Here is a 288,358-nt window from a genome sequence, read left to right as displayed (position 1 = left end):
TCCACATACTGTACATTATTGTTTCTCCTCTATGCCAGGCTTTTCTGAAACGTGTGTCGATTTTTACAAATCTCATCATTCTGAAGAGCGAATTGTGCTCTGATTGGCCAGTGATCCAGTGCGTTGTGATTGGCTGAATGCCTCAAGCGCATGACTAAAATGTTACGACCCTTACCATACTGTGATGCCATGTCCCGGCACGATGAGACAAAAACAATAAAACACATTATAAATGAGGCAACGCGCAAACATAAAACCATGTCTGCATTTCTGATCGGAGAAACGACAAACAATAAGCGCTACTCTACACTGCTCAAAACTCGCATTTGAATAGTCAGTGGCAAATAAATATGAAAACATATTTACAGGCAGTAAGAAAAAACAGCATTAAATACAACCCACCCACCCACATTAAACAAACATCCCTAAAAATGAAATGTGCTGCACACACTTGAATATTTGTGTTGAACTGTTCTAGAATAATGTTGTAAATACAACTTAACCACTGATTTCTAGTTGTGTCTTGTTTTGGAAGGCCAAACAAAGTATTTTTGCTTTCACAATGAAACACAATCTCCACGACATGGCGACGGCAGCAACAATACTACAGTGTGAATCAAAGTTATGCCTTCTTTCTTTGCGTAAACAGTTGAGTGGTGTTACGCAAATCTTCCCACACAATGATGTAGACATGTGGGAGCATGTTTAAATGACGCGTTTTAGGAAGGCGTGGACGAGTATATAGAATATATGTTTTGATTTGAGACTTTAGTCTTTGCAATTTTAGGGATCTTATCTATTATCTTATCAGCTTGTAACACTCTAAAGAGAAAGGAAAACTTGAAATCGCATCATATGACCCCTTTAAATCTTGACAAATATTCTAGTGATTATAAACCAGTTAAGTGCAATACACATAAAAAGAGAACTCAAGTACTCATGTGCTCTCTGATAAACTGTTTTCTAGCCATCCCATAGACAATGTGCGAGTAATGAATTGAATACTCTTTCATGTCTCATCACGCTTGAATGGACAAAAACACACAATTGTCAAATGTCCATCTTAGAAAGTATGCTTATAAACACAGTTGGTTTTAGCTAAGTGAACATGAACAGCTGGGATAAAAATTGGACTTAAAACATTATATTGGATGCGTGCATTGTTTTAAAGTGACAACAGCCTAATTTACCTGCTGCTGTCTAACTAAAGACAAATGACAATCACTCACTTTAGGTTTAATAAGGATTGATCTGTATTTAATTCATACAGTGAAGACTATGCAGTGCTATTTTACATTTAATTATTGACTTTCTGTAGTATTTTTATCTGAACACTACTGTTAGCTGTACAAGGAAAAAATAAAGTACTGTGTATCTGTTCTATTGTATTTGTGATATTGCTTGTAATTTGTTTTTCTTTGTCTTGTTATTCTGTGAGGTTTGAGTTATTCTATAATTAGTGTAACAGCAAGCTAGCTAACTAATGTTAACAGTGTCTTTTAAATTCAACAAGCTATGTGCTGATGATACCTAAATAAAATTAATGAATTTAACACACACACACACACACACACATATAGTGCCAGCAGCTTCGAAGAGATAAACAGAAAAATCAAGCATGGAAACTGAACTATAGGCTAAATACAGTTCAGATTCTAATGTAACGCATTAAAAAAAACCGAATTATTTAGTTCAAGATAGCTGTTTTGTTCTGTTTAGACAGGACTGCATGGTGAATCATTTAAATTTATTAAGCATAATCATCTGCAATATTTCCAAAAGGCTCATTTCAATTTGGCATTTATGATACCTTGTATTGGAAGCAAGAGGAGTGACTTTGGCATTGCTACTTGCTACCGCCATGCTCTACTGTTGAAGCTACAGGAAAATTACCTCAGAAAGCACTTATTTTTGCTCTACCAGCAGTTCACACCACAGATGCTCACGGTCATTTACTGATCTTTTTACTGTTTTTTTTTTATTTTTTTTATCTAGAGCCAAATGGGTTCCATTCAAGCTCTTCCTGTGTGCATTGCTTCTCTACAAAGACGCTAAAGCACCATTAAGAGCTGCGGATGACGCAGTTCTATTAAAAACAGAAGCAGAAACACAGTGAGTCGCAAAATAGATTGATGCTTTTGCTAAAACACTGCACAAAACAACAATGCTGCAAATATATTTTACCTATCATACTTTGACCGTTCAAACCAGGTTTGAGATGAGACTTTTTAATCTACATTTAGCATTGTTAACTAATCAGTATGTTAAGAAAAGCATTTTAAAAATAAACACATCATTGATAAAACTGGGGAAATTATTTGTAGATGGCAAGGAGTGGCAACATATTAGGGCTGGTCTGAATACCATTTTTGAGCTTCGAAGCTTCAGTAGTAATCAACACCTAATATTCGAAGCTTCGGAGGGAGGGGGCTGAACATATTCTTCTCTCTGACACCCTGTCTACACTGGACTCAAGCAGCGCGGCAAAATACAATAGAACCTGTCTATACTGGATGCGGCGCGGCTGACAAATTCCCGACAGTAAACTGCGGCTGCGATCTATTTATGATGTGCTGACACAAATTTCACGTCCAGTGTAGATATTTTATACAGTCTATGGTGTAGACAGTCTTATCTAGTGCAGCGCGGCGCAACACTACAACTGTCGCGTTCGGTGTAGACACAGTGTAATAAAGGGAGGAATCTCTTTGTGTCTGTCTGTCTGCATTTGTAGTATGTCGAGAACTGACATAATGTTATCAATCACATTCAGTAACCTGTCATTTAGGGGTGGATGATATGTCTATCATAAAATCAGAATAATGGCAATATTTCAAACTGCTGAAAATGAGCTTTTCCATCTTCGATGCTAGAAATGGTGAAAAGGAATTAATTATTATTATGTATTGGTTAACCTACTAATTACTTGGGAAAGTAATATTAGGCTATTACTGTAATGTGTTACTACTAAGGCATTACTGCCAACACTAGCATATATATATATATATATATATATATATATATATATATAGGCTGGGTGATATATCTAACAATATGATCATGCGCATCTAGTCAGTAAATCTGGTTCCGTGATTACCGCTAAATCGCCATCATCTGCCCAGCAAACATTGGTCCGACAGCGACCTCGTGTCCCCGGCCAAAAATAGTCACGGTAGGACGGCATAAATCGGTAGAAATATGTAACCGAACATTTCCTAAAAATGCATTCAGATATGTTTGTACATGTCTATAGTTCTATGGGGTTGCATGAATAATTGTTACTTTGACTTTTATCTACGTGTAGTTCAATATATACCCGTATTGTGAATCGGTTGTGAGAGGACGTCACTAGATGACGTCTTTTACACGTGCATTACACGTCCATCATGACCCTCCATGTCTATGAAATCCTTGTTGAATATGCAAAAGCTGTGCTTATACCTTGGTTAATAATGCAATAATTAAAGTGCACCAAGTAGTTTTTAAGAGGTTTTAAAGAGGTTGTGAATAGTCTTTTACTGACATCTTTTACACGTCTAGTCACGGTTGTGACAAGACGTCCAAGCATGACTAGCAGGGAAAAAAAATTGTATACAAAATAAATATATTTACTTTATCTTGTTTAAATAAATTATAATCACAAAGTGCCCAGTGTGGTTAAGTGATTGCAAAGCCACACTGCAATTAAGTCATTATTTCAACCTGTTTTATGTATTCGTTGTTATTATTTTTATGGAATCTATGCATATACATGTAAAACAGATACATATCCGGTCATCATTTCGGTCTGAGTTGGATGTAATTGCCAAAACGGTGCTGCCAAGATGTAGAAACAAAACAGTAATATATTTCGTGATATTACAAAATTCCGTGATAGGATATATTATCTCGCGAGATCTCGCGTTCTTCCGGAACATTGAACAAGCACGAGGAGGGGACTCGAGGAGGGAGATGTATCGATATATATTATATAAAATCTACTGTTGGGTAAGTACATTTTGTATTATTTGATTAACGTGCTTGAGTTTTACTTGTTTTCTCTCGGTTCCTTCGTGTCAATGATGCCCACATTGTCAACTGAGATTCACTATGTATGGCTAAAATTAGCTAACGTTAGTAGGCTAAAAGTTACTTATATTGATTTAATTTTTATTGGTAACTTTTAACTATTTAGGGGACATCACAGCCCACCTGTCTTATCAGAAATGTCCTGTTCACTTTCTCACAGTTACACACCTAGTTAAGGGTCTTTCTCAAGGGCACCACATTAAAGCACAACATCTTTTATACAATACAAATAAAATCTAATGCATGTTGATTACCTTTTTCTAATGTTTCATTCATCTTGTTCAAAGTTTTTTTAATTTATTTTAGCTGTAGACCATAAAGATATTTTGAAAATAAGTGCATGTCATTTTATTTATTTAAAAAAAAGAAATGTATTATCTTCCCTCAGATGCTGTGAAGAGATGGAGGCTCTGAGATTGATGCAGCGGTGGCAGAACACCTGAAGCACGCTCCAGGAAGAGCTGAGGGTGGAGGTTACAAGAAATGAGCCAAACAACTGTAATGTGTTTAAGGGATAGTTCCCCCAAAAATGAAGAGAGTCATAATTTTCTCACCCTCATGTTTCAAACATGTATACCTTTCTATGTTCTGAACACAAAGATATTTGGAAGAATGTTTGTAGCCAAGCAGATCTCGCCTCACATTAACTATCATAATAATTTTTCCTACAATGGTAGTTAATGGGTTGTGAGATCTTCTTGGTTACAAACATTCTTCCAAATATGTTTGTGTTCATTAGACAACTGTGTAAGTCAATGACAAGATTAATTAAGACATGATAAAAAGAAACAGTCTTTTAACATTCTAGTAGAAAACGCGTGAACGCATTCTCAGAAATGTAATATTTGAATTCATGTTGGTTCTATACAGTTTAAAATCGTTTACACCACTTTGATTTGATAAACAGCAATGATTTCAAACATATTTTATGATGAGGGTCTTCTGTGTTTTATGATTTTCTTGTCACATGATAACAATGGCTCCTGCAAGGTGGTTATTCCACAATCCACATGTTCAAATAATAATTTTCTTAGTAATTAATATTATTTATATTATTAAAGTATTTAAAAATAAATGCAATTAAATAAATAATATTGATTTATATTATATATTAAAAACATTAATAAAAAATAAGTAGAAAATAGAAATCACTTTTTATTCAGTGATGACCGTCATTAAATCATATTTCTGAAGAAATTGGTAGGCTTGTAAACTTATTTCAGAAATCCAAAATGGATAGAAAGATTACACTGAAAAACTAATTTTTTAAAATAGATTTTTATCATCTTGAATATTCTTTTGTCATTGTCCCAGTAAAGCAAACGTGAAAACAATATCGTCAGAACATAGAAAGGTATACAGGTTTGAAACATGAGGGTGAGTAAATGACAGAATTTTCATTTTTGGGTGTACTATACCTTTATATGATAATTCAGTATTTTGTAATTAACAATAAAATGTGCTAAATCAGAACATGATTCTTTTTTGCTTATGTCCACAAATAATGTGTTATTTTCTACACGTGATTAAAACGTTTTATGGACGTTCAGGTCTGACTGGACCGATTTTGAACCTTTGTCAAGATGTTAAACCTCAAGACATAATTGATTGCCTTTCACGATGTTACACATTGGGTGTGTGATTATTTTATATGCAAGCTTATATATACATACACTTAAACTATGCAGTAACGCATTTAAACATCCAGAAGACGACACATTTAGACGTCCAGAAGACGACGCATTTAGACGTCCAGGGACGTGCAGAAAAGACATACAATTCACGTCCAGAAGACGTCAAAGACATCGGTTCAACTTTCATTTTGGAACTATTTTTCAACTATGACGGGACGTGTAGGACGGACGTCTTTTCAACGGTCAACAGACGTCCGAATGTTTGCTGGGTGCTTTCAAATGGAGCCGCATTTAATAGACAGAGCCCAATATCGTGTTCATAACCGAATGCGATTCATCAAAAAAGTCGTAATGGCGACACCGAGGAGCCCCCAAATAAAATTCTGCTTACGGCCCCATAAAGGCTTGGGCCAGCCCTGCCCATTATAATAGCTTAATTTCTACTTAAGTGAAGAACGTGTTTTGCCCCGGCATTATCATGTTGTAGTACTGAGTACGTTACTATAATGAGAGATCAACATTTCACTGTGATACGCAAATATTTTTAACTCAGTGAAATGTTGCTAGCATCTGGAGCCGAGCAGGGACGCAGTTATTAGGGATCATAACCACACGGCGCTGTTAAACAGGCCTGTTAGAGGTCACCTTACCTCCGATGTGCTGCTTGGAACTCCGGCTGCTGTGCGTTTCTTTCGGATCCACAACACAAAGACGAAGCTTTTTCACAGACGGCGGGCTGCTAAAAATTCTGTCTAAACCGGATCGAAGCTCGATGCTTTATGTGCCTACATCAAAGACCCTGATAATTATTTCAGTATTTAAAGAAAAGTCAAGCGCATATTACACACTGATCACCGCTTTAGCAGTATGCAGCTAAATATATCTGTATGAGGAAATCTGACATGCTAACGCAGCTAGCTAGCTCTCCTTCCCCTTATACAAACAACAATACTTTCCTGCAGTCGAACAGATCGATATTAAACAAGATCGATCATGCACTAAAAACATTTAGACTATGTAAGCAACGGTGAAGTTACCTATTTTTAGACACCGCGTGAGCTACGGAAGCCTAATTTAAGAAGTTGCTTCGATCAGGAAAGCTAACTGCATGCTAGCAGCTCGACAATAAAAACCGGTAGATGAGAAATCAACGTCAATCGTGTCACCGAGGGAGGCGGGAACAGACTTCTTCCGCCTGGCCCGCGGGATGAATAAATAAAAGGAAATAATGCTAATAAAAACATTCTCGTCTATAGCGATGACATTATACAATGCTATCAATATCCTTCAGTTTCATACACTGTCTGACAAATCTAACGTAATTTCAAATCTAATATATTTTGACCTACTTAAATATAACATTGACATTCAATAGTGTCATTTTTGGCTTGCTGGGGTTTACGCAAAAATGGTAATTAATAATAATAACTGAACTGCTAAATAAGAACATTATTACTGTAATATTTTATGTAAAGTTGCTTCAAAACAATGTCCAAAAAAGTGCTGAGCTATGCAAATTAAAATGTAAGTGTTCAACCTAAATGCCACGAAAATACATTTAAAAAGTGAAAGAACGGTTGTGTGACCGACTGTACAAATAGGAAAAACAATAAATCGAAGCTATATTTTTATAGACTGTCGAAAGCTACAGAAAACAGAAGCAATGTCTTCAATTTTTAGAAACAACTGGAATCATCGAAACTTGGACCTAAAGAATAAGCTATAGCTATGCATACGCAGGCTAGCATTAAAAAAGATACTAGCACGATTTAAGGGTTAAATATAACGACTTGCCATAATATCAAATAAATAAGAACTAGTTAGCACTAGTAGCCAATGAATAGGTATATAGTACTTAATGGAATAGATAATAGTAGCTAAAAAAATCAGTAGGCTACTACTAGAATGAAAATAAACAAGTACGTTTTAAATGATTGTTTGAAAAAAAATTCTATGCATTAAGCCTTATAGTTACAGACTATATTAATAATAATAATTAAAAAAAAAAATACAGGCATGGCCTAGATGACAAAAAGTCTAAATGTCAGATTTTCATAAAATTAACAAAGAATTTTTATTATTTTTTTATTATTATTATTATTATTATTATTTTACTCATTACTGCTTGCAGATATATTCAGGGGTAACACAAAAAATCTACTGCATTTGTTCAGATTATCCCTTGGCTAATGGCAAGTAGAATGCATACCATGCTTTTAATTTCCACCCAACAACATCTTGCATCTTATTGAATTTTCCTCCAGTATTTACTGTAGCTGAGTATGGATTTCACATTTCATGATTTAGTAATAAATCAATAAAATATTTTGAAAAATACAACTGTGTGCCATTAGATTAGTCAGAATATGTTTGTCTTTAATTGTGACTTAAAAATAGCCCGTATTCACAAAACATTTTATCTTACCACTAATAGAGTTTGCCTAAATAGCAGTAAAAGTTTTTAGCTGGGGTGCTCCGATCAGAGGCGTTCTGCACATCTTAAAGGCCCCTCCCACCAGCAGTGATGTCATGTATGAAAAGTTATTGTGCACCTGCTGCAAGTATACTACTGAGTCCATCTCTCCCATTTACATAACTGATTTATCAGTCATGAATGTGGAGAATTATCATTGCATTGATGCATTTCATATAGGCTAATGGCCAACACGTTTCAGTTGAAACACTGTCCTACATAAGACTCACTAACTGTTTAAAAAATCTATACAAGCAAAAGTCATGTCTTTCAGTAGACTATGAACAGTAAAAAAAAAAAAAAAATTAAGGACAAAAACAAATTAAAGGAATAACTATGTGCTACATTTTGAGATTAATTAACTTTCTATACATTTACCAATTTTGCAATTAACTTATTTATTCTTTTTATTAACTGACAACCACAAACAAGCAAAAACTCTACTGAATCCTTCGCACTCTCCGGGCAATTAAGTGTGCAAAGGCTTTGCAGCTTACAATGTTGCGAGCGCGGGGAATCCTAATACTTAGAGCTAAACTGGGGAGTCTTCTTGTAACATTGTGCACCAGAGAAATGTCTTGATCACTTTCAAATTCGAGAACGAACGATTAATTGCATGACAAAATATCTGGTGACAAGTCATCAATGAATTGAAACAGGTCATTGTCAGTGAAGTGCAGCAGCGGACCAGGGCACAAAAATGTATAAATATATTTCACTTAAATCATTAACAGATTGACAGAAGGAAAGGAAAAAAAAAAAAATTGTGCTGAGTTTCTATTCACTGTGACGCGATCCAAAGTTCACATAAAGGAATATGAGGTGGAAAGCCGTTCTCTATTTTGCAAAAGTTTACAGTTTTCTTTTAATTTCATTCTTTCTTTTTTATTATTATCATTATTATTATTTTGCTAAGGCTTTACAGTGATGAATGATGTCTTGCTTGTTTGACCAACCAGCGTTGGTATCTGACTAAATTACAATAACAGTTGGGAACAGTGATCGCACTGGCGCCTCATGCGCGCACACAACATTTTTGCTCCCTGGACATCGCAGCCTGTTCATTATCAAAACAAAACACATATAAAGAAACATATAAAAGTTACAATGCTCAATTGAAATAGTCTGTTGTTGCGTTCAGCATGACCAGAGCATCACTAGCTGCGTTTACATGGACCCTACTAATCCGATCGTAATAGGACTAGAAGCACAATCAGAATAAAAAAAGTCACATGTAAACACGTCAATCGGATTGAATTGGCCAGATCCGACTAAAATTTTGATCGGATTGTAAGGGGTGGTTTATTCCTTTTGTAATCCGAGTGAGAGGACACGTAAACACTTGATCGGATTAAAAACCGAAATCGGAAAGTACTGTGCATGCGCAGTGATGTAGAACTAGCGTATGATGCGCGGACGAGGTGTTCTTCCAGGCGAATAAAGGCTGTTTCTCAATTCCAAGAACGCAAAGAACGGACTTGCGTTCTCGTGGAGACCGGTCTTGCTAAGCTTACTTGGAAGAACGAACTCGGAAGGACGCGAGAACACACCATTACGAGTATTGAGATGTGCTGCGTTCTTGCTTAACGGACCGCATAATCACAGCATAAGCAGCGGCCAATGAACCATAAATATAACATAACATTACAAACAAATTTCATAACTTATTAAAACATTTATACTATTATAGATATTATTTACATATAATTGTATAACGTTTTATTTTACAGTGTTATTTGTTTAACTATGACTATGTTAAGATTCCTTTTATTGTGCCAATAAAAAATACTGCAGACTTTCTCCAGGTCTCATATCTTTATTAAAATTAAGTAAAACAAAACGATAAATGTTTATTTTTAAGAGCCGTCAAGCATTTGCGAGAGCGAGTTTAAAGCTTACAGGCTTCCGTACACCGGCCGCGCGCAGCGTCTTCTGTGATTTCTAACGGCTCGATTCTATCAAGTCTGCACTCGATGCATCCTCGATATCAAGAACAGATCCGGGCAATTCCATGCGTCCTCTGTACTTGCGTTCTTGAGAATTGGAATTGAACTTCGACGGTTAATGATGACGTATAGCGAGAACACAAGGACGCAAGATCGCTAAAGAACGCATATTGAGAAACAGCCAAAGTGTCATAAATAAGTGTCCTGTCATTATAAAACTCCCCTTTCACTCAGCGTATGGGAAGTGGAACAGGACCACGTCCCACGAGTCCTTGTTTAAGACTCTCATCAACAGACGATTAGTTTTGGGTGTGGGAAGGGGCACTTTTACAAGTTTTATTTATTTATTTTAAAGTAACGTTAAGCAGCACAACAGTTCATGTGCTGGTTGTCATCTAATTAGGACCCGAAGTAGATAAATATCATGTGTGCTTTTTAAAGCAGCGTTTTTTATCCATGCAGCAAACATTTTAAATATCTTGGAAAAAAATGCGGTAATGTCTTTAAAGCTTTGATCGTTTTTTTTTTTTTTTTTTTTTTTTTTTTTTTTTTTTTTTTTGTTTAAAATATTTGGCCAAAACCTAGAAAAGATGATGCTGGCTATGACTAAGCACAATTTAGGCCATGAAATCAAGACTCTCTTCAGGTTTTGTTTTTTGACACAGTACTTTATTATTATTGTTGTTATTATTCCCAGACAGCACACATACGTTGGGCCGATGTCGACCCCACGTACAAAATTCCATTGTCACGATGTCGCTCAGGGAGCGTTTGCTAATAGGGAAGATATACAGGTGCTGGTCATATAATTAGAATATCATCAAAAAGTTGATTTATTTCATTAATTCCATTCAAAAAGTGAAACTTGTATATTATATTCAGTCATTACACACAGACTGATATATTTCAAATGTTTATTTCTTTTAATTGTGATGATTATAACTGACAACTAAGGAAAATCCCAAATTCAGTATCTCAGAAAATGAGAATATAACTTAAGACCAATATTAAGAAAGTATTTTTAGAAATCTTGGCCAACTAAAAAGTATAAAAATGAAAAGTATGAGCATGTACAGCACTCAATACTTAGTTGGGGCTTCTTTTGCCTAAATTACTGCAGCAATGTGGCGTGGAATGGAGTCGATCACTCTGTGGCACTGCTCAGGTGATATAAGAGCCCAGGTTGCTCTGATAGTGGCCTTCAGCTCTTCTGCATTGTTGGGTCTGGCATATCGCATCTTCCTCTTCCCAATAGCCCATACATTTTCTATGGGGTTAAGGTCAGGCGAGTTTGCTGGCCAATAAAGAACAGGGATACCATGGTCCTTAAACCAGGTACTGGAAGCTTTGGCACTGTGTGGAGGTGCCAAGTCCTGTTGGAAAATGAAATCTGTATCTCCATAAACTTGGTCAGCAGCAGGAAGCATTAAGTGCTCTAAAACTTTCTGGTATACGGCTGTGTTGACGTTGGACCTTAGAAAACAAAGTGGACCAACACCAGCGGATGACATGGCACCGCAAACCATCACTGACTGTGGAAACTTTACACTGGACCTCAAGAAATGTGGATTGTGTGCCTCTCCTCTCTTCCTCCAGACTCTGGGACCCTAATATCCAAAGGAAATGCAAAATTTACTTTCATCAGAGCACATAACTTTGGACTACTCAGCAGCAGTCCAGTCCTTTTTGAAGCGAGACACTTCTGACGCTGTCTGTTGTTCAAAAGTGGCTTGACACAAGGAATGTGACAGCTGAAACCCATGTCTTTGCATACGTCTTTGTGTAGTGGTTCTTGAAGCACTGACTCCAGCTGCAGTCCACTCTTTGTGTATCTCCCCCACATTTTTGAATGGGTTTTGCTTCACAATCCTTCCCTTTTCCTTCCCTTCGCCTCTCTATTAATGTGCTTGGACATAGAGCTCTGTGAACAGCCAGCTTCTTTTGCAATGACCTTTTGTGTCTTGCCCTCCTTGTGCAAGGTGTCAATGGTCGTCTTTTGGACAACTGTCAATTCAGCAGTCTTCCCCATGATTGTGTAGCCTACAGAACTAGACTGAGAGACCATTTAAAGGCTTTGCAGGTGTTTTGAGTTAATTAACTGATTAGAGTGTGGCACCAGGTGTCTTCAATATTGAACCCTTTTCACAATATTCTAATTTTCTGAGATACTGAATTTGGGATTTTCCTTAGTTGTCAGTTATAAACATCAAAATTAAAAGAAATAAACATTTGAAATATATCAGTCTGTGTGTAATGAATAAATATAATATACAAGTTTCACTTTTTCAATAGAATTAGTGAAATAAATCAACTTTTTGATGATATTCTAATTATATGACCAGCACCTGTAAAGAAGCCTTCAGACCCCTTTTTTGCAGCCCACATCAGCCACTTACTGCAGACGCCCTTGATCAGTTATTTGATATTCCCTACTCCATTGCTGGAAGTAACAAGCGGGCAGAAGAAAACACTACAGTCACGTTCTGGAGGGAGTACCTTCTATATGCAGAAGGCATGTAATTGGACTCATTGGTGTGTTGGTGGTTTTCATGTGTTATAGGAACTGTAAACACTTAAACTGTATGCACCATTTACACCAATAAAAAAAAAAGGATTCACTTAATTACTTTGGCTTGATATCTTTAGTAATTAGACATTGAAATAAGCTTGAAAATTGAAAACTTGCCATCCAACAGGACAGTAATTCCTCTTGTGTTTATCTTGTCAGGGATGTCCAAACTCAGTGCTGGAGGGCCACTGTCCTGCAGAGTTTAGCTCCAGCTTGCCCCAACACACCTGCATGGAAGTTTCTAACACAGAAGTTCTCAACTCTGGCCCTTGAGATCCACTTTCTGCAGAGTTTAGGTCCAACCTGGATCTAATTCACCTGCCTGTAACTTTCTAGCAATCCTAAAGACGTTAATTAGCTTGTTCAGGTGTGTTTGATTAGTATTGGAGCAAAACTCTGCAGAAAAGGGGACCTCAAGGGCCAGAGTTGAGAAGTTCTAGCATGCCTAGTAATACCTTGATAAGTTGGTTTAGGTGTGTTTAATTAGGGTAGGAGCCAATAGGTCTGTTCGACTTCATGTGGCGCTACGCATACTGATCGATTTGAAGCAGTGCATGCTGGTTAGACATTTTGTGAGACAACAGGCGCGTTTGACTTGAAACAGCGCTGCACAGAATGCTCACTGTATGACATCAAAGTACCGCGAGAGCGATTCGAATGCATTGGATCCGTGTGCTCTCTTATCGCTCTCGCGGTACTTTGATGTCATACAGTGATCATTCTGTGCAGCGCTGCTTCAAGTCGAACGCGCCTATCGCCTATGCCACGTCACTGTGACGTATAGCATCAAAGTACCGCAAGAGTGTTTCGAGAGCAGACAGATAAGTTAGTAAGCACAGTTTCTCCAGAGCAACTGCAGGAGCTCAGATGACAACACAGCTGTTTTACGATTCGCCAAATTCACCACATGACAATGATGATGTGTTTCGGGTTTATTCTAACATCTTCAATTGCAATAATGCTCACAAATCTGTGTTTTTAGAACAGTAAAAGCTTTTTTACTGTAGTTGCAATGTTATGTTGTGTCATAATCATTATAAAACACTGATAAAAGAATATATACCCCCACTTTATTACTTAAATAGTATGTTTATATTGAATTTTACTCTAGAAACAGATGGCGCTGTATTAGGCAGTATATAAAAAGTGTTCCCGTTGCTCATGAAAACTTTTCTGAAATGTCTATGTATTTGACAAATATTGCATTTAATTTACTTCATCTGTGATAGAGTAATAAGATTATGCAAACACTATGCAAGTGTCACCACCGGTAGCAGAAAGTGTCCGACTTGACATCTCCGCTTTCAGTTCTGCCCCTGACTACAAGGACAACTCTCGCCGATTGGTCTGTGCAGCACTGCTTGAAGTCAAACACACCTAAAATCTGCAGGATACTGGCCCTCCAGGACCAGGGGCCTCATTTATAAAATGTTGTGCAGAAACAATCCTAAATTTGATCTTACGATCATCTCTCAGATATGCGTACGTGCGATTCATAGAATGATCGTACGCATGTACGCCGCTCTTTCAGATGTGAAATCTATGAATCGCAAATGATCTTGAACTTGAATGGTTCATGAAAGAATGGTTTCAGCTCTCTGCCTTGTAAACGACTCCTAATTATTGTCATTAACATATAAAAGATCACCAGTCATTGTCCAACAGAACAGCTTACAATTTAAAAAACCTGCAGTACTCTGTCAAGAAAAAAGTAGTCTGCTCAGACACTGACGTGATGCTAAGCACTTTTCTACATCAAAGACAGTTTTTATAAATATGAGTGCTGGTGTGGATTTAAGTGTACACACACGTGCGTACGCACGTTTTATACATGAGGCCCCAGGATTGGGCACCACTGATCTAATTATTCAGCCTTTTTATGTTTATTTCTTCTTTTCACAGAGGGCAACTCTAGCTGCTCACTAGACAAAATTCTTAAATTTGCAACGGGATGCAGTGTTCTGCCTGCAATTGGATTAAATCCACAGCCATCCATTAAGTTCTTACACCCCGTCGATTCTTCACCTTGGTATGCTTCACCGAGAGAGAAGTTTCCAACTGCAAACACGTGCATCAACTGTTTGCGTCTTCCTTTGCACAAGAGCTATGATATGTTTAAGTCTAATATGGAATTTGCCATTTGTAACATGCAAGGGTTTGGTCAAGAGTAGGATGAGAAAAATTTAAACTACTTTACTGATAACTTTGTTGTTCATAAGTTTGTTGTTTTGGGTTTCAAAAATTGAGATCTCTATTTACATTCTGCATAGTAAAAAAAAATGGTTAAGGAGCTTAGAAAAAGTTAGTTGGTGGCAATCCAACAAGTTCTTGAAAAACCTTAAATATTAAATCCCAGTAAATTTGATAAGTTTTATGCTGAAAGTGTTTTAAACCGTTCTTAATACTAATTTTTGAAAAAAATAAGGCTTTCAAAAAGGGTCTGAGAGTTTTGCATCAAATTTTGTTTTGCATCAATTTTAATGGACATAACTGAAAAATAAAGACATGCAAAGAATTTTGAAAGAGAGTTGATTTTTTTTGTAGTATGATATACATTAAGGGCACTAAATCATGAAAAAATATTTTGTTCATGCTTTTTATGAATGTTTAACAGAATGGAAGTTGAAAAACCTGACAAAAGATAATGTCTCAGCAAACAGTTAACAAATATTCTAAAACTTTGGTTGTACAGTAAAAAAAAAAAAGATTAAAACACTACAGGAAAAAAAAAAACGAGCAAGCAGGTTTTCAAATCTGTTTTCAGTCAGTCAGTGACAGTCGTTGGGAAATTTCATTGCAGCACATTTGATATTTCAATTTCAAGTCTGCAGTGCCTTCTATGGCTCTCAAAACCTCTTCATGTTGCTCCTGGCTAAGGTCAACACTGGGTTGTTGGATATTAACAGCAGGGAACTGGTCATCCAATTCAAGCGGGAAGCTGTGAATTCCATGTTGTGCTAGAAGTGCCTCAATATTGTGCTCTCTGAATTGTTCATCACCAAATACATGGTTGATCGAGGTGCTATCTACTCCCATGTTTGTCAGCATCCCATTTGTCCAGATCTGAGAGGGTGTTCTGTTGTTTTCTGTCCTTAGATGGTGATGATTCCATGCTACACGAAACCTGCTCAGTCTACTTTGTATTTCAGGTAAGTACACAAGCTGAAGAGAAACCTTGTGAATGTCATTTTCAGGATCTAGAGTGCCACTGTCTTCAAGGCTGTAGAATTAATTGTAGAAACAATGCAAAACATGCAAGAAAACATCCCTCCAAAGACGCTTGATCCTCTGATTGTGCACAGATTCCCCTGTGATGTGGCTTCTGTGCTCTACACCATGAACTAGATTCATGAACAATGCCATTTTCTCCACCATGATCTGACCGCACTCTGGATGGAAGTCTGTGAACACATCTGGCTTTTAAGAACTGTGTGAGCACTGTGGCAGCTCTGTTGTCTGTATTACAGTTCAGGTATGTTATCAGGCGAGAATATCCATCTATTGCCCCATGAATGACTAATCACCATCTGAAGAAAAAAAGACATGTACCAGAACTTTATTTTGCAAGTCTAGAATAATGCTGAAATTCACAAAACATTCAATAAACAAATCAAAACTATTTGTAATTGTTATATTTTTAGTTTAGGTCCAGCTTGCCTCAACACCCTGAACACTTGCCTCTGTAATGTCTTATGTTGTGTTAGTGTTGTAATGTTTAATTACAATACTATGTTAAAGAACACTAGGGGAGATGGTCCTCACTGCAGAACACAAGATCCAGGTGGCGTGGTTGGATCTAGATCCAACTCCTTCCACCTTACATATAGCTAAACTACCTGTCTCCACCCCTTGATTCCTAAACCCACCCATCTCCACCCCTAAACCTACCAATGTCCACCCCCTAGATGTGGATCCAACCACACCTAGAGACGAAATAAAATGAGTTGTTCTGCCAACATATCTGGACTGGACTTATTATGAGAACATTATAACATCTCTTGGAAGTTTTTAGCATGCCTACTAAGACCTTGATTAGCTGTTTCAGTTGAGTTTAATTAGGTATAGAAGTTAATACATAAAGAAGAGTGCCCTCCCCTAGGAGCAGAATGGACTGCTTTAGGCCATTTTGCAGATTCATACTTTGTGAATTCTTTATAAATACTACATTCAAAATCAACTAAATGAGGGTTATAGGGTTGTAACCATTAGACATGAGGGGGACAGGAGTCTGTGAGGAGTCTGAGTGAACAGTGCGAATGTAGTAGTGACACAGTTTATGTTCCACTCGAATGCTAGCAAGCAAAGAGCCTTTTATGCTGTGAATGTGTACCAATGAGAGTTATAAAGCCGGAGTTCATTGCTGCAACCCACCGACGCATCAGTGTTTTGTGCTTCGGCTCTGTTAGCCCGGATAACTAGACGCAAGTTACCTGTCATGAGCCAAGTCATTATGTTGAGACCAGCTCGCTCCCAACTAAACTAACAAGCAAGAAATAATTAAAAAAAAAATCAAGGTCAAACTCAAAGCGTCAGTTTAAACACTGAAAGAGAGTGAACTTTAAGTAGTGACACATTCAATACATGACAATTGTTTTACAGTTGAAATGTTGAACTACAGACAGTAATATCCAGCAGTGCAAACTGCTTATCTTTTTCTCTCTAGTGTGGCCATTCTGAATTCAAAAATATGGAATCATTTACACCAGTGGTAAGTTGGAGTAGTCAAAGTGTAGTAAGAGTAGAACTAGTGGTACTCAGGCTCCCTGTAGTGGTACACAGAGGAATCACTAAAATTAAATTAATGTTAAAACACGATACATTTTAATGTAATCTTTATTTGAGTAAAGTACAGTACAGGTTTTATTTAACTTTTAGGTACAACATTTTAATTTAATCTTTTTTTTTTTTTTTACCTGTGTGTAAGCACAGTGCAGTGTTAATGTTCAAACTGTGTATTTACAATGTTAAAGTTTATTTAAAGGGTTATTTTTTCAACTGTGCAGATCTGTAACTGAATAGTTAGGCTTACTACTCTATGTATTTTAATGTTAGCCAAATATTTTCAAGGTGGTATTTTGAATAAAAAGTTTGCAAACCATTGATTTACATGATTTATGTGATTCCTAGCTGAATGTGACAAGACAATGAACTGCTCTGCATTTTCAACATATTTGGCATACAAATAAAATAGCATGTGTGCATATTTTAAATTATTATTTGCAAATCAGTTAAAACAATCACTTCCCAACTAGAATTAGACCTAGAATTTCAATTTATTTATTTACTTGCTTGCTTTAATTGATTAATTAACAAAAAAGGCAGTCACACCAGAAAATGAGGTTTAACAAAATCGTAAATACCTGATAAGGCGCATATTCCCATCCATGTGCCACAGACTGTTTGGATATGGCACATAATATGTTCTTCTGGCTACAGCAGCACTCCATCTACGTGCAGCAGCTGCTGGGTCAATGTTACTTAACATCACTCTCAATCTGTGTTGTGTTACCAGCAATCCCTCGGCTCGAAGTAATGCTCTCAACATCTGTGATGTAGTATGAAAACATTGACACAAAGAATTTGATTAAAAGTATTATAATTGAAGAACTTCAGTCTTAACATAAAAAAGTAAAAATGAAAAACATTTTTATAATTTACTAATACACTCAGCAAACTGGTATGAATTCAATTTTTTTTATGTTTGTATTTGCAAGTTCATAATTCCCAAAATTGGTTTTATAAGATATAAATAAATTATTGTTAACACGGTTTAAAAAAAAATCAGTGGCTACAAAGTTCATATTTAAAGTAATTTAATGTTAAAACACAATGTGAAATTAATAGGCTAAATTAAGTACAATGACAATTAAACTAAATTTAATTTAATTAACATTTAAAATTGAATTATGATGTTGATGTTAAATTTATTTATTTAAAAAAAAAAGGAATTGAAGAATTTCAATTGCTGCCTTGTCTCTGTGATTTTGGGTCTACCTCGCCGACCTATTAATATACACAGAACCATTATATAAGTGCTGTAAAGCAAAATTCACTAGCAATAATTATAAACAGAAATTTTAATCAAAATAAAAGGTTTGCTTTAAATCTTGTTTGATTGTGTAAAAGTATATTGGACAAATCAAATGTACTTGCGAAAAAGGACACTTATTTATTAAAGTTGCACAAATCTGGATACATTTTGAATTGTTTAAAATAGAAATCGTGACTGAAACAATTCTGAAGAAAAAAATATGAGGCAGCTAAAAAAATAAAGTCTTCACTGAGGTAAAATGTTCATTGCTTCAGTCTTAAAAACTTTAATATTTCAAGAAACACTGAAAATTTTACTGACAATGGATTTTGGGTTATTAATTAATGGATAATAAATTTTCCTCTTATTATTGTAATTGTAAATACTTGTTTCATGACTGGAAGAATCAGCCATTAAGAAAGCTAACCATGGTTTTATTACAATAAAAGTGCGTTTTTTGGCAGACTGATTACCACTGACCACAGTTTTACTGCAAATAGCCTACCATGGTTAAACTGGTTACTGTAGCAAAACCATATGTTTAATTTGTGGTTACAATGTTTAATAACCACGTTTTTTTGTTTTATTTGTAGTAGTTCATTTTCGTAAAGGAGAGTTTATGAATGATTCAATGGCAAAAACTTTTTTGATCAGTCACTTACTGGCGTAGGCCTATAGCTAATAATCGTCACAATACATTAATGCCAAAATCTTTTCAATAGGTTAGGGTACTTTGCTAGCACTCTTTATACTCTAACTATACAATTTTATTCCAGTACTTCTGTTATTTAAATTTTTATAACACAAAATTATGTAGCTGAACAGACTTTGTGAAGCTGGCAGCTGCTCTATTTGGATCAGTGGCAGTCTTTAGTTTAAGTCTTTAGTTTAACAGCTGATTCACATCGTAAGCATCATTGCTGTGAGCAGCACGTAATAAAAGTTTCAATTTAAAATAACTGTTTTTAATGCAAATACATTTTTAAATAATTATTTATTCCTGTGATGAACAGCTGAATTTTAAGCATCAGGGACATTCTAAAATGCTTAACGTGGCACGTTAATTGAGAGTGTTTTTGAAAGACCAAACTCAGGCCTACACATTATTATTAAATCATAAGCTACTATAGATGAGCTTATAATATGTACGAAATGTGTTTAATTATGCGTTAAGCATTTTACTGTGAGAAAATTATTATATTTCTGGCTTTAAATGGGCTGGAAATTAAAATTCACACAGAATTAGAGGCAATAATCAAAAGACCAAAATATAAAACAAATTGAATTTATTTGGGTGAATACAGCATAGTTTATCATATTACCTACATTTAAACTCGTTAAACAAACATTTTAGAAAAAAAAATGTAACATTTAAAAGTAGCATTTTGATTTAATTGTATTCAACCGTTCTCTGTAATCACTTTTCACCAAAATAGCACTAATTCTGGTGCCGGTGTGTTGTTGAAATCGGTCGGTTGAAATTGAAATTGCTGAAATTGAAGTCGGTTATGGGCTGTTCAGCGGGGGAGCTATCAACCTTAGACCGCCGCCTCACGTTTCACTCGTAGCTGAAAGATGCCGTGACTCCATAATATCTGTATTGATAGCCTACCTGAGCGAATTCGAGGGACTGTGAAAGTGACTGTGAAGTCACTATTGGAATAAGTACTAGTATCTAATGAAAATGTACTAGTATCTAATAATTAAGTACTAGTATCTAATGAATAAGTACTAGTACCTTTACAAAAGACACTAGTACCTAAAGAAAAGCACTAATAGCTAAAGAATAAGCACTAGTACCTAATGAATAAGTACTAGTACTTAATGGAAAAGATACTAGTATCTAGAAATAAGTACTAGTACCATGAAAAAAGACACTAGTATGGCTTATAGATTAAATGTTACAATGGCTTGCCATACCCTTCTCATCATTTTCTGTCTCCTTATTTCTGTTTCCTGTCTAATCTCCCTCTTATATGTTTTTGGTTCATTAATATTTAACATACTATTAGCATACTGAGCAGAAATGCAAATTTAAAAAGTACTAGTATCTATTTAGTTCAGGATATCTGTGGTCTAAAAAGTTACCAGTTACTAAAAAATAACTACTAGTTCTGATTTTTCTTAACAAGTAAAGTTTAATTAAGTACTAGTCACTACTGGAATAAGTATTAGTATATAATGAAAACGTACTAGTATCTAATGCTTTAGTATCTAACGAATAAGTACTAGTACCTTTACAAAAGACACTAGTACCTAAAGAATAAGCACTAGTAGCGAAAGAATAAGTACTAGTACCTAATGAATAAGTACTAGTACTTAATGGAAAAGATACTAGTATCTAAAAAATAAGTACTAGTACCATGAGAAAAGATACTAGTATGGCTTATAGATTAAATGTTACAACGGCTTGCCATACACTGACTGAATTATATCGGCATACGCCTGGCCGATGTTTTTTAGATGTTTTAGGTAATGAGGCCAACGTTTCGATATTGGGCCAACGTCGGCCAGACGTACATGTGCTGTCTGGATCATTTGCAAAGACAAAGTTTAAAAAAAATGATGCTAACCATTATTCTACTCAACCCGGTTTCATAATGGTATAATACAGAGAAATGCATGAACAGAAACCAGTAAAATACTGATTCTGCTTGGAGTGAACTGATTTTTTTTCTCTCTCTCGTTTTTAAGCCCTGCTTAAAGCATATTGAGCCCTGCACAAATGAGTGAGCACAAATTTTTTTCTCGTTTTACTAAATTGTGTGCACAGTATTACTAAATCTTGGCCAGAATTTAGTTGAATCCCCGCGGGGGCTGCCCCATACGCCACTGGCTCTGATCAGGATTTTTGAGGACGATCACTCATTGCCAATCCCAGAAAGCAATAACTGCCGATCCAATCTTTTTAAAGCCTTCTTTTATCATGTAGAATTATTTAGTAATGATCCAATCAAGATTTTTAGACATTTATTCAGGGCCTGAATTTCATTTTTGAAAATTAATTCCTCTCTTAGGGCCTCTTGTGAGAGGATTTTTTATTTATTTATTTTTTCATTTGAGGGGTGGAGGGTGCCATTTTTTTTTTTTAGATATATATTTATCTCACCTAAATGTTTGACCATACACTGTATTTTTGTTTTTACAAATGTGTAATTGTGCTGTTGGAAAACCCATGACATAGTGACTGTAACGCCACCCACTGTTGACAGCTGCACCCTATTCTGACTCCAATTAGGGCCTTTAAGAAGGGTTGCTTCAGAGGAGCAGTTAGTTCACTCCTTGTTTACTGCTCTGGATTCTTTCATATGGTGTTGTGGCTGTGTACAGATGTATGTTTATTGTTTGTTTTGTATGGTTTGGATTTCTGTTTTGTAATTCATTGATTGTTTAACTTATCTGTTTATTTTTATTTTAAGTCCAGAAATCAGTCTGATACACCTGTGGAAAGATTGATGTACTGGCATTGGTGAAATAAAACTTGTAAATGGATGTTGCCTCAAGGTGTTTTAACTGACATCCTATTATGATGCTCCCCCTATGAATAAGCAGTATCCTTAGAGTCTTTTACATGGTCCTTCGAGCCAGAGTTGAGCATTCCAGTGGACCAAGAGCAACAGACTAGCCAATGCCATGTACCACCTCGTTGAGAGTCTTCAAGACAGACCAAGTCTCCAGTTTATCCTGAGGATTATGAGACTACCTTACCGCCATTGAAGCCTCCTTGAACCAGTCAGGCAGTTTCCTCAGTCCCAGGCCAAAGCAGTATTGAAAATGCCGGAGAGAGTCATTCAGAACCTTGTGACCCTGTTTTACTGGAAATGAAACAGTTGAAGGAGTTTGTTTATGGAATTGGGCCGAAGTGTGAAGCAGATAAATTCCAAAGTGAATCGGATGTGTTCTTCAGGAAGTTCTTGGTCATCTGAAGAAGATAGCCAAAATGTATCTGCACTGCCCTCACCTGATAAGGATTCTCTCGTCCCTTCTATGGTCACTGATTCAGCTGCAGCATTAGCTCAAAAGCGCTCATCTAAGTTCATCTAAAGGAACATCATGATGGGAAAGCTAGTCCCGAGTTAAAGTTACCGCCATGTGTGAGCAGAGTGTCCTCTCTTCCTCCACCTCCTTCTATGGTACGGACTCCTCAATCCCATTTAGCTCTTGATTTGAATGTTTCACAAGTAAATCAAGTCCCTGCTGATGTGAATGTTGTTAGCCATCCAGTGTCAAGGCAACTACCTGCAGTTCAAAGCCCTCATGCTCCTCACTTGTCTACTTTGATGGCAAGTTCAAAGCATCTGGCCAGTCAGTTCAAGGCACCTAATTTGTATGCTCTAAACCAGGGGTTCTCAACCTTTTGCAAGCTGGGCCCCCCCAAAGCTGGTTCATTGCAGTTGGGGCCCCAGATAATTTGCAGGGCTTCATACTGTCATTTGCCAGCACCTCGGCACACACGAGGTCTCAGATCAACCGTGACTGTAAACCCAAACTGCAGTTATGCTTCATCGTACCTTTGAAGCTTTTTTGCAGCTGGTGGTGCGTCGGTTGGCTTGTTGGTCCTCACAAGAAATTTCTCCATTTTTGTTACATGTTTTCAATAAAGTTTAGGCAATATGTAACTGTGTGTGTGTCTATGTTGAGAGACGTATCGGGGGCTAATCAGTCAGGACTAAGGCACGATCTTTAATTAAACAAACAAAATAATTATTTTGCAGACAATTCAGATTTTATTTTAATACTTAATGATTGTAGTCCTCGTGTGTGTGTGTGTGTGTGTTTCTTAGTCGCGTGGGTAGTTTTAGCTAAGTGTAGCTACTGCCTAGCAGTTAAAAAAATTACTGGCTAGGGCTGAGATTTGATCTAATCTTTAAAAAGAATGTTTGTGGGTTTAGTCTTTAAAAAGACTGGTGGGGTTTTGTAGTAAAGGCCTATGTAAATCGAGATTGATAACAGACTAGCGAGAGCTGGCACAACCGAACTTGGCAAGAGACTAGACTAGAGTGAATGGAGAGCTATGCCGTGAGTCAATTTAAATGCAGTAATTTATTTTTGTGTGAGAGTGACTGAACATTTACATTTACACCCCGCTCTGTAAGCCAGGGTGGGAACGGCGGCGGCCATGCACATGCGTGATTCAGTTGCAGTCTGGACACAGAGGGGTGTGTGTCTCCTCTCTGCTCTGACTGCATGCTGGGACTGCTGCGCGAGGCTACTGAGAGACTGACCGCCTATAAGTGCCTTTGGACGGGAGAGGTGCTCACAGCAGCACCCGCTGCTCGTTGAGCACAATAGGCCTAACTGCAGAGTGATTCATGTTTTCGAGTCTCCAAACACCACAAAAGTCTCCAAAAACACCAGTAAAAGTAGCTGGATTTGTCGCTTTTGACAAAAAAAAAAATAAAATTCACCGGGAGGTTGATTTGTTTGTGTTATAATCTGTGCTTGAAGTGGGGGAAAAAGGTGGCGGTACTCTCTTTGCATTTGCAAATCATGACATTTTTACAGTAAAAAACAAAACTTGGAGATATTGCTATTACAACAATTTATTGTTATTTATTTATTAACCACATAAATGTATTTAAACATGTTTGTGTGTGTGTGTGGCTGCGTGCGTGCGTGTGAGCATTTCACAAAAACTAAAGGAAGGCTTTAACTGTAGCCGTGTAGTTCATACACAGATAGATAGATAGATAGATAGATTAAGGGTGCAGCTGTGGCCTAATGGTTAGAGTGTTGGACTTGTAACCTGAAGGTCAAAGGTTTGAGTCTCAGTGCTGGCAGGAGTTGTAGGTGGGAAAGGAGTGAATTAACAGTGCTGGATATAGCTGCCCACTGCTCTGGGTGTGTGTTCACGGTGTGTTCACTTCTCACTGCTGTGTGTGTGCACTTGGATGAGTTAAATGCAGAGCACCAATTCCGAGTATGGGTTACCATACTTGGCAAATGTCACGACTTTCACTTCACTTATATATATATATATATATATAACCTCACGTTTTATACGTTTGCAGCCTCTGAAACTTCCGTTCCGTCATTAAAATTAATTCGGATGGTTTGATTTTCTGCATTTTTCGCATCCGTAGCAAATATTTTGAGGGGTGTTTTTGACAATTGAGAGCCACCAAATGACGAATATGAAAAAACGAATACAACAGTTTTGGACTCAGTCAGGGTGCAAGGACCTTAAACTTTTGAGGCTTGCGCAGCTTCTCGGGTAGAAATCAAACAAATGACCGCCGTTTTCTAAAGTCTATGAGCGCAGCACACACAAATAAACTAAATTGACATACTGCAGTTAAATTTCAAAATGTGGTGTTTTTATATTTATAACATTTGAATACAGTTCAGCAACATACATCACACGACCTGACGACCAAGAGAGCTGACAATTGACCATCACCTCGTGATTGAAAATGTGACACTGATATGACAGTTCAACAAACAAGTTAATAATATTAAGTCACTTTTTTAGACGAAATAATGACTGTTTTGGTCTATTTTAGCAGCGAAAATAGATCCAATGAATCCAAACAAAGATCACAACATAGCGCATCTCACAGCAACACTCAATCGTGTTTTGAATGATTCAGTGTTTTGAACAAATCGTTTGAGTCAAAGATTCAATGACCCATTCACAAACATCTGTCTCATTCTTGATGAATCGGCCATTTGAACGAATTGTTTGTATAAACGACTCAATGACTCTCTTAATAAAACCGCTTATCACCTGCATTTGCGCTCACTATCGACAAACCAATCAAATTTGTTCAAAACTTTTTTTTAAAATCAGTCCAAACACATTTGAATTTTTATTCAGGTTTATGTATATACAAAACTATAACTTTTTATGACAGTAGTTTAGTGATAAAAAAAATTAGCATTTTTTTTTTTCAGTTTTTTTTCCTCCCATCCTATAGCCTACTCGCGAAACGATATTGCACACCAGAGGAAGAAGAGGAAGTAGGCATGTTTCCAAATAAATAAGGGCCACTACTGAGACTGTTCCCAATCATGACCTTATAATGGCCAAGGTGGGTTGAAAGGTACAGCTGAATGTTGAGAGAACAACCGTATACTCAATTAGAGCAGGTATATTCTTACTTGGTGTGTCCTTGTATCTTACACCATTAACCCTATGATTATTCAGGTAAGGTAAGGATATTCAAATTCTAGCCTATGAAGTACTCACCCACCCTCAGATGTTCTTCAGAAATGACGTAGAAGACTCCCTTGTGATTGTTCTTGTTTGAAGCTCAGTTTGTAGTTATAAGTAAAGTCTCACGGGAGGCAATCATAACAATAAAAACTTTTGTTGGTTATAATACAAAGCCGTTAATGCAAAAATAAAACAAAAAAATCAGCCATGCTATAATTTCCATAAATCACACTCTAAACAGCAATACTGGAGATACTGTTATATGCCCCTCGATAGGGTATAAGTGTCCTTCATGTTTAATGTGGGTGGCATCTGAAGAGTGGTTTACTCCTCAGAACTTTTATACAAATTTTTGGGAAATTCCAATTCAATATCAGTCTCTCTTACTCATGTCCAGTTGCCGGATGTCCTCCTGTCTTCTCCTACACTGCCATCTTCTTTTAGCACTCTTCTCTTTCTTACTAAAGTCTTGTCGGTTTTACCTCCATGTGTGGTTTTAAGCCTTCTCTTCACACTGTGTACCCTCTCAGTAACCTTTATCGTTAGTTGGAAACATCAAGTTCATGTTGATGCAAACATCAAATTTACTTTTCACACCTTTTTGCTGATTTCATCCTGTTCTACAGTATAAACAAAAGGTAGTCATGCACATTTATCTAAGCTCTACATCAATATCATTTAAAGCGTTTTTGGTACTTTCTAATCATATAGCATTAAGACAATTTAGGGCATACTGGTCTTGTTTGGACCATATAATGGTGTTTTCACTCTTGTAGGGAAACACGTCCACTTGCCATAACCACTCTACATCCTGTTGGAGCTGAGAGGTAATGGAAACAGAAGATACGGATGATTAGCACTAATCAAAAGCATAGGCTGGACTTTATTAAATGTTTCCAATGGAAGTCCCTTTAGATGGCTGAATCATTTTAGAAGGCTAGGAATGGGATATGATTGCTCAGGAAGGCCCAATCCTTGTGCAGTGAAAGCCCCTTGGATCTGGTATTTCTGATGAGAATTTGCTGGAGAAATTGTAAAGTTCACACTGGCTCCTCTCAGGACCTCTTTGTCTTGACGCACAGTTCTTAGCACCAGTGATTCAACTGTGTCCTTCAATCCAAGTTGCTGTGCTGCTAGTGGTAAAAGCATCGTCCTTTCAGAACCATCATCTAAGATGGCATCCATACATCTCCATACATCTACCATTATGGCTCAGCAGGACTTTAACAACTTTCAGTACAACTCTTGGGGAAACTGCTTGAGCGACTAAGCAAGAAAACACCAGAGTCTGGCTTCTTCTGATTCACCTCATGTAGAATTCCCAGATGTTTACCTTTGTATTTAGGACAGCCTTTCTTTAGGTCACACCGAGAGGCCTGATGTGCCCTGCCACATCTCCAACAGCAATGATGCTCTTTAATCCATTTTCTCATATTCTCCAGATCAAGCAGGCTAAAATATTGGAGTCTACTGAGGTGATGATCATCACTTTTACAGAATGGACATGGGAACCTCAGCAACTCCTTTCCCTCAAAATTAGAATTCTGGATGTAACTAAAAGAATCACTGATCTTTTCCACTGGAACACTACTTAGTCCATGAAGAATAGTTGTAGTTGGTTGATACTGCCTTAGTTTCCACTCTGTCATTAGGTTTCCGCCCAACACAACCGACTTGTCCTACTATTGCTTGACAATCTGCTTCCTCTTGCAGCCATGAAGAGAAATTCACCAAGTTATAGGGTTCTCCTGGTCGAGTGGCTCTACTATGCCTAAACTTTATTGAAAACACATAACAAAAATGGAGAAATTTCTTGTGAGGACCAACAAGCCAACCGACGCACCACCAGCTGCATAAAAGCTTCGAAGGTACGGTGAAGAATACCTGCAGGTTGGGTTTACAGTCACGGCTGATCTGAGACCTCAGTGTGTCGTGTTTGCCGAGGTGCTGGCAAACAACAGTATGAAGCCCAGCAAATTAAAAAGGCACCTCGAAACAAAGCATGCTGGCATTAAAAATAAACCTGCTGAATATTTTAATAGAAAGCTTGATGGCCTCCATCAGCAACAGGCAATCATTTCAGTGCACAGCACTGTGTCTAAACAGTGTTTGGAGGCATCATATGTAGTGGCCAAAAGAATCGGTAAACTGGGTAAACCACATACAGTTGCTAGGAGAATTGAAGACATGTCCAATGATATCAGAGAGCAACTGATAGAGTTCGTAAAAAGAGTCCTTACTACACGCTGCAGCTGGACGAATCCACTGAAATTGCTGGGCAGGCACAGCTCCTCACCTATGTCAGGTATCTGCGGGACAAGGCGATTGAGGAGGATGTCCTGTTTTGCTGGCCTCTTCAGTCGCACACTACAGGAGAAGCCATTTTCAATGTCCTTGATATTTTTATCTGTGAAAATGGTTTGGCTTCGGACCAATGCGTTGGCCTATGCACGGATGGTGAACAAGGCAATGACGGGGCGTGAGCGTTGCCTAGCTGCTCGCGTTCAGCAAGTAGCTCCACTTGTGAAATGGACACATTGCATGGTACATTGCGAAGCACTAGCTGCTAAAAAAATGCCGGTTCTCTTTGACTCCAAGCTGAACCAATCCATGAAAATGATAAATCTCATCAAATCAGGGCCGCTAATCTCTCGCTTGTTTGGGGTCCTTCTGCCAGGGCACGAACAGCTGCTTCTGCACACTGAAGTTCGCTGGCTCTCCAGGGGGCGGGTGTTACAGCGGTTATATGAGCTGCGAGAGGAGGTGAAGTGGTTTTTGACAGAAATCAAATCAGATCTGGCGAACCATCTGGATGACACTATGTGGCTTGCGTTTCTGTCCTATTTGGTCAATAAATTTGACCGCTTGAATGGCCTCAACCTGTCTTTGCAATGCCGCAAAACTCATATTTTGCTCCTTGCAGACAAAGTGCACGCCTTCACACAAAAACTAGACCTCTGGCATGGCCGCATCAGTCGAGGGAACTGCGACATGTTCCCCAGCCTTGCAGACTTTATCACTGATGCAGGCACGTCACACAGTTTCTCCTCCCTATTTCTATCAGCGTCTGAGCACCTGTCAGCAATGAGAAAACATTTTGCGACATACTTTAAAGAGGATTATCGCTCTTTTGTGTGGATTTGAGATCCGTTTGTGTGCACAGCAAACGAGCTATCAACTGATATGCAGGAACAGCTTATTGAGCTGAAGAGTTACAGTAGACTGAAGGAACTCTTTAGCTCCTGCCCTCTTTCGTCATTCTGGGCAGCATTGGTGCAGGAATACGCTCAACTCTGTGACGCTGCCTTGAAGATTCTCCTTCCTTTCACGTTGACATATTTGTGTGAGGCAGGATTCTCAAAAATGACTGCACTCAAAACAAAATACCGCAATCGTGCACAAATCGAGGATGATTTGAGGCTATGTTTATCAAACATTGAGGCAAGAATTGAGGGTCTTTGCAAGGCAAAGCAGGCTCAGGTCTCACATTAACATCACCTACCTGCAAGCTTCTGTAAAAAATATTGGGGCCCCAACTGCAATGAACCAGCTTTGGGGGGGCCCAGCTTGCAAAAGGTTGAGAACCCCTGATCTAAACCAACAACATGTATGTTAGACCCTATTCTATCTAAACTCCTAAAAGAGGTGCTTCCAGAAGTCATAGATCATCTTCTGACTATTATTAATTCCTCATTGTCATTAGGATATGTCCCCAAAACCTTCAAACTGGCTGATTAAGCCTCTCATCAAAAAAACACAACTTGACCCCAAAGAACTAGTTAATTATAGACTGATCTCCAATCTCCCTTTCCTGTCCAAGATACTAGAAAAGGTAGTATCCTCACAATTAAATTCCTTCTTAGAGAAAAATGGTATCTGTGAGGATTTCCAGTCAGGATTTAGACCATATCATAGTACTGAGACTGCTCTCCTTAGAGTTACAAATGACCTGCACTTATCATCTGATCGTGGTTGTATCTCTCTATTAGTGCTATTGGATCTTAGTGCTGCGTTCGACATTATTGACCACAACATTCTTTTGCATAGACTAAAAAACTTTGTTGGCATTAATGGAAGTGCATTAGCATGGTTTAAATTATACTTATATGACCGCCATCAATTCGTAGCAGTGAATGAAGAGGTATCATATTGATCACAAGTGCATAGTCGATATAAAAAACTGGATGACGAGTAATTTCTTAATGCTAAATTCTGAAAAAACAGAGGTGTTAAAGGAGCTGTATGTAAGAAATCTATTTCAATTAATCATAAAATGGCCCTGATGTGTCACTAGACATTAAGAAATCAGGTTAATTTCAAATACTTATATCACTGACAACAGTAGTCCGGCCAGGATTTTGTCATTTAAAAAGTGGACTTGCAGCCCTCAACTGATGTTGATGTTGTCATTTTGTGTTTTGGCCTGATGCGCCTCCCTCCACCTATCTACCAATCGCGAAGTCAGTAGTGTTTCGGGATCCGTGTTGCCAGCTTTGCTGTAACCTACCCTAACTCCAGTTGGATAAAAATGTCTAATGTTACTAAATCAAAAAGACCTCGTTATAATTCAGAAATTCGTCGTGACAAAGTCCGAAATAAAACCAGAATTTGTATTGGAGATGCTTTTGATAGATGGAGATGGCTGAAAACAGAGAAGAATTTGAACACAGACGCCAACGTTGCTAATTTTCTCCTGGACAGGTAAGATTCATCTATGCTTGGCTAACTTGTACTTGATGTCAATGGACATTTCATATATTCATGACAATCGAACAAAGTTATGCATGTTTGTGCAAAGTAACATAACGTTAGCTCACATGGACGTATGCTAACATTAGCAATGCATTACAGGAGCCAGTTTCCCTGTCATTATGCTGAGACGCTGAGGAAAACAACATTAGCACGCCCATTATGGCAATTTGAAACGTAATTGAGACAGTAGCCTAATGTTACCTCAGTAAAAATGATTCGTCATTTGTTCTTCACGTATATCGTGGACTAAGTTACACATGCTGCAAGTTGACCTGTATGACCATTGCTAATGTAATTTAAATAAAATAAAATAAAATAAATAAATTTATGCATTTAGCAGACGCTTTTATCCAAAGCGACTTACAGTGCATTCAGGCTATCAATTTTTACCTATCATGTGTTCCCGGGGATCAAACCCCCAACCTTGCGCTTGTTAACGCAATGCTCTACCACTTGAGCTAAAGGAGCACTATTAGTTTACACAATTTAGTTAATCTTTACGATTATACTGTCACATACGAGCATAAATCTTTACGATTATACTGTCACATACGAGCATACATCTTTACGATTATATTGTCACATACGAGCATAAATCTTTACGATTATATTTAATATTTATTAAATTTTTTAAATACATAATTACTTATCAAAATATCTCTCATGAAGCATAAACATAATTAACAGAAAAAAAAACTTACTGTGTACGTCTGTTCGTCACTTGCCATTGGAAGCTCATTGAAGCAGCCTACGTTTCTGCTGAATCCTGCAGCTCATCTGGCAACCTCGAGTCAGGGGGTAGGGGGAGGGGATACACTGCTCTACAGTATTTTTATAGTGATTGCAGTACCAGTTTAGGCCACAATCCTACATACGGCTCCTTTAATTATAGGACCTAAAAACTCTTCATGTAATAACCTAGAATGCTGTCTAAGACTTGATGGCTGCTCTGTCAATTCTTCATCATCAGTTAGGAACCTAGGTGTGCTATTTGATAGCAATCTTTCCTTAGAAAGCCACGTTTTTTAGCATTTGTAAAACTGCATATTTCCATCTCAAAAATATATCTACATTACAACCTATGCTCTCAATGTCAAATGCAGAAATGTTAATCCATGCGTATATTACCTCAAAGTTAGATTATTGTAATGCTTTATTAGGTGGTTGTTCTGCACGCTTAATAAACAAACTCCAGCTAGTCCAAAATGCAGCAGCTAGAGTTTTTACTAGAACCACGAAGTATGACCATATTAGCCCGGTTCTGTCAACACTGCACTGGCTCCCTATCAAACATTGTATAGATTTTAAAATCTTGCTTATTACTTATAAAGCCCTGAATGGTTTAGCACCTCAGTATTTATATGAGCTCTTGTTACATTATAGTCCTCCACATCCGCTGTGTTCTCAAAACTCAGGCAATTTGATAATACCTAGAATATCAAAATCAACTGCGGGCGGCAGATTCTTTTCCTATTTAGCACCTAAACTCTGGAATAACCTACCTAACATTGTCCGGGAGGCAGACACACTCTTGCAGTTTAAATCTAGATTAAAGACCTATCTCTTTAACCTGGCTTACACATAACACACTAATACGCTTCTAACATCCAAATCCGTTAAAGGATTTTTAGGCTGCATTTATTAAGTAAACCGGAACCGGGAACACTTCCCATAACACCCGATGTACTTGCTACATCGTTAACCCTTGTGCACTGTTCGATTTCTGTGTACACACTTTATGGAGCGGGTCAAATTGACCCTAATTGGATTTAATACAATTCCTCAAAAATAACACTATGAAAAACAACAAAGATTCAGGTACAAACTGTAAACTTTTAATATCAACATTTGTCAAATATTCCAAAAAATATATATCTGACGATATAATTTAATGAAAATGTTTTTTAACCATTTTTTAAAACTGTTTTGTTTTGACAAAATTTGAAAACAAACAGTATGCTGACTTGTTTTGCATATACATTTTTTTAACTTTTTTTTTTTTTTTTTTTAGAACATCATAACTGAACAATTAAATGAAGCTGTATAATGAAAATATTTACTTTTCCTAAGTTGGCTGTTTTGTAAACTCATTTCATAAAGTCAAGAAGTTACTTCTGACATGATGAGCAAATAGCAAGTGTGTGCTTTCTGCATATGAATTTCTTGCACTTCACACACATGGTGCTGGTTTTGCTGTCACGCTTGGATGGGCACACCTCACATCTCTTCCGTTTTTTCCTATCATCTGTGTTCACTCCTTCATTTTCTGTGGGTCTGACTCCAGATCCACCTGCTTGAACTGACTCAACCAAAGCTTCAGCCGCTGGTGATCGAGGTGGGCAGGCGCGTCTCTGGATCTCAGATGTGATGATAGCTTTTCCCAGCTCCTCCAGGAACAACCGATGTTTGTTAAATTTGCCTTCATTCCAGGTTTGGTTGATCTCACGGCACAGGACGAAGGCATTATACGCTGACACATCCAAGATGTTGTAGAAGACCACCAGAGGCCAACGGAAAGTCCTGCGCTGGCAGCTGCAGGCTGATGTGACTTTATCCAAATTGTCAACCCCTCCTTTCGTGGAATTATAGTCCAGTATCATTTCTGGCTACAGGTCCTCTCTTGCACTCAGTGATGCATCTCTGTGCATTGTACTCATCACAAGGACATTCTTGTTTCTTTTGGGGCAGTAGGAAACTACTGTTGCATTTTCAGAGAAAGCAAATTTTGACGAATGCACGTTTCTGCCCTCCATGTTCCGAATCTCTCTGAGTAGCTCAGGTTTGTTTTTTTTCACTGATCCAATCAAAGTCAGCTTTCGCTTGAGTAGCTCGACACCAAGGTTGTACGATGTAAAGAATTTGTCACAGGTTATGCAGTGACCTTGCAGCCCTTCACTCATTTGTAGAACCACACGCATCCCCTGGTTTCTCTCAGGTGCTCCACCTGATGGCTTGCCTGTGTAAATCTGCATTTTCCAGGCATAGCTGGACTTGGAATCACAGGCTGCCCATACTTTGATGCCGTATCTGGCTGGCTTTTTTGGAATGTACTGGCGAAAAGGACAGCGTCCTCTGAATGGTACAAGGCGTTCATCCACTGTAATGTGTGGCCCAGGGTTGTAAAGACGAGGCACAATTTCTTCCCGTTTATCCCACACATCTCTGATTGCCGCTAATTTGTCCCTCTCACGTTGACTGGGTCTGGTTTCACGGTCATCAAAACGAATGACCCGAGAAATGATGTGGAATCTTTCCTGAGACATTGTGGAGCGAAATATTGGCCTTCCACACTCTGTACTCCATAAACTGGCAGTTGCCTCTCCCTTTGATCTGTACACTCCAGCTAAAATCAGCAATCCAATGTAAGCATTCAAATCCATAAGATCAAGTGGTTTCCATTTCTCACCAAACACACGGCTTCCCTCCAGATTGGTCATATCCAGGATAGTCTTCTCTATTGGTTGTAAATACAGCTCAAAAGCTGAGTGTATGTCGTGGACTCTTGAGATGGCAAATCGTGTCGGACCTGGAATGTTCCTGATAACCATGGATGGTGGCAGTCTTCCCCGCTGTTGTGGGGGTGTAGATGTCCATTCTATTTTACCATCTTTTGACATCCATTGCTCAAAACTTGATGGTTGCTGTGATTCATCATTTCTCTCTGATGAGGTGGAGGATGTGGCAGCCTCTTCCTTAGAGTAATCCATAGACCATTAATTTTCTGTATCTTCATCAACATTTTCATCAATCTCTGAAGCATCCTCTAACTCTGAAACATCTTCATCTTCATCTGTATCAGTATCATACTCCAAAACCTGTGAAATGACTTCTTTTACTGTAAATCTTTGGGAGCTCATTTTTCCTCTCGTCTCATGCCACACTGAGCAAAAGTGTGGGAAAGCTCATTATTCACTCACAAGGGAGTGAGAAACAAAAACATACATCAAATAAATGTTTTTTTATTTATTTTTTGGCTCTGTGAAGCTGACTTTGAAAATCCTACATAAAAGGTTTGGTTAAAAGCTAGGTATTTCAGATATCTTAATTATATAAATGAGAGCTTATTTTACTATCTGTGTCTGTCAAAGATTTTCATTTGTAATTTGCCATTAATTCTGAACCATGATTTAACTTTTTTAAGTGTGTTTGGTTAGGGTTAGGTTTTAGACACTTTTTAGATACACTTACACTTTAGAACTGGAGTTGATGCTCTGACATACATTAAAATAAATGTTTTCATTTTGTGTCTGTACAGTTGCTTTTGAAAAGCTGCTTATGAGGGTCAAATTGACCTGCGAACATCACAAACGTAATAGTAATTTTGTTTGTATATGTCAAAAAACACCAGCATGTTGAAATTTTGCAAGCATGTTCATGATGATAAATGAGAAAAAACCATAAAATATCAAGAAAAAAAAACAAAGGTTTAATATTATATAAGGTAGCTTGAAAAAATAAATGATAGGTAATTTTTACCATCTGTGGCTGACAAAATATTTTTCTGTATTGAAATAAGTGTGGAAAACCAAATTTTTTAGCTTCATAAGGTAGTAAAAAAATAAAATAACAAAATAAAACCAAGAAATGTTATTATTTTGGGTCAGTACAGTTGCCTTAGAGCGTAAAAATATGCTGGTCAAATTGACCCGCGAACATCACGAACGTAATAGTAATTTTGTTTGTATACAGTTCCTTCTCAAAAAATTTGCATATTGTGAAAAAGTTCATTATTTTCCATAATGTAATGATAAAAATTAAACTTTCATATATTTTAGATTCATTGCACACCAACTGAAATATTTCAGGTCTTTTATTGTTTTAATACTGATGATTTTGGCATACAGCTCATGAAAACCCAAAATTCCTATCTCAAAAAAATTAGCATATTTCATCCGACCAATAAAAGAAAAGTGTTTTTAATACAAAAAAAGTCAACCTTCAAATAATTATGTTCAGTTATGCACTCAATACTTGGTCGGGAATCCTTTTGCAGAAATGACTGCTTCAATGCGGCGTGGCATGGAGGCAATCAGCCTGTGGCACTGCTGAGGTGTTATGGAGGCCCAGGATGCTTCAATAGCGGCTTTAAGCTCATCTAGAGTGTTGGGTCTTGCGTCTCTCAACTTTTTCTTCACAATATCCCACAGATTCTCTATGGGGTTCAGGTCAGGAGAGTTGGCAGGCCAATTGAGCACAGTAATACCATGGTCAGTATACCATTTACCAGTGGTTTTGGCACTGTGAGCAGGTGCCAGGTCATGCTGAAAAACGAAATCTTCATCTCCATAAAGCTTTTCAGCAGATGGAAGCATGAAGTGCTCCAAAATCTCCTGATAGCTAGCTGCATTGACCCTGCCCTTGATAAAACACAGTGGACCAACACCAGCAGCTGACATGGCACCCCAGACCATCACTGACTGTGGGAACTTGACACTGGACTTCAGGCATTTTGGCATTTCCTTCTCCCCAGTCTTCCTCCAGACTCTGGCACCTTGATTTCCGAATGACATGCAAAATTTGCTTTCATCCGAAAAAAAGTACTTTGGACCACTGAGCAACAGTCCAGTGCTGCTTCTCTGTAGCCCATTTCCTGAACACGCCTGTGCACGGTGGCTCTGGATGTTTCTACTCCAGACTCAGTCCACTGCTTCCGCAGGTCCCCTAAGGTCTGGAATCGGTCCTTCTCCACAATCTTCCTCAGGGTCCGGTCACCTCTTCTCGTTGTGCAGCGTTTTTTGCCACACTTTTTCCTTCCCACAGACTTCCCACTGAGGTGCCTTGATACAGCACTCTGGGAACAGCCTATTCATTCAGAAATTTCTTTCTGTGTCTTACCCTCTCGCTTGAGGGTGTCAATGATGGCCTTCTGGACAGCAGTCAGGTCGGCAGTCTTACCCATGATTGCGGTTTTGAGTAATGAACCAGGCTGGGAGTTTAAAGCCTCAGGAATCTTTTGCAGGTGTTTAGAGTTAATTAGTTGATTCAGATGATTAGGTTAATAGCTCGTTTAGAGAACCTTTTCATGATATGCAAATTTTTTGAGAATTTTGGGTTTTCATGAGCTGTATGCCAAAATCATCAGTATTAAAACAATAAAAGACCTGAAATATTTCAGTTGGTGTGCAATGAATCTAAAATATATGAAAGGTTAATTTTTATAATTACATTATGGAAAATAATGAACTTTTTCACAATATGCTAATTTTTTTAGAAGGACCTGTATGTCAAAAAACACCAGCATGTTGAAACTTTGCATGCATGTTCATGATGATAAATGAGAAAAAGTCACAAAATATCAAGAAAAAAAACATAGGTTAACCAGTATTTCCAACAACTAGAAAATCTAAATGGGTCAAATTGACCCGCAACATAACACAAGGGTTAAAAGAATGGCATCTACGCTAATATTAGCCTGTTTCTCTCTTATTCCGAGGTCACCGTAGCCACCAGATCCAGTCTGTATCCAGATCAGAGGGTCACTGCAGTCACCCAGATCCAGTACGTATCCAGCCAAGATGGTGGATCAGCACCTAGTTAGGACCTCTACAGCCCTGAAAGACAGTGGAGACCAGGACAACTAGATCCCCTGAGACAGATCCCCTGTAAAGACCTTGTTGGGGACACTTCATTTACAGCGATATTGTTGACTTGATTGCAAATTATTGCACAGATACGATTTAAACTGAACTGAGCTGCATGATGACATCACTGAATTCAATGATGAACTGCCTTTAACTGTCATTTTGCATTATTGACACACTGTTTTCCTAATTAATGTTGTTCAGTTGCTTTGACGCAATCTTTTTAGTTTAAAGCACTATATAAATAAAGGTGATTTGACTTGACTTGACTTGACATAAAAAACAGACAGTGCAAATCTGCATGTATTTACCTATTTGCCACCAATATCTTATTCCTGTCTTATAATAGAGCACCTGCCTCATGATCTCTCAGTCTGTTTACACTCCAGTTGATGCACGTTACAAAACAGAAAATGTTTTAATCAGTGCTCCATAACTGATTAAAACTGATAAAATATTAAATAATATAAAATATATAAGGTGGAAAATGGGTAAATAAATATAGATTGGTACTGGGTTTTTTTTTTTCAATCAATAAAAAATATTGAGGCAGGTGTGACACGCTCTTTTACAGATTAAAAGAAAGGAATAAAATGTACTCTAATAAGTGTAGAATTGCACTGTCTGTTTACTCATTTATGTCAATCGTAGTGAGAGATGTTGAGAAAGGTGAAAAGGGTTTGGGTAACAGTGAATATTGACCTGAATACCATTGTTGCTCCTGCTGTGTCGCTGCATTTGGGGTAAAAAAGACAGAATTATGTATTGTGCCAAGAAGGTTGACTGTTCGTTCACACAGGCACAAAATGATTGGCAGCTGCCTTTAGCAGAGCTTTTACCGATTACCTCCATTGATCAAAGCTTTTATTTTTATTTATAATTATTATTATTATGCAAAAAGTATAAAAAAAAATTTATCCATTGATCAAAAAATAGTTCTCAAACCTCTCCATGAAATACCCCCAGCACTGCACATTTTGTATGTCTCCCTATATCTAACACACCCACTTCAGGTCTTGCAGTCTCCATTAATGACATACAACATACAATATGTGCAGGGCTGGGGGTACTCCAGAGTCATTTCTCAATATGCATTCTTGTCTGTATTTGTGTTCTTGTGGACTTGTGAAACGTCATCAGTCGTCACCCAAGTACTGTTCCAATTCAAAGTTCACATCTAACCAAGCACAGTTCAAATTCCCTGGATGTGTTCTTGCTCCGCCCATTTTATCAAGCATCCATAGGTGACTTGTGCAAACTTGAGGCAGCCAGGTATCCCAGAATGCATTTCGCACAAACCAACAAGAATTAATGGTGGAGGAGAAATTTTCAATAATTTTCAAAATATTACTGTTATTGTGTTATGAAATGCAGTTCTAAGGGTATTTCAGGCAAGAATGTAGTTGTTTAAAACTTAAATCTGCGGTTTATTTATAAAGATAGAGCCTATTTGAAAATTTGCTTCACCGATTTCAGAGACGTAGCTCCACGCGATCACCGGGCCAGGGTTCCCATAGGTCCTTGAAATCCTTGAAAGTTTGTGAATCTGAAAAAACTATTTCAAGACCTTGGAAAGTTTTGAAAATAAACATACATGGATAAAGGTCCTTGAAAGTTTTCTGGAAAAAAAATCCATATTCCCTCCAGTCTGCTAATGTGTTATTTCCCCAACACTTTGTGGCCTATGCATACTAACTTGCTTGATCTACGTTACATGCATTTACACATTATGTTAGTGTTTCCTGTGTGAAGTACTTTGTGTTGTACGTTGCCATGACGTTCACTGTGCACGAAACTACTACGATGCTAAATCAGCATTTCATAGACATACCGTGAAATTAATGTTGAATTGCTTTGCTTGTTAAGATGCAAACCCATGAGGCAAGAAAAACTTAAAAGCATATTCATATATCTTAAAACTTCTGGCTACATAAGCCTAAGCTCTTTTCATAGGGTTTCTGCGGGGCATTAAAAAGCATTAAAAGTCATTAAATGGATTTTGCGAAAATTAAGGCCTTAAATAGCATTAAAAGTCATTAAATTTATTTTTACAGGCATTACATTTTTTTTTAGATGGTTTTGAATAAAAATATTACCAGTTTATTTTGAATATAGCTCCTTCATAATTAATAACGTAACTTTTTAATTTGCTGTCACAAAATATGTACATTACACACGGAACAGATTGGTAATCGCCTCTGGTCGGTGCAAAATTGCCGTAACGCTGAATGTTTGGACAGCAGCGGACTGGAGTAAAAGAGCAGAGAATGTTAATTTTGTAAAGTCAGAAAGAAATTGTGTAGTGCAATTGAGCAATTTCAGCAAGAATACATTTGATTTTATTACATTCGGCATAAATGACGGTTGATAATGAGACATGACATACGGCCAAGTATGGTGACCCATACTCAGAACTCTGCATTTAACCCATCCAAAGTGCACACACACAGCAGTGAACACACACACACACACACACACACACACACACACACACACACACACACACACACACACACACACACACACACGGAGCATTGGGCATTTATGCTGTGGCACCCGGGGAGCAGTTGGGGGTTCGGTGCCTTGCTCAAGGGCACCTCAGTCGGGGGTTCGGTGCCTTGCTCAAGGGCACCTCAGTCGTGGTATTGCCGGCCTGAGACTCGAACCCACAACCTTAGGGTTAGGAGTCAAACTCTCTAACCATTAGGCCACGACTTCCCCACAGTATTGACAGTGATGTATTGACAGTAACAAGGTCGCACATGTTGAAGCTCGCACAGCGGGTGTGTGAGAAAGAATCTTGTGGAGAATTCAAAATAAATGAGTGCAAATGCACAGACAACTCACAGAACAAACATACTGAGGTAAAAATCAAGTTTTTATATTTATACCATATGATGTAGCCTAGTTAAGCAACATGAGACGACCAAGAGAGTGCTGATTCCCGAATATCAGCACAATTGCAGATTTGACATTGATTTTATTCTTCAAAAAACGAGTAATAAACATCCACTAATCTCTGAGCAGCACACAGCAGTGTTTTGTTACTGAATGACTCAGCCATTTGAATTAATGATTTGAGTCAATGATTCAGTGATCCATTCATAAAGACAGCATTTGCTTGCTTGTTAATTGAATCAGCCTTCTTAATGAATCGCTTGAACTAATGATGTTAATATTCACTAATTAACACAGTCACTTGATGCCACCTATTGGCGGTTTATGCTCATATTTTAAAGTACCATTGCATTTTTTCCCAACTTTTCATATTTGTATATTAAAAATGATTTAAAACACTAAGCTCATAACATTATTCATGCAGTTGTAATTTTGCATTGTAAATGTAAATTCCTTAATGAAATGTAAGAATTTGATATGAAAGATGATGCAAACATTTTTATTAGATTAGGAAATTTTTTTAAAGAATTGCCCTTTTTTTAGTTAAAAAAACAACAACTTGGAAATCAATTTAATATCACAAATATGCTGATATCAGTAAGTAAGAACTGATATAGAAGTGATTTAAAGTAATTTCAATTATGTAGATGCTCTCACATATCCAAGATTATCATCATTTCATTACTGTCAAATTGAATGGTTAATTTAAAACAGGCCTATAACTGGTTAAAGTTTGGGATCATTAAGATTTTTTTAATGTTTTTGTCTCTTATGCTTACTAAGGCTACATTTATTTGATCAAAAATACAGTAAAAACAACAATATTATGGAATATTATTTCAATTTATAATAACAGTTTTTTATGTGAATACATGAAATTTATTCCTGTGATTCAAAGCTGAATTTTCAGCATCATTACTCCAGTCTGCAGTGAAATCTTTCTAATATGTTGATTTGCTGCTCAAGAAACATTTCTCATTAACAATATAGATTTTTTATTTTTTTTTTTTTTTTTTTGTGGAAACCATAGTATATTACCATTTAAAAATACAATAAAAAACTAAAGTGTATATATATATATATATATATATATATATATATATATATATATATATATATAAATACTTTTATTCAACAAGGACAAATTAAATTGATCGAAAATGAAAGTAAAGACATTTATAACGTTACAAAAGATTTTATTTCAAATAAATGTTGATTCATTTGAAATATTATTTATGCTGAAATTTATTAAATGTATGCTGAAAAGTAAAATGCATCATGATTTACACAAAAATATAAAGCAGAAAAATTGTGTTCCATATTGATAACAAGAACTGTTATTAATGATTGAGCACCAATAATCATAATCATCAAGAGCAGCAAATCAGCATATTAGAATGATTTCTGAAGGATCATGTGACACTGAAGACTGAAGTAATAATGCTGAGAATTCAGCTTTGATGAAAGCATTTAATTACAGTTTAACAGATATTCACATAGAAAACATTTATTATAAATGTAAATAATATTTGTCAATATTACTATTACTGCAGCCTTAGTGTAACGGAGTGACAGAAACGTGAGACGTGCGGATATGCGAGCTTTTATTCCTTGACATGGTCTAAACACAGACAGGGTCGAAACAGGAGCAAACAGGTATGGTATGGGCAAGACACAAGAATAATCCAAGGGCAAGCAAGAAAAATACTAAACTATGAAAACTATACTGAAACAAGACTATGAAAACTATAAACTGAAACAAGACTATGAAAACTATAAACTGAAACAAGACTATGAAAACTATAAACTGAAACAAGACTATGAAAACAAGAAACTAAGACAAGACTATTAAAACTATAAACTGAAAAAAGACTATGAAAACTATAAGCTTAAACAAGACTATGAAAACTATAAACTGAAACAAGACTATGAAAAATATAAACTTAAACAAGACTATGAAAACAAACACGGAATGGCTTGCTATCGCTAGGGGAGGGATATGTGCAGAACAATACTCGGCAGTTTGAAAGTGATCTAAGTGAGCGTTATATAGTAAATGTATGATGGGTTACAGCTGTGTGCAATCAGTGCACTCAGCTGTGTGTGTGTAATAAGTGCAATGGATGATGGGAACTATAGTCCGGGGTGATGTGCAACAGTTAATGTGGTGCAAGAGTCCATGTAGTGAGCGTGTGACCTCTGGTGGTGAGTGAATGGAAGTTCATAGACCAGATCATGAAACTTAGTGAGCAGAGATACTTACTTCAAAAACATAAAAAAAAACTTTGATATATATATATATATATATACACACACACACACACACACACACACATATATATATATATATATATATATATATATATATACACATATATACATATATATATATACAGTGTTGTGCAAGTTATTTCCAAACTGTAATACATTATAGATTACTTGTTACTCTTATTTAAAAGTAATTCCTTACCTTACAATATTACTGTCTCAGAATTGTAATGCGTTACATGACTCCTGTATTTCTTGAGTTACTTTCACCAAAATAACTACAGAAGTAGAATTTAAAATTCTAAAATGACAAAATGTACTTGATAAAGTGAAGGCTCAAGACAATGCAAGAAAAGATGACAGCCAAAATCACAAACGATCAAAATCTGTTAAAAGTATGGTAGAGGTAAAGTGATTATCTGGCAATATCTGTGAATTGCTTGGTTCTATTCATATTAGACACAACAGGACTAGATGTAAACTCCAATGCCATGGCAAGACGCGCATACGTCCATCTCGCGCATGTACAGCCTTTTGCCATCTTCACCCCTTAGCTACTTTTCCACTGGCCAGTGCAAGCCGGGGCTTATAGCGAGCCGGGCGAGACTAATAGCCTCGGACCTCGAGCACAGATGCCGAAATCATGCCGCGTTTCCACTGTCAGGCCAGTAGCCTCGCGGAACTCCTGTAAAACACGCCTTTACTGGACTACATCACACAATACAAAATTTCACCAGTGAGAAGGAGATTAATGAAATAAATCGCTAAACAAATATATCAGAAGCTGTCGTTTAGTCTTTATTTACAAACTTGGACACCACACGCGGCTATTGACTGACCACAGGACAACTTACTTGCGCCATTTTTGATTTGTTAATAATCTTCTTTTTTTTTTTTCTATAAAAAACTTTTTGGGCTAAAAGTGTGTTGTAACACATGCATTTTTGAACATGTACCGAGTAAAATATTACTGAAAAATGATGCTTTACGCCGGGTTCATGCCGGGTTCACACCGCAAGCTGCAGCAGAGCTGAAGCAGCGCGTATTTTTTTCGGTGCCTATGTTAACAGATGAGAGCGTTCACACCGCACGCAGAGGCTGCGCGGCAGAGCGTTGCAGGAGCAGAAGCAGCAGTGCCGCGATCGTTTTGGTGCTGGGTCTATTTTTGCTGCGCTGCTGACGCTCAGTTAAAGTGAAAGTACACCTTTGATGGACAAAATAAATATGATTTCACACAAAAAGTGCTCTAAATGCACAAAATAAGCACATCTAGGGTGTTTAACAAGAACTGGAGTATGTTAGGAAATAAAATTAATATTAAAAATATGTATAGAAGATAAAGTGACAATGATCATGGGCAAAACACACATGTACTGACACGAAATACAAAAACAACTTTAAATAATTTATACTGCTAGTTTAGCCTTAGAGATTTATTTATTAGTAGTAGTAGTAGTCGTATTCTTATAACTAGGCCTATATATTGGCAGAAGAATGGATGTTCAGCGGCTCTTAGTGCAGATGGTAAGCAATTTTATAGTGTTTTTGATGCTTTCGCTGGCACACGAGCAAACAACTCAATATAGATAGGCAAATAGCATAGATTAATATAGGCCTAGCACACATAGCTACAGTATAGACATCTATGATCTGCGTCTTTTTTTCTATTTTAGAGAGTTTGCTCATTTACATTGTCTCTGTTAAGAAGTTTGCCGTATACATTTATGAATTTTCTATAAGCTTTTTATGATGGGTAATGTATGTATTTGATGTGTCAGATATTCTGTGTATCAACATATTAAAGAGTTTTTCATAGAGGTAAGAGCTAATGTTAAAACTATCAAAAGGTAATATATAATAAATATAATTCAGATAATAAATAATATATATATATATATATATATATATACACATAGTTATTATTATTTTATGTTAAAATATGTCAAAGCACTTACATTTCTAGGTTCACCGCAACCTCAAAAGCCTGCCACTTTCCTCTAATACATTGGAATGTTCAGCAGAAAACATGTGTTGGCTACATAAAACCAATGTGTGAAATTGTAGAATTATTGTTCTTTTCAAGAAAAAACAAAATTGATTCAATTGGAACAAATTGACAGTACTCTGTCCAAAATCTGCTGTTCAGTTGCGCGCTGCCTCCGCTGCCGGTGTGAAAGCAAAATAGCCGCGCGCTGCTTCCGCTCTGCTTCCGCTCTGCCTACCTGCTGCTAATGCGCTGCTTCCGCTCTGCTGCAGCTTGCGGTGTGAACCCGGCCTACTGCGTTACAGCAAAAAGTAATCTGTTACTGTAATGCATTACTTTACATCTGTTATTGTAATGCTAGTCCTTCTGACATTTATGGGGGGATGATTGGGTCAGATTATAAACTAAAAGTCTAAAACTAAAAGTCTTAAACCAAAACTAAAAATATAAATTTGAAACTTAAAGTCCAAGCCGAAAATTAATTTGGTATTTAGGATTGGGCATTTGGTATTTAGGATTGGGCATTTTGTATTTAGAATTGGGCATTTTCTTTTTAGGGTTGGGCATTTGGTCATTTAGGATTGGGCATTTAATCATTTAGCCATTTAAGATTGAGGATTGGGGATTGGGCATTTGGGGATTTAGGATTGGGCATTTGAAGATTGAGGATTGGGCATTTGAGGATTGAGGATTGAGGAGTGTATGCAAATTAGGAGGCGTGGCCCAAATACTGGAGGCTGGGTTTGAAATGGCTGGTGAGTAGAGGCACCTTATGGACAGCAGAGGGAGCTCCCAGTGCTAAGGAGCACACTGTAATTAAACCAAACGGAGCGAGTGAGCAGCTTGAGCGAGGACTGTGTGATAACTTCAACTTAATGACAGCTTTGTAACATTTGTGGCCTCAAACACAAAGTCACCAGTGAAAGGAGTGCTATCGGTCTGACGACGAGAAAGCAGCAGACAGTGCAGCAGGTAAGATGCTAACATTAGCTACTAGTTATATAAGCTGATATTGCTGCATGCTTTAGTAGGGTATTATTATATTGGGACATGCTGTTTTGTTTTTTAAACTAGCGTGACGGTGGTGACAGCAGCGGCAATCCACCTGTCACTCAAGTGACCACGCCCTTAATTATGCAGAACTTTAAGGCTTAATATAATTTAAAAGGATGAGTTATAAAACAATTCACCATTCTCACAGTTGTCATGAAAGGCAAAATTATCTATATAGACAAGAATCTTTTTTTTGTACCAGGCTGTAAACATGTTTTTTCCTGCTGTAAAGTTGGGCATTTTAACATGGGGAGTCTATTGGATTGACTCCCTTTTGCAGCCACGAATTACAGTTTAAGTCACTTTCTTGTTGGCCTCAGCAGAGAGAGCAGGAGGTTGCCGCTTGGTTCACACACAGCAGAATTATGGCAATTTACTGGTAATGAAACAACTTCTCATACCAGTAAATTGGCGGAAAAAATTTACCGGTATTTTTTAAAAGATCCTGTTCACACATGATCTCTTTACAGCAATTTACCAGTAATTTTCCGGAAAAGTCTGTATTTGTGAAAGGGCTTAATGACTCACTCATTAAACACTCACTACTGGCACCTATTGGCGTTTTAATTTCTTGTTTGTATATTCAAAAATATTTAAAATAATTTCATATTATTTAATGCAGTTGTATTTTTCAGTGTAAATGATTTAATTTGCTAACATAGTCACATTATTGTAATTGAATTTATAGATCAAATGTAAGAATTTGAAATGAAAGTATTAATGAGATTGGTGGGAAATGACCTCTATAAAGGTAAAAAAAAATGCCCTTAGATAAAATATAAAAAACACACAGATTTATATGTCACAGCTGATAGAAAACTGATGAGAATATTGCTTCAGAATAAATCATATGTGCAACAAAACAAAACAAATACACATAAACTGTCATTCAAATGTCTGGGATCAGAATGATTTTTTATGTTTTTTAAAGGAGTTTCTTATGCTCATCAAGGCTGCATTTATTTGATCAAAATCTAGGGGAAAAAAATTATATTGTGAAATATTATTATGATGTAAAATAAAAATTTTCTATTTTAATATACATTTTAATAAATGAAAATCAAATTTATTCATGTGGTGAAAAGCTGAATTTTCAGCATCATTACTCCACTTTTCAGTGTCACGCATCCTTCGGAAATTATTCTAATATGCTGATTTATCAGTGCTGGTAACTGTTGTGCTGCTTAGTATTTTTTAGGAACCTGTGATACCTTTTTTCCTGTATTCTTTGATAAATAGAAAAAACTAAGAAAATTTTATGTTAAGTCAATCTGAATTGTTATTTTTTTAGTTGTCTCATCCTTTACTGTAATAGTTTTATAGTCCATTAAACCAAAATTATTTAATTGGTCAAACATTTAGAAAACTACAGCAAATTGTGTCAATTAAAATTTAACCATTGACTCCATGTGTTTCATATGTTACCTCGACTAAGATTTATTATTTGGGCATCATAAGAAATTGCTGTGGAACTAGTTATTATATTTTATATTGAGTTTGAGAAAATTATAACCTGGTGTCTATCAATCAATAAAACACACACATTACAACACATAATAGCCTTTATTTAATAACAATCTGCATTTATAATGTTTGTTATACAGACTAAACATGCAGGCTTAAAGGGATAGTTCACCCCAAAATTAAAAATTGCTGTTAATTGACTCAGCCTCAAGCCATCCAAGACGTAGTTAACTTTTTTCTTCAATTGAACAGTAAAGGAAATTTTTAGGTGAAAACGTTGTCTTTGAAAAACGTTGCAATACATGAACTGCACGTCTCTGGGTGCCGGCTTTTGAGAGTCAAACAAACATATACAGACAAGACCAAATTACCAAAGACTTCTGAGGACACAGTGAGGCCTTATGAAGCTAAACCATCAAAAACCGGCAGCCACAGACATGCACTGTATGAATCACCAAGGATCACTGTTTCAGATAAAAATCTTTACTGTTCTACTGAAGAAAAAAAGTCACTGACATCTGGGATGGCCTGAGGATCAATAAAATAACAGCAACTTTCAATTTTCTGGTCAACTAGCCTTTAAAAAGTGCTCCAGTTGTCAAACATTACATTTGCAATACAACTGAAAAATTTTATTTTAAACATTTGTTTAATTAACTTAAAAAAAGACTAATACACTTTAAAAAAATGTTTGCAAACAAATATTTAAAAAAATATTAATACTGTTCACAATTACATCTTTAAAATGAGGCAGAAGGCAGAAAAAAATAAATGAACCAGGTGTTACATTTCAACTGGAGTCAAGTCCAGTCACTGTATTTACACTACAGCTTTACAGTATTAAACAGAAAAATTGTGTGTCGAAGGAACCAAAACTCCATCGTTCTTCTCTGAACAGACGAACCCAGCAGTTTAATTGCAGGCTTCAACACAGATCAGATTGTGCAGAGGACTGGTCTGGTTCCTGTGGTCTTGTCCCGATGGCTGTCTTGGTGAAGAGGATCTGTCTCTGGGGCTCATAGTTGTCCTGGTCTCCGCTGACATCCAGGGCTGTCAAGAGTTTGTCTAGGTGCTGATCCACCATGTGATCTGGATACAGACTGGATCTGGTGGCTACGGTGACCTTGGAATAAGAATGAGATATTAATATTAGCATAGATGTGTGGGATTACAAATTTATAAAATGTTAAATCTTGGTTCAAGTGTAATAGTATGTACATTGTGTTTTTACATTTTGAGGTTAAGATGGTGACATTCTGAGATCAAGTCAAGCAGCCAAGGTTTCTGAGACATTGACCTTTTGTTTTTATGCTCTTCCTGACCATCTGGCTTTTTAAGCTCAAGGCACAGCTGTGCATTTGTTTCAATGATAATGTGAAGGTATGTGCGATACTGTCAGGCACCTCTGCATTTGAATGACACTATTATGCTGATGAGATCAAGGCTGATTCCTGTACTTCATTTGCATGCTATGTGCTAGATTGTCTCCACCTCTACTGTATGTATCCCTCCCAGTTGAATGTATAAAACTCCAAAGTATCATTGCTTTGGTTAGACTTTTGATGACTGCAGCGCCATCCAGCGCATTCTCAATAAAGAATTCTGCTGAAGATTACCCAAGAGTCTCCTGGTCTTCGCTTCTGAATTTCCAACAGTTTTGGTAACGTGCCCCGGATAGAGCTCCTCACCTGAATCCAGATAGAAACTTCAAGCTCAACAAAGATCTGACTTCATTCCAGACTGAATCTTTCTGTACAACCAAGGGTTGGTGAGTGTAACTCTATCCAAAAGAACCTTTAAGACCAGTACAAATTTGTTATCCTCTGCGCCATCAGAGAAGAGTTAACAGACAGCTGTAGATATATATAAACAAAATAACCCACTAAAAAATTATTTTAGAGATGAAAGTTATCCTCTGTTCAGGCAGGGAAGATTAGCGTCACATGCTAATATTTTGTTACTCTCTGTATCCACTGCTTTGCCAGGGAAAGTTAACAGTTTTTATGTGTCAACAAGTGTATCCTCTGCTTGCCAGGGAAGTGTTAGAAGTGTCCCGTTGTGTCAGAAAGACTTTACAAAATGTTGAGAAGGAATGCTAAGCAGATTCCAACAACTGAGAAAGGTGGACTAGCTACTACTTCATGGACAGCCAGTGAGTTCAAATCATTGTTAGGAAAGCACATGGACTCAATAGTGAAAGAGTCAGTCAGATTGGATTTGATGAAGAAATTTGGTATTGATCCAGAAAAAGTATGGTCAATTGAAGAATGTAAAAAGGCACTTGGAGCATGTATTCGCAAAAAAAATGTGAAAGGTATTATCTGCTGCCACAGAGAATTTGGTTTAGCTCTAGCTACGCAACAGTCTCAGCGTAACTCAGAGCTAGAGGAACAGAACAAAGAGCTCCGTGGTAGAGTAGCCTCATTGAATAAGAAATTGAACCGCAACAAAGCTGCAGCAAAAACTGATGTGGAAGAAGTTAGTCAGCCTGATAACCATTATCCTGACTTACAAGCTTTCTTTGAAACAGATGCAGCCATCCAATCGGTAACTGATGTGCCTGTAAATTCAGTGAAAGTATGTAACGCTAGGTGAAGATCTCAGAGAACTGAGGGAATTGAAAGTGTTCCTCCCAACTCTTCTGTTGTCCAAGTACAAACTGTTGCCAAAGCACTAAGACCTAAAGATATAGAGAGACTACCACAGAGCTTACCCTCAGAATGCACAAATTTTACTGAATTTAGAAGAGCACTGATCAGCAAAATGCATCTCTATGACATGTTAGCAGAAGTCACACAGCTGATGTCACAAATTCTAACTGAATCTGAATTCAACAGTTTTGAGTCTGCTGTTACTTCTGAACTACAACATGCCAGTAAAGATGAATTTAGAGAGGGAGTTCTGAGAGAGTTAAAGAACATTGTTGGACCAAAAGTGAATTGGTCAAAGGTCACTAGACTTCCCAATAGGTTTCCCCTTTCAGTAATTTTATCCCCACCTCACTGGTCCATAGATGTCAAATTACTTAAAACTAGATTGAGAAAAACACTATACGATCACCAGACTTAAAACCACTATATGATCAACAGAAGTCTAAAAATGTCTATGCATGAATACTGCTGGTCTGCTGTTTCTTTGTTTTCTTGTGTTGCAGGTATGTGTGCATGCCATGTCACCTTCATATGTGGTACCCTGGTGTAAAGCATCACCTAAGACATCCATGAACAAGCTTCATGAGGACCGAGAGTCATCTGAGTGAATCTACATGGGAAATGGACTACAGATTTCACAGCTATTTGGGGGCCATGGAATTCAAGACTTCCACTCTTATGCAACATGGTTTTCTGTGTCATCATGTAGTTTCCACAACATGTTACCATCCATGTCATGTGTCCACAGTTATGGTTCTAAAAAAATAACTATTACACCTAAGTAAATCTAGGACACAGAATAAGTTATGTGCCTGTAACCTTTTCAAGTTACATGACTGCAAGATGTGGCTTATGTTAACAAACATAGGCCATAGTGTTACAATGGAGGCGTTGTGACAGTGTTGAGGATCCAAATGCAGGCTTTATTATAGAGAGTGGTCAAACAGGCAGAGTCCAGTACCAGCAAACAATAGTGTCCCTGGCAAAGAGGAATCCAAAACAGGCAAAGGTCAGGGCAGGCAGCAAAACAATCAAAAACCAGATAAACAGTCCAAGGTCAAAAACAAGGAGGCAAGGCAAAGCAAAGAAACATGGATACAGGGAACAGGGTAGAGGCTTAACAATCAGCAAAGTGTGTGTGGATGTGTGCAAAGTGTGTGTGGATGAAATGGAGTCCAGTGTGAAGTGGCAAGAGTCTGGAATGGTGTGCCCTCTAATGAAGCTCATGGGCACTCCAGCTAGAGATTGTGACATAGAAACCCGCCGCCACCCCCCCCGCCGCCAAGGAGCGGCTTCCAGATGCTCTATACAGTCTTGGAGGGTGGTGGAGCGGAGGTGGAACAGGGGAAGGGACAGAGGGACAGGTCCATGTGGAAGTGGAATGGCTGGAGACCAAGGCAGAGCCAACAGAACAGGAGTCCACCGGGGCAGAGGAGGCGGAGCTGGAGCCCACTAGGGCAGAGCAGGCGGAACTGGAGCCCACCAGGGCAGAGCAGGCGGAACTGGAGCCCACCAGGGCAGAGCAGAGGACCACCACAGCCGAGCAGACGAGACAGAAGCCCACCAGGGTGGAGCAGAGGACCACCACAGTGAAGTCAATGGCACAGGAGAGCAAGTCTAGTCAGGTGGGACTGAAACGGAGAACATAAACAGGTTAATGGCAGCCTCCGTGGCCGTGATGAGGTGGTTAGAGTTCCCAAATGGCCTCCATAGCCGTGACTGGACACGACAAGCGTTCATGGATGGATACTACTGACACCTCTGAAGGTTCTGCAGCAGTTGCCGCCACCTTTGGAGGTTCCACAGCAGTAACAGTCTCCCTGACACCAACACAGGCTGAGAGAACATTGCTGGGTGCCACCACCTCTAGAGTTTCAGTAGTGGTGTACGCAGCCCAAACGCAACAAAGCGATCCCCATCATGGGAAGAGCTTCAGACAGGAGAGTTAAGTTCAGGAACAGAAGGGTTAGAGTTAGTGGGTTTGGGGATACCAGCTGCACGTGCAGATACCAGCGGTGTATCCCTCACACTGGAACCCAGACTGGGATACCTAAGGACTGACCTTAAATATCTGGGTGCAACAGACAGGATGAGGCAAGGCACTGGATGATCAGCTGAGACGTGACGAGGCTCAGGCAGATCAGTTGTGGTATGATGAAGCTCTGTAGTGACTTGACCTTGCAGCTCAACGGTGGCTGCCATTTCGTGCAGCAACGCCGCATTGGTGGCCATCTTGTGCAGAGGCGCTGGGCTGGCGGCCATCTTGTGCAGAGGCGCTGGGCTGGCGGCCATACCATGAGTGAGTGCAGTGTCGCGTTCCACCTCCGCAACACCTACAGTGAATGAAGAGCCAACACAAAGCATAGTCCATAAACTGACTGAGAGATGTGTGGGAACCTTCACGGATTAGTCGCAATTTGAGCGGCTGGGTAATGCCCTCACAAAAAGAAGTCTAAGCACACAGTCCGGCAGATCAGAAAAACACGCAAGATCTAAATACTCTTGAATATAGCTCTCGAGTGATCGGGTGCCCTGCTCGAGAGCTAATAACAGTCTTGCAGTGTCCATACCTGCCCAGTGTCGTTCAGGAAAGCCGCTGGATCCTTGTTCGGCTGATTATTCTGTTACGATGGAGGGATCGTGACAATAGAGTTGAGGATCCAAATGCAGGCTTTATTATAGAGAGTGGTCAAACAGGCAGATTCCAGTACCAGCAAACAATAATGTCCCTGGCAAAGACAAAGAGGAATCCGAAACAGGCAAAGGTAAGGGCAGGCAGCAAAACAATCAAAAACCAGATAAACAGTCCAAGGTCAAAAACAAGGAGGCGAGGCAACGCAAAGCAAGGGAACAGGGTAGAGGCTAAACAATAATCAGCAAAGTGTGTGTGGATGTGTGCAACCTTTATAGCGTGAGACTGATGAGGTAATGAGAGACAGGTGATTGCAATTGATGAGGAGTCCTGGCAAAGGATTATGGGAAATAGAGTTCAGGGTGAAGTGGCAAGAGTCTGGAATGGAGTGCCCTCTAATGAAGCTCACGGGCACTCCAGCTAGAGTATGTAATAGTATGTACATTGTGTTTTTACATTTTGAGGTTAAGATGATGACAGAGGGAGTATAGTATGCTTTGTCTCGAAAAGTTTGATTGATGAGGGTCATAAAAAGACACCTGTTTGGACATCTGTTTGGACCCCCGTTCCTGTACAGCCCCCCCACCCATGTGTGTCCATCTGTTTATTGCCCCCTAAAATATGTTTTGGAATTTACGTGAGGAGGGAAAAGTGTTTTTGCATGTGGGGCCATCGAAAACTGTTCAAAAAAAATGTGCTTTAAACTTTAAAATGTGAAAACGTTGGTATGATTATTAAACGGTATGAGGGAAGTTTTTATTAAGGTTTTTACATACACAATGAATTTCAAGAAAAAGGTTAAAACATAGACGAAATAGAAACAATGTAATGATCTTTTTTTTTTGTCCCCGGAAAAGAGTAAAAAAGGGGTCAAGGTATGTATTTAAGAGTTGTTAAAACAATTTAAAAAGTAATTGAAGTTAGAGTTTGTTACAAATTAAATAAAAAAAAAAAGAAAACTAGGTTACTGGTTATTTATTCGTCTAAACAAGAGTCCTTGTTGGAAAAAAGTGTTGTTTTATTTTATTTTAATAAGCCACTCAAACTTACTTTAGTAGCCTAAATCATTTAATATGTCTAAACTTTTACAACATTACACATGGCTATATCAGTTTAAACCACTGTATACGCATACAAATATTAAACAGGAATGAATGTGGTAAAATCGAGATAGGATTTTCTTGCCATAAGACTTGTTATCAGTTGAAATAGACATAGAATGTCTAAACTTTTACAACATTACATGAAAGACTAAATATATCATCTCAAGTAGTGCATCGAACGGCATCGGGTGTCTGGGACTGTGTGATCACTGGTACGACCATATCAGCGAAAGGTATTTTGAAAGACTGTAAAACATCTAAAGGTTTTTGGGGTTTGCAACTCGATTGTAAACGAATTAGTTTTGAGGGGGTCTGACATGGTGGTGCTGGGGGTCAGCTAAAGCTCAACATTTTGTGTTCAGTGATCAAAGGGTGACAATTTAAACTATTTATGACGTAGACCTGTGAGCGTGAGGTTAGCTGAAAGTTCGTTTACTGGTCAAAAGGATGTGAGATCCATGATTGCTTTAACCACCCTTACGAAAAAGAAGTTTATTCAAGTGTGCTATTAGTATACTTCTTTTAAACTAAAAATAGGAAAGTATGCTTTTAGTTTACTTTTTATGTACTTCTCAGAAATGGGCTTTATGTACTTCTCAGAAATATACTTAAAATGACATTTAAGTATACTTGACTTATACTTAAAAAAAAAAAGTCTAAATATACTTGAACTATACTTAAGTATACTTAATAAAATAAACTTGAAGTATACTACTTTTTGTCTGCATGAACACCAGATTCAAGGACTTTCAAGGACTTTTTAAAGTACCATTTTATTAAATCAAGCACCTTTGAAATTCACACCCCCAGCACATAACTTCATGAAAGTCCTTACTGTACTTACCATTTCACTTACACTTAATATTTACATAAAGAAATGTCAGAGTAATAATGATGTTTTGAATGTGTAGGTTTTATAAATTTCAACCGTTTTAGACAGTCGTGTTTAAAGGACTTGAAATCCATTAAATACAATACTGCTAATATTCAAATGCAGTTTCTGAAATATTGATAAAAAATGCATTACACTGGTTTTTGCTGTAGTTCTTGTACAAAATTTAAGAGTTTTTAAATTAAGAATGTCTCAATTTTGTAATTAATAAAAAGCTGCTAAATGTTGTGATAACATTTATTAAAATTATTTTGTAAATCTCTTTTTATTGTAAATCCCATTGAATTTGCACTTTCCCGCATTGAGACTGATAGCCTAATTAGCACTGATTCTCCATAGGTTAATGCGCTAGACTTTGGGATTGGGTTCCCGCGGGACGCAAATCTCCGGTTAGGGTAAAACCCCCGCTACCGCGAGATTTGCCTATTTAAATACCCCGCATATTGATAGCGGCTCACTGATGTGCGAAAATTATATGCCATATACGGGAGCAGGACACACATTGCAGGAACGCGGGAGGTAGGGTACAACGGGGCTAAAGGCACACCTTAAGAAAAACTGTGCTATTCACTCCGCCTAAAATATGTTATATTTCAAAATAATACATACAAAATAATAAATACAAAAATATGTTTGTATTGACTATTAACGGAGCAACTGATTTTGTGTGTGAAAATAAACAATTCAAGTTATTTGTTTTGTTTAAAAATCCTATAAATGTATGAGGTGGCAAGAGGGGCCTTTTACCCAACACACGGGGGAAGAGGCGCCCCAGCACGGGGTAAAAGGCCCACAGAGGACCATAGATACAATACCTTAAGCTAAAATAATTTTTTTTTTAATAATGTTTAAGTTAATACTTCAAAACATTCACTTTCGCAGAGTTTGTACTATTTTCTGCACATTTTGAAAAATATAAATTATTTTTTATTCAGTCTGCATATAGGCGTTGTGTGGCATTTCGCCGAAAATAACTTAAATTACACTTTCAGTTTTGATCGTACAGGTAAGATCAATACATCAATAGAATCTGTAAAGGGTCTACTTTTATTTGTATACACACATAATAAGAAAACTTTGGGCATTTATAAAATAAAGAAAACAAACAGAGTGCGCTGTCTGCAGCCTTTGTCTGCGTGATCTTCATTTAGAAATACGTTATTAAAATGAACTGAAACTTAACAAATACTCTACAAAGAGATATGAGATATTTCTATAGAAATCTTGACATGTCTACTTTTAAACTAAGCAAGTCTTATCGACAACAATATTAAGTAATAAAGTAATCCATATGAAACCAACGCGATGTCCAGTCTTTTACATCTCCCTTCACTAACTCCATGCGACCACGCCCAATACTGATGCACGGGTCGGGTTTTTTTTCCAACCCGCGGGTCCCGCTTTTATGAAATTATTTGGCCCGCCCCAACCCATCCCCGCAAATAAAGAAAAATTTCCTTACCCGCCCCAACCCGACCCGCAGGTTATGAGGCAGCCTATTATGAACTGCCCAGCTATTTCACTTCAGCACCGCATTTCTCACACACACACGCGCGAAGATTAGCGCATGTAGCCGGTGAAGTCTCTATCCACAAACAGATGTCGTACATCGTCTGCAGATATAAGTTTTTTCATTGCACTTTAACAAGTAATCTGAACGGCCTATATATGTGTAATATTTTAAACGAGCCCTCACTAACTGAGTTTAATGCCACAGTTATGTTAGAATGCATCTCATTCTTGTTTCTGTGGCGGTGCGTCGAGCTCGTCATGAGGCGCGCGATCCAGAGCGCTGTATGACTGATGCATCAGTTCAATTCAACACTACCTTCAAATATATGAACTTACCTGTTTTGAATAGCCTACTTTATATTTAACGTGTTTGTTTATGTCCAATATTAGTGTTAAACTGTTGGACTTCAAATGAAATCTACTATTGATTTTCACCGTTGACTGACTTTGCAGAACATTTAGACTGATCACTTCCGTGCGCAGATGCGGCAAATTTGTCACAGGACGCGCGATATGACAGTTGCGTCTAACTACATATGAACTAGCCGTTTTAAATACAGTATTTTTATATTTAACGTTAGTTTATCAGTATGTTTGAAAGTATTTTTTATTTTTTTTGATTATTGGTGATTATTTGATTATGATTTATTCCTCTCTCTCGGGCACCTGCGCGGTTTAAAACACCAAATAGTTATGCTATGACAAGAACAAAGAGTCTCTCTCTTGCTCCACCCATGCACGATAATATTGTGTATCGTCGATCTGGTCTGATTTGAAAAATTACCATATCGCCCAACATTACAATATGTTTTTTGTTGTTGTTGTTTTGTTTTTAATGACCCGTCCCAACACGCCCCGCAAATAAAGTTACTATTTCTTTACCCGCCCCAACCCGACCCGCGGGTAACCCGCGCATCACTACGCCCACGCGCTATAGATATATAAACATCCATGTGAAGCACGCGGCGCTTAAAAACATTATTAATATCATGTTTTTAAATATGATGGTTTTCATTCTAAACATGGTGATTATCTCCAAGAAGGATACCCAACATAATATGGTATTTAGCATCTGAATATCATGTCAACAAATGGAAAAGTCAGCAGTCTATTAATTATCATGTTAATCCCGCTACAGCGGGGGCGCTTTTTACCCCAAATACCATACATTTACATATTCTTTCATTTAAAAAGCGTTGCTTTCATAATCAAAAATCATAAAGAAGACCTTTGTCTCAAAATATGCATTGATTTTAGCTATTCTCATTTGCTACTTAAATCAACAACATTTAAAAAAAAAAATATATATATATATATATATATATATATATATATATATATATATTAGATCAAGCAAGCACAGAATCAACTTTGCGCTGCTGCGCGTATTCGTGTCAGATATCAAACAGATAACCCCCCCGTGTTTTGTTCTGTTTTTGACAGAAGCACATATCGGAAAATTTTAAAAATATCAGCATAAACAAAACTGATTTCAAATTTAATTTAAGCACTTTCAAGGACCTATGTTAGTTTTCAAGTACTTTCCAGGCCTTGAATCCATATGTCTGAAATTCAAGTACTTTCAAGTACTTTCAAGAAGCGTTGCTACAAATGTCTCACAGAATTTTTACAACAGATTAGACTTTCTTTCTCACTTTACAAATAGTGTTGTTAACCATGCTGTTTAAAATAGTTAAAAAAGTATTCTTTTTTAGCTTTCATGTAGGATTCATGTCCACACTCAAGTGTTTTTAGTAAGAGTCCTGAGACAAATGAAAATAGATGCGTGAAAAGACTTCCCTCTTTAAGATGTGTTAATGACCGACTAAATTCTTTAGATTGTTTAAAACAATTGAGTTTATGCATTTCCCTTGAATATGTATACAGTAACCGGTGCGTACATGAAGCAGAATAAATACATAACCTCATAAATGCATTGTGGTTGATGTTAATCAATAAAAATACTTAATTTATATATCATAATTTTCTTTTCAAAACACAATAAACATTCTTATGACTTTTTAAATGCGAACAACCAGTTTGGTTGGAAATTAAAAAATAAATGAATAAATAGATAAATAAAAACATAGTGTTATGTTTCTTAGTTAGAATGCTTATAGTTTGTAGTAAAATCACATATATAAGCTAAAACATTTTTCTTTCAAACACCCTCATGCACCACGCAGTTTTCACAGACACTCCTCACAAACTGCCAACAAGGTCCTTAAGTTTTGTTTTAACATTTAGCTGTAGCTGAGACCCTGATGGAATTATTTTATGCAGAGTTTTGGGAAGGTTACTATGGACTTGTAATAGGTTATAGATTACAAGTTACCCTATTTAAAATCTAAAAGGTAGTGTAACTATTTCAATTTCTTTAAAAAAGTAATGTAGCTGATTACATTTGATTACATGTTTTAAGACTTTTCCAAATATGTAATGTTTTCAACCGTTAATCTTTTGAAACATGTAAATCAGACAGGGCTAACATTACAGTAGGACTCAACAACTAATGACTGTCAGACTTTCAAAATCCTTCATCACTTAAATTAGGATTCTGATAATTTCATTTTAAAGCACAATCACCACTAAATCAGTTTTGCTTAGAGACTGTTCTGAGATTAAATACTTATTTAAAAACACAACAAGATAGTTTAATAGCTATGATACTGTTTTGAAATCAAGTTTTTGCATACCTATGAATGGGAAAATCATGGCATCTAACAACAGGTTGGTAAAACAGTTCAACTTAATAAATAAATATACATCACCCAAATAGGAAATAAGCATGTGTCCTTAACTCCTGAAACATCTGTCTCATATTTTAGAGTAGTCAATGTAGTTTATGAAATATATCAATTAAATCTGTATGTGTGTGAAAAAATATTCAGATGTAACCCCTCTGTAATCGTTAACATTTTCATAATTAACTGGGATTCAATTATTTTTTTTCTCAGTAACTGTAACTGATTACAATTACATTTATTTTGTAATCAAATTACATAATTTAGCTATATGTAATTAGTTGACCGCTAACACTGTTTATGCATTATAACAATAATAGATGGTGAAAGAGTTCATTAACCTCTTTAACGTTAAAATGCGGACAATGTCACTTAACACTAGTTTGGCAAACAAGGGTTTGCTCATAAGACAACCCAGACCCCCGACTTGAAAGCACCGTAACAAGTAGTCTACAGCCATTGCAGAAATTTATTATAGAGACGCAGTAAGATAAAACTCTGGATGCGCGATTGACCGACTTATCACGTTTAGCATATTATTACAATACCCTGCTTACCTAGTTTATGATGAAATATAGGCGTGATCTAACTGTCTGTAAAAATACCTGTCAAGCTCAACATGCAAAGAGAGAGAGAGAGAGAGAGAGAGAGAGAGAGAGAGAGAGAGAGAGAGAGAGAGCTCAACAAACATACATGCATTCTCCAGTAGTTATCGACCGATATCTGTTTACCGATATTTTTCCCGATATTTAAGCATTTTTCCATAATCGGGTATCGGTTTTGCAATATCGGATTCGCCGACGGCGCCATCTTGTGGCCGTTTTGAGATTTCCGCCATTGCAGCCTGGGCGTCTGAGGAGATCAGTCAACAACTCAGTGCATAGGTAAAGTATATGTTCTACTTGGTTTGCTTTAATTAATCAACTTTATTTAACATAACAGACATGCACAAATGAGATCTGAGACATAAATTCCTGATATAGTTAATTTATGCAGCTTGTTTCTAAACAATTGAGACAAACTCATTGAGTCACGTAACGTTAGTGTAATTCGTCATGTCCTGCCCCAATAAAGACGTAACTTTACATGAATTAAATAAAACAGACATGAATGAGTGCATGTTGAAAATAAAAGCGCTGAATTTAAATTCTCTATCTGTTGTATTTGCTCACCATTAGTCTAGAAGAAAAAGTTCGTTCATATTGCTTAGCAACTGACGGATGATCAGGAGGCTTAAGCACGGCCACTGAATGAAACTTTTGACAAGATTATCTTGTTTAAACACTCTAGATTATATTATCATTTACTACATAATTATTTCGCTAATATACATATTAATACACAATTAATTATTTATTATCTCCATGCGCGATCGCGGTTGATTAAGTTATAGTCAAACAGCACTTTGTCAGTGGCATTTCATGATTTAACGTTAGATTAAATTTAGATCATAAAATGCCAACTGACAAGTGCTGTTTAACTTTATATAGTCTCGGAAAAAAAAGTTCGTTCATATTGCTCAGCACCTGAATGGGTTGATGATCAGGAAGCCTCAAGCACGGCCACTGCATGAAATTTTTGACAAGATTATCTCATTTAAACACCCTAGATTATATAATCATTTGATTTACTACATAACCATTATTTAGTTAATACAAATCTAAATAAATGCAGCTCTGTGGAAACTATTTATTATCTCCACACGCGATCGCGGTTGAGTAGCCCAATTTATAGTTTTGTGTAAATGCATAGGTAAGTTACAGCACTTTGCCAGAAAGCATTTCATGATCTTGACCGACAAAACATAATAATTAATAACACTAGTTGGAAAATGCAATGATGTATGCTGTTTTGTTTGTTACTTTCCTGACAATGTTATATATTCCAGCTAATATTATTCAGTGAATTAAATTAAAATTACCCAGTGAATTATTCCTCACTCTTAAACCTATTAAATGGCACATAAACCTTCTAAAACTGTTTAAAATAAATTACATTTCTGCAAAGGTGATATAACTCCCGTCATTTATTTTCTCCATTTTAAAACATTAGACTTTTAGCATTTATTTTGCCTATTGTTAACATTGTTGCTGATAATGCTTATAAATCATATGTATAATTTAGATATAAATTATATAATGTAATATATTTTTTTATTGTAATTTGAAGATTTAATTTAACATGAAAAACTGCTAACTTTCAGCACTTTTTTTTAAGATGACTGAAAGGAGGAAAAATCAAAGTGAGGTATGGTATTGCAAAAAATGCCAAATGAACGTAAGCATGGGGTCAAAATCTACAACAACAAAAAATACCTCCAACATGTGGAACCACTTAAAGATACATCACTCAACTATCTTTGAAGAGGCAAAGAAAAAAAGAGATGCTGAAAAAGCAAAGACATCCAGCCACATTCAAGCATCTCTTCCTATGATGTTTGAAAAGCAGACAAAGTGGAAGATGCCTGATGTCCGCTCAAAAACACTGGACAGGATGATTACAGAAATGATAGCTACAGACAATCAGCCTTTCACCATGGTTCAAAATAAAGGCTTCCAGAGACTCATGGCAACTGCAGAACCAATATATACTCTGAAGAGTGAGAAGTTCTATCGCACAAAGATGTTCCCCAGTATTCACAACAGTATCGTTGAGAAGGTTAAAGCACTGCTTAAGCCTGATAACGCAGGTTATAACTTGGCTTTTACTACAGACTGCTGGTCCGGTACAACTGAATCCCTAATGAGCTTGACATGCCATTTCATTGATGATCAGTGGATTCGCAGACAAGTAATTCTAAACACAAAAGCAATGCTGGGATCACACACTGGAGAGTACATTAGCGAGATGTTTTTGGGCATGCTGGAAGAATGGGACATTGACGAAGATAGAGTGGTTCTTGTTCTCAGGGACAGTGGTGCTAACATTGTTAAAGGTATGAGAATTGCTGAACTGCCTAACATGAGCTGCAGTGCCCACATATTACAGCTAGTTGTCAATGACGGCCTCAACTCACAAAGAGCTGTCCAAAATATCCTGTCAGTGCTGAAAAGCTGTGCTACACATTTTAATCATTCAGTACTAGCTAAACAGCGTCTAGCAGTGATCCAGCAGGATCTTGGGCTACCTGCACATGCCATCATTCAGGCTGTCCTGACCCGATGGAATTCCACCCTGCACATGCTGGTCAGGATGCAAGAGCAGAGAAGAGCTCTGAACATATATGCCAGTGAGCATAGTGGGTTCACTAGCCTGAGTGCTGATCAGTGGAGTATTGTCAGTAATCTTATTGAGACACTTTCTCCAGTGGAGGAGGTCACTCTTGAGATGAGTCACTATGAGAGTTCAGCATCATGCATCATCCCATCTGTCAAAGTTCTGAAGATGTTGCTTAGCAGTCAAGGTCCCTCCTCTCATGGGATTAAAACAATGAGACAGGAGATGCTGGAGAGTCTCACCCGACGGTTTGCAAAAGTGGAGGAGGTGAAATGTGCAGTCCTTGCCTGTCTTCTGGATCCAAGGTACAAGGCACATGCCTTTTCATCTGACACCACACTGTTGAATGCAAAAGTTTGGCTTGAGGAGGAGACAGAAACCTTAGAGCAAGACAACAACGCACAAGGTGAAGAAACACAGTCAGATGATTCCAGCACAGTTTCAAAAAGGCCCCGTACAGAAGAAACCCAGAAGAAACTGATTGATGAGATGTATGATACTCTGCTTGGTGCTACTAGTTCTGAAGTTGGTGGGTCTAGCCTTGAAAGAGAGCTTCAGCAGTACCTTTCAGAATCAGTGACTGATAGGAGGATGGGCAAGCCACTTGAATGGTGGAAACAAAATGAGAAAAGGTTCCCCATTCTTGCTCGTCTGTCAAGAAAGTTCCTTTGCCTCCCACCTTCTTCGGTGCCCAGTGAACGAGTCTTCAGTGAAGTGGGAGCCATTTATAAAAACAAACGAAGCAGGCTTACAGGGCAGAATGCTGAAAGACTCTGTTTTCTACACTACAACCTAGTTCTGCTTAACTGGGAGTATTAAGTTACACTACTAAATAGCTATGCACTTCTAAATAGCCCCCCCGCCCCCACCAATATGTTATAATCATTTTTGTGCTTTTTTTTTTTACCTCAAAGATTTTATTTTAAAACAAAGACACTTAGTAACAGTGCACTTAAATTTTTTGGACTCAGACCCCTCTATTTATTTGTGTATCAATATAAAGTTTTTTTTTTTTTGTATGCAAGGAGGGAGTGATTGTTATAAAAAAAAAATGGTTTGTTCAGCTCATTTGTGTTGTAATAATTGTCAAAAACAGAAGTATAACAGTAAATAAATATCGGTTCTGCATATCGGTTATCAGGTACATAAACATGCAAATAATCAGTATCGGTATCGGTTATAAAAAATCAATATCGGTCGATCACTATTCTCCAGAATGGTGCTGATGATGGGGTTCATCATTTCATGATGAAGACAGACTGGATATTCAGACAACAGTAGCAGGACACGATTGTCTTTTTCTAAAAATAAAGAAAATTATTTGGTTTCAGGAACACACGAATCCTAACGCCCAATGCTTCACAAGATAACATAACAACGGTTGCTCCATTACAACATAAACACCACAACAATCCTTTATCAACACATGTATATCATATTATTCTTGAATATAATCGTTTAGTCTAAATATGGTTTAACAATTATTTTTGTTTTTGTTTTACAAAGGAGTTCAATTGAACACGTTTAACTAATACCTCATTCAAGTGCTATAGACCTTCAGGTCATGGAACTACAATACCCAGCATACACCTCAGACTTCAAACATGGCCGTCGTGGATCCGTATCCCAAAATACTCATATCGTACATGGCAGCGCTCTAAATCATTGGACTTCTGATTAAATGCATGCTCAGATAACCTATATAAAAAGACGCACATTCCACACTTTTTGTGAAGTATACGCTCCTTCCATGTTGTGATGTTACAAACCCATTTTTGTGATCCGTTTTAGTGATGCAAAGTCCGATTCACTTCTGCAAAATGATTCATTTGGACAGTTTGGTTCAATGAACTGATTCATAGGCTCCTTAAGTCATCTCGCAGTTATGTCAGTAAACATTTTTTCTTCTAACAACTCAGAGTCATTTTATATCAGTGAAACATTTAAATAAAGTTAACTGTGTGAAAACATATTGGTGGTTATTGTCTTTTGTTCATTTAAGTTAATGATGTTTGTGGTCGCAGTTTTATGCACCGATCCTTTGTTGTTTGTTTAGCTTAAATATCAATTTTTAGTCAGTTTCAAAAGTGTCAGGCATTAAGTTTATTTGTATTTTTAACTAATTACGATAGAGTTACAGGTTTCGGGTATTTGGGTGTATGTAAGCGGTGAAAACTTAAATGTGACAGTAAATGTGACAGACGAGTGCGTTAGCTACTCAAACAGTCCACAGCGTCATCTTTTAATAAAATAATCCATCGAAAGACACTAAGATAAATTATGTAAGTGTTCATTAAGATGCTGAAATGAAAATAACCGTACAAATATTCATAATGACAATAAGTACAATATACCCTAACAACACAATAGACCTGCTAAGTACACCTAAAATTGCTAGAGTTGTGAGATATAAACCACAATGTTTTTTATAGCGTTACACTTTGAAACCAGAAGGACATGTTTCCATAACTTTGTTAGCTTTTTCTGTTTGAATTTGTTTACCGCAGTTTCACCATTCTTATCTTATTTTCCCATCTAATTGTAATTGTTTGGTCTTACACTTAGGGCCTTATACATTTTGTTTCCTAGTTTTTGCTGTCACATTAGCGGGGCCTCTTTGTTCATACAAGTCATACAAGACTACTCTAAAATATGAGACAGATGTTTCAAGAGTTAAGGACACATGCTTATTTCCTATTTGGGTGATGTATATTATTTATTAAGTTGAACTGTTTTACCAACCCGTTGTTAGATGCCGTGGTTTTCCACTTCATAGGTATACAAAAACTTGATTTCAAAACAGTATCATAGCTATTAAACAAACTATCTTGTTGTGTTTTTAAATATGTATTTAATCTCAGAACAGTCTCCAAGCAAATCTGATTTTGTGGTGATTGTGCTTTAAAATGAAATTATCACAATCCTAATTTAAGTGATGAAGGATTTTGAAAGTCTGACGGTCATTAGTTGTTGAGTCCTACTGTAATGTTAACCCTGGCCGGTTTACATGTTTCAAAAGATTAACGGTTGAAAACATTAAATATTTGGAAAAGTCTTAAAACATGTAATCAAATGTAATCAGCTACATTACTTTTTTAAAGAAATTGAAATAGTTACACTACCTTTTAGATTTTAAATAGGGTAACTTGTAATCTATAACCTATTACAAGTCCATAGTAACCTTCCCAAAACTCTGCATAAAATAATTCCATCAGGGTCTCAGCTACAGCTAAATGTTAAAACAAAACTTAAGGACCCTGTTGGCAGTTTGTGAGGAGTGTCTGTGAAAGCTGCGTGGTACATGAGAGTGTTTGAAAGAAAAATGTTTTAGCTTATATATGTGATTTTACTACAAACTATAAGCATTCTAACTAAGAAACATAACACTATGTTTTTATTTATCTATTTATTCATTTATTTTTAATTTCCAACCAAAACGGTTGTTCACATTTAAAAAGTCATAAGAATGTTTATTGTGTTTTGAAAGGAAAGTAAGTTATGATATATAAATTAATTTTTTTTATTGATTAACATCAAACACAATGCATTTATGAGGTTATGTATTTATTCTGCTTCATGTACGCACCGGTTACTGTATTCAAGAGAAATGCATAAACTCAATTGTTTTAAACAATCTAAAGCATTTAGTCTGTCATTAAAAACATCTTAAAGAGGGAAGTCTTTTCACACATCTATTTTCATTTGTCTCAGGACTCTTACTAAAAACACTTGAGTGTGTGTGACATGAATCCTACATGAAAGCTAAAAAAGAATACTTTTTTAAACTATTTTAAACAGCATGGTTAACAACACCATTTGTAAAGTAAGAAAGTAAGTCTAATCTGCTGTAAAAATTCTGTGAGACATTTGTAGCAACTTATATAAAAAGCACTTTTGGTTTCAAAGAAACCTTATGACAACTCATTTTCAATCTAATATAGGACTTTTTGTGTTTGTGGCCTAGTTAGTTTGTTTATATGTACTGTACTTGTTTGAGTTTGGGGTATATTTGTGTTTGTTTGCTTGCATATTCATGTTTTCTGTATGTTTACGTTTGTGTGTGTGTTTGTGATTGTATGCTTGTGTTTGTGTACTTGTTTGCATTCTCAGTACGTTTATGTTGAGGTTGAAAGATCTAGGGGATAATAAAAATTATAAATGTAACTAAAATAAACTAAATTAACTCAAATTAAACAACATTTTCCTATATACCATAGTCTGCCTTGTTAAAACAATCATGGATCTCACATCCTTTTGACCAGTAAATGAACTTTCAGCTAACCTCACGCTCACAGGTCTACATCATAAATAGTTTAAATTGTCACCCTTTGATCACTGAACACAAAATGTTGAGCTTTAGCTGACCTGCAGCACCACCATTTACAATGCCAGACCCCCTCAAAACTAATTAGTTTACAATTGATTAACCTTTAGATGTTTTACAATCTTTCAAAATACCTTTCGCTGATATGGTTGTACCAGTGATCACACAGTCCCAGACAGCCGATGCCGTTCGATGCACTACTTGAGATGAAATATTTAGTCTTTCGTGTAATGTTGTAAAAGTTTAGACATTCTACTTCTATTTCAACTGATAACAAGTCTTATGGCAAGAAAATCCTATCTCGATTTTACCACATTCATTCCTGTTTAATATGTGTATGCGTATACGGGGGTTTTAACTGATATAGCCATGTGTAATATTGTAAAAGTTTAGACATATTAAAGGATTTAGGCTACTAAAGTAAGTGTGAGTGGCTTGATAAAATAAAATAAAACAACACTTTTTTCCAACAAGGACTTTTGTTTAGACGAAAAAATAAAAAATCGTATAGGCTAACCTTGTTTTAAAGTAACACATACATATATATATATACAGATGGATCTAAAGGTCCCGAAACAGGACACACAGCAGCAGCAATATATGTTCCAAGGTTCAGGTATAGAATAGCAAAAAGAACATCTAATCATCTGTCAGTTTATACTACAGAAATGAATGCCATATTTTTGGCTCTTCAGTGGGTTGAAGACAATAATATACCTGAAGTAGTCATATGTTCAGACTCATTTTCAGCACTATCAAGTTTAAAGAGTGGTAAATCTTCAACTAGACAAGACATTTTGTAAGACATTTTACAGAGTTTGTTAAGAATACAAACAAAAACAAATATTTATTTTGTATGGATACCTGCACATATAGGAATAGAAGGTAATGAAGTGGTGGATCAGATTAAAAACATTAAAACGTCCAGACATAGAATTTAATACTCCAATGAGTAAATTAGAAATAAAAGGGGTAATTAAAAAAGCATTAAAATATATGTGGCAAATTAAATGGGACGGTGAAAATAAAGGACAGCATTTATATAATATTCAAAGAACAGTTGGAAATGAGAGGAGAATTTTTTTGGAATAGAAAGGAAGACAGCATAATGTCTCCACTATAGAATTGGACACACTGCACTTAATCAATCATTATTTATAATAGGAAAACATGAGTCTGGACTTTGTGTTAAATGTGATCTTCCTGAAACAGTTGAACATATTTTAATAAAATGTAAAGGATATGACAACGAAAGATTACAACTTACAGAAGCACTTAATATAGAAATAAATCACATCTCACTTCAGAAATTGTTAAATAAAGATGTGACTATAGAAATGTTTCGCAGATTAATTAAGCATCTCAAAGTTACACAGTTAATATACAGGGTTTAAAGAATTACCACTAAGTTTATTATTATTATTATTTTATTTTTGAGTTAGTTTTCATTAACGTCAATGCTCCACACTCCATTCCAGTAGGTGGCTGTGAATGCACCTAAAGCGGGTTTGCGTCAAAGAAGAAGAAGTGGTTTGAGTGGGACCGGACGTAAGCATTCTGAGTATTTCAGCTGCGCGTGAGGTTGGTCCGATGGAAAACTCCATAAGCTTTGTTGGGGATCTTTTTTTCCTTTGTTTAACTTTCTGTCAGTAACAAAGTCTAAATTTTTAAATTATAGTTACAACATAGATTTTGACAAGCATCTTGTGATGGTGTTTTAACTACTGCGTCTGAAGCAGTTTCTTTTAGATCATCGTAAATAAATACACGACTCTTTTTCATTTGTTTAACTTTTTCTGCCGGCGTGACAAAACTCTGGGGTGTATTCCAGAAGGCAGGGTTAACTTACCGTGAACTAAACGAGACATTCTCAACAGAGCGATGAATCGGATGAGTCACTAAAGAAACGGAAGCAAAGAAAAAGCGCGCCAAGCTGTTTCTTTCTTCTTCTTTTGTTCATTAGTTGTTTACATGCTTAGTACATATCGCCACCTAACTGATGGCTGTGCAATCATTTTTATTTTTTTTCCATTTAATCTTTAATCCTTGAGAATGTGAATTATATAGTTTGTTTAATACTAATTATATATTAAGTCATATCAGATATGTATTTTGATTTAGAATTTAGACATTACAGAAAATGCCGCTCCATGTGTGAGATAATATAACAAGTAATAAAATAAATGACTATGCTATGACTACTAACATACCCTGAAAGTTACCTCCGTTTTTGGAACCGAAAGTTGAGGTTATCCGCTTACTTACTCTTAAACATGCTTTTTTGGAATACCCCCCTGGTTTGTAACATTGAAAAACTTTACATTCGCTTCTTTTTTGTTTTAGTTTGAAGTAAGATAAATGTTGCAAAACTCTGTATTTTTTTTTATTTTCTAACTGGTAACAAACTCTAAATAGTTTTTAAATTGTAATGTTACAAGCTTTGACTCTCAGGTGTTGTTTAATGAACGTATCTGATACTTTTTTTTTTTTTTTTTTTTTTTAGATAAATAACCAGTAACCTAGTTTTCTTTTTTATTTAATTTGTAACAAACTTTAATTACTTTTTAAATAGTTTTAACAACTCTTAAATACATACCTTGACCCCTTTTTTACTCTTTTCCGGGGACAAAAAAATTATCATTACATTGTTTCTATTTCATCTATGTTTTAACCTTTTTCTTGAAATGCATTGTGTATGTAAAAACCTTAATAAAAACTTCCCTTATACCGTTTAATAATCATACCAACGTTTTCACATTTTAAAGTTTAAAGCACATAGTTTTGAACAGTTTTCAATGTCCCCACACACAAATTCCCTCCCCACGTAAATTCCAAAACATATATTAGGGGGCAATAAACAGATGGACACACATGGGTGGCCGGGCTGTACAGGAACGGGGGTCCAAACCGGTGTCTTTTTATGACCCTCATCAATCAAACTTTTCGAGACAAAGCATACTATACTCTCTCTGATGACATTCTGAGATGATCAAGTGAAGCAGCCCAGGTTTCTGAGACATTGACCTTTTGTTTTTATGCTCTTCCTGACCATCTGTTTTTTTTTTTTTTTTAAGCTCAGCTGTGCCTTTGTTTCTATGATAATGTGAAGATATGGGCGATACTGTCAGGCACCTCTGCATTTGAATGACACTGTTATGCTGATGAGATCAAGGCTGATCCCTGTACTTCATTTGCATGCTATGGGTTAGATTGTCTCCACCTCTACTGTATGTATCCCTCCCAGTTGAATGTATAAAAACTCCAAAATATCATTGCTTTGGTTAGACTTTTGATGACTGCAGCGCCATCCAGCGCATTCTCAAAGAATTCTGCTGAAGATCACCCAAGAGTCTGATCTTCGCTTCTGAGTTTCCAACAGATGCCACTGAGAACAATAAAGCACATTTTAATTGTAGTAAACACTCTCAACTTGTATATTACCTTAAGTCTTACTGTGCGTTATTCGTTATTCGTGCATAGTTGGACGCTTGAACAATTTGAGTTTATTTGCTTAATTTGCACGTGAAATTCGCTTCATTCGCATGTGAAATTCACTTCACAACAGATGCGAATTCGTTTCATGGGAGGGGCTTCTGCCAGTTGAGTTATTTATAAAGACAACGCCTATTTAAAAATGTGTTTCGCCGATTTCGGAGACGATCAGCTCCATGCGATCGTTACCAACGAGAGCACTCAACTCGGCTAGTCCTTCTGACATTTGACGCTGGCTCTGATGTCTCTTTAGTGGTTAAACAAAATATAATTTGTTTTAGGTAAATCTAACACGTAATCTTTGGTCTTTATTCGATTAATCTATTAATATGTTCAAATAAAAATAAAAAGAGGCAATACTGTTTGATATAATATTTCGTTTCATTGTAATACAGGCTATATAGGCCTACACATTTCCCTGAACTACATTTCTGCGGCTATTTAATATGTTTAAATGAAAACTAAAGGAGGCAGTGGTGTTTTTTTGTTCAAGTTTAGATTGTTATAGTTTTTAAATGATAAATGGAGCCACTATTTCTATAAAAGTACGAAGATGTATCATACAGCTCCGGGTATCCATATACAGCGACGATGATTTTATCCTCCATTGTTGTTTCAGATTTCTTTTTTTTTTCTCCCTTTTATTTAGATAAATGACTTAAAAACATTAATTCCAGCAACTCAACATGCAACTGCAATGTTTCACAAGACAAATATCACACCTTTAGACAAAATGACAAGTCATAACAACAACAGCAAAAAATAAATAAATTAATTAAAAAAAAAAAAAAAAAAAAAAAAAAAAAAAAAAAAAAAAAAAAGCAAACCACATATTTCCTCCTTTTTCCTAATTAGACATTAAATATATATATAAATTTAGTGAACACAATGGGGACATTACAGTATCAAAAATTTCTCCATACATTGTAACAAAATTTCGTTCTTTTTATTTTTAATTAACTTTAACGATTTCTTTAGCGATTCCATCTCGATTAAGAATAGACTACATTTAGGTATGGCATTTTGCAAATTTTTGTTTATGGATGTAATATTTACCATCATGCAAGATATAAAAGTTCACCACATATTCAAACATTTTGCTTCTATGTGTGAAAGAACATATAACATCTTTTAGAGATAATTTATAATTCACCTTTCTTGGGGCAAAAAGAAAAAAACTAACGTCAGACCAAAATTTTAAAGACACATAGCAATTGTAAAACAAATGAGTCAAGTCTTCCTCGTGTACATTACAAAAAAATACACTTGTTGTCAATGTCCATGAATTTTGATAACAAAGCTTTACATGGGTAGATTTTGTGAAGTATTTTAAAGTGTACCTCTTTAACTTTATTTAGCATACAAAATTTGTTTGGATTTAACCATGCTTCTTTCCAATGAATATCAGCAATTTGTGCATTCCAAAAAAATTTCCCTTTTTTATGTTTGGATTGAAAAATTAATCTGATATTTTTATTCTTACAGGAATGAGAAAATATTTTGATACCATAAATTATTAAATATATATTTTTTTTCAAACCATTTGCGTAAAAATAAAGATTTATTCCTAGAGGTAATAAGACAATTGTTCCAGAGAAGCATTTTGTGTGGAGATAAAATTGTGATGGAAACCAATTTTCCAAGCTAATAACATTTGCTGGTGAAATTTGAATAGATTAATTGGTAATTTCCCAGGCAGATAGTTACATCTCAATAGAAAAGATAAGCCTCCAAGCTTGTTAAAGATGGACTGGGGGATAAAGAACCATAATGAATTTTCATTTCTTTGACAGTTTCTTAACCAATTTAGCTTAAAAGTATTGTTAATATAAAAAAAAAAACTAACATCTCTAAGCCACCATCAACTCTTTTGCCTGATATAATGTCCTTTTTTAACTTGCAAGGTTTATTTTTCCAAATAAAGTCAAGAAAGGTTTTATTAATTTCTTTGGAAGTTTTATCACTGACTTAAAGGGAGAGAGCTGGGTAAACAAATCTGGAAAGACCCTCAGCTTTGGAAAGCAAAACTCTACCAAACAAAGTCAAATCCCTCTGTAACCAGCTGTTAAAGATTATATATATTATATATATTAATTTTAGGCTTAAAATTCAATTGTTCACGTGTGTGTTTATTTTTAGAAATATGAATGCCAAGGTATTTAACAGAGTCCTTTACTGGTATGCTTTCAACTAATAGATCTATAGAATCGTGTATAAATAGTATTTCACATTTCTTAAGGTTTAACATTAAACCAGAGGAACTGGAAAATTTGGATATACATTCCAGGGCTGTTTTAACTTTTTATCTCTCAGAAATAAAGCAGTGTCATCTGCCAATTGAGAAATTTTGATTTCTCTATCAAATATTTTCAGTCCCAGAATGTTATGATTATTCAAAATGTAAATAGAAAGAAGTTCAGCCACTAATAAAAACAGAAAGGGAGAGATTGGACAGCCTTGTCGTATGCCACGATGAATCCCAAATCTTTTAGAGGTTCCCATATTAAGAATAATAGTAACTATTAATATCTTTATAAAACATTTTTATGACATCAATGAAATTATTGCCAAAACCAAAAACTTTCAGTGAGTGGAGTAAGAAGCCGTGTTCGATGGTGTCAAAGGCTTTACAAAAATCTAACAACACAATAAGAGCCCCTGAATCAATTTGATCAGAATAGTCTAAAAGGTCAATTATAAGGCGAATGTTGTTACTAATGTGCCTATTTTTCATAAAACCTGTTTGAGTCTCATTAATGATTTAATTTAATCCAGATTTTAATCTTTTTGCATATACTAGTGCAAACAATTTATAGTCTATATTTAGTAGAGTGATAGGTCTCCAATTATCTATATTTTGGGCATCTTTATCTGGTTTAGGAATCAAAGAGATTAATCCTTGTTTCATAGTTGTGACCAAATCCTGTTTTTTAATATATTCATTAAACAATAAGAAAAGGGGATCTTCCAATACCTTCCAAAAGTGTTGGTAAAATTCAATTGAGAGGCAGTCTGGACCTGGACTCCTACCTTTTTTCATATATTGGAGAGCTGACAGTAATTCCTCCTTCTTAAGGGCAGTATCACAACGGTTTTTGAAGTCATTACTAATTAATGGAATAAAATCTTGAATGTCATTAATAAATTATTTACATAGGGCATAAGTAAAGTTAGACTGATTAAGTTTTTCATAAAAGTTGCTGACAAAATCTAAAATTAGTTTGGGATCCTTGCATAAGGTGTTGTTAATATATAATGCAGACAAAGACAAAGAATTTCTCTTAAAATTCCTTTTTTCAAGGGCAAAGAAATAGGCGGTATTCCTCTCTCCCTTTTCTATCCATCTGCTCATGAACGCACAAAAGCTCCACTGGCCTTGCTAATATACAAGTCATCAAGTTTTAATTTTAAGGACTGGAGCTCACTTTCCTGTGTTTGAGAGAGTGTCTGAACTTTCCAAAGAATATCAATTTTGTTTAATAGCTCAGTTTCTATGCAATCTCTGTCTTTTTTCAATTCCTTACTTCTCCTAATAGCTAATTCTCTGGATTTAAATTTAAATAACTCCCATTAAGATGCATAATCTGATTCCTCTGAATTAAAGATATTGGTGGCTAACGTTTCAATATTTTTTGTAAAAATGTTATCTTCTAATATAGAGTTGTTAAGTTTCCAATAACCACGGAGGCAGCTGGGTTTATGAACAGTCTGTAAAGACAACTCAATCAGAAGGTGATCTGAAAATGGAGCATAATGATGGGAGATATCTTGAACATGTTGTAGCAGACTGAATGAAATAAGAAATAGGTCAATTCTCGATTTTAAGGACTTCGACGCATTGCTCCATGTATATTCAAATGAATTACTATTAAAGTAGTGCCACGAATCCACCAAAGATAGATCTTTGCATAAGGAATCAATAATATTAAAGCTTTGAGAGTGAGGTCTTACTTTCCTTGGAAACCTATCCATTAAATCATCAGGGACTTCATTAAAATCTCCCGCGATTATTAACTTAGCATTTGGGGTTGTTTTCAGCAATTGAGATAAAATAAGAGAAATGTCAGTGAAAAAGGTATTATTCATAGAGTGTGAGTTAAACCCATAAATATTACAGATAATAAAGATGGCATTATCTAATTTAACAGTTAGAATAATCCATCTGCCTTCAGGGGAGGACATAGAATTAACAATATCTCCTTTAAACTTATGAATTAAAATAAGAACACCAGCTGAATTATTTGACCCATGACTAAAATAAACCATATCGCCCCATTGAGCTTTCCAAAATTTTGAATCAGAAGCAGCCGAATGTGTCTCTTGCAAAAAAATAAAATCTGCATTAAACAGAAAAATTGCTTTTCTTTTAATGTCATCTCTTAAGCCCCGCACATTTAAAGAAACAATGTTCAGTTGTTTGAACTCGAAATTGTCCATTAACAAATAAAAGTATGATAAAAATTTAGAGGGAAAAAAAAAAGAGAAAAAAGGAAAATGACAACCACAATGTGTAGCTATTAAACACCTAAATTTAAAGTTCTGTAACTAACGCTATTTCCCTTAAGAACGATCAGGGAATTAGTATAATAAGGTCGAAAAACCCTGAGAAAAAAGTAAACGATATAACTGGGCAAACGTGCAGAAAAAACTAAATCGAACCTGACACGCGGTTAGAAACTTGTAGTCATTTTACGGATGCTGTGCTGAATTGGCAGCGATTCTCTTGTTATTGATAACAGCAAAGGGACCGCTGAAACCGGCCTTCTTTCCCTCCTTCCGTGCCGCCAGGACAAGGGGCCAAAGTTTATTCCGACTATCAATGTCCGCTTTGGAGAGAGATTCCTTGATATAGAGAGCGTGCTCCCTCAGGTAGAGAGAATTCTTAGCTTCCACCCATAAGATGTCGCGGTACCTCCGTATGGCGAATCTAATGATGATGTGTCGCGGCGAGCCATCCGGCCGTTGTTTGCCTACACGATGGACCACATCCACAGCCTCCTCCAGCTTATCTTTGATTGACGGGACCACTCTGGCAAGATGATTGATGGTGATCGATCGGACATTTTCTTCCTCACGTTCTTTCACACCAAGCAATTTCAAACACCATCTGCGGCTGTACCTTTCTAGCTCTTCCACTCTAGACTTGAGAGACACATTCTCCTGTTGCATATGTTGTATCGAAGCTTCGGCCTTACCGATCCTTTTGCCTTGAGTGGCAACATCTGAAAGGAGTCGATTGACGGTGTCGGATAAAGAGTTCACAGCCGCAGTTGTGATCTCAATGGAGTTATCTTTTGAAAAACCGCGTCTTGCTTGGAGTTCAGGGACTGAATGGCGTCGAATATCTCGGTAAGCGATACAACACTATCAGCTTTTTTCTTTTTTCCAGGAGGACTTTTACTGGGTGTAGCACATCCGTCCAAATCCTTTTCAAAATTATCTTGTGATCGTAGGGAGGTTTCTCCGGATTCAGACACGGAGACATCCATGTTTTGTTCAAGAGATTCACAAGACATCAGGCTGTCCAAGTTCCACTCGGCACGCAGGTTCCTATTAACTCGTTTTTTGCCCATTAAATTTAAAGGCAGGATCCAGCTTTTGCTCTACAGTTTTTAACGAGTAAAATCATCCGCCATAGGGGCAAAATAACGACCCGTTGACCAAAAAAAAACCTTCTTAACTAGAACAGGTGCAAATAACAGATCTACTCCATCTCGGCCCCATCGCTTGATTCTTTGTTTCAGATTTCTGCATCTGGTTGCTACGTCATAATTACGTCACTGCCAGAGCAAGCTCCTAATTGGTTAACGCGGCGCGAATATTCGCCAAAGTTCAGGTTTTTCAACTCACGCAAATCACGCGTTATGCGCGTCAAAACGCTCAATTCGCTCCGCGTCTTTCGCGCCGCCTCATTCGTGCGAATTGCGCCGCAGGATGTCTCTTCGCGTCTTTGCATTGACTTAACATGTAAATCACTCGTGCTTTACGCTTCATACGTGTCTGGTGTGAATGCACCATGAGTGTTGAAAGCAGACACGCTATGCAGTTTCAGTGGAGCAGTTTGGTCACATGGCAGTGTTTGGAGTCTTGGAAGAAGTGACTGGCCAGCATCTGAAAACTTGCAATGATGAGAAAGCACCAATGAAACCTTTAGCCACACCCTGATGGAGAAAAAAAAAAGGACAATTTATTTTAAGAAATTAAAATTATGACTTTTAAATCATTTCAAATGTAATACCAGTTAATTAAATTTGTGATGAAACAGAAGTTGTAACCATTTTTTTTTTTTTGGCACACAAAAAAATCTCAATCCATAGTACAACACGGGAGCATTGTTGTTGACTGTTCAGTTGCAAGGATTTGTAACAGAACATGCACATTTCATATTATAAGTTTACCTTAAAGGGTAACTAAACCCCTGGTCAGAGCCTGTCTCCACCCACTGGCAATATTTGAAAAATGCTGAAAAGTGGGCAGAGCACAGCGGAGATAGAGGGGACGAACCGAGGGCGGGGCTGAGCGGGTGGGGCGTGAACCCGAGACCCGCAGTAACGGATTAATTGACAGCTGCTGTCAGAGTCGCTAAAATGGAGAGTGACCTTAGTGACGCAAGTAGCTTTGCAACAGAGCGTTCATTTGAAGTAGAGTACTTTTCTCCCCCACCTTCACCTGAAGTGGAGGATGTCGAGGTGTCTGTGGACACAGGACCAGGGCCTGAGCCATATCACTTCGAGCCGCTGGCTCAAACTGCGGTCTTAACTCCCGCATCGCGATCGGCATCCGACGATGCTAGTGAAGCAGCCGCTACAGTGATTTTGACGGAACAAGATGGTTTTATACTGCCAAGAGCGTGGTAGCTCGTACAAAGGGCGTGGTGAGCTGGAAACTGCATACGTCACCTGCCACCGCTTACGTCACGTACCACCCCAAACATCCAATAGGAAAAATCAACTGCAGTAGCCACCGTTCAATCAGAAGAGGGCAGCACTCAGATGTTTTTACACCATATATTGTAGAATTAAAACACTTTATACTCAAATGTCAAAAAAGTTACTCGAATCAATGAACAGCACTAATAAAGCCCCATTCTTACAGATCTTTAACTAAAAAAAAGTTGGTTTAGGGTTTAGTTACTCTTTAAACATCATTCAATTAATGTCAAAATATGTCTGCCTGTTGTTGATAAATATGAGTGGTGACATTTTACAAATCGATTGTTCAGTTGTTCCAATGTTTACTTTAAGCCATGGTCTCTGTAATAACTTGAAAGAGACAGATCTGTGTAATGATAGTTTGAGAATCTGTTAGGTTATATACGGTAATATATAGAGCAACGTATACCTGTTTGTGACATGCGTAGCTAATGAGAGATATACGGTATTGAGTCAACAGTGTGTTCGTTCATGCCGCTTGATGTGACGCAGTTGTGAATAAAGAACCGAAACGGAGCAACGCTTCTATTGCCTCATTATACATGACATCCTAACATTACATGGTGTCAGAAGTCAACGTGACAACATGGCAAAGTTTTCTCCACCCGAAAGTTTTGACTTCAGTCATCCCGAGCTCTGGCCTGAATGGAAGCAGCGTTTTCACAGATTCCGAATAGCCACGAAGCTGGACAAAGAGTCGGGAGAAGTTAAAGTTTGTACGCTTTTATATTCTCTCGGGAAGGAGGCAGAACACATCGTCAGTACATTTGTGTATGCAGCGGATGGCGACAAGAATAGGTACGACATAGTTTTAGAAAAGTTGAACAATTACTTTGTGCCTAAAGTCAATGTGATACATGAACGGGCGAGATTTTATCAGCGTGTTCAAAAGCAGGGTGAAAGCATGGAAGAATTCATTCGTAGCTTACATGAACTGGCTGAAACATGCGCATTTGGAGAAGCTAAAAGTGAAAATATAAGAGACAGACTGGTGATTGGTGTTCTGGATAAAGAGATGTCCCAAAGATTACAAATGATGTCTGACTTGTCGCTTGAGAGAGCATGTAGGCACGCACGGCAATCGGAACAGATAAAAAGTCATGTTTCCGAACAGACTAGCTCTTCAGCATTGAATGAAGTCGTACGGAGAAAGCACAGTGCATCATTTCGACCAAAAGGAGCGTTCAAGCCAGAAAGCAGAGAGAGAAAATGGACACAGAGAACAAATAGCCAGAAAAACACACGATTAAATGACCCAATTGAGGGGAAATGCATGCGTTGTGGCAAACAACATCCAAAGAGCGTCAACTGCCCAGCGAGAATAGCAGAGTGTCGAAAGTGCGGTAAGAGAGGCCATTATGCTATTGTGTGTCGTACTCTACATGTTAGTGATGTAAATGTAGTGCAGGACGAGCACGAAGATTCGTTTTTCCTTGGAGCAATCAAAGTAAAGGACTCAAGTGACGCATGGTCCATAACCTTGAGGATTCAAGATACGGACGTGGAGTTTAAGATAGACACTGGCGCAGACATTAGTGTTATATCGGAACAAACTTATAAAGCTCTCAACACAAGGCCTAACTTAATGTTCGTGAATGCAGCGCTGGATTGTCCAGGAGGGAAATTAAGAAGTTCAGGAAGATTTGAGACAAGCACGCACCACAAGGGAAACAAGTACTGCTTTACTGTTTTTGTCATAACAGGTCAGTCTGTTAATAATTTGCTAAGTCGAGAAGTTTCTGCTGCCCTGGGGTTAGTTCAACGGATTGACGACGTGAGTTCACCCGGTGAGTCGGTTGGACTTTTGAAAACCGCTCCTGTGAAAATCAAGCTGAAAGCAGACGCAGTCCCATATGCCATTACGACAGCCAGGAGAGTGTCGGTTCCCTTACTTTCTAAGGTGAAAGCTGAACTAGACAGAATGGTGAAGTGTGGCGTGATTGAAGAAATTAAAGAGCCTACTGAATGGTGTGCACCGATGGTGCCTGTGCCTAGGAAGAATGGCCAGGTGAGAATATGTGTAGGACTAAATCGTTTAAATCAAGCAGTCGAACGTGAAAGGTATATTCTACCAACCCTTGATGATATACTTCCCCAGTTGTCAGGTGCAACATTGTTTTCACTACTAGATGCAGCGAACGGATTTTGGCAAATTCCTCTGGAGAAGGAGAGTGCTAAATTCACGACATTTATAACACCGTTTGGGAGGTATTTCTTTCATAGGCTTCCTTTTGGAATCTCCAGCGCACCAGAGATATTTCAAAGAGAGATGAATAACCTCTTAAGAGACCATGAAGGTACAGCAGCATACATGGATGACATAATCATCTACGGGGAAACGCCAGAGATTCACGATTGTCGTTTAAAGAGGGTCTTGAAGACACTTTCTGATGCGGGATTGAAACTCAATGATGACAAATGTCTGTTGAGGCAAAAGCAAATACAATTTCTGGGTCATATCATTGATGCTCGTGGAGTCAGACCAGATGAGAAAAAGGTTGAGGCCATACTGAGTATTCAACCTCCACAGAATGTGACAGAAGTAAAGAGGATTTTGTGAATGGTTCATTATCTAGGTCGATACCTACCTGGCTTGGCTGAAATAACCCGCCCACTTAATGATCTCCTTAAAGCCGATACAGTTTGGACTTGGAGTCATGCACAGGAACGAGCGCTCACAAGAGTCAAAGAGCTCATGACTGAAGCACCAGTTCTTTCTTTCTTTGACGTGACCAAACCAACCATTGTAAGTGCAGACGCTAGCAGTTATGGACTAGGAGGAGTCCTCTTCCAGCAGCATGATGGATGTTTGAGACCTGTAGCTTACTGTTCGCGTACCTTAACCAACACCGAAACCAAATACGCACAGATTGAAAAAGAATTTCTCAGCGTGGTGTGGGCTTGTGAGAGATTTTCCAAGTACTTGTACGGTCTGGACAGTTTTGTAATTCACACGGATCATAAACCATTGATTCCGCTCATCAACAGCAAGGAAATTGACATGGTTCCTTTGAGATGCCAGCGACTCTTGTTTTGACTGATGAGGTTCAATGCTAAAGCTGAATATGTGCCAGGGAAATCACTGGTTGTAGCTGATGCTCTTTCTAGACATCCATCTTCAACACCACATCTGGATTCAGTGGAGCTTATGGATGACATTACGGCCTTGGAGGAGTCCACTAGAGCTGCCTGGCCAATGTCATGTTCACGATTGAATGAGGTCATTGAAAGCACAAAGACTGATCCTGAGTTGCAAGTGGTAATGAAGGACGTTAGACAGGGATGGCCAAAGTATCCTTCACAAGTTCCAGAGCTCGTAAAGCCTTACTTCGCTGTGAAGGATATGTTGTCTGTGTGTGATGATCTTCTGGTTTACAGTGACAGGATCGTTGTTCCAAGTGTTATGAGATCTGAGGTCAAGAGGAAACTTCATGATGGTCACATGGGGATCGTCAAGTGTAGAGAGCGTGCAAAACAAAGTGTTTGGTGGCCTGGGATTAGCAAGGAGATCCAGGTATCAATAGAGAACTGTGCTTTCTGTCGAATAAATAAACCAGCACAACACAGAGAACCTCTGATGAATACCCCATTACCAGACGCACCGTGGGTGAGAATTGCAGCTGACATTTGCGAAGTCAACAAAACAAACTACCTTGTAGTGGTTGACTATTTTTCTAGATTCATCGACATTGCCTATCTTCCAGATATGTCAGGGAAGACGGTGGTATTACGATTGAGCAACATGTTTGCCAGATGGGGTTGTCCTGATACCCTTGTTACTGACAATGGTCCGCAATTCGTTGGTCAACAGTTTCAAGATTTTGCAGCAGCTTACAAGTTTCACCACATCACCACGAGCCCGTAATTTCCACAGTAAAATGGTGAGGCTGAAAGAGCAGTGAGAACCGCAAAGCACATTCTCAGGCAAGAAGATCCTATTCTAGCTCTTCTAGCTTACAGAGTTACTCCCATCCAAGCCACAGGATACAGCCCTGCGCAGTTGATGCTTGGACGTCAGTTGAGAACACCGGATCCTGTTCTGGAAAAGAAACTGATGCCTGAGTGGCCTGATTTTTCGAAGGTGAGAGAAACTGACAATATGGCGAAAGCTAATAACAAGCTTTATTATGACAAACGTCATGGTTGTCGACCGTTGCCTGAACTCAAACCTGGAGATCCTGTTACAGTCAAAACGGACAATGAGAAAGGATGGAACAAGACTGCTACGGTTGTATGTAAACACACAACACCAAGATCTTACATAATTCGCACAGAGAATGGAGACTTGAGAAGAAACAGAAAGCATCTACGCTTCCTCAATCCATCTTCATGCCACCGTGATTCCGATGAAGAGAAAAGTGTGGATGAGGAACTGGCACAAGCTGAACAATATCCAAGTAATCAGGATCAAAACGTAGAACAAGAAGTTCCAGAACAACCTAAAAAGGTTGTTACGCGTAAAGGAAGAGTTGTTAAACAACCGGGATACCTGAAAGATTTCATAGTTAGTACATAGATTGCCACATGAGGCAGAATAATCCTCGGCTTCTATGTGGGTGACCGGTAGTCTACCCGGAATCCCTAGATAGTCATTCATGATTCTAAAGAAGATTTAAGTTCTGAACAATTGTTAAATAAGATGTTAAAAGACAAGAAAAGAAGACACTGAAAGATGTTTGTTTATTATCTTTGTTGGTGTTTGTTGTTGTGACATTCTCATGTGTTACAGAATATTATTTGAAAAAGGGAAGATGTAATGATAGTTTGAGAATCTGTTAGGTTATATACGGTAATATATAGAGCAACGTATACCTGTTTGTGACATGCGTAGCTAATGAGAGATATAGGGTATTGAGTCAGCAGTGTGTTCGTTCATGCCGCTTAATGTGACGCAGTTGTGAATAAAGAACCGAAACGGAGCAACGCTTCTATTGCCTCATTATACATGACATCCTAACATTACAATCTGGAGGCTGTTCCATAAAACAAGATTAGAAAACAAGCCAGGCTTATTTTGGTTAGTCAGACTTATTGTCGGTGGATTCCGTTTCATAAAGCAAACTTAAAATAGTTCAAACTCAGTTACCCTGGCAACTTATGCTGGGAAACTAGCCTGGTCCGGGGCAGGATAACTGGCAGGCTAAGCCTGTTGATGCTTAATCAGAATACCGTTTAAACACTGACCTGCTGGGAATGTGATGATATTTCATCGGACTCTCTGGCATAATGCCATTTTATTTCATGTAACCACTATCAGTCCAAAAATGAAAGCAAATGCACTTCAAGACTAAATGTAATACATTCGAACGTACAAAAATTGAAACAAATGTAAAGAATTAAAGGTACATTTGTTTAGTTGGTGTGATTTTTGTAATGAATCAATTAAATGTCTATAAATAGGGAGCTCAACCCATATGTCGGACGCATAGTCATGGCGTGTCCTTTCATTGATGAGGTGGTGGATGAGGGAGCGATAATCATACGCAGGGCATTTCAAAGAGAATGTACTTTCAGGGACAGGGCAGACCCATTGGCTTTTTGTGACAACTACCTGCATGAGCGGTATAGATTCTCGAGGGAAGGGAGAGCATATATTTGTAGATTACTGAGCCCACACATCGCAAATAGCACACGGCGCAATAAAGTGCTCACAGTCCCGCAGACTGTGTGCATTGCACTTCGCTTTTTTGCCAGCGGAACATTTTTGTACACAGTTGGAGATGCAGAGAATATCAGCAAAGCATCAGTTTGCCGCTCTGTACGAATTGTGTACCTGTCTTTAAAAAAATGACTCAATGTGTTCATCACCTTCCCTGGCCACAGAGCAATTTGTACTATTAAACAGGCCTTTTATGGAATCGCTGGTAAGTTCAAATAATAACTAGGCTATATAGAAAATGGAAATATTTATTGTCTGTTAATGTTAGACATGGCAATTGAAAGACAAACACTTAACTTTTGTAGCTTTCCCAAATGTTGTCAGAGCTCTGGACTGCATGAAGCAGACTTCGTTAATAGGAAATCATTACAGCATCAATGTACAGGTACAGTCCCACTGAGATGACATTGTAGGCTACTACTGTAGAACCGATTGTTCTTTACAATAAGCTGGGAACCAGTGTTCAGTTCATTACAAATGCAGTAACAATCCTCATTATTTATCTATGTAAGTCCAGTGTAGAGACCTACATTTTTAATTATTTAGATGATTTGTGATAGAGATTGCATCATCACAAATGTAGAGGCAAAATGGCCTGGCTCAGTGCATGATTCCAGAATCTTTCGGGCCTCTTCTCTTTCCCACCAACTGGCACAAGGTATGTTAGTCACTTAAAATATGGCAAAAACTACAGCTTTAAAATAACTTCACCAAATTCAATGTTAATAAAAAAAAATATATTCAATTCAGGTGAATTCTCAGGAGTTTTGCTGGGAGACAAGGGATATGCAGGCCTGCCTTATCTCTTGACTCCCTATCAGGAGACGCAGACTGAGGCACAGCACAACTACAATATTGGCCATGCACGCACAAGAGCTCGTATAGAGATGGCATTTGGGCTCATCAAGTCAAGGTTCCAGACCATGTTAAGTTTTCACTTTCTCCTCAACTATTCCCTTAATTTAGACACACAAGTCATTATTTTTTATTCAGGTTGAAGCTGCCTATTGAAGGTGAAAACATACAATTAAATGTTGTCAAAAAACAAAAAGGTCATGTGCCATTGTTTTTAATATGGCAGTTCTACTTGCATTTTTGTCAAGCTGTTGGATTTCCAGCTCCAACTTCCTTATCTTGACTTTTTTATATTGCATGTCAGTATCTATGGCTTCCATTCGTTTCCGGAGATAACATTTGTAGACTCCCTTTATGTTCTCAGGGTTCTGTAGGAACAGAAATTTCAGTTATTTGATTGAGTGCTTTTGGCACTTTTTTGTAATTTCTTAATACTCACTTGGTCACATGTGGTCCCAGACTGAGAGGGCGTCAGCATCCTGCTGCCAATCATAATAATAATGGAAATACACACTATTTAGCACCTCACAGGTAGGCTTTTAAATATATAATGTGCAAATCTGTGCCTACCTCAGGCCTCCTTGAACATACTGACACAGTCTCCTCATCCTCTTCAACTGTATATGGGCCTTCAACCTGAAACCATTAATTAAACTCAGTTTAATAAATCACCACTTGACAATAAATCAGTGCTTTAGACTCATACTGTCATACTCACAGGGTTCAGCATGATGTCTTATGGATCCAGCTAGCACACAGAATTTGGCATCACTATGAAACGAAAAGATTTGGTAAGGAATGCAAGAATTAAAAAAATAAAATAAAAAATAAATAAAAAACACATTTTAAGTAGTCATTTCTTATACTAGGTGGAATGGATTCAGATACTGTTCCCCCCTCTATTCCCTAAATGACAGGCCTCCCTTTGTTCATTTCTAATGCCAGCTCCTCTGCAGGAGTAAAGTTGGCTGTCGGTGGCCCTCCCCCAGTGCCAGCAACCTCACTCTTCTTTTTGGCAGCTGCAATTAATAAACATCATGAGACTGGACAGTTGTAACATCAAGCTGGTTATGCTTAAGTACTTACATAGACTATACTTACCATTCTGAACAATATTTTTATAATTTTATTTTCACCTGCTGTCATGTTCTTTTTTCTTCACTTAAATTGCTGCTGTAAAAGGTAGTTATACACACACACACACACTTCAATGTGTTGTGGCAAATATTTAATTTCACTTTAGTAAAATATAGTACATTTTGTACATTTCATGTTAGTGAAAATTTACATTTCATATTAGTTGCTACTTACGCATTGAGACGATCAGCAATTTCCTGCCAGCCTCTCTCTCGTTTTATTAATAGCTGCGGTATTCCCTTTTTTGGTAATCATATGTTTAAATTCTTCGTAAGTCTCGAGAAGCAAACGCTGCTCAGTCGCAGTGAACATCGCTGCTCTTTCTTTCCCCTTAGTTGCCATGGTAAATTGATGAATCCATGCTCCACTATCAGGGCTTCTTAAGAATAGCGTGCACGCGCAATTATCTAGACTAGATAAACCTGGATCAAATTAGTGAGATTGCGTGAACTTCAATTACCTTTTATGGTAATTGAAAAAAACAGCAATAGATTACCCCCTACAGGTCAATAAACCATAGCTCAGTCTATAACATCTCCTTCCTTCAAGTTTACAATATTTCTTCATAAATCACAATACAATAAACTTCATTCAACAATCATGTTACAATATAATTCATTTATTTTTATTTTTTTTACTTCAGTTCATAATCTTTTAAATGACCAGGCAATTTCCTGGTTCTCTGTGACAGTCTCACAACAGGGCTAAAGGATTTTGTCAGTGATTCAGTGGTTATCTCCCCAGGTTGAGCAGAATCCCCAATTAATTCAAGGCACTCACAAAACAAGTAGCATTATCTGATACAATCAGTTCAGGTAGTCCATGGTTACTGAAGCTAGTACGCAAACATTCCATGGTTGCAGCAGATGTAGCGGAGTTCACAGGATACACATCCATCCATTTTGAATGTGCATCAATCAAGATCAAGAACATTTTTCCCATGAAGGGTCCTGCATAATCCACATGCAATCTTTGCCATGGTTTTTCTGGCCAATTCCAAGGATGCAGTGGAGCTACAGCGGGAACGTTTCTATGTTCTTGACAGATATTACAGGTTTTAACTAACCTTTCCACATCCTTGTCCAACTTGGGCCACCACACATAACTTCGGGCTAAAGCTTTCATCCTAGACACTCCGGGTTGGCACTGATGCAGCTGGTTCAGGACTTGTGATCTACCCACACTGGGAATGATTACGCAAGTCCCCTAAAGCACACAACCATCCTGTACACTTAATTCATCTTTTCTTGATGTGAATGGGTCAAACTCTGCTCCTATTAATTCCTGCAGGAATCCGCGTTGCACCATTTCTCTCACTCTGGATAATACCGGATCTTTTTGTGTCCAACTTCTCACCTGTTCTGCTTTAATCAAGGTTATGACTGCATTCTCCAGCATTAGTACTCTTTCCTCCTGTTCAGGGACAGATTCTGTTAGCAAGGGTAACCGACTTAGAGCATCTGCATGATCCTTACCAGGTTTGGAGATTATGTTGTATTCATATGCTCTTAATGTCACATCCCATCGCTGGATCCTAGGAGATGACATTTGGGGAACAGATTTTAACTTGTTAAACAAAGACAACAAGGGTTTATGATCTGTAACGATGGTAAACTTCCAACCACTGGGGCTTAAAGGAGCCGTATGTAGGATTGTGGCCTAAACTGGTATTGCAATCACTATAAAAATACTGTAGAGCGGTGTATCCCCTCCCCCTACCCCCTGACTCCAGGTTGCCAGATGAGCTGCATCCAATGGCAAGTGACGAACAGACGTAAACAGTAAGTTTTTTTTTCTGTTAATTGTTTATGCTTCATGAGAGATATTTTGATAAGTAATTATGTATTTAAAAAAAATGTACTAATTGTCATTAGTTAAATATAATCGTAAAGATGTATGCTCGTATGTGACAGTATAATCGTAAAGATTTATGCTCGTATGTGACAGACAGAACGGTAACTGTTAGTCTAGGCTACTGTCTCAATTACTTTTCTAATTGCCAAAATGAGCATGCTAATGTTGTTTTCCTCAGCGTCTCAGCATATTGACAGAGAAACGGGCTTCTAATGCATCGCTAATGTTAGCATACGTCCATGTGAGCTAACGTTATGTTACTTTGCACAAACATGCATAACTTTGTTCGACTGTCATCAATATATGAAATGTCCATTGACATCAAGTACAAGTTAGCCAAGCATAGATGAATCTTACCTGTCCAGGAGAAAATTAGCAACGTTGGCGTCTGTGTTCAAATTCTTCTCAGTTTTCAGCCGTCTCCATCTTTCAAAAGCATCTCCAATACAAATTCTGGTTTTATTTCGGACTTTGTCATGACGAATTTCTGAATTCTAACGAGGTCTTTTTGATTTAGTAACATTAGACATTTTTATCCGACTGGAGTTAGGGTAGGTTACAGCAAAGCTGGCAACACGGATCCCGAAACACTACTGACTTCGTGATTGGTAGATATGTGGAGGGAGGCGCGTCAGGCCAAAACACAAAATGACAACATCAACATCAGTTGAGGGCTGCAAGTCCACTTTTTAAATGACAATATCCTGGCCGGACTACTGTTGTCAGTGATATAAGTATTTGAAATGAACATGATTTCTTAATGTCTAGCGACACATCAGGGCCATTTTATGATTAATTGAAATAGATTTCTTACATACAGCTCCTTTAAACAGTAGACAAGTTGGGCAAAAATTTGTAATAGTAGTTAAACAGTCCCAAACAGGCCTTCAACTCAGTCACAGTCTTTGGCGTGGTACTTTGGCGAGGTCACTTTTTCGGGTACTGGGTGTAGGCCAGTCTCATCTACTTTATGACCCAAGAACATTACCTCTTTTTCCATGAAAGTACATTTACTCCGTTTCAAACGCAGTCCTGCTTCCTGCAACCTTTCCAATACCCTGGCCAGCATTTGGAGATGCTCCCCATCATTGCGACCGGTCACCAAGATGTCATCCAGGAAAACTGCCACATAAGGAATACCTTGCAGTACTCCCTCAATGGTGCTTTGGAAGATAGCAGGACTAGAAGAAACTCCTAAGGGATAAAATATGGAAGTCAACAGTCCCTTACGGGTATTCACTGTGACATATTTCTTGGACTCTGCATCTAATGCAATCTGATGGTAAGCGTAACTCATATCCAGTTTGGTGAACTTCTGCCCTCCTGACAATGTTGCAAACAGATCATCTAATCAAGGGATGGGGTACTGTTCCACCTTTGAAACACGATTTACTGTTAGCTTGTAATCACCACACAGTCATACTGTATTATCAGGCTTTAAAACTGGCACTACAGTTGCAGCCCATTCAGAACTTCCACCTTCTTCTATGATGTTTTCTCTTAACAGGCATTCTATTTCAACTTCTACCTTCGCTTTCACTGCATTAGGAACTGGTCTGGCTTTGAAAAATCTGGGGATGGCTTCTTTGTCCACATAAATCTTTGCTGGTTGACCTTTCAATTCACCCAATTCCTCTTTGAACAATTCTGTATGTTTGCTAAGTACGTCAGGTAAGGTTAAATTTTCAACCCCTTGAAACTTGTGTATGGCCTCCCATTTCATGCCCAGTTCCTTGATCCACCCTCTGCCCAATAAATTAGGTTCTGTTCCAGGCACTACCACTACTGGCAATTCCTTAACTGTTCCCTTGTGTCTGACGACCACTTGCGCAGAACCCAACACTGGTAAGGCTTGGCCAGTATAAGTTTTTAACTTCAAAAAACAGGTCTTTAATTCTGGATTTTTATGTTCTTCCCATAATTTGGAGAAATTTGACCCATTCATTACAGTCACGCCACAGCCCGTATCCACTTCAAAAGGTATGTTTGAATCATTTACAGCCAATGTGATAGCCAGGGGAGCAACCTTAGGAATCGCCATCTCCTTCAAACTGTACACTGTAAAAATACCTTCTTCATCAGATTCAGTTTTTTCCATCTCTGCTGACATAATGTGATCTCTGTCCTCCTCTGGCCGCAATTTGGTTGCGTCTTTCTCCCCCTTGAAAGGTTGTTTCTCTGATGGAACTTTTTGATCTACATACTTTCATTATATGTACTTGTTTCCCACATTTGTGACATTTATCTGAAATAAATCTACACTCATTGGCCAAATGTCACAAATTCCCACAACTGTAACATGCTCTACCTTGACTATCTTGTTTTACTGACGTTTTATGCACTCTCATTGAAATGAATGTTTCTGAACGTCGAGCTTGCAAATCCTTTACATCTTTATTGGCATTTCCAATGCTTGAGCTATTTTCAGCGCCTTCTCAAATGTTAACTCTGACTCTGCCAGCAGTCTACGTTGAATACGGTAATCATTTATTCCACATACCAGTCTATCCCGCAACATCTCTGTTAATTTTTCACAATAAACAATCATGAGCCAATTTCCTTAATACTGCCACCTACTCAAGAACACTTTCCCCCTCTTCTCTTGATCTTGAATTGAATTTAAACCATTGTACAATCTCACTGGGCTTTGGATTGAAATGCTCTTTCAGTAAATCCACTAATTCTCCAAAAGTGTTTGTTCCTGGTTTAACTGGAATAAATACCTCAGTAGACTGTATGTTTGATTTCCTACAGTGCTCAACAGTATAGCTGTTTGCTTGGCTGCTTCTGTAATCTCATTTGCCTCTAAGAAATGTTGCAAGATTTCACAATACTCTTCCCAAAACTGCAATTGACTATCAAATGCTGTGACTGTTCCTACCATGTTGGCCATCTTTTTTTTCAAAGCTCCCACCTGTACGGATCCAGCATTTTCACCTTTTCAAAAATCCTTTTCCTTGCTTTCATCCTTGTCATCAAAATGTAATAACTTGAGAGAGACAGATCTGGTCAAGATGAGGAAATTTACTCAGGAGGAACCAGCAGCAAACAATACACACACATGTCACAGGTTCACAGGTGGATTATATCTACAACTAACATCTTCTTCTTTGCTGTATTTAAGCCAAGTCAAACGGCAATAGATTGCCCCCTACAGGTCAATAAACCATAGCTCAATCTATAACAGTCTCTTTAACATTGCAGGGACTCGATGCCTAGGAATTCAGTGAAGTTACCTAGGGAACAGCCTGAGACGCAGTCTGCTTTGATAACAGCCTTGTGAAAAAGATCAGTTGTTTATTCTCGTTCGGAACGACAAACTCCTCTCTGAAGCGCCTTCACGAGACCAGAAACGCCTGTAATCCGCCCCGTTTGAAAAGAGCCTGGTTGTTAGTCATGTTTAATGTCAACTTTTAACTTCACGGGACAATTGCAAAAGTTTGCACATGCAAAAACCCATTAAAGACGCCCATGTTAACTTAAAATAAGCGTATTACTGTGTTTTACCCCACATGGAAATAACATAACATAACATAACATAACATAACATAACATAACATAACATAACATAACATAACATAACATAACATAACATAACATAAAAAAACTTCAAACCATTTTGTTATACATTTCTTTTCCACTATCTTCATACAAGAAAGAATTGACCTTGTAAATGATTCAGGAAAACGTGTAGACATCGTTGCTTTCCATCTCCTCTCACTTAAATGCCATAGTTAAATCCCATAACATTCCAATTAAATGTGATACCAATTTCACGTGTTCGCACACACAAGTTCTTGCATAATTTTTTTTTTTTAGTTAGATCTTAGTTACTGCCTTGATAATAGAAAATATGAGCTAGGCATCATGTATGACAGTTGCCAAAGTGAGATATGAGCTACAAAATGTGGATATAAAGAAGCAATACAGGAGACCTCTGCCTGTATATGCACATATATGCACCTCAATTTTGCCTATATGTGGCATATACGCATCATATATGTGCATATAAACTGCATATAGGTTTCATATATGTGCATATTTCCTCATATAGGTTTTTTCCATGTGGGACATTACACGTTTCGTCGTAATAAGCATGGCTTATAAAAGAGAGACCGCGCAATCTCTTCATATCTTTTAACGTCACGGAAACAAAAATATCATACAACACACCATAATTAAACCTAAAATTAATTATAGTAACACGGCTTTTGACATTAATTGTTTTATAGATTAAACGAGAAGAAAGACAACGTTCCCTTCACTTAAACAGCTAATTTCCCTCAGACATATTCATACAATGCTTAAGTAACAGTGCGTAAATCAGACCTTTCTGTATAGCCTAACGCTAATAAGCTTAAACGAAAATAACAAAATAATTGTGTAGTGAAGTATTTTTTTTTGAACAATCAATCAAAAAAAAACAGCAACTTGGCTCTCTTCATCAAGGCTTAAAACAAAAAGGGGACAAAAAGGTTGTATTGTCTTTGTGCATATAGATTAATTAGATAAATGAATAGAAACAATAAAATTCATGAGACCAACGTGTTGGTCTGTACTATCGTGGTGTTGGTACAGTGTAGTTTGCTGCTAGCATGCAGCCTAACATCTGCCTCCCCTCCGTGAGAAACACCAAACTCTTTCCTACTCACTTTGCAGAACGCTTTACTTTCATCGCTTAAGGCTGTGGCAATCCATGGATACTTCCCCACCCACTCCTCCCGGTACCTGCAGAGGTGTTTTTGCTTTTTAGCAGCGTGTTGGAGTTCCGGAACACCAGCCATGCCAACGGAATAAATGAAAATTAGCTTATCAATGCATATCTAAATTTGCGCCAAGCCGCCTACAGTATTTTTTTTTTAGAACTTAGAAAAAAGATGTTGCAGCCAATGAGCAGCCGGCGGGGGCTGGTTGCAGGACGACTCAACCTCCGCAGACAGTTTTTAATGTTTATCAAACAATAACTACTCAAGATTTTGGTTAAGTATAATTTTCGGGACAATTAGGGCCAGATTCGGGATTCGGGACAACAGTTTAGATTTTCGGGACGTCTGGTCACCCTAACTCTGATTGGACGGTAGGTACTCATGTTTATGTAATGATCTGTTTAAATGAAGATATCTCCAAATACATTCTCACTAGTTCTTTATGAGGTTGAAGATATCTCCAAATGAACAGCGAGCTATAGTTATTCTGTTTTTGATATCATCTTTTAATTTCTGACTATAAATTACTGCAGTAGTGACTATCTATTTAAATATTACTAGTAAGCATTCATTAGATACTAGTACTTATATTTTAGATATTGGTACTTATTCATTTGATACTAGTGCTTATTTAATAGATACTAGTAGTTATTCATTAGGTACTAGTACTTATTTATTAGACACTAGTATATTTTGTAATTACTACTAGTAACTATTATCTTACTAGTCAGATCTGCTTTTTTACTCGTTTTGTTATGACTAGTCCAAATGGCTACAGTAGAGTTCAATTAAAAAAAATACTAGTAAAATAAAAAATCATACTAGTAACATTTCGAATAAGTACTAGTATCTAATAAATGTGTACTAGTATCTATTGAATAAATACTAGTATCTATTTAATAGATACTAGTATCTAATGAACAAGTACTAGTTTTTAATAAATAAGCACTAGTACCTTATGAATAAGTACTAGTATCTAATAAATAAGTACTAGTATCTAAAAAATTAGTACTAGTATCTAATGGACAAGTACTAGTATCTAATGAATTACTAGTACATAAAAATTAAGTGATAGTCACTAGAGGAATACATACTAGTCAAAACTGAATAGTTGATATCTCAGAGATGGATCCCTAGAAGTCAATAGCTAAAATGTTAAATTTGTTACTAGTAACAATATAAAAGTTTCTAGTGACTATTGAATTAAGTACTAGTATCTAATGAATAAGTACTAGTATCTAATAAATAAATACTAGTATCTAATCAATAAGTACTAGTATCTAATGAATAAATACTAGTACCTAATAAATAAGTACTAGTATCTAATGAATAAGTACTAGTAAATAAGCACTATCATCTAATGAATAAGTACTAGTATCTAATGATTAAGTACTAGTTTTTTAAGTTTTTTTAAGTACTAGTATCTAATGAATAATACTAGTAACTTTAAAAAAGACACTAGTAGCTAAAGAATAAGCACTAGTACCTAAAAATAAACATTAGTAGTTAATGAATAAGTACTAGTACTTAATGGAAAAGATACTAGTATCTAAAAAATAAGTACTAGTAACGTTAAATTAGATACTAGTGTAGTTTATAGATTAAATGTTACAATGGCTTGCCATAATCGTCTGTGAGTGACGTCACCTCCCAATACAAACATGCCCCATTGTATACTCCCGCCCCCTCACATTGACTGACAGCTTTCCCTGAAGGCATAGGAAATTCAAATGCAAAAGGAATTGCAATTTCATTTGAGTTTTGGCAGATTACATGCACGATGCAGAGAGAGTGAAAAAGTAAATGTGGTCATTAATATTGCTATTTAAACAGGGCAGGCTCATGACTTGTAAGACATGGGAAATACAGTTGCAAATGGACTTTGCTTTTTCAATTGAAAGTGGCAGTTAGCTACTGTGCGTTTGCGAAAGCGAAAATGCAAACGTTAATGCAAGATTTGCAACTGCATTTGGATTATGTCACAATTGATACGCCCACATGTGGAAAATACAATTGAAAATACAATTTGCAATTGCTTTTGAAAAAAGTCCTGAATATTCTTCCATACTAAGATTTTTAGAAATTGTAACACTAAAGGCTGAAATACACTGCACAACTTTTAAAATCTGAACAGATTTTGAAACACTAGGCAACATACACTTGCTGACTTTGTAAATCCAGAGGGAAACTGGGCATCATTGTCAGGATATAAACGAGAGACAGAGGTAAGTGAATCCAATCACAGTGTTTATTTGCAAATCACAAATGCAAGGTGAAACACACCGGAGAAACACACTGGGAGTTCGGAGGAACTTCAGATCACAGGTAGCAGGGAATTAAGTAGGAGTCCTGCAAGCAGGAGGACAATGACACAGAGATTAGTGTTTCAAAGGTGAGTATACTTTACGTCCTTGAGTCCATGGTGAATCAACAGGCCGGGAGACAACGGCATATGGTCTGTTCCTGTTGGAGGCTTGACATTGAACTGGGACTGTGGTGAGTGTTTTATAGTGCTCTGTGATGAGGTTGCTGATTATGTGCAGGTGCAGGTGATTAATACTCCGGGGAACGTGATCGCTGTGGGATTGATGAGACCGGGCTTGACTGGTCCCTGACATTACCCCCCCCTCCGAAGTCGTGGGGGTCTGCCGTGGGGTCGTGGGGGCGGTTTCTCCGGATACTGTGCATGGAATTCAGTGAACAGATTGGGGTCAAGGATATCATGACGAGGCACCCAACACCTTTCTTCTGGACCATAATCCTCCCAGTCCACCAGGTATTCGAGTCGCCCACCACGACGGGAGTCCAGTATCTCCTTTACCGTGTAGATGGGCTCGGCTTCTACGGGTGGTATCAGGGGGTTATCGCCAGGGACCGGGTCTGCAGAGGGAACAGAAACAGGTAAGTGATGAGGTTTTAATAGGGAGACATGAAAGGTGGGGTGAATCCGATACTGAGCGGGTAAGCGAAGTCGGTAAGTGACCGGGTTGATTTGTTTTTCCACAGGAAAAGGACCAATGTACTTTGGGCTTGATTTACGGCAGGGTTGCTTTAATCAGATATCACGGGTGGAGAGCCTTACCAGTTGTCCCGGTTGATAAGTGGGAGTTTGGCGGTGGTGGGTATCAGCGAATTGCTGGTGGCGATTTATAGCCTGTTGAAGGTGGTGGTGTGCCTGATTCCAAACTCTTTCACTGTTTTGCATCCAGGTATTCACGGCGGGGACCTCGGATGGTTCACCGGACCAGGGGAACAGTGGAAGTTGGTATCCTAAGATACATTGAAATGGAGTTAGGTTTGTGGATGCTTATCGGAGTGAGTTTTGGGCATATTCTCCCCAGGCCAGGTAGCGGCTCCAGAGGTTCTGGTTGGAGTGACTGAATGTTCTGAGGAAACGGCTGATGTCTTGAATCTTTCGTTCAGTTTGTCCATTTGTTTGTGGGTGGTAACCGGATGTTAAGCTTACTGTGACACTTAGGGTGAAGAATGATCGCCAGACTCTGGAGATGAACTGGGGTCCTCTATCAGACACAATTTCTTCTGGGATGCCGAAATTGCGAAACACATGTTCAAATAGTAACTCTGCCGTGTCAAAAGCTGTAGGCAAGGCTTTGAGAGGGATGAGTTTGCACGCTTTTGAGAATCGGTCGATGGCTATGAGAATACATGTGTTTCCATCAGAGACTGGGAGGTCAGTAACAAAATCGACCCCAACATGGGTCCAAGGACGATGAGGGATGGGTAAAGGGACTAGCTTTCCGGTGGGTAACTGACGTGGCACTTTGGTTATAGCGCAGAGTGTGCATCCCTGGACAAACGTCTTGACGTCGTCCTGTATTCTTGGCCACCAGTATTTTTGCTGGAGGGTGGAGTATGTCTTGCTGATGCCGGGATGACCTGTTCCAACAGATGAGTGAGCGGAGGAGATGAGGGAAGTACGAAGATCTTCAGGTACGTAGGTTTTGTCAGCGGGGCATTCTGGGGGTACGGGCATGTTCTGTGATAGTTCTTGGATTTGATCATCAAGGTCCCACTGAATGGGACTGACGACGAGTTTGGTAGGTAGGATGGTTTCTGGTTCTTCGATATCTTCTTCGGGAGCGTGGAGATGGGACAGGGTATCTGCTCTCGTGTTTCTTGACCCAGGACGGTAGGATATCTGAAAGTGGAACCATGTGAAAAATAGAGCCCATCGAGCTTGGCGAGGGTTAAGTCTCTTGGCTTCCTTCAAATACTGGAGGTTTTTGTGGTCGGTAAGCACAAGAAACGGATGTCTGGCCCCTTCCAACCAATGCCGCCATTCTTCCAGGGCAAGCTTTACAGCTAGGAGTTCTCGGTTCCCAATATCGTAGTTCCTTTCCGCGATAATTTTCGGGAAAAGAAGGCACAAGGCATGGGTTTGGATGAGTTCTCTGGGTACTGTGACAAGATGGCTCCTACGCCTGTCTTTGAGGCATCCACCTCGACAATGAACTTCTTTTCTGGATCTGGATGCTGGAGCAGGGGAGCAGTGGTGAAGGCGGTCTTCAATGTCTGGAAAGCATGTTCCGCTTCTGGAGTCCAGTGAAGGGTCTTTGGCTTCCCCTTCAGGAGCGATGTTAACGGGGCTGTTATCATACTGTACTGGTTTATGAACCAGTGATAAAAGTTTGCGAAACCCAGGGATCTCTGTAACTCTTTGATTGATGTAGGAGTGGGCCAGGAGGTGATGGCTTGGGTCTTTCGGTTATCCATCCTGACTCCCTTTTCACTGAGGTGATAACCCAAGAATTCGATGGAGGTCTGGTGGAAAACACACTTTTCTGCTTTCAAGAACAGGGAAAACTCTCGGAGCCGTTGGAGTACTTGGGAGACATGATGTTGATGGACAGATCTGTTATGGGAGAAGATGAGAATATCGTCAATATACACGAGAACAAAGTGGTTCAGGAATTCTCGGAGGACCTCATCCATGAAACTTTGGAACACAGCGGGGGCGTTTACCAGGCCATACGGCATCACCAGATATTCGTAGTGTCCTGCAGGGGTGATGAACGTCGTTTTCCATTCGTCGCCTTCTCTAATCCTAATTAGATTGTATGCACTTCTGAGGTCCAGTTTGGTGAATATACGAGCATCTCTGAGTTGTTCTAGGGCAGACGGGACTAGAGGGAGCGGATAACTGAATTTTACTGTGATTTTGTTGAGGGCTCTATAATCTATGCAGGGCCGCAAGCCCCGTCCTTTTTGGGGACAAAGAAGAAGCTGGCGGCAGCTGGAGAGGTGGAAGGTCTAATGTACCCTTGTTTCAGATGCTCTTCGATATATTCTTGCATGGCGGCTTGTTCGGGGATGGACAATGAGTATATCCGACCCTTGGGAATAGGTTCTCCTGGGATCAAGCCGATTGCGCAATCCCAAGGTCGGTGTGGAGGTAATTTGGAGGCTGCCGTAGGACTGAATACATCTGCAAAAGATGAATAACACGGAGGAATGTTGACTGACAAATTTTCTTTTGGACTTTCAATGGAGGTGGAATTCATGGACACAGGTTCAGGTTGGGCGGGAAGTGAGTTTAGGCAGTCACAGCCCCAGTTCAGGATTTTACCAGTTTTCCAATTGATAGTGGGTTGATGTCGAATGAGCCATGGATGGCCTAGAATTACATCAGCTTGGCTATTTTCAAGAATGAATGGGTCAAATAGTTCGTGATGACTGTTTTCAACACATAGGGTGATAGGTGTTATCTGCGATGTTACATACCCCTGGTTGATAACTTCGCCAGTCACTGCATGGATGGAGTACGGCTTAGAGGTACGGGTCCATTTGAGTTGGAGCGTCCTTGCAAGATCTCCGGATATGAAGTTGCCCGCTGACCCAGAGTCCACGATGGCGGAGACTGCGACGTTGAAATCTCGAGACTTCAGAGTAACACATATGGTTAATGGAGTGGATACAGAGGGTTGGTGATGGACTGAACTCACCAGTAATCGAGGAGGGCGAGACGGGCATGTTCGAACGAAATGTCCTTTGTTCCCACAGTAGAGGCATAGATTTCGTTCTCGCCGACGGGTATGTTCTGCTTGAGACAGCTTATGGGTTTCCACTTGCATCTTTTCCGATTTCAGTTCTGGGGATTCTTCGGGTAGGTTTTGATGGGGAACAGGAACTGGAGCATGAACTTCCCGATAGCAAGATTGTGATCTTAGATGAACTCGGAGAGCTTGTTGCATGAATTTTTCTAACCCCAAATTGTCATCATAAATAGCGAGCTGGAGGCGAAGCGTGGAGTTTAATCCTCTTCGGTAAACCGTAAGGAGGGCTTTTTCATTCCACCCACTCACCGCCGCTAGGGTTCGGAATTCCAGGAAATACTCAGAAACTGATCGTTTACCTTGGCGTAACTGTAATAGTTGGTCGCTGACAGAGGAATCACCTACGGGACGTCCAAACACTTCTTTGAAATGATTAATGAAACTTTGCACCGACGAGGTGATCGGCGACTCTTGAAACCACAACGCTTCAGCCCATCTCAACGCTGCCCGGAGAGATGCTGCTGGATAATAAACGAGATTTTGGATCTTTCCATGGGATATTGGTGAGCATGCTGTTCAAGGGCGAGCGAGCATTGCAAGAGAAACCCGTTACAGTCTTCCGCCCGACCAGAGAAGGGCGCTGGTCGCAAGACGGTGTTGGCGATGTACACCAGCGTGGAAGCAGGGTTTGCGGAAGCGCTGTCTTCAGGCTGTGTTGGATTCATTGCGGTGTGGGTCAAGCCTTCTGTCAGGATATAAACGAGAGACAGAGGTAAGTGAATCCAATCACAGTGTTTATTTGCAAATCACAAATGCAAGGTGAGTTCTTAGGGACTTCTGGTTCAGGTTCGGTGCAGATACTCAGTGCGGGGCTGAATGCAGGTGAGCACGTCTTGAATAGATATGTTAATGCCAAGCCGTCACAGATGATTGGCACTTGTCTCTCTTTCCTTCAGGTGCGGGTACAACCAAGCAAGCTCAGAGAAACACACTGGGAGTTCAGAGGAACTTCAGATCACAGGTAGCAGGGAATTAAGCAGGAGTCCTGCAAGCAGGAGGACAATGACACAGAGGTTAGTGTTTCAAAGGTGAGTATACTTTATGTACTTGAGTCCGCGGTGAATCAACAGGTCGGGAGACAATGGCATATGGTCTGTTCCTGTTGGAGGCTTGACATCGAACTGGGGCTGTGGCGAGTGTTTTTTAGTGCTCTGTGATGAGGTTGCTGATTATGTGCAGGTGCAGGTGATTAATACTCCGGGGAACGTGATCGCTGTGGGATTGATGAGACCGGGCTTGTCTGGTCCCTGACAATCATACATTAAATGACTGAATATCACACACTAACCGGAATTTCATGTCATTCTGAACACAACAAACTCACATGCGCCTCATTTTCAAGAGAAGTGTGACAAATAAAAACAATATGTTTTCTTAAATTGGGTCATAATATCAAACATGTTTGATATCTTGGGAAAAAAAAAATCAGAGTCTGTGGCCATCATACACTATGCAATTTTCTATGAAATCGGTCAAAATCTGCAGACTGGCTCTTACTTTCAGCAACTAGTGTCAACTTGTCCAGATTGTAAATCGATTGAAGATTCATTAGATGCACCTCTGTCTAAGCTATTGTAGACAACTGGTTTGATCATTGGTGGATCACAGAAATCAGTTAATTCTCAGCACATAGATACTCTTTTACCTAGATATCACACTGTAGAGACTGTGTCTGTTCCACTGGTGTCAAAAGTATTCACATTCATTACTCAAGTAGAAGTATAGATACTAGGGTTTACAAAGATTTTTGTAGAAGTTAAAGTATCAACTCAAGCTTTTTTCTCAAGTAAAAGTGTAAAAGTACTGGTTTCAAAACTACTTAAAGTATAAAAGTAAAAGTAAGATTGGAAATTTGATCTTCAACCATCACCTACAGGTAACGGTTCATTTGAATTACATGCTATTACTGTAACCCACCCTGTTAAAATCCACTTTGTGGTCATTTATCGTCCCCCAGGTCAATTGGGAAACTTCTTGGAGGAGTTGGATGTGCTGCTATCAAACTATCCTGAAGATGGTACTCCTCTGGTACTGCTTGGTGACTTCAACATCCACCTAGATAAACCCCAGGCTGCTGACTTCAACACTCTGCTCGCCTCATTTGATCTCAAGTGAGTGTCTACTACAGCGACTCACAAATCAGGCAACTAACTGGACCTCATCTACACATGCTGTTGCTCCGTGAACAACTCTTTAGTTGCTCCACTGCACACCTCAGACCACTTCCTCATTACTGCTAACCTAGCACTTACTCCTGAAGCAGCACACGCTCCAACGCAGGTCACCTTTCGACGGAACCTACGCTCACTCTCTCCATCTCGCCTATCCTCTGTCGTTTCATCCTTCACTCTCTCAGTTTTCAGCTCTGGACACTTTTTGCTCCACTCTAACCTCTTGCTTGGACAACTTTTGCCCACTGTCATCTAGACCAGCACGCACCACCCCATCTGCCCCCTGGCTGCCCGATGTTCTCCGTGAACATCGCTCTAAACTCAGGGCTACAGAGAGGAAATGGCATAAATCAAGAAACTCTACTGACCTCAGTGTGTATCAGTCTCTCCTCTGTTCCTTCTCTGCAAATGTCTTCACTGCTTAAACATCATACTACCACAACAAAATTAACAACTGTTGTGACGCTCGGACACTCTTCAAAACTTTCTCTTCTTAGTCCGCCTCCACCTCCTCCTCCATCGACTCTTACAGCTGACGACTTTGCAGTTTTCTTCACAAATAAGACAAGAACCATCAGTGACCAATTCTCCACACCGCAGACTGAGGATAACTTCACAACGACGAATGCACACTCTCTCTTCTCCTTCTCTCCACTCTCAGAGACGGACGTTTCCAAACTTATCCTGTCCAGTCATCCTACTACTTGTCCACTTGATCCGATCCCCACTCACCAGAGGTGGAAAGTAACGAATTACATTTACTCGCGTTACTGTAATTGAGTAGCTTTTTTGTGTACTTCTACTTTTTAAAGTCATTTTTAAAATCTGTAATTTTACTTTTGCTTAAGTATATATTTTTTTGAAGTATTGTACTTCGCTACATTTTAAAACACATTAATTACTGAGTAAAAAACCCCGTCATATTCTGAAGTTGAACTCGAAGGAAATAAAGTGAACCCCTGGCCATATTTATGCTTTATTATGCATTGTAAACTGTGCTTACCTAGGGAGACCAAACTAGCAGCTTATAAAATCTCGACAAGACATCAACCCTTCGCAAGCATGCAGAGGTAAGCTAAATAATTGCATCGTTGCACTGGTGGTTAAAATGAAGCTTTGACATTTTAGCAAGAGGTTTTGCACAAATTAGCCAAAAAGACAGTGGTGCTGAGTGTGCGATATATATCGTCTGCGATAATATCATAATTGTTTTAATGATGTGCGCGCTCATAGTGCGTTCTTTCACTGTGTGATTCAGTCTGCTAAAATGCATTTAGAATGATCACAAAATTGAAGATATAGGGGCAGAAAATTTACATATATCATTTTATATAGTAAATCAAAATCACACAAAGAATGCCGTCTTTTCCTCCAAAAATCATCATGAATACATAAAGTTATTTTTTTATTTAATTTTTTTAAATTTTTTTTTTACAAGAGGTCAGTAAACAAGTTAATTAAGAGACTTGCGTTTTAGACACCACATTGCCTGTTTTTGCTCTATTTCTTCAACAAAAAGTAATTCCAAACACAGCCACCAAAGCACAGTTTTGCATCTCTGAGCAACATGAAAGTGTTTTGTTCCTGAATGAATCAACCGTTTAAATGATTCGGTTCAATTGCAATGACTCACTTATTAACAGTGACTTGCTGACACATACTGGCCATTTTAATTTCACATTAAAAGTATCTTTTGATTTTTTTTAAATAATTAATTTCTTATAATTTCAAATGAGTATTCAACATTTTATGTCTTGTATATCAAAACATTATTCATGCATGTGTAACTGCAGGTTAAATGCATTCTTGTCCTGCACTAAACAGTGTGTAAATAACTAAATCTAAATGCCACTTCTGATGAAGCTTCTGCATTTCCTCTGCATTGAAAAGATGAGTTTGTTGATACTGATTTGCCTGGTAACAGCCCAAATGTCTTATTATTCTAAATAACTTATTCCTTTAATTAAAAACAACTAGTTTGAGATTAATAGGCCTATCCCAGGGGTGTCAGACTCAGTTCTTGTAGGGCCGTAGCCCTGCAGAGTTTAGTTCTAACCCTGCTCCAGCACACCTACTATGTAGTTTTCAAATAAACCTAAATGATTAGATTAGCTGGATCAGGTGTGTTTAATTAGGGTTATATCTAAACTGTGCAACACTGTGGCCCTCCAGGAACTGAGTTCGACACCCTTGGTCCCATTTTTGCCTCCCTCCCACTGTTAAAATTTAACTAAGTAATTTTTACTCTGAGTAAATTTTAAATGAGCTACTTTTTACTTTTACTTGAGTAGATTTTTAGACTGGTACTTTTACTTGTACTTAAGTAAAATTTCAATGATGTAATGGTACTTTTACTTGAGTAGAATATTTTTGTACTCTTTCCACCTCTGCCTCCTTCAAGTGATTTCTTCTTCAGTCATACCTTCACTTACTCACATTATCAACTCCTCTCTTCACTCTGGAACATTTCTCTCAGCATTTATGCAGGCTCGGGTAAGCCCACGGCTGAAGAAACCATCTCTAAATCCAGCACTTCTAGAAAACTACAGACCGGTATCCCTTCTTCCATTCATTGCAAAGACACTTGAACGAGCTGTGTTCAACCAGCTCTCTATGTTTCTTGTACAGAACAACCTCCTGGACAGAAACCAATCTGGCTTCAAAAGCGGCCACTCAACTGAGACTGCCCTGCTCTCGGTTACTGAAGCAAGAGCAGCTTCAAAATCCTCGGTACTCATTTTGCTGGACCTGTCTGCTGCTTTTGACACCGTTAATCACCAGATACTCCTGTCCACCCTCAGAAAGATGGGCATCTCTGGAAACGCACTCCAGTGGTTTAAGTCCTACATTTCTGATAGATCCTTCAGGGTGTCTTGGAGGGGTTAAGTTTCTAAGTCACAACAACTTGCTACTGGGGTTCCTCAAGGCTCAGTACTTGGACCACTTCTCTTCTCCATCTACATGACATCATTAGGATCTGTCATTCAGAAGCATGGCTTTTCCTATCACTGCTACGCTGATGACACTCAACTCTACTTCTCATTCCAACCAGATGACCCGACGGTAGTTGCCTGCATTTCAGCCTGTCTGAGTGACATTTCTAGCTGGATGAATGACCATCACCTTCAGCTCAACTTTACTAAGACTGAATGTTGGTGGTTCCAGCTAACGCATCGTTTCATCACAACTTCTCTATACAGCTGGGTTCGTCAACCATAACTCCTTCCAGGACAGCCAGAAACCTAGGAGTTGTGATGGATCATCAGTTAAGCTTCACAGACCATATTGCTACAATGACCCGGTCCTGCAGATTTGCCTTATACAACATTAGGAAGATTAGACCCTTCCTGTCAGAGCAAGCCTACAATGCCTACCAGTAGCCGCTCGCATCAAATTCAAGGTACTGATGCTAGCCTACAAGATGACCACTGGCACGGCACCAACATACCTAAGCTCATTAGTTCAATCTTATGCCCCCTCCAGAAGTTTGCGCTCTGCAAGTGAACGACGCCTTGTGGTGCCATCCCAAAGAGGTTCAAAATCACTCTCACGGACCTTTTCCTGGACTGCGCCCAGCTGGTGGAATGACCTCCCTATATCAATTCGAACAGCTGAGTCTTTACTCATTTTCAAAAAACATCTAAAGACTCATCTTTTTCGCCAGCACTTAACCAACTAATACTAGTACTTACCTTTTGTTTTCTTGTCATATTCTTAAAAAAAAAAAAAAAAAAAAAAAAAAACTGGCTACGTGTTCTGTACTAGACTAACTGAGACTTGTCATGGCACTTGTATACCGTTGTTGTTCTCTTGTTCATCTGATTGCTTCTATTGTTCTCATTTGTAAGTCGCTTTGGATAAAAGCGTCTTCTAAATGATTAAATGTAAATGTAAAAGTAATGTAAGGGAAAAAAATGCCATTAAGAACAAAAGCTTAGGTCACACCACAGGGGTCTATTGTGCACTACCCCACCTCCTCAAAAAAACATTTTTCTAAAGGCCATAGGCCATAATGACTATAATGTTATATTAAAATGTTCATGTTGAAAAATTTGGGATGCACTAGGCTACCTGTTTCAGCCGCATATATGACCATTGAAAATGAATGCACTTTAGTATAATGCAAATACATTAAAGAACTAGAGATATGATGACTAGTTGCCTAAAAGTGTTGTAATGGTGCAAAAAGTCAAACTTCAGAGGCATGTCATCAATAACCTTTAATGGAATGTAAATGTACATCCAAGCTTAGCTGCAGGAATCTGCGAGGGCAATGGACAAGAAAATTGGTGTACCCAGGGCAGGTTTAGAAACAATTACCCTTGTATGGTTGTCTATATATAATAAACATTAGTGCTGTCAAAATGAATGATTAATCTAAGTGATTAATCAAAAAATAAAAATGAAAACTAACTCATAATTCTAATACCTTCTTGATTGATAACTTCCTGTATTCGCTACATACGTCTGCTATGTCCAGTGTTGGGGGGGGGGGTAACAAGTTACAAAGTTGGTATAGCCTACTTATCACAACATTGTCAATCACGTTGTCAATCGCAAACGCTTATTTATTTTAAAGTCTCGCTACCGAACTACCTACAGTAATTTTCGGAGGAAGAAGAGAAAGCACCCATTTGATAAATGAGCCAGTAGTGAGAAATAATAACTTTTAAGAAATATATTTTTTGATAAACGAACCCAACACTGGTTATGTCCTTTCTGGAGTGTGATGTGATTTGTGTCATGTGCAGGACAGGTGCGATGGATCGTGTACAAACCAATAGGGTGTCGGAATGGTATATGTTTATACTTCTCATCCAACCACAATCAAATTCACTTCATCCGGATGGGGCGATTTATCTGGATAGGTTTTTTTTTTTTTTGAATGATGACAAGCCGGAATGAAAACAAGGCCAAATGAAATAGCAGTAACAAACCTATTTTAAAATGTAAGGAGTAGAAAGTACAGATAATTGTGTGAAAATGTAAGGAGTAGAAGTAAAAAGTCGGCTGAAAAATAATTACTCCAGTAAAGTATAGATACCCAAAATTTCTACTTAAGTAAGGTAATGAAGTATTTGTACTTCGTTACTTGACACCTCTGGTCTGTTCCCCAAACTAGAAAATACAAAAAACTTCCAAACCAATTTAAGAGTAAAAATTTATTTGATGTTCAACAAATAAAAAAACAGATGTAATACGGATAAACAAATGATAAAGATTCAAGATTTTTATTCATCACATACATGATTATATAGAGAATATAAAACCAGCAGTGAAATGTGAGTCAGGTCCGCTCCATGGACAGTGCAATTATTAAAGAATACGACACAGATGAAAATATAAATGTTAAAAGGGAAAGCAAAAGTAAGTTAAAAAAAGTAAATAAAAACACAATCTAAGCACAGCGACCTGGACGGCGTCTGAACTCGGCGGCGCCATCTTTGTTTAATAAGCTTGGCTTATTGAAAATCAGGTCTCTTTCTACGAAAGCACATTTTGTAAATGATATGATCACTGATCATAACCTAGATGTGCTCTGTTTGACAGAAACCTGGCTAAAACCTGATGATTACATTATTGTAAATGAGTCCCCCCCCACCAAGATTACTGTTATAAACATGAGCCACGTCCAAAAGCTAAAGGGGGAGGTGTTGTTTCAAATTATAACAATGTTTTCAGTATTTCTCAGAGGGCGGGCTTCAAGTATGACTCATTTGAAGTAATGGTGCTTCATATATAACATTATCCAGAGAAACACGTTAATGATAAATCCCCTGTGATGTTTGTACTGGCTACTGTAAACAGGTCACCAGGGCACCATACAGAATTTATTAAAGAATGTGCTGATTTTATATCCGAGTTAGTGCTATTGGGGAAAATGGAGCGCAGCTGGAGGAAAACAAAATTAGAAGTATTTTGTATTGTTTGGTGGGAAAGTACCCTATCCTACAGAAAAGCATTAAATATGGCTAGATCTGATTACTTTTTGTCTCTTTTAGAAGAAAACAAACATAACCCCAGATATTTATTCATTACAGTGGCTAAATTTACGAAAAAATAAAGTATCAACAGGTGTTGACATTTCCCAACAGCACAGCAGTAATGACTTTATGAACTACTTTACTTCCAAGAGAGATACTATTAGATATAAAATTGTAACCATGCAGCCATCAGCTACAGTATCGCATCAGATAGTGTGCTATAGATCGCCAGAGGAACAATTTCACTAATTCTCTACTATAGGAGAGGAAGAACTGTATAAACTTGTTAAATCATCTAAACCAACAACATGTATGTTAGACCCTATTCCATCTAAACTCCTAAAAGAGGTGCTTCCAGAAGTCATAGATCCTCTTCTGACTATTATTAATTCATCATTGTCATTAGGATATGTCCCCAAAACCTTCAAACTGGCTGTTATTAAACCTCTTATCAAAAAACCATAACTTGACCCAAAAGAACTAGTTAATTACAGACCAATCTCTAATCTCCCTTTTAAGTCCAAGATACTAGAAAAGGTAGTATCCTCACAATTATTTTCCTTCTTAGAGAAATGAAAGTTCATTTTCAACAGAAGAGAAGTGGCAGGTGAGCAGAGTTTATTAATCATGTAGATTCTAAACTGTGCTCGTGGTTGCCGTGTATCAGTGCAGTACAGAAGGGATGAAAGGGGCATTTCAGCGCCGCCCACACATTCAAAACAAATTTTAAAGCATAATCTCATTTTTTTTACCCATGAACAAAAGTACAAAAAAATCCAGCTAAATTTTCGTTTTCCGTTTCTTAAACAAAACGAAAAAAAGAAAATCAAACTGTTTCTCATTTCTCTTTATTTCTTTTTAAAGGTGCTGTATGTAAGATTTTGACTCTACTAAAGCATAAAAATACCATAATATGTTTGCATATATTTAAGAAACATGCTAAGGTAACATACTTGTTTATCTGAAAAACAATGCTACAGTCAGTTATTCTCCTTTGGTTTGTAAAACCCGTCCACTGCCAATTTACCCAATTGTATTTCAGTTGCCAGTTGGTGGAAAACACAGCATATTTTATTTCATTCATCGTCAAGTGCGCTCGTTCCTGTTGGTGTTGTCAATCTGGCAACCTGCGTGCATCAAGTCTGAGGAGGAGGGGCTGGGTGAAAAAAACCCTCTCCAATATTTTGAATTTGGACTGCAATACCTAGTTCAACCACTCTTTGTCAATCCTACATACAGCACCTTTGAGTGGTCATTGGTGATGCAAAGTCCGATTCTAGTCGTGTCCTCTTTTGGAAGGCCAAAGAAAGTAGTTTTGCTTTTACAACACACAGCGACTCCACAACATTGCAGCAGCGGCAACAAAGAGAATAAAAGTTACGCCTTCTTTCTTTGCATGAACATTTGAGCGGCTTTATGCAAATATTCCCACTTAGTGTTGTAGAGATGTTGGGGCATGTTAGAATGAGGCGTTTTAGGGGGGTGTGGTTGACTTTTAACTTTTATAAAGAATATCTCTTTGGATTTGAGACTTTAGTCTTTGCAATTTTACAGATCTTCTTTATGCACCAAGAGCTTGTAACACTCAAAAGAGAAAGGAAAAACTGAAATTGCATTAAATGACCCCTTTAAGTTAATGGTGTTTGTGGTCACCATTTAATTCGCGGATCCTTTGTCAGATACGATTGACTGACCAATATTGACTAGCCTACAACTTAAGATTCCTAAAAGTTTCACACCTACAGCAGCACACATTACAGACACTGATGCACAAACGCAGATGTTCTACATGTCTACTGTATAAAGAATGAATAAACCAGTCTTATAACTTGATTTCGCTTAACTTTAAATATAATATGCATGCACAATAAACGATTGTAAAATTTACATCAACCGACAGAAAAGTTTTGCAGGTTTTAATAAAATGTAAATTAAATTTCCAGTAGGTAACGCGCCTCAGGCTTGCACAGTATCATCTACTCACTCTTCAGAATCTTTGGTAATCCTCGGCAAACTTCGCCACGGCTCATTCGGTTCTTGTTGAGTCCTCGGTAATCCTTGGGAAACTTTGACAGTTGGTTGAACTGGCTCATTCGGTTCTTTTTGTGTGTGATGTGCTACTTTGGCTGTGCCTCCTATTGTCCTGCGTCATCAGCTAAAGTTAGATTTGTGAACCGGCTCGACTGGTTACTTCCTGAGAACAGGCTCAAAAGAACGATTTGTTCAAGAACCGAACATCACTAGTGGTCATATTCTTTGTGTTTTTGCTACTCCTAAATGTCTTTTATTTGTATAAATCATTTGTTAGCATTCACAAACACTCTGATAGTGAATTGTCTGTATGGGTTAGGCTACTGTAGTCATCTTTAAACATACACACACACACACACACACACACAAGAAAATTTAAGCTACAAGTTTATTAGAAACGATGCATGTGAGCATTATTCAAGTTATATCTAACTTTGATCTCACTTAAATGTGCTCATTTCAGTTTTCTGACTGAAGTGTTTACTCTAGTCTAAAGTTAGGCATTTGGCATCTCAAACGAGCCTATCATCTTTCTGTGTTTGTGGTTGTTGTGCATGAATAGGTTGATTGAACTAAAACCAAACAACTTTAATGGAACCAGTAGCCTTTCTAATAAAGTCAGCAGGACTGCCTAATCAGGTCATGCTTCATCCTAATTAACTCATCCTGATTAATAGGTCTAATTACTTGGGTGTGGCTTTCTTTGGGTTCACAACACACTCTTGATTTAAACTTGAGGAAAATTATTGGTTCACTTTGTTTTTTTTAATTTTGTGAAAGCTTTTCCCTTGGTGTAGAGAACTTCAAGGTAAGCACTATGAAAAAATAAAGCCACATACTGTTTAATTTGTAAATATAATAATTTAAGCAAACCATTTTAGTTACTACCATCTGTCTTTAGATGCTTTAGTTACCACCTGTCTTTAGTTGCTAAAAAATCTGTCCAAAATGAGAATCTGCTTCAGTTTAATTAAAAACAAATGTTCCTTCTGGCTGACTGTAATTTGAAAACTTTTCTGGCCAAATAACAAAAAACTTCTTTTGACTTGTTCTGAACAAGCTATGGCTGCTATATCAACCCAAGATCCCACTGGCGGTATTGCAAGTGTACTCCGTAGACCACAGCATGCACAGGCCCCTCAGTGCCCTGGTCCTCTGCCATCCAGAATATTACACCCAGAAGAGCTGCTCCAGCGAAACCAGCCCTTTTACATCCCCACTGTCCAGCCGTTCTTCCCATATCAATGGTCCATGTCAACTCCATATGTGCCCTATGGTGGATTTCATGGATTGGGTATCATTTTCTTTTGTAGTGTTGCTAAATATTACTAATTCTAATTTGTTTCAAATTCAGTTTTTCAGGATTATTTTATTTTTGTGCTTTTATTTAATTTTACCTAATGAACATAATCAATTATCTGTATTGTCTCTAAAAGTTTCCAGATCTTTCCTAGATCTTTTCTAGATTGTTTTTGTGCACAATATCTCAAACAAGTGAAAACATGTAGGGAAGCTCATGCTTTTCATAATGGGAAGTGTGACATTTAAGAATCCAGCATAAGCTGGAAAATTCCTAATGTTTCTGCTCTGACCTATTATTAGGTGTCCAGTATAAGCCATAACTTTTTATCTCTATGGTGAAGGTAAACTTCACATGATTTAAGTGCCTGTGGCATTTTGTGTAATGAGATCGATGGAATGTATGCAATGTTCAAAATGTCAGCCTTAGGATTCACAACAGACTTCATTAAAGCTGGCCCTAGAAGGCCTCTGTCCTGCAGGGTTTAGCTTAAAACCTGATCAGACTAACCTTGCAATTTCCTAGCATCTTTAGAGACTTTGATTAGCTTGCAATAAAATACATTGATTAGCTTGAATGGAAACCAACACATAAGCAATATAACTGTTCTTTCTTTTTAAGGTTATGGCATGATGCCATCATTATTACTTCCCCAGTGTTTAGAAGTTCCTGGATACATGATTCCTCAAACTCAACTGCACATGTTGGACTACAGACGTATGACTCCCCATGTGGCTCCAACTATTGCTCATCAGACCCGCCACTTGCATTTTCAAAACGGGATGCCCCCTGGTCGTGTGATGGTCAGCTCAGAGGTGCAAACTGAACCCCTTTGTCATAGCATAGACTCACACGAACGTGCAATATCCCACAGTTGTTCTGAATCCGGTAGGGGTACTGGCAGTCCAGTGTCAACATCACCCAGCTCCCTGGATAACAAATCAGTAGCTTGCCCTGATGGTACATCCGTGCTAACTCAAAATTACAATGCCACCAATGCTATCAACACTACTGATTTGTCTGCTGTTCCCAAGAGTGAAATCCTTCAAGCTGAACATATGCAAATTAAATGTGAAAAAATGCTTTCTGAGCATAAGAAGTTTCAGAACAAGGATAACATGGAGTTAGCTAGTCATAATGAAACTGACCTTTTGCAGTGCAGCTTGGGTTCTGTACAGTCTTCAGGGGACATCGTCTTGTGCTCTTACCAGTCATTAGCATTTAGGAAGGATAAACAGAGGGTTGAAGCTGGGATGTTAAGGTACTCCAGGAAGCATTGTCTCCCTGCTTGTACAGAAGTTACTGTGGCGAGAACCTCTCCATCTTGTAGAGCTTTTAAAACCTGTCCTTTACCAAGCAGATCTGTCATTACCCAAAGCATCAAACCAAAGAAAAACTCGGAGATGCCATTTCAGGAAAAGAGCAGAGAAGATGGCCACACCTTCAATAACATTGACTTTAAGATTCTGCGACTGCCATTTGACATGGAGAACCATAACCAGCCTTGTCAGCTGGAGGCTTCTATCTGGTCAGTAGAGTCTCTGATACCTTATGTCCCTTCCACTGAGTGGATGACAGATAATGGTCTTCTAACTCCTCAGAAACCTTTGAGCCCACTGAATGAACACAGTGATGTTATCTCAAAGCCAAATTATGTTCATGAAGGGAATCTACAACCTGGGGCATCAGTTAAATATCATGGTCATCCATGTCAGCTAGAGGCCTCTATCTGGTCAGTAGACTCTTTGATGCCTTATGTGCCTTCCAATGAGTGGATGGTTGAGAATGGGTTTTTAACTCCTCAGAAGCCACTGAGCCCACAGATTAAATCTAGTGATCTATCAAAGCAGAATCAGTCTTCCACTGGCATTCCAGCAGAGAAGAATCTACAAACTGGTGCATCAACTAAACATGACTCCTTTAACTCCCTTGAGTCCCGCTCCCCATACCGTCCCTCAACAAGCTGGCTGGCTGACTTTGGTAATGTATACTACTACAGTAAATTACCTGTTGTACAGCAACATCCTCACCTTCCAGAGAAGCAGAAACCAAAGATGTCCCTTGCCATTAGTCTTGAATCATCTCCTCTCAGAAATGGGAAAAACACAAAGAACCATAGCCCAGAAACTGGCCTCTCTGATCAGAAGCACTGTTCATTTCATACCTGCAAGTGCAAAGCAAAAAGTAATTTGGGGTTAGCTGGATCTTCCATGAAGTGTGGTTGGGTTTCTCGTTCCACACTGGAGAATGAACTTCCCTTCTGCCCATCATGTAGATATGATGTGAAAGGAAAGGATCATAGAAAGCCTTTTTCAGATGGTTTTATCTGCAAAAAAGAAGAGACTACTGACTTGAAAAACTTTTACATGAAGAGGGCTACTTTGGGCTTCCATGGTACCACAAAGATGACTTTAGAAAGTCATTTGGCAAAATGCTGTGCTGCTGCTCGGGCTAAATTGAGTGAAAAGACTGCACTGTGTGAAGATTGCCAATGCCTTAATCCCAGCCCTGCACAAGATAAAAGTGGTGACCTTGGATGGCGAATTTGTGAAAAGAGTGAGGAAGACTGGATTAACAACCCAAATCAGAGATTGTTACAGAGACTGCAGAAAAGTAAGGCTTCCAATACACCACTGGCAAAATTCTCTAAATTGTGTATGTACTCTATATTGTTACATTTCTTCTTCTGGTAGACAATGAATGGAAAGCAAGTATGCAGGTGTCTAAAACTGAAAGGATTCAGAAAAAAGAAAGTAAAGAGTACTCACAAGGTAAGATAATAAATTGTTTCTGAAAAGAATGCTTCATATTAGGCCAATTGTGATGCCTGATTGACAAATGAACTTTACAGGGATACAGCAAAATAAATGAACTGTTCTTGCATGTTATATTCTCAGCAAAAATTATGCCCAAACTGTGTTTGTACTGAATGCAAATTTAAAATCCTATTTATCACTTTTTTTTTTCCTTTTTTATTCCTTTTATCTCTTCAGAGATCACACAAGAGGAAGACACAATGTTTATTGCTACCGGTGGTCAGTGTGCACACCCCATGGAGAGCTAGAAGGTGCATGAATGTCACAAACGTTCAACTTCTTCCTACAATCAAATACTCGCATGTATGGTTTTTATGCAGTGATTTAATAAAGTACTTGAGTGTGAACATGTATGCTTTATCACTGAAGCCTCAGAAGTACCATTTGAAGTTCTCAATTATATTTTTTTTATAAATACTGCAATAAAAATGCATATGCATTTAAAACAAAGTATGATGCAAACTGCTTTAACACATTAGATGTGTCACAAGCTTCAAGACGGTTATATCTTTTGCTTTGAGATAAATGAGACTTTAGATTTCTAAACCTCTATTTTTTAAATTGCACAACAAAAGGTTTGATCCACACAGAGATCTGTGGCTGGTTGCATTAAAAGGCTTAAACTAGTCTTACAAGTCATCCAATTTGTTTCAAGATTGGTCATAATGTTAAGTCGGTTACATTAAAAAGTAGATTGGTCTAATCTACACTCGTGGCCAAAAGTATCGGCAGTGACGCAAATTGTGTTTTGTTAAATTTGCTGCTTAAGCTGTTTAAATTTGTCACTGCCAATACTTTTGGCCACGACTATAGTATGTGGAAAATAAGACTGGTTACTCCTTGGTTAACAGGTAGTCAAGGTAGTTCTTAAGTCAGTCTTAACAGAGGCTATGTTTATGCTGTTGGCCCTGATTTCACCATTAAGCCAGTCTAATGTTACATAAAGAGACTTAAATGACACTACAACCTAAATTCACAGAGCTGTGAAATGTGGAAGTTTAAAATACAGCATTTCCTTGCACACTACTGTAAAAGTGTAACTGAATAGACAACCATCATGAATGTTGTTTTAAAACATCTAATGTGTATTCATAGCAAGAGGTGCTGTCTGGAGTGGCTGAAAACATGTTTAATAGGGGACTAGAGTTAGTCCTGAGTAGACCAAAATCTATTAAAATCCATTAAATGTTACTAACACATTTAGAGATAAAGGTATATGTGCTTGACGTGGTAATGATTAATCTGAGTGATTAGTGATGTTCCAACACACTGCCTGATACAGACGCAAAGATGACTACAATGACTAAATCAAGCCAACTAAGCTGATTTAAAATCAGACAGAAAATTGAAAGCCCAGTAACTAGTGTTTGTGATAATTTCTTTACATTTGTATATGAATGTGGTCACCATTCACTTTCGGATGGAAAACAGTAGACTGATCATTTTCTAGGTAATTTCTAGATCATTTTGTTAGGGGGATCTTTATAGCTTATATTGAGGAGGTATTGATTAGTCATCCAGGCAATGTGCAGCCAATAGTGGAGTAATTATAATGAGGTGACAGAGAAGCATGCCCCCGCAAACTGAGGGGACACTTGTCCCATCAGATTATTGATTTTACCTCTTAATCTATTTGTCTTTGAAAATTAATTTTCAGAAATACTGAATGTAAAACAGATGCTTATCTAAAACACTGTAAGCATAAAACATGGCTTCTGGCAACTCCTTTTAGATCACCGTAGTCTTAAATGTAATTGATTTTTTTTTTTTTACTTTATCTTTTGTAAATAAATGAGGCTAACAGATTGCCTTTTTGAAATTTACAATGTTAACATTCTTAACACTGCAATGTTAGTAGCAGAATAAATCATACAGTGACCAAACAAAAACATTCAATAAATAATAGAACCATTCATAGAAATGAACAACTTTGACATTGTCTTTAATGGAAAAGCCTGTGACTACACTCACAGTAGGGCTGTGTACTCTCAGCATGCCTGTGTTCAGCTCGCACTTTGTGAGCTGCAAGACAGGACTTCATTTGCATTGTAGGGTATTTATCCAGAGCACAGCTCAAAAGTGCTGTAGCTTTAGGTGTGAAATTGAGGATTTAGTCGATCTGTCAGAAAATGGCATAGCCATGGTTAAGAGTACTGCGCCATAAAATGCTGGTGAAACTCCTTAATCTTTGCCAACACTATCTTCAGTTTCTCTTTTGGAGGAAGGATGGTCATTCTGTAGGAGAAGAATGCGAAAAACAGGTACAGTTAATCAACAGAGGGATTGAAAGACTGTCAAGAAAGTTTAACAATTCATAAAGTGTCAATATTACTCTTATTTTACTGAACTTAGTTGACTTAGTTAAGTGAGTTTAATTCTCACAATTTATTTTTCATTTATAGCAGATGAGAGAGACTTCATCTTTTTGACTAAACATCTAAAGAGCTACCGTCCTAAAGAGCTACGTTTTTTTTTTTTTTTTTTTTTTTTTTTTTTTTTTATGAAAACAATGTGTTCAGCTCCAACTCCAATCAAACACATCTGAAATAGGGAATCAAGCTATTTAGGCTTACTTGATAATTATAGGTATACTGATCAGAGCTGATCCCCGGCAAAGTTTTGCTTGGGGCCCCCAGAAGTCTAGGATCTGCTCTGATCAGTGTGCCTGTGATTTTCAAGTGTGTTTGATTGGAGTTGGAGCTGAACTCATTGTTTTCATAAAAAAAAAAAAAAAAAATGAACAATTACACATTTTAGCCTATAATAGCTATACTATAAAGTTATACAATATTCAGTGAAGAGCAGTGAATAATTCTCTCATTTTCTTTTGTTGTTTGATTAACAGATGATGACAGACAGCAGCAGGTTTATACAGTATGATGCTGTCACGGAATGCACAGATACTGACTAGCATTCAATTACTTTTCACTAAAGACATAACTGACTGTGTTTAGTGAAAACTCAAGAAAGAAAATCAGGCACATACAAAATCAAAATCATCCAAAATTCTTCTGAAACACAGTCCGTCTCAAAAATAAAACACATAAATCAGTATCGAGCAAGAACATCTTCTGCAGCTCAGTGCAATTTTAACTAGTTTTTTTGTATCGAGCAAGAATGGCAGGAGACTGTATATGACTATATTTGACTGATTTGGATGTAACATAGAAAGGGCGACAGCGCACTGCATTAAGGAAAGGAAAAAATAAAAAACGAAACTGGTGTTTTGGGGCCCTACGCAACGTGCGTACATTGCATTTGGATCACCTCTGACACTGATGCTGTTCACTATTTGACCAATTCATTTTGATTTAATACCATTGTATCAGGTTTCTTATTCAGACAGGACTGCATCATGTTAAATTGACTTGAAATGGTTCCTTTTTGGCTTAATGTTTTCATTTTGAAAGAACATATTTCAATCAAGTAGCTCAAAATAAGTTTTACACTTCCCATCATTTGCACAGTGCTGGATATGGGGAGAGAAAATGCGGAAATAAAGTGCTTTTTATGCATTATGCATTTTTAGCAAGATGAGAAAATAGGGAGACTTGTGAAAAGTTTAATGTTCTATTATGTTGGTATTTTAAAACACTTTCTGTTCTGTTGCTCTGTTTCTTTGTTTTTGGGCGAGTTACCATTGTGATGAAGTGTGGAGTGTGTGCTTGGGTTGAGGACCTGCTAAATAGAATTCAAGGTGCTTTATAAAAAAGCAACTCCAATGGGAGTTCTAGGGATGTAAAGAGTGTCATCTTTGAACTATTCTAATTATATGACCAGCACCTGTATGTTATATTTAACTTACTAGTATGTCATCATAACATTTTGGCTAAACTTGCATGGAAAGTGGTTCTACACAATGGAAACATGTTATCTCTACACAAATACTGAACTAAAATTGAAAATGAAAGTACTCAAATAAAATTTGACATTTCCAAATAACTTGGTTCAATCTTGTCCAAATAACTGATTCAATCAAGAGGGGAACCACTGTCCACTTACATTTTTATATAACTCAAACCTTTGTCACAAACATATCCAAGGCTAATCTCATCATTCTTGTTTGTATAAAGGGATAGTAACCTGAAATGATAGGTGCCATCTCGCTGCCCAAAGCCGCTGCCAGGAACCAAACAGATGCCTGTTTCTTCCAGAAGCTTCATACAGTAGAACATATCTGGAGTTTGTTCCTTCTCCTAAAATTGGAGTGGATGGGGGGTTAGAGTTTTGTGATGCTGTTGAAGTCAACCAAGTAAAATATAACATATGACAGCTGTGTAAATGTGTTCCTATTGTTCGCATTGACATTATTTGCTGCCGACGTCACACATTTCTAGAGACATGCTCATAAACTAACTACAAATTTAAGATCTAAAATCCTTAGGTGACAGAGCTGTGTATCAAGTGTAGTAGTATTACCAACTAAAACCAATCCTGCAATTCTTACTTTGTAAAGACAGCCTTTTTGGTTCAAGGGCAGGTTATATTGTCGATTCCTAAACTATTCATCATTATTCTGAAATTATTCACTTATATGTACAGAACAACACAATCTTCTAGAGCAAATAAAGACCAAAATCAAAATTCTGCTGCTTTAATAACTAACAAAAGGGAGCACAATGAATTTAATAATTTTATTCACCATAGGCCTATAATCAGAGAATATTACTAATCAGAGAATTGAATTACTAACGATATCTGAGAAAATATTTGAGACAATATTTGAGAAAAAGAAACACTCACTGCTTTTGGCTGTAAACTATTATTTGGACATTTCTAGGTTCATAAAGATCTGTGACAGCTCTTAAAGTTTGTGTGCACTGAAGAACTAGTAGGAGTGAGGGGTTTACCCTTTAATTTTAGGGGTAGTCAATTATTAAGGTTTGCACATGTCCCAGTAAATTATGGTAACTCTGTGGAATGCCCTATGAATTCCAGTCAAGTCACTTCAAAGGGGAGTTAATGTGCAATCACATTAGCACATTTAGTACATTAGCAAATGTCTGTTGTCAATAGTGTAGCAATATTAAGCACAGCTCACACAGTAATCACTTTCAAACCAAGCAGCTGTCTGTTAGAAAATTGGATAGGTATCTGATCAGTAAAAATGCATGAAGGTACAAGTGAACAATTGTTAGGTTTAACTGATCACAAGTTCATCCTACCTTGGCCTCCAGGATGGCTTTCGGTGGGAGGTGGATACGTGGGAAAGTGTACATTGCGCCCTGCACTGGGTTACATTTTATTCCTGGGACCTGATTCAAGATTTCTTGCGTCATGTTGGCCTTCTCTGCCAGTGTGGCTAAAGTGTCTGTGCGTTCCTGAAGACAATGGAGAAAAGGTTTGATTACTTTCTTGTTGACTAGAGAAATTTGTCAGTCTGTACACTCTAAAATTTTAAACTATGATGTACTTAATTTTTTTCCCATTGGGGCCGGGGGAGGGGGTGAAACAAGTTTGGACTTAAAAATAATGAGTCAGTTTTATAGTTGTGAAACCTCTTGGTCACTCGTTGCCACAAAATAACAAAATGCCACTCAATTTCAACATTTACTCTCCCTGTACAATCAGCATCAAAGCATGCTGGGAAAAACAAATGTTCCCTCTCTTTGGACAAGATTGTTAATTGTTTCTAACTTAATTTTTTAAGTTGTTGTTAAAGATGCAAAAATATTAATATGGAGTGATAACTGTAGTTCAGCACTCAACAAAAATATTAAGTATATCTTAAAAATATAATTTCTTGGTCAAATGCTAATTTCTTTTGGTGACAAAATAATATTATCAATATAAAAAATTAACTGTTGGATTTGTAAGCATTTATTTTGGTATGTTCTAATAAAAAAATTACTTCAGTGTTATTTTAGAGAAATTATTATAGCTATTTATTATTTTGATATTTACAAATCCACTGGGTTATTTTTAGAGAGTACAAAGGAAACAGTCAATGGGACAATACAGACCTTGATGAATGTGTCATATGAGGGTTCATCTGGTTGGGGTGGATTGACCACCACATCTAGAAGAGCCTGTCCAGGCACTGGAGGACATAGCCGCACAGATACCAGCTTAGTGAGTTGAACTTTCACCTCAGGGTCTAGATTTACCACCTCCATATAACCACCACGAAAGCCACACCTTAAAGAAGCAAGACAGACAGGTTTAGAGCTAAACTGTTTACTTGATTTATTTTAGAACACTACTGTTTGGTCAAAACAAATAATTTCTTTCACAGTATTTGTATACTGTATGCTTTTCCCACATCATCTCACAACTTTCATTTCAAACCATGGAGGAACAATATGAACATTTTCTTTTAATCGACTAAAAATGTGTTTGTTAATTGGTAAAAGTAGTATGTGATGATTGTGCTCAAATGTGCTCAAACGTGCTCGTGTGAAATGCAAGTTCAAACCTCATTAGATCCTGAGGTTAAAGCAAGTGTGTATGATGTTGTGTTTACCATATTCAATTAGCTCTCTGTATGTGTGTTGATCAATGTTTACATGTGAATAAAAGCCAAAATTCATGTTTCCATATAAAGCAATTATGTCCTTTCAGAGGTCCTGAATCTTTTGAAATGTCAAACTTTAATGTAGTGGGTTTTCAATGGAGGGACAGAAATCTCTCAGGTTTTATTAAAAATAACTTAAATTGTGTTTCTAAGAAAGAGTTATGGATTCAAAATGATATGAGGTGAGTAAATGATGACAAAATTTTGATTTTTAGGTGAACTTAACCTTAAAAAACAAGAAGTTGTTAGGAAGATTGTGAATTGGAACCAGATTCATTAAATTCTATAATATTCCCTATGGAATAATTCTCCAAAATCACCTAAAGATCGATTGCTCTTCTCTTGTTTTGGATACTCACTCTCCCATGTAGCACTTTGATGTTGAGTGAAACGAAGCTAGTTCCACTTTCTCAGAGTATTCCAGACCCATTTCAAACAGCACCTTCTTAAAGGAGTGAAATTTACACCCGTCCGCATAAACATTGTCCTGATAGACCTGGATAAAGCAGGGCGTGTTGAAACTATTAATAATGTGAGTTTTTATTTATTTACAAATATATATACATATATAAGCCTAATCACCTCATCAGCCATGAGGAAAAGCTTTTCTGCTGCAGCAAACCGGATCACACCCTCAATGCACTGCCGGCTTTGCACTTGACCTGTCAGGTAAAGACAAACAGTGTCGCCATATTAGTTTGATGTTTTCTAGCCCAATGATTGTTCATGATTGTTCCTGTCTTCACAACTGCAACAACAATTTTATGCAAGTAAAAGTTTGGATAACTGAGAAATCCTTAATAAATACTACTACAGTCTTCAGTATTCATGAATGAAAATAAAAAAAAAAACCCCAAAAAAAAAAAAAAAAAAAAAAAAAAAAAATTTCAAGACCAAGTAATCAAAATTTAAAGGACAATTGAAAGGAACACAATACTGTATGTGAAAGTCTAGCAAGCAGGTAATGAGCTGTATTAGCAACTTCCAACAGATCTCTATTACTTTTTAATTCATTTCACATAAAAAAAAAAATTGATTAAGATTTGAATATCCTGAATAACAACTAGAATATGGAAATAACCTTTACATAGATAAGGTTTTCTGAAAAACAATTAAGTGAGTCTAATATTAAAACAACAACAAATGTCAATGTGGTCAGAAAAAAATTCAAAAGAATACTAGTTTGCATACACCAAAGACAGATATTTGTTCTTGTTTTAAGCATAAACTTATTTAATTTTGTTAAATTTCCAAGAAAACAAGACTTATTCTTATTTTCCATCTGAAGTAAATGTATCTTATTTTTTTATTAATATTATTATTATTTTTTTTTTTTTTTTTTTTTTTTTTTTGCAGTGCATGCAACATTTCATGGCATAGCTTTAGCATTTAAGACTTTCTGCTCTGATTTTGGGAATCACAAACTGACCACCATAAAAAAAGCTGATAGATTTGTCATCAAACCTGTGGGGTTTCCGGGATTGATAATGCACAGTGCTCGAGGGCTACAGTGCTTCTTTGCTTCCTGCAGGGCGCGTCGTAACTCACTGATGTCCAAACTCCAGCAGTTGTCTTCATCCAGATAATAACTGATTTGTACAGCACCCAACTCAGCCAGAGTAGCGGAGTACAGTGGATACTGGGGGATGGAAATCATCACTCCCGTACGAGACATTCCTTCTCCTGACACCAGCAATTTAAGCATAGTCTGACACATACACAAAGACAGATCTTTAAAAGTAATTCTGATATTTCATTCTCTAACACAATGACATTTAGTGAAAAAAAATTAAACATAAAGTGTCTATAGTATTCAGAAGTTCATGAATAAAACTTTGCGTAGATGTTTAAAAAAAAAAAAAAGCTTTTCCACACACACATACACACAAGTTTTCATGAAGCCATTTATACACCAGAATCAATACAAAGTTCATTTTATAAATGACTGTTAGCAGAAGTGTGAACACATATCATTTATTCTGCACCCAATATCCTTCACGAAATGACCATACATACTGTATAGAGCTGTTTTAAATGCCATGACCTCATATTATTCCCATATGTATGTCATGATCACCCACTGGAGTGCCCATGAGCTCCACCAGAGGGCACTCCATCCATGACTTTTATCATTCACCCAGGACTCCATTTCCCACAATCCTTTGCCCGGACTCATCACTCTCATTACCAGTTCACAGCTGCCACATATTAGCAGAGTAGCACACACACACACACTCTTTTCACTGGTGATTGAATATTGTTTAGCTCTTTTGTGTTTTTCTTAATTAACTAGTTAATTATAGACCGATCTCGAATCTCCCTTTTCTGTCCAAGATACTAGAAAAGGTATTATCCTCACAATTATATTACTTCTTAGAGAAAAATGGCATCTGTGAGGATTTCCAGTCAGGATTTAGAGCGTATCATAGTACTGAGACTGCTCTCCTTAGAGTTACAAATGACCTGCTCTTATCATCTGTCCGTGGTTGTATCTCTCTATTAGTGCTACTGGATCTTAATGCTGTGTTCGACACTATTGACCACACCATTTTTTTGCATAGCCTAGAACACTTTGTTGGCATTAATGGAAGTGCATTAGCATGGTTTAAATCGTACTTATATGACCGCCATCAATTCGTAGCAGTGAATGAAGAGGTATCATATCGATCACAAGTGCAGTATGGAGTACCTCAAGGCTAAGTACTAGGGCCGTTACTCTTCTCACTTTCCATGTTACCCTTGGGAAATATCATCAGGAAACACAGTGTTAGCTTTCACTGTTATGCTGATGATACTCAGCTCTATATTTCTTCGCGGCCCGGAGAAACATACCAATTTGAAAAACTAACGGAATGCATAGTCGATATAAAAAACTGGATGACGAGTAATTTCTTACTGCTAAATTCTGAAAAAAAGGGGGTGTTAATTATAGGACCTAAAAGCCTAGAACGCTGTCTAAGACTTGATGGCTGCTCTGTCAATTCTTCGTCATCAGTTAGGAACCTAGGTGTGCTATTTGATAGCAACCTTTCTTTAGAAAGCCACATTTCTAGCATTTTTAAAACTGCATTTTTCCATCTCAAAAATATATCTAAATTATGGCCTATGCTCTCAATGTCAAATGCAGAAATGTTAATCCATGCGTTTATGACCTCAAGGTTTGATTATTGTAATGCTTTATTGGGTGGTTGTTCTGCACGCTTAGTAAACAAACTTCAGTTAGTCCAAAATGCAGCAGCTAGAGTTCTTACTAGAACCAGGATGTACAGGTGCTGGTCATATAATTAGAATATCATCACAAAGTTGATTTATTTCACTAATTCCATTCAAAAAGTGAAACTTGTATATTATATTCATTCATTACACACAGACTGATATATTTTCAATGGTTTATATTTCTTTTAATTTTGATGATTATAACTGACAGCTAAGGAAAATCCCAAATTCAGTATCTCAGAAAATTAGAATATAACTTAAGACCAATACAAAGAAAGGATTTTTAGAAATCTTGGCCAACTAAAAAGTATAAAAATTAAAAGTATGAGCATGTACAGCCCTCAACACTTAGTTGGGGCTCCTTTTGCCTGAATTACTGCAGCAATGCGGCGTGGCATGGAGTCGATCAGTCTGTGGCACTGCTCAGGTGTTATGAGAGCCCAGGTTGCTCTGATAGTGGCCTTCCAGCTCTTCTGCATTGTTGGGTCTGGCATATCGCATCTTCCTCTTCCCAATAGTTAAGGTCAGGCGAGTTTGCTGGCCAATTAAGAACAGGGATACCATGGTCCTTAAACCAGGTACTGGAAGCTTTGGCACTGTGTGCAGGTGCCAAGTCCTGTTGGAAAATGAAATCTGCATCTCCCATAAAATTGGTCAGCAGCAGGAAGCATGAAGTGCTCTAAAAACTTCCTGGTATACGGCTGTGTTGACCTTGGACCTCAGTAAACACAGTGGACCAACACCAGCGGATGACATGGCACCGCAAACCATCACTGACTGTGGAAACTTTACACTGGACCTCAAGCAGCGTGGATTGTGTGCCTCTTCTCTCTTCCTCCAGACTCTGGGACCCTGATTTCCAAAGAAAATGCTAAATTTACTTTCATCAGAGCACATAACTTTGGACTACTCAGCAGCAGTCCAATCCTTTTTGAAGCGAGATGCTTCCGACGCTGTCTGTTGTTCAAGAGTGGCTTGACACAAGGAATGTGACAGCTGAAACCCATGTCTTGCATACGTCTTTGTGTAGTGGTTTTTGAAGCACTGACTCAAGCTGCAGTCCACTCTTTGTGAATCTCCCCCACATTTTTGAATGAGTTTTGTTTCACAATCCTCTCCAGGGTGCGGTTATCCCTATTGCTTGTACACTTTTTTCTATCACATCTTTTCCTTCCCTTCGCCTCTCTGTTAATGTGCTTGGACACAGAGCTCTGTGAACAGCCAGCCTCTTTTGCAATGACCTTTTGTGTCTTGCCCTCCTTGTGCAAGGTGTCAATGGTCGTCTTTTGGACAACTGTCAATTCAGCAATCTTTCCCATGATTGTGTAGCCTACAGAACTAGACTGTGAGAACATTTAAAGGCTTTGCAGGTGTTTTGAGTTAATTAACTGATTAGAGTGTGGCACCAGGTGTCTTCAATATTGAACCTTTTCACAATATTCTAATTTTCTGAGATACTGAATTTGGGATTTTCCTTAGTTGTCAGTTATAAAACTTCAAAATTAAAAGAAATAAACATTTGAAATATATCAGTCTGTGTGTAATGAAATAAATATAAAATACAAGTTTCACTTTTTGAATGGAATTAGTGAAATAAATCAACTTTTTGATGATATTCCAATTATATGACCACAAACTATATTAACATATTAGCCCGGTTCTGTCAACACTGCACTGGCTCCCTATCAAACATCGTATAGATTTTAAAATCTTGCTTATTACTTATAAAGCCCTGAATGGTTTCGCACCTCAGTATTTGAACGAGCTCTTGTTACATTATAGTCCTCCACGTCCACTCTGTTCTCAAAACTCAATTTGATAATACCTAGAATATCAAAGTCAACTGCAGGCGGCAGATCCTTTTCCTATTTAGCGCCCAAACTCTGGAATAACCTACCTAACATTGTTCGGGAGAGCAGACACACTCTTGCAGTTTAAATCTAGATTAAAGACCCATCTCTTTAACCGGACCTTACACATAGCACACTAATACGCTTCTAATATCCAAATCCGTTAAAAGGATTTTTAGGCTGCATTAATTAGTTAAACCGGAACCGGGAACACTTCCCATAACACCCGATATACTTGCTACATCATTAGAATAATGGCATCTACGCTAATATTAGTCTGTTTCTCTCTTATTCCTAAGGGTCACCATAGCCACCAGATCCAGTCTGTATCCAAGTCAGAGGGTCAGTGCAGTCACCCGGATCCAGTACGTATCCAGCCCAGATGGTGGATACAGCGGAGACCAGGACAACTAGAGCCCCAGAGACAGATCCCCTGTAAAGACCTTGTCTCAGATGACCACCGGGACAAGACCACAGGAAACAGATGATTCTTCTGCAAAATCTGACTTTGCTGAAGCCTGGAAATAAACTGCTGGTTTCGTCTGGTCAGAGGAGAACTGGCCCCCCGACTAAGCCTGGTTTCTCCCAAGGTTTTTTCTTTATTCTGTCACCGATGGAGTTTTGGTTCCTTGCCGCTGTCGCCTCTGGCTTGCTTAGTTGGGGACACTTCATTACAGCAATATCGTTGACTTGATTGCAAATTATTGCACAGATACTATTTAAACTGAACTGAGCTGCATGATGACATCACTGAATTCAAATGATGAAACTGCCTTTAACTGTCATTTTGCATTACTGACACAATGTTTTCCTAATTAATGTTGTTCAGTTGCTTTGACTCAATCTTTTTTGTTTAAAGCGCTATATAAATAAAGGTGACTTGACTTGACTTAGTTTCCATTTTTCTAGTTACCCTGTTTCCTCACCTATGTGTTTTGATCCCTGGACTGTCTCCTTGTTTATTATTGCTTGCTGCCTGCCCTGATCTTCGTCTGGCATGTGGATTACATTTTTGTCTTTGCCCTGGATTTGTTTGTTTGCTGGTGCTTGACCCTTCTTGTTCTCACTACACTCTTTGGAATAAAGATTGCACGTGGATCCCCACTTTGTTGTCACACCTCCCTTCATTGCAGAATCACTAGTCATACCTGGATCCAGCAGCTTTTGAGCATTCCAGGTTATCATGGACCCAGTGGACCAGCTACTTCACCTTCGTCAAAAGGACATGTCTACTGAGGAGTAAGTTACTCTGTTTTGTAAAATTTTCGTACCATGTGCCGATTTAGGAGGAGGTTTTGTTTAAAGGGGGGTACGATGCTGTTTTGTGCATTCAGAGATGTTTACACTGTTAAAGAGTTGGATTCTCATGCTAAACATGGACAAAATTGTATTTTGTATTTTAAAAGAGTATTTCTGTGCTAATAATCTTACACACGTTCTCACAAAATTCACAGAGATTTTTTCTACCATCGCTTCTCATGAATTACACAAAGGTGGAACATCCTTAAACTCCCAATATCTTCATTTCTTCTGGAAGAGCGCGACCGCGCACACATCGACCAGAGTGAGAGCAATAGCGCGCCCTGAACGCACTTCATTCAGCAGCGCTGCACGGAACTGGTTTGGGAAGAATGTCTGTAAAGAAGTGTGTTTTTGGTTGTAAGAGAAAAATAACGTTGTTTAGCTACCTAAAGAACTCAACGTTATGTAAACAGTAAGTGCAGTTTGTTTTTCTGGAGCAGCAATGCAGATTCACAAGCATGTTTGTTGAAGAACGTTTTATAAACAAGGCCCAGTTCTACGCTGGATTAGCACATCGTTTGATACTGAAGGATGGAGCAGTCCCAGCTATAAAATATCCCAGTCATGATTCAGAACTGCAAACGGTGAGTGAAACTGCATCAAATGTCTACGTTTTGTTGGCAGTCAGAGCTCAAGTGCTCGTCAATCTTTAGCTCCGCCCACAGCGCGCCTCCAGAGAGAATCGTAAAGCTGTATCTTTCTTTTATAAATATGATAAAACTAAAGACTTTTTGGAGATATTGAGGATCCAGTACTACTCTATAGGTACTCAAGATTGGATGAAACTGTGTGTGTTATGTCCCTGTGACAAGTCAGCTGCCTCCCCCCAATTATCATCGGCGCCCCGTCCCAAATTGCCGCCCTTCACCAGGCTCCCGACAGGAGTGGGTGTGTGAGAGAAGAGGGGCGCTGGACGAGCCAGGGCTGGCGGCGTGTGATGGGGCACACCTGATGTAAATGGAGCCTCATCACCGCCGCTGTTTAAAAAACCCAACGCGCCTCTCCTCGGGAGACCGGTCTCTTCCCCGTGCATGCACGCTGGTGTCCTCGTGGGTCCAGGAAGGGTGCGTTGAGGGACTCCTGCGCTGCCAGAGACGTGAGCTGCCGGACCCACAGTCCGGACGAGAACCGCACCCGTTACACGGCCGTCGGGCCAGGATGCCAGGCCATTTATCCCCTTCAATCGCCGCGGCCAGTGAGAAGGATGCAGCTGCTGGAAGAAGCCACCGCCCCTCGCGACCCGGACTGAAGAGGGGAGCGCGTGCGGCCGCCGTTTATTTTGGACACACCTCCCCTTTTGGACACTTATTTCCCCGTTTTTGGTTTATTTTCTGTTAATAAAAGCCTCTCCGAGGCCTGAAGCCACCCCCACTGTGTCTGTCATTTGCTCCTCCCGCCACAGTCCCCTTTAAGGACTTGTTCTGTTTTGAACTCACTGAGCCAACAAAGTCATTGTAACCCAGAGGGGAATATAATGGTAGCTTGAGAGATTTCATGGACTATGCTCTGTTATTATGTGGCTCTCCTTTCATTGTGGGAGAAGCAGAACCTTTTCACAAGAAACTTTTAGTAAAATGGCTGCCAACCCAGAGACTTTCTACAATATGGATGCAGTTCCAGAGTCTGGTCCCATCCCATCATGGCTGCCATTTCAGAGTCTCGTCCTGTCATGGCCACCATTCCAGAGCCAGAGCCTCTTTCAGTCACATCTTCGCTCCCAAACCATGCAGACGCTTCCAAGTGTCACACAGTTTCAACGCTCTCAAGCGACACTGCTTCAATGCTTTCAAGTGACACTGCTTCAACGCTCTCAAGCCTGACTGCCGCTACTCACTCCAGTTCCCCTGGCACAGCACCTTCAGTCTCTGTGATAGACAATGTATTCTTTATCCTACCAGTTATGGCTAAGGCCATTCTGTGTGTTTGGGCCACACACCACCGTAGTTTTCTCAGAGGTTGCAGCTCCCACTCTAACCCCCGAATCTTTTTCCGAGTCCACTCTATTCCAGAGTCCGCTCCAGTCCTTGAGTCTGCTCCAGTTCCCTCGTCACGGCCAGGAGTGCCATTTCCTGTTCCAGTGACTCCTCCCGAGGTGGTGGCATCTACTGCAAAACCTCCCGAAGCGCCGGTGTCCACTCCAGCTCCTCCTGAGGTGGCAGCTTGCACTGCAGGACCTTCCGAAGCAGCCACGTTCGCTCCAGCTCCTCCCGAGGTGGCGGCTTCTGCTGCAGAACCTCCAGAGACAGCAATGTTTGCCTTTGAACTCTCTGCCGGTCCAGCTGCGGCCAAAAAGGCCACCTGTGAACCCTCTGATTGTCCTATCATGGCGAAGAAGACCGTCTCAGAACTCTCAGCCTGTCCTGTCATGGCTAAAGAGGCCGTCTTCAAGCTCTTTGTCTGTCCAGCCATGGACAAGGAGGCCGTTTATGAACCCTCCGTCTGTCCTGTTATGGCTAAGAAGGCCATTTCTGAACTCCCAGTCTGTCCTGTTTCAACCAAGGAAGTCTATTCTGAACTTGGTGACTGTCCTGTCCTGGCCAGGAAGGCCAGCCACAAACTCTCTGTTTGTCTTGTAATGTCCAAGGAGGTTGTTTCTGAGCTCTATGACTGTTCAGTCATGGCTATGGAGGCTGTCTGTGAACTCTCTGCTTTTCCTGTTCCGGCAAGGGAGGATGTTTATGAACTCTCTGCCTGTCATGTTACAGTCAAGGAGACGGTTTATGAACTCTCAGTCTGTCCTGTCATGATCAAGGAGGTCATCTTTGAACTCTCTGCCTGTCCTGTCATGGTCAACGAGACCGTCTATGAACTCTCAGTCTGTCCTGCCATGACCAGGGAGGTCATCTTTGAACTCTCTGCCTGTCCTGTCATGGTCAAAATGGTGGTCTTCTGCTCTGATCTCGTGCTCTTCAGCTCCGCCTTCTCCTTCTTGGTGGTCTTCAAAGCTGTCAGCTCCGTCTACTCCACTGTGGTGGTCTTCATCTCTGCTCTGGTGGTTCCCTGATCTGCCTGCTCTGTCCTGATGCTCTTCGGCTCTGTCCTGGCACACTACTCTGCCGTTTCCACCCTGGCACCCTGCTCTGCCGTCTCTGCCCTGGCACCCTGTTCTGCCTACTCCAACTTGGCTCAATGCTCAACCTAGGTTTCCTGTTCCGCCGGCTTTACCTCAGTCCCCTGTTCCACCCCTTCCTCATGGACCTGGCTCTCCATCACTCCCCCTGTTCTGCCTCCGCTCCACCTCCCTCCTGGACTCTGGTCTGTTAAGGAGCATCTGGTAGCCGCTCCTTGGGGGGTGTTCTGTCACGATCACCCACTGGAGTGCTCCACCAGAGGGTACTCCATCCCTGACTTTTATCATTCACCCAGGACTAGTGTGCTTTTGTCAACGAAAATTATGACTAAATATCGTCGTCAACAAACCTTTATCATGTGACGAAAACGAGACGAGATGCAACGAAAATGTTGGTCATATGACAATGACTATAATTAAATGTATAATGCAATATTGCCCAACTCAATCCGAGCAGCTGAGTCCTTAGCCATCTTCAAGAATCGGCTTAAAACACATCTCTTCCATCTTTATTTGACCCTCTAACTTTTGCACTCACTATTCTAATTCTATTTAAAAAAAAAAATCTAACTACTTTTCTAATCTTTTTGTATTCTATTTATTTTCTTTTCATTTATTATACAATTATAAAAAAGATCTCTAACACTAGCTTGCTCTATTCTTTTTTCTATTCTATCAGTTTTCTTTTTATTTATTATATTATTTAAAAGCCCTTGCTACGTATACTGTGTTTAGACTAACTGAGACTTGTTATAGCACTTATATATCATTGCTCTTTTGTACATTTTAAATACTTCCAATTTAAAAAATAGTCAGTGTTGGGGGGTAACGGAATACATGTACCGGCGTTACGTATTCAGAATACAAATTATGAGTAACTGTATTCCGTTACAGTTACAGTTTAAATAGTTGGTATTTAGAATAGAGTTACATTGTTGAAATCAATGGATTACATGAGGATACTTCTCTGTTTCACAATCTCTAAATAACGTTTAAATAATTTTTTTTTTTTTAAATAAATTAAGGCAAGGTCATGCATTTCCCAGAAGCCCCAATATAAAAACGAAAAAATGCGCGGTTTGCGTGATCAGTCACATCAGAGTCGGCGTCAGAGCAGATCTACTGGAGGGGCATTGGATCATCGGCGGGGGGGCACTGTCGTTTGATAAATATTTTTTTTGCGACGCATTGGCAACATCATAGTAGCATGGAAATCCAGACCTAAATCTGAAAGATCTATATAGAATGACAATGAAAGATTTAAGGTCCCGTTCACACAAAGAACGATGACTATAAAGATAACGATATTAGCGTCCACACCAGCGAACGATATCTTCTGTTTATTCTAAGCGCACGCTCGTCTGGCGCTTTAAATTCTCGAGCGCGTTACAACAGGATGGATTCTGATTGGCTGTCAATTTTTTTTTATCGTTCATCAGCTGGAAAAAATCGTTTTGAAAGCGATACCAACGATATCTTTTTCTTTGTCTTTATCGTTATAGTTATGGTGTGGGACGCTGCTGTTCTTTAATACTGAAAACGATTTTTAGAACTATATCTTTATCGTTATCTTTATAGTTATCGTCCTTGGTGTGAACGGGCCTTTAGACTTTGGTTTTTATCTAAAAGAGGAACAGAAGACAGCGCTGAAATTTTGCTGTTTTGCCGACCGGATACGGTTCCAATGATCTATATAGAATGACATTCTACCCTATAATGTTAGCTCCAATGATCTATCTATATAGAATGTCATTATATAATTTTTTTTAAAAAATTTTTTTTATACCTGTCTTGATTCCTAATACACAACAGATGACGATTGTTAGGTTAAACGTTCAGAATACGATTCAATATAAGGTTAGTATAGCAGTTCAGCACGTCAGCGAATGGACAGCGACTCATTCTCGCGTTACATTTTTGGGAAAATGTACATTTTTGGGAAACGCGCGAGGAATTGCGGCTAACGTTTATAACCTTGCACGTAGAGAGCGCTTTTAAGAGCTAAGATAGGCTAGGCTACATCGAGGGAAACCCGGCCCAGAACAGATAGCCTGAACAACAGAACAGGACAGAAAATAATAATATAAATATAATATAGGCTAAATAAAAAACATAAAATTGGCCTACAATGAATAGCTATATATTTTTTTTATACTTAAATAATTTACAAATTACGACGACAAAAATAAAACACTGAATCAGTTTGAAGCTTTGAATAACCGGCAAAAAAATGTCCCCATCAGACAAAGTGTTTTCGTATAGATGTTTCTGAAAACTTAAGGCTTTTTTTCTTAATAAAACGAGTTGGACATCATCACACAAATGTCTGCGTATGGACCAACAGAAGACTAAAATTCGCCTGCAGAGAATAAGGATGTCACAACAATAATGAGCCACTCACACAGGGTATAAGGTTTAACTGATTTTGTAGTTTTTGATTTGCGTAGAATGCAAATTCTGTAGAACTTGAGAAATAGATAAAAGAAAAGAAAATACAGGAAATGGAAAAAAATAAAATACAGAAAATACAAAGTGTGCTTCAACAAATAAAATAATTTCTTTAAACACCGTTTTTTCTTAGGGTTTCAAGGACTTTAAATACTCTAAAGGACTCATTTTCTAAACAAAATAAATAAAGGACAAAAATAAATGTATTTTCTGCTATTACTTTTATGCTAATACTTGGTTTTAACCTGGGTTACACACCTCCCAACAGTTTATGCACGCACCAAGCAGAAATGACATAAGGCCGTATATCTTTACAGACAGCCAAGTATAAAACACAAATGCAGTTAGAACCCACAAACATTCATCAACAATTCACCTGTGTGTTTTTTTTTTTATAATTAGCTGCTAACAACTGTCTATAATATAGACGGACAAACAACTGTTCTTCAACTTGAAATGGATTTTGCGCGCGCGCGCTGCAAATCAAATGTAACAAGTTTACTCGGCGACCAATAAGCATTCACCATGACGAAGCCTAGTAACGTGCCATGAGCAACCCAAAATTATGCATTTTCCCCATTCTTTTTATTTTTTATTTACTTTAAGTTACAGTTTGAACATTTTAATATTAAAATAATAACTAAAAGGGATTTTTTTTTTTGGGCCACGCCATGGCCTGTAGGAGGGGCATCAATGACCGCTAGGGGGGGCACGGCCCTCGAATGCCCCACCACAGCGCCGGCACTGAGTCACATGGAGTCGGAAGAGGAGCAGCGGGAGCTCAGCTACAGGTAGAGATGGAGCCGAAACAACAGAGCCAGGGCAAGAATGCGTTTATATCTTGGAAATTTAAACAGCATTTCACACTAAAAAAAGAGGGAGAACGAAATATATCTATGCAATGCAACCTCTGCTTGCCAGCAACCAACCTCCTTTCAGCGTCCAAAGACTCCACTTCCAACCTGAAGAAGCATCTTAAAGTAAGTAATTTTTTTTCTTTAAATTAGCCAGGTTAGTCGTCTGCTGTAGTTTTACTGGTCACCTTGCTATTTTATAGTTGTATCAGGTAGCTACCAGGTCTGTAACGATATGCAATGTGATATGAAACCGAAATCACGATGACACTCTTAGCGACGAACTGCGTGTCCATTACAGATATGCGCAAAACTTTTGCGATTTTTTTTTTTCTAAATGTCGACAAAAAACTATTTTGAAATGACGGTGTTTCCATTAACCGATGCTATGCGACTAAAACTTCATTTTTTTCCTCTCGCGATAAGTAAAATCATTCCAAAACCATGCCAACGGACGTTGGTAGGTTTATGTACTATATCCCAGCCACTGCGCTGGCCATTATTATTAATTGATGGAAATGTACGTGTGTTTTCCAAGCATTAATGGTAAGGAACGACCCTTATTATACTTGTGAGTGGCACATATGAGGTGTTTCAGCACTAAAAGACTGCTTTAAAACTTTCACAGAGATATCAAACAGAAAGCACAAAGGCTTTCTGTAAAGTGAATTTCGATTTGTATTAATTTTATCTTAATTTTAATCAACGTTTCATCAAAAAAATTCCTGGATTTAATAAATAAGTAAATATAGCATACTCATACCACTTGGCTAGCAACATGGGTTCAGGATAGTGCTAAGTGTTGGGAAAATTCGTAAATTCTTCTCTTTTTTTTTTTTTAACCAAGCAAAACATCTTTTGCATAAACACCCTCATAGTCTTTGTTCCTCTACAGCAAATTTAAAAATGTTGCACTTTCAGGGAGACTTGGGCCTAACACATTCAGCCAGTTGGAACAGAAAAACACACCAGAATAAGCCTGTTTAGTAAGCAGGATTTGATGGCCGCATTCCTACACTTCTAAAATGCAATTCAATGTGGAAGTAATCCAAGTATTCAGAATACGTTACTCAGATTGAGTAACGTAACGGAATACGTTACAAATTACATTTTTGGGCATGTATTCTGTATTCAGTAACTGAATACATTTTGAAAGTAACCTTCCCAACACTGCTCATTTGTAAGTCGCTTTGGATAAAAGCGTCTGCTAAATGACTAAATGTAAATGTAGATGTAAATATTGTTGACGAATAAAAACGAGACTAAATGTGGTTTACAAAATAAAAACTATGCTAAAATGTCTCTTCATTTTCATTGACCAAAACGAGAAGAAACGAAATTAGTTTGAGTTTTCGTCTCGTTTAGTCACGTTATTATGATTATTATTTTGCGGTATTTCTTTTTCCTGTGTCTCACTTCTGGGGCTCCATCAGGTCGCACTGCACAGATGCAACCGACGTCAGGTCCTCAAGACCCACTCGCGGCATTATTTAGAAGACGACAACAAACAAAGTTAAGCGGGATTTATACTTTCACCTGGCTCCGCTTCGCAAGCCTCGGCTGACTGCGAGCGCACCTTCCCAAATGGAAGAGGCTTTTATACTTGCCGCGTTCGCCGCTGCACTATTCTTTGAAATGTGGAGCGACTGTCTTCTAAAACCGTCGGGAATCACCGGTGAGAAGAAGTAATTTGCCAGTATGGCCAGTACAAGTCTTGTGATGAATGAGTTGATGAAGTAATAATTTCTTTATGTACAAACTTAAAACAATCTTAAACTATTGGCTTTATTTCACATCAAACTTTAAGCAAATACTGTATAATTAATATCTTAATGAATTCTAATTCTATTTTATACAATAAAAATAATACATACTTCAAATAAGAAGCCTTGGACAAACTATGCAAACATTTTTTTTTTCAAAAATAAAAAAAAACGTTTTCCGCCAACAAGCACCTGATGGAGCTTGACCTTCACATTAGACTATAAGAATAGCACTCACACACTCTCTTTTCACTGGTGATTGATTATGTATTTAGCTCTTCCGTGTTTTTCTTAGTTTCTGTGTTTCTAGTTTCCCTGTTTCCTCACCTACGTGTTTTGATCCCTGGACTGTCTCCTTGTTTACCACAACTGAGGTGCCCTTGAGCAAGGCACCGAACCCCCAACTGCTCCCCGGGCGCCGCAGCATAAATAGCTGCCCACTGCTCCAGGTGTGTGTTCACGGTGTGTGTGTGTTCACTGCTGTGTGTGTGCACTTTGGATGGGTTAAATGCAGAGCATGAATTCTGAGTATGGGTCACCATACTTGGCTGTATGTCACATCACTTTCACTTTCACTTTCACTTTATTATTGTTTACTGTCTGCCCTGACCTTCGCCTGACTTGTGGATTTATCTTTTGTCTTTGCCCTGGATGTGTTTGTTTGCTGGTGTTTGACCCTGCCTGCTCTGTGGAATAAAGACTGCATGTGAATCCCCACTTTGTCACGCCTCCCTTCATTACGATACATTGCCATGCAAACATATAAACAGTATTCGCAATCTGTGCTTCTATGGTTTTGCTCCTATGCCCATGCTGTATTTTTACTGTCCATTTTAGGCATCAAAAAGTGTATACTCCATTTCCCACAGACACATAACGTAAAATAAAAATAAACTTGACAGAAAAATGCACACACCTGACATGACCTTGTGTACACTTTTTTTTAGTAGTTTGAGTAATGTTGCGACACCAGTCGGCAAGTAAATAACTGAAAATACTGACTTAGAGAGCTCTTCACATAAAATGTACAATAAAATCCGAGTGAATTTTGAGGTGTGAGTCTGAGGAGTGAATTTTGAAGGAATATGGTGTTCTGGTTCAAACCGAATACATTTCTTAAGGGGATGAAGGCAAAAAATACTAGGTTACACAAGTAAATGTAGCTGCATGTTCTGTGTCTGTCGTTGTGCAGTATCAACTTTTATCCATGCATGCATCCAATGGGAAAGCTGTTGTTTCTATCATATATTTCAAGTTGGTTAGAGTCTTAGAGATGCACCTAAATTTTAGTCAAAAATCTGAACTGAAATGGTTACTTAAATTCAATAACAGAAACAATGACATGGATAAAGGTACATTATCCAGAAATAATCTGATTTAATATAAATGCTGTAGATGGTAATAATATCCATCTGGAGAACTTGCATTTACAGTTGATGAGTGATGAATAATATCATATCATAACCCCCAAAACATGCAACAGATTCACAAATGCAGACAGGAATCCAGAAATACCCACAACAGACCCACACATGCACACATCAATCCACAAATAACTGCAATAAATACACAAAAAGATACAAATACACATTGTTTTGCTCACAATACAATGTACAAAAATCATGCAGTATGTGTTATTTATTGCACAAAACATGGTGAGGTGTTTGTACTGGTATTCTTCCTCAAGAATGTCTGTTTAGGAGTCTTGACACACAGAGGTTTTGAAATACGCTGGGGCTAGGGGTGGGCGATATGAACAAAAAAAAATTGTTTCAGAGTTACTGCACTTTCACTTTGTTTGAAATGCTCAAATTGAGTTACAGCATCCTGCCTTTTTTAACTATGTGTCAAAATGAAGTTTTAATTACGCTGTAGACAAATGAATTAGATTGAGATCTACCAAACAGCTCCATATAACAAAGCACTTTAAAGACTAGATACATTTGCAGAAATATGTAATCGTGAATAACCTTTAAAGATTTAATTTTTAATTTTTTGTAATGCAGATTATTCACCAGGCTGTCACTTCTATGGAACGCGTGTGGACTAAAATGCCGTAGCTAGCACGATCAATCATAAAATCAGTAGCCTACTAACATTTCGCAATTAAATCCATATCCTACCTTTTCTTGTAACCCGATAAAATCAATTCATGGCAATGAATGTCATTGGAGATGTTGAATCCACAAGCATTCTGAGCATTATTCCTACTTACTGGCATAATACACAAGTCGTTCTTTTAGGTTAGGTTATTTCATACAAGTCAATATAAAAGCAATTATGCTATGTCTAGCATTATTTTACTTTACTGGGCATAGCAAATAAATTGGTATCCACGGTATCCACTCACATGTTTAAGTACTAGTCTGCTTGTTACAGTCAAAAAATAATATAAAATAAATAATAATACAGTTGCATGCAATAGCCTATATGAGACATGATCACTAGATTTTATACAGGTGTTATTATAATGATTTTGTAAATTGTGATCAGCAACCAAATATTTATAATTTGGAAGTTACTTCCTTTTGCCTTGGTGTGACTTCTCATGTTTTGCAGACAATGCAAAGGCAGAGTACATTAACTTCAAAATAGGGGTAAAAATAGAGTTTGAGCTCACAATTTTTTAATGTAGATCATTTTCATTACTAAAATATATAATTGTTAAATTTCCATAAACCTAAATATAAATAAACAATAAAGTAAAGTAAAAAACTTTAAAGTCATTTTTCTTAGTTTCACACTCTAGCGGGTTAAAGGGATAGTTCACCCAAAAATCAAAATTATGTCATTAATGACTCACCCTCATGTCGTTCCAAACCCGTGAGACCTCCGTTCATCTTCGGAACACATTTTAAGATATTTTAGATTTAGTCCGAGAGCTTTCTGACCCTCCATTGAGAATGTATGTACGGTATACTGTCCACGTCCAGAAAGGTAATAAAAACATCTTCAAAGTAGTCCATGTGACATCAGAGGGTCCGTTAGAATTTTTTGAAGCATCGAAAATACATTTTGGTCCAAAAATATCAAAAACTACAACTTTATTCAGCATTGACTTCTCTCCCGGGTCTGTTAGGAGCGCGTTCACAACATCCGGTTCGCGAACGAATCACTCGATGTAACCGGATCTTCTTTAACCAGTTCACCAAATCGAACTGAATCGTTTGAAACGGTTCGCGTCAACAATAAGCATTAATCCACAAATGACTTAAGCTGTTAACTTTTTTAACATGGCTGACACTCCCTCTTAGTTCAAATAAACCAATATCCCGGAGCAATTCATTTACTCAAACAGTACACTGACTGAACCGAGCCAGATAACGAACGAAACATTGACTCGTTCTGGAGTCAAGAACCGTTTCTTTCGGACGCGTCCGGTTCGAGAACCGAGGTGCTGATGATACTGCGCATGCGTGATTCAGACTGACACACAGAACTGGTTGAACATTGAACCGAACTGGTTCTTTTGGTGATTGATTCTGAACTGATTCTGTGCTAATGTTATGAGCGCGGGTAAACCGAAGGCTTGAATCAAGGGCAATCATCGCCAATGAAGTCATTACGTCGAGCGCAAAATAACTGGTGAACCGTTTTCGGCAACCGGTTTATTGAATCAAACTATCCGAAAGAAACCGGTTCGCGGAGAAGAACAGAACTTCCCATCACTACCGGTGATCCGATAGACCGATGCAACCGGTTCTTGACTCGAGAACAAGTCAATGTTTCGTTCGTTATCTGGCTCGGTTCAGTCAGTGTACTGTTTGAGTAAATGAATTACTCCGGGATATTGGTTTATTTGAACTCAGAGGGAGTGTCAGCCATGTTAAAAAAGTTAACAGCTTAAGTCATTTGTGGATTAATGCTTATTGTTGACGCGAACCGTTTCAAACGATTCAGTTCGATTTGGTGAACTGGTTCAAGAAGATCCGGTTACATCGAGTGATTCGTTCGCGAACCGGATATCACTAAACTGCAGTGTTGTGAACGCGCTCATAACAGAGAAGAGAAGTCAATGCTGAATAAAGTCGTAGTTTTTGATATTTTTGGACCAAAATGTATTTTCGATGCTTCAAAAAATTCTAACAGACCCTCTGATGTCACATGGACTACTTTGAAGATGTTTTTATTACCTTTCTGGACGTGGACAGTATACCGTACATACATTCTCAATGGAGGGACAGAAAGCTCTCGGACTAAATCTAAAATATCTTGAACTGTGTTCCGAAGATGAACGGAAGTCTCACGGGTTTGGAACGACATGAGGGTGAGTCATTAATGACATAATTTTGATTTTTGGGTGAACTATCCCTTTAAGGTCTTTTGCCTTTGTAGGGCAGAATAGTGACCAGAAGGAGAGTAGCAGTATGCAAACTGAACATCAACTACTGTTAGTGCTGACTAAGGCCCCGTTTGCACTCTTGTGTTTCTTTTTTAAAACGCATAACTTTTACTACGGTTAAGCCTACACTACTCCGGCATTTTTGACCCTCGAAAGCGGAGACTTTTGAAAATGCTGCAGACCCAGTTTTAGTTCGAAAACTCTGGGGTTGTGTTTCAGTGTAAACGGACCAAAACGGAGACTTTTGAAAACGATGGCGTGGCTGCCCACATTCGCTCTGCGTATCCTTGACGACCGCATAAACAATAACATCATGCGCATTATTGTACCCATAGATGTATAGGTAGATTCCCCATTAAATCACTCCAAGCATGTAGACACATCCGCGACCTAAATAATAGGGAATCTACCTATTCATATCTATGGCTGTACCTGCATGAATGGTCACGTGGCATGCGTTTTAGGTTGTGTAGTGTAAACGGAGATCGTTTCTGAAACACAGTGGAAACCTTGGTGTACACGAGGATCGTTTTATTTCTAAAACGCCGTTTTAAAACGAAAACGCACTAGTGTAAACGGGGCCTCAGTAGTTTAAATTATACACACCTTATAACCGCGTCATTATTTGACTCCAGCTGGGTGAAGACTGACACATGCTCAGCCTTTCATTTTTGCCTCTCACTGTGTTTGCATACCTTCTGCATTATTAAAACGTGATCAGGTAATCTGAGCGTCAAATTGAGACGGATCACAGGAGGTTATTATCAGTTGGTTCCGATCAGTGTTTGATTGTTTGGAGTTAGAAAAATATAATACATGCTATTGCATTCTCAATATTTAGTCATTTTGCCTCAGATTATGTACATTCACTTTAACAAGCAGGTTGTTCATTGCTCCCTCTCTGTTGTGAGCATGTGCGCTCCTCTAAACTGAGGGTGCTGCACTGCTCTCGCGGTTGACTGTTGACCTTTGTTCCAACACCTTTGTTCCAACCCTTTAGAAAACTGAACCCTTTGTAGATCCTCCTGATCTGTTCATTCATCTTTCTCCATGTTTCTTTGAATAATGGCACCGTCTCAGTCTGATGTGTGCTGCATTTGAGTTAACCACTCCTACTTATTTACATGTTATATACACGGTATACACAGAATAAAAAAATCTGTTACGGTTGACATTTTATACCGCGCTAACGATTTATAATGTCATACCACCCAGCCCTGGCAATGTTTATCATTGCTGCCAGCAAATGCTGAAAATCATAAGTTAACACTGGGTTTTGATTCTGGAAAATTACAATAGAGCCTTATGTGTGAACACAAACCTTAGTCGGAATGCCTGAAAATTTGAAAATTTGACAGCACTATTTACTTTATCTACAGGTCATTACATCTAAAATTTTGGAGTAAAATAAAGTAGCGCAATAAAATTACATTTCTTCTAAAGAGCAAGAAAATGTGAATGTGTCAATTACTGTACCTGTTTCTGTGCCGTGTCTCTCTAGACAGCAATATTACCACACTATTGCTGCAAACTATAACAAAATTTTTTAACAGCAAAGCTTTTTTACTGATAAAAGTCACAGGGCAGTGCTGACAAGTTTTCAGTGTCCTTGAGCAAGGGTGTCAAAATTCGCTCTGGTAAAAATTTATTTCAACCCACTGATTAAACCAACCCATTTGAACCTAATAATCAAAGTTTTCAGAATTGAAAACCATACAGGTTGGAGTGTTGGAGCAAGGTTGGACCTATGCTCCACAAGATTGTGAAGATGAGACTCTGGTATAGAGTGTGTGATGCACATATCTATTTTGTATAAATCAATTCACATGAACACTTTAAAAAAACAATGTATGTTACATTTTGGTCTGTTTGTCGGATCTGCTTACCACGATCGCATCACTGGCTCCTGTGGATAAGTAAATGTTGTCAGGGTCACATGTGATTCCTCCATCTCGCCGTTCAATGTAGCGTGCAATGTCCTGACGAATCATTTCAATTCCCTGACTAGTACTGTAAGCACCTGAAATATCCAGAAAGCCAAAAAAAAAAATTTAATTCATTTGAAAAATGTTAGTGTAATAAATGCCATGTTGCATAATAATAATTATATATATATATATATATATATATATATATATATATATATATATATATGTCCTCTAAGGAAAGCAATATCTTTGTCATAGTATCCTTTCAATGGTAATGGGATTTCTCATGACAACGAAAAACAAAAATAGATATGAAAAAGTACAATGGAAGTCAGTGCATTCTGTCAACTGCTTGGTAACCAACATTCTACAAAATATCTTCTTTATTGTTCAGCAGATGAAAAGAAAAAGCTCATATAGGTTTGGAACAGCTTGAGGGTGAGTAAATGGTGACAATGGTGATGGACTATCCCTTTAAAGTAAAAATAATGTCCTTGTTTACAACCTTGTTTCAGCCTTTCAATATAAAAATCTAACTGACTCTAACTCTACTATAAAGACTCTTTTCACCATCTAATGGTATAACAATGTAACCTCCACTGAAGTCAAAATCACCATCGCTAACACAATAGTAAATAATGTTATCAAATACTATTACTATTTATATAAAATATTATTTATTGATAATACAATTATATTTAATAAACAATAATAGCCATTATTAAAGGAAATAAACACACAAGCAAATAATAAAGTCAAAAGAACAAAGGCAGTGCTCTGATACAGCATTAAAGTTATATAAAATGAACCGCCGCTGCCACCCTAGAGCTCACATTTTCGAATCTTTATAAATAAACAGGAAAGAAAATTAGGCTATGAGGGTTAGAAGTACTGTGTTCAGTCACTGTACTGTTGTTTAACATACCCATTGTTCACCTGGTGAAACGTCTTTAAAAACAAAACAAAAAAAACTTTCATTAGACTAAAAAAAAAACTCCATAAAACAGTTTTAAAAGTATTGAGTTGCTGAAAATGGAATTATCTAGGACCTTTATATTGTCACGCTTCACAAGGGAGGAACGAGGAGACACTGGAGAATACTTTAATGAGAATTTAATTCAACAAACAAAGGTATACAACCACTGGAACTCAGGAATGATGTTTAACAGCGGACGGGAAACAAGCGGCAAAACAAACTATAAATACACAGATACCACTGGGACACACCTGGGAGCAAATGAACTAATTAATCAAACACAGCTGGAAATGAATTAACATGACAAGGACCAGAACAGGAAAGACCAAATAAGGAAAACAGGGGTAAAACAAGGGAAAACAAGTCCACAACACTGACATGTATAGTGCGTTCCATTGTAAATACTGTAATTATTTAATTGTTGTAAATACCGTACTTTTCCACTGCATGGTACGGCTCGGCACATCACGGTACAGTACAGTATGGCTAGTCTCGGCTCGGTTTGCATTTTCACTGCAGTTTAGTACCGCTTTAGAGTGAGCAGGATTATAGACATATCGTTAAAGCTTTTTCATTACACGTTGTCCCATGAACCTCTCGCTGGATCTGCTCCTCGGCTATCAATGAGAGAAATGTCTGTATTTCCTCAACATACCACGAAATAGGCATTATTTTGTTGTTTAAAAAAAGGTGCGCTCGTTCAAAACCGATGCGTTCATTCAAAAAAAGTTGCATTCAGTCCTTGCTGGCTGTGCTATTTTAATCTAGCAAGTCAAGTGTTTCCTGTCTCAAGGTCAATGACGCAGGTAGTGACAATTCTCTCCGGACAGTCGGTGATCAGCAGGGTTTACACGTCACATTTTGGTAAGGGTATGGCTCGCTTGGAACCTCAGCTGAAGTGGTACTGAAAAAAGTACCAGGTACCAGGTACTGTACGTACACAGTGGAAAACCCCCCAAAAGCGAGCCGTGCCGTGCCGTACCATGCAGTGGAAAAGTGGCATAAGTCTATCCCCCACAGCCCTTATTTTCATCCACGTCAAAATTTATTTTGCGTATAAGGCCTATACATACAGTCATGGCCAAATGTTTTGGTAGTGACATAAATTTTGTGTTTTACAAAGTTTGCAGCTTAAGATGTTGTGGTGTTCATTCACATTGTTTCTAGATTATTGTGTAAAGTGATCAGATGCATTTTAAATAATTGCTAAATGCTTCATTGGCCAAAAAAATTACGTTTTCATAAAAAAAAAAAAAAAAAAAAAAATCGACTGTTTTTTGATCCTGACACAAAATTACCAGCTAACATTAATTGACTATTCATATCAGCAGCACATGTGAAAGTGGGAATAAGTACTAGTCAGGTGAAATCACTATCATACTAAATAGATTGTAAGAGCAGACTGATTGCTATAAAAGAAGGGAAGAAGCATTTCCAATCATTGTGTTCTTGTTAGCAATGGTTACCTCCACAGAAACATGTGCAGCCATCATCGCTTTGCATAAAAATGGCCTCACATGCTAGGAAATTGCTACAAATAATATTGCACCTGAAAGAACCATTTACCGGATCATCAAGAACTTAAAGTAGAGAGGTTCGACTGCAGTGAAAAAGTCTTCAGGACGTGTCACCACCAGTGCAAAGCTTGCTCAGGAATGGCAGCAGGTTGGTGTGAGAGCATCTGCACACACAGTGAAGCCAAGACAACGGCCTGGTGTCAAGAAGGGCAGCAAAGAAGCCACTTCTCTCCAAGAAAAACATCAAGGACAGACTGAAATTCTGCAGGAAGTACAAGGATTGGACAGCAAAAGACTGGTGTAAAGTTATTTTCTCTGATGAAGCTCCCTTCCGACTGTTTGGGACATGTGGAAAATTGATTGTTCCAAGAAGAAAAGGCGAACACTACCTTGAGTCCTGTGATGTGCCAACAGTGAAGCATCCTGAGACCATCAATGAGTGGGGTTACTTTTCAACCAAGGGAGTGGGCTCTCTCATAATTCTGCCCAAAAACACTGCCATGAATAAAGAATGGTATCAAAACGTCCTGCTAGAAGAACGACTTCTTCCAACGATCCATGAGCAAACTGGTGACGATCCATGCATTTTCCAGCATGATGGAGCACCATGTCACAAAGCACGAGTGATAAAGAAGTGGCTAAAAGATTATTACATTGAAATTTTGGAAACGTGGCCAGGCAACTCCCCAGATCTCAATCCCATAAAGAACCTGTGGTCAGTCCTCAAAAGGTGAGTGGACAAGCAGAAGCCCACAAATTGTGATCAACTTTTGAGAATAATAAGGCAAGAATGGATCGCCATCAGTCAGGATTTGGCCCAGAAGTTAATATCCAGCATTCCAGAGCGAACTGCAGAGGTTATGAAGAACAAGGGTCAACACCGTAAATATTGACTCATTATTTATATATATATATATATATATTTATTTATTTTATTTTTGTTTGTTTGTTTTTTTGCCAATAAAAGCCTTTAAAACGTATGATATGCCTATCATTGTTTTTCAGTATACCATAGAAACGTGGAAAAATAATCTAAAAATACTGAAGCAGCAAACTTTGCAAAACACAAAATCTGTGTCCCTGCCAAAACTTTTCGGCATGATTGTACAGCAGAAATTGAAACTCATCAGAACAGGCAACCTTTTGTAATGCTGGTTTTTGGGTTTTGTTTCTTGTTTAGGTTTTCTTGTCTCTTATTTTAATATTTAACCATGTTTCAGAAATGTTTTCATGAGCAACAGAAACAGTTTTTACATACTGCTTAATACAGCGCAAATTTTTTTTTTTCAAGAATAAAGTTCAACATAATCATATACTATTTAAATACTAATAAAGTGGGTGTGTATATGCTTTTATCAGTGTTGTATGATAAACGTTACTCAATACAACAGTGCAACTACAGTAAAAAAGCTTTTACCGTTCTAAAAATTTAATATAATAAGATTTGTGGCCATTATTACTGAAAAGGTTAGAATAAACCCGAAACACACGTGATTGTTGTCATGCGGTGAATCTGGCCAATCGTGAAGCAGCTGTGTCGTCATCAGCGCTCGTGCAGTCGCTCTGGAGAAACTCTCACGGTACTTTGATGACACACGTGACAGTCATGTGGCGTCAGCGTTGTCTCAAGTCAGACAAAATTTCTAACCAGCATGCACTGCTTCAAGTCAGATTACGATCGGTTTGCACAGCGCTTCATGAAGTCGAACGCACCTATTGTGTCATGTTGTTGATTAGTTGTCTTAGTCATGTGTCTTGTTTCTCACTGGTTGGATTGTGTCATGGGACCTGTATTGTTTTGTATAAGTAGCTCTCATGTTGCCATTATCTCTGGTTGAGTATTGTTCATGTAACCCTCTGTTGGTGAGTCTTGTTCATGTTTTTGCCAAGCCAAGCCTTGTTCATGTTTTTGCCAAGCCAAGCTTTGTTCATGTTTTTACTCACTGTTGGATTTTTAATAAACTGCACTTGGGTTCATTCCAGCTTGCCTTCAGTGGACTAATTGTTACAGAATACTCAACCACAACCATGAACCCAGCAGCTTGTTTATTGCGCCTTCGTCAAGGCAACCGGGCCATTGAGGACTATGTGGCAGATTTCTGTAAACTATGTTATCAAGTGGACTTCAATGACACTGCTCTCAAGGACATTTTCCGTTTTGGCCTTACAAAATAAATCATTCAGTTAATTCCACCACATACCCCAGAACAATATATTGACTTTGCTTTGTAAATGAATGGCTCTGCATTTACAGTGGGCATCATGGAGGAGGAACACGGCAACCCTCCAGAGTCCTCACATGACATGGCTGCCATTCCAGAGTCTCGTCCCTTCATGCCTGCCAAGCCAGGGCCTCTTCACATCATGCCTGCCAAGCCAGAGGCTTGTCACATCAGGACTGCCACATTAAAGTCTTCCCATGCCTTGTCTGCACTGTCAGAGGTGATTCATGTCATGCCTGCCAAGCCAAGCCAGAGCATACTCACATCAAGCCTGCCAAGCCAGAGCCTGCTCATGTCAAGCCTGCCAAGCCAGAGCCTGCTCACGTCAAGCCTGCCAAGCTAGAACCTGCTCATCTCATGCCTGCCAAGCCAGAGTCTGCTCACATCATGCCTGCCAAGCCAGAGCTTCTGCACAAGTTGGCCGCCATGCCCAAGCCCCCATCCAAGAGGGTCGCTACGCCCGGGTCCCCGGCCAAGATGGCTGCCACCTCTGATTCTCAACCTGTCATGACTGCCACACCACAGCCTCGTCATGCTATGGCTGCCATGGAAGTTTCCCTTAAGTGGGGGGGGTGGGGGCTATAGATTGGCTTGTTCATGTTTTTGCCAAGCCAATCTTTGTTTGTTTTTACTCACTGTTGGATTTTTAATAAACTGCACTTCAGTACATTACAATTCGCCTTCAGTGGATTAATCATTACACCTTTTTCCAATCTTCTACTGTCCAATCAGTTTCCCGTTCTTAACTGACAGCTCTTCTGCATACTTTCTTTGTAACGAGTGAATATTTGAATTACTCTTACCTTTCTATCAGCTCGAACCAGTCTGACCATTTTTCTCTGACCTCTTGCACCAACAAGGCATTTTTGCCCACAAGAACTACCAGTCACTGGATATTTTCTCTTATTTGGACTATTCTCTGTAAACCCTAGATATGGTTTTGCATGAAAATCCCAGTATATCAGCAATTTCTGAAATACTCAAACCAGCCCATCTGGCAACATCCAAAGTCACCTTTCTTCCCTGTTCTGATACTCCGTTTGAACTCCATCAGATCATCTTGACCATGTCTACATGCCTAAATGGATTGAGTTGCTGCCATGTGATTAGCTGATTGGATATTTGCATTAAAAAGCAGTTAGACGGGTGCAACTAATAAAGTGACCTGTGAGTGTATATACACATAATAAACTAATAAACTAGATGGGTATATGTCTTGTTCTCTTTTTCTTTAGCCTGCTTTTTTCTGGATTTCTCTTCTCTCTAGCTTGAACAGTTACTTACGACTAATGAATTTAAATTTAAGACTGTCGAGTTTGTATTTCTAGCTTTCTGTGCTTTTCTAAGGTGTGGGGAGTTCACTTTTAAATCAATGTTCCTGTGGCTCAGTGGTAGAGCATTGAGTTAGCAGCGCCAAAGGTAGTGGGTTTGTTTCCCAGGGAACACGTTAGGTAAAAATTTTTTTAGCCTGAATGCACTGTAAGTCACTTTGAATAAAAGTGTCTGCTAAATGCATAAAAAAAATCACTCCATTAATCCTGCTATTATTCACACCATGTCAGATATTATTTTAGACTATCACCAACTGACTTTATTGCTAAAGTACTTTAGACCCTTCACACCAAACACAAATATTTACCAAGAATACCCTGCACTAGTAAAATTTTGAATAGAAGCTATGGATTCCTACTGAGCTATGTAAGCATTTTGGCAGAGTGGAAAATTAGACAAAAAACAATAACCAGTAATTTGCATTGTCTTTGTGATATCAGTCAAAAAGGAGAATCTGAGACTGAAAAAGATTTTGGCAACAGTTAAAGGCACAATATGTAAATTTTTGTTCCTAGAGGGCGCATATTCAAAACAAACAAGAAACAAAGGCGTAGTTTGATGCCGTGATTGAATGTGGAATCATGGGAGTTGTCGTCTTCATCCCCACAGCCGATACAATCCGATGGATTTGGGCAGAAATCATGTTCATTGATGAGCTTATGTATTAAAGACTTATTAAAGGGTTAGTTCACCCAAAAATGAAAATTAGGCTGTGTTTTACTCACCCCTGAGGCATCCTAGGTGTATATGACTTTCTTCTTTGAGATGAATCCAGTCTGAGTTATATAAAAAAAAATTGTCTTTGATCTTTCAAGCTCTATCATTGCAGTCAGCGGGTGTTGCATTGCTTCAGTCCAAAAGACCTGAAATAAAAAAGCGCCCTTCCATTAAAAAAAAGTGTCTCACACGGCTCCGGGGGGTGAACAAAGGCCTCCTGTAGTGACTCGATGCATTTTTTTGTAAGAAAAATATCCATATTCAAAATGTAATAATCACTTTTATGTAGCTTGCGCCAACAGTTGTACACAGAAGCAGTTCCGGGAGCATGACCTATGGGGTCAGCGTTGAACATGTGCCGGTGTGTCTCGTGAAAACCAACGTTTGTTTACAGGATCAAAAGAAGCAAAGTTTCCTTACTTTAGCAAAGCAAAACCAGTCTCCTCTTTGCTTATATCAAAATTTTTGTACTTCTAATTAGTGACTGTTGTTTTGTTTTGATCTCTCCGCTGTGTTTCCGCGTGCATCACTTCTGAGTGGTGCATGCGCAAAGCTGACCTCATACGTAATTCCCCCGGAACTGCTTCCGTTAACAATAGTGAGCACAAGCTAGATTCAAGTGATTATTACGTTTTGAATATGGATTTGAATATTCTTACAAAAATGCATAGACAGGAGGACTTTGTTCATCCCCCGGAGCCGTGTGAGGCACTTTTTTTATGGAAGAGCGCTTTTTATTTCACGTCTTTTGGACTGAAGCAATGCAACACCCGCTGACTGCAATGATAGAGCTAGAAAGATCAAAGACATTTTTTAATATAACTCCGACTGGATTTGTCTGACAGAAGAAAGTCATATACACCTAGGATGCCTCGGGGTGAGTAAAACGCAGCCTAATTTTCATTTTTGGGTGAACTAACCCAAAGGTCACTGTAGTATGAAGTAGGGTGGGGCTGTAAGGATGAAGGAAACTCAGATACTTTGATCTCCCGAGAAACAGACAATACAAACATACACAGGCATCTTCGAGACACCCCACAGAGTGGAGATGCAGGAAACGCCTCTCTCACAAATGCATCAGTTCCTTCTCATCCTCTTCCTTCCCCTTACCCATCCTCCCTTCATTTGGTTCACTCAGAATGGTCTATAGTATAATGTTCTCCATGAATGCAAGTAATATTTACAGTCATGTTTGGTATCATTTGAATAGTCTCAGGGTGAGTGGTACAATGGTCTCAATCTTACAAAAGTAGACTAAAAGATAATATAGATCCTAAGAGTTAAGAAATATTTTGCTTACAGTAATGGGAGTGTCCTTTCCCAGTCTTCCATGTAAATTACCTTTTTTTACCAAGTTTCCATTGAGGTGTAAACCACCCAGGTCTGGGACCTGACTTAATGCAAATTCTAATTGTTTGTACATGCCTCCATTTGGGGGATGTTTTATCTTGGTGTTGTATTTAAAGGATTGCAGCAAAAGGGTCAGGGCCTTCTGTAGTTGGAATGAGCCCGTGGTATGAAGTGGTATGAAGACTTACTATGTATTTTTCTAAAAGTCAGGTATGCATCTTACTCTTATCTTATCTTTGAGAATTTTATGTTTTGTATTGATTTGATATCTTTGAATTGGCTATGTAATTTGCATGGGGGAGGGGGGTTAGTCATAGTGCTGGTTATTGTCTGAGCTTGAATTAAGTTGTACGTAGTTATATTAACTACTGGGGCTAGACTAATAGTGCTAGCATAACCGATGATTATTGTTTGAGTTTTATTCAAGTTGTACGTAGTTATTTTAACTATTGGGGCTAGACAAAAATACTACTGAAATATTAATATATTTCATAATACCAGCATAACCGCTGATTATTGTCTCAGCTTTAGTTAAGTTGTACGTAGTTATATAACTGTCGGGGGCTAGACAAAGAGTTCTAGCATAACCTCTGATTATTGTTTTGAGCTTTAAAGTTGTACATGGGTAACTGTAGGGGACTAAACAGAAATACTATATAAGCACGGGCGACCTATTAAGTAGTATTAGTCATAACCTCTGGCTAATGATCAGACTGGCGAGTTTGTGATCGTGGGGCCCACGTAGATGGCTGACATGAGGCAGCCTGAGCGACATAGATTCTTAATGAACGAGTAAATTTAAAGTAAAGAGTTAACTAGAATAAACAAATGTCAGAAGAATAATAATAATAATTAGAGACAGACAAACAACCAATTTGCCTTTCAACCTAAATATGAGGTCATATTAAAATGGAGTCAGATTAGATAATAAAATTGAGTCAGATTAGAATTGAATTTAAATTGAATAACTTTGCATGCTGAAAAGACCGAACATGCAAGAAACTTTCAGCCAGCACTGGATACCTCCATTGGACCAAGTGCGTGGACCTTACAGGGCTAAAATTTGTGGGAGCAGAATAGCAGCAGAGCTTTTATTATGCCACAGTCGACCATTTCCGCTTCTTCTGGTCATGCTTATGTGGGGTAAAACAGCATTTTTTTATACTAGATACATTTGAGTGTATTGAAAGTTCTGTTATAATGCTACTCTGTGCGTTCGTCACCTGTCTAATAAAATGCATAACATATTAAAATGTTTTTTGGGGTTTCCATGTTTTCAACAAAATAAAACCGGAAAAATCGAGGATGTATGACGTCATTGGCAGGTGACACAATGACACTATGGACACGGTCCATTACACTAGTTAAAACTAACAGAATGCTTAGTTGATATAAAAAACTGGATGACGAGTAATTTCTTACTGCTAAATTCTGAAAAAACAGAGGTGTTAATTATAGGACCTAAAAGCTCTGCATGTAATAACCTAAAACGCTGTCTAAGACTTGATGGCTGCTCTGTCAATTCTTCATCATCAGTTAGGAACCTAGGTGTGCTATTTGATAGCAACCTTTCCACGTTTCTAGCATTTGTAAAACTGCATTTTTCCATCACAAAAATATATCTAAATTACGGCCTATGCTCTCAATGTCAAATGCAGTAATGTTAATCCATGAGTTTATGACCTCAAGGTAAGATTATTGTAATGCTTTATTGGGTGGTTGTTCTGCACGCTTAGTAAACAAACTCCAGTCAGTCCAAAATGCAGCAGCTAGAGTTCTTACTAGAACCAGGAAATATGATCATATTAGCCCGGTCCTGGCAACACTGCACTGGCTCCCTATCGAACATCGTATAGATTTTAAAATCTTGCTTATTACTTATAAAGCCCTGAATGGCTTAGCAACTCAGTATTTGAACGAGCTCTTGTTACATTATAGTCCTCCACGTCCGCTGCGTTCTCAAAACTCTGGCAATTTGATAATACCTAGAATATCAAAGTCAACTGCGGGCGGCAGATCCTTCTCCTATTTAGCGCCTAAACTCTGGAATAACCTACCTAACATTGTTCGGGAGGCAGACACACTCTTGCCGTTTAAATCTAGATTAAAGGCCCATCTCTTTAACCTAGCTAACACATAACACACTAATATGCTTCTAATTAGGGGTGTTAAGATTCATCGATATGGATCGATACATCGATACGATGTCTGACGATACGATGCATCGATGCCACATGTAAAATATCGATATCTGTATTACAAATAGGCACCGTATTTGGCACTGTCCACATTTTCACATAATGTCCGTCTATGCATTACCGCCAATGCGTGCATTCTCGCTCAAACTCGCGTATCAGGACCATAGACTGTAAAAAAATATGGACGTAGTGTCCGTGACGTCACCCATAGACTCCTCAATAGCGGTTTTGAAGCTCAAAGTGTGCAGAGCGGGCCATCGCCATCTTGGCCACGCGTCACCGCGCGACTCTCCCGGATAATCGAAAATGGGCAAAAAGGCGGGAGCTGGTTGGTGAAGCCACGCCCAGCTAGCGCGACGGCATTGTCAGCAGCGGCAATCCACCTGTCACTCAAGTGGCCACGCCCTTAATTATGCAGAACTTTAAGGCTTAATATAATTGAAACGGATGAGTTATAAAAAAATTCACCCCCCTCACAGTTATCATGAAGGGCAAAATTAGCCATATAGACCAAAATCATTTTTTGAACCAGGCTGTAAACATGTTTTTTTCTGCTGTAAAGTTGGGCATTTTAACATGGGAAGTCTATGGGACTGACTCCCTTTTGCAGCCAGCCTCAAGCGGCCAGTCAATGAATTGCAGTTTTAGTCACTTCCTTGTTGGCTTCACGAGAGAGAGCGGGAGGTTGCCGCTCGATCAGGACTCGATATAAGGACTGCCCTTGCCCAAAGGCACAAGGTGAAGCATTAAAGATGCTCGGGATTGTTGGTGGAACAGTCGAGCGCTGTGTGTGCGAAGTTTTCAGCACACACATCTAAAGCGCGAGCACACAGACAACCGCACCGCGCGAATACTAAATCGAGCTCTCTTCCGCTTTTTTGTGCATGGATGAATAAATACAGACAAAATTTAATCAAAATGCGCATTTTGATGAATATCCTAGTAAACACAGTCGTTAGGCATATGTCTTTACGTAAACAGTTGAGAAAGAAAAGGCGTGTGTATCAGTATATTAAATCCGTGCTTCGTTCTTAAAGTGAAAGCAAACTAATAATAAATCTAATGCTGTCAAAGAAAAATACAAGTGCTCACTTCTCCTGACTAAATAACCGTTATAACATCAGAAATAATTAATCTATATTTAATTTATAGAGTGAAGACTGTGCAGTTATTTTACATTTGATTAGCCTATTACATTTCTGTAGCGTAAACTGAGAGCTGAAAAACCTGAAAAGCACTGTTTATTGAACTTGTTTCTTTGTTGTATTGTAGTTATTTTCTGCTATTGCTTGTAATTTGGTTATCTGTAGAAAAGATTTTAGCACTGAGCCCATAGTAGCAGCCAGAATTGTTTTTCCAATTTTATTTTATTTTATTTTTAATTTATGTTCTTTATTATTAAAAAAAAAATGTGTAGGCCTATTTTTTTTGTTGTGAATGTCCCAACTGAGAATGTAAATTTTCAGATAAATGTTCTTGTTATATATTTTGGTTGCATTTGTGAGTTAATAAAAATGTAGATGGTTGTTTAAAATAGATATAAAAGATATCGAAATATATCGATCATATTATCGATATATCGATCGATATACTCCTGTATTGAATCGAATCATAATCGTATCGTAGAATTTTTTGAGGTATCGGAAAATATCGTATCGCTGGGTATGAGAATCGAAATCTTATCGTATCATGACGAACCATCCGATTTACACCCTTACTTCTAATATCCAAATCCGTTAAAGGATTTTCAGGTTGCATTAATTAGGTAAACCGGAACCGGGAACACTTCCCATAACACCTGATGTACTTGCTACATCATTAGACGAATGGCATCTGCGCTAATATTAGTCTGTTTCTCTCTTATTCCGAGGTCACAGTAGGCACCAGATCCAGTCTGTATCCAAGTCAGAGGATCACTGCAGTCACCCGGATCCAGTACGTATCCAGCCCAGATGGTGGATCAGCACCTAGAAAGGATCTCTACAGCCCTGAAAGACAGCGGAGACTAGGACAACTAGAGCCCCAGAGACAGATCCCCTGTAAAGACCTTGTCTCAGACGACCACCGGGACAAGACCACAGGAAACAGATGATTCTTCTGCACAATCTGACTTTGCTGCAGCCTGGAATTGAACTACTGGTTTCGTCTGGTCAGAGGAGAATTGGCCCCCCGACTGAGCCTGGTTTCTCCCAAGGTTTTTTCTCCATTCTGTCATCGAAGGAGTTTTGGTTCCTTGCCGCTGTCGCCTCTGGCTTGCTTAGTTGGGGACATTTCATTTACAGCGATATCGTTGACTTGATTGCAAATTATTGCACAGATACTGTTTAAACTGAACTGAGCTGCATGATGACATCACCAAATTCAATGATGAACTGCCTTTAACTGTCATTTTGCATTATTGACACACTGTTTTCCTAATTAATGTTGTTCAGTTGCTTTGACGCATTCTTTTTTGTTTAAAGCACTATATAAATAAAGGTGACTTGACTTGACTTGATTTGATTTGACTAAAAATTGCTTATTTCTCTGGATTTAAACATTATTCAAAACATTTGGAATAATGTAAGTACACAAGTCAGCAAAATATATAACACCGTTCTAGTGGTTTTGGGATATTTTAATAAAAAAATCTTACATAATGTGCCTTAAAGTAGATGCTCAATTTGATTTCATGTTTCCTTGAAGTATCTAATTCAATCTAACTGAAAAGATTTTCCTGTACCGAGACTTCCTCCACCACACGCTTGGAGAATGCGGCGAGCTCTACTTTTGGCATCTTCTGGAAATTTGCCATCTTCAAGAAGATCTGGATAAGAGCACAATGCCAAGACCTGACAAATAAATGGAGCATGTGTACAGTATGTACAAAAACTACTGCTCAAAATATAGCATGACATGCAAAATATCTTGTAAACACACCTGTCTGAAGAAGGTGATGGGTTTCTGGCCCATAGCATGGCAGTCACCGATGTTGGCTCTAATGACCTCTGTGAATGGCTTTTTTATTCCCTACATTGACGGAGCAGTTAATGAGAAATTAGGAAAGGTAGGAAAACAAAGAGAATTAAAGAAAGAAAGAAATAGGAAAAAGAACAGAAAATTTATAACAGCGCTTCTTAAATAATTAGATCATTTTCATCCAACTATTCCTTAAAAGAGCTCATTATATTTTTTTCACCAGTTTCTGTAAATAAGTAAATTAGACAAATTTGCTTAAAAGAAGGGTTACAAAAATGAGTAAACCCTTGATTAAATTCAACAAACGCGTAATGTTTTATGTAGTATGTTCTCCATAACTTTATATTACATACAGTACATAACTAAGTACTGTATACTGCTCTGACCCTTTAGGGTACAAGTACAAGTGTACAAGTTCACAGCAAATTGTCACATATCCTGGAGGTCAATCTCCTTGAGTACCCTGATGTTTCATGGAGGGTGTTGCTCAACTTGACTCCACAAAATTCCCTCACAGGTGCTCAACTGTGATTAGGTCAGGTTAAATATTTGTCTACAGCAGGATTTTCACCTTGAGCCACTGTCATGTTGAAAAAGTACCTAACAACTTTAAGGGCCCAATTTACTTCAAGTGAAATTAAAGACCGAAATAATGTGATGTCATTTCGAAATAGCATGCCAAACTTTCAAGAAAAGTTCACTCTGGCTGGTAAACATCTTTCAGTCCACACCTTAAGTGTCTACCACCTGTAAATCCGAAAATGTCTGGACTGTTCCACAGGTGCATGTGCAATAATTCTATATGGTTTAAACCCTTTCCAATAAAGATCTGTAAAGCTTATTTGGATTTTATAAAAAAAAATATCTTAAAAATACAGTATTCTAAAAAAAAAAAGGGACAGTATCCATAACAATATCATAAAAGAATATTAAAATATGGTGAAAGGTTTTCATGGGAAGTCTATGCCCCAGTACTGATAAAACGCTAGAAATGCTCCTGGCTGCAACTGACTGCAACATTCTCTTCATACTGCAGTTTATGGCACTGTTGTTACTGAGGGAAGAGTTTTGAAATACTTCCACTTTTGGATACACAATATTTTAGAAAAATTGATATTTTAGTCTGTTGTGCTCTGTCTGTTTAATGCATATGCACACACTTAGTGCTCATTCCGTGAAGTCTTTGAAGTTTAATGAAGACTTGCTGCCTAGACAAACCTTTATGCAACATGGAAGTACTCACGTGCATTTCTAACATTTACAGATAAGGATGTAACCATAAGATGTAAGTTATCCAATGAGAAAAAAAAAAAGATCTCAAATGCATTTATCAGCACATGCAGCTGACAGGAGGGCAAGCCTCTTTAAACTGTATGAGTTAGTTTGAAGCATGTTTTATGTTTAGGACAACTTGGATTCCTGCAGCAGCTCACTCTGTTAACTTCATTATTACACTTTCCAGGTGGACAACAACAATGCATTTCATTGCATTTCTTTGATGTGTATTTAATTCTTTGGAACTCTGCTAACCAGATTAGACAACTCTTCATTGATCTAAATGATCTAATATTGTTAAAATTATAATGACAAAGTTTAACCATAAATTGTGATGTGTATAAAGGCATTATGAATGTTCCTCATATTTTTCATAAAAGATACTATTATAATATTAATTTACTATTAAGTGCAGTTAAGTTCAGCTTTTTGATGTTTAATAATCTCTCAAGATGTTTTTAAAAAAAATAACTAAAATATGTAAGAAGCAGGAGGCGTCATGTAGAGAAAATGTGCATGCAGCAGATAAGAGATCATCATCTGTGAGAAACTGTCTGACAGTGGACAGCCAACAAAAACAAACTGTACAGAATATTTGCTTTCTAGAACACTGGAGGAACATGACACAAACCTTTCTAAGCAACATAATGAAACAAGATAATAAAATTTAGAAAGTGAACAACAACTTATAGGTACAACACTAATGCTTTCATAACCACTTAATGTGCTAAAAAAATTTTAATTTAGATGCTCTGATTATATAATAATAATAATAATAATAATACAAGTAATAATTGTTTTTTATTATATAATCACAAAATATTACTATTACTAAATAGAACTATTAAGCAAAAAAATATATAAAACAAAAATAGAGTATTTAATAAAATTACATAATAATAATTTGTTGATACTTCCAATGCTTTTGCATATTTCATACAAAATTTGTTTTACAATTCTTAATATAATCAATCAACTGGAAACAGTATGGTGGTATATATTAATTAAATTTTTACCATATTCAAAGTCTATAACTTTAATATGAAATATGATCCACTTGAGCATAAGAAAAACACTCCCGTACACTTCTCATCAAAGCCCTTTACTTATGGATTCTCATATGTTTACTTCAAGTTTCTTTAAAGAGAAATTTTACTTTTCCTATTTTAACCCAAAATAGTGTGATGTCAGCATTTCTGACTGCTAAACATGTGTAATGTATGTTTCATTCATACCAGAGGGCACTGTAAATATTTATTTATTATAATATACATATAGACTTCAAATATATAATAAAATATAATTGTTGCTGTTTAATTTCTTCTTGGAAAAAACAACAACTTGCATCTCTACTAGGAAGAAATGCTGTTTTTAATTAATTTCTCATGATGTGGTAATGTGAGGGAAATTAATGATTGCTGAGTGAATATGAGTAAATAGTTCAGCAAATGATATAGAGCCAGTTAATAAAAACTACTCAGGGGTTGCAATAAATGTTGTTATTAAACAAATAAGAGTATTTATGAATGGTTATGGAGATGAACGTTACATTTGCACTTTGTATTGTATGAATAGGTGAAACTAAGTAACACCATGGAGAAAGAGCTTAACATCCTTAACATATAAATATTTACTTCAGGAGAGTTAACTTTGATGCTGCGCATGGGAAAGAAAGCGCACCAGTTGAGACCACAACAATCTGTTAACAGTCTTAACATATACATTTTGACTATATTTATTAGAGACATAATTGTAAATGTATTTTATATGTATTTAAATTTGAAATAAAATAAATTACAATATTTATTTATATTATATAATAATCTGCGTGACCCCATCGTTGCCTTTCTTTGATAACGTTCCAGGGTGTTCCAAATGAGCGATTGTTGTCAGTGAAGTCCACTTCAACGGATATCCCGTGCTTAGGGAGTAGGGAGCAGTGAACACTGCGTAGGGTCCCTGTCAATTGGAACGCACCTTAAGAAAGAGATGGTTCTTTAAAGAACCTTTGACCAAATGGTTCTTTGTGGAACCAAGAATGGTTCTTCTATGGCATTGCTGTGAAGAACCTTTTAAGCACCTTTATTTTTAAGAATGAAGATTGGGCGCGCTAGGGTGGTATGGCTGTAAGCATGAACAAAACAAGCTATCGCTGTATAAAAAATGCAGATAGAGACAATTTTACTGATGAAACAAGAAGACAGTGAAGACAATATATGGATTATCTGTACAGTAGTAATGTAAAATAAAGTAAATGCATGGTTTAGTTGTCACCAGGGCACAGTAAGCTACATACAGTACAGTATCAAGATCAATGGCATTACCACTATCGTACCACCACAGTATCTAACTTTTTTAAAGCTTGATTGTGTTGAGATCTCAGGTAAGACTCAGGTATAGGCAGCTCACCAAGTTTTAAGACACAGCCATCATCACTTTAGTGTTATCTAGCTCATTTCTATCTGTGTTTATCTGTTTTCTGTGTTATGCAGATTTGGTAGTAACTGTTGTTATGATGTATAATAGTGATAAGTACATTTTGTTGACATTGAGATGAACGTTAAAGATGACTGAGTTACATTTGTCCAAATGTGTTATACACAACAGAGCTCATAGCATGGAATACTCTATTCCACAATACAATGCATTCAGCCTTGCATTTCCAGTATGAAAACTGAACTAGAAGTAGTATCTCTTTCTTGACTTATTTTCTGTGTCTGAAACTTAAGGTGGCCCCTGCCAGTTAGCGACTTCACACACAGATTTTTTGAGGCACCACAATGTCTAATAATCTTAAAACAAATAAAGTTATATTTAGTGACTACAAATCATATTTTTCAATAGGCAAATGCACATATTTCTTTCAAAGCTCTTTTAGGCTGCATTTTGTTCTTACATGATGTTATACAAACACTGGATTCATACATGCTTACTGTTAACACTAATCCAAAGTTAGCTGAAATAATAATAATTAGTTATTATATAATTATTAATATTTCTGTGATGATAACTATGTAGGCCTAAACTAAAGCTGCCACAATGCAGATTATACGGAAACAATATAGCCTAGCCTACTAGGCTACTATATGAAATGCTTACTGCTGTATATGCCATTATAATGTTTCCATGCTGTTTGGAATAGAAACAGAAGGATGCAGTATACTAGTATTTAATAAGACAGCGCGTCGACCTTTAAAAGCAACTTAAAAAAATAAATAAATAAATAAAACTAATAAATAAATAAAAAATGTGCTATCTGATTGCCTTGCGTGGAAGTTTCTGACCGCCTAAAAGATTTTATGATTTTATGAGTAGATGAACTGACACTCACCATCTTGAGTTCTCTTTCGATCTGAACTGCCCTCTGGACTATGGGACCCCGTACAGCGTATTCCACCCGTTTAACGTTCGGGTTCATCGTGTCCATCGTCAGCACCCTCTCACGGTATTCACAGCCGTTCTCAGTCATTGTATCTCCGTGTATTCCTTTTCTGAGAATTTCTGGTGTAAACCTGGAGATAACAGAACAGACGTGCAATATATATAAAATCTGGCACATAGATAAAGGACAGTTTGAACATTAACCATCGCAAATTTGGGGCAGGGCTCAAATCACTAGGCGGAGTTGGCAAATGCTAGGGGTGCCGTGCATCCATATGTGCGCCCAATAGAGTTTTTTTTTTTTTTTTTTTTTTTTAAATCCATTTTTATTATGGCTGCATGACAAATCAAAATAAATATGGCTTAATGCATAGTTTTATCGCAAAGGCTGCCATTACCGTTAACAGAGGTCAGAGACGCTGAAGACGTGCGAAATTGGATGAAAATCCTAAATATTAAATTGGGGATGGGATTTATATTAATGTATCTGAATATTCATCAGAAACGTTTAGATGGCAATTTTTTCATCTTACCTCTGTATAATGCTTATTAAAATGCTGTGTATAAGCACAGCGCTGCTTTGTTTACAGTGGTAACTAAGGAAGCGCTGTATGTTCCATGAGTGCCTGCTGTCAGTGTCAAAGAGTGACTCTGCGTTCTCATTCATTCCGTCTGCTGTTTTTGTATAGTGCAGATTTTTTTATGTAGCATAATTTTACAAAGCTAAAGTTAGAACATTCTGATTTTGCTTATAATGTTGAAATTATACAGTATAATTTAACCCTCTGAAGTCGATTAACGCGTATACGCGTTATGTGGCATTTTCTCCTGATAACCCCGAAAATAACTTAAATTACACTTTCAGTTTTGATCGTACAGATAAGAGCAATACATCAATCGAATCTGTAAAGGGTCTACTTTTTTGTATACAGACATAATAACAACAAAACTTTGTGCACTTATAAAATAAAGATAACAAACAAGGAGTGCTGTCTGAAGCCTTTGTCTGCGCTGATCTTCATTTACAAACGCGTCATTAAAATCAACTGTAACTCAGTATCAGGGACGTGGGAACTATATTGTGAGAGGGGGGGCGGGATTCTTTGGGGGTGTGGGGGGGGGGGAGTGTTAGTGTAGGCCTATAGCAGGCTGTGTTATGTATCCTGATTGACTTTATGATTAGTTAAATCTGTTTTGCACATGCATCGCCACAGAGTTAACCATTTCAGACAGTACAGGACAGCCTCTGTCTCGTTCACTTCACGTCTGTGGCCGTTACGCACAGCTCAGTGTGGCCCAGGCACGGCGCCAGGATTCCGGTTTTGGATGGGCCAGACCAATCGTGGGTGGGCCTTAAATTAAAAATGTTAAATTAAAAAAAAAAAAAAAAAAACCTTTATCCAATCACTGCTTAACCTAATAAATAGCCTGTTATAGTATATAACAAGGCTATTTATTACTGTTATATTATCTGTGCGTATACATAATATAGATTTTAATAGCTTGATGCTCTTTAAATATTTTGTTGCATTGTTAAAAGTTTCGGTGCATAGGACAGACCTATCCGCGATCGCTCTCCAAGGTTCTGACCAAAGAAGAGCGCTTTGGAATCTCCATTACGCATTAAAACGCATCATACCTGGGCTGCGTTTCCCGATAACATTGTCTCTTAGCGCGCTACGAAGACTCTTCAGGTATAACTTAACTAAAGCCACTAAAGGTATACCATTGCTAGGCGTCTTCAGGGGTAGCCTATCATCCACTCGCGAGGCATAGGCGCTGAAAGGCAGAGGCGCTGGCGCCCTCCTAGCAACGGCGCTGTTTTTGGTAAAACATGATTTTGACGACTTCATTAAGTTTTGTTTTATAGAAAACTCTTTTTAAAAGATATTCGTTTTGTATAAATTGTATCTTAATTTTGATCAATTTTTTTATCAATCAATTGCCCATATTTAATAAATAAGAAGCAAATATATAGCAGACAATGTAATAACCTTAGTGTAATTGACAGAATTACTAAAAAATATTTTGCTACCTAAAAGTTAAAGATTTTTTTGTGTCACGCATGCATGCATGTCTATTTCCCTCATATTAAATATAAAACGCATGTGGACTGATATTTTTCCAATGTCTGGACTCCTTTATTAATAGAGTATATAAACAGACGTTTCAATATATTGGTATTAAATGCATTTTCTGAGAATTTATATTTCAAGTTTTTACTGCAAATGTCGAAATGCGCGCTCTTTGGTCCATCAGTGCTTGAATCACTGATCAAATTAGAATAAAATATCTCATAATAAAATACAAAAATCGACTGATTTATGAATGTATATGCATAGTTCTCATCAGTCGGAAATACAGATAAACGCTTTCATTTGTTGTATTTTTGATCCTGAAAGAAAACAGAACAACAAAAGAGCGAATCATATGCCTACATGGAGTCTGTAGCCTACGTGTTATGCTTCTTACGCGGACTTTTGGGACTCAGTTTTGAACTGGTGTCAAGGCGCAATGAATGAAATGCACAAATGGTAATTAAATAGTACCCCTGAAATGAATGATGATCTGCTTTTATGTAATTTTTCCTTTTTTATTCAGAATATTCACAAATGTGTTAGCTATGGCATGAAATATCTGATATTCCGATTGTCAAATACATGCAAGTGGAAGTGTATTGTTGTTGAAACACCTTTATAACGATCGCGTTAGTTGAGCTGTATGCGCGATATAATTTTATGACACAAAATTTTGAAATGTAGGCTTAAATCAAAACACATTTTAATTCAGATTCTATATATATATATATATATATATATATATATATATATATATATACGGAAAACAAAAACAACGAAAAAAAAACAGCTGGCTGACCCCTAGAGGGGTGGGGTGGGGAAGAGAGGGGGGGGCGGCCGCCCTCCCCGCCCCCCCTGTTCCAACGTCTATGCTCAGTATACTCAACACAGAGACATGCGAGAGATATCTATAGAAAGCCTGACATGTGTACTTTTAAACTAAACAAGTGCTGCTGAAAACAAATATTCTGTGATAAAGTAATCCATATGAAAACAACGCGATGTCCGATTTTCACGTCTCCCTTCATTATCTTCTAATGCGACCACGCCCCCGCGCCGAGCGCGCTATTGAGATTCAAATGTTTCACTGAAGCGTGCGGCTTGAATACGCCCACACAACAGAAGACAACGCAGCGAGATTGTTCTTCGAGGTTTTTATTTTATTTTACTGTTTGCTTCGCGATGAGAGGAATAAGCCATAATTCACCCCAAAAAGATGTGATGTGGTTGAGGATTTGAGATTTGGATTTCCTCAGAAAAAAAAGAATGAAGCACTTTATTCAGCAGAGATCATAAACATGAGTAAGTCTCTTTTTATTTATTTATATACTTGTAGTTTTCACATTACGTGTAAACATTTTACTAGTTAGACTTTTTCCAAACTATAATTCCTGACTAAATGTATAATCAAGTGAAACATTATGAAGTTTCAATAACAATATACACTACTATACCATTCAAAAGCTTGATGTAAATAATATAAATGAAACAAATAAATGTAAATGTAACAGATGTAACAAACAATGCTGTTCTTTCAATTTATCCCCCCAAAAAACCTGAAAAAATATTCTCAGCTCTTTTCAACATTAATAATAATAATAATAATAATGATAATAATAACAATAAATGTTTTTTTGTAGAAAATAAGATTGTTATAAGGATTTCTGAAGGATCGTGTGACTGGAGTAATAATGCTAAAAATTCGGTTTGAAAGTCAGCTTTGATTGTTCCTAATAAACTGTTTAACTGCACTCACAAGTGAATATTAAATTATGTTGTGGGATAATTAAATATATTCTAAATAAACTACAAACATAAAATTATATACATTTATTTTGTCCTTACATTCTTTCTTGTAACTCTTCCCTCTCAGTCACACAGCTGACTGAATGGCTCATTATGCAGCTCATTATGCAGGCCTTTGTCTTCTCAGGTGTGAATCACAATGATATTCATGATAGTTGACACCTACTCGCATATGACTTTTACCAACAAAAAGTGTCTTAAAAATTTAAATCAATATATTGTTTTCTTCAAGTCAAGTCAAGTCAAGTCATCTTTATTTATAAAGCACTTTAAACAAAAAAGATTGCGTCAAAGCAACTGAACAACTGTAAGTGAGTAAACAAGATGATTTTCACATCATTTAGAAAGAAAAATTCTAGGCTACAAGCTCCAGTTCTCAAAAGTCCAGGGAACCAATGTTCTGTATGTGTTTTATTGCCTTATTCAAGTGATTTAACATTTTTAGTTTTTTCACTAACCATGCATAACATTTTTTTTTCTCAAAAACACAAAAACACTGCTCACATATTATTATAGCCCCGTTTGTACATGTATGTAGCATCTTTGTTTGGATCATAGTTCAGATTTTACAGTTCAGCCTGTAATAGAGCAAATAAACATCTTGTCTAAACAATAGTTTTTTTTTTAATTTTTATATTGTTTCATTTGTTTTATCCCATAAAACTATGCAGTTTCTGTGTGAATGATCAGTGGTGGAATTGGCTGCGATGCAGCTAAAATCTTGCCTAGGCCACCAAGTTGGTCAAGGTCAGCTCTGATTTGGAGTCTTTAACTCAAACCCTCTTGCACCACTAACTGTCCAAACATTGTTTATGTTAATAATAAGGGCTAGAAATAAACATCTTAATTTTTTCTTCTGATTTCTTTGGCTCAAGATGATTTGATTTGTACCCTAAGATGTCATGTTGATGTCGTCAATTTTCCATCATAAAATTGTTCCTGCCATTTTTTTGAAAAACCAACTTTTTTCAAACTCTTCCTAGACCATTGGTCCCATTTTTGTGAAAACCAAATCAGCGCTTTAGCCAATTCAGACAAAACTTGGTGTTATGACAACCATGACCTAAGGGTACCTGCACAAGGTACCCAGCTATTTAACACTACTCTTTGTCACATCACACTGAAAAAGTGAAAGTGAAGTGACATACAGCCAAGTATGGTAGCCCATACTCGGAATTTGTGCTCTGCTTTTAACCCATCCAAAGTGCACACACACAGCAGTGAACACACACACATCGTGAACACACACCCGGAGCAGTGGGCAGCCATTTATGCTGCGGCGCCCGGGGAGCAGTTGGGGGTTCGGTGCCTTGCTCAAGGGCATCTGAGTTGTGGTATTGAGGATGGAGAGAGCGTTATACATTCACTCCCCCCACCTACAATTCCTGCCGGCCCGAGACTTGAACTCACAACCCTTAGGAACTCTCTAACCATTAGGCCACAACTTCCCCACACTACATTAATCTGGGAACAGTGCTACCTATTGGTCAAAAGTGATAAACAATTAAACTACTAGTGATTGTTTTTATGATTTTTCAGCCATTTTGACAAAAAGCATATTACAAATGTATTTTTATTTTTTATTGTTGCAGGTGGTCTGATGCTCCCTGCCATGCTTAGGTCCTCATTTTGCCTCTGTTGTGCTTTTCCCTAATTGCTGCTTGTTTATTTATGTAGCACCGTGGTCCTGTGAGACATGACATTTCGTTCCACTGTATGTCCACACATGTAGCGGAATGACAATAAAGCTCAGCTTGAACTTTAACTTGTTAGATTAAACCATAGGGTAGATCGCATACATTTGGAAAAGAGGGACAGTTGAAACTTGTGTACACATCACTCAAACAGTAGTATCCCACTGCTTAAGATGCTTCATGTTTCATTGTCTGAGAAAATCAACAGTCATATACAGAGAATGAATTAAAACAAATTTAAACAACTAACTTCTAGTTATAACTGATATAACTGACATTTGTAACAAAGCAAATAAGGATATCATGGCAGTTTTAGAAATATACATGCCGTTTAATGGGTACAGTTGAAACAGTGTTTCTTCATCATTATGCACATCTGAATATAAGGCATTTTTTTTACTTTCAGTCGTTGTTATTAATTATATATCACGTATAAATGATTATATACAAAATTAATAATACTTATTAAAATGATGTGGTTTGTAATTAGTAAAATTAGCTTGGAAAGAAATGACCAGAATATCAACTTGCCTTATAATTTTGCATGCACTGTAATTTTAACCTTTAATTTGCCTGTTGTTTAGTTAACAAATTATACTCTAGCAGGGGTTTGCATTGCCTTGAATAAATTGAAGAACTAAAATAAAAAAAATGTGTAAAACCAATGTAGTAATAAACCAACATTATTCAAAATGTCTTATTTTGTTTTCAGTGGAAGAAAGAAATTCATACAGGTTTGGAACAACATGAGGGTGAGTAAATTAAATTTTTGGGTCAACCATCCCTTAAAATAAGTTAGCAATTATGGAATTAAGGAAACCAGTCAGTTTACCACTACTTGATTAGAACTATCATTTTAACTCTATAGGCACCTTAATAAAAAAGGGACAATAATCTCGAAACCACTGTTCGGTGAAGGTTCAAGAGTCTAATATTTCTATTGGCTTTACTGTGGATCTGCTGTGTGTTATAATAAAACTAAAAATGATATACAGTGGGTATAAAAAAGAATCACCTCTTCCCCCATTAAAATAACCACATTTTGTTGCTTTGCAGCCTGAAATGAAGACAGAAACATTTTTTGTTTAATTTCATTCGGCTGTATTTACTCAGTGCAGCTTATAACACCCAAGAGAAAGATATAAAAACAACATGCCAGGGGGAAAAAAAAGGAAAAAAAGGAAAACAGAATCACTGAGTTGGAAAAAGGATCACCCCTTGTATCAATATTTTGTTGAACCACCTTTTCCTTTACAGCCTTTAGTCTGTTGGGAGATGTCTCGACTAACTTTGCACATCTAGACATTGCTATATTTGCCCACTCTTTGCAGAACTGCTCAAGTTCAGTAAAGTTTGATGGTGACGGACTGCAGTCTTCAAGTCATTCCACAGATATTTGTGGGGTTTAAGTCTGGAATCTGACTAGGCCATGCATGGACATTCAATTTTTTCTCCTTCAACCACTGTGTGGTCAGTTTTGCTCCATGCTTTGGGTCATTGTCAAATTGGAAGTCCCCCCACCGCTCCCATTTACAACTTTCTGGTAGAGAGTAGAAGATCTCAATCATTTGACAGTATTTTGTCCCATTCATTTTTCCTTCTATCCTGACAAGTGCTCCAGTCTCTGCTGCAGAGAAACACCCCATAACAGGATCTTACCACCTTCATGCTTTACTGTAGGAATGCTGTTATTTTGATGGTGAGCTGTATTAAATTTCCGCCTGACATATCGTTTGGTGTTGAGGCCAAATAATTCGAGAAGGGTCTGGCTGCAGACTTGCACTTGCACTCTCAGACTTGCATTCTCAGACTTGCACTCTCAGACACTTGTGCTTCCGCTAGCGACGTCACTTGCAGTCTTTATTTTTTTATTTTGTTCTTTTTATTGATAATTTTTTGTTTGAATCTCTCAGCATTTTACAACAGTAGCCAGGTGGTGAAGAGAAGAAAAAATAAACTAAATTACAATGTCACTTGCAATCGCCACTTGCACTCTCCGCTACCTGTGACATCACTTGCAATCAGTGGCGCCCCCAGAAAATTTTAATAGGGGTGGCCAGATGAGGCCACAGTAAATCTTGGGGTGGCACATCAAAAAAATAAATAAATAAATAAAGGGTTTGCAATATTGACAAAAAATGATATCTCTGTGACTTCTGGGATTTTATCGATAACGAAAATTAGACAATATTTTGCTGTGTGTGTTATTGTGCTGATATCTTATTTCTGAGTGTGCTGACAGCTGAGGCTTTTTTTTTTTTTTAACCTTTATGCCATTTTTTTCTAAAAGTGTGCACCATCTTTTAAGTCAGACACTTGCATTTGGGCTGTTAACAAGCAAATGCAATCAGTATCAGCAAAATTGATCTTTGCAATGCAGTGAAAACAGAAACTGCATCTGAAGTGCCATTTAGATGTTTTTACACACTGTTTAATGGAGCTCTGAGGGACATGGAATACTTTAACCTGGAGTTACAAATTAATAAATAATGTTTTGATATTTTAAATATAAAACATTAAAAACTGATGTTTGAAATTGTTTAAAAAAATGAAATGGTACCTTAAATGTGAAATTAAAACAGCCAGTAGGTGGCAGCGAGTCACTGTTAATAAGTGAGTCATTGCGATTGAACCGAATCATTTAAACGGTTGATTCATTCAGGAACGAAACACTATCATGTTGATCAGAGACGCAAAACAGTGGCTGTGTTTTGAATGATTTTTGTTTTTAGAAATAGAGCGCAAAAAGTGAATATGTTGTATAAGACGTAAAACTCTTGATATTAACTTCTTGTTTATTGAACTGTTGTATGAAATCAATGCCACATTTGCAATTATGCAGACTTCTGGAGAAAAACATCACTCTTCGTGTGATAGCAACTATATTAAATGATATATAAATTATATAGATCTAAAATTAATAGATTTAAAATAGATTTAAATTAATAGTAGCCACTGCAAATCATCCTAGGGTGTGGCCACAGGGGTGGCCAGAGTTTATAAAAATATGTACTTATCCAAACCTTACCACCCCAATGACACCCCCCATAATGCAATCAACACAAATCGTGCATGTTGCCAATGGAGACAAGACGCTTTGGTGGTGATTAAACGATTAAAACTAAATTAGTAGGCCTACAACTATAACGTACAGGGACATACAGACATCATGTCTGTGGTCAAAAATTTTAATGATTGATGCCTTCGCGCAGCACACACACACAAAGGGATAGAAGGGATACATTTGGCGCTTCTGGGCATGCGCACATAAATACAGCATAATTTTTGTCACACTGTACAACATTATTAGTATTTCATTATTGTAAAGGGTAAGTTTAAGGCTGGGGTAGGTGTAGTCATTAATAAAACACAATCTAACAGGTAGAAAATTTAATTAGAAACATCTAAACTTTTCAGAACGCAGCAAGTGCACCGCTGGTCATGTGACAAGAATCAACAAATCAGCTTCATCATTTCCCGTAAGAAAAAAGAAAGCTAAGCCAAGATGGAGAAACAGCTGATCATAGCTGTACAAGGATAGCCATTTTTTAAATAAATTTTTTAGCAGAGCTACTGCAAGGGAAGACGAATACCTACGCAGTCACAAGGGATCCCCCTGTGAAACATTCGGGGAGGCAGAAAGCACTGCAGCACACATTGCTGGCAAGGGAGTCACATTCAATCTGTAAAAACCTGATAATGTACATGATGAAGCCCAGTTTGCTGCTGCACAAATTTCAGAGAGTGACACCACTTTGAACACTACCCAAGATGTTGCCAAGGCACCTGTAGAGTGACAATGAATAGATGAGGGAGCAGACTTTCCTGCAGACTCGTACGCATGTAAAATAACCTGTGTCACCCAGTGTGCCAGTCTCTGTTTAGAAAGTGCACCACCTCTCCGCATATCACTAAAACAAATCCCATTTCGGACTCCAGACTGCCCTTGGAGGACAAAGACAATTAGCTCCTTTCAAGAAGGCAACAATCAGCTGGTCAGACCCAAGTGAGGAAGCACCAAACTCGGACTGGTGAGCTGACAAAGCTGCCACATTCACCTTAAGTGTAGATATAGAACGTCCAAGCTCCAAAAGATGTTGCAAGAAATCTAAAATGCATCCCACTGAACACTGTAGTGGATTAATATCATGGCTAGAACACCAATCACAGAATACCTTCCATTTACATGAATACAACTTATGTGTAGATGCAGCATGCGCATTCAAAACAGTGTCCCTGGCTCTCTGTGAACACTCCAAGAGACCACTCCAGAGGCCACACCCACAATTTCACTCATGTCTGGATGTGGGTGCCAAACTCTCCCTTCTAACTGACTCAATAGGTCTGGTCTGTTCAGCAGATGACAAAGTGGCCCTATTAAAACAGAAAGAAGGGTCTGAAACCATGGCATTGCAGGCCAATGAGGAGCCACTAACAGTAGACAGTGCCTGCAGTCTCGCACCCAACAGCCTTCCAAATAAGTGGTAATGGACGAAAAGCATATAGGATAACGTCCGGCCAGTCGTGGACTAATGCATCCAGATCTAGAGATCCTGGTTCATCCATCAGGGAAAACCAACTAGGACAGTGAGACGTGTGACTGTCTGCAAACACATCCACTGCAGTGGTCCCATATGTTCTCCATATCATCTGCACGAAGTCTGAATGTAGACTCCAATCTCCCTGTGAGTCGTCCTGGTAGTCGTCCTGGTAGGTATGCTGCCCGGATGGAAAACAGATTGGTGTGCACCCAAATGAGTAGATTGTGAGCTACCCGAAGCGCACTCTGTGACCTTGTGCCTCCCTGATGTTTGATATAAAAATGGCCACTCTATTGTCCGTGCATACCAAGAAATGCTTTCCCCTGAGAACAGTCTAAAAATGCAAAAGGGTAAGGAACACAGCTGTCAGTTCCAAAACATTTATGTGCACTTTGCGCAGAGCCCCTCGCCAGATGCCATTCACTCCTCTCCTGAGCCAGACTCCCCCCCAACCAGCCGAGAAGACTAGCATTCGTCCTTATGACTTCCCAGCGTGCAGTTGGAGGTCCTAATAGAACTCCTTTGAGAAGAAACTGCTGCTGTCACAAAGGTGTTAGGACTTGCATGCAGCGACGTGTGACTCTGATCTTTGTGTATTTGACTTGTATCAGCCACAGGCATTTTTGAAAGAGCCAGCACTGGAATAGCCTGAGCCAGAATAACCACTGGTACTACTGCTGTTGCTGCTTTGAGCTTCCCCAAGAGTCTCAAGAGAGCCACATAGTGCTGAGTGTGACCCACCCGAAGCCTCTTCATAGCTCTCAGAATTTAACTTATTCTCTCTGAAGTCGGGCAAGCCGACATTGTGACAGAGTTTAAAGCAAAACCTATGTAACTGGTTGACTGCGTTGGAACAAGCTTGCTTTTGTCCCAGTTCACAATGATCCCCAAAGATGTGATGTGTTCCAGCAGGTAACGAGCTTGATCTATTACCTGCTGGGGTGATGTGCACAGACAAGCCAGTCATCCAGGTACTGTAACACTCTCATGCCAGTCCTCTGGAGTGGTTCCAATACTGCCTGGTCAAACTTTGAAAAAACTTTTGGTACCAATGCAAGGCCAAACAGAAGAACCATGAACTGAAATATTTGACCCCCTATGGCAAATTGAAGAAACCGCCTGTGCTCTGGTGCAATCGGAATATGAAAATAGGCATCCTTCAAGTCTGTTGTCACAAACCAATCTTGCAGCATGATGGCTTGCGTGTTATGCATAACATTCTGAACAGGAGAAACTTGAGAAAATTATTTAAGTTTCTTAGATCTAAGTCTTTCTTTGTGACCAGAAAATAAATGAAAAAAAAATGAAGTTCATGATTGATACAACACCTGAACTTCATGTGCAAGTGCCTGTGCCTGACGTGGATTGTGAACTATTGTCTGTCTCATGCCGTTTGTGAACAGGAGGTTTAACTGTATATGGTACCCTCTTGAAAGGGTAATCAAGAGCCACTGATTTGTTATTATTGATCTCCAATGATTTAATTGACTTTCCTTGAAACAGCCCACTGTCGACATGTGAGCGTCAACGCTCCTGCAAACTCTTTCCTGTAGAGCTGGGGCGGTGGTGCTGTTGGGGACCTGGGGGTCGGGTGTGAGACTGATTTCCACGTGGTTGAGTCCCACCATATCTGGGAGGTGAAGTAGGTGGTGGTGGAGTAGTCTGAGAGTTCCGATGGTGGAAATGTTGAGATGATCTATAAATGGGTCTTACACCAACATTGTAAAAAATGAGCACCAGAGGCCTGGGTCCTTGGGCAGTCCCCACATGACGGGAGCGAGTTTCAGACACTGACACACACTGATCCAAGGCTTCCTGTGCAGCTGGTCCAAAAATTCTACCAAGTTCCAATGGCAATCTCCGCAAATTGTTCCTACATACCTCCGGCAAAGAGGACTGGGCCAACCAAATTTGCCGTCGAGCTTGTGCAAGAGTACCTAAGGCTGTTCCACAGTGTTTGGCAATAACACCCATAGTCTGCAATGTAAGTTCTGTTAAGTCTGTCACTAACGGGTCAGATGAAGTTTCTCTCAGAGAGGAGTGTAGAGCCACAAGCATGTGTGCCAAAGAATTAGAAACATGGCCAAGGCTCGCTGTAGCATTGTATGCATGAGTCAGTAACTCATCAGTGCGCCTTCACTCAACATTGTAGCAGCGTACATTCTCACAAAGCGCCTCATCGGGAGATACAATAAGTGCTGCCACACTAGATTCTATAGGTGGCATGCTACCAAGTCCTACTGTCTTTGGGTCTTGCATTATAGCCAGTGTACTGGCTAACTGATCTGGACGTGTAGCCTTCGTTGAATTTTGTAATGCAGACACCAATACAGATGTAAAGTCATTGCACTGAGGCATTGTAAATGATGTTCTCTGTGCACGACACAGAAAAATATTCTCAGAACCCACTGTTGGTTGAGGGGGATCTAGATTTATGCGGGCAAGCATAGCTTTTAATGTTCCTTCCAGGGATGCAACAACTGACCCACCTGATTTCTCAGGCACGGTCTTACTGCCAGAGTGCTGAGATGGATCTGCAGGCAGATTTTCCTCAGCACCCGAAGTAACATCTGGAATGGTTTCAAAAAGTGCATTATATGCATTACACTGTGGCATGTACAGTAGGTGGCCAACCAAAATGATGGTTCTACCGCCGCGGGTACTGCCACCGCCGCGCGTACCACCACCTATAGAATCTGAGTGGCGCCTTAACCACAAGTTATCAAACAAGCGCATCAAAGCACAGTTTTGCCTTGCTGATGTGTTACATTTGACGGCTGCAGTCAGGGAAAATAAAAGAAAAACACTGTAGTTAAAATATTTAATATTCACAGATGAATATAGAAAGGTATCCATGTTAAATCAATACTCACCCTAAAAGTCAATAAATCTGCGCGTTATTGATTCACGCCGCGATCATACGCATATAAGCCAAGGCAGCCAGGGCTTCCGAGTGTATATCGTCACAGAGGCATTCAAACTTGCCGGCATCCAGCAGATTGAAGCCTCTTGCGTGATGCAATCCATATCTCACGATCGCTGTGTGCCGCGAGATGCGTGTAAGTCCAACAATCGGTATACTAAAGCTGCACAAAATATTGTCATGTTCGATTTAACAAGCGAGAATGAGAAAGAGATCAGGGTGATGGGCTAAGGGGTAATTATAGTTCAAGGCACGTCATGAGTCACGATGTGACAGCTTTGTCATTTGATTCCTGGTCAAGCGTGAGCGGGGGGAGTTTTCCACTAGTGCTTTCAGCACTGCCTCTGGAGGTCTGGAGCAAAAGAAAATAGAACAATAGTTGTGGAACTCCAAGGCTTTCAAGGCTATTTTATTCACTTAAACATCGGATGAAGTGATACCTGTAGTTTTCTCTCTAATACAGATGATGCCAATGTATTTTGTGATGAGTCGCTATGACGAAAGGGGTTGCCAGGTTTTGTTTTACAACAAAACCCTCCCAATTGCTACCCAAAACTAGTCCAAACTAACTGGGGTCCCCCAGTTAAAATCGCTAAAAATACACATTGTTGCTCCAACCCACAGACATGAAAAACAACCCATGGCAGCAGTGATAAAGTAGCCAAATTCCACGGGAAAACCTTGGACTTGGCAACACTGTGACGAATACAATGGACACTAGCACTGTCTCGGCATGATCACAACAGTGCTGACATTGTATAATTTGGCACGGTCTCCCTGCTGCACTAATAATAGTAAGGCTTTCCTCTGTGTATACATATCCTTACAAGTAGAGGTGTAATCGGGTCTTAAAAGTTAGGCCCGACAGGGCCCGAGCCCGACAATTACAATTTGATTGACAGCTTTTTAAAAACCCGAACCTGTTTACAGCCCGACATTATTCAAATGTGCGCACGCACACAGCTATTTTGCCTTCTGTCAAGAATGAGTAATTTATACATGTTTTATCATAATTTATTCATGACTAACGTAGGCTATAGGCCACTTGGAAGTTGGAACAAAGAAACTAAATAAGTCCTCTGTAACATCATAACATCTCAGCACTCTAAATAGGCCTAGGCATACACTTAGCCTATAAACAGGCCAATGCACCAATAAAAATGAGTCTTTCTTAACAAATTAAATATTAAAGATAAATTCTTAATTAAAATGGGTATTTGGCAATAACGAAATTAAGAGAAAGGCTCCACGGGATTTGCTTCGCCACTTCCTCCACAATCCGGCCTCAACACGACAGTGAATAGCAGCTGAAATTTAATAAAACAATAATGCCAACATTAGCCTATATACTCTGTCAACATTATGCATTTAAGACTCAATTACTATTTAGTTATAATTAAAAAACCTTTACTCACCAAGATTAGGCTACATGTTTTTGTGGAGGAAAGTTATTGAATCCACTGTAGATGGCTTCAGCGCGGTCCTGGGCTCACTGATGGTGCATCCAGCAACATAACCCACTTGATCATTATTCTCATTATGCACATGGTCAAAACTTTTCCACACCTCAGACTTTGCTTCAGTTGCTGGTGCAACCAAAATGTAATCGAGGCAAGCCTCCATTTCACCTCCTCAGCATCCATTTTTGATTCTTTCTCGTGCTAATCAAAACGCATTAACCCCCCCCCCCCCAAGCTACTGATGTATTTTAAGGTATAAAAAATAAGTGAAAATATCTTAGGCTTTTGTTAAGAACACAACTTATTTCAGGTGTTTAACCAAAAACCCATTCAAAAAACTTATTTCTGGGTTTTAGGACCCATTCCTACAGTATTCTACTCGAGTCTTGCAGTCTCTACTAATGAGCTGATGAGTTTAATCATGTGTGATAGATGGGGAACCATGTACTGATGGGACATCAGGACAGGTTTAGGGAGCACTGTTTTCAGTTATTTCTATATTAACATAACCATGCCTCATATTGATCATATGCATTTGTTCTTGGCCTCACATAAACAGGTTTTGGTCTATGAAAAACATGAAGGAAACAGGGAAAAACTAACTGGTTTGTAATTCTGATTATATTCTGTGGTGATTTTCTTTGTTGCTTTGTTGCTACAACACTTAACTGCTGAACTTGTGTTTTCTCAGAGCATGTTTTCATTACTGGAAGGCGTAATGTTGTTCTCTGCCATTCAGCTAATGATATGCTGGAAACATACAAGAACTAACTTCTCTTTACTTCTCTTTAACTTTGCCATTTTTGCTCAACAACTTTTAAACTGTTGGTGTTAAAAAATATTTTAGCAGAAGTATGAAGTCAGTTCCCCTCAAATTAAAACAGTAATCTCATCATCACATTAACTTTTTGGATGTTCCACTAATGTCTGCAACCACAAAGTGTCTCACATTTTTTTGTTATCATTTTCAATGCTGGTCCATTGTTTTGTCATTTCAAACTTTCATTTCAAAAACAAACAAACAAAACCTTTATAGACACACGCTAATGATATCAGTAATATTTGCAAACAAATCATGAAGCAAATTTTTTGTACTTTTGTAAATAATTCCACATTACCTTATCTGATTGCTTTTGGTCATTAATCTCTGTCTTCCAGTTATTTAATCTGATCTTCTTTCCTCTTTTCTGTGCACAGTTTAAAAGACAACTCCACCAATGTGAAGACCATGTGTTCATATATGACATCAGAGGTTTTTTCCTGCCCACCCCTTTCATTCCGTTCTATTCAAGGAAAGTTTCCAAGACATTTCCGAGTCGACTTTGGCCTCTATGGATTGTACCTTCTCAGGAGAGAGTGATATTCGATCTTTGTAGACATGTGATGTTGACCCAGATGACATTCAGTTGAGCAGAACGTGCTGCACTCTGACAAAATGTACAAATGCTGCAGTCCATCAGCATAAACTGTACCATATTACACATCTTCTTCAACAGCTGTTGCTCAAACATCAGCCATCAAAACACAGGGACCACTTTCTAAAGATAACACACAGCTGATTGTGACATGTTGGTTGTAGAATGGAAGGAGAGAGTTGAAGCAAGGATCTATTTGCACCGTTTATTAACCCTCTGCTATTGTTCGATCATTTCAAGAAAAGGTCCCATGTGGTCTGAGAATTAAGAAATTTCTTTCATTCTGGGCTGATCATTTGAACTTATAATAAGTGGGAGGAAATACTGAATAAATGCTCTCTATAGATTTCCTCTTTCTCCCCAATAAGGAAGCTAAAAAAAAAATGTAAACATGCAAAACCTTGTGTATTATTATCACATATTAAACATTTCATCTTTCAAATAAAGTTATTTTAAATATGTGGATGACATTGCTAAATATTGTTACACGGTCATTAATCAATAAAATAAAAATAATGTTGTGCAAAAAAAAGTTCATTTTCCAAATTTTACATTTATGCATTCATGCAATTTCTTTCATTGCATTTGAAGTATGCATTTTATCTGTTCATATATTCCCTTGGAATTTAACTCTACTACTTGACCCACAGAAGCCAATTGCAAGATGGCAAAGTTACTACCTGGTCTTTATTACAGTTATACAGATACAAGGTGAGACAAGAAAATATGCTAAAACTGTGGTTGAAAATTGCTGGATATATAAGAAATAAATAACCAAAGGATTTGGATCGAATATATGTAAGAAAACTGAACAGTGCGGAATAAAAATTTACAATTCCTCCCAGGAAGTATTAACAGCCATAATACCACCATGGATATTCCCAGAATATAAGGTGTTTATATATAATTGAAATAACTGAAAAGACAAATGGAATAGCTGTTCTTTGGTACAAGAATACATAACATATACTAAAAGTGAAAGTGAAAAAAAATATATATATACTATATGGGTATATATTATATACATATACACTATATGGGTATTTAGGAATATATACATATTATTTTGAAGACACAGTAAAATTGACATGTCTGTAAGGAAACATTTATACTAGAATTCAACATAAAACAATAATTAATAATGTAGCTATACACAGCAGAACTAAGTGGGTGGAGGAAGTTAAACCAGACATAGTTATGATTTATTCTGATTCAGCAGCTGCACTGCAATAAGTAAAACAACTAAAAATAACATATTAAAAGAAATATACACTTCACTTCTAAATTTCGAAAACTAGGAATATATGATCAATCCTGCTGGGTACCAGATCAGAAGAATTCAAGGAAAGGAAATATAGTCATTAAAAACAGCACTGAAAACAACAGTAGTCATTAAAAACAGCACTGAAACAAAATGACTAATTTGGGAAAAATTAAGGTAAATTATTAATTAAAGGCAACGCAGACAAACCATTGCAAAAGACTTAACATAGATATTAAAAGAAGAGATTATTACTCCCTTGGGATGTAGAAGTATTCATTCACAATGAGAAAAAGGATTTTATAGTAAGTGATCTAATTTTCAGCAATAAGAATAAAAGTGCTTTAAATCTTGTTTTAAATCATCTTGTAAGTTTTGTAGAATATCATAGTTATAGCCTATATGATGAGAATAGTAAGGCCTGTAAATAGGGAGTAGGCCTACATGTTATTTAAAGGTATACAGTACTATTTTTGTCATTATTCAATTACCCCCATGTCGTTCCAAACCCGTAAAAGCTCAGATCGTCTTCAGAGCACAATTTAAGTTACTCACAATCACAGGCCTTTGGTTTTTCATCCAAAATACCTTAAATTGTGTTCCAAAGATGAACGGAGCTTTTATGGGTTTGGAACGACATGGGGGTAAGTGATTAATGACATCATTTTCAATTTGGGGTGGAGTATCCCTTTAAGAATGATTTTTTCAAACCCTAGTCTGTGGGGTAAAATGCCTGAGGGGGCATGGCTTAATAACTGTAGTTACTCTGTTCTGAACATCAAATCCTTTGTTTTTACATCAAATGTATTGTAACTAGGTGGTTGAATAAAAAATATTTGGACTTTATATTTAAAAATTACCTCAAGTTATCATAAGGTAGCTAGTTAGCTAGCCACAGTTGGCATTAGCTAACAATATTTTTCAAATAGGCTATAATAATTTTGTATTTCATAATTATTGATTATATTTTTATTTTAAGCTAAAACTGTCCTTAAGGGGGGCGTTTCCCCCACTCTGTATTGCTATATTCAATAGTCGTAGGCCTACTATTACATACTCCATTGTAGTAGGTGGCAGTATGCACGATTTACAACGGTCTGTATCCCTTCCCACCAGGAAACTAAAATAAGAAGAAGAAGAAGAAGAAGAACTCCGAGCATCAGCATCCAGTCAGCGCATACCACCCGGCAGCTTTACTGTATCGCGTTTGACAGTCCCGAACCTCAAGACCGTCACATTGTGTGTTTTGGCCGGTAAGGTTTGGCATTGTTTGGCCGGGCCGTGTTAACGTCTAAATGTTGTTCCCGAACGCGCGACGAACTTTATATTCGACGGTTGTCCACAGTGTAGACAGCGTCATCGAATATAATGGGAGTGTTGGTCGCGTCGCTCGCAGTGTAGAGAGGTTTTCTAATTGTTAATGTGTGACGGGCCACTCTCTGTCTATTGGGAGATCTTAATGTTATCAATCTGTCATCTTATAAATGTTAATGTAGGTGACCAACTCCTTCATTCCAGATGCCAGCCGACATTGTCAGTGTTTTGCCATGATTCTGTTTATAAATGTGACTAAATTATAAAAACTATGTGTTTTTAGTTTTATAAAAGCTACAAACACAAAACCTATTGCAGGGGCTGGGATTATTACTGCTTAGATTCAGGTTGCACCCTAAACTGGTTTATTTGGGACTTTACATTTAATGCAACTGCTTTTATCAAAAATATAGTACCCATAAGTGTAAAGGCTATATCGTTGTGTACTATGGTCGTACAGCGACGTATGATATCACAATGTAATTATATAGTTCTGATAGCTTACCATGTTCATGTGCCAGTATTTGCACAGGCTCAAAGTATATCTTGGTATTAATATGGTAACGTTACACATCCAAATAAATCTGTGGTGTACTATTTGTATATATCTGTGTGTGTGTGTGTGTGTGTGTGTGTGTGTGTATATATATATATATATATATATATATATATATATATATATATATATATATATATATATACATATATATATATATACACACACACACCTTTATAAGGTACAGAATTTTGAATGTGTATCAAACATAATCCTATATTTTTTCAGCTGAACAGTATATCAATAACAAGAAAACAAAAAATAATAACAACAACAAAAAACAAACAAACTTGGAACTCAGAATGGATTATGTATTGCTTAGAAAGTGTGTAAAGAGCACTCCCTTTATAATCAATAAAAAGCTGTTACTCATTCTCAGTTCATCACAATCTTCATTATAGTAAGTTCCATTATAGTGAATGAAGCTGTCTACACTGCACAGTGAGTCTCTTATTAACATTGTGTCTACGTTGTTATATAATGACAGGGTCCATGATTGGACTCCTGATTGGAGATCAACATACAGTATGTTGACATATATATGTCATTGATTGGCTGCATTGAAATAATGTGTCAGTCAGATGCATATGAAAATCGCATTCATTTCTATAGCAACAGCTGGCTTCTGGCATGTTTTATTTTAAAATCTTCATTGGTCCAATTAATTTTTAATAAGAAAATAAAGTTACGTAGCATCCTAAAGAATTAACATGACAGTAGACAAGAGTAGTCTATATTTATTAACTAAGATGGACAATTGTGTGAAATAGATATTCATTAATGAATTAATTATATCTAATTTAGAGTATAATATATGATACATCTGCAAGTGATAGTATGTAGCAAAAATAAGGATGTTTAAACATTTTTTGTCAGATCTTGGTTATGCACAAAAATAAATAAGTTTTCTGCATTTTCTGTCATGTATGACTATTGTGCATCTAGTTACATACGTAATATGTTAAATGTGGTATCCTAATTAAAAAAAAAAAAAAAAAAAAAAAATCCACAAATTTTGGGATGTTACTAGTGAAAAATCAATCAATTTGATGGCAAGAAAAAAAAATTGAAATCCATGGTGGTACTGATTAGAGGAGTGTAATCTTATGGCTTCTTTTGTCAGTGTCTTTGTGCTGTCAATCATGTTGCAATTACCTTATATGAAAGTAATTAATCTGTGTAATAAACATAACATATACTGTAAACCTGTTAATCATGTTTGTGGGCCTTTACCACATGCTTGATAAGTGAGTAATATTTACAGTGTCATGTGATGTTAGGTTTAGTGGTTGGTTAAATCAGCATGCATATATATATAAAGCCCCCTTACAAAAAAAACGATACCAAAATTCCAGTAATTGGTAGCAATACTAGTGAAATTTAATTATTCTCAATATATTTTTTTATACCAAAGATAAAAATGCCTTTGAACACACTCTGTAATTACTTTTACATACTTTTAATTATGAAAATACTATTTAAAGAAATGAAACATTTGCACTTCTCCCATACATGACTTCCCCCAAATGTCTATATGAATGTAATTTCCATTCAATTTTGTCAACACTTTTGATTCAGTCAACATTTTAAGTGTAGAGAGGGTAGGGTACCTTTACAATATGTAAGTATCTGCTGTGCTACTGTGACTATTTCTACGGTAATAAGGGAAGACTCATTGTTAGTATTTTCAGTTTTATCTCCTGAAAGACATACCCTCTATAGAAGTGGTAGTCAAATCCCAACTATCTCCCAAGATATGTCAACAGAACTTCCTGAAAAGGCTGAATCTTTGTCCGCTCTCAGAGAGCATGAATGTGCTGGTTTCTTGTATATATTTTCAGAATATATTACTGTTTAAACAACCCATTTTATAAAGCCGAACTGGCATGTAGTGTAATGCCTGTGTCAAACCTGGATAAAATACTGAATAAATTTACCTTTGCTTCCTTTGTATACCTCCCACTGTTGGACAAATCTCTATTCCATGTATTCTTACCAATGTCACTATTAAGGTATCTTTGCCAAATAACTCTAAGGTTTTCACAGTTCTTTTAATCAATCCTTATACACCTTTGTTAAAATTAGATGCCTTCTAAAGAGGCCTTGGTAGTTTGCATAACTTGTCTAAAACACTCTTTTCCTGCCCAGTGCATGATGTTATTATAAGAAAAAGGCCCATCAGTACTAAAGTCCTTTTAAGCCACAATGCCCAGTTTCTTCAGTTTGATGGAGAGTTTGTCTTTTAATCAGCTGAGTTATCAATGCTTTTTTTATTGCTTTTTCAGTCTGGTCTGCTTTTGATTTATTTCCTCTCCATGCTAGTTGACTCATGTACTCTGATGCTTTGATAAATAAATGTGTGTGGGCACTTTGGCAAAAGGAGTTTAATGTGTAAAAGTGTATACTACAGACAACAGATCATTTGATGAATGGGAATGCTCAAGATGCTTAAGACACAGCCAATTGTCTTACAGAATTCACAATCATGCAAGAGTGATGCTAATGAAATCATATCAAATGTGCCATATGTGGCTGGGCCATTCTAACTGAAATCAGTGGATTTGCTGTTCCAGCTCAAGTTTGTAGAAGCCCTAATTTATTTCTGTCTTTCTATAGGCATTGTTCTCGGCTGTGATGTCTGCTAAGGCCATTTCTGAGCAGACAGGAAAAGAGTTCCTGTATAAATACATCTGCACCACAGCAGCCATGCAAAACCGTTTCTGCTGCGCCACCGTCACTGCAGACACTGACTGGGACCGCCTTACGCAGGACCATCCATGGCTGCTAACAGAAGTGAGTATATGTCTTGGTTTTCTGATCCATAATACTGCATTGTCAGTGTAATATATTTGTCTATCGCTTCATGCAGAGGCTGGTTGTGAAGCCAGATCAGCTGATCAAACGCAGGGGGAAGCTGGGATTGGTGGCAGTTGACCTGAACCTTGAGGGTGTCCAGGAATGGCTGAAATCTAATCTGATGACAGAAATCACAGTAGGCCTTTTAAAAAGTTTATGTTTCTATCTACTTGGAGTAACTGTAATTTGCCATTCAAGTTTATCAATTATGTAATTTCACTATACCCCTAGCTTTTATATTACAAGCAAGTAACTAACAGTTTACCAAAATTCCACTGTAACTACAAAACACTGAAACATGCTTTAAACAAATGTGATCTGACTTTTACTGGCAGACATTTATATAGATTTAATCTATGCAGCAGAGCCACTTTGCAGGTAAAATGAAATAAATAGTTCTTTACATGAAAACTTGACACTGAAAACAAAATTGAGATCATGAAATAATTAAAAAACAACAACTGTGAATCACGCAATAACCTTGATCAGAGTTTCAGAGATTCTCTATAATCATCAAAAACCTTTTTGATGTCATTACTTTGCTGTCATGTTGCCAGTGTGGTGGGAGGAGCAAACGACAGACACAGTGGATGTGGCGTTAGTCCTCAGAGAGGCTTTTATTAACAGAAAATAACATAAAACAAGGAAGAAAATTTTCCAAACGAGAAGGGTGTTCAAAATAAAAAGGGGATCTGGTGTCCTCATCGTGCTGTGGGGTTCGTGAAGTAGGGGCAGTGTTTGGAAAGGAAGGGTCCAGGTAAGGGGTGGAGTCTGGTGGCCTCACGCGCTCCTCCCTCGGGTCCGAGGCGCGAAGGGGCAGCGTCTTCATCTAGCGGCTTCGTCCTCCTTGGCCCATAGCGCGTCCAGGAGACTATAAACGGCCCGACAGCCGTCTCACGGGTGCGGTACTCGTCCGGCATGCGGGTCTGGCAGCTAGTCACTTCAGCGGCACAGATATCCCTCAGCGCTCCCTTCCTGGACCCATGAGGACACCATCGTGCATGCATGGGGAAGAAACTGGTCTCTCAAGAAGAGGCGCACTCTGGCTTTAAACAGCGGCGGTGATGAGGCTCCATTCGATTCAGGTGTGCCTCATCACACGCTGCCAGCCCTGACTATTTCAACGCCCCTCCTCTTTCATGCACCCACTCTTGTTGGGAGCCTGGCGAAGGGCGGCGATTAAGAGATGCTGATATTTAGGGGGGAAGCAGCCAATCACACCAGCCAATCTCCAACTGTATCAATACATCTTCCCTTTCCTATGAACACAAGAACACACAGTAATATTGGACAACTTAATCCAGATATTTTAATGCGCTAACACCAGTGCTTTTGTTACTAGGAATTTAAATTTTTAAAAAAACTATGTGATGACATGATTCTAAGGGCTTGTTGCATTTCTGCTTAGGTGGTATAAATTTTAACTTCATGAAACCTGTCTGATTTAATAAAAAATAGTTAAATATACTTTAAAGTTTATATAAAAAACTATTTGACATTTGATGGAATGTGTTGTTTTTTTTCCTGTTCCTCAGATTGGGAAGGCAAAAGGGATCTTAAAGAACTTCCTCATTGAGCCGTTTGTGCCTCACTTACAGGTATTACAAATTCAGTTCAATTTTATCTTTATCAGTATGTTTTTGAGGGTCATTACACACTGTCCCTTCATTTATATTTTTGGTAACACTTTACAGTACGGTTCATTAGTTAACATTAGTTAACCACTTTAGTTAACATGAACTAAGAATGAACAATACTTATACAGCATTTATTAATCTTAGCTAATGTTAATTTCAACATTTACTAATGCACAACTAAAATCAATAGTTGTGCTTGTTAAAATTATTAAACTCCCCGTGAATTAACATGAACTAACAATGAAAAACTAAATAACAATAAACTAACATTAACAAAGATTAAAAAAATACTGTAATGTATTGTTCATTGTTTGTTCATGTTAGTTAATACATTAACTAACATTAATTAATGGAACCTTATTGTAAATTGTTACCATATTTTTAAATACACTACCTGGCCCCCCAAAAGTCAGATTTTAGAAAAAAAATTTCCAGTGATTAATATGTTGCCCTTTCGATTCTGCCACTCTACATCTCTATGGGAATTACCCTTTTCTCCAAATACTACTGAAGCTTTATTGAATCACGCCAGTGAAACTGGCCAATGGTGTTCAAGCGCACAAAATATGAAGGGCCCCCCACTGTATATAAAGCAGCGCTTGTACGTCATCCATTCAGAATAATTTTCTTCAGCCAACCTTCTACAAGAAATAAGCAGCCTATCAACAAGACTACTCACCGTGATCTACACGCTGTAGCGGACGCGTCTTCTCTTCCCCTGCTGTGACCGGTGAGCTTCGGAAACAAGGATGACTCGTGATTGCCTCTCCTGCGCAGAGCCAATCGAACTCTCTGATGGGTCGTGCCCACGCAAAAGCGGCGCTTAGGGGGTCCAACTGCCCCCACTGCGGAGATATGAGCCTCCGGACTCTTAAGCTCTGTGTAGCCATCGTCCAAGGCGATGAACAAGCCCTGCTGTGCTCTTCCTCTGCAGCCTCTTTTGAGCCTAGGAGGAAAGTGCTGTGAGCTTCTGATGCGGATCTGTCAGGGTCAGGTGATGAGCCCACACTGGCTCAGTGCCCACATGCTCCTCAGACCTCTGCTGCAGATCCCCTTCCAATGTGCTTAATGACTGCTGTTTTCCGCCCCTCCCCCATCGCTCAAGATGTGGCGCAAACCTTCCTGCGCGTTCCTGCTGCTCTCCTCAGCGCAGCATGCGGGAAGGCTGCAGCTTCTGCTGCTGTTATGCGCAAACATGAGCCGGCGGTGAGACCAAGACAGCCTTGGCCGAAGCGCCGTCAGGGCCGGAGACCCCGCCCTGACAGAGACGGCAGGCCACCGGCACAGGAATCAAAGCCGTGTTCCTGATGCTGTCTCTCGGAGGAGGAAATCTGCATCCCGCACCAAAGACGAGCTACTGTCTGCTACACGCTTCAGTTCTTCCACAGGCCGCCCCGTTTCAATGGTGTGTTAATGTCCACTGTACGGGAGCGAAAAGCCTCAGTTTTTACGAGAGGAAATACACAACCTCCTCACAAAACGCGCTGTAGAAACAGTGCCCCTAACAGACCACGAGAGCGGCTCCCACAGTCGCTATTTTCTGGTACCAAAGAAAGATGGTGGACTCCGCCCAATCTTGGACCTGAGACCCCTGAATTGCGCGCCTTCGAAGCACTCCTTCAAAATGATTACGCTGAGACAAAACCTCTCACACATCAGACTGAGAGATTGGTTTATATCTGTGGATTTAAAGAAATCACATTCACTTCAACATTACATTTTTTCACATTCAGGTAGCCCCTTGCCACAGGCATTTCTTGAGATTTGCATTCGAGGGGGTAGCGTACCAATTCACGGTCCTACCCTTCGGTTTATCCCTGGCCCCTTGTACGTTTACGAAATGCATGGATGCCGCTATCTCTCCTCTGAAGCAGAGCGGAATGCACATCCTGAACTATCTCGACGATTGGCTGGTCTTAGCCAAATCAGAGAGCGCGCTACTAAGCAACAAGCTCAGACTCTTCGCTCATCTTCAGAGCTTTTAGGGCTGACTGAATATGCAAAAGAACATTCTGATACTGAGCCAGAATGTCTCCTTTTTAGGAGTGGAGCTGAATTCAATCAATATGCGAGTGTGTCAGAAACTGAGAAATTGTGGCACATAAACTGTCATGTTCTCATCAGGATGGACATCATGACAGTGGTAGCGTCTATAAATCACCAAGGGGGCATGAGCTCGTGTCTGCTACTGCGGCTGGCGAGAGACCTTCTTCTGTGGGCAGATCGACACATCTCCATCCGGCCAGTACATGTCCCCAGACACCTGAATCACGGCGTGGATTAACTGTTGATGGCCGGGGTAATCCACAGAGAGTGGAAATTACACCCTTTTAAAGTCAAAACGATTTGGTGTGTATATGGCAGGGCGGAGGTGGATCTCTTCGCATCAGTGAAGAACGCTCGCAGCTGGCCAAAAGTAAGCAAGTATGCTTTTCCTTCAGTAAAACTTCTGCCTCTTGTGCTTTGCATAATCAGAGAGGAAAGTAAATCTGTTCTGTAAGTGCAGAACAGACCTGAACTATCCCACTGAAGAGAGACCTCCTTTCTCAAGCACAGTTAACGATATAGCGTCCAAATCCAGAGTCATTCTTCATGTCTGGCCGCTCGATGGGGCTCGCCTGTAACAGATGCACTTCCTCAGCATATTGAACACTATGTCTGAGGCTAAGGCCCCATTTACACTGCATGGTTCAAGTGACCCAATTCCGATTTTTTCCTCTCATGTGGCACAGATCGGATATGACCGGTGAACGTGTAAGCAGGAAAAAACCGCATGGATTCCGATTTTCTCAGATCGGATTCAGGCCTCATTCATATGTGGTAATAAATCGGATATGAATCGGATACGTGCATTTGCGTGTGCCATGTAAGCAGACAAATCGGATATTCCCCAGTAAATGCGAGTCGTACGTCTTAAAAAAGTGACGTCAACTCAGGTGGACACCACCAACTGAGATCACATGACTTATTATAGGCGTGATAGAGGACGAAGGGTACACACAGTGGAGCAATGCGGAGGTTTCATGTCTTTTAAGTCTTTGGGGCAAAGAGACAGTGCAGGCAAAAATGCAGGGTTGTTACAGAAATAAATCCGTGTTTGAAGACATTTCACGAGATATGGGGAGGCACGGTTTAAGCGCCTTTTTTCTCCGCCGTACTAGACCAATGTTTTGCTGATTTTTTTTTTTTTGTTGACTTTTCAATATATTATGGAAAGCAAAACACTGTATAATTTTATTTGCATCTGCATCCATTGTATTTCGTGCTGTTTTTACTTCCTTTTCCCGAGTCAGAACGTCTACGTTTGGTAGTTTCAGGAGTGTATAGTGTAAATGCAAAAATCGGATACGGGTCACTTTTAAAAGATAATGTAAGCGGGTCGTCAAAAAAAATCGGATATAGTCAGAAAATCGGATTTGGGCATCAAGACCTGCAGTGTAAATGCAGCCTAAGTCTCCTTCCACTAGACGTCTTTACGCACATAAATGGAGAGTTTTCACAAATTGGTGGGGGTTGCAGGGCGAATACCCATTCAACTACCCAGTACAAAAAATTCTTTCCTTCCTTCAAGAGCCAAAAAAAAAGACCCGTTCGAGCCCATACAATCAGCGAGCTTGCGTGCCCTCTCTCGCAAGACAGTGCTCCTGCTCGCGCTGGCCTCTGTTAAGCGAGCTGGGGACCTGCAGGCACTGTCAATTGACAACTCGAGTTCGGGACAGGTGATTGCAGACTCCATTTAAAGCCTAGGAAGGGTTATGTGCCTAAAGTGCTTTCGACTCCATTTAAAACGCAGGTCATAACACTATCTGCTTTCCGTCGCGAAACACTGGCCGGGCCGGAACCGCTTAATACACTTTTGCTGTGCCCTGTACATGTGGTGCGCATTTATACCGAGCGCTCAATACAGTTCAGGCTCTTGGAGCAGCTAGTTGTATGTATGCTTTAGAGGGCGCACAAAAGGCCTGCCTGTGTCCAAGCAAAGGCTGTCAAACTGAATCATCAACGCAATTGCTTTGGCTTATGGCTCTTAAGTGCGTGAAATGTCCTATAGGGGTTCTGGCCCACTTAACCCGTGGACTCGCGTGGGCCTGGGCAAGTGGCATATCTATTCAGTACATTTGCATGGCGGCAGGCTGGTCATCACCCAGCACTTTCACAAGGATTTATAACCTAGATGTGTCGTTTCTTGCCTCACACGTGCTGCCTACTCAGCCTCAGTTATGATCTGAGCTGCTTGCCTCAGTGGTTTCTACTAGGTTGTATACACCCCTGTATTGATGTACCACTAATTCAATGCTGTCCCTCTCAGCTGATCACATTGTTATGATGTTGTTCATGATGTCTTTTAGGACATGATCACCATCATACATCATACAGTAGGTAGACATCCAAAACGTCACTTCTACCGCCGCTCGTACCGCCGCCGCGGCGTCTGCAAAGTGCATTTGCAGCTTTTGACCGCTGAGTGGCGCTTTAATCACAAGTTTTCAAACAAGCGCATCAAAGCACATTTTCGCAAATAGACGTCAGTTTTGCCTCGCTGATGTGTTACATTTGACGGCTGCAGTCAGGGAAAATGAAAGAAAAAAACACTATAGTTAAAAATATTTAATATTCACAGATGTAAGTTTGGTAATTATGAAGTTATGTGCATTTCTTAGAACGAATTCAAGCAGGATAAATGTCAAGCCTGTGCCTGAGCCTGTGCTTATATTTTCTCTAAGCTACACAGTATTACACCATATTTTAGATTTGACACATTTAATAGGTGCGCAGTATTATTTATATAATATGAATTATGTGTTATATTATTCAAAAGAAATTGTGGTTTACTTTGCATCAGAGCATTAAAAGTGGTAGCCTATTTTAGTGAGCTAGGCTACATGGATTTATATGCAAAATGTCAATATTCTCATATATTAGGCCTATATTTTTTAATTTATATTTTAAAATTCCTTTAATAAAACAACATGCATTTTTGTTATTCGTTAACTGTCCTTTATTTTGACAGACAACTTCTTGGGAAAATATATTTGTCTGTAAGAAATTGTTGCTAGTTTTATAAATTATTTTCTTTATTTTAGTAAAACGTGAGGCACTGTATAATTTCGTTCCCATTATTTAGGCCTGATTAAAACAAGAAACGAATAAATTAAACCTGCACGATTTAGCTAAATCATTGAAATTCTAAAGAATGGACGGATTAATAAAACGTCCTCACGATTAAACTCAAGTTCTCTCATTATAATCACCAAACTGCAAATGATGTAAATAAAAAAGAGCTTCATTAATAGACAACTTCAGTGATTTTAAAGGGAGCCGCCGTTACTTGCTTACATAGAATTTAAGTAAAAAAAAAAAATTGCAGCCGCATTTAAATGCAGGTGTGTAAAATGTCTGCGTGCAAGATGTGCGCGGCGCGAGTGATGCTGAGTGCATGCGCAGCATTTATTCTTATTTGTTTTATCTTCACTACAAATCTTGTTTGGTTTTATTTTGGATAATTGCATGTAAAAAAATAATTTACGTTGTAATGCATATGCAAAATGTGAATAACTATTCATATTTAAGTGTTTGTGCGAAAGTTATTAATGCGCATGCAGGACAGGGAGGCGCCCTCTAGAACACTTGAATTTTTTCCTGATAATGAATTAACTTAAAATTGTGGTGTCTCACATACATGAGAAATATATCTACAGAAAGCTTGAAATGTCTTTTAAACGAATCAATTCAAAACGAAAGCATTATGTAATCTGTGAAGGTTGTATGTCTCTTTAAAGGCGCGTTCATGTGGAGAGAGGCAGCACTGTGAATTTCATCTTGCAGCCGACAAGAAAACATTTGTTTATTAATAAATAATTAAAAATGTCCCCTTTTTTACAATTATTGGGCTACTTCTGCCTGTGCTTTGGGGCAAACTTAATGCATGTGCTTGAGCGCGAAATATATTAAGGCTCATTATGGATTATAGATGTAAATGTAATATAATCCTGCGATTAGCTGAATAATGACAAATGAACGACTAGTAACTAGACTAGAAAAATCTTACATGGGAGGCAGACCTATTAAATAGCCTCTAGACATCTCTGTTAAAGTTTTTAAAGCATTTTATACGCGTTTGCATAAATTCTTCTTTCAGAAGTAATGGAGAGATGCCTTAACACTGATTTTTCCTCTGAAACACAAAAACGAAAATTGAAATAAAATTGATATTTTTTTTTGAGAATGGCCAACCCTTCTCTGCAGATATTGTTGCTTCTGGTTTGTGCATTGTAAATAGGCTAAAATAATAATAATAATAATAATAATAATTAATTAATAATAATAATAATGTCTCCAAAAAGTTTTTTTGTCATGTCTGTAACGCATGTGTATTCCCAAATCTAAAAAAGCCTATAAAACATCATAGACGGATCATACTGATGTCTGGACTGGTCTGGATGTCGTTTGCGAATTTATTTATTTATTTTAATTGAGTTAAGGCATCTTCCTCTGAAGTTATAATAACTAATAAACTATATTGCGCTATACATTAGTCAACATTTGAAGTGGATCAAAACCTTTCTTCAAAGTTGCCCTAAAACCAAAATGACGAGTCCTATCTAAACCTGTTCTGCAAGTTTGATACCCTCATAAGACACTGTCCATATGAAAGACCAAGAGATTCACACCTTTATCTCGACCCCCAAAAGCTATGCAGAACTACCCCAACCCCCTCCAGCTGAACTGAATTCGGTCTGTTTTTTAGCTGTGAGGAACGGTGTGTTCTCATGTTACTGGGTTGAAACATGCCTGCACTCACAGCAGCCTTACTCTTTTTATTCATTATTTTCCCGCAGCCCATATTATTGTTTTCACAAGACCATAATAATAACAAATTATCAATTGATAATTAATCACTATTTTACGAAAATCATTGTTATTTGTGAACGTAGCGTTTGCGGAAGGCTTTAAGACCAAGCGGAGTCCTCCATCAGCTGCTCCCGCTTCACAGCGCGCGGGACTCGCGCAAACTGCGCCCAGCTTCAAAGTCCACAAATTTTGATTTAACTAAATCAGTTTGAGCGAATACAACTTACTGATCATGAGCCCAACATTTAGCAAGACAGAAAAACATTCAGTCTACCTGAAGAAAGATGTATTTCATCGAAGTTAATGCTGTTAATTAAATAGAGAGTTAAAGAGAGAGCGAGAGAGAGAGAGAGAGAGAGAGAGAGAGAGAGAGAGAGAGAGAGAAAAAAAAACGTATTGGCTATTCCTAAACTTGGAGCTCATTATTGAAGTACAAATCCAAACACCAGAAGCAAACTCTCAGTGTTCTTTCATTGAAAAGTATGCATTTTGTTTATTCACGGGCTATATGGTTGAAATAATATTTTAGTTCAAAACTTTAAGTGCCATTGTTTAAAAAAATGCTTTATTGGCTAACGCAGCGGTTCTCAACCCGCGGCCCGTCACGAATTCAAATGCGGCCCACCATGCTGAACACAATTAAAAAAAAATAACTTTCAGTTTTACAATTCATTTTAGTTTTTACATTCATTTAAAAATGTACTAAAAAAATATAAGCTATAGCCTAATGTTTATATGTAAAATTCTTTTGTTTTTCATATATTATTTTCAGACATGAGCAGACCTACGTTCCGCATTTTATGAACACATACAAGCGCGCACTTTGGCAGAATTCAATTCAAATAGTCATCAACAGCCATTCGTTCGGTAAAATTGAGCATCAGAATTGACAAATTTGTTTTTAAGGGAGTAAAAAGAAGTGTGGAAATGCCAGCAAATGAACACATACAAACAAGAATAGTCACAGTATCAGCAGTGAAGGAGAGTGCTGGATTTTCGGTTTGCGCCGTAACTCACTTGAAGCAGTTCAGGCAAATAGAAACACCCATACTACGCAGCAATCATCCTTAATTGCAGAAATGTGGCAAAACATCTCCTGGAGAGAACCTCATATTATTAAATTCGAAAGTGCTTTCCATATTTGGATCAACATAGGCTACATTTGTGAACGCACATTTTCTGCAATGTCGCGAGTCAAGTCATGCTCCCGTGCGCGTCTTACAGACCGCAACTTACAATCGCAACTTCATTGTGCTGGTACTCCTTTCGAGCCGAATTTCACAAAATTGGTCAGCTCCCGACAGCATCAGGTGTTTTATTTATGGGGAGTAGAATTATTAATTTATTTCAATGAATGTAATCGATTAAATATCATAATATTTAGGCTATAATATTATAAATCAGGTTGGTTTGTATTGATGACGTTATATGTAAATGATATGCGTGCGGCCCGCGAGACTTGCACTCGCACCATAGTGCGGCCCGTTGGAAAAAAAAGGTTGAGAACCACTGGGCTAACGTTTCATAGCCCTTCAGTTGTTATGCTTTAAACATCCCATAACATTTGTAATTTCACAGTATTTTCACCTCCTAAATCACTAACCTTTAAAGTCACAATTCTATAATGGTCAAATTTACTCAGGCCGATGGCACTTTTAATTACATTGTTTTTTTTAATTTATTTTTTATTTTTTTATTTTTTTAGAATAAATGTAGCTTACATAAATAGGTGAAGCAAAACAAATATGAATAATATTTGGATCGTCCCTTATTTTTTCCCTTATTTTCTTAAAGAATAAACACTTATTTTCTACAAGAATAAACATGATAACATATTATTAATTCATATAAATAATTTAAGCAATTAAAACCTGATAACATATTATCAATTCATAGAAATAATTTAAGCATTTAAAACCTTTTTTAAAAAACTTGAACTTCAATACTATTAAACTGACTTTAAAATCTCAAGGAGTTTAGTTAAAAAGGGTAAAATGTCACAGTGCATGTTAAATAGCCTAAATTAACTTGTGTTAACAATATAATTAGAACTAACAATATAATTCGATTTTTTTTTTAAATGAACAATTCCTGTATAAAATGGGACAGCAACATTTATATCAAACATTTTAAAATCGTCCACAGCTGAGCAACGCGCGAGGCAGGTTGAGCGTGAATGTGCTGCACAAAGTCATTTTCAGATGCAATGAAAATTAAAAAAAAAATAAAAAACCCTGGATAGCCTAGATTAGGCCCAGACTCTGTTCCTAAGTATATAATAATTATAATTACCCCACAGTAACAAATTTTAACCGATTAATATCTATTACCTAATACCTATTTTCGTTTGCTGCATGTTATTTTATTTATTTATTTATTTATTTTTTAAAACAGGCTAAAAAATAAATTAAGTTTGTTAAAAAAAAATATATAAGTATATATATAAGAATATATAAGTCATGTATAAGTTGCATTTTATTACATTCAGAAATAATAACGGCTGGCCTAATAATGTTATAATGTGCCAACAGGATATTTTTAGTTCTCTTCACTTAACAACAAATCCTTTAAATTTAACAAATTTATCAGAACAGAACAATAATTACAAATATATAATTCTAATGGATAAATAAAATTGCAGTATATAATAATATAGGCTTAGCTATAAACAAACAAAAAAAAATAAATGAATAATAATATAACGCGAACCATAAGGTAAGGTTGGGCTCTCATTCGGGAGAAATCCAAACGTTTCCATATTCGTGATGTTGCCTATTTCAAGCTTAACTATTATTCATTAGGAAAAATAGGCTTTGTAGTTCACGCGTGTTTCAGTATCGACGGGGAAAAAATTAAAAATCATAATTAACAAAAATATGCCAAAGTGGACCGCTGCTCGCGCCGAATGGTACGGTGAACGGCTACTGTTTCCAATGAATGTGCGCGACGCACCAGCGCGATCAAACAGCTGAAACAGAAAATACAAATGTTTTGCTCACACAGTAAAGGCATAATTCAAAAATGCAAAGTGTTAGCAGTTTGAAAAGAAACTGAATGAATCATAATTATTGCTAAATGCTGGACCGTTCTCATTTCGATCTGCAAATGCAACCTGAAGGATTTTTTTTTTTTAAACCAAGAATGAACCGAAATGAAAACATTTAGCTTTTTATCCGTATATATAGGCCTTATATTTAATGACTGTTTAATAACAATAGCAAGCATAAGATCCTTTGTGTAAAGGTCTTCTTTTAATTTTTGATGAGTAGACTGTAGCCTAAGACTATCCTACATTTTGAAATTAACTCACTGTACATTTTTAATGTTTTTTTAAAGATGGTACAATGTTATAACATAATGTTATTGTTGTTTTACCTCCTCCTTTTATCTCATTTTACAATTACATTCAGTTCGCAATCCGTCCATTTGCGCCACCTGGTGGTAGTTTCGCGAAGGATTTTAACACTTGACTGACTTGAAGTTAACGCCGCGGCCCTGCGGCGGCGGTACGCGCGGCGGTATTACCCAATTTGGTTGTCTACCATCTGTACTACTTATTTGAGCACCGGTAAGGCCGTTGCATCATAGCACATAATTTCATTGAAATTAAACAAACTTTAACTAATCTATATGTGATGGCGCCAGAGACGCCACTATTTTACATTTGTTTCACCGGCATCAACATTGGTTTACCGCACCCCCCTTGACTCATGGTTTCGACTAGGTCCTGTAGACCTGAGCTGTATTTAATAAGAGCCCCAATATCATTGCCGCTCTCATTACAGTTCCGTATGTGAAACTTGACGTACTTAGTTGAGCCAGGCTCCATCGCTGTGACACGGCGGGATTTTATACGTTCCCATAGCAATGTAGAGTGACCAAATTGAAAGGTAACGTTTTCGGTTACTCACGTAACCTCGGAAACCTGAGATGAGGGAACGAGACATTGCTCTTATTGCTGTGTCACCAACCTCAGGATCTTAGAATACCAAGTGCTTCAGTCAAGATTCTGAATGGATGACATATAGAGTGGGCCCCCCCTCATATTTTGCACGCTTGAATGCCATTTGCCAGTTTCACTGACGTGATTCAATAAGGCTTCAGTAGTATTTGGAGAATTCCCATAGCATTAGTATTTGGTAATTCCCATAGCAATGTCTCGTTCCCTCATCTCAGGGAACCGAGGTTACGTGAGTAACCAAGAGCGTTCTGGCATGTTATATGTTTGGCAACAATTCTTTTAACCCTAACTTGTGCAGTGTGTAGCTTTTTATTTATTACGCAATCATGTCAGAAATAGGGGTGAATATATATATTCTAATATATATTATATAAAATGTTCTATCTGCAGTAATTATTTGGAAAATAAAAACACTATTCAGATTTCACTAAAATGTTGCTTTGCTGGCCGTAAATGCAGTAAATCCCTGATAAATCCTGAGCATGCTAACATTGTCAAGTGAAACTGAGTTATCACTAAAATGAGGAATCATATGGAATACAAGCACTGGAATGTCATGACCAGTCGAATGAAGAAAAACAGTGGCACATTACTGCATTCACAGATGTACCCCAACTCCAACTCATTTTCTCTGCAGCCAGTTTTTTTGTTACTAGACTAAGGACGTATATCCACTAGAGTTTTTTCTCGAGGCAAGCACAGTTAATCAATAGTTTTCAATGGGAGCGCCACATTTTTTAAGACGTCAGCAGCTCAACAAAGCGCTAATAAATGTTCACCTTTGGGCAAAACGCACTGCTCATCACTGTCAGTTTTCAGTCAGCTGTCCAGTCACAGTCACCCTCCTCGGGGGGGGCAAATACCGCACCGACCAACTGTCACATCCTACTTGTACTACAACTGAAAGACAAGTTAATATTAATATATTAAATATTGCATGCATTATTTAAAAAAATAATGCATGCAACATTTCATTTGTGATGCATCTGCGTCATTGTCAGCTGCTATTCTGTATCAGAGCAATCAAAGCGCCTCTGTAGCGCTTGCAACCATTCACAGCTAGGCATTTTCAGAAAAGCACCTGCCGTTTTCATCTGGCTAAAAAGCTTTTGTGGACACATGGCATGTACACGTTTTTTTTTCTCAACAAGAATATGTAAAACAATGTAAACATGATAACCAACCATATACCAACTCAAGTGTATATGTGCATGCTTTATAGCCATTTTCCCCCATTCGCTCTGCACTCTGTGTTGAATGCTTTTTTTTTGCACATATAATTTAATGTTTTTAAATAGGAAAAAAAATACACAGGATATATAATTTATAAGTTTGTTGTGAATATAGCCTGATAAGATTGTTCAGAAATAGTGACAAAGAATAAAAAATTATGTCTTTCTCATTAAACATCATTTAAATAAACAAATATTTGAATATTATTTTTTTTTATGAGTTCAAATATTCAAATACAATATTTTTGAAAAATGCCCATCCCTAGTCAGAAGACATACCCATGTCCATATTCCAAGATGACAATGACAAGATTCATTGGACACCTAGTGTTTAAAAATCCATTTTAGATTTTTCATAGTTATGCACTGTATTCCCCCTTAAAACAGAGCAAAGAAAATACATGGAAAAACTGAAAAGAAACACTGAAGTGTCATTACTAAATCTTAAAGGTGGGTTTTTTTTGGCACAAATGTAATTTATTCTGAAGCAATAGTCTCATCAGTGCTCTATCAGGTATTACTTTTATCAGCATATTTGTGATATTTCCCTTAAATTGATTGCTGTTACCCTTTTTAACTTTATAAAGGACAATATTTTCCTAACCTGATTAAATGTACATGTCACCATTTATGTCAAATTCTTAAATTTGAGGAATACATTAATACAATATGGTTGTTACCATTCAAATGAAATCAGTATCAACAAACTCCATCTTTTCACTGCAGAGGAAACACAGAAGCTGCATTGAAAGTTCCATTTAAATGTATTTACTCAGACTGTTTAATGAGGTTCCATAAATTTATTTACTCAAAATTGCAAATGCAAAAAACGGTCAATAATGTGTCTAAAATGTAAGTCAGGTAATATTACTTGTTTATTGAACTAAAGTTGTATAAATCAATATCACATTTGCAGTCGTGCTAAAAGTTGGGAAAACATCACTCTTGGTTGTGTGATGTTGCATATATTATATAGAATATTTATCTTTTTTTCTACCGCAGTATGTTTGTTCATGTTTGTTTCTTTGTGTGTGCCTCCAGTATCAAGTATTCACTTATAGTTTGATTTCTCCACGTGTCAGACAGGCTGCACAAGCCTCTACTGACGCGACCTTGACACTGTCAATACATTATCCGTTATAAGTCTCGATTACACTGAAAGTAATAAAATCAGAATCATTCTAAGTTCTAAGAATCAAACCAAAGTTTTGGTGCTGCCCTAGTTATTGTTTGTTATTAAAATTTTAATCAGGTTACCAGTGGCGTACCGCACATCTTAGAGGCCACCCCGCAAAGAACGAGATGGGGCCCCTCCAACCAGCAGTGATGTACGAATATTTATTGCTCACCCGCTGCAATTACTGACTCAATTTCTTCCATTTACTTAACTGATTTATCAGTAATGATTGTGGTGAATAATCATTGCATTAATGCATTTCATGTAGGCTAAAGGCCAGCACGTTTCAGTTGAAACTCTATCCTATAAGACTCGCTTACCGTTTAAAGAAAAAATACAAGCAAAATTCATGTCTTTCTGTAAAAATAAGTAAATAAAATAAAATTAAGAAAAAGGAAAAACAAAAACCTAAAATATATAAATATGCTACTTTTTTTTTTTTTTTAAGAAAAATTAACTTTCTATACATACAGTATACCAACTTTTGCAATTAACTTTTTATTTTTATTTACTGACAACCACAAGCAAAAAACTTCTGAATCATTTGCGCGCTCAGAGCATTTTGGTGCACAAAGTCTTTTACTGCAGCTTTAATGTCGATGTTCCAAGCACGGGCATTCTCAATACTTAAAGCTAAACTGGGCAGTCCTCTTTCTTTTAACATTTTGCTCCGGAGAAATGTCTTGATCACTCTCAATTTTGAGAACGAATGATTGACTGAATGACATGTTGTCAGTTAACTGCTAAAAGTGTTTGTCATTGAAACAGGTCATTGTCAGAGAAGAGTAGCAGTGGACCAGGACACAAAAACATATAAATATATTTCACTTAAATAATTACAGTAGGTAGACATCCAAAACGTTACTTCTACCGCCGCTCGTACCGCCGCCGCGGCGTCTGCAAAGTGCATTTGCAGCTTTTGACCGCTGAGTGGCGCTTTAATCACAAGTTTTCAAACAAGCGCATCAAAGCACATTTTCGCAAATAGACGTCAGTTTTGCCTCGCTGATGTGTTACATTTGACGGCTGCAGTCAGGGAAAATGAAAGAAAAACACTATAGTTAAAATATTTAATATTCACAGATGAAAGTTTGGTGATTATGAAGTTATGTGCATTTCTTAGAACGAATTCAAGCAGGATAAATGTCAAGCCTGTGCCTGAGCCTGTGCTTATATTTTCTCTAAGCTACACAGTATTACACCATATTTTAGATTTGACACATTTAATAGGTGTTGCAGTATTATTTATAAAATATGAATTATGTGTTATATTATTCAAAAGAAATTGTGGTTTACTTTGCATCAGAGCATTAAAAGTGGCTATTTTAGTGAGCTAGGCTACATGGATCTATATGCAAAATGTCAATATTCTCATATATTAGGCCTATATTTTAATTTATATTTTAAAATTACTTTAATAAAACAACATGCATTTTTGTTATTCGTTACCTGTCCTTTATTTTGACAGACAACTTCTTGGGAAAATATATTTGTCTGTAAGAAATTGTTGCGTGTTTTATTAAATTATTTTCTTTATTTTAGTAAAACGTGAGGCACTGTATAATTTCGTTCCCATTATGTTAGGCCTAATTAAAACAAGAAACGAATAAATTAAACCTGCACGATTTAGCTAAATCATTGAAATTCTAAAGAATGGACGGATTAATAAAACTTCCTCACGATTAAACTCAAGTTCTCTCATTATAATCACCAAAGTTCAAATGATGTAAAAAAGAGCTTCATTAATAGACAAGTCAAGTCAAGTCATCTTTATTTATATAGCGCTTTAAACAAAAAAGATTGCGTCAAAGCAACTGAACAACATTAATTAGGAAAACAGTGTCAATAATGCAAAATGACAGTTAAAGGCAGTTCATCATTGAATTCAGCGATGTCATCATGCAGCTCAGTTCAGTTTAAATAGTATCTGTGCAATAATTTGCAATCAAGTCAACGATATCGCTGTAAATGAAGTGTCCCCAACTAAGCAAGCCAGAGGCGACAGCGGCAAGGAACCAAAACTCCATCAGTGAGAGAATGGAGAAAAAAACCTTGGGAGAAACCAGGCTCAGTTGGGGGGCCAGTTCTCCTCTGACCAGACGAAACCAGCAGTTCAATTCCAGGCTGCAGCAAAGTCAGATTGTGCAGAAGAATCATCTGTTTCCTGTGGTCTTGTCCCGGTGGTCGTCTGAAACAAGGTCTTTACAGGGGATCTGTCTCTGGGGCTCTAGTCCTGGGTCTCCGCTGTCTTTCAGGGCTGTAGAGGTCCTTTCTAGGTGCTAATCCACCATCTGGGCTGGATACATACTGGATCCGGGTGACTGCAGTGACCCTCTGACTTGGATACAGACTGGATCTGGTGGCTACGGTGACCTCGGAATAAGAGAGAAACAGACTAATATGAGCGTAAGATGCCATTCTTCTAACGATGTAGCAAGTACATCGGGTGTTATGGGAAGTGTTCCCGGTTCCGGTTTACCTAATTAATGCAGCCTAAAAATCCTTTAACGGATTTGGATATTAGAAGCGTATTAGTATGTTATGTGTAAGCCAGGTTAAAGAGACGGGTCTTTAATCTAGATTTAAACTGCAAGAGTGTGTCTGCCTCCCGAACAATGTTAGGTAGGTTATTCCAGAGTTTGGGCGCTAAATAGGAGAAGGATCTGCCGCCCGCAGTTGACTTTGATATTCTAGGTATTATCAAATTGCCAGAGTTTTGAGAACGGAGCGGACGTGGAGGACTATAATGTAACAAGAGCTCATTCAAATACTGAGGTGCTAAACCATTCAGGGCTTTATAAGTAATAAGCAAGATTTTAAAATCTATACGATGTTTGATAGGGAGCCAGTGCAGTGTTTGACAGGACCGGGCTAATATGATCATACTTCCTGGTTCTAGTAAGAACTCTAGCTGCTGCATTTTGGACTAACTGGAGTTTGTTTACTAAGCGTTCAGAACAACCACCCCAATAGAGCATTACAAAAGTCTAACCTTGAGGTCATAAACGCATGGATTATCATTTCTGCATTTGACATTGAGAGCATAGGTCGTAATTTAGATATATTTTTGAGATGGAAAAATGTCAGTTTTACAAATGCTAGAAACGTGGCTTTCTAAGGAAAGGTTGCTATCAAATAGCACACCTAGTGTCCTAACTGATGACGAAGAATTGACAGAGCAGCCATCAAGGCTTAGACAGCGTTCTAGGTCATTACATGCAGAGCTTTTAGGCCCTATAATTAACACCTCTGTTTTTTCAGAATTTAGCAGTAAGAAATTTACTCGTCATCCAGTTTTTTTATATCGACTATGCATTCCGTTTAGTTTTTTCAAATTTGTATGTTTCGCCAGGCCGCGAAGAAATATAGAGCTGAGTATCATCAGCATAACAGTGAAAGCTAACACCGTGTTTCCTGATGATATCTCCCAAGGGTAACATGTAAAGCGTGAAGAGTAACGGCCCTAGTACTGAGCCTTGCGGTACTCCATACTGCACTTGTGAACGATATGATACCTCTTCATTCACTGCTACGAATTGATGGCGGTCATATAAGTACGATTTAAACCATGCTAATGCACTTCCATTAATGCCAACAAAGTGTTCTAGTCTATGCAAAAGAATAGTGTGGTCGATAGTGTCGAACGCAGCACTAAGATCCAATAGCACTAATAGAGAGATACAACCACGATCAGATGATAAGAGCAGGTCATTTTGTAACTCTAAGGAGAGCAGTCTCAGTACTATGATACGGTCTAAATCCTGACTGGAAATCCTCACAGATGCCATTTTTCTCTAAGAAGGAATATAATTGTGAGGATACTACCTTTTCTAGTATCTGTGAAAGAAAAGGGAGATTCGAGATCGGTCTATAATTAACTAGTTCTTTGGGGTCAAGTTGTGGTTTTTTGATGAGAGGCTTAATAACAGCCAGTTTGAAGGATTTTGGGACATACCCTAATAACAATGAGGAATTAATAATAGTCAGAAGAGGATCTATGACTTCTGAAGCACCTCTTTAAGGAGCTTAGATGGAATAGGGTCTAACATACATGTTGTTGGTTTAGATGATTTAAAACAAGTTTATACAATTCTTCCTCTCCTATAGTAGAGAATGAGTGGAACTGTTCCTCAGGGGATCTATAGTGAAACTGTCTGATGTGATACTGTAGCTGATGGCTGCATGGTTACAATTTTATCTCTAATAGTATCGACTTTAGAAGTAAAGTAGTTCATAAAGTCATTACTGCTGTGATGTTGAGAAATGTCAACACTTGTTGATGCTTTATTTTTCGTTAATTTAGCCACTGTATTGAATAAATACCTGGGGTTATGTTTGTGTTTCTCTCTAAAAGAGATAAAAAAGTAATCAGATTTAGCAGTTTTCAATGCTTTTCTGTAAGATAGGTTACTTTCCCTCCAAGCAATACGAAATGCTTCTAATTTTGTTTTTCCTCCAGCTGCGCTCCATTTTCCGGGCTGCTCTCCTCTTTAGGGTGCGAGTGTGCTCATTACACCACGGTGTCAGACCTCTTTTCCTTAACCTTCCTAAGCGTAAAGGAGCAACTGTATTTTAAAATGCTAGAAAAGGGAGAGAGTCCATAGTTTCTGTTACATCTCAAGTTGTTCTGAGGTTTTGGATATGCCTAAGGAATTGGGATACATCAGGAAGATTACTTACAAGCAGTCTTTTTGTGGTAGAAGTGATGGTTCTACCATACTTGTAACAAGAATTAACGTGAATTTACAGTTTTAGCTATATGAAGTTTGCACAAAAACTAAATAATGATCTGAGATATCATCGCTTGGCTGCATAATTTCAACACCATCAACATCATTCCATGTGACAGTATTAAATCTGAGTATGATTTCGACAATGAGTAGGTCCTGAGACGTGTTTGTCTAACCCCAATAGAGTTCAGAATGTCTATAAATGCTGATCCAATGCATCTTTTTTCATTATCAACATGGATATTAAAATCACCAACAATTAAAACTTTATCTGCAGCCAGCACTAACTCGATTTAAAATCAGCAAACTCTTTAATAAAGTCTGTATGGTGCCCCTGGTGGCCTGTATACAGTAGCCAGTACAAACATCACAGGGGATTTATCATTAACATTTGTTTCTCTGGATAATGTTATATTAAGCACCAATACTTCAAACGAGACAACTTCAGTGATTTTAAAGGGAGCCGCCATTACTTGCATACATAGAATTTAAGTTAAAAAAAAATAAAATTGCAGCCGCATTTAAATGCATGTATTTAAAATGTCTGCGGCAAGAGTTGATGCTGAGTGCATATGCGCAGCTATTTATTCATTATTGTTTTATCTTCATTACCACAATCTTGTTTGGCTTGTATTTTGGATAATTGGCCTGTAAAAAATAATTTAGGGTTGTATGCATAGGCAAAATGATGAATAATTATTCATATTTAAGTGTTTGTGCGAAAAAATTATTAAGGCGCATGCAGGACAGTGAGGCGCCCTCATAGATCCCTTGAATTTTTTCCCTGCATAATGAATTAACTTAAAATTGTGGTTCCTCACATACATGATAATGATATCTACAGAGAACTTGAAAGGTCGTTTAAAAAAATCAAATCAGCCACGAAGCATTATGTAATCGTGAAGGTTGTATTTCTCTTTCAATGCGAGTGATGTGGAGAGGTAGCATTGTGATTTCAACTTTGCTAGCCGAAAGCAAAACATGTTTTATTAATAAATAAGTAAAATGTCTCCTTTGTTCGACAATTATTGGTACTTCTGCTAATGATCAGTGCTGAGGCGCGATATATATTAAGGACTCATTATGGAATTAAAATATTTTTTTTCTTTTTTTTTATTGATTTTATAAGTTTATTCTTCTTTTTTTTTGAATTTTTTTGTTTGTTTTTTTTTTTTGTTTGTTTTTAATTTTTTGTGTTGAAAAAAATTTGTTTTCTTATTGTACTTAGAGATTGTTGTTAATTGATTGATTGTTTTTTTAGTTATATTTTTTTTTTGTTTTGTAAATTTGGTATTTTTGGAAAAATTAGAGAGGATTTTTTAGTATTTTGAAAAGTTTTGAGTTTTTATTTGTGTTTAATTATTATGTTTGTATAATTGATAAGGCGAGGCGGGAGTTGTGGGGTGGATGTTGGTTTTTTTTGAGTATTTGTTTTGATTTATAGAAATTATTCTTTATGGTTGGAATTAATGTATTTTATCAGATTGAGGGAGTTGTGGTTTTTAGATGTTAGTTTAAGTTCTGATGATATGTTTTTTATTTCTATTATTGTTGTTTAGGTTTGTTTAGTTTGGTGATAAGGTGAATTAATTTTATTTAAGTATGTGTTGGTTGTTTGTTTATAGTAATTATTTTTTAATTTTTTAATGTGTGTTTTTTGTTGTTTTTTGTTTATTTATTAAAAGATTTACTTGAATCTTATAGTTTAAAATATTTTGTTGTTTAGTTTTTGTTGATGTTTTGTTTGTTATTATTTTGTTTTATTGTTTAGTGTGTGTTTAGTAGTGTGTTGAGTAATTGATGTGTACGTATGATTAAGTTTTAATCGTCTTTTTAATTTTTTGTTGTTTTTGTATGTTTTGATGTATTTTAAATTTTTGTACGATTTGATTTGTGTGGGTGAATATTTTACAATTTTTATTTATTTAGAATCTATTAGTAATTGATGAGAATTTTGTAGATTTCAATTGTTTTAAAGAATGTTTTATTTTTTTGTTTTTATTTAATTTTTCAATTTTAGTATTTTTTAATGTTTTTTTTTTTATTAATTAATTGTTTATTTATTTTTTATCTTTTTAAAAGTTGTTGTTTGTTTGTAAATTAGTCGTTATTGAAATTTTTTTTGAAGGTAGTTTTAATTTGGTTTTTGATTTGAAATTTTGGTTTTAAACCCCACTACTCCGCATTTATCCTCTTACAGCGCGACACCCCCCGACAATTTTATATTGTTTTGTTTTTTGTATTTTTTTTTAGGTTTATTTTTTCTTTTATGAGGGGACGTAAGGTTTATTGTATTTTTATCTTTTATAATGTTGTTAACCACAAAAATGTTATTAGTTTAGTTTTAGTATTTGTTTAGTATATTTGTTTTTTATTTTTATGAGATAATAATGTTGATTGGGTTAATTATGTGTAAAGACTGTGTGTGGATTGAGATTTTTTTTATTTATATTTCTGTTGAAGAATTGTTTATTTTTTATTTTTATTTTTAAAAACATTTTTGATTTAAATTTTAATTTTTTATTTTTTTAATTTTTTGATTTTTTTTTTTTTTATTTTGATTTTGTAAAAAATTTTTTATTGTTTTTTTTAATTACTTTTTTTGTTTTTATTTTTTTTTTTTTTTTTTTTTTTTATTAATTTTTTTGACCAATGCTTTTTTTTTGTTTTTATTTTTTTTATTAAAATTTTTTTTTTATTTTATTTTATTTTGTTTAATATTTTTTTTTTTTATTTTTTTATAAATTTTCTAAATTTTTAATTTTTTTTTTTTTTTTTTTTTTATATTTTTTAAATTTTTTATTTCTTCTTTTAATTTTTTTTTTAATTCTATGTTTTATCTTTTTATAATTTTCTAAATTTTTTTTATAGGAGGATGTAAATGTAGTCTGTAATCCTTTTTTTTTTCCCCCCTGCGATTCGTGAATAATGACAAATGACGACTAGTATAGAAAATACTTACATGGGCGGCAGAAAAACTATTAAAAGTCTCGATCCTCTCGGTTAAAGTTTTAAAGCATTATACCGTTGGATGTAAATTCTTGTTCAACGGTTGAGAGATGCCTTAACCCTGATTTTCCTGAAACACAAAACGAAAATTGAAATAAAATTGATTCCTTCTCTGCAGATCTGTTGCCTCTGGTTTGTGCATGTAAGATAGGGCTACAAATAAAATACTAATTGAATAAATAATAATGGATCAAAAACTCCAAAAATGTTTTGTAATGTCTGTAAAGTTAGTGTTATTCCCAAACTCTAAAAAAGCCTATAAAGACATCATAGACGGATCATACTGAGTCTGGACTGTTGGGATTTAGAAAAACATATAAGAGAGGTTCAGTCTATGGGTTATGGCTACATTCATGTGAGAATTTATATTTCATAGTCTAAAAAAAAGATTGTTTAGACGAAAACAAAAATAAAGTAACGCAACCAGTTTGCGAATTATTAGTATTATACTTTGTGAGTGAAGGCAACTTCCTCTGAAGTATAACAAACTAGAAATAAACATTATTGCGCTATACACTAGTCAACATTTGAAGGGACTCAAAACCTTTCTTCAAAGTGCCTTAAAACCAAAATGACGGTTCCGATCTAACTGTTCGGCAAGTTTGATAACCCTCATTGAAGACATGTCCATATGAAAGAACAAGGATTCACACATTTATATCAACCCCACACAACTATACAGAACTACCCAACCCTCTCAGCTGAAACCTAATGTCGGTCTGTTGTATGGGCTGTGAGGACGGTGTGTCTTCTCTGTTACGGGTATGAAACATGCCCATACACTCACAGAAGCCATAACTCTTTTTGTATTCATTTTGTTCCCGCAGCTACCCATATTATGGTTTTCACAAGACCACATAATAAACAAATTATCACTTGATAATAATCATTATTTTACGAAATCATTGTGTTATGTGAACGTAGCGTTTGCGGAAGGCTTTAAGACCAAGCGGAATCCGTCCACTAGCTGCTTCCCGCTTCACAGCGAGCGTGACTCGCGCTGAACTTCGCACCAGCTTCAAAGTCCGCAAGTAGCAAGACGAAAAAACATCAGTCTAACCTACGGAGGAAAGACGTATTTCATTGTAAATTAACTGCTGTAAACTAGAGAGTTAACTAGGAGAGAGAGGATGAGGACGAAGCAGAGCAGAGAGAGAGAGAGAGAAAGAAAGAAAAAAAAAAACCGTGTTTGTGGCTATTCCTTCAAAACTTGGAGCTCATTATTGTTATTGAAGTACAAATCCAAACACCAGAAGCACTCTCAGTGTTGTTTAATTGAAAGTTCATTTTTGTCTAATTCACAGGACTATAGGGTTGAAATAATATTTGAGTTCAACTTTAAGTGCCATGGTTATAAAAATAACCTATGTTATAAAAATGCTTTATTTGGCTAACGTTTCATAGACAACCTTCAGTTTGTTATGCTTGTAAAATCCGCAGAACATTGTGTAATTTCCACAGTATTTTCACCTCCTAAATCAACTAACCTTTAAAGTCACAATTCTTAAACGGTCAAATTTACTCAGGCCGATGGACACTTTTATTACATTATGTTTTTTTTTTTTAACACTGTTTTTTAGAACTAATTGTAGCTTAATATAAATAGGTGAAGCAAAACAAACTATGACATAAATATGTGGATCGTCCATTATTTTTTCCCTGATTTTTTTAAAGTCATAAAGAATACACACTTTTTTTCTACAAGAGTATAAACATTAGATACATATTATAATTCATAGAAATAATTTAAGCAATTAAAACCTGGATACACATATTATAATTCATAGAAATAATTTTACGCATTCAAAACCTTTTTTTAAAACTTGAACTTCAATACTATTTAAACTGACGTTTTAAAATCTCAAGGAGTTTATAAAGTTTACAAGGGGGTAAAACGTCCACAGTGCAGTTAATAGCCTAAATGAATGTAGTTAACAATATAATTAGAACAACAACAAATATAATTCGATTTTTTTTTTTTTTTTTTTTTAAAGAACAATCCGTGCTATAAAATGGGACAGCAACTTTATATCAAACAATTTTTATAAATCGTCCACAGTTTGAGCACAGCTCGCGAGGCAGGTTGAGCGTGCAAAGTGAATGTGCTGCACAAAGTCATTTTCAGACATTTGCAATGAAAATAAAAAAAATAAAAACAACTGGATAGCCATAGATTAGGCCCAGACTCTGTTCCTATGATAGAATAATTATAATACCCACACAGTAACAAATTTAAACCCGATTAATCGCCTATGTTCGTTTGCTGCGATGTGTATTTTATTATTTATTTATTTATTTATTTTTAATACAGGCTTCAGGCAAAAAAATAAATTAAGTTTGTGAGAGGACAACAAAAAAATGATATAAGTCATGTAGTTGCTTTGCATTACATTACATTTTCAAAAATAATAACGGCTGGCCTAATGTGCCAACAGGATATTTTTAGTTCTCTTCACAACAAATCCTTTAAATGTAACAAATTATCAGACCAGAACAATAATTACAAATATATAATCTAATGGATAAATAAAATTGCAAGTATATAATAATATAGGCTTAGCTATAAACAAACAAACCAAAAATAAATGAATAATAATTAAAAGCGAACCATAAGGTAAGGTTTGTGCTCTTATTCGGGAGAAATCCAAACGTTTCCATAATATCGTGATGTTGCCTATTTCAAGCTCAACTATTATTCATTAGGAAAAAATAGGCTTTTGTAGTTCACGCGTGTTTCAGTATCGACGAAAAAAAAAAAAAAATCGTAATTTAACAAAAATATGCCAAAAGTGGACCCGCTGCTCGCGCTGGATGGCACGGTGGAACGGCTACTGTTTTCCAATGAATGTGCGCGAGGCACCGCGCGATCAAACAGCTGAAACAGAAAATACAAATTTTTTGGTCACGACAGTAAAGGCATAATTCAAAAATGCAAAGTGTTAGCAGTTTGAAAAATCAAAGAATAATAACAGAATGAATCATAATAATTGCTAATGCTGGACCGTTCTCATTTTCTATCTGCAAATGGAAACCTGAAGGATTTTTTTTTTTAAACCAAGAAATGAACCGAAATGAAAACATTTAGCTTTTTATCCGTATAATATAGGCCTTATATTTAATGACTGTTTAATAACAATAGCAAGCAGAAGATCCTTTGTGTAAAGGTCTTCTTTTAATTTTTGATGAGTAGACTGTGGCCTAAGACTATCCTACATTTTGAAATTAACTCACTGTACATTTTTTAATGTTTTTTTTAAAGATGGTACAATGTTATATCATAATGTTATTGTTGTTTCACTTCCTCCTTTAATCTCATTTTACAATTACATTCAGTTCGCAATCCGTCCCTTTGCGCCACCTGGCGGTAGTTTCGCGAATGAATTTAACACACGACTGACTTGCAGTTAACGCCGCGGCCCTGCGGCGGCGGTACGCGCGGCAGCATTACTCATTTTGGTTGTCTACCATCTGTAACAGATTAATAAAATGAAAGTGGAAAAAATTGTGCTGAGTTTATTCATTGTGAAGCGATCCAAAGTTCACGTAAAGGAAAACCAGGCAGAAAGTTGTTCTCTATTTTGCAAAAGCTTTACAGTTTTCTTTTCTTTTCATTCTTTATTTCTTTATTGCTATTATTATTATTATTATTATTATTATTATTATTATTATTATTATTATTATTATTATTTTACCAAGGCTTTACATTGATGAATTATGTCTTGCTTGAATGACCAACCAGCGTTGGTAGGCTATATAACTAAATTCCGATTAAACAGTTGGGAAAAAAATGCAGTGATCGTACTGGCGCCTCATGCACACACACAACATTTTTGCTACGTTGACATCGCAGCCTGTTCATTATCAAAATAAAATACATAAAGAAACATATAAAAGTTACAGTTCTCAATTGAAATAGTTTGTTGTTGCGTTCAGAGTGACAGACACCCCACTGTGCTGTTATAGCCTTTGTGAAGGATGATGATTTTAAAACCAATACATAATAAATATTATTTTAGCATCCAGATATGTTGCGAATATAGAAACATTTGGATTCGTGCCGAATGGGAGAGGTAGGCTTCAGTTTCCCTTTAAATTAATTTGTTTTTGGTTTGACGTTTATAGCCTAAATATTGTTAACTTTAGAGTATTTGTTGTGGAGGGAAAGAAAACAAAATATATTATAGCCTATTTAATGTCTTTAAAGTGTTTACAGTTGTTTTCGTTTAAAACATTTGGCCAAAATCAAGAAAAGATTATGCTTGCTATGACGAAGCTCAATTTAGGCTATGATATTTATTTATTTATTTATTTTTTGAGTAGCCGAAATTTGCGTTCAGCGTGACCAGCACCCCTCTGTGCTGTTATAGCCTTTAAAACCAATGCATAATAAATATTATTTTAGCATCCAAATATGTTGCGAATATAGAAACATTTGGATTCGTGCTGAATGGTAGAGGTAGGGTTCAGTTTCCCTTAAAGGGTTAGTTCACCCAAAAATGAAAATTATGTCAGTAATGACTCACCCTCATGTCGTTCCAAACCCATAAGACCTCCATTCATCTTCGGAACACAGTTTAAGATATTTTAGATTTAGTCCTAGAGCTTTCTGTCCCTCCATTGAAAATGTATGTACGGTATACTGTCCATGTCCAGAAAGGTAATAAAAACATCTTCAAAGTAGTCCATGTGACATCAGAGGGTCAGTTAGAATTTTTTGTAAAGCATCGAAAATACATTTTGGTCCAAAAATAGCAAAAACTACAACTTTATTCAGCATTGTCTTCTCTTCCGTGTCTGTTGTGAGGATGTTCACAGCACTGCAGTGTAGTGATAACTGGTTCGCGAACGAATCATTCAGTTTAACCGGTTCTTCTTGAACCAGTTCACCAAATTGAACTGAATCGTTTGAAATGGTTCGCATCTCCAATAAGCATTAATCCACAAATGACTTAAGCTGTTAACTTTTTTTAATGTGGCTGACACTCCCTCTGAGTTAAAACAAATCAATATCCTGGAGTAATTCATTTACTCAAACAGTACACTGACTGTACTGCTGTGAAGAGAGAACTGAAGATGAACACCGAGCTGAGCCAGATAACGAACGAAACATTGACTTGTTCTTGAGTCAAGAACCGTTTCTGTCGGACGTGTCCGATTCGAGAACCGAGGAGCTGATGATACTGCACGTGTGTGATTCAGCGTGAAGCAGACTGACACAAAGCACTGGTTCTTTTGATGATTGATTCTGAACTGATTCTGTGCTAATGTTATGAGCGAGGGTAAACCGAAGGCTTGAATCAAGGGCAGTCATCGCCAATGAAGTCATTACGTCGAGCGCAAAAGAACCGGTTAACCGGTTTATTGAATCGAACTGTCCGAAAGAACCGGTTTGTGGAAAAGAACAGAACTTCCCATCACTACTGGACATCCGAAAACCGATGCAAGCGCTTCTTGACTCGAGAACGAGTCAATCTTTCGTTCGTTATCTGGCTCGGTGTTCATCTTCAGTTCTCTCTTCACAGCAGTTCAGTCAGTGTACTGTTTGAGTAAATTAATTACTCCGGGATATTGGTTTATTTTGACTCAGAGGGAGTGTCAGCCACGTTAAAAAAGTTAATAGCTTAAGTCATTTGTGGATTAATGCTTATTGTAGACGCGAACCATTTTTAAATGATTCAGTTCGATTTGGTGAACTGGTTCAAGAAGAACCGGTTAAATTAAATGATTCGTTCGCAAACCGGATATCACTACACTGCAGTGCTGTGAACGCGCTCACAACAGACACGGAAGAGAAGACAATGCTGAATAAAGTCATAGTTTTTGCTATTTTTGGACCAAAATGTATTTTCAAAGCTTCAAAAAAATTCTAACTGACCCTCTGATGTCACATGGACTACTTTGAAGATGTTTTTATTACCTTTCTGGACATGGACAGTGTACCGTACATACGTTTTCAATGGAGGGACAGAAAGCTCTCGGACTAAATCTAAAATATCTTAAACTGTGTTCCGAAGATGAACGGAGGTCTTACGGGTTTGGAACAACATGAGGGTGAGTCATTAATGACATAATTTTTGGGTAAACTAACCCTTAAAATTAATTTAGGCTAAGATATATTATATTTATTTATTTATTTTTTGAGTAGCCGAAATTATATATATAAAATATAAATATATATAAAAAAAAAGCAACAAAAAATTATATATATATATATAATATATAATATATATATATATATATATATATATATATATATATATATATATATATATAAATATAAAAGTAGGCTAAATAAATTGTGAGCACAAATTTTTCTTGCTTTATTCATGGTCAGGATTTAGTTGGATAAAATCAAAGCACAATTTACTTAAAAGGAGGGAATGAGTTATTAAGTTTACACAAGATTAAGTAAAATGAGGGAACAGATTATATTGTGCGCACGCTTTAATATATATATTTTTTCCCTGCATGTCAAGTGTTGGGCTCCTTACATAAGCTACTTTAAGCATAAAAATATCCACTTCAATTATGGTGCGGTTGTCTTAGAAATATAGTTTTTATGACAAGTGAAATGAGAGAAAAATTTGATTTTCCCTGGTTGTTGTTTTAGAACATTAAGCCTGCTGCATTGTACTACCTTTGCACTCACGACTCGTCTTTTGCATTGTCTCGAAGGCACTGCCTTTTAGAATGTCCTGCGATGGGGCCCCACAAAAGGCCAGGGCCCCTACGCACCATGGGGGCTGCGGGGGTGTCCCGTATGCCACTGCAGGTAACTTGTCCAGACGGGCAAGTAAAATTCTCTTTCACTTACCCCTTCACAAAATGTTAAAGGGGTCATATGATGCTGCTAAAAAGAACATTATTTTGTGTATTTGGTGTAATGCAATGTGTTTATGCGGTTTAAGGTTCAAAAAACACATTATTTTCCATATAATGTACATTATTGTTTCTCCTCTCCTTTATGACTCAGTCCAGCTGCTCTGCTCGTGCACATCCCATCATCGGCTCTCTTTTAGCAGTTTAGTCAATGTACTGTTAGGAGTAATTGAATAACTCGGGATATTGGTTTATTTTGCATTAGAGGGAGTGTAAGGCATGTTTATAAACCAAATAACTTAAGTAATTTGTGGATTAGTGTGTACTGGAGATGTGAACTGGTTTGACCGGTTCACTAAGAAGATCCGGTTAAATAGAAAGATTTGTTCGCGATCCGGACATCACTAGACGAGACAAAACCAATAAAACCCATTACAAACGAGGCATTTGTTGCATCCAGTGGGGACATAATTACTTATTATTATTATACTGGCTTTTTAGGCATTCCGTATCGCTCTGCGTAAACATAAAACCATGTCTGCATTTGTGATCTATGAAAACAAGACTGTGAGTCAGAAGCGCCAGACTGTCCTTGCATAGTTTGAACTGCCCAACTTTATAGAAACAGCCGTTGTGCCACAGATGCATTGCAGGCTACTGGTTCAGGAAACAGTCCTCATCCTCCATAAAATGTGCAGCACACATCTGAATTTTATATATATATATATATATATATATATGTTGCACATGTGACCTAATTTCTCAATGGTACAGCTAAAAAAAAAACAGAGGTCGCACCAGCAGGGCTCTAGAGTGCGACCAATTTGGTTGCACATGTGACCTAATTTCTCAATGGTACAGCTAAAAAAAAAACAGAGGTCGCACCGGTGCAACCAGCCGTTCGAGGGAAATAAAAAGTCTCAGCGACTCTGAAAGTCTCCCTGTGGTTCAACAACAGACACCAGAGCCCTGCATTTTAGCCCAAGCCCGACGGATCCTGACTTTTTAGACTTCTCCTTACTTTTATATTTTAGACATCCATCAATTTGTGATGAAAAAAAATTGCCACGTTGGTGAAACAACAAGAGACCGTGCTACTGCGACTGTCAAGAGCGTCTCAGACGGTGTTTATTGTCCCGCAACAGCAGTGCAGCTGAACAGTTCTCCGTTCAAATACATGCAATAGGCTCAAGCTTGCAGCAAAGCACTGGCAAAAGTAATTAGCCTACCATAAATGTGATGGGGGAAATAGTAAGGAGATATTTGAATCATTTACTAATAAACTAGTGTTTTCTGAGTCTTCATCAAGGATGAAGTTGCTGATCCTGACTCGCCATCTCATTAGACGTGCCTTTAAAGAGAGAAATGCATATTTATGGATTATGATTATAAGGAAAGAGTTTTTGTTTTCTATTTGTTTTATTTCATTAAGTAATCATTTAAAGCTTTCTATAGATATATTTATCATGGCCTCTTGGTCGTTATTTTTTTTTTTTTAAACTAAAACTTATATTTAACAAACAAAATATGCTCCAGACTTTTTTCTAAATTAATTTAATAAAAATACTAAATGAAATGTAATCACTTTGCTATTACATACAAAACTGAACTATTTTAATAGCTGAAACAGTAGTATAAGCTGTTTAGGGACTGTTTAGCTGTTCAAATCAGACACTAGAGCATCCCTTCATTCAGATACAGTGGAAGATCTGATCAGAATCAGTGAAGAGGGGCCAAGTCTGGAAGATTTTGCTGCTAGAGAGAGTGTGGCCAGCTGGTTAAGCCAAGGCCAAAGATCAAGAAGGCCAAACTACAGGAGTTGGCCATCCTAGGTGCATGTGACTGCAATAAAAGATAGTCCATAAGACATTGAGCCATGAGATGTTCAGTTTGAAGCCCTTAAAACACTTAATTTAGATTTTCTTTTTATTTCATTTATCTTGAGATGTTTTAAGTTTAAATTTCAGCTCAGTGAAGCACTTTAAGCACCAACATTTTTTTTAGTTACCTTTCTTGTAGAATTGTGCTTCAAATAAAGAACTTTATGTTGACCAGATTGTTAGTTGATCATTTACAAGTCAATATTGCCTGTATGGACAGCGATTTAAAAATAAAAATAAAAAAAATAAATAAATAAATAAATAAAAGTGAATTTGTAAACCTGGTGTTAAATGCAATGCGGTAGAAAATTTGGGTGCACCTAACTTTTGTGCTGGTGCACCTAAGAAAAAAAGTTAGGCGCACCAGTGCAACCAGTGCAAAAAGTTAGTCTAGAGCCCTGTATTATGGGAATATTTGGAGATGTGGGGGCGTGTTAGAACGAGCCATTTTAGTGGGGTGTGGTTGACTCTTAACTTTAAAAAAATGAATATCTCTTCGGATTTGAGACTTTAGTCTTTGCAACTTTACAGATCTTCTTTATGCACCAAGAGCTTGTAACACTCCAAAGAGAAAAACTGAAATCGCATCATATGACCCCTTTAATGTCGAGCCCTGGAGTGTATCTAACTAACTAAGAGGCTGTAAAAGCGCATTATAGTTTAGATCAGAGCTGGGCAACTCTGTCATGCAGAATTTAGCTCCAGTCTTGATCAAACTCAATTGATTAACTTGTTCAGGTGTGTTTGATCAGGGTTGGAGCTAAACTTTGTTGGACAATATACATAGAGGGCCAGAGTTGCCCACTTCTTTTTAGATTCTTATTTCATCAGAAACTTTGGGAATATGTATTCACTTTCTTTATAAATAATGGTTGATATATGTTCAGACTGCAAGTGTACAGCTTTTGTAGCATCATTAATTAGAATGTAACGATCCATTGGTTACTTTTAGAGCCTGCAGAAAAAATATTCTTAACTAGCCACCTAGACTCTACATTATCACTTGGCAGAAACTCTCTATGTTATATATTGTTAGTACTACACATATCCAGCCAGCTCTCTTCACTGCTACAGTGTATGTGTCATGTTAATGTTACTGCTATGATTGAAGTGACTCACATTTTTCTGATAATAAATGTTCCAGGAACAAATACATCACTTCGCAAACCAATGAATAGCATTATGACATGGCCTGTACACAGCCCTGTGTGAAATAACGATTCTGTGACTTTTCTAAGGTATTATGCCTCAAATCCTAGGTGAAAGTTGTTTTGACACTGCTTTACAAAATAATGGATTACTCAATATTCACAAATGACATTTAATTATTTGGCTTTCATCATCATTTATGTATCTTTCTTTAGAAAAAGTTTTAACAAAATCAAACATTTCAACCCAGAATTTTTGGAATTTTCAGAAATTTGGTTGATTTGACATGTCCTTGTTTTTGGGCTTGTAATTGATCTCTCTCACAGGAAGAGGAGTTTTATGTGTGTGTATACACAAGCCGGGAAGGCAGTCATGTGCTGTTCCATCATGAAGGTGGGGTGGACGTTGGAGATGTGGACACCAAAGCCCAGAGACTTTTGGTGGGAATAGATGAGAAACTCACGGAGGACATGGTTACCCAGCAGTTACTTGTACATGTTACAGATGAGAAGAAAGAGTAAGTAGGCTGATCAGTTTCATGTATTTTTTATTTCATGTCTGTTAGTTTAAAACTATATTTTAGTTTACTTTTGGACTTTTTGCACTTACACATTTCAAAGTCGTCTTCTTCCTGAAAAATGTTGATGATGCCATGTTCCAGAAGTAAAGAAAATCCTTCGAGCTTCAAGGTTAAGCAATGATATATATACATTTGTAGAAGCCGCAAGTCAGTATGAAGAAGAAGATTAATCTTCTTCTTATTATTATTTTCTTTTTCTAGCTCAGTTAACTCTTTTACTTTTTTTCCTTCCAATCAAAGTAATGCTGTTATTCATCTAGGGCTGTAACAATTTTTTTTCTGATAAATGATTAATCTTTTGATTATTTCTTTTGATTAATCAACATTTTCTGTATTTTATGGACAGAAATATTATCCAGCATCCTGCCCAGTGTTAACACTTGGCCACCAAACAATGTGCAAACTGATGGCTGTGAAAACCAAACCAATTTAGTGAACATATATTATGTACTGTATTTAGACTTTGCATGACATCAGGGTTCTTCTAATCCAGTCCTGGAGGTCCAGGATCCTGCAGACTTTACTACCAATCCCAATTTAACCCACCTGTCTGAAATTTGCAAGTAATTCTGAACACCGCAATTTGCTTTTTCAAGTGTGTTTGGTTTGGGTTATAGCTAAACTATAAAAGTCGTGGAAGTCCTGGCCTAATGGTTAGAGAGTTTGACTCCTAACCCTCAGGTTGTGAGTTTGAGTCTCGGGCCGGCAATACCACGACTGAGGTGCCCTTGAGCAAGGCACCGAACCCCTAATTGCTCCCCGGGTGCCGCAGCATAAATGGCTGCCCACTGCTCCGGGTGTGTGTTCACGGTGCGTGTGCACTTTGGATGGGTTAAATGCAGAGCACGAAGTCTGAGTATGGGTCACCATACTTGGCTGTATGTCACGTCACTAAACTCAGCCTTACACTGGCCCTCTAGGACTGGAGTTGATGAGCCCTGTTATGATGCCTTTACAGCAGAGGTAGCTGTAAAGTGCAAAACTTCCATAAAGAAAGTGCTTTTCCCTGTATGATACAACAATACAGTTTATGTGATATCATTATCTATGATGCTGCAAACACATTTCAAAAATAACAAAGAACACAGATTGAGCTGCTGTGGATAAATGCATTATTCAGGTTGTCCTACACGAGATGTGCTTTATATAGTGAGTGTTTCAAACTTACTCATAAGCCTACAGTTTTAATGTGGCTTGCCCTCCTTTCACAGGAGTGTGGTATTTAATGCATTGGAGAAAAGTGTTCCTCATTGCAATAACTTACATCTTACAGCTGTAATCTTATCTGTAAATAATAAAAATTTATGTCAGTATTTCCATTTTGCATAAAGGCCAAACCATTTCAAGGTGCCATGGTGCCTTTAAAAAACGTTTTTATAATGTTTGTAAACATTTTGCTTTAGCCTACGGGCATTTTAGCCTTCATTATTTCGGAAAGTAATAGGGCTAATAAAATTAGCCTATGTTTTTAGTCACTCTCTGAAGTTTTTTGTTTGTTTGTTTTTTTTTAACAATGCAGCAAACATTTTTAAATATCTTAAAAATACTTTGATGTCTTTAAAGTGTTGATAGATGTTTTTTTTTTTCTATTTGTTTAGTAGCCTACATTTGGCCACAATCTAAAAAAGATGATGCTGTATTGGCTGTGACTAAGCGCAGCGGGTTATTGGCTAACGTAACCAGATCTCTCTTTTTTTTCCTTTCCCTTTTGAGTAAAGAAAACGCTGTACTTTATTATTATTATTATTATTATTATTATTAGGCAAATTATAGGCAAAGAAAATTGTAAAAAAAAAAAAAAAAATAACATTATTAACCGATATTTCTTCCACCCAAACCGGTTTTGGAACGGTAATAATATCAGAGGAATGCAGGAACAGAAACGTTAAAATATCGATTCTGCTCTGAATGAACCAATTGAATTTTTTTTCCCCGTTTTCATGCCCTGAAAATAACCTATTTTTTTTTTTTTTTGCAGAGTGCTGGCAAGCTTCATAGTGGGTCTCTTCAATTTGTATGAGGACCTTTACTTCACATATCTGGAGATCAATCCACTGGGTACGTGCTTGCTTTTTCTCAAGACTTGTGTCCTGTTATTTGAATAAATTGTGTTTAAGGCAAGCATGAATATTAATATTTACTCATACTTAAAGTTCTAATTGATATTTGTTGTGTGACTGACCATATGATGCATATTGCACAATTACTTGTAAATATTATATATATATATTTATTTATTTAATTTTTTTGCCATAATGGTTTTCATAGAAACACCCCTCAAAATGAAATGTAAAAAGACAAACAGTGCTTGGTTAGTAACTTGATTGTTCTTGGCCACAATAAGCTGTAATGTGGACCAGACTATTGTTTAGATATGGACATAACTGATACTTAATATCATGAGGCAATTTGAGCAGACTTGTGTTGTTTCTTTTCTAGGTGGTCAGACTTGTAGGTGATAAAACAGATGGGATAAAATCCAATAGAATATAACATATGCTGGGTATTTAAATAAATCACACAAGGTGATTTACTAACGTTTGTGGTAGTCAATTTACTTACGCCATAATTTAACGTCCAAGAAGCATGTCTTAACCCATTTTGTGTCTTTGTTGTTAGTAGATCACATGCTCCTGATTATCATTGGCTCTGCTTGTTTGTGACCCTACACTAATTTGCGCTGCTCTTTTGGCCGTTAGAGAAATGATCTAGCTGCATCTGTGTCTTTTAATATGTGCATTGTCAGTAGAAGTTCTACAGAACTTTCAACTCCCATCAGGGCATTTTTGGGATTGCGTTCACGGCTAATTTACCCTGTTTAGTAAATCTCGCACTAAATCTTATAAACTGGTACTGAATAAAAAGAGAAAAGTGAGTACTTAAAGGCCTGGGACACACTAAGCCAACTTCAAAGAACTAGTGGTGACGAATGCCGACGGTGTTGTTGACTCGCGTCAGCAGCGTCGGACCAAAAAGGTGCACCCGAACACACCACACAGACTACAGCCGATGGCAAACTAACGTGTATGCGTGAGAGGAATTAACTGTCTATATCAGCAGCTATCAATAGTATATATTCGTCATTCAAAAGGAGAAACTGAAACAAAGATATAGGAGATAAACGCAGATAAATGAAACGTAAACAAAGCAGCGCTTGCTTTCCATTTTAAATATCAGTAACGTTGATGCCCCTCGATGCCAATTCAACATGTTCACTCGTGAGCCCAATGAGAGCCAATGAGTGGAAAACACCAAACAAACTAGCCCGACCGTCACTCACCGTCGGCCCGACGTTGGCTTGGTGTGTCCTGGCCTTAAAGGAGAAAACTCTAAACTGGTACTAAAAACATAAACAGTATAGTAATAACAGAATGCCAATCATATGTTATTTTCTGTGTGCATATATGCAGTGGTCACTAAGGAAGGAGTCTACATCTTGGATATGGCAGCCAAAATAGATGCTACTGCAGACTATATCTGCAAGCCCAAGTGGGGTGATGTGGTGTTTCCTCCTCCGTTTGGCAGAGAAGCTTATCCTGAGGTACAATTTGACAAACGTCATGCCATTGCACACAAATACCTCGAGAGCAGGTGTTCTTTGGCTCAGATTTGCTTTGTTGCTGTTTTCTGTACAGGAAGCATACATAGCAGATCTTGATGCTAAGAGTGGCGCCAGTCTGAAACTCACCCTGCTGAATCCCAGAGGACGCATCTGGACCATGGTGGCCGGCGGCGGTGCATCAGTGGTGTACAGGTTGTGCTGCCAACATCTTGGCCCTCAGTTAGATATTAGATAAACCAAGGGCATAAATATGGGTGTGGATCAGCTATGGCTCATCTGTAGAGCCGGGGGGGCAAAGGCTTGCCAAAATTTTAATCCACCAGAAAACATAGACCTCAATATAAACTGAATCAATCCTAAATTATGAACTCTTAAATGTGTTTAGCGTTCTTCAACAATTTTTTTTTCTGCATTTCCAGACTATTGTAAGTCATAAAGCCAGTCTTTGCTCCCGTCCCAAGCTCCCCATACAACTCCCCGTACTTCTAGTGTAAATATATGTTGAAAAAATTGAAATTAACACTACCTTTATGTGAAACTTTTTGACAAATCAATTTGCTTAAAGGGGACATCAGATGCCCATTTTCCACAAGTTGGTATGATTCTCTAGGGTCTTCATGACATTTCTGTTCCTCAGTGGTTGTGTGAAACAACACCCTTTTTACCTTGACAAAACAGCTCTGTTCACAGGGAGCTGTTTCGGTGCAAGTCTTTTTAAATGAAAATGAGCTAACGTAGACTAACCATGTTCCGTACACAAAGATGTTCCGTACAGGTGAAGTTTTAGCGCCAATTGCAGAATAATTAATTCCAGGTCGTACATAAACTATATATCTGTGTCATCCTTATGTCTCCCTCTTTCACCCCCGATCTAAACACAAACCCATCCTCAAAATGTACCATTAACAAGAGACCCTTCAAGTCTTCAGTTTGGGAAAATAGACAACTGGCAAGTTATACTTCAAGACGGCAGCTTGGGAGGGGAGACAACTAGAGCAGCGAAAATGTACATTTCTATTTAATATACATTTCCCACAGTACTACAGCCTTTATGAAATGAAACTTATGTTATCACATTTTTTTTATATATATTACCTTTTGTTGAATAAATGCTTCGAAATGGGAATTTTTAAACATCGATTGCGGGCGATGACCACTTAGCGCCACCCTCACCTGACACAGGCAGCAGAGATCTCTTACGTTATAAAGTTTTCACATTGATTCATCTTTTTTTTTAATTATTATTAATCAGTGCAAATTGTTTGGCCTTCTTGTCTTCAGAAAGATATGGAAATGGTATTCACTAACGTTTCACATGGTTCATGCTTAACTCACATGCCATAATTAATATCACAAAACAATCATGCCTAACTCGCATGGTCCTTTATTAAAGCAGCAATTAACTTGCATTTTAACCAAATAAAAAGGTACTCATCTTTCATATTCATTTAAATAATGTTTTCTTCAGTTAAAATAAATAAACAGTTCACAGTTGATCAGTTAAATGTCCATTTTCGCCGATAAAATCAAGTTATGCGCACTGTACGGAACATCATTATGAGCCTGTACGGAACACCGTTAACCCCATCATGTTCCGTACACTGGCAGAGGAGGTACTTTTCCCCACTTTTCTCAAAAACTATTGGTCCTAAAGACATCAATCAAAGTGTGGACGGTTTCACGGTATTATGGTATATATTTTAAACAATAATTCTTATCAGTAACAATGACTCTTAAAAGAATAAGAACAAGTTATTTGAGTGGACAAATCCTTTATTACAACAAACTTGAAACCAGTTTAATGAAAGTATTAAGTCTCCCTTATGAAAAAAATAAAGTTATATACCTTATGTATATCTATATCACACTTTAACATTTTAATTAATGTTTTAAAATGTTATCAAATTAAAATTTAACAACTTATTTTTGGCAAAGTTCTGCACAACAGAGGTATACTAAGTTAAGACATGGACAAACATGATATTCCTTAAAAATAATGTTTAAATAATAATATTCTTTATAATAATCGATTTATTATTGTTATTATAACTTTGAAGTACATTGAACAATGCTAATATATTTGTCATAATTTCAAGGTAAATCAAACTTATTTTGACGGGTTGTAGCGGACCTTTGATTTTGAAAATGGTTTTACAAAATGTTTATTTAAGTTTTCTTTCAGAGCAGCTCTGGGTGATGTTCATGTTTATGTAACTTAGATGCTGAAAACACCATTAGAGTCATGCCTACTTCAGTGTGTAGTAGATAAAACAGCATCACTCAGAGACATGCAGAAACAAGCAATTATTCATATAGCAATCTCTTCGCGCTTTAATATTCACAGACACATTTATCTATTTTTTTATTTATCCATCCATCAGATTGCATGTTTTATGTGACATCCTTGTTATACTGTAAATTCCATGTTCATAACTTCACCAGAATTCCCTTTGCATCAGGAAATCATACGGCCTTAATTTATAACTTTTTATAAATGCGACACCTTTATCTGCATGGAGGGATGGTGTCCTCGAATATGAGCGAAGGATGGATGTATTGCCTTCTTTTGCAGCCACAATTGCATCCACATTTTTTGTAAATGGTATCCGTCCTCAAGGACAACCCTGCATTCGTTTTTTATATCCAAAGTATTCCCATTTTCTGCGGGGATGGAGATTAGATATAATCTCTGTCTCTGTGGTTTTCTCCTCTGTAAGTGCGTGTAAGCAGCCGAGTGAATGCAGAGTGAAGTGACCGTGCAGAAATAAGTTGCATATGCAACTTGAGATTTTTTTTTTTTCATTCATTTTTTTTAAACCATGGATATGCAAATGTTTACGGTATGAAAACCGTGCATGTTCAAACCGTGATAAACCATCATACTGGTATATCGTTACAACCATAATGTGTGTATTTGGTGGCACATTACCATCAAAAACAAAACTAATCTGCTTCATCCTCAGTGGCTCTCATCATGGGAGAAAATTAAGACTCTTATGTTCACTTACAAGACATTTTTGTCGCTAAAGCTGCTCAGGCACGGAGAAAATGGCGGACAGCATACAACTGGCTTACAGCCGAAATATGCTAATATGGGACAGTCCGTCAGTGGTCGTGGGCAGGGCCTGAGCAGTATGATGTCATACTGCTCAGAAAATCAAAACGGCTTGATAATTGAGGCTGTTTCGATTTTTTTTGTGATTTTTAAAAAAAAGGAGTGAATGGATTTTCATCATTGTAGGGTGGTTGTGTCCACATACTGCTTAGACATATTTATATGAAAAGACCATGAATTTTGCATCCGAGGTACCCTTTAAGCATTCCTCTATAACATTCTACAGTAAATCAACATTCAAACACAATTAATACTACATTAAGGCAATTCTAAGATGTGTGTATGCATGTTTGTATCTAGAGCCCATCAATCAACATTGACACATTGTGCCACCCTTAGACTGAATTACACAAGGACACTAGGCCTCTGCCAATAGAACTGTTTATTATATTAATTATATAAGGTAAGCTACCGTTACAACCCAGAATCTACCTACATTTTGAATAGTAGGGACATGTGCCATTGATATAGATACAAAAATTACTTCTTTACTGTCGTTTCTAATAAGTAAGACATCTGGATGTTCTCTGTCTGTTTTATAATATTTGATCAGGGATATTTTATAACAGGGCTGTATAGGTGATCATTGTGTGCAGCACAAAGACATTTAATTATCTTAACATTTAGTAATAATTTTTTTAAATGGAATGTTGTATCCTTTAAACATTACTTAAAGGCACAATATGTAATTTTTCACCGCTGGAGGGCGCGTGCATTCAAAACAAAACAAAAGCTGTGTCCAAAATCACTCACGTCACAATTCATTCTGATTTCGAGTGTACAACCGATGTACACTCCATGAAGCACTATTTCCCACAATCCAATGCGGAGAACCGGCGAGCTGGAAGAGAAAGCGGGAGCGAGCGAGTTTGAAGGAGATATGCCGTTTACATCTTTATTATTTCTGCTTTAACGTTTATTTCATACATTATTTATATTAAAATATGTTATGTAGGCAATAACTCAGTTTATTATTTTACTAATGTACTGAGGTGGCATCATTGTTAACTTACAAAAATGATAATTTGGTGGCTAATTTAAAAATGTTTGTAAATAACCTGTAGGTAGCATATTCATTCTGATGTAAATTGAATGGTCGCCTCAGGATGCTCTACGACCATTATCTTATCTGAGCTCAAAACGCTGCTCGGGAGAGTGTCAAGATACTAAAAATAATAAATACATAAAATTATGAACGCGTTTATGTGTGTTTATTTTTGTTCTTAGTATTTTAAAAGTATTTTAATAGTATTTAATGATTATGAACATAAAAGCATTACAAAACAAATTAATATTAAAGCTGCAAGCAGCCTTTCTGGGGCCAAGCCCTTATTGCTCTTTGGCTTTTAAGGGTTTTTCCAGCAACTTTTTCAGCACTTTTCCAGAACAGATAGATTCAGAATTACAGATAAGGTGAAATCAGAAGGTCTGATGAGAACGAACACAGAATGAAGTTACAAAAACACACTTATTTTTGATCCCATTTTAAGAAACTTTAGTACAGCTCTTACCCATGTAATAAAGGAATTGAAATGACATAGAAATTACAAAAATCGATCAACGATTTCAAAAGTTATAAGGGGTTTTGCAAGAATCATTATATCTCTTGAACACTAGGTGGCGCTGTCTTCAAACTTTCGGGGGTACCTCCAGCACATTGCGTTGATGATGCTTACCGATTTTTGAGCAGATTTGTCCAGTAGATCAAAAGATATCGCAATTTATGACAAATTTCAAAATGGCGGACAGGTGGTCCAGGTGGTCTTGACAAAATTGACATCCACAGATTCGGAATGACCCAAAGAATCCATAGACACCAATATCATAATTTTTTCTGACGAATTGTTCAGAAGTTATAAGCAAAAATGTGCATTTTTGGTATCTCAACACCCATAGGTGGCGCTGTTCCCATCTTTGGCATGTACCCTCAGATCATGGTGTAGATGAAGTGTACCAAGTTTTGTTTCGATTGATCAAAGTTTGGCCGAGATACAGCCTCTGAACCGATTTGAGGTCGACCTCATAAGGTTCACAATTTAATAACTTTTAAACTAAGATAAATATCAAAAATCTGTTCAGTAATTTCATTGCGGCTCAGTCCAAAGACCATATGAGCCAAATTTCAGAAGAATTGGACCAATTTTGAAGGAGGAGTAGTGTTTAGATTGAATACTGTACTTTTCAAAATGGCCGCTACTGTAATGGGCGGAGCCTTAATGTAAGGTATGGAATGGAATCTCCATGAAGAGATTGAACAGGTGTACTAAGTTTTATTTTCATAGAATTAGGGGTTCAAGAGTTATTAACATTTAAACATTGAATTTTTGGACTGCTGGTGGCGCTATAGAGTTGGGCCTAGAGACCCCAAAGTTGGTCAGATCACGATTCATGGCCATCTCTACAAGTGTGCCAAATTTCATCATTTTCCCATGTTCCGTTCATAGGGCTGCCATAGACTCCCATTGGCCAAGAAGAAGAAGAATAATAATAATAATAATAATAAAACATACAGATACAATAGGGGCTACAGCCCTTTGGGCTTGGCCCCTAAATATACCATCAATGAAACCACAAAGCTGACGCGGAGATGTGTATAATTACAATATAAAGTCATTTTGAGTGTTATTGCTATAAATATTATTTTCTAAAATATGGTACATATAATAAAAATGTACATGTGACGATGTGTTTTTGCAAAGTCTCACGCGCAGTGTATACGTCACCATCCGAATCCATTCACATATTTGTTCACTCCTTTCTGATATAGTCCACTCAACTGCCAAACACTATATAGGGATTAGTAAATGAGTGAGCTAGTGAGCGATTTCAGACACAGCTAATGACACTATGGACACGGTCCATGTCACTAGTTAAAATAGCTTATTTCTCTGGATTTAAACATTCTTCAAAACATTTGGGATAATGTAAGTATACAAATCAGCAAAATATATAACACTGTTGTAGTCGTTTTTGGATATTTGAATAAAAAAAATCTTACATATTGTGCCTTTAATGCACTGTGAACTGAGATGAACTAAGCACAATTGTATTTTTATGACATTAACAAAGATCAATAAAAACACATTGTTTATTGTTAGTTAATTTAGCTAATGCATTAACTGATGTTACCAGATAAGACTTTATTATAAAGTGTTGTCCTTGTTTGTTTAGTGATACCATCTGTGATCTGGGTGGAGTAGATGAACTGGCCAACTACGGGGAATATTCTGGAGCTCCCAGCGAACAGCAGACGTATGACTACGCAAAGACTATCCTCTCTCTAATGACCAATGAGAAACACCCTGATGGTGAGTGTGAGACAGAATAGCATGCTTTTTAAGTCATGAGTTACTAGTGTGAAAAATATAGTAATAACAGAAATGTAAACATAATAAATTACATTTCAGTCCTGTATGATTTGAGTGACGCTGTCACCTAGACAGAAACCTAGCAATCAACAAAACACTACCAATAGAACTGTCGCTATGGTCGCAGCTGGTTAAGACAAACATTTTGATTTATCACTTTAAAATTAATGATTTAATTTGTCACCTCAGTCCCTCATATTGTGTGTGATTAAGACATGGTTTAAATGTTAAAATCTGAATTTTTTTTTTTTTTTTTTACTCCAATTTTGCCTCTCCAGGAAAGGTGTTGATCATTGGCGGCAGTATTGCTAACTTCACTAATGTTGCAGCTACTTTCAAGGTACAGTGGCTCTATAATTGTTAAATCATGTTATGTAGCTAGTTCTTTTCATAATGTTTCATTTTTCATCACACTCATTAGGGCATTGTGAGGGCTATCAAAGACTACCAGGGGCCCCTAAAAGAACATGAGGTTACCATCTTTGTTCGACGTGGAGGTCCAAACTACCAGGAAGGGCTGAGAGTGATGGGAGAAGTTGGTAAGTAAGAACAGCTTATCAAGGGTGCTGTTTACACCTGGTATTAACATTGTCCGAAATAAGATTTGTCCAGTTCAAACACATTCAGTGGCGGTAGAAAATGACTGATTACCTTAAGGGTAAATATGTATAATTAGTTATTATTATTTATATCAGCTGTAAGAACTAACAGATATAGCAGAATTAATATTATGATTGACTACCCTGTTCATCAAGCAAATATTCAGTATAATCACATAAGTATAATATGTGAAATATATACATAATACTCAGAGGAAGTAGCAAGATCTGGCTGTTTGAGGGACAGTCATTTTTGCAGGGTTCCCGGAGTCCTTAAAAAGTCCAGAAATGCCTTAAATTTAAATTTTACAATAGTCAATTTACTGGTGTTTGTTTTATTATAAAATGTCCCAAAAAAGCATGTCTTAACCCATAGTTGCTAATTTGCCCTGCTCTTGGTAGATTGCATTGGTCATTAAGAAAATGAGCTGGCTGCATCTGTATTCATTAATTTGTGTATTGTCATGCCTGTTTCACACATACTCCATCTGCAGTGCGTATGCAGTCCATTTGCATTACGTATGCGCTGCAGAAGCTACGTGGACTCATTTTGCTTTCACACAGGACACGTTTTTAATCCGCTACTGATCCGCAGCTGCTTACCACAAACACAACATTTATCCATTAGTTTGATTTCAAATCCAAATGTTACTGAAAATGCTTTTTCAGCATTGTGATCCTCTTTTCTTTTGCATTTAAATCTTTATTACAAGCAATCCCACGGGTCTTACAGAACTGTTTTTCTACCTCCACAAGTGCATCTATTGTGTTGCCTTATCTAAAAGTGCACTTTTCCCTTGTTTTAAATCTAGCCAAAAAGCCATATGTTGACTGTAAAACACAGTTGACTTCAATTATATAAATTTGGTGTGAAATTACTACATTTCCGTGACAATCCATGTTTATTTTTACAGCGAACATTGCTCTGTCACTTTAATTCAGAGTGTGCAGCACAGCAAAAATAGACTGGGTGAGTAAGCGATCGCTGCACTGCTGCAGACGCACTGCGGGACCTCAACTGCTTGCAGTGTGAACGCTCTAAACCATTAACATGGATGCGGAAAAAATACGCACTGCATACACACTGCAGACGGAGTGTATGTGAAACAGGCATCAGTAGATCAACCGCAGAACTTTCCACTCTCATCTGCATTTTTATGGGATTGCTGTCTTGCACTAATTTGCCCTGTTTAGTAAATCTGGCCCTTAGGCTGTAATTAGTATATTCATTTCCATCTATTTGACACATTCATATGAATTTGGGACAGATATTGATAATGATAGGATGCTTTATACCACTAACAGCAGACACAGTTGCCTGTCTTACATGTCTGTTCTTCTGTATCGGCCTCAAACAGAAAAGAAAAGTAAAGATGTATTAATTTTACTTCCAAGTTTGATTGTTAGCTATTACGTCAGTCTGTGATGTGTAATAATTTCATTATACTGTATGTATTCACTGGTCAAATCTGAACATGACAATGTCCCCGTGTTCACTAGTGTATGATGTTTAGAGATGTCCATTCACACACAAGTTATCTCATATTTCTGCAATCTCTTGTTGTTCTGGTTCCCTTTTCGTTGCAACAGGAAAGACTACTGGTATTCCCATCCATGTCTTTGGCACAGAGACTCACATGACTGCTATTGTTGGCATGGCACTGGGTCATCGACCAATCCCCAATCAGCCTCCAGTGGCAGCACACACTGCAAATTTCCTGTTGAACACCAGTGCTAGTGCAGCTGTAAGTCTATTTTTATAGTTTATCCCAGTGGCTGACATGTAAACACATACAGTGTGTTTTTTTCCTAGTTCAGAAGAGATTAATTTTTTATTATATTTGACCATTTGTGGCAACATGAGCAAAACTTAAAAACAAGTATCACATGATGCAGTGACCACCAAAGAGAATGAAGACATTGGAGCACATGTGATCCGTCTTTTATGAGATACTGTAGTCAAGTGTTGGCAAGATGGAGAAGTTTATAGCAACATTTTCTCATAAACATTACATGGACACATAAAATTCTTGCCATTCTGAATTCATACAATTCTGATTCATACATTAAAGTTCATCTCATACATGTATGTTTGAGTGCGTCTTTATACTACAATGACAATTTTTGTCAAATACCCCATATAGGATTTAGAATACAGTTTAAATTCAGCGCCAACAGCAGAACATATCACACCTGTTATATAAGTAAATATGTTGAATAAATATGCTAGAATAAATATACTGAATATGCTAGAATTCAGTGGGCCACAAACCCCTTCAGAAGTTTGTTCATTCCTTCTGTCTTCCAGACGCCAGCAAGAACCAGAAACACTTCATTCTGTGAACACAAACTGAGCACTAGTGTCACAGATGGCATGACACCCACAGCAGGTGTTCCCCGAGGTATTTAGAGCTCAGCTAAGGTTTAATATCACAGTCACAGCAACTTTTTAAGAGAACTTTTGAAGAACACATTTACATTTTTAATTGATTCTTTAACTGTAGCTCAATCAAAGGTGCGTTAAGTAACTTTGCTAAACTTATGTTTAGCCACCACCATGAACCAGTAACTTTTTTTACTCAAGATCAAGCAGGATTTTACCCTAGAGGTTTCTAGATTCTTTTACTTTTTTTGCACTTGCCTAAGCAAGTAGCTTGACATTTGATTTAATATTTATTTTAAAATATTTTAATTTTATTTTAAATATTTACTTAATGTTCATATAAAAAGTTTTATGCATTTAAATGTTCAGTTTGTTTTTTAAATGATCAAGGTGTTTTTTAAACAGTACCGTGATGTTTTAGTTTAAAAGGCCAGTTTAGTTTTTAAAACAGTAACCAAAACTTGCCATTAAAAGAATATTCCAAATTCAGCTCAGCTGATAGCATTTGTGGTGTAATGTTGATTACCTGAAATAAATGGGGCCAGCTTTTGGAGGAAATGTGAAGCTCATCATTTATAAACACTTATATTATTATTTGAGCTTAAAAGCTGTTTAAATCATAATTCGTTTTTGCAGTTTTAGAACTGTGTTTTTTGCATTTGTGTAAAATTGGATAGCTTTAAACCGAAAAGGTTGAATTTTTTTTCTTTACACTAAAATCATGCATCTTGTAAAATTAGCTTTGAAGCTTTATTTAATTAGTTGAAAATTACTTAGCTGCATACAATGTTATTTGTTTCTATTTTATAGAGTAAAAATAAGTGTTCAATAGCATTTTTTCAGTGTTAAAGTTGATTGTTTATTTATTATTTCTTTCTATAGCTGCCATTAGGTGATAAGAAATATGCAGAAATAATTACACACTGCTCATGAATGCTGTGTGAACCAATAATAAGATTTTGGGCAGATTTGATAAAAGTACAATTTATACAGTAAAACGTTACTTACTGCACCTTTACTTTTTTCCCCCCGATGTTTTTGTTCTGTTAGTCATTTTTAATTATTTTAATTTATCTTTCATTCTGTCTCTTTTCTCTCCTCATGCTGTCATATTTTCTTTCTCTGTTCATCATCATAATTAGTTACATGGTCTGCAACAGCCATGTTTAATGCAGTGGTTAAAGGTAAGAACTCAGGGCTGGTCGAGTGTTTAGTGCGTTTCTTTGCACAATGTCATATGTTGGCATGGCAGCAGTTATTAATCAATAATCCAAGAGGTAGTTCTAGTCCTGTAGTTTGATTGTTCAAGAGTGGTAATATTCAGAATGAGAATATTAAAAATTTAGTCTGATAAAAATGTAGTCACTTGGATAAGCCTGGGCCTGTTGTCCCTCCGCAAAGTCGACCCAGCTTCCGTCTATGTGCGTCGCATGTGAGCAGCAAAAACTGCCTTTAGAGGTTTTTGTTTTAGTTTTTTTTGTTGTTGTTGGGGGGGCGGGGGGGGGGGGTAGAAAAAAGCTGTATGCAGGCCATTCATTTGCTGTTCTGATTAAACTGCATGCTAACTTCATCTACTTATTTGTCATTGTCTGAAACACGTTCACAGTTTACCTTACTACCTGAACAAGTGTAGGGACAACAGGTGAACTGCCAGCTGTGGTATAAATACTATGAATTCAAACATCTTTTCACATCATGTTTTTCACCTATTTTATAATAGTGAAGTATGCATATTCAGATGCAGCCTATGACTTTGTGACACATAGGCATAGTAAATTACCAGGAAGCAATGAAAAGCATTGATAAGAGAAAGAGACATTGAGGATATTGAGAAGCCCTTCCTCTTTTGGTGTTGTTTAATGAACACCATACAATACAAAATTCTGTTTAGGATTGATTAAATCGGTTGAATAGCTGTTTGAAAGCATAAATAACAGAAATGGAATGTTGCATAATGCTGTTTTGTGTACAGGGATAACTAGCACATACAGTATTTGCATTTCTGTAAGTGACAACTAATATGAGAGTGAATTTGCATTAATTTTTTCCATACTGATCTAATATCGTGGAGAAAATATGAAAAACTTAGATTTGGCTGGACTTAATAGGGCCACTTCCTCTGAAAGATATTTAGAAAATACATAATATATATATATATATATATATATATATATATATATATATATATATATATATATATATATATATATATAAATATGTATATATGTGTGTATATATAATATTGTACTGTTTATATTTCTCATATATAGTGTCAAACCCTAAATTAATTTTTTATATTTTTTAAGACATTTTTTATACAATACAGTGTTTAAAATATGCATTTTCTTGTCTGTGTCTAATTCTCATTTTCTGTATCCTTTTTCCATGTTTCTTTGAGTCTTGTTTCCATGATTCAATGACTCTTTTCACACCCTTATTGATGTCATTTTGTTTTTTGTTTGTTTTTCTTTTTTTAGACACTCAAACTTAAGGCACATAAAGCAGTAATGTTAAAAAAAAAAAAAAAAAAACTCCTCTAGTGCATGGTTGAACTAAATGGTCTCTATAGTTACATAATTTTGATTTATGGCATTAAGCAGGCAAATTACTTTGAGTTGAATTTAAGTCTAACGTTTGTCTCTCTACCCCTTTAGCTAAAGCCACGACTCTATTCAGCAGGCAGACTAAGGCAATCGTGTGGGGCATGCAGACGCGGGCAGTTCAGGGCATGATGGACTTTGATTACGTGTGTTCGCGTGAAGAACCCTCTGTTGTCGCAATGATCTACCCTTTCACGTCAGTACATTTAAAAAGAACCTTAATGCTGAGTGTATACCATCAAATTTAATGTAACTTGCGCAATTGTCTAATAGTTGGTTTATTATACTCATTATGTGGCACATAAGATTGTAAAATATGATTGGGGTTTGAGGGCCTGAGTCGGTTTTTATGATTTTTATATTATGTGTGTTTGTGTGTGTCAGTGGTGACCATAAGCAGAAGTTTTACTGGGGTCATAAGGAGATCTTACTTCCCGTCTATAAGAACATGGCTGATGCTATGAAGAAACATCCAGATGTTGATGTGCTCATAAATTTTGCCTCCCTTCGCTCAGCTTTTGACAGCACCATGGAGACAATGCAGTATCCTCAGGTAAAATCCTATATTTTTTTTTTTTTTTTATTATTAAATGGCATCCAGCTATGATAATCTCTGAAGCCTGTACAGAATCGCATCAATTTATTGCCACATTGCATATATAAACAGAGACCAATGCTGTTCATGTTTGCGGTCCTTTAACTGATATTTTGTGTGGGCTTAAATATATTTGCGTGTGCTTTGCATGAGAGACTTCCAATTTCATAAGTCGCTTTGCAGCACGTTTCAAATGCAAAAAAAAACCCAAAAAAAACCTTAACCTATGTTCCTGAGAATACGGTGTCTAATGCATTCCTTTCCCATTTCAGATTAGTGGGCACCACAGGTCATATGACATGTTGATATTCAGTACTTGTAGCTTCAACTGTGTGTATAACCATGGTCTTCTTGTTTTATCAGATACACACTATAGCTATCATAGCTGAAGGCATTCCTGAAGCTCTGACCCGCAAACTCATTAAAACATCCGATGAAAAGGGTGTCACTATCATTGGACCTGCAACTGTGAGTGTTTCAAATGTTTAAGTATTTTATAACTATATGTTATATGCTTTTATAGCTAAATATCAACATTAGCATAAATTTCAAGAAGCATGGAAAAACATGTTCGTGTTAATATCACCCCCCTTTTAAATAATCACATTTTGTTGCTTTGCAGCCTGAAATGAAGACAGACACCGTTTTTGTTTTTCCTGCTGTATATACATTTCAGTGCAACTTATAACATCCAAGTGAAAGATATAACACCAACATAAAATAAAAATAAAAAACAGAATCACTGAGTTGAAAAAAAAAATTGTTGTCGCTCCAAACTGGATGAAAGAGCCAGTAGGAAACTGGTCAGAGAGGTTACAGTTGCAGGAATTTATGACAAAGAGTGGTTATTGTGTACATGTGATAACAATGTCACATTCTCCATAAATGTGTATTGTATGAGAGGGTTGCAAGAAAAAAGCCACTCAAGAAATTCCACATGCAGTCACAACTGAGCTTTGCCAAAACTCACCTTTAAGATTCTGAGGCAGATGAGACTAAAATTGAATTATTTGGCCTCAACACCAAACGATATGTCTGGCAGAAATCCAATACAAGTCAGCATCCAAATAACAGCATTCCTACAGTAAACCATGGAGGTGGTAAGATCCTGTTATGAAGGTGTTATGAAGGTGTTTCTCTGCAGCAGGGACTGGAGCACTTGTCAGGATAGAAGGAAAAATGGATGGCGAAAAATACTGTCAAATTCTTGAGGAAAATCTGCTGCTCTCTGCCAGAAAGTTGTCAATGGGAAGAAGATTTACCTTCCAACATTACAATGACCCAAAGCACACAATAAAACTGACCACACAGTGATTAAAGGAGAAAAAGGTGAATGTCCTTGCATGGCCTAGTCAGAGCCCAGTCTTAAACCCCACTGAAAATCTGTGGAATGACTTTTGCAGTCCACAAACAGAAAAGTGGGCAAATTGCAAAGTCTAGATGAGCAAAGTTAGACATATCCTAACAGACTAAAGGCTGTAATTAAAGCAAAAGGTGGTTCTGCACAATACTGACTCAAGGGGAGATCCTTTTTCCAACTTGGATTGATTGTTTTTTTTGTTTTGTTTTTTCCTGACATGTTGGTGTTCTATCTTTCACTTGGATGTTATAAGTTGCACTGAAATGTAAATACAGCTGGATAAAACAAAAACTGTATCCGCCTTCATTTCAGGGTGCAAAGCAATAAAATGTGATTATTTTAAAGGGGGGTGATTCTTTTCTATACCTACTGTTATTTCCCTGTAATTAAAGAAAATAATGTCTGTAATGGTGTGTTACTCGCAAATGTTCCAATCAGGGTCTGAACATAACAGTAGTCGTTCAGACAACACTCAGATTAGTCGATTTATGAAAACTGGTAATTTTGCACTGTTATTGCAGTAACAGTGATCTAATGAGAATCATCACTGAAAATAATGATAATTATAAACAAATGCAAAAGTCCATAAAAAACAGCCATGGGAGTATAGTAACATCTTTCATGGTCTTAAAATCTCTTTCATGGCTTGTCGATTTTTGTTTTATTCATGAAATTTACTCAAGTACACTTGTGTGTTGTAGGTTGGCGGTATAAAGCCAGGCTGCTTTAAGATCGGGAACACAGGTGGGATGCTTGACAACATCCTGGCATCAAAGCTGTATAGACCAGGCAGTGTGGCATATGTGTCCCGCTCAGGAGGGATGTCCAATGAACTCAACAACATCATATCGCACACTACAGATGGAGTTTTTGAGGGAGTTGCTATTGGAGGAGACAGGTGACAAACAGAACATGTCTTGTGAACATAATTGACTTACAACCCAAATAGCCAATCAGTTTGATGCATTGAGAAGCCTTGTTGCAATCCACCATTTTTTAAAGCTTACTGAAAAACGTATCGTTTTTAAATCATACTGAACTGTAAGACGCATACAAACCTTTCAACTGATTAAAAAAAAAAAAAAAGTGTTCAGAGCACATGCATTTCGAATACTAGGTATCAAGAGTTGCTAGTTAATGGAATTTTGTTCGTTTCGTTACTGAAATCAGCCAACAATCTCAGAAAATCGCTGGATAGTTTTTCATCTGCTGACTTCATCTTATGTTTGTATTATTTTATTTGAAAAAAGCATGCTAAATAGAATCCTGTGTGAATCTCTGATTTCAACATCTCTGTTCTCTGATGAGTAATAAATAATGTGACATGCAGCCAAAACTTTAAGAAAAACACTGTTTAGTCCTTTTTGCCTCTGCATTTTTTCCATTTGCATTTTGCATTTCTGTATTTTGATGTCAGTGTTTATTTTCGACTTCTAGATACTTGTGTAGATTTCCCCTTATTTCACTTTTCTCATACATAATCTTATTCAAAAGCTTATGCCTTTTGATTTTTGCTCAATGATAAACTATGATAAACTGCATTTCAAGTCATTTAGCCATTATTTGTCATCATTTTGTTTGACGGAGTACCAGCTTTTGAAAAGCTCTGGATGTAGTTATATAACCGCTATTGTAAGGTCAAATAGAGCAGGACTCAGAAAATACTAATTATTAGTTAATTGAGCTAATAAACCAATCAACATCTAAGCTGGCTAATGTGCCACTCTCGTCCACAGATTTCCTGGCTCTACGTTCATGGAGCATGTGCTGAGGTATCAGGACACTCCAGGAGTCAAGATGATTGTAGTGCTGGGAGAGGTGAGATGAGAAATATTTGTGAGGTCCTACTAGAGACATTTTCACATAAGACTGATATTTACATGTATTGATGTACATGTAAATGCTAAAATTCCTCAGTTGTCTTGAATGGAGAGATGAGTGTGCACTGTTTTATGCAAGGTGAGAGTAATGCTACATTTTTAAAGGTGGACCCAATTCTGAGAATTCATATTCATCAGCAAATGATTATGAAAAGCAAATGCCAAGAACGTGTTCAAAATCAAGCAAGGTGTTGTGACCTTTTGCATATTTTCTAGATAATAGCATTTAAAAAAAAAGATCCTTTATTTATCTTTCAGATAAATCTCTGTAAAAATGGGCAGATTTGTTAACGTGTTCATGTATAATCTACTGGTGGTCAATTCTTTAACTGAATATTTTTTTTTACTATAATTATATGACTAATATAAGGGTTGAGTAATTTGCTAAGGCACTGTAATTCTAATTATAATATGTGTGCTGTCTTTTAGATTGGTGGCACAGAAGAGTATAACATCTGTCAGGGCATTGCAGATGGCAGAATCACTAAACCAGTCGTGTGCTGGTGTATTGGAACGTGTGCCACCATGTTCTCATCTGAGGTACATCCTTTTACATGGCTTTTGAGATACTTAGTGCATATTAGCCCTGGTCAAACTGGCACTCTCAGCCCATTTGGTGGTCTTTCGAGCCCACACTTGTAATGTATAGGCAGGGCTCAAGAGCATAAAATTAAATAAGACACCCTATGGTCTTTTGGATATGCGCCATAAAGGCACAAGTCCACATGAAGTGCTGCATTTGGGACAGGGTCATTGAATGTTATGAGAAACATTTTTATGCTCTAGAACTCTTCAGTATGTGATAACCTAGGCAGTGACAGCAGTAACATAGTATTGTGTTAATTTAAATGTTTAGGTGCAGTTTGGCCATGCGGGAGCATGTGCCAATCAAGCGTCAGAGACAGCTGTGGCCAAAAATCAAGCACTGCGGGAAGCAGGTGCATTTGTGCCCAATAGCTTTGATGAATTAGGTGATGTCATCAAGTGAGTAACAGAAATCAGAAGTATTTTGTTTAAAGGAAGTAAAATATAACCTAAACACTACAATTTAAAGGGGTGGTTGACTGTTTTTTTCAAGGCTTGATTGTGTTTATGGGGTGCAGTCTAACATGTGTTAATGCTTCGTTAAAAAAAAAAAAAATAATAATAATAATCATAATTTACCTTTATGCCTTCTTCTTTGAGTGCTCCGATGATTTCCTGGTTTTTATGAAGCCCCTCCCTCAGAAATACGAAATGGGCTCAGATTGGTCAGCTGGCTCAGTGTGTTGTAATTGGCTAAACTGCCAGTGTGCATCTAAATGTCACGCCCCTCACCTCAGCGGTATGTGCTCCGGTTGTATTGTAAACAATGACGTTGTCATTATTGCTTATCAATTTGTGCTGATCGAGATGCAGAGGATATTAGTGAAGAGGATCGCACAGAACCTGTGCAAGTACGGCTTTTATAGGATGCTTCAAAATGGTATGTTTTTTAGTTTGTTGTTGTCTCATACTTCAAATACACTTAATTGTAAATGCTACTGCTTATGTTAGCTTTTAATATAACTTAGTTTTATCCTGATTAAAGCTTTAGTACAAGCATGGGAACCGCATCCATGTTTAATACTTCTCATAGCTATGTAAAAAAATATGTCTGTCTATACACATAAAGTGTATAATTGGAACAGTTTATTATAGCTGACGAGCTGATGATCAGGTGAGAGAGAGATGCAGAGCGTGTGCAGAGCAGGGGGACATCACATGAGGATTAAGAACCGCTACTTTAGAGCATTGATTTTGAAACTTGTGAATCCATTAGAATCGTTAGAAGACAGTATCGTGATTTATATATGAATAGATGTTTTCGTGCACCCCTAGTTTTGACGGCATGGCAGCAATTCTTCCTCTTCTCTGTAAAAACAGCACAACATGGCCTCGCCCCCTTTGTTGCTTGTTCCTGGGGGTGGGGTTATGTACATTTCTGGGTTTGTGATGTCACAAACCCAGGAAGTAATTCATTGTAGTCCCTACGAGCCGTTTTTGTAGGCATTAAACTGCCAGAATTTTAAAAGACAATATCTCCGTTTGTATTGAACTTTCAGCATTGTAACTTGCAGATATTGTTTATGCTCAAACAGCAACATTACACACTAACTAACGAAAGGATAGAAATTGCAATCAACCACCCCTTCACCTCAGCATAAGAACTCATTTACCTGTGTTGTGAAAGCAAGTTTGTACTCTGAATTGAGTTGAACAAAACAGTGGAAGCATTAATAGTTTATTTTCTCTGTTTTTTGGGAAGTTTGTGTATGATGACCTTGTTGCAAAAGGAATCATTGTTCCAGCACAGGAAGTTCCTCCTCCTACCGTCCCAATGGATTACTCCTGGGCAAGAGTAAGACCTGTCCCCATTCCTTTACAGTGTGAAAGAGGATTGCATTATTTTTTTCTGAAATATTACAATATTCTGTAATCAGTGATTTGATATGAATTCTCACTAGTGTTAAAACCCAATTCTTCTGTTTGTGGTATTATGATGTGTATGATGTGCTGCAGTATCAATCTTATTTAGAATCAATTCCATGTCACATAAAAAAGTGCAAGATTTTCATTGTTTGATTCTGTGAACCATTCACAGATGTGGACAAAATATGGTACTAAAATACTCTGACAGTGTTTCCTGCAACGCTGTTCAGTTGCTGCTGAACATATATGTGTGTGTGTGGGGGGGGGTGTGTGTGTGTGTGTTTGTGTGTATATATAAAGTACCGATAAGAAGTACCGGATCGATAAGCAGTATCTGTAGAAGTAGTAATACCCATCCCTAGCCAACAAGGAGTTCACAGCCTTCTAACAGTTAACCCAAGAAAAACTTTTTTTTTTAGGGCAAGCGCTACCAATTATGTGCTAACTGGTTGGATTTAATATGCAAGTTATTTTGCTTATTCTGTCTTCAACACTGTGCAACAAATACAGCAAACAGCAAATACAACTCTTCCTGATACAAGGTCATTCAGTTGCTCTGTGACACAAAGTCAATTTCCTCAAGACAGTGCTCATGATTTCACATTGTCTTTGGTCAGATTTTAAGAAATTCACTTTTAACAAATATGAAGCATTTGGATGAATCGCTGGAAATTAAAGACAATGAAAATTGCTGGCTGCTAAAATGCATAGTAAAAAGGAGGATATGGTCAATTTTCAAGATGTATCTGGGCTGCTTTTTTGTGTGTGTAGGAGCTGGGGTTGATTCGTAAACCTGCATCATTCATGACTAGTATCTGTGACGAAAGGGGCCAGGAGCTCATATATGCTGGTATGCCCATCACAGAGGTGTTCAAAGAGGAAATGGGCCTAGGAGGAGTACTGGGCCTGCTGTGGTTTCAGAGGAGGTTTGTTATGTAAAATTCCTTTATTATGTAGAATATTCATATGAATTGACTGAAAAACTATGTGTTTGTCGACTTGCATGATGTATGGTTTTGGCTTGAAATCATGAGTGCATGTGTGTTTTTGACAGATTACCACGTTACGCATGTCATTTCATCGAGATGTGTTTGATGGTGACTGCAGATCATGGGCCGGCTGTATCTGGTGCTCATAACACCATTGTGTGCGCTCGTGCCGGTAAAGACCTGGTGTCCAGTCTGACATCTGGACTTCTGACGATAGTAAGATCAGTCACTGTACACGGCTGCTGCTTTCCAAACTAAACTGGTTCTGCTACAGTACAGCAAGAAGAAGATTTCACTAGCCTCATATCAAATATGAAATATAAGCAAACAGAGTCTGGCTGTGTTTGATTTTGATGATATTTGTTGATATCTGTTGTTGATTTACAAGTAATATTACAATAATTAAATATTAAGAAAACATAATATATTTAATAATTATTATATGTGATATTTACCATTTATATGATAAGAAACCGTTGAAAAATAAGATTGTTTATTCTCCTAATTTTTAAAGAGGAACTGAATTGTGTGTTTCTGTTCTGCAGGGAGATAGATTCGGTGGTGCACTAGACGCAGCTGCTAAACAGTTCAGTAAAGCGTTCGACAGCGGCCTGCTGCCCATGGAGTTTGTCAACAAGATGAAGAAAGATGGAGTACTGATTATGGGCATCGGGCATCGAGTCAAATCAGTAAATACACACACACACACACACAGTGCATGAGACTTGATTAGTTATATCAGGAATATTAATGACACAGTATTTAAGATTTTTGTAGTAAAATATCTAAAAACCACTTGCACGATGTTATATATTTCATGCAGTTGTGCACTTACGTTATCCCCAAAAGTTCCCAAGGATTTCTATATCCAGAGAAATTCCAATTTTAAAAAATGGCTCACCCCGGTTCATTGTCACCTATCAATAATGTAATATCCGTGCTGTTGGTTTCCACTTTGTGGACTAAAATCCTGCTGTACAGTTCAACTAAATCCATTACGGCTGTCGCGAATAAAATGAAAATGAAATGAAAAGTGTTGACAGGAGTATTAAATTTAGATCTGCTCAATGTTGCACCATGATTCTTTTTCCGCATTTTTACAATGTTGCACATTATAACCAATCACACACAAGTCTGTTGACCTTGTGAATGCAATGGCCAATCAGAGGCGCTCAGATGAGTCATCACTGAAACGCCAGTTTTGTTGTTCAGTGCGCAGGCTCACTGACTGTATTCTGTTCTCTCAGTAGAATTTATTTGCTGTTTGAAATTTTGGAAGGTACAGGTAATATATATATATATATATATATATATATATATATATATATATATATATATATATATATATATTCATTACATCCATTAACATGATTCATACATCTCTGGATGTGGAAAAAGACATCTCACATAGTTACACTCTCTTTCTTGGCGTCATCAAGCTTCGCCTTTGTTATTGTTTTGAAAATGCGACCTCTAGTGGCGAAAACTTACATATTGTGCCTTTGAGACAAAAATCTTAAACCAATAATGTTAGAGAGGGAGAAAATAATTAATGTTGTATATTAATTTTATGTTGTTACTCATTTTTTATCTTTCATGTTACACATGACATAATATCTGAGTCTGTTAAGTTCAAGTACAAATTTACCCGGATTTGTAAAAAGTTCATTCATAATTTGGCTGGACTTGAATCAGAGTACGGCATTGCGTACCCAAGTCTATTATTGATTACTGCATTTAAAATTTTTATTGAAACACTTTTTTTTCCATACCATAAACCAACCAAATGCATCGTAAAAGTAGTTCAAACAGTCCAAGTCAAACAATAGATATGTATGAGCTACTGACCAAAATTTAAGTACATGCAATATCAATCTCAAGCTTAGGTGGCCAAATATTTATCGGATTTGAAACCACATTTGAAAGTAGCCCAAATTGAATCTCATATGTGTTGCTGTTTACACGTATGTATCATTAAATGCATACATATGCAACAAATTAATACAAAAAATGGAAGTTAAAAGTCATACTTGCAATACCACATTTTAAGGCAGAATTTTCAGTTGTCATGTTGTCTTTTGTTCTTTCATTCATTAACTATGCAATTCATACACAGAGTTATTTGAATAAACCTGTTTTATGATGAGCATGTAAAAAAAAGTGAAAAAAAAAAGTCAGTTGTCCTAATGTCCTTAATTAAAGAAAAATGTTATTAAAATATTGAAATAGTTGAAAAAAACCAAGTAGTTTGGCATACTCTATTATTGTTATTTCTTAGAGAAAAAAAAATCTTTTGTCGGCCAAATTAAAGTTATGGTCAGCAAACAAGTAGTAAAAAAAAAAGGAAATTATGTCATAGAGAGGACCCCTATATACCCTTATGACTGTGTCATAGTCATTAAGCCTGTTAAAATATCAGATAATTTGGTCGTTTAAGGAAATACAGGGTTAGTTCGGGTATTAAAATGTCATGTGGTGGAACTCTCAAAAAGGATCTGTTGCAGGCAAGTTGCAGATGTAAGGGAAACAGGTCGATTTAGCTCAAAGGGAATCATTTAAGATTTTAAAGTGAGTTTGAACAGAATCACTGTTTCATGGCTGATCACTGAAACGGCCAGCGATTCACTGAACGAGCCGTTTAACATCAAATCTGCGCTGGATATTAATATCCAAAGTATAGTGAAAACACTATTAATTAGCACAGTAACAAGATCGGCAGTTTAAGACATTAACTTGTAAGCACAAAACACAAGATACTTCTCTTTTCAATATGAATAAGGCTTTATTAGATAAATCTAAGACATATGAACTAATCTAACACATAAGCACACGCACTCACACATTCACACAAGTTGCAGGAAGATAGAAAGTTAGGGAAGAATGAGTTTAAGAGAATGAAAATGTGAAATCCCAAGTTTACAGCAATACGTGAAATTGCATAGACATGAACAACCATCAGTCACTTAATTAACCCTCGCATTGAGTTCATCAATTAGGTTAAAATTATATTAGATAACACCAGTACAGATCAGAGTCTGGAGGTACGTTACTTGTGATGCCTGTGTAACGGGGTTCCCTTTGTTGTCGCTGAAAAGGGGGTTTCCTGAGGTTGCTGATTGGCTGGAAGTTCAGTAGTCGTTGAAGTGACGTCTTGGGAAGCCCGTGGTTGGGCGTTGGCTGATGATGCGGAGTTGTCTGCTTGAAGAATCATAAGAACACAACACGAAGACACACCCTTACAAAACTCAACACAAAACACAAACCATAAAACGAAAACAAAACGGAAAAGAAACTAAAGTAAAAGAATAGAAGTAAAGTTTGACGAGACTAGGTGGTGTTTCTTCTCATCGTGGCTAAGCAGCAGCAGGCGTGCAGGCCGAAGCACGCTGGAAAGGCGCTCAAAGAACGCTAAAAGTGATGACAAAGCATGACTAAATGCTAAAGCTAAAAAGCAAAGGCTAAAAAACAAAATTTGATGGTGTCCTCAGTATTTAAACTGGCCTTTTGGCCACACCTCAAATGTTGTCTTGACCAATTAGATATTGTCTTTGCTCGGGGTATCATAAATCGTATGTTATCTTATCAAGCATGTGGTCCGAATTTTCCCGCTCTTGCAGGGTATAATTTTGGACATGATTCCTATAACAAGAATATGATACATTTGACAAATAACTGATGGTCAGAAACGTTTCAAGCAAGAAGATTCGAACACACACATACTAAACATGAATATGATCCCTTAAGCTATTCAAGAGTTATTTAAAAAGACATACAGGTCCTTCTCAAAAAATTTGCATATTGTGATAAAAGATCATTATTTTCCATAATGTAATGATAAAAATTAAACTTTCATATATTTTAGATTCATTGCACAGCAACTAAAATATTTCAGGTCTTTTATTGTTTTAATACTGATGATTTTGTCATACAGCTCATGAAAACCCAAAATTCCTATCTCAAAAAATTTGCATATTTCATCCGACCAATAAAGGAAAAGTGTTTTTAATACAAAAAAAGTCAACCTTCAAATAATTATGTTCAGTTATGCACTCAATACTTGGTCGGGAATCCTTTTGCAGAAATGACTGCTTCAATGCGGCGTGGCATGGAGGCAATCAGCCTGTGGCACTGCTGAGGTGTTATGGAGGCCCAGGATGCTTCGATAGCGGCCTTAAGCTCATCCAGAGTGTTGGGTCTTGCGTCTCTCAACTTTCTCTTCACAATATCCCACAGATTCTCTATGGGGTTCAGGTCAGGAGAGTTGGCAGGCCAATTGAGCACAGTAATACCATGGTCAGTAAACCATTTACCAGTGGTTTTGGCACTGTGAGCAGGTGCCAGGTCGTGCTGAAAAACGAAATCTTCATCTCCATAAAGCTTTTCAGCAGATGGAAGCATGAAGTGCTCCAAAATCTCCTGATAGCTAGCTGCATTGACCCTGCCCTTGATAAAAACACAGTGGACCAACACCAGCAGCTGACATGGCACCCCAGACCATCACTGACTGTGGGTACTTGACACTGGACTTCAGGCATTTTGGCATTTCCTTCTCCCCAGTCTTCCTCCAGACTCTGGCACCTTGATTTCCGAATGACATGCAAAATTTGCTTTCATCCGAAAAAAGTACTTTGGACCACTGAGCAACAGTCCAGTGCTGCTTCTCTGTAGCCCAGGTCAGGCGCTTCTGCCGCTGTTTCTGGTTCAAAAGCATACGCCTGTGCACGGTGGCTCTGGATGTTTCTACTCCAGACTCAGTCCACTGCTTCCGCAGGTCCCCCACACTTTTTCCTTCCCACAGACTTCCCACTGAGGTGCCTTGATACAGCACTCTGGGAACAGCCTATTCGTTCAGAAATTTCTTTCTGTGTCTTACCCTCTCACTTGAGGGTGTCAATGATGGCCTTCTGGACAGCAGTCAGGTCGGCAGTCTTACCCATGATTGCGGTTTTGAGTAATGAACCAGGCTGGGAGTTTTTAAAAGCCTCAGGAATCTTTTGCAGGTGTTTAGAGTTAATTAGTTGATTCAGATGATTAGGTTAATAGCTCGTTTAGAGAACCTTTTCATGATATGATAATTTTTTGAGATAGGAATTTTGGGTTTTCATGAGCTGTATGCCAAAATCATCAGTATTAAAACAATAAAAGACCTGAAATATTTCAGTTGGTGTGCAATGAATCTAAAATATATGAAAGTTTAATTTTTATCATTACATTATGGAAAATAATGAACTTTTATCACAATATGCTAATTTTTTGAGAAGGACCTGTACACAATAAGTGATTAGAAACATTATAATCAAATGTGTGGGTTACATGTATGATATGGAGTTAAGCAATGGACTGATATCCATTTAGAAGTCTTTTTTTAGTTCATTTTGGTGCATATATGCATTGGAAGGCATTCTCTGTGCCATTCTGTGGAGTAAGGATATGTCCTTTGAAGACCAGAGAGGTTAACAGGTCTCCTTAGGAATTTCAGTCTGGTTTCCTTCGAGGTGGGGGAAGTCAATCCAAAGAGCTTGTGATCATGATTACTATCATGGGTTTACATATGATGGTAACGCAGTGCATCTCTTTGACCATCAATCTGGATTACTTGCCCCAAATTTGACAATCTCTACTCCGAATTGAAATTGTCAATAATTGTTCTAATGGTGTTAATGTTGAAAGCTGTTCTCTGAAAGAGTTGGTTGGTTATCAGACTGTGGTGCTAGGAGTTGATTTACAACATCCTGCCTTTCTGTGGAATTCGGCTCATGTTTCAACCAGGCTCCTGATCGAATCTTTAATTTGTCTGGTTCATGCTACACAGATAAATCATCAAAAAGTACTGGCAGCCCTTATTCTCATTTCCATACACAGCTGTTGATATGTTGTATATGTTTATATCTGGGTTTTTTGGTGACAGATCAACAACCCTGATATGAGGGTGCAGATCCTGAAGGACTTTGTGAAGCAGCATTTCCCATCAACACAGTTACTGGACTATGCCCTTGAAGTAGAGAAGATCACAACCTCAAAGGTGATGTTGTTACTGATGCCATTTTAATGCATGTACTGTATGTTTTGTTGTGTGATTGTTTCTTCATGTGATGCTCACATTACAATGTCTTTCACGCTCTGCAGAAACCTAACCTTATTCTAAACGTTGATGGTTTTATTGGTGTGGCTTTTGTGGACCTCTTAAGAACATGTGGAGGATTCACACGGTAAGTCAAGAAGACTATTGGTTTTAAATATGTGTGTTTAACATTATGGATTGGACTCCATTTCCTAAATATTTCCAGCACCAGGGCTCACATAGTCAATATCCAGGTTTCCATCCAAGGATTTTTTATGAAAAAAATGTAGTGCTTCAAAATTTTTACCGATATAGCTGATGCAAATGCCATTTATCATAAATATTTCTCATGTGTCAACATTATCTTTTTCCATTTAACTTAAGCGCATAAATTCTATATCGATACTTCAAATGTGGCAAAAAATGTGGTTACCTCCCAAACATACTTATCTTAATTTATCCTGTATTATCTTAATGTTTCTTTAGTAGCCTACGTTTACATTATTTTTTACACTACACTGCTCAGTTTAAATAGCCTGTAGTCCGTGCCGTTCAGCGTGACCACCCCTTTGATGATATGCAAAGCACATTTTGTTTTACGTGGATATTGGAATGCAACGTACAAAATTTTTAATTAATTTGTTTTTACTTGTTAGTAGCTTCTTATATTTTTTTTATTCTTGTTTTGTTCTGAGTTCTTTTCTACCGTTAAATTTAAAGTATTTGTTTCAGAGTGAGGGGAACTAAAATAGCATGGTTTTCAATGTTTGGCTGACTGTATTGACAATGAACAGGTTGCATTTTCCAGTTAGTCATGCTTAACTGCGCGAGTAAAGTATGATTTCTTGTTTTTTTCAATTTTTTTTTTAATTTTAATTTTTTTACGGAAACAACTTACACCGGACACGAGCGGCATGGCAACTGTCACTTCCGGTGTAGACACAGTGTTACTATACTCCTTCATTTGTGGTCATATGAGAGTAAGACATTATTCAAAACTATTATAAATATTCCTTTATTTGTGTACATTAACAATAAAAACAAAACATTGTGCTTTTGTAAAATAAAGGAAACCAACAGGATGCTGCTTTCTCAAGTTCGCATCACAAAAATGAGCCGAAATTCTGCATTTAGGCTGCTGATTGTTGCACAGTTTTTTTTTTTCTGTTTTGTTAATTTATTTAGAAAAATATATTTTGCATATAGGCCTATTTATTTCTTTTATATAGCCTATAGCTTTATTATGTTTTTCTCCATTCACAGAAGCGCTGCAGGTGCATGACATGACCATATGAATCCTCACGTCCTGTTGTTTTGCTGCTTTTTACATGTATAAAATTAATCCCAGGAAACTAAATGTAGGAATTTTTATTGGGTCACAGCCACATATCAATTCAAATTTCATTTAATTGTAATTTAACATTATGTTGTCAGTTAATAATGGCTTAACGACCTTCGGTTGTTGGTTAGGAGAAATAAAACCGAAATAAACATTTCCTCTAAAAGTTAAAAATAATTTTCAGAAAAATAATGATACTCTAATACAACTGCACCTATTTAGGAATAATGCTTGATCAAGTATCTGAATAGTCTATAACAAAGTACAAAAAAAAAACCTACAACTCATGACACTTGTTAAAAACAATTTTATGCAGGCCTATACTATTAAATAATAGGATATTAAATAAATTTTGTTTCAAATGGATGAAGAACAGGCTATTAGCCTGTATTATTTACGCAGTAGGTGGAATTATGTATGGAAACAGCTCAAGGGCAATTTGTACCTGTAAAAGCAATTTTTGCAAAGTTTTTTTTTTTTTTACGCATATTCTCTTTATCGATAACAAAACAGTGCAAAAACTGGATGGAAACTTGGCTATAGAGACCAGAAATAGTTTTATAATGTATAGTTTTAAAATGTGATTTCCATTGGGCAATCGTTTGGATTCACAGGGCTTTGGACAAAATTATGTGACAGTTGCAGTACAGATGCGTGATTTTGATTTTCAGAAGACTCTGAAATTGTTGATTTCTAGGGCTGCCCTCAACTAAAGATTTTTCTGCGATTTAAGCGATTAGTCAAATAATCGCACATTTATATAAATAAACCATATAATTCATAATAATGAGCCTTTAATCTATCAGCGTTCAAGTGCACCCATAAAACTGGCCACAGCATGCTGGCAGAAGTAATGATTATGAATGCGTCGGGGGGAAAAACAGCAAGAAGACTGACTTAACATTATGATAATTCATTGATAAACAAGTGTTTCCTGTATGTTCGGCTGCAGCGATCTCCACAGTGGAAACATTTTTTATACAATTCATTACATAGTCTGAAAATATTTGTTTTCCATTTGAATTGGTTCAGATGAATTGGTTTGTTGTTATTGTGAGTGCACAGAAATAAATAAGTAGACCTTTTACAGATTCAGAAGATGTATTACTCTTATCTGTATGAGCAAAAACTACAGATTATTTTAAGTTAAATGCAAATGATCGCACCGATGACTCCAAGTTAGCTGTCATGCAGTGAGCACGCTACTATTCAGCTTCCACACTCACAAACACCTGAATGGTGTACACTTAATTAGCCATGTAATGATGCTACTACTTACATGCTTCAGATAAGCCACATTTGAGGTTGATGAACGAAACAAACGTTTGCATGTCTTGACTTATGTATTAATAGACTAGCTGTTAATAATCTGTCAAGGAATAAGTGACTTTGCAACTTTCTGTGGATTTTTTTTCTGCAACTGATAAAATTTTGATCAACTAAGCCTCTTCTCGTCAACTAACGTTTAGTCGACTATTGGGGGCAGCCCTATTGATTTCAGATGTCTGAAATCCAAATGTCTGGTTTGTCTAGTGCTCATTCTTTATATGCAGAGTATATTCTTCACTAGTTAATTTGACATTTATTGAATGTCATTGTACAGATCATGTATCTAAATTGCATTTGAGTATGTTTATGCATTGCAGGGATGAGGCAGATGAGTTTGTGGAGATTGGGACCCTTAATGGAATCTTCGTTCTGGGACGCAGCATTGGTTTCATCGGTAAACCACTGAATTACTCTTTACTGTTCAGACCCAGTCCCACCAGTTCTAAAACTGAATATCTGCTGGAAAAATAACCTCTATTACCCAAAATGTTTGCTGTTAATTTCTGTTTTTGAATTGAGATTGTTTTAAATTGTTTTCCATTTTGATTTCACAAAGAGACAAATATATTTGTGAAAATTGCATTGAAAATTGAGGAAGTATGTATAATTTGTGTGGGTCAAACAAATTACATTTTATGATATTGTTAATTATTTATATATTTAATATTTGTTTTTACTGTTAATCCAACAGGTCACTATCTGGACCAGAAACGTCTGAAGCAGGGTCTCTACCGCCACCCGTGGGATGATATCTCCTACGTCCTTCCTGAGCACATGTCTATGTAAACCTGGAAAATGTTATAAGTATTTTGGATAAATATGTGGGAACATGTTTATTTTATTACTTTATCATAGTGGGAAGGGGTAAATTATTCAGTCGTAACCAAAGAGAAACACTAGCAAAATACTGACAAATAGTAGTTGCTAACACACATGTTAAAGCATGACAGTTCTCAGTTGAATTTATAAAACGGTTGCTTATAAAGCAAGCTTCATTTTTATGGTATGGTGTCATTGACCATCTTATATTACTAACACTTCAATGCACCTTCCTTTGCTTTGGTTATGATTAACAAATTAAGTTTCATGTCTCTTCAGGCTGCCAGTTGTAATAGTCTGAATGCAGAGCACCAAATTCTAAAGCATACTCTCAAATGATACCTGTTATGAAATGTTAGCGTATACACCCTGAAACTTGTGTTAGCAAAGTGGAGGTTCATACCAAGCACATTCATCACTATCTGGGATAAATTACTGCAACAGAAATGTAAAACTAAATTAGCTTCTATGGTGGTGTTTTTATGTGCAAAATTCTAGTATTTTTAAAATAAAGTTCTTTATTGGTTATTTATGTTGGACAATTTTCATATGTTCCATGGCATTCAAAATTGGTCAAGGGTAATCTCTTACACTAATGGCATTGAGTACATATCAGAATAATCTAAAATGTTGCGAGTGAAGTTACTGATTCTATCTTCAATAACAAATTGATGCCTTGCAATGAATTGGAGGAGTCGACATGCTGCATTTACAGAGGACTTGTTGATGGGTGTGAAGAAAGGGAAACAGTTAAACAGGGCAACCATCTAGTGTTTACAGAGATTGGGCCAAAAAAGAGAAAATATCTGGTGAGCAGCAATTCTTTGGGTGGAAATGCCTTGTTGATGCCAGAGACCAGATCAGACATTTTGTCAGCTTGTCAAATTGTGGCGTACCCTGGAGACACTTATAAGTAATGGTTCTCCGGATCTATATCTCAGGAACATTTTTTATGTTATTACCATGAATGAAATTGAGAAATGTTGATCTTATTTAAAGTGAAATTTACATAAAATGTTACTATTTTATATAAATGTATTTACATTATTACAAACTGAGGCAAATTAAAAAACAACATCATAAGCCCACCCCCCAATGTTATGTATGTTTTGGGTTATGACAGTAAACTCACCCTCAGTCCTCATGATCTCATCACAGTCCAGCTGTCTCAGAAGATGTGATGCACTCGCACTTCTTGCTGTGAAACTTGAGTGGTTCTAAATTAGAAAAAAGAACAATAAATGAACACTACTACTTTAGTTACAATATACAGTAATTAACAGGTAGCACCTGAAGCTCTCGATAATAGGCATAAATACATTGATCAGCCACAACTTTATAACACCGCCTCTGGCAGCCTGCCTTCTTCCTCTAGTGCATCCTGTTGCCATATCTTCCATCTTTGCAGGTAAACAACACAAAAACATGATTCATTAGATCAGGCAACATTCATGCACTGCTCCAAGTTTCATTTCTGATTTCTCACGTCCCCAGTGTAGATGTTTTCGACGGTGAACCGGTGTCATCGTGAGACCAGTTTTATTTTGAGTCAATGTGGTCTTTGTAAATACCTGTTCATGTTAAGAGTGTTACAGAGTGTTCTGAGTGTTAGAAAGCTATATAATCATTGCTCATTTTCCACTTAAAAAGGTGTATCATTAAAGTATGTCAGCAGGTGTTTGAACAAAATATTTTATAATCCAGAAAATATCAGATGTATGTAATTTAGAACTAAATAACCCAGATTTTTCTTCTTTTTTGTTATTTCCTATATTAATATTTGTGCTTGGAGCAGAAGTGAACCATGTGTTCATAAGTTCTGGTGAAAATGTCCATATTCACTGTAATAATGCTGATCATTCTGATTGGCATTCTGATTCTGTTTGGTTTAGTGAACCAGTGCACAAGAAGAAAAAGTAAGCAAACCACGAAGTCAAGAGGTCACATGCAGGTGGCTTTCTAATTTTATGTTCATCTGTGTTCCAATACACAAACATTATTATGATGACATGACCACATGGAATAAAGAAAGTCATGAAGACCATCCAGTCAACGTGATTCATATTCAAACCAGTAAGCAAGTTCTGCTTTGTATACAGTAGAGATTTAGCACAAATACATAAAAATGCAAAATGCCTCAGTTTGAATATTAAAAAAAAACATTGAATACAAAATGGGGGGGGGGGGATCAAACATACAAATACAGTATTTTCTATTTGAATTCAAATTAGGCTGAAATCTTTTCTATTTCTAGTCTTTAAGATGCTGCTGGGACAGGCTCCTGCACACACAAGCGGTTTTGAAAATGGATGGATGGACGATCCATTGTTCATGAAGTCATAATTTCAATTTGTAGAGCTATATTGATCAAATTGCTAAATTGCAGAAAAATTTGGGTTGGCACAAAGTATTTTTTCAAAGTATATTTGTATTATATGTATCTGAAATGTTAAAAGCTTGAGGGTTTTGAATGTTTTAAGTGTACGGTAAAATAACCATTTATTTTAGCCTGCAATGTACAACACGCTGTAAAAAATTATTTAGAGATTTTGCCATTTCCATTGTCCAGACAACAAGAAAATTTTCAGCCCTCAACTAGCTGAAAGTTGAATGAAAACCTCAAAACGCATGTTGAAACAACTGCATCACAACGAAGAAAAAAATACGATTTAAAAAATCAACAATTTTTTTTTTTTTTTACAGTGCAGTAATATATTTGCGTTCATGTTTATAATTTGAGTCAATAGATTCTACTACTACTACTACTAGGACTACTACGAATAACAGGTCTAATAATAATAAAGACCCTAAAAGAGTTCTTAGTTCGTTTCAGCAGCAATTTGAGGTAGTTTCGATATGATCGATGTTATGACAAAATAATTCCAAAGATTTTCGTGACATAAATTTTGTGTTTTGCTCATAGACTGTATAAAAACAGGTTTTGATAAATTTGCTGCTTAAACTGTTGTGGTGTTCATTCACATTGTTTCTTGATTATGTCACTGCCAATACTTGTAGAAACAATGTAAATGAACACCACAACAGCTTAAGTAGCAAATTTTGCAAAACACTAAATTTATGCCACTGTCAATACTTTTGGCCACGACTGTATATAAATAATAATAAATATATATGTTCACAATTTAGCTTAGCTTTAGCCCATTTCTTTACATGAATATGATATTTCCCAAATAAAATAAATAATTAGTTGTGTAAGAAAATAAATTGTACTTTTAGAATCAATAATATCTTGTAGAAAAACAAATATGACATCATACATTTCAATTTGTATGTTCCAAACATCCTACAAATGAAGTTCGAGACATCTATCCAAAATAATATTGAGTATACACACTGAAAAAAAGATGAATCACAGATCTTTCACAACACCACAAAAGTCACAAGAGTTTTCCCTATCCAAATCCAACCGTTAGAAGCACTGATTGAAATATGCCATTCGTGACGTGGTTTATGCAATAATTAAAATTACGAGCCGAATGTAGGCCTAGATCCAACAGTGGGGTTCAAGTCTGACATAATGTGCAATTTATTTTATAACACATTTCTATGCTGTTTCAAAACAATATGATGTTTTTATGTTATTTCTTTATTTATCTGTTCCCAGATCAGCATGTCTCGCGTAAGTTCCTGTAACGTCAATGGGACTCCTGCGGTGTATGTATGGTGCGTGTGCGCATGTGCGTGTTGAGCGCTGTTTATGTTGGAGTGTGTATGTTTGAGTGTGCTCCACCACCTCAACATACTACGCACTTTACGAACCGACCGCGCGGACACCGAGATGGCTGCAGCCGCCCCGAATCCAGAGGACGCCAGCCGAAACAGCGGCGGGCCAAGCACGGCGAACGCTCTGGCAGGAGAAGGAGAGTCTGAGGAGGCCGAGGAGTTTGCCTCCGCGACCCACTGCTCGGAGCTCTCCCGGCGGCAGAACGAGCAGCGGAAGCTCGGGCTCTTCTGTGACGTGACACTGGCGTTCAGCAGCGCCCCGGGAGCCTCCAACAGCTTCGAGTTCAGCGCCCACCGCTCTGTCTTAGCTGCGGCCACGGATTATTTCACGCCGCTACTCGGGGGACAGTTTTCGGAGTCGGTGACGCGGAGGGTGGAGATGAAGGAGTGGAGCAGCGAGGCGGGCCTCGATCAGGAGACGGTGGAGAGCGTCATCCAGTTCATGTACACGGGCGAGATACGAGTGAGCACTGCGAACGTGCATGAGGTTCTGGAGCTGGCGGACAGGTGAGAGAAAATCATGCATCATAGAGTGTCAGAACACAGCGAGCAGCCTACCTACACAGCTTTGTTGGTATGTTTGATCACAAATAGCCTACACATTAAGCATCACATGCACCTTCAGAACTAGGTTTTGGCATCGTTGGGTATTATAGGCGTCATTAACGCTTTGCAGCATTTTTGGGTATCATGGGTACCTTCTGAATAAGCTGCGTTTCTGGACATCATAGATGATATTTCAGATCGACAGCATTTGTTGAGCATGGGTATGTTCTTAAGCAGCAGCATTTTAGACATCAAAAGCATACTCCGATTCAGTAGTATTATAGATGTGTCCACCATTTTGGGATATAATAAACTTTTTTTTTTTAATGTCATTATGTTTTCCTACATAAAGATGTTTCCCTTAAAAAATTAATATTCTCCCATCATCTGCTCGCCCTCATGTAGTTCCAAACTCATACAATTTTCTTTATTCTGCAAAAAAGGTATCTGAAAATGTTTCAGCTCTTGTTATCCACATGGTCCAAAAGTTGAGAAAATTGTGCATAAAGACAGCATGAGAGTCAGTGGTTTAATCCAGTTACATTTTGAGTTCCGATGTTGAAGCAAAAAAAGAAAAGAAAAAAAGTGAGGTTTGATGTTATTTTGTTGCTATGTTTGATTGGAACTGTATACCATGTGAGTTGATCAATAATTTGATTTGAGAGTAAATTATCACATTTTGCTCTGTTCAACATATACATTTAGAAAGTGATCATATCATAGCTTGTGTTTTAGTTTATACCGTATTTTCCGGACTATAAGTCGCAGTTTTTTTCATAGTTTGGCGGGTCCTGCGACTTATAGTCAGGTGCGACTTATTTATCAAAATTAATTTGCCATGAACCAAGACAAATGAACCAAGAGCAAACATTACCGTCTACAGCCGCGAGAGGGCGCTCTATGCTGTTCAGTGCTCCTGTAGCATACCCCTGAAAACATTAACTGAAAACAACTGAAAACTGTTAACTGAAATATTAAATTAAAGACAACTGAGAAAGACTGAATGCAAACAAAATGCCCCCCAAAATAAAATCCTATTCTGCAGTAAAATATGGTAAAATATGCAGCCGATCTGATAGGTTACAGGAGCACTGAGCAGCATAGAGCCCCCTCTCGCGGCTGTAGACGGTAATGTTTTCTCTTGGTTCTTGGTTCTAAATAAATGCGACTTATAGTCCAGTGCGACTTATATATGTTTTTTTCCTCGTCATGACGTATTTTTGGACTGATGCGACTTATACTTAGGTGTGACTTATAGTCCGAAAAATACGTAAACCTTTTTTTAGAATCTATACATGAAATAAGACATTTTTTTTATTTAGTGCTGCCCTTTAGAGTTACACAAAGTAACACATGCACAACATTGCTGCACTAACATTAATATTTCAACAAGTTATTTTAATTAATATGTAAAATAATTATTTTGCAAAAAACTATTAATCTGTTAAAAAACAACAATGTATTCCCTAAATTTTCAAGGTCGTCTTATTTTTACTGGTTTACTTTTTTAACCTGTATATTCCTATTCAGACCCCCGATACAATGGTGTGCTCTGGATATTTGTAATATCGCTGCTGCATGTTTTATTTCTTGCCTGCTGAATTGCATTGTATATCGCTCTGCTTACAATGACTTTTTTACCTGACTGTGGCTGTTTTAATCAACATAATTTAACTTGCTTTGCAGTAAAGTGAGGTTTTGATGTATACTGTGGCAATTGATTAGCCTACAATGCATACACCCAGTAAACACATCTCCTGTCTGTCTGTTAAAAAAGTGCTTTATCTGGAAAGCATCTGTCGTCTACAAACCTCTTATCTTAATTAAAATGATTTAGAGGCATATTGTTTATCAGTAAATGCTTTAAAAATGCATCATATAGACATCTCCATCATCTGTGTTATTATCTGGGTTACTATTGTCCTTATTTGTAACAATTTATGTCCTTTGTTCTCTGTGAAAATCTTCATTCTAATATATAGTGTACAAACAGAATTCACACAAATAAATATAGTAAGATCAGAATTGTTCCAGTGTTGTCTGTACATTATTAGTTTGTTGTTGCTGGACTACGCTACTATTAGTATTCTGCATTTATGTTGAGACAAAGAGTTTTTAAAGTCAAAGACAGTGAAAGCCTCCCTTTTGACATAACGTACACCTTGCCTTGACTGCATTCACGGATCCATTCAAAATGACTAAACCACTGACCATTGCAGTTTTAAATAGACTTCTTTGGCCAGCATTCATTATAAAACAGTTGCAGGACATACATTTTGATGTATAAAGGCTATTGAAATGTTTTCATACAAAAATATGACAAACACACAGGATTTTTGCACATCAATAACTCCTGCATGCCTAATGTACGACTCCTGTTTGTCACTGTTAGCATCTTTATCTTGATTATAGTCATCATCCTTAAAAACATTACTAGTGTGAGACTGGTTTGCTTTATTCAACCGAGAGATGTAGTTTGCGTATCATATGCTCATGCAGTGGTTGAGTGTGTTGAGCCACCATTCAGTCTGTACTAGGGCTGAAACGATATATCGATACTTCAGGGAGAGATTGTCTTACTATAGGGAGATGAGAGGGTCTGTATTACTTACTATTAGAGAAAGTGTAAAGGTCAACTTGGATCACGTGTGCCTTATACCAATCACATTTCAACTTTGACGTAATTGAATTTCAGTATTTCAGAGTTGTGCGACACTCATTCGCCGTTTACAGATACCATAGAAATGAATGAGAAGTGCAGAAAGCTGAATCCCACCTGTTTTGCTAAAAGACAGTGACTTTTCTAATAAAATGGCATTTTTTTCTGTGTAAACTTTAAAAATAGTTTTAGTGTAAAACATGTTGAAGATTAGCCAATAGTTTGCTGATTCATTTAATGATAAGCTGTTTCCTCTGAAAAGCTGTTTATTAAGTGTAGCGAAGCCTCTCCTCCACTGGCGTCCATTAAAAAAAAAAAAACAGCCTCTGGTCTCCTTCTCCACGTACTGTCAAAGCGGCAGTGTTAGCATTAGCAGTTAACGGTTTTTTTTTTTGGCTAAAGGCCACTTGGCTAGTGGCTTCGCTTCTAACAACAGCTGCAGTGACTCGCAGATTTACGGATTAGCAATTGGCCCTTTTACCCAGAAGGTGGAGATTCGTTCGATAGAGCGTTGCGTTTTTCCCCATTCAAAATTATACGAGTGACACGTCTTGGGTATTCTATAGTCTTTGTCCAAAAGCACAGCCTGCTGGCTAGTTAAATTAATTTGGGGCTACCAAAATCTGAAGAGTGCCTGCTTTAAGGACTACCTGGAATTTAAAAATTTTGCAAGCCCTGCATATTGTTTGTATTTCGCTATAAATCTGACAGAATTTGAAAGCTGAGACTTATTGTTTTATATTAAAAGTACCAAAAGAACAAAGCTTACTGTTATAGTTGGGTGGCTGGCGCACTAATAGCCTTAATAATGAATGTATTCAAAGATGTGAAATATTATATTATATTATATATTATTATATTATATTATAGCTTTTAGGTGTCAGTAACTTTTACCAGTCCTGCACCGCATGTGTATATTTTGATACTGTGATATACACAATATAGAAAAATCTCTAGGCCTATTGATAGACATTTTATATCATCGCCATGTCATACTGTTCAGCCCTAGCTGACTGCTAGAACAAATAAAACAAGAGCACCAACATCATATATCTTGCCTGTTCATGTTGTGGGTTTTTGTAAAGCCTAAAACAATGTCTTTTCTTTTCCACTTACAGGTTCTTGCTTGTGCAGTTGAAGGATTTTTGTGGAGAATTTCTCAAGAGGAAGCTCAGCCTGGGCAATTGTGTGGCCGTCCATAGCCTTGCACACATGTACACTTTGGATCAGCTGGCATTACGTGCTGCTGATATGATTCGTCGCAACTTCCACAAAGTCATCCAGGATGAGGAATTTTACACGCTTCCATTCCACCTGGTCAGAGACTGGCTATCAGACGCAGAGATTACAGTTGACTCTGAGGAGATTTTGTTTGATGCAGTGGTCAAATGGGTTCAGAAGAACTCAGAAGAACGGGTAAAGTATTTTGAGGAGCTTTTTCGTCTTCTCAGGCTGCCACAGATAAAGCCAACGTATCTTACAAGAGTTGTGAAAAATGAGCCTTTGGTCGGGCAGAATGCAGCCTGCCTACAGCTTGTGTCAGAGGCTGTGGAGGGTCATGCGATCCGCTTTGAGAACCTCAAATCAGCAGATACAGAGTTCTGGGCTTCATACATGGCCACATTCCAACCAAGATTTGGCCAGAACATGGATGTTATCATGGTGGTCGGCGGAGTCTCTGAAGGAGGTGACTACCTGAGTGAGTGCGTAGGGTACTTTGTATACGAAGACCGTTGGGTCAATTTGCCACACATCCATAACCATCTGGATGGTCACGCTATTGCGGCCACTGATACCCATGTATATGTGGCTGGGTCCATGGAGCCAGGGTTTGCCAAGACTGTAGAGCGCTACAATCCAAATCGCAACACCTGGGAACAAGTGAGCAACCTCACCACACGCAAGCATTCCTTTGGCCTCACCTGCATCAAAAATATTCTGTATAGTATTGGTGGTCATGGCAACTTCAGCCCTGGCTTTAAGGATGTGAGTGTTTATGAACCTGACCAAGACAAGTGGCACAACCTAGAATCTGCTCCTAAGATTTTGAGAGACGTCAAGGCCATTAGTGTCGAAGATCGATACGTTTATGTCATGGCGCGAACGCCCATAGATACTGACAGCGATGATGGGTTGAAGACAGTGACTACTCGCTATGACACTGACAGTCGCCAGTGGCAAGAAGTCGATTCCTTACCACTTATCGACAACTACTGCTTGTTCCAAATGGCTGTAGCATCGACTAACTTCTACCACACGGCTTCTTGCTGTCCCAAGAGCTACATCAACGTACGTGACGATGTAGCTCGTCAGAAGATCAGTGCAAGGATATCTGATGATATTCTTGAGAGCCTTCCCCCAGAGGTTACAAGTATTGAGGGTGCTGCTATCTGCTATCTTGGTGATGATGTGTTTGTGATTGGTGGCTGGAAGAACAGTGACGATGTGGATAAGCAGTATCGCAAGGAGGCATACCGTTATTGTGCTGAGCGCAAACGCTGGATGCTTCTGCCGCCCATGCCTCAGCCACGCTGCCGTGCCACAGCATGTCACGTTCGCATTCCCTACCGCTTTCTATATGGCTGTCAGCGTTACCCAATGCCACAGAATTTGGCGCGCCAGAGGGACCGTATGCAGCAAATGCAACAGTTACACCGTCGCACGTTAACACTACGCAGGCAGTTACAATCACAGATTGAATGCTGAGAGCCCTTGTTGCTCAATAGAAAAAGTGCTGCAAAAATCATGATAATTTAGTGTCTTCATCATTCCCATGATCCCATTCTTATTCAGATGTGTATTATTTGTTTACTTGTGACATTTCATCACTGGGACAGTGAATGAAATGGCTAAAGCTAGTAAAGAGAGTATTTTCAATGTGATTTTGTATAATGGAATCATATAAATATGTAAAAAAGATACGTTTGTACTGTACATATCTGTACACATGAAACATTGTTTCATGGCCTTGCATGAATTTGCCTTATTCCTGCTGTCAGCAAGTTGCAGAATGCTGCACTTTGATAATTTATCTAGAGTCATAACGTTCCATGTGGTGATGGTTGTCCTGCTACTTTTGTGGGTTTTTAGGTTGTTTGTTTTCATGTTCAACCATTTTCCCAGCTGTAATGAATCATCAGTTCAAAACAGTTTTCTGAACCGTTAAAAAACAAACCATTAATAACTACAAAAAGAACCACTGCATCTATATTCCCTTCACTTGTTAATTAGTTCCTGGTCTTAATTGTGATGATTTTACTTGTTTGGCACTTGAATGCAATTCTTTCACAATCTTTAACATTTGCAAAAATGCATTCTTCACAACTACAAGCACTTAATTTCAGCATTAGCCCTTGTCTTAATCTTTATTCTTATTGTTTTAATTGATTATATTTGTTCTTTTTCAACTTTAAAGCACGGGGAATAAAGACAAAGTTATGGCATCAGTTATTTATGCATAAAGGCTACATCTAATACAATTGGAAAAGCTTAGACATTCAGAATATAGTCAAAGATCCATTACCTCAGTGTTAAGGGCAGGACCTTGTAAACTTAAAAATAATTTGTCATTGGTGTTGCAGTCTATGCCATTTCAAAATCTTCCTTGATGGAAGGTTTTTTTTTTTTTTTTGCATATTTTATTTTAGCCGCCTCAGCTTGTGTTCTGTCATGCATTGTCTGTCAATTATTATGATAACATTTCCCATCAGTCAACTGTAGTTATCCATTCCAATTTTAGTAAGGCATCTACTGAGAACCCTCACTGCATCCTTGTCTTTGTTACATATATATCGCTATTTATAATATTTTTTTCTAAATTGGAAATCAGTTCTCATCTTTCATCTACATTCCCATTTTGTATCTCCTCAAATACTTTTTTCCTCTCTTTTACAATGTGTGATGTTTGATGTCTTTTATTGCAAGAAAACTCAGTGCAATTCACTTAGGTGAAAACTTGTCAAGCAATCATTGGCACCATCTAGACCAGAAAACGTTTTGTAATGTTCACCTGAAGAACATTTAGGCATTACTACAGTCCACACCAAAGTCTTAAAGTACGTCATCTTAGCTGAACTAATGTAACGCTTCGATGTTAAAATCTCTACTAAATGCAAGATAAAAATGGCTTTCACAGTGTATCCATAGCTCTCGTATTGACTTGCAGAGTTTCATTGTCATTTCATACAGGGAAAAACCCCATGAGACATACAGTGAACACAATATTAAGCCTTTTTCAAACATTTTCCTGCATATTGGAGACTCTGTAGGATTTTAGATATTGTATTCAATGGGAAATGTAGGTTTTGTGTCTCTCATGTTGAGATGTGGTTTAATAGTGTTTAAGATCTATATCTGTTTCTTTCCTTCTTGCACAGAGAAAATGAGTATGTATGTATGTGTATGTCGATGGTGAAAGTGTCTGACATTAGGAGTAGCTGGGATGTTAAGGCTGCTCATTGTTTTAAAGTCTTGAAGGGTGAATATAGTTCTTTGCATGTGTTATAAGGTATGCACATGTTGTGGATCTCCGTGATTTGCAATAAATATTTATTAAAAATCTGATATTGTCCAAGAACATTAGTTCTTACCCTTCCAGAAGTGCTTCCAGAAGTACTTTTATGTCTGCTGAAATGTTTTTGATGCAGTATAACTGTGGATTACAGTGTTAATTTTAGATTGTTTAATGCAAAATTACACATTTTCACGTAGAATATGATTATTCCCCAATTGATATGCTTGACTGTGTGCAAATTGACATGAGATCTGTTACTGTGCATGGTTTGAGCAAGTCACTGTAGGAAATAATATGGTCATATTACAATAAAGAAATTATTAATGAGCAAACCTTTTGCTATTTCAAGTGTACACAGTTTTGGTGACTGGTGGACACACATATACAGTATGCACATAAAGTCCAATAGAAACCAATGCAAAGATAACTACAACTAAATATTGTAGAAACTTAGTTTTCTGTAAAGTTGCTTTGCAATGATTTGTATCGTAAAAAGCGCTATACAAATAAACTTGAATTGAATTGAATAAGAAGGCAAAAATAGCATACATTAAACACCGCTACATCCAGAAAGTTGTAAAAACTCAAGTTATCTGCTTATATGCTAATTTCAAAATATCTACATTCACCTTAAAAACACTTACAGATGGAAAATCATATATCACAGAACAGTATTATAAAAGGACAAATGAACAAATCATTCATGTGTGAAGATTACACTTATCATTCTAAGCAGATTGAGTTCAAGTATATTTACCAATTATACTTCATGTAGCAAGTGTTCTAAAATGAATGTATTTGTAGTAAACTTAAACTACTATTTCAGTACTTATTGGGACTAAATTGGCTGCTTTTTGCTTTTGCTTGCTGCTGTTTGTAAAAGTGTACATTAACAGTAAAAGTAGTACATTTTGAGTTTTTAATTTGTATTGCAACTATACTATATCTACACTACAGGCAATAGTGATTTATACTACAGGAAAACTTTTATAGTTTTTATACTGCAAGTATACTTGGTTTTTAAGTGAACTTAACACCATACTTTTAGTTTACTATTTATATAATATTTTTGCACTTAATACAGGGGTACCCAAAATCTGTCCTGGAGAACCAGAGTCCTGCAGAGTTTCACTCCAACCCAAATCAAACACACCTGAACAAGCTAAGCAAGGTCTAAGGGTTACTAGAAAGTTGCAAGGTTGGAGCAAAACTCTGCAGGACTGTGGCTGTCCAGGACCTTGGCCACCCCTGACTTAATAGTATACTTGTATAATTAGCATATTAGAATTATTTCCAAAGCAGGTTTCCTCAAATCCGGCCCTGGAGGGCCACTGCCCTGCAGAGTTAACCTCGAACCCTGCTCAAACTCACCTACCTTTGATTTTCTAATGATTCTGGAAGACCTAGATTAACATGTTCAGGTGTGTTTGATCAAGTTTGGAGCTAAACTCTGCAGGGCATTGGCCCATCAGGACAAGATTTGAGGATCCCTGTTCTAAAGGATCATGTAAGACTGGCGTAGTGGCTGCTGAAATTTACATATATTACATAATATAGTAATACAGTAATAAATGTAGAATTTGGTGAGCATGAGAGACTTCTTTCAAAAACATAAAAATCTAAATTTTTCCAAACCGAAGAATAATTATATTTAAATACTTAATTATATTGATCAAATTATGAATTACATGTATAGGCCAAATAAACTTTGACTTTCTGTATTGTCAGTAAAAGCCAAGTATACTTGAGTATAATTTTGTGTAGTACATAAAAGCTAGACAAAGTATATGCTCTTATTTTAAGTCTAAAAGAAGTAAACCAATAGCACACTTGAATACATTTCTTTTTTGTAAGGGTTGTCATCATATTTCATTTCAAAATAAAATGTTTGCAAATACTTTTGGAACATTTTATTAGGTGGCACAAATGCATTTTTGAGATCCAACATTTTTAGGAATACAAAAATATGAGACATTAAAAATGTACAAACTTTTAATACTGTAAAGCATGTTGGTCTTTTTTTCAGCCTCAGGATTATGAGTCTGTTGCTTTGTTCTCATGCTTTTGTGAATGTCCATGAGAGTTTCACAGTTCTTCATGGTGTGTTTTCTCTGCATCTTCATCCACTTTTAGTTTTAGCTCATCCTGAGTGATCAGACCATCAGCGTTCCTATCCTGGTTCTTGAACATATCCATGATGACACTATCCGGATCCTGAGCTGGTTTAAGACGACCTTTCCCTTCTGATACCTGCTGTTTGATGAACTGTGAAAACTGTGGAGACACAAGGTACAGTAGTAAAGTGAGGATTAAAACTAAACCATTGCTTTCTTACCCAAGTGACTGCGGCACTTACTAAAACAAGTATTAAGTTACAAAGATCATGTGCCCTGAATAAAAACAGTGACGAGGTTAATACAGTACTTCAGCAATAGTAAAGAAAAAGCTAATATAAAAGCGCCAAACAAGTCCTATATTTAGCAATGTAACATGACTTATAGTAACTAGTCAGTGAGTTTGTATTGTGCCCTTGAGTACGGCACTTAACCTCTAGTCTGTTCCATCGTGGTCTCACACAGGTCCACCTTGCAGCTTATTTTGGCCAAGAACCATCCACTTCTCTCAGGAAGAAATTATTTGACTGACAGGTAAAGTCTTCACAAGATAACACACATTTCAGGGCCTGATTGTGATCATCATTTTTATGCTAAAACTGACCTCCTCTAAAGAGACCTGTTGGTCCTGGTTGATGTCTAGTTCCTCAAACAACTGAACCGGACTCTCTTTGAGCCAAATGAACAGGTAGCCTTCTGGAACCCCCTTCTGCAGAGACACCAACTCCAGTTCGAACCGCAGCACTGCACTCCCTGGGACAATTCCAGCTAGAAAAATGAGAACAGGACAAGGATGCACATTTATCAAAAAACTGAAAATAATTCATTAACCTTTTATTGCAGTGTTCCTTATTCTGTTGCTGTTTGAAAAATAAATTATAATTTTCAGCTGCAGGCCATCCAAGATGATGTGGAGTTGCACACACACACAGAATAAAAGATGAATTTGCCTTGCCCTAAATTTGCTAAAAATTTAGGGTGTATTCACACTTGTCTTGTTTGGTTCGACTGAATTGAACTTAAGTTCATTTCCCCTCTTGGTGTGGATCTTTTACTCTGGTACACTTGAGAATTTCTGTCCAATGAATGGATGACCTTTAGCACACGTGTGGTTTTGTTTACAATATCTGGTTCACTTGCAAAAAGGGCAATGTGAAAGTGTATTTGGTCTGGACCAAATCAATTGAACTAGCGGACTTTCCTGGTGTGAATACACCCTTACTCACCCACCAAGCATATAAGCAGTAGATGAGTTTGTTTCTTCATCAGAACGGATTTAAAGAAATTTGGCATTACGTCACTTGCTCACCAATGGATCCTCTGCAATGAATGGGTACCATCAGAATAGGAGTCCAAATGGCGGATAAAAGCTTCACAATAATCCACAAGTAATCCGCATGACTCTAGTGCATCAATCAACATCTTAGGAAGTAAAAAGCTGCACGTTTCAAACAGTTAAGTCTTAAGCCATTTCAAAAAACATCTAAAGACACATCTTTTTCGCCACCACCTGACCAATTAATACTAGCACATACCTATTCTATTTACTCTAATTTATTTTTATTAATAATAATAATAATAATAATAATAATAAAACATTGCTATGTGTACTGTGCTGGACTAACTGAGACTTGTCACAGCATTAGTATACTGTTGCTCTCTAGTTGGTCTGATTCGTTCTATTGTTTTCCTCGTTTGTAAGTCGCTTTGGATAAAAGTGTCTGCTAAATTATTAAATGTACTGTAAATGTTAACTCTGAACCATGCACCAATTCTGGCTAAAATAGTCATTTATCCATAATATTGCTTTCTCCTAGTCATCTTATGTGAGTCAGCTGAGAAATATGCACAGATCAACCACCTTTTACAAACGAAAACAGTCCAAAAAATTTCCAAATGTTGGTGGATTTTGATGTGAGAGGACATGGACATCTTTGCTGGAGGACTGGATTATGGACTGGTATTTTTGCCAGAAGTGACAGTTTAAAATTAAAAAACTGATATATTTGTTTCTTAACATAGCTTTTCACTTCACAAGATTGGTAATTGATGGACTGATGTTGTGTAGATTATTGTTTTTCACTGCAGAGGATCCATCAGGGAACAATTTTGATGTAACGCAAAATTGTTCCAAAATTTTATTTATTTCAGTGTCACTGTATTTGAGTAATAGGACAACCGTGATGGTGTACCTGTCTGCACGGGTGGTTGGTCGGCACTGTTTTTTTTATTTTTTATTATTTTTTTTTTTTTACTATTTTTATTAGTTGTATATAACAACAAACAAACAAAAAAATGCCAGACAAATTTAGAAATGACAAATATGCCTAAATAAAATACATAAAATGAATAAAGATCACGCAGGGACAGAGACAAAAATTACCACAAAAATCATAACCATAACAGATAATTACTGTAAATAGTATACTAAATAGTATATTATATACTATATAAGCTGATACCAGCCTCCTTTTCCCAGGCTACCCTAAGATAGTCAGAAGATGTAATAACCTGTGTAGAGAACAGGGAAATAAATTGTGAAACCATATGCCGAGAGTCTGGGGCTTGTCGCACTAGATGCTGTTCCTGCTGAATCCTATAATCAGAAAAAGTCTCCTGAACATAATGCCGAATCTGCAAGTAACGAAAAAAATGAGAATGAGAAAGATGATATTTACTAAGAAGATTATCAAAGGAGGAAAAGTGACCATCTGTGTACAAGTCGTTAAATGTGGAAAGACCCTTATTATTCCACATTTGAAAGGTTCTATCACTCAAAGCCGGTGTAAAATTATGACTTTCACAAATGGGAGAATGAAGAGAGCGCAGCATGACACCAAGAAATTTCTTAATTTGTTTTTAATATCCTTAAAGAGCTATGCACTACAAAATTTGTAGTGATGTTCTTTAAAGGAACACTCAAATTGGCTAATAATAAAGCAGGAAGAGAGCTTTTGTTTACAGAATGAGATTCCATAAGAATCCAGCTAGGAGTATGTGCCGCATTCTGATCAGAACAAGGTAAGCCATGATTCCAATACATCAAAGCCCTAACATTTGCTGCCCAAAAGTAATGTTGAAAAACTGGCATTGCCAATCCACCCAGCTCTTTTGATTTTTCTAAATGAGCCTTAGAGATGCGATGTGCCTTATAGCCCTTAAATAAAAGTGAAAATTATAGAATCTAGGTTTCTAAAGAAAGATTTTGTCAGATAGATTGGTAAATTCTGAAACAAATATAAAAACCTTTGAAGGGCCACCATTTTTGTAGCATTAACACTGCCAATTAGAGACAATGGCAAGACCCTCCATTTTTTTCAATGGTAGATTTCAGGGTCTTTATTGCAGCCATAAAATTAAGCTTAAATATGTCTTTTGGATCTGTAGAAATAACCAGACCTAAATAAGTAAAATTATCATGAACAATTTTAAAAGGGATGAACTCTAAAAAATTATTAGGAAAATAACTGCCAAGAGGGATGAAGATGCTTTTCTTCCAGTTAATTGAATAGCCAGAAAAAGAACCAAAATGGTTTATCAAATCCATTAGTGGGGTATAGAATCAACAGCATCTTTTAAGAATAATAGCAAATCATCTACATAAAGGAGAAAGAGCCAGATTAAATAATAAGGGACTAAGGCAACACCCCTGCCTTGTCCCACGATAAAGAGGAACATAGTCCGATTTATCCAGATTGGCAAGCATTGCAGATTTTGGGTTTGCATAAAGCATCTTAATGTATGTACAAAATTTTTTTACCAAACACAAACTTATCGAGTGCTAAATATAAATATCGCCACTCTATCTGGTCAAAAGCCTTTTCGACATCAAGTGAGATAATGGCACCCCTAGACTGAGAGTCTACACTATACTTAACATTTAACAGGAGTCGAACATTTGAAAAAGAGAATCTACCCAAAATAAAACCAGTCTGGTCAGGATGAATTATTGAGGCAATGTATTTGCTCCGACGGCTAGCCAATACTTTGGCAACAATCTTCTGGTGACAGTTAAGCAAACTTAATGGTATATAACTGGAAGGATCAGTGTCATCCCTGTCTTTTTTCAATAATAATCAAATAATTTTCTTCGTAAAGAGAGTCAGGGAACAGTTTATTTTTAAAAGAATGATTTATCATTCTAAGCAGTGGTGGGGCAATAATATCTGCATGAGCTTTATAAAATTCGGTACAGAACCCATCAGATCCTGAGGCCTTACCATTTGGAAAAAGATTTAATAGCCTTCAAAATTTCATCCAATGTGAACTCTCTATCCAGTTCCTCTCTAGCAGCTTCACCAAGCTTTGGAACATAAATAGAATCAAGAAAATGAGTAATATCTGAGTCAGGCACATTGCATTTTGAAGTAAAAAAGATTCTTATAAAATTCCAAAAAACAAGCATTAATTTCCTTTGGTTTAGTTAGCAGCACACCAGAGCTAGACTTAATTTGAAAAATAGCTGTTGGCATGCATGCCTCTTAGTTGCCGAGAAAGTAATCTTTCAGGTTTGTCACCCATCTCAAACTGCTTGCGTTTAATTTTAAGAAGCATATTGCTGACCTGCTCACTCAAAATATTATTGTACTCGTATTTCAGTTTTAGCATGGCATTAAGATCAGACAGGGATTTGGACAATCTATATGCCTGCTCCAAGGCTGGAAGCAGGGCTTCAATTTCGGCCAGACATCTGTGTTTTTCTTTCTTCCTGCTAGCTTCATAGGCGATAATATTACCCCGCACTACTACCTTAAAGGTCTCCCAAAGAATGGAATCAGACACATCGCCTTTGTCATTGAATTCAAGAAACTGCTTAATGTTAGACGAAGTGTATGTATTAAACTGCTCCTGTAATAATAAACCAGGGTTTAAACGCCAGCAGTACTTAGACTGAGAAAGAGAAAGCTTAAACACCATGGAAATCGGGCTATGGTTAGAAATTATAATATTATTATACTTAGTTTGTATAACAATTAGGAATAAGTTTAGAGTCAACAAGAAAATAGTCAATTCTAGTCTAAGATTTGTGTACAGATGAAAAGAATGAGTAGTCTCTAGCAGATGGGTTTTGTAATCTCTAAATATCAACTAAATTCAAAGATTTACATAGATGATTTAAAGTGCTAACTGAGTCTAAAATATGAGGGGCTTGTGTTGAAGAACGATCCAAATAGGCATCAAGATAGCGGTTAAATGGTCGGCACTGGTTTACATCCTTTTAGAATATGACACACAGACACATGAAATAAGACACACCTCCTTTTTCTCCATGTCCAAGGTGTGGTGGCACTATGACCGTCCGTCTCTCTCCTACACACATATTCCTAAGAGCCTCGTCTAGGCCATCAATTATTTTACCCCCTCCAAGCACCACATCCTGTGGGGTCTCATAGTCCCTCCTACAAAGATCAGAGATCAATAACTGTTATCCATATCACAAAACCATTAGCACATTGTATTTGTATTAATTCACTTAAATTTAAACACATTAAAAATGTAATTAATATTGAAGCTATTATAAAGATATTAGATAGATTGGGGAAACTCACGATGTAAAGAGCAGTGTGCCATCCAGCAGTGAGCAGTTGTAGTGGTACTGAATGAAGTCATTCACCTCACTGGTTTCATTACACGCCTCAGATTTATGTGTGATATCCACCTGCACAGTATCTTTGACGCCATGGAAGTCTATCACATGGATGTCAAAGACCAACACGGCTGAACCTGGAATGTCCTTACCTGGCCAAAACAGAGCTGTACTTACTGGATAGTAACATTTTGAATGTAAATGGCAGTTAACATCAGCTATCTGTCAATCTGTATCTCTTGCCTTGTCACCCATTGAAGTAAATCAGGGCTGAGCTTTGTCACTACCCTTTAAAATTTGTGGCTCCTAGTGATCCCAGTATCTTGGCCAACTATGTCAACTGGCCTTTGTCCATCATCATTGCCTATTACATGCATATATATATGGCAGCCAATGAGCGTGTGCATTCTCTACAACCACGTCATTTCAACATGGCAAATACATTTAGGCAACTGACCTGCCCAATACATAATTAAAATAAATTTATAATATAATATAATAATGTTTATAGAAAATTTATATGACTACTGTCTTCATCGCATGTGAGTATACACCAGAGTCAGAAATTAACAAGGGACTGCAAAATGCAAAATTCTAATTTAAGGTAAAGGGGGGAAATACCACTGTATAATTAAATGGAATCTATTACAGCTGTCAAGATTAAAGTAAAAAGTTAAAAATAAAAAGTGTCAGCTGTGGCATTGATCATATTGCATCAGATTAATTTTTACACACTGACCAATCTCACGTTTCTGTTAAGTTTTTGAATGCAATGGCCAGTCAGAATCATTTAGATTAGTCACTGTGAAAATGCCAGAGTTTTGTTGAGTGCATACACTCACTAATTGAATTCTGAATCTGCACTCTCATGGATTCTCTCATCATAAATTGATTTATTTATAAATAATTTATTCCAGGTTTAAATAACCATTATATTTTTCATGATACTAATATAAACAATGTGAAAAGTCAACTTTCTAATGCTAAAAAGCAATAAACTAATTCATAAACATCATAGCTTGTTTTTTTTTTTTGTTTTTTTTTTTTTATAATATTCTTTGTGGGCTAATTACATTTTGCAACTGTTGTGTAAATACATATATGCCACCTTTAAGCAGCATTAAACAGTCCTGTGTAAATCAGGGGTGTCAAACTCAATTCCTGAAAGGCCGAAGCCATGCAGAGTTTAGATTTAACCCAAATTAAACACACCTGATACACGTCCTTCAATGTTATTTGAAAATAACATAGTATATGTGTTGGAGCACGGTTGGAATAAATCTCAACTGAGTTTGACACACCTGGTGTAAATAAACATGGCACACTTTTCATTCAACTTTCATTGATTAACTAGCATTTAAAATAAATTAAAATAATCTAACCTGCCCCCTGCTGGCCATATGCAAGATGAGGCGGCAAGATGATTCTTCTCCTCTCTCCTGTACACACACCCTGCAAGCCTTTATCTATGCCAGCGATCACGTAGCCCATTCCAATGTATGTGTTGTACGTATGGTTGTACTGATAACTTGACATTCGAGGTAATACAACACATTAGAATCTCAGTTACATCTACAGCAATCCAAAACAACAGCAAAACAACAAACAAGCAAAAAAATGATTATAATATAATAAATTAAACCTGGAGTCAAATGTGATGCCATTGAGGAAGGAAGCATTGTAGTGGTAGCGAATGTAATCGCCTGCAACAGACGTGCGTGTACATGGTTCAGGAGCTTCCATGACCTCCACAATGATGTCATCTTTAGGGTTGTGGAGGTCCTCCAGGAGAATGTGATACACTAATGATGCATGAGGAGGGATTTCTGTGCCTGAGGAAAAGAGAGAAACAAGAAAGGTGAAATCATGGGAAACAAGGAATAAAAGGTCAGAAATATAATTTGTTTAAGAGAGTTTATAACTATAATTTTTAAAGTGCTCCAACATGTTGTAGATACCCGTTATATAATGTGCCAGTTCTAGGAATTTGGAAATCAGTGAATTTACATAAAGTTGGATATATATGCAACTTTATCTGCATAGAAGCAGTACACTCGGGTAGGGTGATATATATATATATATACTAGGCTATATAGCACATCTCAACTGCTTAATTGCTTGTATTGTTGCAAAATGTAAACTATATTATCGCCCAGCTCTAATCTGCTAAAGGCGACTTTAAGACATGAAAATATTAAGATATATAAACATTTATGTCATGATTTTCTGTAAAGCCACTTGGAAATGTTTATTGTGAAAAGAACTATGCAAATAAATTTGACTTGACTAAACCAAAATCACAACTGTCTGTCAATGAATGTACTGTATATCAGGAGAGGGGATACGTTTGTTTTGTGATTTTACTAAACCCCACACAAGAAAAAGATTTATGCTTTTTATTTTGAGAAAAAAAAAAATGGGTTAACGTCCAACAGTGCTACTCCTCTAGATTTGTTAAGGCTGGAATACACTACACAATCTAAACATATTTTAAAACTCAAGGAATCATACACCTGCCGACTTTAAATTGTTACAGAGGAAAAACTGGGCATCACACACTAAATGACTGAGGATCACATACTAAAAGACTTTTAAGTTGTTACGAACTCAACAAATGCCTGATGCTTTGGGGAACACCTTTCTCCTCAAATACTGAAGGCTTATTCACTTATCGCCTTTGACTCGTTATGGCCAATGGCGCTTGAGCTTGCAAAAAGGGGGTGGTAAAGCTCCATATATAAGCAGCGCTTAGTGGCATTTCATAAGAAACTTTCAACTGAATAAGACTTGTTACTGTAAAGAGGATCGGGATAAGGGGAGACGTCAAATAAGCGCAGCGACACTTATATGCAATGGCAGTACTAGGGGTGGGAATCTTTAGTCAACCCCCGATCCGATCCGATCCGATCCCGATTCTGGGAGTCACTATCCGATTCCAGAACGATTCTTGCATTTACATATCCTTACATAAATTGAAAAAAATAATTAAAACAGTGTTAAGAATTTTAACTAATAAAACTTCAAAATATAACTAACATTAATTATAATATATTAATTTATCTGTCTAATCATAATTATGTCTACCGAGCTCTGATAATGTATGGAATATAATATTAACAGACTATCCAAATGTTAATAAAACAATAGGCCTATACATTTAGAAGCACGGATGTGTCTGTCACTTTAATGGTATGGTTCACACAAAAATAAAATTAGTCATAATTTACCCAGGTTGTTCTGAACCTGCACAATGTCCTTTCTTCTGTTGATCACAAAAGAAGATACTTTGAAGAATGTGTCTCAACTAAAGAGCTGATGGTTGTAACTTCCATAGTAAGGTTAAAAAAACAACAACAACAAAAAAAACATCAGAGTCATTGGGGACCAGAAACTGTTTGGTTACCCATATTGTTTAAAGTGTCTTCTTTTATGTTCAACAGAAGAAAGAAATTATTACAGGTTTAGAACAACTTGTGGTTGTGTAAACGATGACAATTTTTTTTAGTCAGACAGTCCACCGTGAACAAATGAAATGCCTCTCTGCAAACTGCACGTTCATTGGACAGACACATTGATAACTTTCCCATTCAGCGCTACATCTGGAAAGTCTTGTGTTCAAAGGGCAGATGTGAGCTCCTAGATGTTTTAAACTGCGTAGGTTTGTTTACCGCATGCTGCGCTCGTGTGGAACGGTGTGCTTTCTGGAGACTCCGTTGGCTATGGAAACAAAGATGCCAAAATCATGCACAAATGAGCTTCTCTAATAGCCTACTTTTTATTAAATGTATTTTATTATAATTGATATTAGTATTACAAACAGTGCAAAATACTTATTTATTCAAATATGTGTTGGCCTTTGTAAAATACGGGACAAATCATTTTATCTTAAATACGGGACGATTCCGTATTTTAAGAGATGGGTGACAACCCTAACTAACTGGCTGTGTTTACATTAATTTTGCTTCATAAAAAGAAAACATTTTGAGACGCAAGTGCATAAAACCTTACACTGAGTCGCACACAGATGCAAGCCTGAGTAGTAAACAAAGCTCGCGTCAGCATTTGAAATTGAAAGCAGCCTTCTGTTAATGAGGTTCATATTTTAAATATATAAGTCCACTGCATTCCAAACCACATAAATTATGACTTCGCAGAGCATTTGTAAGAAAAATACAGACGGGCGAGGCCGCACACTTCAAGTGTAAAGCGCGCGTCTCTTATAGCGCAGGAGGGTGGGCCTACTGAACTGCTGTATGTGCGTGTGCACAACAGCAAAGATGTAAAGCGGTGAGATGCAACACATGAACGCTGATATGAAAGCTACATGCACTTGAGCGTGGAGGGCGTTCGGCTGTCATCCATACACTATTGTAGAAAAGACAAAACTAATGAAAATGGGCAGTTGACAGGGTATTGGTCCTTCGAAGTGCAACAATTTTCAAAGTCTCTCAACTTATGAGCGTACAAATGTCTAGTAGATGGAGCGCCCACGTCTGAAATTGTCTTCAGATGCGCAGATTCCATAAGTCTGGTCTGGATGCCAGACTGAATCACTTGGGTGAGAGAGGGAGTCTCTCCACAATGAAATTGGCCATTAAGTTCCCAAGAACCAGGGCTGTGTGTGCCCTGTGCCTCGACGCATGTCCGCCATGTGATTGAGACTTCCAGGGAGACAGACAGCTCAACAGACAGGAGGTGTTTGTCTGCCCACGTCTACAGGTGAGTGTGTGAAGAGGGCGAGAATGGGAACCACCTTGTCGATTTATGATAACGCCATAGCAACCATGTTGTCCATGCAAATGAGAACATGCTTGTGACAGACCTAAGTGTAGAAACACTTAAGAAAAAGGTGACCTGCTTCGAGCACCATACAGTTCCAGGCAGGTCATCAGGTACCTTTTCTCCGTGTCTGTCCAGGCAAAGGTGAGCAACGCCAGGTGACCATCGTACAAGGCTGCTGTCGAAGAAGGCTGTGCTCCTCCAGAAGGCCAGTGCTTCTAGGCATTTGCAAGTCACTAAGACGCACGTTGAGCTCAAGTGTGGAGACCATGCATGAATGCATGCTTTCAACCATAGTTGAAGTGGGTGCATGTGAAGCAGTCCCAACATGCCAAATAATGTTACAGTGCAGACAGTCTGAGGGGGAGTTCCTGATAATGCATTTGTAACGCTGGGGCATTTTGAAGCCTGTGCAGTAGTGTGCATTACACCATTGAAATGGGGCAATCTGTGTCTTTCATATGGAGCTTGTCCATTAAAGGTAAGGTGGCGAAAAAAAAGAATTCTGATACATACTAGGCTACATACTAGTATCTTCTGTATTCTGTCTTCCAGTTTGTCACACTGCACAGTGGAACAATCATAGCACAAAGAAACCCAGTGATCTCAGTGCCTGCAATAGTCAAGTCACCTTTATTTGTATAGTGCTTTGTACAATACTGATTGTGTCAAAGCAGCTTTTCAGTGACAAACTGAAAAATAGTTTGTCAATAATGCAAGAGGACACTAACAAAGAGTAATTTTTCAGCTTAAGTCAGTTCATTGATGATTCAGTGATGTCATTATCCAGTTCAGCTCTCTTCCAATAGTGTCTGTGCAATCAGTCCTGCATCCCCAACTAAGCAAGCCAAAAGCGACAGTGACAAGGAACCAAAACTCCATTAGTGACAGAAATGGAGAAAAATCCTTGGGAGAAACCAGGCTCGGTCAGGGGGCCAGTTCTCTGGCCAGACGAAACCAGCATGGCATGGTTTAATTCCAGGCTGCAAAATAGGTCAGATTGTGCAGAGGATTTGTCTGGTTCCCGTGGTCTTGTGGTGATGGTCGTCAAGGTGACAAGGTCTTTGAAGGGGATCAGTCTCTGGAGCTCATCTTATTGACGTGGTCTCCACTGACATTCAAGGCTGTAGAGGTCGTCTCTAGGTGCTCATCCACCATCTGGTCTGTATATGGACTGGATCTGGTGGCTACAGTGACCTCGGAATAAGAATGAAAGAGACTAATATTAGCGTAGATGCCATACTTCTTACGATGTAGCGATGTAGCACAGCCAGTGTATCATAATATGGATATAAGCAGCGATATCGCCAGTGATATCGCCAGTGTACACCATGGCTAATATAAGCAACATCACACACCTATATGGAAAACAGTGGCACAGCCCATGTTTGCCATCAAAAGACGGTGCACGGCGCTCATCACAAAAAAAGGCTACGCATGGCGGCAGCACCAGCATATAGCGGTCTAAGCAATACTACACATCTGTATGAAAGACAGCAGCACAGCCAGTGCTTATCATAGAAGGGCAACACACTGCAGCAGCACTGGCACATATAGCAGTCAGCAACCTACATAGTGTTCAGTGTAAGCAACTCTACACGCTGCCAAATGTAGCAGTCAGTGTCGCAACATGATATATATAGAGTTTAGTAAAGCAACACTATACATCTGCATGAAAGATATATGTCGGTCAGTGTAAACAACACTTACACATCTGTATAAAAGACAGCGGAACAGCCAGTGCTTATCAAAGAAGACAGCACATGGCAGCATACATAGCTGTCAGTGTAAACAACACTTAAACATCTAAAGACAGCAGCACAGGGAGTGCGTATCAAGACAATGAGTGGCGGCAGTGCTGGCATATAGAGTGTAAATGGCACTACACGTCCTAATGAATACAGTGGCGCAGCACCGGTGCATATCAAAGTCAGTGAGAGCGCTGGAGTTTATGCTGGTTAGTATAGACAAGCACTACACTCTGTTACTGAAAAAAACAGCTTAGCTGGTGTAGCTCTGTTGCCCCTCTCAACTGTGGTGTTCCTCAGGGTTCAATCCTGGGACCAGCATATAGCGGTCTAAGCAATACTACACATCTGTATGAAAGACAGCAGCACAGCCAGTGCTTATCATAGAAGGGCAACACACTGCAGCAGCACTGGCACATATAGCAGTCAGCAACCTACATAGTGTTCAGTGTAAGCAACTCTACACGCTGCCAAATGTAGCAGCAAGTGTCGCAACATGATATATATAGAGTTTAGTAAAGCAACACTATACATCTGCATGAAAGATATATGTCAGTCAGTGTAAACAACACTTACACATCTGTATAAAAGACAGCGGAACAGCCAGTGCTTATCAAAGAAGACAGCACATGGCAGCATACATAGCTGTCAGTGTAAACAACACTTAAACATCTAAAGACAGCAGCACAGGGAGTGCGTATCAAGGCAATGAGTGGCGGCAGTGCTGGCATATAGAGTGTAAATGGCACTACACGTCCTAATGAATACAGTGGCGCAGCACCGGTGCATATCAAAGTCAGTGAGAGCGCTGGAGTTTATGCTGGTTAGTATAGACAAGCACTACACTCTGTTACTGAAAAAAACAGCTTAGCTGGTGTAGCTCTGTTGCCCCTCTCAACTGTGGTGTTCCTCAGGGTTCAATCCTGGGACCGGTTTTGTTTTCCCTTTATATGCTCCCTCTAGGATCAATTTTTGAAAAACATGGCATTCATTATCATTTGTATTCTGATGACTCACAAATTTATTTACCATTGAAGCGCGAGGATCATTTATCCATTCAGTCTCTGTATGAATGTTTGGATGAGGTTAAGTGTTGGTTGGCTAATAATTTTCTTCAACTGAATAAGAATAAGTCTGAGTTTATTTTATTTGGTAAAAAGGGATGTATGGATGATGTCACTGACTGCTTGGGGTTACTTCCTGGGAAAAATCTTTCTAGAGTGAAAAACCTTGGTGTCATTTTTGACTCAGAGCTCAAATTTGATCGACAAATTAATGCCGTTGTTAAAAATAGTTTTTTCCATCTTAGATCTATATCTAAGTTGAAGTCAATCCTTTCTTTTGAGGACTTGGAAAAAGTTGTGCATGCTTCTGTGTCATCTCGTTTGGATTATTGTAATGCATTGTATCTGGGTGTGAGTCAGGCCTCTCTCTCCCGCCTGCAGCTTGTTCAGAATTCAGCGGCTAGGCTTTTAACGGGTACTAAGAAGAGAGAGCATATTACTCCTGTGCTTATTAAATTGCACTGGCTTCCTGTATGATACAGGATTCATTATAAAGTGCTATTATATGTTTTAAAAGCTTTGCATGGTTTAGCACCAGAGTATATTTCAGATTTAATCAGTTTGCATCAACCTAATGTTTCTTTGTGTTCAAATGATCAATTACATCTGATGGTTCCTCGATCTTGTTTAAAATGCAAAGGTGACCTTTTCTGTTGCTGCTCCAAGGCTTTGGAATGACCTTCCTCTGTCTGTAAAATCTTCTCCTACACTTCCTGTATTTCAGAGTGCGCTTAAAACTAATTTGTTTTCATTAGCATTTGATAATGTTTTGTAATTTGTTCTTTGTTGTTGTTGTGGTATGTTTATAATGTTTTATGCTTGATTTTATTCTTATATATATATATATATATATATATATATATATATATATAATATATATATATATATATATATATATATATATATATATATATATATATATATTTTTTTTAGTCTTGTACAGCACTTTGGTTTCCACATAGTGGTCTTAAAAGTGCTTTATAAATAAATAAAGTTGAAGTTATACATTGATACGTCATAACCTCTTGAAAGCTGAAGCTGCCTGCCCAACAGCTTTGTACACAACAGAGTACCATGATGCTCTGCTTGAAAACAAGCCACAGTTTATGTGTGTTCTACATCAGAACACTGACTCCTGCATCAGCAGGATCACATGCATGTGTCATGATACTCTCGTGAATAGTGACGGCAACTGACACAGAAGAGAAAAATTGTTGAATAAAGTCAGTATTTTTGTTTTCTTTGCACACAAAAAGTATTCTCATAGCTTCATAAAACTACGGTTGAACCATTGATGTCACATGGACTATTTTAACAATGTCCTTCCTTACTATGTTTCTGGGTCTAGTTCCGTTGCTGTCTATGCAGGGTAAGAAAGCTCTCAGATTTCATCAAAAATATCTTAATTTGTGTTCCCAAGATGAACAAAGTTCTTTTCATATTTGAGTAAACTATCCCTTTAAGTAAGCAGCTGGAGTAATATGCGCTCTAGCAGGTAAAATAGCGCCCTAAAGCAGGGAACTCTTATATATTGTGTGAGCAGCTGAAGCGCCTTGGCTGGGATATTTTGTGCTTTGTACAATACAGAATACAGCTGAGGCGGGGGGCAGTTTATATCGTAATCACGTTCAGAATGCAAGGGGTCAGCGGGACCTGTGCCAGCATATTGAGCTCTGCTGCAAACTTTACATTCGGCCAATAGCTCCACTACCATGACGGGAGCATGAGAGCCAGATTTGTTTCTTGAAGTTAGGTATGCGTATGAACTCATGAACAGCATGAACTCACCACATGCTCCAAATCAGGATGCCGGTGCTTCTTTCTCAGCTGCTGGAAGAGAGCAACTAAGAGGGGCAGAGGTGGGCGGCTATGCAAGGGCTAACCGAACCCCGAGAATTCTGATGCTCACAGCATCGCAATACAGGTAGTTAGTGTCCTCAGTGGAAGATTCTGCTTGGGCCTGGCCAGGCAGAAGACGCAAAGTTCGAGTTCGTCTGGGATCCCAGTGGTTCCGACACAGATCGACCAGACCTAAATGATATCTTTAATCCATTCATCATCAGAACATTTAAGGGGATCAGCAAAGCGTTTTCCATAATCCCCTTTTGGCGAAGCATTTATAATGAAGGAGAAAGATTCAGATGAAATGCGCTCAGCACCCCCGTTTCACATACTCGAGCGCCATTGGCCATTGCAATGCAATGGCATTAACTGAATAAGGACTTCAAAGACTACATTTCCTGAGTTTGCTGGTGAACTTCTACAGGTCAGTCATTGAGTCCCTCATCACCTATTGCACTGCAGTGTGGTACTCTGGCTATACCTCAGAAAACAGAAGTCTCTCCAGTGCATCATTAAAACAGCAGAGAGGATTACCGGCTCCTAGCTCCCTAGACTGGAGGACATTTACAGGGCACATTGCACCTGGAAGTCCAAAACCTTTTATCAGAGACCATTTAGACCCAGGTCACAACATGTTCACCCTCCTGCCATCTGGGAAACAGTACAGAACACTGCATGCCCACACAACAAGACCCAAGATGTGTGCAGATGTGTACATGGTACATCACTAAGTTGAATGTATTAAGAAGGCATCTGGAGGTTGCTCCACCAGAGTTTCATTGTACATGTACAGTGACAAAGTTCTTTCTTACTTACTTAGTAAAGCCCAAGACACACTGCATGATTTTCGGCTGTCCCAAATGAAAGATTGGCAACGTGAAACAATCGTTGCGATTTCTGTGATCGTGGCTCCTAATCAGTGGTCCTATGTTGTACAGTGAGAGAGGTTCAAAGATGGCCGTTGTCACAGTCTTGCGACCAAAGATAGCCTACAATAATTTTCTGGCAGTGTCAGAATTTCAGCATGTTCATTGCACAGTGTGTTTGCAGTTACAACCCACGTTTACTGACCAACCTGTAAAAATGCAACATGAAATCAACGTGACATGGCAATAAAACATAAAACTGCTTACCTCAAGCTCTTATTCCTTCCTCTTTCGCCACTTCTAATTTTTTTCAGCACACATAAAAACTACAACTGTCAAAGTGTGATTCATTATGCTCTTTTTGTTTACCACTAGCGCATGCTAATAACATTTTATTCTTCTATAGAAACGTGCGTCGTAGCCTACGAGTCAATAGGTGTCATCATCGTTCGGTCTACATGCATGTCGAACCCAAGATTATTAGATCCATGTCGCACAGTGTGACGAGCGATGATCTTATAGGATTGCTAAAATCATGCAGTGTGTAGAAGGCTTAAATGGATACTCCACCCCAAAATGAAAATTTTGTCATTAATCACTTACCCCCATGTCGTTCCAAACCTGTAAAAGCTCTGTTCGTTTTCAAAACCCAATTTAAGATATTTTGGATGAAAACCTAGAGGCCTGTGAATGTCTCATAGACTGCCAAATAAATAACAGTGTCAAGGTCCTCATCAGAATACTCCATCTGCCATCAGACGTGCAATCTGGGTTATATGAAGCGACGGGAACCCTTTTTGTAAGCAAAGAAAACAAATATAACAACTTTTTTCAATAATTCCTTTGTCAACGGTCTCCTCTGTGTCTCTCCATATCACCGTATGCTGTGTATGCTCTTCTGTATCATTCGCTTACAAAAAGTGTTCCCGTCACTTCATATAACCCAGATTGCACGTCTGATGGCAGATGAAGTATTCTGACGACGACTTTCATACCTTTTATGGACCTTGACACTGTTATTTACTTGGCAGTCTATGGGTCTGTCTCAAGCCTCCAGGTTTTCATCCAAAATATCTTAAATTGTGTTGCGAAGACGAATGGAGCTTTTACGGGTTTGGAACGACAAGCTTCAATTAATTAATTACAAAATCAACAACATAGGAAGAACAACAAAAGAAAAGGTCCCCTGAAGTGCCTTGAAACATGCAGCATTATTCTATGTGGTGACGTAAATTCAACTGAAACAGGAAGAGAGGGTGGGACATATCGAGCAGCCCCGCCCCCTTTTTAAAATAGCCATTAGCGTTTTGTTTATATCTGCTCAGGCCAGAGCTGTTGAGCTTGGTTAAGCCACATTTGACAGCCACTGTCTAATAGATTATCCCCTAGATTCAATACGAAACTCTTACGCGCACAAAATACCGCTCAAAACAATTCTGACTCTGTACAATAACAAAAGTCCTTAACATACTCCGACTTGCTCTGTTCGATCACATTTCTGGCCCGGAGCCAAAGTCCGGATCAGACTGTGTGCGCTGCCGCGGTTCGCGTGAAACAATGTGAAACCAGACCTAATTTTCACCAATTGAAAGCTTATTTACACTGTCTGAATCATTCCCTATCGCCTACATTGTGCACTACGAGCCATTGACTGTACAGGAAATACTATACTGTGAACAAGTGACCAGTCTCAGCCGGTGCTTCAGCGTCTATTTATAGTGCAGGGGGCAGGCACTTCGGATTCTAGAGAGCATTTGATTGGCCAGAAGATTTGATGAGAAGATGAAGTACAATGTGACTTAAAATATAAATGTAAATTTTGTCACTGTTTTGGAGCACACTGCTTATAGATAACCTTAAGACTAACATATTGATAATAACACCCAAAAAAACTTTAATTTTGATTTCATGGGGACTTTAAGGCTTCGGTATTTGAGGAAAAAAGGTGTTTCCCCAAAGCATCAGCTTACACTGTACACAACATCGAGAGACCCTCTCGAAAGGAAGCCCAGAATAAAATTGACACATGAGAAAAGTCCAACAGAATACTAAAGAGTGCAACCATGTCCAAGATTTTAAATAAATATCTTTAATTAATATAGAACTAGTTGTTCTTTATATGTACATGCAGATGGTTTGCTTGCTTACCATATCCTTTTTCTCCAAATGCCAAAAATGGGGGGATGATGAAGTGTCGTATTTCTCCTACACACATGCCCAGCAACCCTTCATCCAAGCCTTTTATGAGCCAACCTTCCCCAACCACTGAATCCTGAGTCTGGGAACGCTTGTAGCTGCATTATGTTCAATACAAGATTAATCAACACACTTCTGATACTACATATTACATGTGTCCACTCAGATACTTGATTAGCTTTTAGATGTTAAAATACTTTCTCTTATGCCAGTTTAATGTACAAAGAAAATTATCATGACGCCATATGTAAGACAATTTGCATGAACAGTGTCAACACTGTGGCTCCACGGCAATATCAACACATTGCTCAAACAAGAGTTTGTAAATAGTTACTTGTTACTTGTTTGTTAATAGTTTTTTTTTTTTTTTTTTTTTTTTTGCAGTTCCTTCGAGGTGAGACTACTAGGACAGAAAGTAGCACTAACCTGGAGTCAAACACAGTGCCATCCAGCAATGTCCCATTAAAGTGAAAACGGACAAAGTCAGTCCTCATGACTGAGCGCTTGCATTTTTTAGGTGTACTGATGACTTTGGTCTGAACCTGGTCTGCTCTGTTAAAGATGTCCAGCAGAACCAGATCAAACACTAATGTTGTGTCTGGTGGCACTTTATCACCTGAAACGGCACAGAAGGAAGACAAGACAGATTTCTATGATATCTAATACAATGGCACCCAGACATTTTTAGACATGACCTGTGTGTCCAAATGGTTTTTGAGCCGCTGTCCAAGAGTAATAAACTAGTATGCACATTTAGTTTGATGAATGTAAAAGGTGTGTTTGGATATATTACCTGCTCCTTGGCTACCGTAAGCCAAGTGGGGGGGTACAGTGATCCTCCTACGCTCATTCACACACATACCCAGAATGCCTTTGTCCACACCAGCAATCTGCCACTTTTGGCCCACTTGTCCAAAGAATGCAGACCCCCTATCATAGCTGCATTTAAAACAAACAAATCACCTTACAATATATTTATTATATAAAAGTACGTTTTAATACATTTTACACAAGTCAAGTCCATTTTATTTCTATAGCTCTTTTTACAATGCAGCTAGTCTCATCATGTGTTAATATTCTTTGAACTCCTCAGAATAGTTGTTTTCAAGCTACACTGAAAAAAATGCACAAGGCACAGAAACCAAGTGAGCTCCCTATCAAGACAGCATATGGCCAGTTGCCACGTATGATACATTATATGATGTCAAAAAATGCTCTCCATGTAGCTCACCGGTGTCTCGAGACACTGCCATGGTAATATATAAAATGCAATATAATATTGTTAAATAGACTTGAGTAGAAAATCTTGAACAAACCTATTTGCATGAAACTGCAAAAAGATAGGCTACTTCAAATAATGTCATAGAAGTAGCCTGATTTTACCATAACACAAAAAACGTATCCCAATGTAATATTCCATTGGTGCACGTCCAGAAAATCACAGCGCTACACTGGACGTCTCCAAAACACAATGTTATCGCCTGATGCGAAGAATTTTAATGTGCAAGATGCAAAGAATGAAAATCACTCAGTGAACACTTGGCTGAATATCTCACCTAGAGTCAAACAGTTTTCCGTCCGTAAAAGTGCCGTTATAGTGATACCGCACGAAATCTCCTGATTTCACTTCTCTGATGCAGCGTTTAGGAATAAAGTATCGATCAACTGCAATATCATCGATAGGCCCTGGGTTACAGTCCACGGAGAACCACGTCGCCAGCAGTAAACTCAAAATAATCCTCCGTACCATTTTAAGGAAAATGTAGACTGAGAGTGAGGCTTGGCAGTCAGTTGTGGGCTCCTGTAGGAGGAGTTCGGATGTGTAAACGTGGAAGATCTTCAGCTGGGATGTTGCTTCGGGCACTTTTTCCGTTTCCAGAACAAAGAAAGCTGCTCTGAATTATTTTATAGGAGTGATCAATTGTAAAACCATTGTTTACTGTAATTATTTCTGATGTTATTGGTTAAAATGTTGAGAAAATGACGCACAAGTGAAAAAATATTTAATGAGATCATATTTCACGGAAGCGATGGAGAGCCGTTCAATAAGAAGGCTAAAAGTGACCGTTGGATTAGGCCTAATTTACGCATTTTAACAGCGCTGGTTTTAGTCAGGAACATGAGCCACTATGTATTATTTTGTATTGTAGCCTATGTAATTTATTACTTAATTGCTTGATGTTTTGTTCATTGAATAAGTATTCTAATTCTGTCAAATAATGCCTAATTTTTTATTTATTTTTTAAACCCCTTAACCCCTTAGCATTGCTGCAAAATTGGCCTAAAATGACTAAAAAAGGCATACCCCAAGTTAATTGCAAGCTATTCAACAAAACAAATCTCAGAGTGTCACTTATAGTAACTAGTACTGATATTGAGAGTAATAAAGCAATAAGCCCCAAGAGAACGTGGTTTACAGTGAATAACAGCTAAGGGGCATTGTTAGGCACATTCCGCCTAACTTTTTTTCTTTTTCCTTTTTCTTTTTTGTAAACTTTTTGTAAACAGATGACTATACCTGGGAGCTATTAGCTGGAAAACACAATAGGATCACAGAATGAAGCCATGGCAGTCTGACACTGATTGTGCGTGCTGTGTTGATTGTGTCTTAAAAAGAGTTTGCATCATTCAAATAACGAAAATAATCTCATTTTTCCAAAGATATGTGACATGTTTAGCTTTTTTTTATTTATCTATTTGTATGTTGTAATTTGCAGTGTACCATGGGTGTTACAGTGGAACGCTAACAGGAAAACAACAAACATTTCGATGATTTTATCTGGATAAGTGACCCAAGCTAGTTATATCTGATTCAGATGCACTGCTGCAGAGGGGGAGATTCTAAGGCTGAGATTAGGGGCAGGCACGTGCAGAAGGGGGGCCATTGGGGGCTCAAGCCCCTGCCCTTTTTCAAAATTATTCAAAAGTGCCCCTCTCAGACAAATAGCAATGATATAGTGGTCAATAAGACAAAAGGCATTTGAATTATAATTAACATGACAATGAGTACAAAACAGTAATTAATCGCTCAAAAGTCGCCCACGCCCTCAAGATTTGTTCACGTCTCGCAGCGATTGGGGGAGGTTTCAGCAGGCTCTGAAGTAAAACTTAAAATTAGCCAAGTTATTGATCCAGTTTGACTGTAATAGCCCTATTTTATTTCCTAACAATGATGTCGGACCATGACTACAACTTGATTGCTCTTCATGAAGCCTGCGATGAAGACATGATTGAGGAGATTGAAGTTGACCAGGCTACAACCATTGAGTACAAGACCATGTCCAAAGAAGATAAGGTTAACTGGGACCACACACCGATAAAAAACAAAAAAAAAACTAAAAGAAGCAAGGTACTGTACAAGACGACCATGCTAAAGAAGACAAGGTTCATGACAACCATGCCAAAGAAGACACGGTAAACACTGTCCTCCAGGCGGTACAGGAGCTAACTCAAAAAATGGATGACCAAACTCAGCGATTTATACACTTCAAAAAGCAATTAAGGCCAATTCATCAGCCATCGACAAGAACAAAAAAGACATATCTGAGCTTCAGTCACAAGTAGCTTATCTTAAAAAAGAGAATGCAATTCTTAAAAGTGTGTGTGAAGAGCATGCTCGCTACAAGAGAAGGTGGAATCTGAGGTTGACCGGCTTGCCAGAAAAAGATGACGAGAATGTCCGGGAGACGGTCATCGGGATTCTGACCCAGATTATCCCTGTGTCGGTGGAGAGGCTGCGTGACACTGTGGATACCATGCAGGGCTTGGAAAGAGAGAGAGCGCCGCCACCTCAAACAACATTTCCAGAGTTGACATCATTTAGTTTGGAATGCGCACGATTCGGGATGAAGTCTGGAAAAAATCTAAGGATGCCAGAGTCTTCAAAGATCTTCACACCAGCTTCAAGGAAGATTTTTCAAAGGAGGACAGACTCGCCCGTGCCAAACTGTGGCTGTTGGTGCAGGAGGCCCAAAGAAGGGGGAAGCGTGCATACCTGAAGTAGGGCCATGTGTTGACTGACAACAAGAGAGTTGACCCAGACTGACTTTTCTTTTCGCACTAATGTTATTGTTCTTAAGTTATGTTTTTACCTGTATTTTTTACAGGGCTATTGCACTTTATCACAAAGTTAAGGTTACTCATTCCTGCGCATCTTTTCTGTTAACTTTACTGTTATATCTGTGCATTTATAGACTCTTTATTTTATGCTATCCTTGTTATCGTTAAATGTAAGGGTACTGAAAAATAACGTTAAACCTAAGGCAATATTTCTTTATTGTAAGGAACAGAAGGTGAATTGTTTTTTTTGTTTTTTTGCAAGAAACACATTTTGAATGTGAGGACACACGTTTTTGGAAACTTCAGTGGGGGGACTCTGCCTACTTTAGCCATGGGACAACTCATTCAGCTGGGGTTATGATTTTGTTTTATAGGTTTCAAGGCTCAGTTGTTGACCATAAAAGTGATACAATTGGTCATTGGTTAATGGTGACTGTGGAGATTGACGGTGTTAAATTCATCTTGGTATGTGTATATGGTTACAATAGCAAAGCCCTAAACAAACTATTTTATGCTGACCTATGTGTAAAGATTAACCAGTGGAAGGTGACATATTCAACGGTTGAAGTTATTATATGGGGGGATTTTAATTTGGTCCCAGACAACTCAGTTGACCGTCTTCCTTCCCCCCACCATCACACTTTTGATGACATTTTCAATAACCTGGTTGCAAATACAAATTTGATTGACAGCTGGAGTTTAAAGAATTCAGGTGTTAGACAATACATATGGTTCAATGCATCTAACAATGGACAGTGCTCCAGGTTGAACTACTGGCTGGTTTGATCATATATCTAAATGTGAAAGCTCTACAGCTCCCCTAACAGACTATTGCTTAGAGACTCTGATCCTTACCATAAATAATAACAAGCGACCTCAAAACATAATTTGGAAATTCAGTAGTAATCATTTGCTTAACAATGACTTCTGCGGAAAAATTAAAAAAAATATATTGTTGAGGTGACATCAATAGATTCTTCGCTATTAAATAAATGGGAGTGGTTTAAATTCAAAGTTAAAGAAGTAGCAGTTAAAATGGGAAATTATTCTTCTAAGCAAACGTGGGTTAAACAAAAGGAAATTGTTACTAATATTAACATTCTATGCTCTTAAGCTGTTTTGTCTTGTGAGGAAAAAGCCCAAATAGAAAGTCTCAAAAATCAACTAGATAATTTATTCTTAGTTAAAGCTTGGGGTGCTTTTATTCGCTCTAGGGCTCGTTGGATCGAAGAGGGTGAGAAAAATTCTTCCTACTTTTTTAATCTTGAGAAACAAAAGGCAAACGAAAAAGAAAATGTCTAATTTAAGTAGTAATTGTGCTGTTACAGAAGAATTAGATCTTATTAACAAGGCAGTTAGACATTTTTATAGTAACTTATATTGTACAAGATACTCTGAGACTAGTTGCAATTTCTTTTCTCAGTCAATTCAAGAATGGATTGATTTAATTAAGGATGACTTTAAAGGTATTATGGAGGATGATTTAATAATTGAAGAGTTGGATAAAGTTATCAGTCAAATGGCCAAGGGTAAATCACCTGGCTTAGATGGCTTAACTGTCTATTTTTATGTCTGCTTTTGGAAAGACATCCATCTTTGGATGTTGGATTACAGTCATCTAATAGAAAAGGAGAGTCTAATATTATTCCTTGATTTTTATAAAGCATTCGATTCACTAAAGCAGTTTTATTGTATGGGTTTTGGAGATAAATTTTGTAACATAATCAAAATGTTTTATTCAGATATAACTAGTTTGGTGTCTTTGGGATCTGAAATCACTCCTAGCTTCAAGATGTCTAGAGGAATTTGCCAAGGATGTCCCATATCTCCAAAACTATTTATTCTAACTACCCAGATGCTCACTTTGGCTATTGTTAATGATTTAAATTTACAAGGCATTAAGATTTTTGAAAATATTTTCAGATTAGCCAATTTGCAGACGATACTGCAATTTTTTTAAAAGATAAAAGTATGGTTGATATTGCACGAAAATTAATTTATGCTTTTTCTGATGCCTCAGGTTTGTCTCTCAATTTTAAGAAATGTGTACTGTTGTCTCTTGTCCAGAGAGCTTTATTGTCTCAATAAATGTCCACACTGAGGTGAAATATTTGGGTTTAACAATATCTAAGGATGATCATAGTATAGAGGAGGTTAACATTGAGAAATTTGTTGTTGATATGAAAAAAGTCACTGGCTGACCAGAGATCTCACATTATTTGGAAGAGTTATTCTATCTAAAGCTGAAGGTGTGTCTAAGTTATTATATCCTTGCCAGTCTTTGTTTATTTCTGACAACAATATTTGGAAGGCCAACTCAGTCATTTTTAAATTTCTATGGAGAAATAAAATGCATTATTTAAAAAGGTCCCAAAAGGCTATAAAAATGGTGGCCTTTGATTTTGAAGCCTTGATAGGCTCATTTAGAATTAATTGGTTAAACAATTTTTTTGCTTGTTCCAACTCTGTGTGGTTTCACATACTTTGGGCTATTTTTGGAAAGCTTGGTGGTATGGATTTTTTACTGAGATGTGATTTTGATATTAATAAGATTCCACTTGCACTTAGTGGTCAAATACTACACTTTTGGAAAATGATATTTACACATAACTTTACTTCGCACAGTTCGATTCTGTGGAACAATAGAACAATACTTATAAACAGGAAATCAGTATTTAAAGCTGAATGGTTTGACAAAGGAATTCTCTTTGTGATTGACTTGATGGATTGTAAAGGTGTTCTACTGGATCACACCAGCTTTGTTTTACATTCTAATATAAACTGTACTCATAGAGAGTATCAAAAATTTTGTAAAGCTTTTCCTGCCTTGATCCAACTAATCCAGAATACTTTGACTTACTCCGATGTCACTCTAGTGGGCGAATTTATCTATTGGTCATCATAAATTAGTTGATAAAAATTTCAATAATAGGGTTGTTACGGATGCTTTTAAATCTAAATTGTTACATGATTATAATAAGAACAATGTGCCTGTAAAGCATTCTGATAATGGTTTCACTAAATATGTCATAGCCAATTCCGCCTAAAGTCAAAGAAACGCATTTCAAAATTTGTCATAAGATCTATCCAGTTTCCAATTTTCTTCACAAGCGATTTAAATTTGACAAGGTGAGTTGTCCTTTTTGTGATTTTACTGATAAATCTCTCGGACACTTAATTTTTACCTGCTCTATGCATGCCAGTTCTGGAGCAACATTAGAGACTGTCTAAATCTAAAAATGTCAAACATCTCTGTATTTAATATCAACCATATACTGTTTTATGTTGATGATTTAGATAATTCAATATCAGACATTGTGAATATAGTTTTCCTACTTGCCAAATATCATATACATTGTTGTAAGTGGAGAGACTCTCGCCCCTGCTTTGTACATTTCATGAACGAATTGAAACTATTCTACTCCTCACTGAGATTACTTAAAAATTGTCGTGCCCCGAAAATATCATCGGACATGTCCAAGTTTCTTTCTTTTTTTTTCCTTACATGTATTGTGGATCCCCTTAAGGTTTGATGCTGATTGTTATTGTATTTGGTTTTATTCTATGCTGTTACCTCTATGAGTTCTTGTATTTTATGTTTAATAAAATTAAAAAAAAAAAAAGTAACCCAGCGATCGTTTTCATTCCACGGACGCTAAACATTCTTGCAAACTGTCTAAACTGAATTATACATGCAGACACTCATATGTTGATCTCATAGCTGACTACGGTTATGATTACATATCACTAAATCTCTCTCTCTCTCTCTCTCTCTCTCTCTCTCTCTCTCTCTCTCTCTCTCTCTCTCTCAAGTTCAAGTTCAAGTTGCTTTATTGGCATGACATTTGAGTTACAGTATTGCCAAAACATTTAAATACAGAATAAAATATGATTACATCATCAAAGTAAAATGAGACAATACATGAGTAATGAATGAGAGAAAAATAGATCAATACAATACAATAAAAATAACAACAGCAGATAATATTTCTAATATTAATAGTAATTATAATTACAAACCCTATTCCAAAAAAGTTGGGACACTGTACAAATAAAAAAGGAATGGAAGTAAAAAAGGAATGGAATAATTTACAAATCTCATAAACTTATATTTTATTCACAATAGAATATAGATAACATATCAAATGTTAAAAGTGAGACATTTTGAAATGTCATGCCAAATATTGGCTCATTTTGAATTTCATGAGAGCTACACATTCCAAAAAAAGTTGGGACATGAAGCAATAAGAGGCCGGAAAAGTTAAATGTACATATAAGGAACAGCTGGAGGACCAATCTGCAACTTATTAGGTCAATTGGCAACATGATTGGGTATAAAAACAGCCTCTCAGAGTGGCAGTGTCTCTCAGAAGTCAAGATGGGCAGAGGATCACCAATTCCCCCAATGCTGCGGCGAAAAATAGTAATATCAGAAAGGAGTTTCTCAGAGAAAATTGCAAAGAGTTTGAAGTTATCATCATCTACATTGCATAATATCTTCCAAAGATTCAGAGAATCTGGAACAATCTCTGTGCGTAAGGGTCAAGGCCAGAAAACCATACTGGATGCCCATGATCTTTGGGCCTTTAGACAGCACTGCATCACATACAGGAATGCTACTGTAATGGAAATCACAACATGGGCTCAGGAATACTTCCAGAAAACATTGTTGGTGAACACAATCCACCGTGCCATTTGCCGTTTCTGGCTAAAACTCTATAGGTCAAAAAATAAGCCATATCTAAACATGATCCAGAAGCACAGGTGTTTTCTCTGGGCCAAGGCTCATTTTAAATGGACTGTGGCAAAGTGGAAAACTGTTCTGTGGTCAGATGAATCAAAATTTGAAGTTCTTTTTGGAAAACTGGGAAGTCATGTCATCCAGACTAAAGAGAACAAGGACAACCCAAGTTGTTATCAGCACTCAGTTCAGAAGCCTGCATTTCTGATGGTATGGGGTTGCATGAGTGCGTGTGGCATGGGCAGCTTACACATCTGGAAAGGCACCATCAATGCTGAAAGGTATATCCAAGTTCTAGAACAACATATGCTCCCATCCAGACGTCGTCTCTTTCAGGGAAGACCTTGCATTTTCCGTCTTTCACCCATAGAAAACATTTGGTGCATCATAAAGAGGAAGATGCGACAGAGAAGACCTAAGACAGTTGAGCAACTAGAAGCCTGTATTAGACAAGAATGAGACAACATTCCTATTCCTAAACTTGAGCAACTTGTCTCCTCAGTCCCCAGACGTTTGCAGACTGTTATAAAAAGAAGAGGGGATGCCACACAGTGGTAAACATGGCCTTGTCCCAACTTTTTTGAGATGTGTTGATGCCATTTTCCCCTTAAAATGATAAATTTTCTCAGTTTAAACATTTGATATGTCATCTATGTTGTATTCTGAATAAAATATTGAAATTTTAAACTTCCACATCATTGCATTCTGTTTTTATTCACAATTTGTACAGTGTCCCAACTTTTTTGGAATTGGGTTTGATACAATTAAGAATATCAAATAAAGCAGTTGAATACAATAAATTAGCCATTTTGTATGGTGTGTATCGTGTATAAATATTTTGCAGCTAGTTTGACTGCCATCTCATTCTCTCCAAGTATATAGTGAAGTTTCTCTGAGTCATTTAGAGTCAAAAACGAACAATTCAATGCTTCAAATTGTGGAATGAATTTTTCCCTTGTAGTGTTGAATTTGGGGCAGACAAGAATCTGATTCAGCTCACAGTGTTTGCATAGTCACTGTTCTCTCGGTATCCAGGATTTTTTATGTCTACCTATCTTTATTTCCAAATCATGATCGCTGAGTCGATATTTTGAAAGGATTTGTCTTTCTTTTAATTGCTTGATTGATAAGTAATTTGACAATTTTGTGGTTCTGTTTAGTTAACTGTTGGTTTGGGGTCAAATTCAATAATCACTGGAGGTTGGTTTGGAGGTCAAATTCATTTTTACATTTTTCATCATAATTATTTACTTCAGATTTTTTGTCAATTCGTTTATGAATTTTGGGGGGGGGGGGTGATTGGGGGGGTCAGACTCAGTTTGAGTTTCATTCATTAATTGAACACACGAATGTATTTAGGGGGGGGGGGGGGGGGGGGGTGGGGGGGGGGGGGGGGGGGGGGGGGGGGGGGGGGTTATTGGCAAGAAGGGCATTATTTTGAACAGATTCAGTGCCAGATTGAGTCAGGTGATGCCAGAATTGAACAGCTCTTATTTTAATTTCAATGTGTAAGGGGTATAAGCCCAGTTCAGCCCTGCAGGCATTATTAGAAGTGCTTCTGTATACCCTTAGGATGTATTTGGCAAATTCCAATTGTGTTCTTTCTATTAAACTTTTATCCCAGTTTTCAAATTTTAATATTGCTCCCCAAATTTCACTCCTGTACAGTAGGATTGGTTTGATGATTGCGTGATATAATTTAATCCATGTTCTAATTGGTAGTTTTAATTGGCCAAACCGTGCATTTATGGCATAAAATGCCCTCAGGGCCTTCTCATTTAGGGACTTCACAGCCAGACTGAAGCCCCCTGATGCTGAGATCCCGATGCCCAGGTAACTGTAGCTGGTGCTGTGCTTGAGGACTTCTGCTCCGTAACTGAGCATCCATCCATTTCCCATACACCACACCTTCTTCTGGAATCCCATGACTCTGGTTTTGTCCAGGTTTACCGTCAGTGCCCACTCCTCACAGTACTGTTCCAGCAGGGCCAGGCTGTGCTGGAGACCCTCGGCTGTGGGAGACAGCAGAACCAGGTCGTCCGCATACAGCAGGCATTTGACTTAAGAGTGGTGCAGAGCGAGGCCCAGGATACTGCCGGAGCGGTCCAGAGCTTCTGCCAGCTCATTAGATGTTAAACAGTGTTGGGCTCAGACTGCATCCCTGCCTCACTCCACGACCGTGCTGGAAGAATTACAGGTTTCCAACACTGATAATAAATCAGCATGGCATAAAATATATTTAGAAAAGTATATTAAAATTTTGATCAAATAAATGCAGTGCAGTGCTAATGTCTAAAGAGCCGCTCACAATCTGAACTGTTTTATATAAAGTTCTTGATCTCAATCAGGGGCATTGCTCGGACTCTCTGAGATGTCATGGTTTGGAACAAAAACAATATTTCAAAGTATTGTGCTAAAGTTCACTCAAAATTTACCTTTTCAATTCAATTCAAATTTATTTGTATCGCGCTTTTTACAATAGCCTACACATTGTTTCAAAGCAGCTTTACAGAAAATGCATGCGTCTGCAATTTAGAGTGATCTGTTACCTTTTGTTACAAGAAGTCATGCCCCCAGTTGAAGGAATTTTTATTGATTATGGTGGCATCTATCTCCTAAACCACAGTTTAACCAAATGTGATAACTCATACTGTACATCAGGGTTATTCAAATCTTACCCTCGAGGGCCAGTGCACTGCAGAGTTTAGCTCCAACCCTGATCAAACTCACCTACCTGTGATTTTCTAATGATCCTGAAGACACTGAGTAGCATGCTCAGGTGTGTTTGATCAGGGTTGGAGCTAAACTCTGCATTGCACTGGCCCTCAAGGGTAAGATTTGAATAACCCTGCTGTACATGAAAGAAAAGGCTACAAATAACAATAACTGCCACAGAAAAATAATGCATGACAAAATATACAGACCATTTACAATTACGTGCAATATTACATTACAATGAACAACAACTGTGACTGTCATCATATAGAGCCACTTTAGCTTACTGTATAGGACATTATACGCCTGTGGGTGGCGGTAATGTGTAACATTGTGCGCTACAGCAGACAACTTGCAAGAGAAGAAGAAAATCAGGAGGGCTGTTTGAAAAGATGAACTGCGCGTAATATAATATTTATATCGCTTGAAAACTATATATATGATGATGCTTTAATATATCAAGACGCACGAGATTTTTAATCATTATGAGCAAAGAACCTCAAGGTAAGATAAACATTTTCATAAGTACTCTGATGTACAGGTTTTGTGGCTTCTGTTGATGTGATCAATTGATTCTACCCCCTTCTTTTATAACGCAGTAACGCACTATATTATGTACTCCTTTATTATTTAAAGTCTGTGAACCGTAACTTGCAACCGACATAATTACTGTGATGAATTTCTAAATGAAAGGGAATATTGAATAATAGAAGAAGGGGCTTGATTTTATGGTACCTCCTCGCCATCTCTAGCTCGCAGCAGTGAGGTGGTGGAAATATTTACAAAGCAATCAAACTGAATCAAGAGCTGGGCCGTATCCATATATACCTTCTTCTCTACTATATAGTAGGTGAAAAATACCGTAGTACATGAAATGAATAGTACAGTCGTGGTCAAAAGTTTTGATAATTACATAAATATTAGTTTTCAAAAAGTTTGCTGCTAAACTGCTTTTAGATCTTTGTTTCAGTTGTTTCTGTGATGTACTGAAATATAATTACAAGCACTTCATACGTTTCAAAGGCTTTAATCGACAATTACATGACATTTATGCAAAGAGTCAGTATTTACAGTGTTGGCCCTTCTTTTTCAGGACCTCTGCAATTCGACTGGGCATGCTCTCAATCAACTTCTGGGCCAAATCCTGACTGATAGCAACCCATTCTTTCATAATAACTTCTTGGAGTTTGTCAGAATTAGTGGGTTTTTGTTTGTCCACCCGCCTCTTGAGGATTGACCACAAGTTCTCAATGGGATTAAGATCTGGGGAGTTTCCAGCATTCTGGTCCCCGAGCCACTTAGTTATCACTTTTGCCTTATGGCACGGTGCTCCATCGTGCTGGAAAATGCATTGTTCTTCACCAAACTGTTGTTGGGTTGTTGGAAGAAGTTGCTGTTGGAGGGTGTTTTGGTACCATTCTTTATTCATGGCTGTGTTTTTGGGCAGAATTGTGAGTGAGCCCACTCCCTTGGATGAGAAGCAACCCCACACATGAATGGTGTCAGGATGCTTTACTGTTGGCATGACACAGGACTGATGGTAGCGCTCACCTTTTCTTCTCCGGACAAGCCTTTTTCCAGATGCCCCAAACAATCGGAAAGGGGCTTCATCGGAGAATATGACTTTGCC

General features: G+C 37.5%; 8 protein-coding genes and 1 pseudogene across 11 annotated transcripts in view; 5 read left to right on the top strand and 4 right to left on the bottom strand.

Moving 5' to 3' along the window:
• kbtbd2 (kelch repeat and BTB (POZ) domain containing 2) overlaps nucleotides 1–6,864 on the bottom strand; it is a 19,949-nt gene extending 13,085 nt beyond the window's left edge. Inside the window, exon 1 of one of the 2 annotated variants that reach the window (XM_042767390.1) lies at nucleotides 6,353–6,864. The gene's annotated coding sequence lies outside the window, so the exon portion shown is untranslated. The remainder of the gene's footprint in view (nucleotides 1–6,352) is intronic. The other variant, XM_042767391.1, reaches the window with a different exon arrangement.
• A 25,873-nt stretch (nucleotides 6,865–32,737) lies between these two features.
• LOC109053546 lies at nucleotides 32,738–34,485 on the bottom strand (annotated as a pseudogene).
• Nucleotides 34,486–60,628: 26,143 nt separating this feature from the next.
• On the top strand, nucleotides 60,629–62,784 carry LOC109060808 (zinc finger BED domain-containing protein 4-like). Its single transcript, XM_042768275.1, has one exon. It carries the CDS (start codon nucleotides 60,629–60,631, stop codon nucleotides 62,444–62,446), a length of 1,818 nt encoding a protein of 605 aa, XP_042624209.1. The 3' UTR covers nucleotides 62,447–62,784.
• A 44,710-nt stretch (nucleotides 62,785–107,494) lies between these two features.
• On the top strand, nucleotides 107,495–111,309 carry buc2l (bucky ball 2-like). Its single transcript, XM_019069251.2, has 5 exons — nucleotides 107,495–107,654; nucleotides 107,907–108,140; nucleotides 108,768–110,759; nucleotides 110,840–110,917; nucleotides 111,140–111,309. The coding sequence occupies exons 2-5, from the start codon at nucleotides 107,909–107,911 to the stop codon at nucleotides 111,208–111,210; spliced, it is 2,373 nt and encodes a 790-aa protein (XP_018924796.1). The 5' UTR covers nucleotides 107,495–107,654; nucleotides 107,907–107,908; the 3' UTR covers nucleotides 111,211–111,309.
• Nucleotides 111,310–112,877: 1,568 nt separating this feature from the next.
• si:ch211-217a12.1 (alanine aminotransferase 2-like) lies at nucleotides 112,878–171,946 on the bottom strand. Its single transcript, XM_042767388.1, has 12 exons — nucleotides 171,796–171,946; nucleotides 156,126–156,306; nucleotides 151,481–151,570; nucleotides 151,284–151,392; nucleotides 138,208–138,341; nucleotides 118,941–119,184; nucleotides 118,059–118,138; nucleotides 117,836–117,972; nucleotides 116,926–117,100; nucleotides 116,128–116,283; nucleotides 115,046–115,158; nucleotides 112,878–113,197 (listed from the first exon to the last, which is right to left on the bottom strand). Exons 1-12 carry the CDS (start codon nucleotides 171,816–171,818, stop codon nucleotides 113,107–113,109), a joined length of 1,533 nt encoding a protein of 510 aa, XP_042623322.1. The 5' UTR covers nucleotides 171,819–171,946; the 3' UTR covers nucleotides 112,878–113,106.
• Nucleotides 171,947–174,437: 2,491 nt separating this feature from the next.
• Nucleotides 174,438–244,087, top strand: aclyb (ATP citrate lyase b). 2 transcript variants are annotated; one of them, XM_042767383.1, is made up of 29 exons: nucleotides 174,438–174,606; nucleotides 177,840–178,016; nucleotides 178,093–178,215; nucleotides 179,615–179,677; nucleotides 210,852–211,042; nucleotides 213,084–213,163; nucleotides 214,516–214,646; nucleotides 214,741–214,859; nucleotides 220,954–221,090; nucleotides 221,429–221,490; nucleotides 221,572–221,689; nucleotides 223,340–223,494; nucleotides 224,058–224,151; nucleotides 225,275–225,316; nucleotides 226,787–226,928; nucleotides 227,117–227,285; nucleotides 227,691–227,795; nucleotides 229,389–229,585; nucleotides 230,424–230,505; nucleotides 230,997–231,107; nucleotides 231,424–231,551; nucleotides 232,854–232,947; nucleotides 233,790–233,944; nucleotides 234,073–234,223; nucleotides 234,553–234,696; nucleotides 239,916–240,029; nucleotides 240,134–240,216; nucleotides 243,054–243,130; nucleotides 243,428–244,087. In XM_042767383.1, the coding sequence occupies exons 2-29, from the start codon at nucleotides 177,858–177,860 to the stop codon at nucleotides 243,520–243,522; spliced, it is 3,321 nt and encodes a 1,106-aa protein (XP_042623317.1). In that variant the 5' UTR covers nucleotides 174,438–174,606; nucleotides 177,840–177,857; the 3' UTR covers nucleotides 243,523–244,087. The 2 variants fall into 2 exon arrangements, with proteins under 2 accessions (XP_042623317.1, XP_042623318.1); XM_042767384.1 differs by lacking the exon at nucleotides 225,275–225,316 and having other exon boundaries at nucleotides 174,440–174,606.
• Nucleotides 244,088–247,193: 3,106 nt separating this feature from the next.
• Nucleotides 247,194–255,067, top strand: klhl11 (kelch-like family member 11). Its single transcript, XM_042767385.1, has 2 exons — nucleotides 247,194–247,806; nucleotides 251,623–255,067. The coding sequence occupies exons 1-2, from the start codon at nucleotides 247,274–247,276 to the stop codon at nucleotides 253,208–253,210; spliced, it is 2,121 nt and encodes a 706-aa protein (XP_042623319.1). The 5' UTR covers nucleotides 247,194–247,273; the 3' UTR covers nucleotides 253,211–255,067.
• On the bottom strand, nucleotides 254,120–277,094 carry fkbp10b (FKBP prolyl isomerase 10b). 2 transcript variants are annotated; one of them, XM_042767386.1, is made up of 10 exons: nucleotides 276,770–277,094; nucleotides 276,007–276,152; nucleotides 275,640–275,829; nucleotides 275,166–275,311; nucleotides 264,361–264,550; nucleotides 264,101–264,246; nucleotides 262,681–262,870; nucleotides 262,388–262,530; nucleotides 257,736–257,899; nucleotides 254,120–257,291 (listed from the first exon to the last, which is right to left on the bottom strand). In XM_042767386.1, exons 1-10 carry the CDS (start codon nucleotides 276,961–276,963, stop codon nucleotides 257,103–257,105), a joined length of 1,698 nt encoding a protein of 565 aa, XP_042623320.1. In that variant the 5' UTR covers nucleotides 276,964–277,094; the 3' UTR covers nucleotides 254,120–257,102. The 2 variants fall into 2 exon arrangements, with proteins under 2 accessions (XP_042623320.1, XP_042623321.1); XM_042767387.1 differs by lacking the exons at nucleotides 275,166–275,311; nucleotides 275,640–275,829; nucleotides 276,007–276,152; nucleotides 276,770–277,094 and adding an exon at nucleotides 267,615–268,222.
• A 9,783-nt stretch (nucleotides 277,095–286,877) lies between these two features.
• dbf4b (DBF4 zinc finger B) overlaps nucleotides 286,878–288,358 on the top strand; it is a 10,326-nt gene continuing 8,845 nt past the window's right edge. Inside the window, exon 1 of the mRNA XM_042767382.1 lies at nucleotides 286,878–287,232. The gene's annotated coding sequence lies outside the window, so the exon portion shown is untranslated. The remainder of the gene's footprint in view (nucleotides 287,233–288,358) is intronic.

Source organism: Cyprinus carpio, chromosome A12 (genome assembly GCF_018340385.1).
Source record: "Cyprinus carpio isolate SPL01 chromosome A12, ASM1834038v1, whole genome shotgun sequence".
Lineage (NCBI taxonomy): Eukaryota > Metazoa > Chordata > Actinopteri > Cypriniformes > Cyprinidae > Cyprinus > Cyprinus carpio.
The sequence above is the reverse complement of the archived record's forward strand: the minus strand, read 5'-3'. Positions and strand labels throughout refer to the sequence as shown.

What these genes read in the sequence shown, in the direction of transcription:
- LOC109060808 (XM_042768275.1), top strand. Translation starts at nt 60,629, where the DNA reads ATGACTGAAAGGAGGAAAAATCAAAGTGAGGTATGGTATTGCAAAAAA.
- buc2l (XM_019069251.2), top strand. Translation starts at nt 107,909, where the DNA reads ATGGCTGCTATATCAACCCAAGATCCCACTGGCGGTATTGCAAGTGTA. An exon ending in GTTACAGAGACTGCAGAAAA is followed by an intron (nt 110,760 to 110,839) that starts GTAAGGCTTCCA and finishes TTCTTCTGGTAG; the next exon opens with ACAATGAATGGAAAGCAAGT. An exon ending in AAGTAAAGAGTACTCACAAG is followed by an intron (nt 110,918 to 111,139) that starts GTAAGATAATAA and finishes TTATCTCTTCAG; the next exon opens with AGATCACACAAGAGGAAGAC.
- si:ch211-217a12.1 (XM_042767388.1), bottom strand. Translation starts at nt 171,818, where the DNA reads ATGACCAAAAGCAATCAGATAAG. An exon ending in TTTTCCTCATGGCTGATGAG is followed by an intron (nt 117,973 to 118,058) that starts GTGATTAGGCTT and finishes TGCTTTATCCAG; the next exon opens with GTCTATCAGGACAATGTTTA. An exon ending in TCAAAGTGCTACATGGGAGA is followed by an intron (nt 117,101 to 117,835) that starts GTGAGTATCCAA and finishes TGCTTCTTTAAG; the next exon opens with GTGTGGCTTTCGTGGTGGTT.
- aclyb (XM_042767383.1), top strand. Translation starts at nt 177,858, where the DNA reads ATGTCTGCTAAGGCCATTTCTGAGCAGACAGGAAAAGAGTTCCTGTAT. An exon ending in CGTTTGTGCCTCACTTACAG is followed by an intron (nt 179,678 to 210,851) that starts GTATTACAAATT and finishes TCTCTCTCACAG; the next exon opens with GAAGAGGAGTTTTATGTGTG. An exon ending in TGGATTACTCCTGGGCAAGA is followed by an intron (nt 232,948 to 233,789) that starts GTAAGACCTGTC and finishes TTGTGTGTGTAG; the next exon opens with GAGCTGGGGTTGATTCGTAA.
- klhl11 (XM_042767385.1), top strand. Translation starts at nt 247,274, where the DNA reads ATGTTGGAGTGTGTATGTTTGAGTGTGCTCCACCACCTCAACATACTA. An exon ending in GTTCTGGAGCTGGCGGACAG is followed by an intron (nt 247,807 to 251,622) that starts GTGAGAGAAAAT and finishes TTCCACTTACAG; the next exon opens with GTTCTTGCTTGTGCAGTTGA.
- fkbp10b (XM_042767386.1), bottom strand. Translation starts at nt 276,963, where the DNA reads ATGGTACGGAGGATTATTTTGAGTTTACTGCTGGCGACGTGGTTCTCC. An exon ending in GGCACTGTGTTTGACTCCAG is followed by an intron (nt 275,312 to 275,639) that starts GTTAGTGCTACT and finishes AACATAATGCAG; the next exon opens with CTACAAGCGTTCCCAGACTC. An exon ending in AACAGGTCTCTTTAGAGGAG is followed by an intron (nt 257,292 to 257,735) that starts GTCAGTTTTAGC and finishes GTGTCTCCACAG; the next exon opens with TTTTCACAGTTCATCAAACA.